Source organism: Dermacentor andersoni, chromosome 9 (assembly GCF_023375885.2).
Source record: "Dermacentor andersoni chromosome 9, qqDerAnde1_hic_scaffold, whole genome shotgun sequence".
NCBI classification, from domain to species: domain Eukaryota; kingdom Metazoa; phylum Arthropoda; class Arachnida; order Ixodida; family Ixodidae; genus Dermacentor; species Dermacentor andersoni.
Window position 1 is genome coordinate 50047638 of NC_092822.1, and position 288358 is coordinate 50335995.

General features: G+C 46.2%; 1 long non-coding RNA gene across 1 annotated transcript; it reads right to left on the reverse strand.

Moving 5' to 3' along the window:
* Positions 1–51634: 51634 nt before the first annotated feature.
* On the reverse strand, positions 51635–189600 carry LOC129384029 (uncharacterized). The gene is made up of 4 exons (XR_008611784.1): positions 189501–189600; positions 170757–170989; positions 120388–120514; positions 51635–51994 (listed from the first exon to the last, which is right to left on the reverse strand). It is a non-coding gene; the product is annotated as an uncharacterized lncRNA (long non-coding RNA).
* Between the last annotated feature and the right edge of the window lie 98758 nt (positions 189601–288358).

The following is a 288358-nucleotide window of genomic DNA, read 5'->3' on the forward strand; positions in this document are numbered from 1 at the left end:
TTTCTTGCACCAATATCTCCGTTTACTCATGAAAGCTGCTGGGAAAAAAAAAAGGAAGAAAGGAAAGAAGACATGCTCGAATACTGCAAAGTGGATGAAATCGTCATTAGCTGGTTTATTTAGCAATTTTGCTGCAAACGCCTTGTCGTTACTGCGGGCAAACATCTGCCCTTCTGTATGTCTCCTGTCCGTTGAAAGGCGATTTAAAGTCGGTGCTCGTATTGCGCTTTTCACGTGAGACGACGAGCTTAATGGCCACTATCTAAATGAAATCGACGTGTGCGTTGCAGGCTTACGCAGTTGCCAGTACCAGCGCGTAGCATTAAAACTTCTTTTTGGGCGAGTTAGTTGTGTCCCGTCCTTGTTCCTTTGTAGTTGCATGTGTTAGCGCTGTTATAATCGTCCAATGAGCGTGTAGCACACAGTACGAAAAAGTTGCGGGTTCTTTCCGCACTCACAAGCGGGAACCATCAGCTCAAATAATGACTGCTGAGCTTTACAGGACAGCCAACCCTCCAAACGAAAAGAAAAAAGAAATGCCCGTTCTTGGTAAAGGCACCACTGAGAGGACGCCACTCATTTTGGAAAGCGGATTATAAACAGGTTTATACTTCTTACTTTTGGAAAGGAACGAGCTCTGTCCAGAGATGATAAAGGATATAAGACGAGATTACCACTTGAGCACCTGCGCATTTTTTTTTTCACATGTGCACGCAGAAGAGAACTTCAGCTGCGAGGGAAGTTGTAATCCTCTTGGGATTACAAGACGCCGGTGGGAGTCTTAGGACGTAAACCTCATGTAGTGTTCCTTGTTTTAAAAACACAGTTGTGCTCTTCTGCCTCGGCATGAGTCATCTCTCTGCAGAAAGCACTGAGGTGAGATGATGGCTCTTAATTTCAGAGTGTAGCGGCAATAGAACCGTTTTTCGAAAACAACGTCGATATAGGTATTGGCACCTTGATGATGTTGGCAGATTATTTAAAATTTGGCTTACCTATATTGTGAGTGATTGCGTTTCAGAACCACGATCTCGTCCTGCCGCACGCCATACTGCTTGGCGGACTCCGAATTAATTTTCACCTCTTGGTGTACTTTAAAGTAAACCAAAATCTAAGTACGTGAACCTTTTCCTGTATTGCAGCCCCACCGAAATGCGGGCGCAAAAAGCAGGCCAGGATCGTAGGTGCGACATCGACTTTGACAACGCAACGCCATGATTTGTACTTTTCGAGTGGGTACTGGTCTGCACCAGTTGCATATTTTTTTTTTTTTATGTATAGAATGAGAAGGTCGAAAGCTTTTATTTTATGGGCTACAGTGAAGGGTGAAGCTGGTAGATGGAGCCTTAGTACCGTATAAGATGTCCACTCTGAAGTACCGATGAAACATGCAGAGTGCAGGGCTGCTAGTACTGCGAAAGTTTCGGAATAGAATCGAATACCGCATATTTTCTGACCTAAGCAATGTTAAGTGTACAGTTCGCGTGGATACCGTCTCATAAAAAAAACAAAAAAAAAAAAGAACGAGCGCACATTTTTTTTATTTGATACAGGCGATAACTATAGGGGGCTTATAAAGAGAAAGTAATGTTTTCAGTTATTGTCTAGTGCATCATATGCGAAAGACAGTAATGAAAAAAGAAAACACAGCGCGTCACGTGGTGCACGTAAAGTGCTGTGTTAGTTAAGTGAGACTGCAGCACCATAGGGTTGTTTTAATCGAACGCAACCATACAATGGGACTAGACAAAAATTGCTGCGCCCAAATGGATACTACGGATTCCCAGCGTGTTTAAAGTCAGACAGTCTTACTAAAAGACGTGAAATTAAGAAGTTTACCTGCCACAGTGCCTCTGTGCATGGCTTTGAGACTGTCGCGCGGAAGACGAGGTCACAGCTTTGATACACGGTTGCGAAGGCCACATTCGGATGAAGACAGAACGCAAAAAAAAGCTCTTACAACACGCTTAGCATGGGTGCGCCATTAAACAGCTGCAGGTGGTCAAAATTATTGCCGAGCCCTCCGATAAGATAAAACCGTCATCGATAAACCATGGGCCTTCGTTTTTCACGTAAGAATATTTACAGGATTTGTGGGCATGTATGACCTAAGAAATAGTGCATAAGGATAGCATTTTTGCTAATGTTTATGCGGCTTCCTCATTCGAATGAACAATTATTGTAATCCTTTTTTTTACTGAAATTCTGCTCTTTTGTGCGAAATGTATGTGCGTTATATTTGTATTCATTTGTACTGATTATAACCGCTGTTTTTAGTGTGGGGTCTGGGACCTATGTCAGGCCTTCGCGCCTTTAGTCCCAGTCTCCCCTCGCTCAGACGAGAAAATAATAAAGTACATATGATGATGATGATGATGATGATGATGATGATGATGATGATGAATTCCCAATTTTTCCACCCCTGATAAGTTCGAAGAAAATCGGGCAGAACCCGATTTCCCTCCGGCGTTTGCCCTCTCGTAAATAATGATGATAAATACGCATGTCATAAAACCAATGAACAGTGCCCAACTTGCGCGAGCGAGCGGTCATGACATATCACCCACGGTTGTTTGGAAGCGCTCGTTGTGTCTCGGTCTTCTTCGTTGTGCGTGTTTGCGCTTCGAAGCAACCATGAATAAGCCCCCTATAGTTATCGCCTGCACCAACTTGCGTGATTATGCACTCTGCTGCGTGATGTATCGTAGTGTCAAAAAACATTTAGAGACCAATGACGTCACGCTAACGTACCGGTGCTCGAGTTACGGCGCAAAAGTAAAGAAAAATGGAACTTTGACCTTGATTTGTTTTTCTAATGATCATCCTATTGCCTCTATCAGAGCGAATATATGGAGTTCTCAAATAATATTTTATACGTCTACAATGATTGGATGTTACCTTTTGTCGTGCCTCTAAAACCTACATGTCAGTCAATGAATCCATCAAGTAACGTAGTTCAGCAAGCGACCGCCAGGCGAGGAGTCCGATTCATCTCTCAGTGAATTGTGCGCAATGTAAAGGGAAAATTGAGTGGAGCCCTATTAATAGACAGTTCATCTACATTACAAAAAAGCACCCTTACAGTGATCAGAGGCTTGGCAAGCTAGAAAAAAAAGAAAAAAAAACGCGAAGGAAAATTCGCCGGAGACACGAGTGCTTACGTGTGACAAAGCGAAAGCATTAAATTATAGTCCCTTTGGTTAAATGATTTTTTTCCCTCGTGTTCCTTGTTTGCGTAAGCTCTCACCTGCGTTCCAACTGCACTTCGGTAAGGCGAAATGAAAACGCACCAAGCGTCTAAGCGAGCTCGCTTGCCTAGATTTGGATTGGATTGGAGACATTATTTATGCCTGCAGTTGGGCGCACGCGCGCCCCGACGAGGGCCTACGTCATCCTCGAAGTCGCCGTTACTCGGCGCGGGTCTCCGCTCGCCGTTGCCGGCTCGCTGGGTTCCTGCCTTTCGAGCGCCTCGAGGACCTGCTGGACGGCCCAGAGCTGATCGTCTCGGTCATAGCTCTTCGCGGCTGCCTCGAGCCGCGGTGGGAGTGTTCTTGATTTTGAATCTTCTGGATATTTGACGCAGTCCCACAAGACGTGCGTGTAGTCTGCAGTCTCCCTCCGGCAGACTCTGCACATATCTGTCGGATATGTCTAGGGGTACATACGATTCATCAGTTTCGGGCTCGGTAGCGATCCGGTCTGGAGCTGTCTCAATACTACCGCCTCCGCTCGACTCAGTCTCGGGTGCGGGGGTGGGAGAGTCCTGCGAGCCAGGCGGTAGGCCTTCGTGATTTCACTGTAATCTGTCATGCGGTCCTTGGTTCCGAACCACGTCGGACGGTCTGTCGCCGGGGCGCGGTTGGTTAGCGCTCGCGCCGCGGCGTGTGCCGTCTCATTATGGTTCTCATTGCGTCCCGATGCGTTGCCCGCGTGCGCCGGGGACCACTTGAGTCGTACTTTTCGTTCCTTTAGTTTGACCGCTCGCAGTACGCGCTCAGCCTCCCTGCAGATTTGGCCTTTGGCGAAGTTTCGCACCGCCTGTCTTGAGTCGCTCAGCACCTTGTGGCAGTCTGCGTCGGCGATGGCCAGGGCGATGGCTACCTCCTCCGCTTGCTCCGCTCCGGCGCTTCTCACGCTCGCTGCCGTCCTCGTGGCGCCGGTTGACGCCTCTATGAAGACCGCTGCGAAGGCGTTCCGTTGGTATTCGGCCGCGTCCACGTACCGCGCGTGTTCGTCGTTGGCATGCTGGTCAATGAGAGCCTTGGCCCTCGCCGCTCTTCTTCCCTTGTTGAACTCGGGATTCATGTTCTTCGGTATGGGGTCGATTCTGGTCTGGCGTCGGACCTCTTCGGGGACGGGGAGCTTCATCTTCACCTCGTTCGAGCGCCTAATTCCCAGATCGTCCAGTATCTTTCTCCCGGCTTTGGTCATGGACAGCCGCTCCAGTTGAGAAGTCCGTTGCGCTTCGGCTATTTCTTCGAGCGTATTGTGTAATCCGAGTTGTAACAAGCGGTTCGTGCTCGTGGACTCGAACAGGCCCAGCGCCGTCTTGTACGCTCTTCTGATGAGCACGTTGATTTTGTTTCGTTCGTGTTGCAGCCATCTGTGGTAGGCTGCAACGTACGCGACGTGACTGATGACGAAGGATTGGACGAGCCTAAGTAGGCTCTCCTCTCTCATGCCAGCCTTTCGGGAAGTGACTCGTTTTAGGAGTCGAATCGCGTTGGCTGCTTTTGCCCTGAGACGGGTGATAGTTTCGCCGTTTCTTCCGTGCTTTTCGGTGACCATGCCTAGGATCCTAATTTTGCCGACCTCAGGGATCACGTTGCCGGATTTGGTGACAATTCTGATTTTTTCTCGCTTGCCTAGGAACCGTCCATAACTCGAAGGACCGCTCAGTGGCGTTTCATTGGACAAGGACGCTTTTTACTTTATACACTCATGACGCGGCTCCACCGCCTCCCCATTGGCTGCGCCGTCACGTGTCCAACGACGCACGCACTACGCCACACGCTTAGTCAGCCAGATGGCTGCGACGTGACGTGTGCAATGAAGCACGTTCTGTCAACGAGAACCAGCACCAGAACTGCTGTGGCATCGCGGAAGCGGGCTCGTTTCGCAGCCCGGAGGCCCGCAGGTTCGATTCCCACCAAAAGCGAAATTCACCAAATATTCTTTTCAAAGGCAATCATTTACTTTCTTTACAGGAACCCCTCTGCGAAATTGGACGTCAACCCGAGCATGTTTTTTTTTTTTTTTGCGCGTTGTTACCCATTGCGCCATCGGACATTTTTAGTACCGTCTTTCGGTCGCGCTGACTGTGCCGACAGATTTTCGCGTAATGGGGCGTATAATGCTTTCGCATTAAAAGAAAAAAAAAGGCACAGTGACGTCGCGAACGCAGTTTACACGCAAGCGTATGGATGCGGCGAGTACCACGGCGTCGAACCACAAACGGAAAGGGCACGGACGCTGGTTCAGAAAAAGTTTATTCAACAAGAGGGGATACGAACTCTGAGTCGCAATAACCGCACAATTCTAACAGGACGCTGCATTTATCTCGACAGTGCGACGCTTGGTTTGCCACAGGGAAAGCGCAAGTGCTACACATGCAAACAAGAGACGCCGTGAACATGCACAGCGAGCACAGCGACGTCAAAGTACAAAGGGAAAAGGGGCAAACGCGGCGATCCTCTTCGCCACCTCCAGGTGCCTTCCTCCTGCGGTGGTCGTCTCCCTCGCGGCTTCAAACATAACCTCGCCTGTTTCACAGACGAGCCATCTAAGCTGACGCGTGATGATGATAGCAACTATATTGTACCGCCGGATAACGAGGCCCCCTACTCCCCGTCCCCGGCACACAGGCCTAAAGGACGGGGGCCGGGGCCTCCGCGATTAGAAGCAAGCAAAGAGGTTTCGACTCTTCACGGCTTCTTCCGCCAGGCGGATGGCGTGTTGCTGTGGAGTAGGGTCCTCGCTCCGCAGCAGGGCTTGCCAGGCCTCTCTACAGTTTATGTTTGCTTTAGCCCCTGGGGAGCTAGCGCATTCCCAGATTATGTGGTCGAGGGTCCCTCTCGCCCCACAGTGTTGGCACTTATCGTTTTCTCTGTCATGTATAACACGGTATGCCCCGACCGGGTTTACGAAGTTCCCACCTTGCAGGCGCCGCCATGCGACTGCCTCTCTATTGTTTAGACTTTTATCCGGTGGCGGCACCAGTATCCTGCGTAGACGATAATTTTCGACAATCTCCGTATAATTTAGCAGACGCTCGTCCATGTCCAGGCAGTCAGGCGGTTCCACAGCCACCCGGAAATAGAGAGCTCGGACCAACTCGTGGGCCGCCTCGTTGCCAGGAACGGACGTGTATTAGGGGGTCCGAATTAGGCTAATTTTTCTGTTTAGCTGTCTACTGGCCAGAACCCTTGCCGCTTCCGGCGAGATCCTACCCTTTCCAAAATTCCAGATGGCCGTTTTGCTATGCTAATTATGAAATTTGCTTCCATTCCCAAGCAAGCGAGTGCTATCGCAACTTCTTTAGCCGTTTCCGTGCTGCGGTTTTTAATGGTGGCGGCGATACGGACGCACCTCAGCCGTCGACCACCGAGGCGACCGCCGCACCCGCTTGCCACTTGCCGCGTCCACATACGCAACCGACTTGCTGTCCATCGAGTCGAGGCGTTTGACTAGTGCTTCTGCTCTCTTTTCCCTCCTCTCCGTGTAGAATATGGGATGCATGTTACGAGGGAGGGGGGGATGAGAAGATTTTCTCGGCAGTCCAGCGGGATGTTTGTCTTGCCTCGTAGTCCTCTATTTGTTTGCAGGTCCACAATTTCGAGGATAGCTCTGCCCGTGGTCGTTCCGCTTAATATTTCGAGCTGTGAAATTCTGACAGCCCCCGCCATTTCGTCCCAGGTATTGTGCACTCCCATAGAGAGGAGCTTCTCTGTGGAGGTGCTAATTGGTAAGTCTAAGGCCCTCTTTATGCACCGTAGAATGAGCGAGTTGAGTTTCCTCCTCTCCTCTGGCCTGATGTTTAAGAAAGGCGTGGCATAGCCCACACTGCTTATTACGTATCCTACGTATGCCCCCCCCCCCCCCCCCCCAGTTTAAGCAAGCTTCGTTCCTTCAGGCCTCGTCCTTTCAGCGCGACCCTTCAAGTGTGCCAAGGGCTTGCGCGGCAAATCCCTCTAGATTTTTCATTGTCCCATCATTATATCCATTTTCCTGTATGAAAAGTCCTAATATTTTGATTTGGTTTACCTTTGGGACTGGTTTCTCCTCTACTTTAATTTGAGATTCCCCGCTACGCGTACACTGGAGCGACTTTGGGTTATAGACGAATAATTCCGAATTTTGCGGAGGGCATGAGGGACCCCTACTGGCAGCATAGTCCACGACAGTGTCCGCCGCCGCCTGCAGGCGCTCCTCGGTGCTCGCATCACTTCCGTGGTTGCTCCAGAGGGTGATGTCATCCACATACATACTGAAATTTAGCCCCTGTATGCTTCTCAGAGCTTCAGGGAGGCCCCTCATCGCCATGTTGAAGAAGAACGGGGAGAGAACCGAGCCCTGCGGCGTGCCCCTGCTTCCTAATTTCAGTCTGAGAGATTCAATGTCTTGGAACTTCATGCAGGCACTTCTGTCTGACAAAAAGGTCCTTGACGCCTAAGCTGACGCTTTAAGGGCGGGTGACGACATCGCTGCGAAGTACCAATGCCATCCCACCATAACTCAACAAATTGCAATGGTGTCTGCTCGGGTGCAGTGAACGTTTTTCCTTTTCGTTTTTGCTTTGTCGTAATTAAAGGATTGTATTAAATTATGAAGGAGGATAAAGGTTGCACTTAAGAAGTTTCGACGATGTTTACTATGCTGCAACGGCCTAAAAATTAGAAAATGGTTTGAAAACTATAACGTCACATTGACCTAAAGCCGCTGAGCTTACGGCAAGTTTTCCTTTCGTTTTCCTTTCCGTCCATTACGACATTCATTTCAAACAACGCTTTATACTAAATACTGCGTTTTGTTTATTGCAGCTTTTTAGCGTTTGTCGTAGGAGAGGGAACAACAACACATTCCTCTAAGTAAATGATGAAGACATTTTGTAACAATGCTTCCGTTGCCGGAGGCCTTATTTTAAATGTAATGTATTGTGCTTAGTTAGACATACTCGAGGTGAAATCGTAATGCTGCCCGTTTCCTGAGTTATAATTTTACTACACAGAATTTAGAAAATTTGTGGCATATGTCCCACATCCAACTGTAGAAACAATGATGGTTTGTCAAAGTGGGAAGTAGCCGCGAAGATCACTTTCTTCGGCTCCAGTGGGGAACAGTATAGGCATTTCTTCTCCATGTGAATCAAACTCCAGCTAGGCTGAGCTAGAAGAAGAACGGAACAGGAGTATCTGCTGACGTCCACCTCTCACGCCATGGCGCCTACAGCGTCGTGGACTCCCTCGAAGACCCAATTCTTTGATGTTATTGTCTGTGCGGGAAATGGTCCCGAGACCATAGTCGACTTGACGGCCACAATAGCTGGCCTCTCTGATGCCTACTGCGTTCAGCACATGGTGTCTTGCAACGCCACGTAACCGACACCACGCACCGACACCACGCACCGACACCACGCACACGAGGGCTGGCCCCTAACGCCTTCTCCTTTCCTGTCTCTTCATCTTTTTCTCCCCACACCCCTTTCCCCGTGCAGGGCTGTTGAGGTGTCCTCCAGTGAGAGACAGTTACGGCCCTGCACTTATCTCTTGCATTCTCTTTAAAATCACTTCACACAGCACATAGGAGGCCTCAACTTCCAAGTCACCGTCAAGGGCATGGCTTCCATTACTCTAATCGTCGATGCTGCCTGCCTTGTCCTCGGTGGCGAGTGTTGTTTTGTCGTTCCCGTCATCCCGCAGGTCACCAACGTAACCTGCCTCTTTCCGTCGTCCGTTCTGAAGTCCTCGTCCAGGCGCTATCGCTATACGGCAAGGTTGTCTGTCAACGCTGGTCTTGTGAGCGGACGACGTGGCGTGCTCACGGGGACCCGTTTCATTCGTATGGAAATGAGTACCACAACTCCGGTCCCCAATTATCTCTGAGTCTCTGGTCATCGTGTGACGTCTGACTACCGCGGCGTGCAACGCGTGTGTCGTCGGTGCGGCTTCAGCGACCACTACAGTGCACAGTGCACCCCAGCGTTCTGTGGCCGCTGTGGTATCCATGGCAACGAAAGCGACGGATGTGACCGTCCTTGTCGGTATTGCGCGGATGCTCACCCTATGGTGGCGTGCCCTGTGCGGCGTTCATACTCGCACGCCGCTGCTGGAGCCTTCCCGCCCTTACCGCCAGCGTACGCTGCGATTGCGGCTGCGCGTAATGCCGTAACCAAAGAAATTGCCCTGATACCACACCAACCAGCGTCGACAATTGAAAAAGACGCATGCAACTCGGGAAGTCACAACACGCCATGTTCACCAGCCTCCTCTACTGAAAAAAAAAAAAGAAACGTGACGTGGCGGATCGCAACACGCCATGCTCGCTGGCCTTCCAAGCAGTGAAGGACACGCCTGCTGTGGCCGAAAGCGCATCCACTTCGGCTGCTACCACCAGTCCTCCTGATCGCACCAAAGTTTTAAACAAAAATAAAACACCTGACCCTGCAATTACTACAGTCGATACACCTACGAAATCTGCTGTGGCTTCATCCGCCTCAATTGCATCGCCTAAAACGCCGCATCCGTTACATCTGCATAAGCCCCCAGCTGCCGAAGTTGTCTGCGGTGATGAAATCAATCCCGCCCCCCTACCGCTACCACCATCATCCTCATCAGAAAACAGCTTCAGCCTTGAAGTTGATAGCAGCGTTGGACTCTCGTCAAGCCTGGACGGACTCGACATAGAAATGGCGGTCACATGAGACGTAAAGCGTGCCCATGCGTCAGCCCGGGGTCGGACGGTGGCTCGGAGCCCCGCACCGAATTACAGCGGCCAAAAAAACCTCGGCCTTCTTAGAGCAGGTCGAAAAAGTGACGTGTGTACTGCATAACACGTGGACTTGTTCCCTTGCTGCCGACTTGAACAACACGACCAGGTCAGTTTGGCGACACATTTAATTAAATATGGCTGACACCCTGAACATTATTTCATTAAAGGCACAAGGGTTCCGAAGTCCTGTATAACAAGCCGAAATTATCATCGTGGCCCGCACAAAAAATTATGACATACTGTGTATGCAAGAAATAAATTTTGTCGCCATTGGACATGTTCTTACTTTGAACCGCACTTCTAACCTAGACTGCTTTTTTCTCCTTCGCGACATCACGCTCTAGTGGAGTTGGTATCATTATTTTCAACAGAGCTCTCTTGCGGAATCATCATATCTTTTATGATGGGGCAGGGCGGATAAGGCATTTGTTGTACACTATCTTCATTTAGGATACGGATTTTGTGCACATATGAACCCGCGCAGGCCATTAAGTCCAATGATTTTTTTTCGCGACCTGGACGTGTATTTCCTGGAAGGTCGTCACGTGGTGCTTGTTGGGGATTTTAATTGCGTCTTAGACACGCGAGCAGATGTGCAAGGCGCAGGCTGGGTATGCATGGTCCGAAAATGTTTTTGCCGATTCAACGTCCGACGCCGCCACCGGATTTTCTGCGACACAGGCTCGTTAAGGGGACCCTGAAACGACTTTGACGATTTTCTACACACGTAGTGAGTCGTTAGAGTAAGTCCTTCTGATCATTAATTCACACATATAAATGCTCCACGTAAAGTGTGTAATTTATTACAAGAAATTCAATTAGTTCAGTTCAGTTCAGATCGCTGGCGATAGCAGCACACTGCACGGCCGAATTTTAAGCCACCCCTACCCATATGACGGAAATCACCCATGTGACGTCAGTGGGGCGAGCTATCCGATTGGCTGATCAGAGCGCGTGATCGATAGTTTGTAATAGTTTGTAAATGATGTTTGTAATAGTTGGAATGTTAGTTAATTTGTTTTTTATGAAAAGAAAGTAACATAGATAGAATGCACAAGAACAATTTTTCAGTACACTTAAGCACTTCCGGCACACAGCAACTGTCGTCTGCTTGTGTTACAACGTGCTCCGTCTTTGAGGAGAGCTCCGCCGTCAGTGTCGGTCTGTCTTTTCGCGAGCGCTATGATTCCACCTTGTTGCGTTGTGGACTGCAAACGTAGCGACTGGCAATATGTCAAGCTGTGACATCCTGTCCCGCTGCATGCCAGTAGACGAGGGGACTGGCTGCAGCGCATTGAACTGCCGCTATCCAATGGGCGCCACGATTTGCGCGATTGCGGCCGTCAATTTACACCGGAAGATTACTAACGCAATAGCGTTTCGCGAGTCCGGTATTAGGGTAAACGCAAGCGCAAGGGGACAGGGCCTGGCCGTGTCCCCTTGCGTGTCGCTTCAGGGGATGAACAGAAGCGCAAATGTGAATGGTCTGCAGGGTGCAGCCCCCTGGTGGCATAGAGCTCAACCACACACAGTAGCAGTAACAAAATGTATTCTTCTTTGCTGCTGGTGTAAATTTTTCGCAGGACTAATCGTTAACCCGTTGTTTTTGTAAATGTTTAAAAGGTTTTACACTTGGTTAGAGCAATATTAGCTCCTTCTTTGGCTGGTTAAGCTCGGTGCCAACGCGTGGCTGGACCGTGGAGACCGATCAGGCAACTCACGTACGCCTACGCTAAAATTTCTTCATCAGCTTGAGTTTATGCCTTCACCGTTCCGTCGAAACGTTCTGCTAGTGTGGCATTACCGGAATACCAGACACGTTAGGCTCTACGACAGAATGCTCGCAACGCACGCTGCTTCGATAGCTCTCGCTTGGGGTTGACGGCCAAGCCGCTAGCGGAGACGTTTCGCGCTGGGGGGCGGGCTCCAATACAACCGGGAGTGGACGATGTGACGTCGCATCATGACGCAGAACCAGTGAAGGTGGAGCCCAGCCCCGATCGCTTGGCGAACGAGTTGAGGAGGAAAAGCATGGCCTGAGAGGAGGGTAACTTGTAATCGCTTGTAGCTCCATTAGTACGTAACGCTTCACTTAAATTGTGGTGCGAATGTTTTGTAGACGCGTAGGGTACAACTTAAGTAGACTTAAGCTGTACCCTACGCGTCTACAAAATTTGTCCCAACCGTTTTAGGGGCCCTTTAACGCTATCGCGTTAAAGGCCCGTGGCGCTCATCAGTAGCAGCGAAATGGTACATAAATTCCCATTGGGTTGTGAGGCAACGTAGCGAGTGCGTCCCGACGTAGGAGAGCGGGTGACAGGGAACGCTTGCGCCTGCAGTAGCGCGACAGGTATTGCGCAAGAGGAGAGGGCCCTGTCGCGACGCTGCCTCACCCTCGCTCTCCGTCTCGGAAGCCTCTGCTATAAGCACGTTCCTCTGCCCGACACCACCTTTGGCCGCTCAAGCTCTCGCCTCCTTTATAACTGAGCCTCGGTGAGGCCAAATCAAAACGCGACAAGCGTCTCAACGCGCTCGCTTGTCCGCGAGGAGTTCGTAAATCGAAGGACCGCTCAGCGGCCTTCAATTGGACATTAATACTTTCGCGTTCACAACTCCTAAGTGCTTACGTATCCTCAAACTCCAGATGATGCTTCCAGATGGTGACACTTCCAGATGATGCTCGCCTCCGCCGCATCGCGGCCCACGCGGGAGGCCGCGTTCGCACCTTCGTGAATAGCGTTCGCCGTGAGTGTTTTCCGGTAAGCATTATTTATTTATTCAAAATACCTTACAGCGTAGCAGCGTAGCAGGGGGCGGCAGAAAGTTAGGTGGGCGGATGAGATTAAGAAGTTTTCAGGGACGACACGGCCACAATTAGTACATGACCGGAGTTGTTGGAGAAGTATGGGAGAGGCCTTTGCCCTGGTGGGCGTAACCAGGATGATGATGATGATGATGATGATGATGACCTTACAGGCCCGAAGAATGGGCATTGGGTAAGGGAAAAAAATTTTACTCATTATAAAGAGCAAATGATTATACAAAATTGTACAATTATACAATGCTTTTTTAATAATAATACAACGAAGAGTCAAGTTTACACAAACTCTAAAATTCTAATATAAGAAAAAAAAAGCTCACAAGAAGCAACGCAGAAAAGAATTTTTTTTAAAGAAATGAATGTTTATGTGATGACGGAATTTTTCTTTCGTACCTTCAGCTACCAGGATATCGGAAAGGTCATTCCACAAGTGGACGACACGTGGAATCGCAGATGAATAAAAAGCGTCTGTTTTGCCGTAGATGAGCGTGAAAAAAATATGATTATGCAATCTTCGTGAGGTGAATGGAGCAACTTGCAATGCTATTGGTGAAGGCCTCGGTCCGTCAACGTACTTGTGAACCAGCAATATAATACCCCTGTCAAAGGGGCAAGTTAAGTGCACTTACGGGGAGTGCACTTCGGGACCTTGAGTCACACTTTAGGCAACGCGCTTCTTAACGGAAAAACAGAGTGCACTCGCAGTAAAAAAAAAAATGGCGATAGACTAAGAGCGCGTTTTTTAAAGATATAAATTAACAAGAGAAAGCTGCTAAAAAGCGATTGTTTTAAGTAGAATTATATACAAAAGCAAACTTCATCTATTTGTCTCAACAAAAAACGAAGATGTTTTTATTATAAGTGTGTTGCAAGTCAATGCTCGCCAAGACGAATGCCTAGCCAATCCAAAACAACATGGCGGCGTGCAGCGAGGCGGCAGTTGATCCTCATTTTGAGCTGCCATATTCACAACACACTCGGCGCGCTATTTCGGAGGACAGGCGACGGCGAGCTTCCAAGAGCTGTCACCCAAAGCGGCGCAAAGACGGCGAGTTCGATATTTAGCTACACTGCAAAATGCCACACACACGGCTCAAAGCACGACCGGCGTGGTGAGCACGCTTTCACCAACATTACTAGACTAAGTTCAGTTGTTGAACTCTCCGTAGGCGCCGTACATCGTGGGTGACCCCGTGTCTTGATTTGCCGCCAGAGGGCGGGAGCACCGCAGGTAGCTCTACGCGGGCGCAGCTCTGCGTTTGCGAAGGGGCTCGGGCCCTCCGGCTTCGAACTTACATCAAGGTAAATATACCTGGTAGCGAAGCTTCCATAGGAGCCCATACGTTCAAAACATGGCGGTCCATTGGCGGTTCAAGGGGCTTAGCGCCATCTGTATGTGGTGGGAACACTTCCGGCGGAAGAAAAAATAATGTGACGCCATGTCCGTTAAAAGCAGAAGTGCCGTCATTTTGTTTTCCAAGGCGAGAAATTTGTTTTGTTGTCCTGCCTTTGTAGCTATATATTCAAATGCCCCACCATTCGACTTGATGGGCGTTTCGAGCTTTCAGCGCGGAAAGCGATGCAGGAAAAGGCCGGCCGTATGGTTGTCGGATTCGCATCCTGCACAGAACATACTTTCTTTGGAGGCCGACGAAAGCTTTAGGTGTAGAGTGCTGATCCTATTGTTGGATGTCAAGCCCGTCGGCCAGCGCAGTCGCACGAAAACAACTACACAATTATCTGACGGTCGTACCTCACTACTTTTGACTGAACAGATTAAGAAGCGATGAAGCTACCCGCGTCACCAACTTCAGACAAACTTCGACAAGCAAGAAAGCACAAACTGTGAGGGGGGCGTATTTCAACAGGTGAACTTTACGAGTGCGCTTTTCTGCCCATTTCAAGACGTGCATTGTATTGCGAATGATAGTGGCGTCAACGCCCCCTGTAGCGATGGGCGGTGAAAAGAAATGCCTTTATTAATAATAATAAAATTAAATAAACTTGTATTTTTTTAACTCGTCACAAATATATAAAATTGACAAGGAATTTTATTTGCGTTGAATGAATCTACCTGTGTCTCGTTTGAGTTAAAAAACGCTTTTTTTTCTTTCCCAATGTTTGTTCCCTCCAAACATAGTCGCGCTTCAATCGCTGCTCCCATAACCCCCCCCCCCATGCTGATGTCGGTGACAATCTGTACTGAACCGCTTTTCGCCCGAAGCTTCGCGATCTATTTGGATCGACCTTGCTTACATACTCAGCAAGTGTTTTCACCGATGCGTCTTTAAATGTTTGTATAGTCTCGCGTTTAGGAGGTTGATTAAAAAAAATTACGTAGCTGGAAAAATGCTGCTGCGCTACCCCAGAATGCGCTGTGGAGTCCTTAGTCGAGGGCCGCAGCAGCCCTGGCCATCCACTGCGCTCTGTTAATCAGCTATTGCCGATGAGCAGCTGATTAGTAGTTGTAATGAGCTGTTGCTGCTTAGTACTAATTAATTATTAATGCGAACGCATGGTATGACTCATGAGGCGATGTTATCGCGACCACACGATGACCCAAAAAAGTCACGGGAGCCCAAGCGGCAGTTCACGACGCCACTTAAGGCAGCGTGGATTAAGGCAGAGTGAATTAGGCGAAGTTAATTAAGGCCCAGCTTGTTAGATATAGTTAAGGCGCTCGAACCCGCGGTCGTTGGTGAGTTGAAGCCTCGACCTTTGGTGGTGGCATTGAATTGCCTAACTAGGTGAATTAATCAATTAATGATTAAATTACGTAATTCACTAACAATGAACTGAATCATTAATTATATATATATATATATATTTATATATATATATATATATATATATATATATATATATATATATATATATATATATATATATATATATATATATCACGTATTAACTACGCATTACCTAACTAGGCGGATATAAAATAATTTGAATATCTCCAAGCTACGGCAAACAACATTACCTTGGTTGTGACCAGCTACGCGGCATTCGCATATTTTAAAACTCTGGCTGAAATTAGCTGGGACACATGGTATATACGCACTCTCAGCACTTCATTTCGGGATGAAAAAGAATGAAGCTAACACTATTTCTTTCATCAGAGCACCGCATTGACAAGTGCAATGTTGAAACCTACGTGAGCTTTGCTCCCTTGCGAGCAGACTTGCACATTCAAAGTAGGTTATCGCTGCAGGAACGGAGCATAAATATGCATTCGCGTCACCAAATAAAATTGGATAATACGACCCGTAAACTCTTCAAAACGCACAAGGCATTTAAAACGCACAAGAGTGTCGCAAAAATGCACCGAGACTGCAGCAAAACACGCATGTATACAACACGCCAAAACAGATAAACAACGGACAGTGCTTCGTCGCCCCGTCCGCGCCGTGCTGACCGAGCAAAGTGCGACAGCAGCGCCACGAGATGCGAGGATCGGTGGTGGGTCCACGCAGTCACGGGAGTTTGAAAACTGAACGTAGTCTAGTAAAGTTGTCTTTCACACCAAAATAAACACGAACGGAATGAACATGGCGGCGCCTCAGTGCCGCATCATTCTGGCGCCGTTAGTTGCGTACATGATAAATTCGTTTCTTTATTGTGCTGTTTCGCTTCTCGCCAAACACAAATTATATTGTTAAAAGCTGTTCAATAGCTGAAATGAACTTCTGTGTCCTTTTTCTACGCATTGCATTTTGCGTCGTTGAAAGCGTTGGCGGCGAGGCTAGGCACTCCTTCAAACCATTGGCGGCGAGGCTACGCACTCGGCCAGCAAAGTGCGTTCCGTGAGCGTACTCCGACTTGAGTGCACTCGTCTGAGAGTACACTCCGCTGTGACGTTAAGATTTGAGAAAGTGCACTTAAAAACCGAGTGCACTCGCCGTAAGCGCACTTAACTTGCCGGCTTGACAGGGGTATAAGCGCTACATCACGACGAGTGTTCAAAGAAGGAATTGATATATCGTTTTTAATTTGCGTTATACTTTCGTTCCAATTGTAATTTTGTGAAATGAATCGAGCGGCTCTATTCTAAACTGATTCTAGCATAGTGGCTAAATAAATGTAATGGGGGGGGGGGGGGGGGACCATATTGAAGAAGCAGATACAAGTTTAGCGCGAACAAATGTAAGATAGGCTAATTTACGGCCATTTGTCGGCGTCTTACGGAGGTTCCGGCGTAAATATCCCCAGGATCGGGAGGCATTTCCGCAGATGTTGTTGATATGTGTAGTCCAGGAAAGGTTTGTTGTCAGGGTTACGCCTAGGTATTTTAAATAAGTAACTACAGGCACAGGATTGTTATTAATATAGTATGAGAAGTTGGAAAGGAAATGTTTGCGAGTGAAAGACATTACATTTATCTGGATTAAGCGACATTAGCCAGGTGGTACACCAACTGCTTATAAGGTCAAGATCATTATGAATTTTTACGTGATCATCAGTAGTAGTAATTTCTCGGTCAATTATACAATCAACAGCAAAGATCCGCACATGAGAAGAAATGTTATTCGGCAAGTCGTTAATACATATCAGGAAAACTAGTGGACCGAGGACACTGCCCTGTGGCACACCAGAGGAAACGTAAAAGCGTACGGTTACATTCGCTGCAGTTGCCGGGAAGCGTGAGGAGGAGTCAGGAATCTTGGAATGCTATCGCATTCCACTCTTAAAGGCGAAGCTCCAAATTTAAGCGTCCTCCAATTTTTTTCGCTCAGTGAGCCGTTTGACGCCTTTTGCGTCAAAACTCCGCAGGAGTGGACCTTTGCTCCGGTGGCGATGGCCAAGGCAGCCCTACAAACCCTGTGGGACTTCTACCAAGAGACTGGCGTGGCCGGCCAGATTGAGGAGCGGTGGGTCCTTTTGTGGCTGCCGGGGAGCATTGACGTTCTTAGGAGCACCTCGTCTTCAGTGGCGGCGGTGGGGCTCAACCGCGTCCCTCTTTTATAAACGCAACCCATTTTCCCGCACTACAGCTGAGGACACAGAGCAGCCCCATTTTGAATACTATTTACTAATGCGAAAGCATTATATGCCCCATTACGCGGACATCGGTCGCATTTTGCGAAGTGACTGAATGGTGGTATGAAAAGTTGCCGACGGCGCAAGAACTAAGTAAAAGGAAATGCTAGCATTGACGTCAAATTTCTGAGAGGGAGGTTCCTGCAAACGAAGTAAATTAATTCCTCTGAAAAGAAAATTTGACAAATTTCAGTCTGGTTGGAAATCGAGCCCGGGACTCCGGGCTGCAAGACGTGCACCGTTCCCTTGATGCCGCGGTGGATTTTTGTTGTTCTTGTTGCCATCTTGATTCAACATAGAGTTGTACAAAACATGCACACGGATGCATATACAGCAATTAATAAATGTGTGCGATGAAAAAAAAAAAGGTGTCAGCTGACTTTGGTTGACACTAAGCGGTTAAAAATATTTCGGTGCGACAAGTTCAGTCAATTGCCACTGATACACATTTCTAATGTAGGCAATACTTTCAATACGGTAGCCTCTTATCGTTGGTATGCGAACATGTTCATGTTCAGAAGCCATATGGGTCTTCCACATACTGTGTGAACTGAAGACCGCAAGCATATCATATGCCAAGGTGGCACCACGGTTCTAGAGCCTGCGTCATTGCAGACGTCACGTCGCAACCATGCGGCTCACTAAACATGTGGATTAGTGCTTGCGTCTATGGGCACGTGCCGGCGCAGCCAATGGAGAGGAGGTGGCGCCACGTCATGAATGTGTGTGTATAGAACAAAAAAGAAAAAAAACGTTGACGTGAAACTGAGCGCCGCGGAGCGTCCTTCGAGTTATGAACTCTACGCAGGGAAGCGAACGCGTTGAGACGCTTGGCGCGTTTTGATTTGGCCTTACCGGGGCGCATTTAGAGCGCACGAGAGAGCTAGCGCGTACAAGGAACGCGCGAAAAAAAAAAAAGAAAATCGCCAATGAGACTACAATGCTTTCACATAACCACACGTAAGCAGTCTTAAGTCTTTCTGCTGATTTTTTTTTTTTTTTGCTATAAGCTGGTCTTTATCTGTATTTAATGTTTCTGAAAAGAATGAGAAGCAAACAACATTCGTCTCCTTCAAGGAACAGGCTTCCGCGGGGAAGTGTGAGGACGTTTTGTAACAATTTTGTTGCCAGAGAATTCCTTACTGTGAAGAGAATGTGTTGTATTCCGTTAAAACACATACTCGTAGTGAAAAGTTCTCGCTGCTCGTTTCTTGATTTGTAATATTATTTTGCAACGCTTAAACAATTTTGACATTCGTTCCACATCCAACGGAGGAAACAACAGATGTTTCTCAAGGCGACAAGCAGCCACGGAGTCTAGTGGCTTCGACTACAAAGCACCATTGCGTGTTGCGATGTTCTTGTTTTATTAAACTTCGTAATGACTCGTCAATTTATTCTGAGTGATGATAATTGCCGAAGTTCGTGCAACCCCCGCTGTAATGCTCTAGCATAAACATTTTAAAACATTTTTAAACTGCTGTCAACGACGTGGATGCTACTTCAGGTTCTGTGCTCAATCCGTCAGAGTTAAGCTTTGTGCTTTGGTGCTTTTGTTGATGCACTGTCATGAGGCGTCTCGTTTGTCGACAGAATGAAAGCTTTTTGTACTATATATACGCGAAGTGGGCCTACTACGTCGGCCGGGAAATTAGGCCCTTTCACGTCGCAAAAAGAGCTTTTCAGCATGTACGGCATAGAACTAAGCGTAAATACCAAAGGTATTGTGGCTAAGACTTTTGCGGCAGCGGAAACGTTTTGCCTGACTCAAATTGTTGTCAGTCCTTAAGTTGGCCTCGTTAACGGGGAAAATTTTAAGGGAACTGGAAAATGGTCCTTGTTTCTGTAGACCTGTTCTCTCTTTGGCTCATGAGCGTGGCGGCTTGACCCAACCATCGTGGCATATGTGTCCTCGGCATATCTTGCTTAATAACTCGTTTCTCTGACACCACATCAGGCATATCATAAAAGGCCTCTATTCGTGTACTGGCTTCGCATGGATATTTTTTCCTCGCAACCATTCATTTAGTATCTTTGGAAAGTTAGTCATACAGCAGCCATTCATTCTTGGAAACCTTGTCTGCAACCGTGCTCTAGACGTGTTGATCCCGGGGCAATTCGTGCAGTTTTCGTAACTACTGTTAGCGGTCTTGTGTTTAAAAAGTATCATTAGTGTATCTGATAATTAAGTGACTTGTGTTTACTAGTCAGTACAGTCGTGGAACTTAATTGTGTAGAAATAAATATTCCTCCTCTAAATATATAAGTAGAGGTTCGACTATTGGATATTCGATTGGATATTACATACTTACTAATCGTATTCGATTCCTATTAAAAAAAGCTGATATTCGCTCTCCTCTGCATATCAATAATATTAGTCATATATAAATATTATATGCGCAGCCCTTTCGCTAAGCACTAATGCAAAAACCGGTTAAAGAACCTTAGGAGGTGAAAATAATCCTGAGTCCCCCACTAAGGCATGCCTCGCAACCAGATTGTGGTTTGGGTGCTTAGTGTTCAAACTTTTTTATCTGATCCGCTCTACGGTCAACCTGATTCATGGGAAAAAGGGCCGACTTCTTATGAAACTCCAAAGTACCTCGGGCAGTCGCAAATTGTGTATATTTGCACCGTAATTTTGTATCCTGTGGATCCCCCAGCTCTTACGCCAATTTAACATTCTTTTTAATGTCAAGCACCCCTCCCTTTTTTAAACAAAACAAAACAAAAGACAAAACCACTTGAATGTCAAACTCGACTAGTTTTGAAGGCGGGAACGCATAATTTTCGCGATGTGTTTGTATAATTGGGAAAGAGGTTGAACGTTTTACCTTCGTTTCTCAAAGAACTTTCAATTCATAAACTGGCTAGTCCAATGTATACGAAAGCTATTGACTCACTTTTTGGTGCACCGCACGCTCACGCTTTCATTATGTGGCCGCCACCGCCACGCTCCGTTCTTTCTCAACTTTCTTGTGTCGTTTCAAAGGCACAGAAAGTAAAGTTTCATAGCAGAAGGGTCTGGGCCGCGCCTGTAAACGATTTGAAAGAGGCGGCTTTGATAAGCTCGTCACAGTTGCAGCTGTGAACTAAAACGCCATCTTTTAATCCTTTGATGTCCCAAACACGACCGAGGAAGTTCGTTACATTGCCGTCTTCTATACACGACGAATTAAAACTATCCTCTTCAAAGACAGCTTCCTCAAAATTAAGTCGGTGCGTATTGAGTTCTTTGATCTTTATACGGAGCTTTCTGCATTCGGAAAGCAAAAGCTACAAGCGCACATATGAGCGTATGTTCACACACTAATGCTGCAAAAGGATGAAAGCCCAGTAGCCTCAATGATCGAGATAACGAAGGCGGCAAGGAAGGGTTATGAAGGGTGGAAAAGGCAAATCAGGGCTCTAATCATACCAAGGCATTATTCTATTCGGCTGTTCTGCGCGTTTATATGCTTAATTGTGGTAGAATTAGAACACGCATGCCGATTGATGTCACATTAGAAGTCGGGTGGCAATTAAAATAATAATAATGGAGATCCAGACGTTGTTGGAAGTTGGAAGCTATGTGAAGGGAAGCTTGCTTGAAGTGGTGAATCAAATGCTATGAATCTGCCCATTTCGTTCCTGCGTCTACGACGCAGTAAAGGCCACAGACGCATGGGTCTGCGACAGCACATTCCTGATGTGCTCTCACGCACCCGTGCTGCCCAAGGTGACACACGAGACTGTCATCTTGCAGTGCTAGTCGGCGTTGGTACGATGGAAGCATATGTGCGAAGAAATCAAATTCCGTCCTGAACTGGTATTCCGTATTGGTAGGATTCTTATGCTTAACACCATTTTAGTGTTACTCGTGAACATCGACCGTGACCTGAGTAGCAAGTTTGCAAGAATGAATAGGAACTCTACGACTTACTGTGTGTGTCTTCATCGCCGTGCTATTGGAAGAGACTTCTTAGTTCATTTATCTCTTTAGGTTTCCCGAAAGATTCATGCTTGCCTGAAATATATATCCTCGTGAAAAAAAAAAGTTGGCCTATTGGGTTACAGCGTCGGGCTGCTGTGCTGGGGGACCAAGATTGGATACCACACGTCGGGTACGTAATACAATTTGTTTTTTAAGGTGTAAGCTATTCGGCAAGAAAACGACATCAGCATCCAGCCAGCAGCAACGATAAGGAAAAGCCGGGAGGCTTCGCCAAATAATATTTGCTTCAAAAGGCAGAAAAAATTTGAACCGAAGTCCTTGTGAAGCGGCTGATTAAATGATATGAAACTTTATCTTTGCACTGCATGTTGCAACATAGTGATCACGTAAAATCGACAGTATACGCGGAGACGCAAACCACGTGACTCACGCAGCCGCCGTTCGCACTGCCTCAGCAGTGATTCGCACTCCAGCAGCAGTTATTCGCACTTATTCGCACTCAGGGTTCTTACTGCCTTAGCATGCGCCCCAAACCTCAGGAAAGAAGTCATAGAAAGCTTCGCTTTGTTAAAGCAATTATACACCTGAAAACGAGTAGTCTTTGCCGTGTGGATATTTAGGTACCGTCTGTAGCTCCGCGTAATTTCGTAGAGCTAATCATCTGAACGTTTGTAGGGGCAAGTTCAATTCAGTTCTGGGGTTTTACACTTTCACGTGCCAAATCCACGATCTGATTGTGTGGCACGGCGTACTGGGGGGACTCTGAAATAATTTGGCCACCTGTGGTTCTTTAACACTCAAATCAGGAACAAATTGCGCAGAAATCTACGTACACGAGTGCACACAGGCCCACGATCCCCGAAGCCAGCAACTTGCAGTAGTGGGCCAATTCTGCTAACTCGGCACTGCTTTAAGGCTGGCCGAGGTAAGATTGGAAGTTGTTTGAGTGCTACAGTGATAAGCGACACATTGCACTGAATTTTAGCTATGGTCGCAAAGATCCGTCGCCGGTGTAGAGAGTCCAATCTTCGAAAATCTCGGTATCCACACTTAAGTAGCGGCGTATTGGCAATGAAGACACCAATTTCAGCTCATTAGCGAGCATGGTGGATCAGAGGATTAGTTCGCAGTTTGTTTACAGATTCAGGGATTAGCGTCGCTTGAACCGTAGAGCTTAAGCTGCTTTCAACTAGTCGGTTTCAAAGCTAGATTTCTCACCCGTGACTTTCGGCGGAAACTCATTTGTTGTATCTGATGATAAGAAATCTACTTGAAAATTTTAAGCTCAGAAATTATATCGCGGACATGGTAATATCTTCAAAATACATGGGATTGTCGGTATTACGTCGGTTTTCGAAACGAGCGTGTGGAAAAGTAGGCGGGCAGCTTCGGCACCCAGTGTCACGATGTGGGCGTATATAATATGCGGTGAAGAAATGATTGGGTTCTCAACAATTTGAGCACACTGGCCGGTGGTCGATGGAGTTCCACAAGCTCTTGTTAAGAACCAGTGGTCGAATGGTGGGCGCTCCTTGCAACCATGTTGTAGTACGGCGGAGATTTCAAATGTAGGTTATGTAAGGGGAGGGGGGTGGGGTTGTTGCAGGAGGCGTCATTGACGCCGTGCTGCATGACGGATTCAGGGACGGCAAGTTGCACGGTGGGGTCAACGACGGTGTGCAATACGGCCGGGCTAGCGATGGCGGATTGCACATCGCTGACGTCGGCCAACGTACAGCATTACGCTTAGTTTAGAGAGTGCTAGTCAGGTGGCGAATGGGGGCAAAGAAAGTGCTTGCCTGCTTTCTTGCCGTACAACTTCCGCAGCAGAAACCACCACAGGCTCTTGCGGAACTACAACGCGGTTGCGGATCTCCTCACGGACGACCTCGTGGATCACCTCACGCAGGGAACTCTCACTGTTAGCGGTCGAAGCAGAGGAGCTCATCGACACGTTGTTTGGGCAGTCATACTGGAGGAACCATTGCTGCAGTGCTCGCTCGGTCACAGTAGCATGTTGGATGAATTCTCCTACAGTTTGCGGTGAATTGCTGAGAAGGCCGGCGAGCAACTGTTCCTTGAAGCTTCGAATTAGCTGGCGGAGTTTCTTGGTTTCAGGCACCTCGGGATCGCTATGCCGTCCGCGGACATGGCGACGCTCTCATCGGGTTTCTGTACACTCGACTCAATAAGTAACTGTGCACAATCGTGGCCATCACTGCTTGATAAAGTGTGTTGAAGTTGCTGACGAAAATCATTCCATTATGGTAATGTGGCCTCCTGATCTCTGTACCATGTTCGAACGCTGTACACCAGAACGAAATACTCGTTTGAGAGCGTTAGTTTAGTGTTCAATGATTGGCCTTGGCAGCCAGATCGTATTGCACAAGCCAATCCTCCACGTCTCTGAACGCATCACCGTGGAGGCAAAACGCATCACCGGAACTCGAGACAGTTGAATAGTCACATTTAATGAGCCGGCTGTTGCAATTTCATTTGAAGGATGGCTTCTTGGCTGGTGTAGTTTCAGAAAGATTAGCTCAAGGCTAAGAACTCTCTGCTGGCGAGTGTAGCGTTGGGTAGGATTATCAACAGGAAAGTGGAGGGAATATGTGCAGGTCCGGACTGGAAGTACCGCTCCGCGGAGCAGTCCTTAGCAGCTTTAAGTCTCGCAGTACCGAAGAGCACTTGTGGCTAGGTACAGAAATCATTGAACCTTACGAAGTTTGCCGCATCCGAGCAGTTAGCTGGGACAATTAGCACGCTCAACATATTGAGCCGTAATGTGCAAGACATGCTGAACGCGCTCAAGCGGTGGTTTTAACTCGCATCTAACATTCCGACCATTTAAATGTACTTACATACATTGTACAGGCCGCGAATTTCGCACCAAGTGCTAGTTTTCTTACTGTACGCCCCGGCTTCAACAAATGTTCGAGAAATTTCGTGCCTCAAGCCCCACCCACCTTTATGCCCAGGCGTCTCGTGTGTTAGCGTAGCAGTGGCATGACACTTTCGATTTGTCCCATTGTTGCTTTAAATTGCAATATACAGCCTCTAAACTCTAGAAAAAATACCGTCGAGCGTCGAAGCGTCCTAATAATTTACAATGATACTTGATGTCATGTTGTCATGACACATAGTATGACTCCTTTCCACAATTGCTGCGGCTACCACGCGCAATGAGCTGCCTGCTCTGCCAACTTCTTTTTTTTATGCGAGCAACGTCTCATGTCTAGCCTTACTGCTACGTCAGCTTTGACGGTGTGAGACTAACTTTACTCTCAAAATAATTTATTTGATAAGTGTTTCCCAACGTTAAACTTGCTGTGTCAACCCTTTAAGTGCGAAAAGCCTGCGGCAGAGCATGTGGAAACTCGCGTCCGTCCGTCCGTCCGTTTACGAATTCGAAACTATGTCAATAGGGCGCACCATTCGCAATGTAAGGCTGAGTGAGCCCTCGTTTGTGTGCTTAGTCTCACATATAAAGCTCGAATAGCTACAGGTCGGGCCTATGCATGCGGAAAAGACCCGCCGTGGTTGCTTAGTGGCTATGGTGCGGGGCTGCTAAGCACGAGGGTGTGGAATCGAATCCCGGCCACGGCGGCCGCACCAATGAAGGCGAAATGCGAAAACGCCCGTGTTCTTAGGTGTAGGGGCACGTTAAAGACACCCACGTCGTCCACATTTCCGGAATCCCCCACTATGGCGTGCCTCACAATCGGATCGTGCTTGTGGCACGTAAAACCATGTAACTTAAACTTATGTATGCGGAAAGTCATAGGATTTCTAGCTTTGCGAGCGCACTCCTTGTCGAGGATGCGAGGACGTGGTATTCAATGGCCCCGAAGTTGAGAGAGCTCGACCGCACACAGGCTATTTGTCAGATTGCAGTTTGGCTGTTTATAGAACATCCCGCCACACGATCTGGCGATGTTTTCCTTGAAACGGGGGTCGTGTGTTTTGAGCTCCTGCTATTGCTGATTTTATATTCCGCTAATTATGCAGAAGTGGGGCCTTGAAAAAGGGTGTGGTAGCACTTGATGATGAGTTCAATTATAGTGCTTTTTTTCTTTCTTTTTTTCGAGTGCAATGTACACTTTTTAAAACTTTAGTATCTGAGTTGAATTGTTTAACTTGTTGGGCATATTCTCAGAGAATGTCCTGAATATGACCAAGAGCGGTTTCTCCAGCGTGCCACTTCCAACATCCATCAACAGTCAGCAATATACCTGGACCGTGGTAACGTCCTCATAGGCATGCCGTGAGAGCCATTAGCGATTTCTTTTAGTAGACGCTAATCGAATGAACTCCTATAAGGGACATCTGTTTTGTCTTCTCTACACTGAGCCTTTTTTGTTGTTGCTGTAATTGTGCGGTGCATGTGTTGTCCTTACATATGTATGCATGAAAGAAGTTGTGTCCCCCATCTGACTAGTGTATGGAATGGGGGAGCGTCCTTTCGGTACTGGTGTGCATAAAAAACTTCTTCGTGTGCTTTGACGTGTTAGTGTGGGCAGAGTGCTTGTTGATATGTTCTTCTAGCTTTTCCTATTCTTTTGTTGTTGCCGGAATAACAAATATACGATGGCTGTCTCTAACCTTCCCAATTTTTTACACAGAAAATTGAAAAACAACAGCGACTGCACCCTGGTAGATTATATACGAAACATTTCCTGTACACTAAAGCGGTTAATTAAATGTTATGAAATTAAACACTATGCCTACAGTTATCTTTATTGTCAGCCGATGTAGCGTATAATCTCATGCAATGTTCAGCTTTATACATCGCACTGGCCGCTTGTCATGTCATATAATGTTTATGCTTGTGGCAATACACAGCTCAGGATAAGCTGTGCCAAAATGCGAACAGCACTTTGTGTGAATGCACACTGTGAGACACCAAAGCAGTGACGTCACGAGGACGAAGGCAATGTTGAATGTTTGTTGAGGGAACAATGGTTAGGAGAGGGGCACGATGCGAAAGGCCGCTGTGAGGTTCACATGTTTGATTGGTGCGTTTGTCACTTAATAAATACTGGAGCGCGCTCACACACGTGAACGCATGCTACGAGACGTGACCCATGCACCAGTCTTCACAAAGACCAACATGACGCTGGCACAAGATGAGCAAGTATACGGGTGACTGTGACGTAACGCAATAAAGAGAAAAAAATGTGATTGTCGCGGTCTGAAGATAGAACACTGTGTGATCGAGCACTGGGAGTTCTTCGAAAGTTGTGCCTGAAGACTTCGGTTCTATCTCACCATCGGACACGTAATTCTGTAACAGCCGCGTTGTTTGCAGAACGTGGCTGTTGGATGCTGCTGTCATGCTAAAAACTTCAAACACAGAAACTAAAAATCCCGTGGAAGGAAAAGGAAACGATTATGTCAGTTCAGCGAATAGCTTTCTTAAACAGATGATTTATGTGCGAATGTCCGTAGATCGCTAGGACGCGACAGTTGCTTGACACCTCGAGGGGTGCGGAACAATAATCATTGCGTTTAGCTGTCGATATTTTAATTACACTCTTCAACGCAGCTCTGTTTCACCTTGATTCGAGAATGCACGTTCGATCTCTGTAATGTTTACCTTGGTTCTTTCTGTTGCACGTATGGTCCTGTACAAGAAATTTTCCAAATGTTTCGCTTGTAGCCCACAGGGGAAAGCTTTGCGTCCACTCCCCGTCTCTATCTTTAATGACGTGTAAATGAAATTCACGCAAGAGATTTAAAATTACCTAATGGAATGTATTTGAAACGTCTGCAATATTGTGCCGTATGCAATTTAATGACGTCAGTGATACACAATGTGAACATCAAAAGTTAGTAAACCTTAGCGTATGGCTCTTTTAACACGCCGAGATCAGGTTGTGGTGGAACCTTTCACCTTTCTGCAATCTTTTACTTCCGATGTGGTGGCGCTGTCTATGAGTGGGCGCTGAAAAACTGCCAATGCATTCAGTATCGAGCGGTGGGCACAGGATAAATGACCATGACGGCATTGAAAACGCTCGGAACTACGTGCAACTTCTATCGCTGTAAGAACTCCAAAAGAAGGCGGCTAGATCATACATTTTCTTATCACGAAGTCCATCAGCTCAACTTACAATCGGCCACTGAGGCCAGTCGATTTCGTAACTAGAACTCACGCCCGCGTCGCTTTGCAAGCTTACAACGCAGACCCTCGTGTTAGCAATGCCAGCTGCTTCTCTCCCGCTCATTCTTTCTCTTTATCCTATAGCCCCTTTCCCCTGCGTTGAGTAGCAAATCATACGCAGGTGTGGTTGACCTCTCTACCTTTTCTATCGTTCTCTTTCTTCTCTTTTCTTCTCACCTCCTACTAATGCGAACACAGCAAAACGCTTGCGCAGCTCGATACCAGGCGCCACGTGGTAGGCCGCCAGCCCATGCATTATCAAAGTATTCCGGATGTCTGGGATGGGTTTGGAAAGGGTTACCACCCGTCGTCTGGTTTTCTTTTCGCTATTTCTTTTTTTTTTTTTGCTAAGTGCAGCTATCACTCAAACCCTGGACTCTTTATTCTGGATGACGTCAAAGAGCGAGCGGACAGCGTCTTTTTCATTTATTGGCGTCGATTTTATCCGGAGAGGAGGGAGAACGAATTGACACCACGTTACGAAGCAGAACCTTCGTGGCACAGCGCCTGGCATCCTTTGGATAGCCGTAACAAATACCCGCCCACTCCATTCACCGGTGTCCGTGAATGGCTGTCCCAGGAACTCGAAGTGATTGACGATGTGTAAAAACGCTGCTTTCCGTCTCAGGTTTGGTTATATACGTCGTTACTTTGTTCGGTCTCGCATTAGAAAGGGGAAAAAAAGGGCCACTGTATCCAATAACCCAATGACTGAGAAGTCTAGGTGGCGTCGAGATAAGGCCTGCGAAGCGGCAGCACGGAGGAGAATGGGGAATGTGGAGATGAATAATTGCAATCCGAGGGGTAAACCCTTTGTCGGCCGGAACAATACGCGGGGGCAACGTGGCGGATATCCGCGCTTGCGATGAATGTGGCAATCGTGGTCCAAGCGCTGTCCGAAGGAGGCCGACGTGTGGCGACGTGTGAGGCCCAAAGCAGTAAGTTTCTGAACTCGATAAGTTCAAAAATAGAGAAAAGTATGTTTGCGTTGTAAAATTTATAGTAATCAGAGATGAACCGTTGAAGGGAAAGTAAAGGGGAAGAAAATGTGAAACCATAATTGGAAAAATTATACTTATGAAATAGCAGACAGGTCAGCCGTACCCCGAGTAGAGGTTTCGAAGGCCAGATAAGAGACAGCAAAAAAATGGTTACAACGCCATTTTAAAGTCGCCCTGTGAGGTCGGGAATTTGGGAAGCGTTTGCTCAGGGTCATATATCTGACGGCCTATTGATGGACATGAATGACACCACGTTAGAAAGAACACTCAGCCCAGTACGCTTTGTATAACTTATGCGCCATGAGACGGCCCGTACAAGTGAAGGTACGTTGGGGCTAGAGACGTCCGAGGAACGTACGGTATAGCTGCGGTTTGGGCGGGAAATTCAAAGCGAAAAGCTTTAGACTGTTTTATCGGCTTGTGACCAACGTTTTTTTTCCTTCCAGAAAATAGGCAAATAGAGTTGATTTCTAGACGCAAAATGTGTCACATTAGCAAAGAAGCAACCTAAAACACAAAGAGCAAGTTTCATCATTGTTATGTGTATTACTATATGAGCGGAATTCTTCGAAAAACACACCGCTGTTACCGTTCTTTCGTGTGTATAGTGTAGCTGTAGCTTAGTTAGCCCACAAACGTGAACGTAAAGGAACTCGGCCCGTTTGATCCTTTTCGAATAGCTTAGAGATAATATGCTATCCTCCTCCACGATCTACATCTGCTCTTTAGTGTCTTCTTAAGTGTGTAATTGTGAGTTAACCATTGTTTATTAGTCGGCCGCCAAAGCGGGGACCATGAAGTCGAGTGAATCAGCAATCTAGCCTACCGGCGCCATGTTTAGCCGCGCTGATACCAAAATGAGCTACGCTATGCGCTTTGTTGAGTAGAAAAGGAAGAGCTCTTATGGCAATGCGAAATAGCATCGGCAGCTTCATAGAGCTGCAAAGAATGAAAGCCCCTACAGAGGGTCGGCTCTTCAAACTGCCGAGCTGCATTCTTTAGCCGAAAAGAACGGCCATGACATTCCATTGCAATGGATTTTAGGTCACTGTGGCGCGCATGCAAATGCGCTGGCCAACGCCAAAGCAAACAGGGCCCTCGAAGAATAAAAAAGATGAGCGGACGCCAACTTTCTTCTCAGAAGTATTATACTAAAAGAGACAGAAAAGCACTGGGACAATCTGGGAAATGGCCACAGATGACTACAGAAACTGTGCCCTGACATAAAAATTTTGGCTCTCACCAAAAATTCAGCGCAGCAGTGCCACTATTCTGCACTGACATAGGCTAGGGTTGTGGCGTTTGCGCGCGAGGTTTCTGCGACGCGCCGAGTCTCCAGACTGTGAGTGGTACTCGGGCCAACTTCATTGCATTTCGTATCATCAAACTTTTCTCTCTGTCTCTCCCCTTAGAGACCAGCACATGATCTACGCATATATTCTTAGTATAGCGTCATCGCTTAGGGTATTATACGATGCAAACATATTCAAAATGGTGCCCTAGGTCAAGTGCACCGAACGATGGAAGTATTATTACCATCACGTTCTCCTTTAGTACATGTGGAACACCCCGAACAAACAGGCGTACTTCGTTGGATTTATGTTTACGCACTACACGACGCCGTGTGCTGCTTCCCACTGCAGCTTATTGCCCCCCCTCCACTTCCCCCTTTGCTGACATGAGGGTAGCGCGCACGAGGGGAAAAAGAAAGGATGCATAGAAATGCAGGGAGGGTAACCAGAGGTAGTTCCGGTTGGCTACCTTGCACAAGGGGACGGAGTAGGGGGACATGGGGAGAGGAGAGTGGAGGGGGAGAGTGAGATATAGAAAGAAGAACGCGCACGAACACTAACGTACCTGCTGAACAGGTGCGTGCATACCACCACCACCGTCCGTACACTATGAGAGCAGAGCAGGCAGCACGCTTCAACATACAAACGCCGGCGGTTCGACTTAAGTATCCTCCCGTGCACCATCAAAGTGCGACGCCTGCAACCCCGGTGGTGGCCTTCCTTATAAAACCAGCGTTGTGAGATGCCTGGTGACATTGGGGGTGCTGTTTCAGCGGCGCTTGACTCACGTGCTGTGCGGCGCTCACGTTTCCCGTTAGCGCCGCTTACGCGAACGCTTACTGCGGTATATATTTCGAAGCAAAACAAGCTGCGTTCATAGGACGACACAGCTTGGTAACAAAGGTTGAGCAAAAATATACCACAAAACAGTGAGCTTCGCTGATCTATTACGTCCTGCCACTTCTTCAACTAACATTATCGGCATGAAATGCGCCTGCGGAAGAGATTATATATAGTGGCATACACATGTGCTTGCCGCGCGCTATGCAGATCGGCCATGCAATGGCGGACGCCGTAGCAGACGACGCGATTGTCAACCCTGAACTGTGGTAAGGGTGGTAACCGTTGAGCGAGGAGGACATCGAGGGACCGTATTCATACACATGGAATCACGGGTATAATATCAATTTATTTGTAATTTAGCATGGCTTCTTGAAGAATGCACGCTTGTTACAACGACATGAAAGCACCTCTATTTCCTTGGCTCAGAGAAAAATATATTATGCGGATCCCAGGGGCTGTCGCAACCGGTTCAATCGAATCTTTTATTGGTGGTTGCTACAAACGTGGTTGTTTTAGCGACCATTTGCAAGTTTACTGCACCCGACTTAGAGACGTTTTCACCGGGAATCACCTAGCTCGGCATAAACTTGTAGCGCTCAAACATGTGGACCCCATGCACGACGACGACGTAATAAGGATGATGGATTGAGGACGACGGCGTGACAATGACAACAGAGCGGGGACCCTTGAATGATGAAGACATAATGACAACGACAGAACGACCATCATGATATCGTCACAATGGCATGAAGGCGTATGGAATGACGAAGACCGTGTGTCAACGACGCCATTAGTACGGTGGCATCACTACGATGGCATGATGACGACGACATGACGATGACAGTACGACGACTACGCTATGACTGCCATGGAATGACAACGACGGTGCCCCGACGATGAAGTAATCACGACCAAGTGACAGCGACTGTATCATTGCGTTGGCGCAACGACGAAGAAATGAAGACGCAATGAGGACGACAAAGAGAAGACGGCTGAACAGTAACAACGCCATGGCAATGACGGAATTATTAGAATGAAATGAAGGCGACGACGGAGTGTCGACAACGGCGTGTTTGCGTTGGAGCTCATGTCTGCGCTTACGTACAGCACCTGTCACCCAGGGCCGCTTCGCTTTAAGCTTTAACGAAGCGACCGGTACGGGTGTGCGCTGTACCCGGTACAGGCCAATCGTGCAAGATGGCAGCTAGAAGAGGTGAAGAGAGCTACACATTAAAATGCACGTGCCTCAATTCGTCGTCGTCTCTTTCCTGCATTATATATATATATATATATATATATATATATATATATATATATATATATATAGAAGCTGTAATGGGCTTTTTACGTTGTACTGAGAAGCGCGAGTCTTTGAAAACCTTGTAACGGTCCGTATACTCTCGACGTTTTTTTTTTATATTTCCGTCATTTGTGCACAGGAAGGTCGATCCATCGTCGAGTGTGCCTTTTATCCCTAGAAGTCATTTGTCATTGCACGGGGAGAAGGACGTTTCATCTTTCGAAGATGAAAGCGAGAAGCAGGCCAATAAATCAGGCCCACACTCCATACGAATTGAGAGAGCTTTTCCTGATGACGGCACGTGTAGTCGGGCGTGCATCTTTGTGCTGAAAGCGATGAGTGCATTTTCTACCACGTGAAAGCAGTGTGCCGGCCGGGGGAAAAAGAAAGTCTGAATAGTGTCGATCATCAATGCAAACAACGACATCCACATTCTGATCGCATGGCTACGCGTCGCTGATTCGATGGCTATATTTGTCGATAAGCTTGTTCCGCCGTCAGAGCTTCCCAAACGAGTGCTCTTACCTAACAAGAAGCGTCATCACGTAATCCTGACTGGAACTGAAGACGGAAAGCGCGACTAAGTCCGTCGGAAAATATTAAAAGAAGAACAAAGAAAGGATCATCTATGCAACCTTGCTTGACGCTCGAGTTCCAAGATTTGTCCCCATTGAAATCTGCGTTTTATGGGCGGACTCGTGCAGCCAATACGGTGGGACCCAGCTAACATTAGCGGAGCTGCTCAACGAACAACATGAGTTAGAAAATACTGTACACGATACGATTACAGATGTTATGGTGTTCGGGTGTCACAGGCAGAGGAAACTACATTTAGTTGCGAGTTAGTGCTCGTTCTGTGGGTGCCACCTTTCGTCTGCTCTTGATGCAAGTACAAAGCAACTAGCCTGGGAACACTTTGACTTCTATGGTTGTTAGGCTTCATTGGCTTGGTTGTCTCACCTTCATAAGGTAGTTTATGTAACAGCCCCAGTAACCATAAACGTTCCTACTAGCGCAATCCTAAACGGTTTTGCTTAGTTTCGTGCGCCCTCTTAGCTGATTTGGGCGTTAGCTTGTATAGCGAACCAGTAAATGCGGCTATCCTGTGTAGTGGAGAACGTCCTCTCGAGACTGCCCCTTTGAAGGTGTCCGAAGGTCGTCGAAAATTAAATACATAAAAAATAAACATTGGAAAGAGTGATTTATGATCTAGAGAAGATGGTGCGCCTATAAAAGATATCGAGGACGTGGACAAGTATAATGTGGCACAGAAGGCGCTCTACTTGTTTTGGCACAGGCGTAAGAATTCCATGCGACGCTACTGGTGATTCAACATTGGCAATTCAGGCGATTTCGGGCAGAGCAATAAATGGTGATCGCACCGGCGAATGAATAAGTATTCGCAAGTGCCACGCCGGATCACGTTCGACGCAATTAAGCTGTTTCGTGACGGAAGAATGCGAACGGCAGGTGACGACACCAGGGAGAGTTGTTGGAACCCGGTACACTTGATTTCCGAAATTCGGTGGCGAGCAATTTATTGAAGCCGACACGTGGCACCAGTTCTGGAAAGCGGTAGACACACATCTCGCTGACGACCCGAGCGTGCAGATTCAGTTGTGCTGTCATCACGAAAGATTCCGCAGTCGGTCGGCAACCGACGAATAGGAACGAGCTGACTGCTGTCCATGGTAGAGTGTATAAGCGCGACTGGACGAGGACGTAGAAAGAAACAGATACACAGACACTTATAACGACACTTCGTGTATAACGCTTATACACTCTACCATGGATTCTAACCAACTAGCCCGCCAACGTGTTTTAACCTGACTGCTGTGGTCCTGCTGTAGCTGCTCGTGGGAATCGTAGCGTAGCACAGACAGTGCACTTTGTAGGAATGCCTTGGAATCACAAAAAATGGCCGAACTATCAGGCAGCTGCTGGAGCACATAACCGACAGGACATTCAACAATCAACCGCAAGTTCTTCTGCCTTCAATGTCGCAATGCGAGAAAGCTCAATCTACTTAGGGAGGCGGCGTTCCAGGTGGCAGTCACAGCTCAGATAGAGCTGATGGACGCGTTGTAAGCATCGGTATAAATGTGTACGTATGTAGTCAAAACAGGACCTCAGGAGAAGAGACAGCTAGTTTAGAGCTAGCAGGGTGACAGGTCTGCTTTGTTAATGATCCCAGAAAGTTAGCGGGATGGTCAGAAACACCAGAATCGAGATGCTTGACGGTGGGCATACTTGACGCTAGATGGTATTGAGTCATGGTGACTATTCACAACACCGCAGAACGAAGCTTGTGGCGTCTTCGCTGGCGAAGAAGTTAATTAGCGTTTCTCTTAATTTCCTACCAAGACTAACCTGCCACTGCTCTGGAGCATAAAAGAGCAAGACAGCTTCAACAATTGCTATTTAACCAGAGCAGCCACGGCCACCACTCGTCACATAAATCACCATTGAAACTCTGACAGCGTGCCTTCGACAGCTCTCACGGCAACAATCGCATCATATTGTTTCGATGAAGGCGCCACTGTTCTTGCGAGTCAGTAGCCAGACGCAAAAATAAAATATGTGGTCGTTCATATTCACTTTATTGCGTCGTTTTACCAAATGATACCGGCAGAACTAAAGTGACAGCTCGGCGTAATATGAGCGCCAAGAATACTCGTCACATATAGGGTGTGTGCATTGCGGTACCACGAAATTTCCAGAGGATATGACTCAATAATTATAAGCAGTGCAAGGTTTGGGTTTGGTACAGATAGTTCCATCATAAGACGTCTTTTGCGTTGCAACGCAAGGAGAGGATGGCATTAGCGCCCGGGCGAATTGATGATACGCTCCTCGGTGTACTACGTTATCCCTCTTGGGCCGTTGTTCGCAAAGGACACGCGGCATTATTAGGCTGCGATAAATGACGCAGCAGATGGATCTCGTACATGTCCAATGGCGGCTCCCGGGAAGGCAAATCTTATTTTGTTATAGCGCAAGCTAGACAAGGACAACAGAAGGCACATCTGACACACACATCACTACTTTCAACAACTCACTCAATCCGTATTCTTCGATAGGGTCCTGTGCAGGAGGACCAGTTAGATATGTTCACGTATGGCTTCACCCTACAGCAAGAGTTATGGTCGGACCGTGTACATTGTCGCCTATATCGAAGAATAGTTAGTTTGCACATATGTTCTTTTTGCAAGTGACATTATAGACTGAGGAAGTACACGACAAACGAAGTACATGAGACGGGCGCTGACTGGCATGTGCCATTTTATTAGAAAAACCGCAATTAAATACAAAAAGGGGAACTTGCGCCAGCATGCATTCGACCTGCAGCACCTTTGCGCACACTTATTTCGCAATCGAAGAAGGAGACAGAAGGTACTTAATAAATACTACAAGACATTTTTCTGATGGCAAACGGTTCCGCAATTTCATGTGCCCTCCGACTGCCATGGCTAAATGTCACCAGAATGTGTGCTCAGAAGAACAACTGGAACAACATGACCTATCTTTAATCTTGGTTGAGCTGTTTAAAGAAAATTTAACGTTAACCAATTGACTGTTTTGCCCACTTCGCAACAGTTGCTATTTGCTGCTGTACAATTTCTGTAACCTATATTTCACGTCACTGCAAGCGTAACTTTTTTTTTTCGTCAGTGATTTTTTTGTTGTGCTCCAATTGTGTGACTTCCATATCACAATCTAACGCAACGCTGACTGTTCACGTGTTAGAAACTTTGTACTTTGCTGGTGTACACATTTGCATTTTGGCGCATATAGCGCCAACTCATGCTTGTCACAGGTCAAGTTATGTCTTGACATTACAAATAATGATCTACACCTTTCTCTTATGTGATTTAGTATAAAGTTCTTTTTCTGCAATAGCAATAGTTTTGGAAGCGCTCAATTTCTTCATTTGCTTCTAAAAAGCAAAGCTTTTCCTTGCGAACCTCGCCGGGTTTCTGAACGTGGCTGCGGCCTGGCAGTTCTCTTGCCGAACAGGCCAACCAATCACAGCGCAGTACGCGCGCCGTTGCCGCCACTGGGTTCTGTGCACCGCCACCAGATGGTGCTCACCTCAGCGCATTCACGGCAGCAGCGGCGCCAGCCGTGCGGTGGAAAGAAAGAAAAAGAACCAGAAAGCTCACCTTCGGGCATCTGCAGCTGCACGGTAATGAGGAAGCAAAAGTTCCTTGTGAATAGAATGGATTCGAATTGCGCTTTGTACGTACGCGCATGATGCCTCTTAAATCATGACGCGTGCAAGGCGTCCGTCGTACTCGCTAGTAGTCAACACTGGGAAGGCTGGAGGTGGAAATTCAAGACGATGAGCAAAACGAGAACAAAATGAAAGCGGGAGCCAACGTTTCGACGAGTGGACTCGTATTTTTCCAGGCCTTGGAAAACACAAGCCCACTTGTCGAAACATTGACTCCCGCTTTCACGTTGTTGCATTTTTCTCATCGCTAGTAGTGAGCAACTCCGCTTAACAACAGGCTCCGCATAATTTTTGTGCACCTGCGCTTGTGTGCGTGTACTCATCTTTCGACTCTTTATGCTTTCACAAAGCTTCGCTCTATGTAGATTCGAACTCGTTGTACTTGCTGCATTTCTTATCTTTCATTTTTGATTGCTTGGCAGTTTATTTTTAGGTATGATTTAGGGATAGCTGCCTCTTTAGTAGCCCAACTTCTAATTTTTTTGACATCGTTAAACAGCGACAAAATGTGGCCCATTATCAGTTATGTTGGTCTAACTTAATTGTTTAAAAAGGGCATTTTAATGAACATTGACGAAAAAATGCTGTGTGCTCTAGTATGCTACGCGAACAGTGAATAATTTAAAACTATCGACGTGGCTTATCTGTAGTGAAAAAGAAACAAGCAGTTGGATAGACTTGCGAGACGTGAGAATAATGCGAAAATTAACTATAAATTATGAAGATTTTTTGTAGCATATATACTACGACATGTTGGTAAGGAGAGTGCTCAAGGAACTCATGCAATTACTAGGATTCTGAAGCTACTAAAAGGTAGAAAAAAAAGAGGACGCGACAGGACCGGGCTGGAAATTAAACTTGGCATGTTTGCCGAAGCTATCCTCTGGGTGAGCGAAATGAACAAACAGTTTGTTTCAAATGTTTGTTCTCATGCTCCAAGTTAATATAACAAAACACGCACGCACGCACGCACACACACACGCACACACACACACGCACACACACACACACACACACGCACACACGCGCACACACACACACACACACGCACGCACGCGCACACGCACACACACACACACACACACACACACGCACGCACTCATGCACACAGGCCCATATGGGGCCCAATTGTTGACAGAGTAAACATTGCATCGGAGTTAAAAAGTTAAGGGTTCGATATATACTCAACGGAAAACAAGATTGAGTTGGAGCAATCTTGTGACAGGTGCAACGGCAGATGGCAGAGTACACCGACTGTGCCGGTGGCATCGCCGGTTGTCTTCGAAGGAGGCAGAAATTTTACGATGGCGCAATCCTCTCTGTCGATCGCCCGCGCAAAAAATTGCATATGTGAGTTTCGAAAGTTATTGTCTTTATGGACTGGGTGCTTTCGCAGGACTACACAAGAAAAAAAACTTGAGTTGTGTTTACTAAAACTAAGGCACGAAAGCTTTTTCACGTAGACACGTTTATGTTCAAACGTTGAAAGCCTTATAGTCGGCAGGGCCTGAGATGACGAACGGGACGAACGTGTCATGGGCCCTAACAAAATAACTGTTATAATGCATATACTTTGACAGGGGCAAGCGCATCGCACATTTTTGCGTACTCTACTCTTATAATAACTACGTGCAACTTAGCAAGACCATTCCAGTTGTCATGGATAATCACAAATGGCACATACCAGAAGGAAAATCTGTGGACCAGTACTACGATTTCTAGCTACGGATTCTCCATTTCAAGTAACTTTGAGTAACTAACTTGAATTGAATTAAATTCTTGGGCCTTATGCGCCAAAACCACGCTTTGATTGTGAGGTAGGCCATAGTGGGAGACTCCAGTTTAATTTTGACCACCAAGGGGTCTTTAGCATGGCCCTAATGGACGGGACACGGCCGGTTTTGCATTTCAGCCCGGTCGAAATGCGGCTGCCGCGGCCGGGATTTGATGCCGCGACCTCGGGCTTTACGGCGCAACCCCATAGCCGCTATGCCACCGTGGTGGGTGAAAGAGTAATCGAGTGACGCACTCTCGGCGTCATTTATTTACAGTGGTCCAACATACGGGTAGTTAGAAGACCAGGTTAGTTATATTGGTTTCATGCTTGTAATGAGGCTCACATTTGTATTCCCGGTCAACTGAGAAGCCTGTAAATGAGACGCAGCTGAAAGGCAATTATATTTAGTACACAATGAGCGGACATGACATGACAAGAACTTTATTTGAGTCCTGAGGCACTGAGATCTTGGGGAGCCAGAACCAAAGGCTCCCGAAAATCAATTCGGTGGCTCCGCCCACGATGGGACCGGGAGATCAGGTCCCGCCGCAATGTCGTGGGCCCTCTGAGCGGAATAAAAAAAATGACTAGTTAAACGACGTCAGGCTTAATAAAATGGTGACATTCATTTGTGTGCTGAAATCCCGCGTGGAACGCTTCAAACGTCTAAACGCGAAATTCGCACCGCGTTTCGAGTCGAGTTGTTAACCACATGGTTTCTGTAGATTAACTGCGGATCATTATTGCACTCGGCTCCGGGAATTAGTGGCTGCCGATGGTCAAGCGACGTGCATTTCACCATTGGAGATATCAACCAACCTTGGGTAACACGGTATTAAAGTGGAAAGTTGGGCGAGTTGGTATACATTCATAATAGGAACAGCGCGAAGATGACGACGACGGAGTGAAAGGACACAGGACGGCGCTCGTCTTCTCTCCTTTCCCTCCGTCGTCGTCTTGTTCGCGCTGTTCCCATTATGAATTGGGCAACAGCTCTTCTGCTCAGAGGCGGGATGGGCCCACTCTGCCCACGTTGAAAACTCTTCTTCATATGGAACAGGCATTTTGCTTTTCGTTTTTCACCCTCGTTTAGAACTAATGCTGTAGGGTCGTATTATTTTTGCAGCAAAACCTAACCGACCACCCAATTCACTCTTACTTCGTGCCGGCCTAATCCATTAAATTCTATTTCCCGCGAAATTTTTGAACAACTTTTATATTCCCTGTAGACATTATCTCCTACATTCTAATAATTTACCCCATCCTAATTAATTTGTTTTGGCACATGGGAGGTGTGTGTCCCTCGCCTTACCCACACTCTGTAAAACACTGAGGTGAAATTTGAGGTGAAAATGAACACGCTTCACCAATCTCGCTTGATATTAAAGGCGCCTTGGGCAGCTTTTTGCATCACACAATACCGCAGTTTTCGAAATAACTGCACTCAAAGCGGCCAAAGTTAATTCGGAGTCCCCAACTACGGCATGCTTCGTAATAAAATCGTGATTCTGGCGCATAAAAACCCAGAATTCAGTTTGAAGACGTTACGGGCGAGCTGTCGAGCTTACCCTAAGTATAGCCAACAAATACCGTATTTTGAAACGATGTCTTTCATTTTTCAATATTTATTTGTTATCATCAGTCCCTTGAGGTAGCCTCAATCGACAATAACGGCGCCTCGCAGAGCCCGCGCAAATGATGAAGTGCAGAAAAAAATGCAAAATGAAGTCATTTGTAGTGAAATATATACATACACAAAAATTTGTCGCGAATGAGCCCTTCGTTGTTCGAACATTCCTTTTGGCATAAACACCAACTATGGAGCAACTTTTCTTTTTGGGCGTAAGCCAATCTAAGTTTAAGATATAGTGTACTTTTGAGCAGAACCATCACATACACCATGGTGCATCTTTGGCAGTCGAAATCGCTCAGCATATAAACAACATGCACCAAAGTATTATGAGACGAGTTTCCAGAAAATATGTTGTGCACAGTAACTCCTCTTTACGCACACATCTCTCGAAGTGCGATCCATAGTTCTTTCGCACGTGGTCGGGTAACAGTGCAATGATAGTACATTCGGGATAAGTGTAGGTTGAAGAATTAACCTGTAAAAGTATGCTATGTGAAAAGAAACCAGAATCACGTAGTAATGAAGAACGAATACATGGCGCAACCATGGCGTTTCTGAGTACCTTCATCTGTGTCCGCACCCTTAGCGCTGTTCCCGCTTTGAGCACATACATGGCATTCAACATAGCAAGCAAGTGACCACATGACGAACAAACTCATTTAAGGGACTCTTGTTCTTCGATTGCGTTTATCGAAATTGCTTCTTTTCTGAAACATTTCCGCTACCGAATATGCACCAGTGCTCAAAAACAAACCATAATTTCAGCACACAAAAGAAAGTTGGTATATGGTTGGCGCTTATTCAAGGATTTGGATGTCGCTCGTTGCGACATACTCTTGCCGCGTTAGAAGTAACACAGCCTTGCACAAGTGTTTGCTCCAGAGAAGCGGGCTTGAGGTCTTGTAGTATAGGGTTACGCAGGACGAACTGGTCAGTGTGCTCATGGAGGTCGCTCTCGCAAGTCGAAGGACAATGCCCGATATTATTAAGCCTAATCCTGGCATTCGCCCTCAGAGTAGCCGCCGCGACGCTGAGCCGAAGGTCACGTGTTCGACTCTGCGCCGTCGCGACCGCGTTGCGATGACGTCGGAGTGCGAAGACACGAAGACATTTGCTGACTCAGCACGAAAGATATTGTGCTCTTTGGGGAATTACTGTTAAACGCAACAATTTAATTTGATACACTAAGTGTTCACGGAGGGGTCCGTATACGCGCTATGAGAGCCTGCATCTCCGAGATTTAAGTATGCGTGAATTCACTCAACAGCAGACTCCAGATCATATTTTTTTCAATCCTTAATACCAAAGCATAGAGAATTACGAAAATGGACATGGGTGCTCACCAATTTCCCCTGACATTTCCAAGAATTTGGAGAGCTTCCAGATTCTTCTGAGTAACGCAATCACCTTGCCTTGTCCCACAGAAGAAAGATGAGCATTTTCACGCGTGTTGAGGAGACATTAGATCTTTGCCAGAAAAAAATGATGGGCGAACGGGAAAGATGGTATGATTCGAAGATAAATGCAAAACGTAGCAAAACGTAGCAAAACGTGCCAGAACTCGCGCACGTGAGAACGTACGCGTGACGCCGGCTACCTGTAGACCAAAGACGCACGAATAAAGCGGGCGAATAATTGGCAGCCTTGTTTTTTTCACGTCGTACTTTTTCCGTCCCTCCAGCTTTCCTTTGAATTCTTTCGTCGACATATATGAAACATCGTATAACAGCACTCGTGTAACATCACTCCGTCGACGTCCAATACAGTGTGCCACCTACATGAAATGTCGGTATTTCGGCATAGCTTGTGAATTGTTTAGTAACAGAACCTAAGCATTTTGCACGACGCTACGCGTTGCAGAGGATGGCAATAAAAGCGTTCGTATGCATTCAGAATCAGAAGGCTCATTAAGTTCATTTAAAAGTCACAAGGTGGGACAAAAAAAAAAGGACAGACAAGGTTCCGATGCTCAACGGCTGTGATGGGACCATTGGTTACTTAGTAACGATATGAAAATTATAGAAGCAGTAAAAAAGAACAATAAAGCGTAAACTAACACATAAATACACAATTACATGACCTATCTACACAATATAGCTCTACAATGCATAATCAAACTATAAAAAATAATAAAAAGAACACTGAAGAGAACTGGACAACTAAGTAATAAATATGCACAATAGGACATCTACGTACAAGCAGGAATAAAAACATGCAAACAGAAAAGCTTTCAGAAGACAATCAACTGAATTAAACTCTCGGGAGATAAACGGAACAACAACCAAAATAACTTTAAAAGGCAATAAAAAATTTATTACCTAGAAGAATTTACTTGTGTACATTCTTGGATACATAAAATGAGCACACTATATTTAATGTTATTGGCAAGGTATTCCAAAGCCTGATGACTGAAAAGGCAGATGTCATTTTCCCATAATTTCTGCTCGCTTCGGGTGACATAAAATTACTTATTGCACGCCAATCAGGTGCAATTTTAGTTCTCCAGCCTACAGACATTGTATAAACTCATGACGTATGTATTTTTGCATTAACGTAAAGGATAAAATAGTCAGACCCTAACTGAATAATTTGCCAACAGGTAAAATGTCATTAGTGTGGTGAAGTGCACTTGCATTAGAAATGTAAGACTGACCACGAATGATGCGAAAGGCTCGATTCACTTGACTCTGCATCTGTTGAAAGGATGAGGGGTGACTTTCACACGTATTTGTCCCTGCAACAATGCCATGCGTAATATGAACATTTTGGTAGTTGATTTTGGTATTTTGGCAGTTATATTGATAGTTGACTTTCAGTTTTAGTGTGGAATTAGTCTACTTATGTGACTGGACTTCGCGTTTTATAATTTCGAGTTGTCTTTCAGTTATAGTGTGACATTAGTGTACTTATGTTACGTGTTGTTATGACTTCACTATGTTTATTATGATTTATTTGTTCTTTTAATCCCTATGAGAGAAGAAGTATCCGGCGCCAATTAAAGGCGACATCTCCTAAATATAATATAAAAAATGATAAGGTGACAACGACGGCATAATGACGATTGCGCGTGACGACGATGACGGTGGGGTGACAACAGAACGAGGACGATAGCATGGCAATGAAAGAATGACGACGATGAAATGAAGGCTATCTCATTCACCATCCACAATTCAAAACTAAAGCGACCTTTTCCCCTTGTGACGTAGTTCATTTTATCGCGAAGGGAGGGAAATTGAGTAGGATCTCTGGTAGAAATTTGTCTTCTTGCTATTCGATTCGCCCAGATAAAGAGGTCACATAGAACAAAAAAAATATTTTACGAGCGTTTGTTGGAATAACCGAGCCCCTATTTCTCTATCTGCTGCATTCGCGCCATGCTCATGTGAATTCATGCTCAAGCCAGCTGGTGTATGCGCATGATAACATCCGTGTATTTCCCATTATTCTTCCAATCTTCGCTTCATGGGCATCGCTCAGCTTTTAAGCGGCCTCGCTTATTTCATGATCTTGAAGAGAACTCGAATCTCAGCGAAGTTCTTGTTTGCGACCCGACGTTGCTACCCGACGGCTTAATTTTATCAGATCCCATATTCATTCGTATATATTGGGAGAGGCACCGCAAGCTTAGAAGCAGCAATAGAAAGACTAACTAAAAAAAAAAAAACGAAGTTTCCATTCAGTCTGTATCTGAAAGAAAAAAGCAGACGTTCTTTACCTGGCTCTGACAACAGAGACTAAGTCTGCTAGCTAGTGCAGACGGCTAAGTATCTGGTCGCTGCATCGTCATTACGAGATAATTAAATTTTATCAAGAGGAAATTACATCTCACGTCATCAGCAGCCGCTCAAAAGAGCATAGTAATAGACGAACTCACCCTTTTAGCTAAAAGCGATGCTAGGTGACCGTCAAGGCTGCTTATTTTGTGTTGCATTTCTTTTTCTGTTTAGTCCAATTTCCGCACCCGGTCGTATGGGGAGTACGTATCGATAAGCGTAATCTTATACGAGTTTATTGAATACTTGTACAAAGTGCGATGGCGGTTATGCGAACGTAGTGCGCTTACTTGGCAATCTTACATTCATTCTAGTTTATTCTTCTTTTTTTTGCGTAAGACACTTCCTTCGGCTCACGTATACAGCTAGATGTATGTTGTAGGTCCCCGTGGCATTTCAGTGCCTGTCAAGAGCAAGCAAGAGCCACACCAACGCACGTTCTCGAATGAGGCCTGTAACGTGATTCACTTAGGCAGGTAGTAATTTATCTCTAGAGCCTATTTGAAGGCTGTAATTCTCATCCATTGGAGTTTTTAGTTTCTGCGCGAAGCTTCGGAAAAAAAAAACGAATACAGGCCTACCACTAGCAGGCGTAGCTGTTGTTGCTGGGCGGGTCGGAATCTCGGCGGATGTTTTAGGGGATATATATATATATATATATACGCCAAGGTTACGCGTGCGCCAAACGGAGGCACCAGCGAATGGGCTTTATAACTGTTGTATTCCGACCGAAAAACTGTGGCGAGCAAAGCATATGTCTCCGTGAAAAAGACAAGTCTACATGTCGAAACGTTGGCTCCCGCTTTCACCTTCTTCTCGTTTCGGTGACTGAAAAAGTAGAGCAGATAGGCGCAAGTACCTAAGTTCCCCGCAACATGAAAACAAATTCCTACATAAAACCCTGAACGTATAATGTCAGCTCCCTTTCGTATCTAAAGCACACCGGCCTATTAACAGAACGCGCTTTATGTTTTAGCTGATTATTTGACTCACTTGATTTTCAGTCCTTTTTGTCATTTGGTATGTGACACTAGGTGCGCGCCCATTGTCGGCCTATCGTCCAGAGTGGGTAAGGGCCACTGTTACACAAGACAAAGTGTCGGATGAGAGGTGACGCGAAGATATTAGTGAAACATTTTGTCTATAGAATGACGTCATTTCGAAGTGGAAAAACATTAAATTATGGGCGTTTACACGACAACATACGATATAATTATGAGGCACGCCCTAGTGGGGGACTACAGAAATTTTGACCACTTGTGGTTCTTTAGCGCGTGCCTAAACCCAAGTACACGGGTGTTTTGGCATGTCGCCCCCATTGAAATGAGGCCGCTGTGGCGGGGATTCGATCCCGCATCCTCGCGCTTAGCAGCCCGAAACCATAGCCACTAACCAACCGGGGCGGGTATATCATTGTGCAAAGAAAGCGGCTTCTGGAAGGTCCCCTTCGCCAACATGGGCTTGTCATTACACTTCCTCTGTTACTATCTGATGTGGCGTCAGCACCAACATACTGGAATAGGAACGTATGCGGTGCCATATTTAATCTTAAGTGAAGCAAAGAGAGCGCCATGTTAATTTTATCCGGTTTGTTTTTGCTCACCATGGAAACATAAATATTAAGTGCTAAATATAAATTAATATAGCCGGAAGATTTATATTAAAAAATTAGTATTCCTTTATTATCTAATTCTTAATTTGCAATATTCTATTTGAGTATTCTTGCCCTTCTTTACCTATTGCCGCCCGATTGAAGGCCGGTCCCCCGTAGTTGGTTGAGTCATACCCACAGGCACTAAACCAAACAAAAGCCAAGCAGGACAACATAAAAATTGCACGAGATCAAAGTTGTGGCCTTTGCGGCGGATATACAAAACCATTGCGTTATATTATATGTTGCATAGGAAGAAAATAACCACAAGTATATGCACTGTCGTTAGTTGTAAGGGATTTAATTAATTACTACAGTAAAACTTTGCTTCGTTTGGATTTCAGTGTGCATGTTGAATTGGCACGTCTTGTTTTTTTTTCCTGCAGCAACCCCGTAATGCACAGTGTACAGTACACATTTGCGCACATGACTTGTTCTTGGAGTTTTGTTTAAATCAGGTCAGAAAAAGGTTGCAGTCAAATAAAACTCTCTGCTCACCCAATGTGGCTGCCATTTTATTTCAATCCTCTGAGTAATTACTACGCCCAACCAGTTTTATGAAAAGCGCTGCCCTCTCTGACGGAATTTTAACGTGCAGCTTTCCGTCAGCAATTGCGAAGCATTAGTTATAATTCGAAAGCATTATACGCCCAATTAGGCGAAAATCCGTCGGCGTGACCGAACGATAGTACCAAAAACGGCCGACGAAGCAAAGAGTAAACAGACGCGACAAAAGGCTCGGATTGACGTCACATTTCGCAGGGAGGTTCCTGTGGAAAAAGTAAATTAGCGCCTTTGAAAAGAAAATTTACTAGACATCGGTCTGGGTGGCAATAGAACCTGAGCCTCCGGGGTGCGAGATAAGCACGCTTCGCTGACGTCACGGTGGCTCGACGGTTCTGGCCGACCAAAGGCCTAGAAAGTGCGTGCGTCATTGAACACGTCACGTCTCACGCGAGCAAGCGAGTGTGTTGAGACGCTTGGCGCGTTCTTACTTGAATTTACCGAGGCGAAGTTACAACGCGGAGGAGAGCTCGTGCGGACAAGGAGAACGAGGAAAAATTCATTTCACCAAAGCGACGATAATGTTTTCGCATTCCCGCACGAAAGAAGTCGAATTTTATTCCTTCGTCCCTAAACCTGCAGCATATAAGGTGTGCGTATGCGAGAAGCCGGCGGTTCAATTCCTGTTACGAAAAATTCGCAGGTTTGCCCGAAAGCCGAAGCTACCGATTGGGCTAGCAAACTAGTAGATAACTGTATGAAGTAAGGATAGTAGTTTCATCCGCCGTATAAACTTGTAAACGTTCGCTTACTAACTAAATTAACAATGACGGAATGTGTAATACGGACTCAACGATGACGTAGAAAGAAGCAGACACACAGAGACAGCGCTGTCTTTGCGTGTCTACTTTTGTGTACATCCTTAATCAGTCGCGCTTACCCGTTCTATCATGGATTCAAACCAACTAGCCCGCCAACGCGTTTTAACTAAATTAACCAGCACGGTGCCACGCGCGCACAGGTAAACATGAGCACATTTCGCTCGATGACAGCGGAAACTGTCTCTGAAAACGCTGGAGTTAGAAATCGCGGCAGCAGCCGCGAGCTGTTTGACCTCCGTGCATCTGTCGCTTCAACCCGAACGAAACGTCGGAAGCACAGCGCGTGCGAAGCTACCGACACTGCGTGCACAGTCTGCAAACATCGCAGATCGCTTTGAAGATGAGGCCCGCGCGGACTTTGGCCACGTCGCAAATTGCTTTACAGACACACGAGCACCGGCAACGCGTCCCTACGGCGTCCGCCAAAAGCGTCTACTACGTCGTCAGCGATTGGCGTGGCCAAATCGATGACGCCGCTATATATAGAGACTCTTAGAATAGAGCTCCGAAAGAAATAGCGTCGAGACCACTGTGCATGCGCGAGACGCAAACTGGTTTGACGCCGGGCACGCTATTTCACTGATTTAGCAGGAGCCCCAAAAGCTGCCCCAAAAGATTCGCGTAAACAAACATGGCGGCATCCATCGAAGCGACGGCTCTAACATAGCACCAAACTAGGCTCGATTCGTGGTAATGCGTGAAGTTCGCAAGCTTGGAGAAGTGACTGCGGTTATCGCTTTTTCTCAAATAGCGTGTGTTATGAAGTTTGATTCATTAGACGCCGCTGATTCTGAATTCGATTGTGGATTTTAAGGCTCGTAGGCCTAACACGGCTTAGCTTGGCTGGTGAAGGCACGCCCAGAACTAAGCGCAACTAATTGTTTGCTGCTAATAGAATAACCTTTAAATTATAATTAAACGATAAACAAGAAAGTCAAAATTACTGTTCATATCATACAATAGTATGTTTTATTAAGTTATTTCTAATAGCTTTCCTTTAACGCCGTAGCGGTGCTGTCGGCGCAAGACGCTATCCGCAAACGCAATGCCCTATTCTAAAGCTCTTCACTCCTGCGTGCCCCAACGCTAACACCCGTAAAGCTCTTTGGGGCCCCAGACGATTGGGGCCTCTATGCTAATACTCTCTCATTTCTCGATTCTCTACGGTGCGGCTTGCGAGGAAGACACCGAGGCACCCTAGCAGCCGCCGGAGAAGAACTTCCCTCCTCCCTCGCCTGACCCTCCTTGCCTCGCGCGCCGCAGAAGAGGGCACGCGAGATTGAACCGCGTTCGCCGGCTCACCTTCTCACGCTTTTCCTCATACGGAACTTCACGGCGACGGCAGAAATGCGCCTAGCGTGTCCATACAATTGCCATCGCAATAAAACACAGTGACGGATAACTTTGTAAACGCGGGGTACTCGCAAACGTGCCGACGCCGCAAACATGCACAGGTGGCACTGTTGGCGTCGAAGCAAGAAACGGAAAGGGCGCATGCTCACTTCCCTGGCGGCTTCTAGCATGGTACCTTCGGCTGACGGCACTCGTGCCGTTTTCAGTGCACTCGCGTGGTACCGCACGTTCGTCTGGGCGCCACGGGTGTGGTGGCGCGCGTTCGGTTGGGACGAACACGACACCAGTGCGCGCCAAAACGACGGTGGAGCGTGCAGTTAGACCCTTTCGGGGGAGGAGGCTGCGCCAGCAGACGACGAAGAGCCGGGTTGTTCCGCTCAGGCGCCATTTTGTAGTAGCCTATGACGATGAAAGCCGTGTCTCTGCATGCCTCGCACAAAACTACTTTTGTTGCTAGAATCCAGTAGCTCGTCGGTCAGCGAAGACCACGCAGGTGATCATCGCCGCTAACCAGGAGCCCTGCTGAGAGCCGCAGTCGAAGGCGAACAATTTCATCACCGATGCAGCGGCGTCATACGATGATGAGGTATGATAATGCGGCATCGGTTTCCGCGTTTGATGCTGTAACTTTCATTTCCGTTGTTTCTTTTCACCGACGAAAACACTTCAGGTTAAGTCGGAGTACATGCAAGTTGCTGACAGCATGGTGCGCAGCCACATCCCAGTACCCCAAGAATCAGTCTAATGGCAAGAATCAATTGTCAGTTCATATTTCAAGCATTTGTGATCAATAAAGATGCTTGACACTTTTCCCTCTGCTCCGAATCACGGTGAGTAACAGTGAAAAGTGGACTATGTATTAAAGTGTCGTCTGCTTAATTTTAATTCGACATTGATGGATCTCGCAGAAGGCGCTACAGCCACGAGCTTTGGTGGCTCGTACGTTCGTGGGGCACGTAGCGAAACATGAAACTCGTGCGGTGTTGGGCGTAATTTCCGCTACGCATCCAGTGGCTGAGCCGAAGGTACTAATAATCTCGCCGATTTCACAAACGGGCCATCTATGCTTACGCGTAAAAGGTGACCGCACTCAACGTACCATGGGCGCCAAATGAAACGCGTAGGGTGCCTCGATGTCCACCTCGCCCGCCGCTTCGTGATACGAATAGTGGAGCGCCTGCCCCACGCATAACTGAAGGTATAGTGCACGCCATTCAGCCATCGGGCCATTGACAGGCTCACGCATGCGGTTTGAGTGCACTGCATGATATTTTCTTTTCCCTTCTGGTTCTTTTTCATTAGAAAATCAGAAACAAAAAATCAAAGCAAGACGAAGGTAAAATATGACAGTATAGGGTGAGTATTATCCCTCAGTGCCACGAAAGCGAATGTCCTATCGGCGTCAAATAAAACGCCAACAGCGGTGCGCCTGGTAGAACTTGTGCAGCCATCGTTAGAGGTAGATTCACTGATCCGGTTTGCCTGCCTCACCCTACTGCGATATTTTACCTTCTGTCTTCTTTGGTTTTTCCTTTTCTCGCTTTCAAACCAAGGAGAACCAGAACGGCAATCGCATCCAAGAGGTATTGTTTGTTGTTGTGGGGTCCGGCTTTCACGAGCACCATCCGTGTCTGTCTGGGCGTTCGTAAGCTTGGAAATTTCAGACTCATTTGAGACACGCAGAACTGGATCCCCAGATTTCTTACGTACCACTATTTTCCCATTTGTCTACCATACGTAACGATAGCCCAGTGCAGTAGCCTTCATGCGAGTCAACCAAAACAAACGCTTGCTTCGCGGCGTCAGATTATCATAAAAGCGCACGTCTGGTTTCAATTCCCTTAATTGGTACTTTCCTTTCTGTTTCCAGTTCTCGTTTGTTTGCCTTGAAAGCAGGTCTGATTAGTACAGGCGGAACACGTCCGTTTTTGGCAGGAAGATGATGCATGCTGTCGATTTCTGGTTCATTCAGAGGGATTAGACCAAGGGATACTCCGAGATCATTTACAACATCGAGCACATATTGATTGTCTCTACAAGGAAGCCCATGCATTTCGAGGTTTTGTCTGCGTCCATACTGCTCGTGATCATGAACCTGGTTTTTTAGACCTAAAAATTGCTTGTGTTCAGTGATGCCTTCAGCACGAGCAATACGTAGCTGTTTCTTGGTCCTGTGCGTTTAAGCGTGTCATTATTTGATCGTACTAATCAGAGATGTGCTCAATTTACTTTGGAAGTTCCGCCACTGTGGTCTTTAGCTCAAACAAAGAATAAATTTTTCCTATTAGTGGAAGAAGCGCGTTCAGCTGCGTCTGTATTTTTGCTACATCATCGTTCAAGGTCCGGTTTTTGGTTAAAACCTGGTCAGAAGAATATGTGCCAACACAGTGTGAGCCATTTCCGCAACTCTTGTATGTCTACTGACGCATGGTACCATAAGCTTTTTTTTTAGAGGTCCACCCATCATACCAAAACAGCTTCCTGTATGATATAAGCACATTCACAACTAGAACAAGTAATACAAAGGTTGTCAAGCATCTTTTCATGTCAAACAAGAAAAGCTTTGTATTCAGTTCACATGGTTCCTGAATTGAGCAAAACTAAGATTGTAAGGACAATGGCAGCAGCGACGAATCAACGTGAACAACAACAAATAAGAAGAATAGAAATCAACCTGCGCGAACCAGAAATGCTGTTAGGGGTGTATTCCGGAGAGCTTGTAGCAGGTTTCGCTGCTGCCACTGCCTTGTGGAAATGAATGTGTCTCTCCAAAGCCCCCCCTCCCCCTCAACAGCAAAGAAAACTTCCTTGCAAAACCGTCCAGATGGCGCTTGCCTCCGCGCCTCCACGCATTAGTGGTGCCCGCCTTGGCGAAGAAACAAAAAGATCCAGAAAGCTCGATTTCGTGCGTGGCGTTCACCGCCAATGTTTCCATGTAAACATTACGGTTACATAAGCTGAAGCTGCTGGGAAGCGTGAGAAGCAGTCAGAGAGCTTTCAATGCTATCGGTGTTCTACTCTTAAAGGTAAAGCTTAAGTGTCTTCCCAAATCTTTTTCTTCTCTTTTTTTTTCTGTCGCCATGGAAGCAGTACAGCGAATTCCGAATCAGGCAACGACTACATTTAACAAGCTTCGAGAACCTACGCCGCAAGGGCCTAAAATGAGAAGATAGTTTGAAATCCATGACGTCACATTGATGTAATAGTGCCGAGGTTTCGGCGAGAAGCTTTCCGTTCGGTTTATTTTCTGATAACGATGTTGTCATTAAGGCATTAACGAAAATGGAGATTTCGAACGGCACTTTATTTGTATAAACTGCTGTTTGTTTTTTGCAGCCTTTTAGCGTTTCCCGAAGGAAAGAAAGCAACAAAACGTTTCTCTCCGTCCAGGAGCGGGTCCTTTTAGTAAATGATCAAAACATTGTCTAACAATTATTCCGCTGCAGAATGTATCGTGTTCCATTAAAATACATACGCGTGATTGAACCGTAACACTGCCCGTTTGTTGAGTTATTCTTTATTTTTGCAGAATTTAGAGAATTTAGACCTATATCCCACATCCAACCGCAGAAACAACGGTTGTTTCTCAAGGTGGGAAGTAGGCGCGATGTTCGTTTCCTTGGCTCCGTTCGCAGTGATGGGTGGGCTTACTTCGTGATATCTTTGGCTCCATTCGCAGTGATGTCGTCTGCTACATGTGCAATGGCTGACCATTCGACATCTTCTTGCTTTCGAAAGCGTTTTCAGCTTTGATTGTTTAATGCGTAAGCATTCCTTGGCAAGTACCCCAGCCAGTGTTGTGCCTTGTATCTGCAAAGAATGCGTAATTTACAAAAATATTTACACGATATACTGGAATAAATGTAGATGATTGATAACTTTACAAGCTATAAGGAACAAAGAAATTCTCACACAGTATACCCATAGGCATGCATAGGTCTCCATAGAAAATGCACGGGTAAGCTTGTAGCAGGGCTGCGCCAAATAAAATTTGGGGATGGGCAGGCTTCAAATTTTGACGTCGGCCAACTAAAATTTGAGGTGGGCCTACTTGAAATCTGGGGGTAGGCAAAGTTATATTTGTGGGTGGGCTAACTGCAATTTGGGGGTGGGCCAACATGAAATTTAGAGGAAGACCAGAGTAAGCTTCAGGTTGGGCGAACTGAAATTTGAGGGTATGCTTATGCATACTTAAAGTTCGTTGCCTCTCTGTTTGCCTTAGGCATACCTGGAGAACACTAGGGGAGCTTCTGCATTCTTTTTTTCTCTTTCGCAACAACACGCTCTAGTGGAGTCAGTATTATTATGTTCAATAGAGCTCTCTTGCGAGATTATCATGTTCCTTTTTTATTATGGGACAGGGGAGATAGCCGCATTTGACTCTGTACTATCTACATTTAGGTTACGTGTCTTTTGCACCTACGGACCTGGGCAGGCTCCTATGTCTAATTATTTTTAAAGCGAAACCTTTACTTGCCGGGAACTTGCGATTTCGCCGTGGCGGTGCTCCGAGGAAGCACATGACGTCACAACGTGTGCCTCGTCGTGGATATTTCTCTCTCTCGCTCCCTAGTCACTACTGCGCATGCGCCATTAGTAGCACCGAGCCACAGGTGTTCCGCCGCTGCGCAGCGCCGCGCCTTTCCGCCGCCGACATTTGGTATGACGTCACATTGCGTTCCTCGTTGTTGCGCTCGCCACCGCTCGCTTCGCCAGCTGCGTCGCATGCCTGATAACATGTCAGAGGATTAAAAAGGAGCCACCTCAACCACAGTTGAGGCAGCAGTGTGGACGGCGACATTTCTGATAAGCAGAAGGAGGCCTGGGATCGACATCGGAACGAGATGAAGAAGAAACGAATCGCCCAGGAAACAGACGAACAGCGCGCCGAACGACTGGCTAAACGTCGCAACATAGCTACACAACCAGACTAACCTGTACTTGCAATCAAGATTAACCAAGGCTAACCATGCTATTATGCCTTAGCTTTCGCTACGTATATCCTGGCATAGCCCAGCTAAGCCACTGCCAATTTTTTTACTCTGTTGCTGTCTCTTCCTTGTCATATCGTCGCCATTGCCGTCAGACCGTCTTCATCATTCCATCTTCACCATCTCATTGTAGACATCGCGTCGTCATTCCAAAGTCGGCGTCATGACGTCGTGGTCATTCCATCATCCTCGTATTGTCGTACCGACTGCAATGTCGGGAACTCATTGTCTTCATACCTTTGTCGTCACGCCACCTTCGTCATCCTTTTGTCATGATGCCATCATCGACCCATCGTCATCGTCACACCAATGTAATTTTAACATTGCCATGCCATCGTCTTCATTCAGCGTGGTCATTACCTCGCCGTCATGTAGTCATCATCATGACGTCATTGCCATACCATCGTCGCCGCTCATTGCACACATTTGCGTCGTCTATACTTTTTAGAAATGCTTCGCATGGCACTCATAATCATAAAAGATGTTTCTGCTTTAATATTTATTCTGTCTCTCTCTTTCGCTCTTACCACAATAATCCGCGAATTACTGATACTTCTTCATGACAGGACACATTTCGACATGCATAACAAGAAAACAAGTACACACTTGCCCCACATAACATTATACAGCCAAGACGGTAAACGTGGAAAACTCAATGTAATAATTGTTCGACAGTAACTGGCTCGACATACTACTGTAACGCAGAGGGTGGAGCCAAACAGCAGAAGTTCTTAGTGGCGCAGGAATTTTCCGATAGCTTCCTCTTCATCTAGAATTCTCAAAATTTACATCGCAATCGCCTGCAGCTTTTTTTTTTTACAGGCGGAGAAATCCGCCTGTGAGTGACTGATACACGTGAACAAAAAAAAAAAAAAAACAACGAATTTATACATCCAACTCTAAATGGGAGCACCCATGTTGCCTTACGAAAGTAAATATACCCTTGTCGAAAACTTGGATCTAGGTTTACATTTTCCTGGTACTACCACTTTTGATTGACTCCTCTCTCCCCATCTTGATTCTGGTGCCCCCACGTTTTATAGCTGCATGCCCGCACTCCATGCGAACGTTGTGTGACAATGTTTTACTTCTTTGTAATTAAGTGAAGCCTATACTTGCTTGGACTTTGCGTCCCTTGTATTTCACAAATAGAGTAAACAAACAAGAACATCGAAAGTTCGGATCTTTCAGCAAAACATATATTGATTTGTCTTGATGAAAACAATGAATTGCGCCACGCAAAGCAAATTCGCCCCGATCCCTGCGTCGGCTGAATCACTCACACGAATGGGGCAGCCCCTAGGAACCGTCTCTCCACGTCGCGAAAGTTAGCCTGCGAAAGCACGCGCTGAAATTTAGGCATAGAACATGGCGTGTCACTTTAATGCTTAGTCCCCATCGAGGTCAAACGATAGATGCGAGGTTTTCCTCGCGAGAGTCGACGTTTTGTCTTAAAGCCGAGCGGGTTGTTTAATGACATGTACGCAGAATTACAGAAATTTGGCTTGACTTCTGCCGTAGTTATATAAAGAATTACAGGGGTTTCCAGGCTTCGATTATAGACGATGTGCTGTACTTCACGAGTATATATATATATATATATATATATATATATATATATATATATATATATATATATATGTATGCTACATTGACGTCTCACAGTGCGGTTTCGCATGCGCTCGTGTTTGCATTTCGGCACAGCTTGTGAACGGGCCTAGTGCACAAACATAAACATTGCATGATGTTACATGTTGAAAAGGAGCTGAGTAAAGACAGTTGTATGCAGCGCATTTAGATGGATATCATTTAATCAATCGCTCCAATAGGGCTTGGGCTGTCTTCGATTCAAAGATGAGCGTTGGAAAAGTGAAACTTTTCGCTTATTAAGTCGTTTTCTCCATTTGCCCTTTTTTCTTCGGTGATATGTTGGCGTGCACATTATTTTACCAGTGTATTATTGCAGCCATCGCACTTATCATTTTCACCACGCCTGTCATCCACCACACTACACAAAGATACGTTTGAATAAAGTTCATGGACGCAAAATTCTCGTCGGATTGTGCTTGGATTCCGCTTAATTTTCTTGTTTCCTTATCTAGTTTCTCGCTATTCATCCGACAAGCAAAGGTTGTGAATATCCGGAGATGAAAGTTGATAAGATTTCTAATATCATGAAATAAATAAAGTCAAGCAATGACACGCTGAGTGCAGCGTCCTTATGCGTTTTTTTTTCGTTTTTTTTTTCTTGTGAGACCACCCAAATTGAAGAGATTTATTCTTCGCCATTATTAGAGAAGAAAATCACGTTGCAGTGCTGAGAGCTGACGGCTTTTTTGAAGCGAAAGCTCTACTGGCCGCGAACTTGCGATTTCGCTGTGACCGTGCTCCGCGGAGGCACATGACGTCACAACGCATTCCTCGTCGTTGCGTTCGCCTCCGCTCGCTTCGCCAGCTTCGTCGCATGCCTGATAACGTGTCGGAGGATTGAAAAGGAGAGCTCGCGTGTGCCGCAACCACAGTTGAGACGGCAGTATGGACGCCGACAATTATGATAAGCAGGAGGAGGCCTGGAATCGACATCGGAAGGCGATTAAGACGAAACGAATCACCCAGGAAACAGACGAACAGCGCGCCAAACGACTGGCTAAACGCCGCAACATAGCTAGACAACCAGACTAACCTGGACTTGCAATCAAGATTAACCAAGGCTACTACCCATGCCATGCCTTGGCTTTCGCTACGTATATCCTGCCATAGCCGAGCGAAGCCACTGCCAATTTTTTACGTTCGCGCAATGGCTAAGGCGTCCGACCTGAGTGGGAATAATGCGGTGAAACGCAGGCGAAACTTCTGCATGCAAACCCTTCAAGTGCAATTATAAACCCGAAGAGGACCTCATGGACGTGTCAGCGAAAATCCGAGGACAACTAAGCACTCCTTGTAAGTTGTGAATGAGAAAGCATTAATGTCTAATTGAACGCCGCAGGGCGGTCCTTCGAGTTATGAACTCCTCGTGGGTAAGCGAACGCGTGGAGACGCTAGGCCAAATGCGTGACGCGTTTTGATTTGTACCGAGGCGCAGTTAGACATGTTGGATCTGAACGCCCGCATGAGCTTGCGCGGAGAAGGAACGTGTGGATAACACAGGGTTCCGAGAACGAGAGCAAGGGTGTCATGGCATCGCGGCTATGACCTATATACCGTCACGCACCACCTGGTGCACACCAGGTGTTCACCTGTTCTGCTCAAGACGTGGCGTCGCAGCAAATGCGCAATTTAGATGCTGCTTTTCGCTTGTCCAGACAACAGACGCTGGCTGTCGCGCTCAATGGGCCATTTGACGCATTCGCATAACAAAAAGTAACTACCTAAATGCGACTTCCCGGTGGTTTCTCAGCCTCCTACGGCAAATGAAACGGGATTTTGTCTTAGCTAGTTGGTTCATGATTATCATAAAGAGCAGCGCAAGCCAGCAGACCGGATACAAGAAATGCAACGCGACACATAATTCTCTTTAATGTAGTTTAAAGCCTCAAATGAGCCTAAAATTTTGGGCGTGCCCGTAAGAGAGGTAGGAGACGTTTGCTTGCACTCTCAGGCGAGTTGCATTTACAAATTCTACTGTATAATAATAGCTGCCATACTAACTATAGCGCCACAACCATCTCCATTTTTTTTCATTCATATACAAACTAGAACACACAGGTTTTTCGAAGCAGATGCGTAATGAACACGCAGCAATGTCATTGATGAAAAGCAACACTTGCCTTACATCTATTATATGTCTGTGCACATGGATTTACTTCGGCAAACACATTTCGTCATCGACTGCGCAGTCAATATCAGCGTCTCTTAGGGTCGCCGTTGCTGCGGTATAATGCGGTTGCATCGATATTTCGTTGGTTTCTATGTCCAGAAAATTCGGCTACAGCTGCGAATGGGAGCGCCTATGGAAAAGCAGAGGCTGTGAAATCTAGCGGTTTGCGAAAGTGTGCCCTTCTCGCAAGAGGTGGAACTGTACACTTGACTGAATATCAGCTTTCCGACTGACACGTCTGAATATTCCAAACATGACTGCTAATGTAAAAAATAAAGCGTACTCTGATGAACACATTCTGAACACCGAAGTCTTCATAACTCTGAATAAGAATTGTGTCCGTAGTAGAGCTCGTGTTTCGTCGGATAATGAGCTCAGTGGATAAACTGGAGAGCAAAAAAGAAAAAAAAAAGCTCAGTGGATAAAGTGGAGATAAAAGAAAGAAAGCATGAGACATTGCACTTGTTCAAATTACTGTTTCAGAATGAACAAACAATAATGCAGCGCAGTGGGAGAAATGCGAAAAGGAAAAGACGCAGTGCGAGCATTCCGGGAAAAAGCAAACTCCTGGCCAATCAAAATAAACCTTACCTCAAAGCCAAGTACACCTAAAAGAGGTCTGAATTCTAATTGTTTCGCAATCTCTTTTATTAAATTACAGATAAGAAAGCGGTTTGTAATGTTACAGAGTAAAAATAAATGTCCGTACTTTTCAATAGCTCTTCAATGGAGGATGTGGGTTACATTCGCGCTAACAAAGCACGGTTTTCAGTTGAGCGGATGGCCGCAATAAATTGTGCCACCGGCTTTCTATTCATTAGGAATGGAAAAAAAATGTGGGGACCTTATTTCGCGGTTCTCAATTGCCCATTTGAAAGCTACAAAACCACGGCGTTAGTAGGTGTACGGAGACTCATTGACGAATTCCGCCCTTTAGGTTGAGCTTGACGAGTTATTAAGTGCCCTCTCGATAGAAAAAAAGTTACAGCAGAAGTCATCTGACGATAACTGTCGACAATATTGAGAACAGCAATCGAGCAATGTAGCGACAGACGATGTTCGTCATGCCTCGTTTATTTAACACGTGCATTGGTAATTCTGAAATTTTTGTTGCTTCGACTATACACTGTTGAGACTGGGCGTCCGAAGACGTGGAATATACTTTCCTTGTGAAGGACTGAGGGAACGTGGGGCTAGGTCCGATATCTAGGACCTTTCACAAAAAGGTTTACATATTTGTAAGAAAATTCAAAGTAGTACAGATAGAGTTCACAAAGAAGTTGCAGCAGCCTATAACTCCAGTCGTCCGTCGCTCTTTTTATTCCCTGCCTGGTCATTGTTCAGTCGCATCACCCAATCCGGCGTCGGGAGACCGATGACCTCAGGCCCCACCCAACCGGAAGTTTATTGTCCTTTCCCTACGGAGGAAGTTTTGTCGGAAACACATCACTGGGCATAAACAGGGATGGAGGACAGCACATTGACACCGACTCCGGCGTGGACGTGCTAATTTCGGCGGGTTACAGATGAAGGACCACTTCCTCGCCCTGACCGCGTCTCCGGCGTGGACGTGCCGATTCGGGCGGCTGACAGGTCAAGGACCGTATCCTTGTACTGACAGCGCCTCCGTTGTGGGCGTGCCAATTTGGGCGGCTCAGAGGTGAAGGACCGTATCCTTGCTAATTGCCCAAACCTCTTAACCGAGGTACTCCAGTGGTGGCCATACAACATCTAATTTGAGAACGACCTTAACGAGGCCGTCGACCCATTTTCCATAATCGCGTTATTTGTGACCGGAGGTTGTTGCGGGGTGAACGGCCGATCCCAACAATGACACATACTCCGATATCGTTCCACTTTGTCATCCCACTTGCTTGCCAAGCATGGAAGTAAGGAAGGAAAGAGTGGAGAAGGAAAGGCAGGGAGGTTAACCAGTTCAGCTTAACCGGTTTGCTACCCTACGCATGGGAGCAGGATGGGGGGATGAAAGATGGGGAAGAGAGAGAGCCAAGCATGGACAACGACTGTATAAGGCCGATACAGTGACGATGAAATGAAAGGAATCGTATTAATCGAACGACAAGGGCGTGTAACGATGACGGCATGACGACAGTGAGATGTCGATTCTTAAATGAGATGATGGAATAACGACAACATGAAGACGATGACATGAGGACGATGAGATGACGATGATGGTATGGCGAGAGCCGGATGAAGAAGCGAGTATGACGATGATAGCACGACCGAGAGGGCATCACAACAATGGTTGACAAGGTACGCATGATAGCGTATATGTGATGACGACGCAATGGCGACGATGGCATGAAAACGGTGGCATAATCACGATTGAATGATGACAGCCTGATTACCACGGAATGCCGAAAAAGGAATGACGTCGATGGTTTGAAGAAAGTCGTATGACGATGATGGCATGACGACAATACGATGATGGCACTGAAGCGATTGCGATGGTAAAATGACACCGTCACGACGATAACATGACAATGGTATGGTGAAGACGGCACGATGCGAGTCGGATGTCGAAGTTACATAAATAAATCTATAACAACCGCGGCGGCACCCCGACGATGGTATAACAAGGAATGTGTGACGACGGCTATGCACTGACGACAGTGATATGCCGACAATGAGGTGACGCCACTTAAGTGATGCCAATTTTAAAACGACAGCGTAGCAACGACGGAATGACGTCGACGGCATGACGACTACGAACACACAACAAGTGGCCCAAGCTATTAGACAACTTGAACTATTATGTCGGGGTAGAAGGCGCGGCGGCGATAGCATGACGAGAGTCAGGTAAGGAAGCTGGAACGACGGCCATTGAACGACCACGACGGCATCGCTATGGCGGTGTGACAAGGATGGCCTGAAGATTGTACGACGACAACGGTGTGACGAGGACGGCATGACCAGTGTCGGATCACAAAGCTGAAATGAGAACCATGCAACGACCAGGACACCATCACGACCACGAGCCTATACCTAGTGACCCAAACTGTTTTTCATGACGCTGGGATGAAGACAATGGAACGACCACGACGCCTTCAGGACCAGGAGCACAAACCTATGGCCCAAGCAGGCAGACAACTTCGGCAACTGGGTTGGCGTAAGATCAGATCAGATCAGATCAGACAGACAGACAGACAGATTCGAAACAAATGAAGCAGGCAAATACTATTCGCATTAAAATACATCGGAAGTCACTAGGGCAGCGGCAGAGGGCGTTTTCTAAAATCTGTTTTGCCGCTATGCATGCACGACAAGTGGTACGCCCAAAATAGTCCGGCGTATGACAAATATTTTTGCCATTGAACTCAGCGAAAACCTCGTTCGTAATTGAGCAAGACAGAAAACGCGGTTATCTTTCAGCGAGCGAGAGCGCCTCTCAGATGCGACCGGACCAAATCTTGTAGCACAGACAACTTGCGCCCATGAAGTTTGCACGCAATATCTCTGCTGTCATTTAATTGTGCAGGTTAAAAGCTAGCGGGCGGCTAAAAACAGGTATTGCAGTAAAACACGTCGTGGGGCTAGTTGGTGCACAGCTTTCAAAAAACAGTTGCAAGCAGGCACGTACCCAGGATTTCTTTTCGGGGGGGGCCCACCACCTTCATCATCATCATCATCATCATCATCATCATCATTCATCATCCTGTTTTATGCCCACTGCAGGACGACGGCCTCTCCCTGCGATCTGTAATTACCCTTGTCCTGCGCCAACCGATTCCAACTAGCGCCCGCGAATTTCCTAATTTCATCGCGCTACCTAGTGTTTTGTCGTCCTCGATTGCGTTTTCCTTCTCTTGGTACCCATTCTGTAACCCTAATGGTCCAACGGTTATCTAACCGGCTCATTACATGACCGGCCCAGCTACATTTTTTCTTCTTGATGTCAATTAGAATATCATCTATACCTGTTCGCTCTCTGATCCAAACCGCTCTCTTTCTCTCTCTTAACGTTATGCCTAGCAATCTTCATTCAATCGCTCTTTGCGCGGTCCTTAACTTGCTCTCAAGTCTCTGCCCCATATGTCAGCACTGGCGAAATGCACTGATTGCACACCTTACTTTTCAATAATAATGGTTAGCTTCCAGTCAGGAGCTGGCAATGTCTGCCCTATGCGATCCAACCTATTTTTATTCTTCTGTGAATTTCCTTCTCATGATCAGGGATCCCTGTGATTAATTGACCTAGGTAAACGTACTCCTTCACAGTCTCTAGTGGCCGACTGGCGATCCTGATCTCTTGTTCCTTTGCCCGACTATTTGTCATTATCTTCATCTTCAGCATATTAATATTCAACCCCACTCTCACACTCTCTCTTTTAAGGTCTCCAATCATTTGTTGTAACTCGTCTGCATTGTTGTTGAATAGAACAATGTCATCGACAAACCGAAGGTTGCTGAGCTATTTGCCGTCGATCTTTACTCCTAAGCCTACCCAGTTTAATAGCTTGAATTATTCTAAGCACTGAGTGAATAGCTTTGGAGAAATTGTGTCTCCCTGTCTGACCCCTTTCTCTCTAGGTATCTCCCTGCTTTTCTTGTGTAGAATTAAGGTAGCTGTAGAACCTCTGTAGATATTCTTACGCGAAGGACAAGTCAGTAAGACGAGAAACTATTTACAGATTATATTTACAACAACGGTTGCAGCGCTCACCGGTTAGATTCACAGCGCGAGCACAGTTCGTTCTTCCTCCTCTTTTCTGGAGTGATGGCGCCCACGCGCCTCGTTCAAACAAACAAATACCACACGCATGTAGCAATACTTTCCAAGCTTGTTACGTAAGCGTTATGTACTCCTGGATTACGTAGTGCCTCTATCACTGCTGGTATCTCTACTGAATCAAATGCCTTTTAGTAATCTATCTAAGCCACATAGAGAGGCTTATTGTACTCTGCGGATTTCGCGATAACCTGATTGATGACATGGATGTGATCCATTGTAAATTATCTCTTCCTGAAGCCAGCCTGTTCCCTTGGTTGACAAAATCCAGTGTTGCCCTTATTATATTGGAGATTATTTTGGTAAATATTTTATATAATACTGGGAGCAAGCTAATGGTCCTATATATAATTTTTCAATTCTTTAACGTCTCCTTTTTTGTGGATTAGTATAATGTCTGCATTCTTCCAGTTTTCTGGGACCCTTGCAGTCGATAGACACTTCGTATAAAGAGCCGCCAGTTTTCCAAGCATTATGTCTCCTCCATCTTTGATTAAATCGACTTTTATTCCACCTTCTCCTCCCGCTCTTCATCGTTTCATGTCTTGCAGGGCCCTTCTGACCTCATCGCTAGTTATAGGAGAGTTTCTGTATCCTGTTCATTACTGTTTCTAAGTGAGGTATCGTGACTCCTCTGGGTACTGTATACAGGTCAGCTTAGAATTTTTCCGCTGCTTTTACTATATCTTCGAGATTATGATGATATTATCCCTCTTATCTTTTAGTGCATACATCAAGGTTTGTCCTATGCCAGGTTTCTTTTTTACTGATTTCAGGCTGCGTTCATTTTTTACGGCTTCTTCAGTCTTTCTCATATATAGCTTCGAATATCAGTTATTTTCGCCTTGTTGATCAGTTTTGACAGTTCCGCGAATTGCGTAACGCTGTGCGGCCGCCAGTCCCATAAAACCACGTAGAGCGCAGGACACTGCGATTCTAGACGTACTGCGCCCACCGCAAAAGGTTAGAAAAACACCCACATAAGCACAGCAGAGAAGTGGCTACGTGAGGCGGTTCGACCGATAACTGTAGAAGCGTCATTCAAAACAAGTAATTGTTCTCCACTTCCGGCGGCGTTTTCTCTACTTCCTTTTTAAATAAAAAGATGTTGATCCATAAATATTCTCATAAACAGCGGTTAACTTTTTTATTGTTCGCTTTTCCTTGCAATTTGGTTGTTGCCTTGGCTCTCTCCCTTAGTAGATCGCTTAAATTCTCAACTCCTTGCGATTTTTGTTTCCAGTTGCCAATTTTGTACGAAAGGTGCTATACAATTAGGGAAAAACAGACGAGGTAACGGGCGACAGTCATCTTGCTTATGGGTTTAAGGGTTATTGCAGGGTTTCATGATGGACGCTCTTTCGCATTATCTTATTTCCGACCTTATCTAACCCATATCACGTGTATATGGTTCCGGGCATCTGCCAGCGTCGCGGCGAGCCGTAACTCAAGGAAATAATGAAGCAAAGAAACAAGTTAAACGCAATTGGCGTTTTCTCCGGCCGCAACTCGTTCCATGAGAGTACAGACCAGCTGAGTAACAGCCGCATCCCTCTCCTGGTCCCAGGATCAGCCTAAACAAAGAAGGTTGAACTAACAAAAGCAACAGCTATGCGCGTGACGGTTGAATAGATGGTGACAACTGAACGCATCTCAAGTTAATCGCGCGGGTGCGGAATCTATGAGAAAACTGTCCTTCACATTACAAGAGATGCCGATAACTACCGCCATCTAAAAGGAGTGAAAAAGGCAGCATAATGCTGACTGATGATTAGCTGCCAAGTCTCAGCATTTATCTGGCGGCGCTTTAGGAATGTGTGAGGAGTGGTGGCGTGGGTGGGGAGGGGGGGGGGGGGGTATGCCACTTGATTTCGGGGGGGGCCCGGGCCCCCCCGGGCCCCTCCCTGGGTACGTGCCTGGTTGCAAGTATCGCCTTGTTCTGTCTGTATTCATTCTTGTATGCCGTCACTATTGGCGGTTCACCTATTGGAAGGCTAAAGAAATGTAACCCTATTAACTAACAATTTTGATTTAAAAAGTAACTGTTAAATTGGATTTACGCATTTACGTACGGGAGCCATAACAAGTGAATATAACTGATGATTTGTGTATGTTAACTTTGCAGAAACCGTATAGCGAACATTAATGCCAATTATCGCACCCTGCCCAATCCTAACTCAATTAGTCATACGGCGAACGCATCATTGTCGATGTGTTCCCCAGTGCCACTTGACAACGCCAAGCAGGCCGTCAGCAGACCACTACATGCGGGTAAATGCATGTAGCACAGATCTTATGCTTGTCTAAAGCGGCTCATGGTCACCCAAGCGGTAAAGGCATTGCCGACCACATTGCCTACCAACCATGTGCCATCTGCTCAAGATAATTAACGATGTGCGTGAACCCCGCCCTGAACAGCCAGCGCTCCTCTGCAATTAGCCGCAACGCTTGGGGTGCTAAAGCATCTCCAGTGCATGCGGTAAACTTCCGTGCATCAAGGAAGAAGATTGATTAACCCACATGAACGCGATAGAAAAAAAAATTCAAATAATCTCTGCCGTTTGCCGCTACTGAAGTTTAAATATGCTGCATGCCGTTGAGTGGGGAAGCTTGTCTACGGAAAACGGCTGGGACGGGGTGCTCAGATTGATGAGTTTCATAATAGGACGAGACGTGGTAGTATGGCTTTACTAGGTGAAGTTCGGGGCAAGTCGGGGAAATAAGTATTAATTGATTATTGCGCCAGCGATTCAAAGTAGCCAATCCGCTGGTCAGCAGTAGATAGCTTATTCACTCGGTGATTGCCAACAAGCTAGCGTGACAGCAATTATTGTCACGCTTGCTTCGAGGGAGAGAAAGAGAGAGAGAGAGAGCTGGAAAACGTTTGTTTATAATGAGGTAGGGTGATTTGCTCGTAGGATGGAGCCCTTAGTAGGGCCCCACTGGCTGCCGCCACACCGCGTGCCCGCCGGATAAGCCATCGCTGCTCTTGCGCGTCTAAGCTGGAACTTCTTTTTTTTTTTTTCGGAAGTGAGAAAACGGCAAGTAAGGCAGTATGGTATTAATGATGGTTCTTCAGCCAACATTTCGTCTCTCTCATTAGCTCTTTGTCAATATTTAAAACACTAATATTCTGCAGCTTAATCTACGTTATCAACTTCTCTTATCACAACATACACTCGCTACAAGCACCCCGCCCCGAACTTGATTGTTGTTCGCTGCGCTTCCTGCTTCATTACAACTGGCGGTAATAAAGCGTGTTAATTATTCATTGCCAAGAAATGTTGTATTGCTTACTGAAACTTCGCTAGCCTTGCCTACTACGATTTTATTATCTAACAACCCTATTGTGCCTTTGACAATTTGTATAAAGGCAGGGCTAACAACACCGATGGCCGTGGGTGCCTGTCACAGTAAACATACAGTGTAAACCGTAGGTATATTTCACAGCTTCCACGTTCTAGCTCGTTCCAAGTCTTGGTCTTTGTCGTGTTTCCGCGCTGTGAATGCACATCATAGGTGATCAACTAGCCCTGTCACATACTTTTCCCGAGACAAACTTTCTTCTAAGGAACGCTTGTTATTGATGTCATTATTTAACCAGTTAGCGCATCACAACTCTTGTAAGTATGAGGGAGAGGCTCAAGTATGAGAGAGGGAGAGAGAAAGAGAGTTCGTTTATACAAAGGCAAAGGCTCTAGCTTGCGTGCACTGCCATAGTCGAGTGTGTAGGAAGTCTAAACTTTCAATCAAGTCAAATCAAATGAAATCTTTATTTCCACCATGTACATTACAGATGGAGGACAACGGAAAAAAAGCTGCCAGTCGGCGGCTTGACGAGTCCGCAGCCCCACGTAATGAGTGGTGTTTGGGCATCAGCAATGAAAAACAGTCAACAAACAAATGTAAACTCTTGATCAGCTTCCTTTCCGAGCGAATCCACCGCTGCAGTGTTGTTGGTCGAAGCGAGGTTCGCGAAAGATATGCGCCGCGTTATTTGGCCCAATGCTGGGCACTCCAACGTCGGGTGTTCGGCACCGACTTGAGATGATGGCCGTCTTTGACGGTTGTTTTTCTGTGCTAATCGTGTATTATTTTGTGCGTGTATTATCCGCATACGCCCGCCTGTCCATCTTGGACTGCATCGCGATCTCGTGCTCGTGTTCAGAACTCCGCGTACGCGTATTCTTGTCCGGAATCGGTAATGTATGTGGGACGATTCGTTCTCGCCTTTCTTTTTTTCCTTGATGTTCTCGTGCTTGTCTACATTCTAAAATCAGTTTACATCTTTTGGGGCATTTGTCCCCAAAATGGTAATCGTCATTTAAGTTGCATTCCCTTCTGTTCTTTAGCGATGCCCGCGCGGAACTTCCCAGCTAACGAACGGCATGCGCGTTATCAGCGTCACTTAGCATTATTCACAGGGAAGTAACGAGCGCAACGTTTTTGAGGAAGGAAACGCAAGCCAGACAGATTATACTAGTTGCGCGGGACAAAGATATACCCTAGAGGGTCAAGGGTGCAGACGGATCTCAGTGTGATAGGATTGCATGGTGGATTTCATTTACTGTATTTAGCTAAATCGATGCTACATGTTTTTTTTTTTCGACGTGTAACGTTTCGTCTTGCCTAACAATACTTTGTATTTTATTGCTATTATGCCAAAAAGTGGAGCCGCGTCACTATTATATGGTGACTAAATGATCTTTTAATATTAATGATAAACAAAGGGGGCGACTGTATCAGCGTAGGATTATCCGCTGGTTTTTTTTTCTTATCCTTTTTATGCGTTGCTTCCTCTAAACGATTCAGAGAACGCTGTTTCAAACAAAGAAAAACATTCGTTGCATCTTGTATAGAGAAGCAACTCCAAGCAGTGCGAACGCAATTTTTATAATCTTATGGCGATCTTTTTTTGACATCCCTAAAGTCTGTTGTTCCTTTTGTTCTCACGGGTCGCTGAATCTTCTGGTGGATGCTTTTGACGAAGCCGGCCCATGCTATCAGCTTGGCCAGACGTTCGCCAAAGCTCCTCGGGAAAATTGCTTCTTCCTGAACAAAATACTACAGAGGGGAGAGGTTTACTCGACAAACATAAAAACACAACATCTGTGGACAACATGCTCGCACCCAAAAGTTGGTTCTTTCAATGTGCCATCTGCTGTTCTCCTCACTGCGTGTAGCCTAGATTAGCCTCAGCTTTTTTCTTCTTGCTGTGAGCCGCTACATACTCCAGTACAAAGATGTTTTTTTTTGCGTATTTGTTTTATTTACGCATATATGTCTTTAAACTCTAATAGCGTGAAGTTGTGTTTTATGGCTATTAGTTGTCTATCAATATCGACAGCGGATTTTATGGGAACGGTGGCAGAGGTTTCAAAGATCTACCTCATAGGCGCATTTAACTTGCGTTTTAGGAAAGCTGACAAGGTTGAGCTTAACTGCTTGCATTCTCCCATTTAAAATGCAGGAGGTAAACCTCTTATTTACATGAGTCATTAAACAGGCAAAAAAATTTTGTCGCTGCGTGATGCCTTGCCTTGGAGCATATGATTATCGTAAGATACCAACCATGGCAGGGACCTTTGGTGGAGGCCTGCTGAACCTGACTTCAATGAAGAAGTGAATAAATGGACAACAATATGTTCCACTAGCACAGATGCATAAATAAGAACCTTACAGTGAATTATTATAAAGAAATAAAGAACAAAGAAAGTTAAAAGATAGGATGTCACTAGCCAAAAGCATAGCAAAAGCATGCCCAATATACTTAATACAGTACCCAGTAAAACATACAAGACACGGGCCATACAGCAGATGCTTAGCGCCTGCCTTCGTCTGTTCGAAGTGTCTGTTCTAAGTGCACTAAGCGTCGAACGTGGCTTATGTTATTTGTCGTTCTTCTGTAGGAGCTCGAGAACGCCGAAAATTAGCTGCCACTAGCACTTTCAACAAGAGTCTTTTCTTGGCCTGCAGAACATGCGGTGGGACAAATTGCTTGTTCACGAAATTAGGCAAACCAACTTAAACTTTCCTTATGCCATTCCATAATTGCGTATATTTTGCGTACAATTTTTACGGCATCTATATTGATTTCATAAAAATCCCACGCAGCTCCCATCAGAACCATACGGAAAACACATGGAATTAGTGGACTGCATACGTAAAATTTCAGTACGGGATTACAACAGTTACTTTCCGATGGGCCCATTAATAATTCACTATGACTGCAGCACCTTATGAATGGCAGGTGAAGTAAGTAAATTTATCGGCTTCTTTTGATAGAAGTTTCCCAGACCGTCTTTTCCGTGGAGAACACTGACACGTGAGCTGGTCAAAACTGTATTACAGAAACCGAAATCGTATCCTCAGCCCTTTCGGCGTTCAGGAAGGTGTGATCATCCTTGCTTGCCAGGAAAGAAAACGATGGTGCTGCGCTGCCGGATGACTGAACACAACGCGATTATAGGCCTCGGCAAACAGACATCCCATATGTATTGTGTTCCTCCACGTCCAGCACACGCCCAGCCTTTTGACTGCTTCGTTCTTCACGCGAGACCAGCACGAGCCTTGGTCGAAAGGTGTTAGCATCCACTAAATACTCACGCACAGCCCAACCAAGAATCAAACATATTCTTCTGCAAAGATCGCTTGTGCCTTCTAACAATGCTGTAGCTTAGCATCTTGAGTCATACAGAGTCATACAGACTGAGCACGTCTCTTCATCGAAATTGAAGAAGTCAAGGGCCGATACCTGTGTACATTCCCAACGTAAGAGCCAATAGTGCGCTCTTAAATATGTATTAAGCACACAGACATGTTAATATAAGACCACATTTTAGTATAAAGGCTTAAAACTTCAGGTGTGTTGCTTGCAAACACACTAAAGCTGAGTAGTTTATACGTCTGCTTAGGTGATTAATAGAAACTCGATTGCCCTTAATGGGCAAATGTCCCCCTTCGCTCCTCCCCCCCTTCCTTCCAAGGAAACTGCAGTCGCCTGTTTAAACTTGTGACGAAGAAAGGCTTACTTACCGCTACCAACTTCCTTACCTACATAATGTGGTTTTTATTCCAAATGTGTACCTCCTGAAGTACACTATGTTTATGAACGGAAATAATTCCATCCACACGAATAGCTATAAAAAAAGGGAGTCAGACAAGGAACCACCATCTCTCCAATGCTGTTTACTGCGTGCTTGGAAGTAGTATTGAAGCTATTAAACCGGGAAGGCTTAGGAGTAAAGATCGACGGCGAATATCTCAGTAACCTTCAGTTTGCCGATGGCATTGTTCTATTCAGCAACAATGCAGACGAGTTACAACAAATGATTTAAGACCTTAACCTCAATCAGAGTCGGACTGCAAGACTGAGGTTGAAGAGTATTATACAGAAGAACAAGGATAATGACGAATAGCCGGGCAAAGGAACAAGAGTTCAGGATCGCCAGTCGGCCTCTAGAGTCTGTGAAGGAGTACGTTTACTAAGGTCAATTAATCACAAGGAACCCTGATCATGAGAAGGGAGTTCACAGAAGAATAAAGTTGGGTTGGATCACATACGGCAGACATTGCCAGCTCCTGACTGGAAGCTTACCATCATCATTCAAAAGGAAGGTATACAATCAGTGCATTTTACTAATGATGACATATGGGGCAGAGACTTGGAGACTGACAAAGAAGCTTGAGACCAAGTTAAGGACCACGCAAAGAGCGATGGGACGAAGATTGCTAGGCGTAACGTTAAGAGACAGAAAGAGAGCGGTTTGGATTAGAGATCAAACGGGTATAGACGATATTCTAATTGACATGAAGAGAAAAAAACGGAGCTGGGCATGTCATGTAATGCGCAGGTTAGATAACGGTTGGACCATTAGGGTTACAGAATGGGTACCAAGAAAAGGGAAACGCTGTCTAGGACGACAGAAGACTAAGTGGAGCGATGAAATTAGGAAATTCGTGGGCGCTATTTGGAATCGCTTGGCGCAGGATGGGGGTAATTGGAGATCTCAGGGAGAGGCATTCGTCATGCCGTGGACATAAAACAGGCTGATGGTGATGATTATGATGATGATGACCAGAATGCACCACGACGCTACAAAGGAAACCTATACGGATTTATGAGAAAGAACGCCTCGCAGTTGAGGAAAAATTCGTCCTGGTCCGGGACGTACCTCCACTGCGAAGCATTCTTTCCGAGAAACTCGTACGGATTTCCTTTGTAAGTTCGTGCGATATTTGGGTGGATCATATTTTTTCAACTTCGTGATGCTTGTTCAACCTTGCGAAATTCCGCAGAAATGATTGGCCATACACTGCATTTAGGCGAACCCAGCAGAAGGCGGGTCTTCAGCGCTCTTCAAGGCTGTACTTTCAGCTATGAATGAAATGACGTACACTCTCAGGAACACGTCACTTTGAGAGTATAGTCAAAGTAAATTCTTTTATGTATAGCTCGTGCTATAACTGAGACGGTGTATAACAGCTGTGCGAACAGCCCAAAACGTTATGATAGCGCCGCACTGCTATATGTTTTTTGACAGTGACTGTCTACCCTACCGGCGAAGAAAGTTGGGCATGCTTTCGGTGACTTGCTCCCCGTGCTCTAAGGTGGTGTTTACTGAAACAGACTAAATTATAAATCGAGCCACGTTCGAAGAGAGCCTCGCACACCTACACTTAAGTATTCCCATCGTGGCACTGCACTCGTTAGAAAAGTCGCATAGTTGTTGGCAGTATTAAAAAAGAAAGAAAAAAGAAATGAATTCAGTGTTACCGGTAGCTGTTCACGTTTTCAGCACCCTTATAGCACCCTTGTAGCACGGAGTTAATTACCGTTTCTTCTTCTGTTGAAAAAGCAAGCTTACTCGTGTGTCATTTTGGACTTGATGCTTCTTGGGGGTTTCTTGGTCAGCCTGTCGCTATTGTCTTGTCTCCTTGTATTGCCTTTTCTCCAACGTGTCTCTTTGTCGTTATTGCGTAAGAGCCTCGACCGTTAAGAGCATTCTTCGATTCGAGGCTACTTGAAACTGTTTATGGCCGCCACTGCTACAATGAACTGCGTACTCTTAGTGACAGGTCGTGTACCACACAATTAGTCCAGCAAGAAGGGCCTGCAAAGCAAACGTCGGACTGCTTTTACGTCATTGTGGACGTACTTACTGCAAGTACAAAAAAAAATGAAGCGACTGCCACTTCCACACTAATCATTCCGTTAATGGCCTTGCTCCTTACATCGTAGTTACCGTCACTTCTAATGTTATAGCTTCTTCAGTAAGGTGCCCTTTACAGCTGATTCTGTAAGCCTGCAATGCGGTTTGTTATTTACGAAAAAAAAAAAAAATACTTGCACCCTGAAGAACATGGTTACTATCTTGAGCCAGGGCAATAATGAAACGGTGTAATGGTAGGCCATCAACTTCTTTAAGAGACCCTCCGGTTATTTGTTTTAAACCAAAGGCAGCTTTGCGTACAAAAGTGTACTAAGTACGTAAGTAACGTTTCTGGCTTAATGGAAAACAACTTTCGCCATTCGGCATGGGAAAATGGCTATTATAGAAATAAACTGCTATAAAGCTGTAGCTTGGGTGAGCCTGTAATGCTTCTACTTGAAATAAAACATCGCGCAGAGAACTAGGACGGATAAAAGAAGCAACACACATCACAGGTGCTGACTGTTGACTGAAAAGATTATTGAATCATTCACACAAATATAAACAAGCGCGCAAGTAGACGTCGCAAGGGAGGAACCTATTGCCTGCGGTTTAAAAGAAGGCAAACTGAAGCTGATTACAGCTGACGAGGGATGCTTTTTTTGTACTGTTAACAGATGATCAAGAGGGAATAAGGCTTCCGCTGTATTCTTGAATACTTTTTTTGCAGTTCAAATTGCAACCAAAGAAGATTAAGGAGCAGGCGAGGAAGATTTTGAATGCGCAAAACCTGATACGCCTTTTGAAAAGGGCATTGAAAGCAAAAGAGGCTGACCTGCCAGTTTTCTTCACTACCGAGACTCGCAAACCACGATTGTTTCTGAAGTTGGCAGTATATGGCTGTCAGCTCCTTGCAAGGTGTACTTGACACATTGGACGTGAAGGAGATACTCAGGTATATAATTTGCGATCAATAATAGATAATTTGCGTACAGGGGCGTGTGATGGATGCACTGCTTGTAGTGTTGACGTCGTAGGTTTATTTTACTCTTTGCCGCCACCAGAACTTCTAAGAAGTCTCAAGCAGTGCATTACAGGAGATAATGACGAGCTTAAAGTTCATTGGAAAAAGAGGCTTATTGCTCGCACCTTTCGCAGAGTTACTGCTGTTTTATTTCAATTTGACATTTCTTATCTGAAAAGAGAGAGTACTCCTTCAAAAGATAGGAGTTTGTAGAGTGGTCAAAGCTGGGGCGTAGCCAGGGGGGGGGGGGGGGGCTTATGGGGCTTCAGCGCCCCCCCCCCCCCCCCCCCCCCGAAATTTTATTGTGGTGTCATGCGCCGCCGACTAAAACAACTCCCGGCGCCGGAAATCACGCTAGATTTTGTCTAGAATGCCCTTTTCACGCTCGAAAAGACATTTTAGCGCGAACATTGCGAAAGCGGGATGGATTTCGTGCCATCGCCCATGCATCGGGACTCGCATACCGTAAGGCAAGGAGCCCCACTGAACACAAAGTTTCAAGGGCGTGTTTGATGGCGAGCATGCTCGTCACAGCATCTCGCGGAGGCTGCGGAATCTACAGAGCACTTGGATTTCAATTCTGAAACTTTATGGGTATAAAGTTCTCATAATCTTTTGATGCAAAACGTGCATTGACATTTCCAAAGTCGTGCTTTAAACTTTCAATTCCGGAACTTTGTGGGTTTAATGCTGTTATAAACATGTGATGCCAAAGCTGCATTGACTTTTCTAAAGTCTTACATCGAACCATACAAACAGACACGCCAAATCAACACGCTGTCACACAAGTTCACAAAGCATGCAGCAAGGTCCGATGAGACGAAGTGTTGTAGTGGTTCATTTGGGCCGTCATGTCACAGAAAGGAATATCAACATCTCTTTCCCCTGCGTCAAATCATCCATGTTAAGACACTAAAGCCAGCATAGGTAACTAAGTTCTTATTTATTTTTCTATTTGTACTTTTAATCGCGAGGACACATTGAGCCTCTTTTTCTTCTCTCTTTTTTTTTGTTATCGCTACCCGTGGGCTGCCGATCTAGCCAGAGCGCATGAGTGTGTCTCGTGCTGCATGGACCACCGCCAGGCGCACTGCGATGGCGCGTTCGTTTTCCTCTGGCCGACTGGATTTTCGCCTGGCAGAGTTTTGGACGCTTTCTGGCTAGCAGACGAGAAAAATGAACAATGCATTGTCGTTCGTTGCCAGCACTGCGGGGACTTCACGGATTGCAACGCGTTCGCTTGAGCGCAACCTCTCCGTAAAATTTTGTCTCACCGGTGTAGGATACCGAGCAGTATGCGTGTGGCTCTCTGTGGACCAAGCGTCTCACGTTTTCTTTGATATTCCTTCGTTAGCCACACTAGGTTCCCAAAGTAGGCATTCGATTGTAGCCAACATGCTTTCCTTTGCGTTATTTTATTTCGGCGCCCCCGCCCCACAAAAGAAAAAATATAGACATTGTTGCAGCGCAGCGAATCGTGGCATGGTGAAAGTTAGATTTTGTTGCTTCTTTTGCAGAAAGTAATGAGCCCCTGGACGCTCCAGTTGCTGGAAACTTATTATATTAGTGCGGTAGCAGCTATATGGAGACTCCAGGCGCATTCCTGCCGTCGCCGTCGCCCTCTTGTTCCGTATAAAGTCCAAGGGCGATAACATCGTGACCGCGCGCCGCATGCTGTATGTGCGAGTGAAAGCGTAAAGGGGGGGGGGGGGGCATGGGTGAGCCGATGATGGTGACTCAGTCTTGTGGGCGCAAGGGAGAAAAGCAGGGAGGAAGCGCGCCGCCTTCCGTCGCGCGCGATAGATCGGGGGAGTGGAGGGAGGGGTGGGGGGCTGTGATCTGTGAATCTGTGGTTGCGCAACATTTTTTATTTTTTTGCCGTGTTGGACGCATCATATATCGTGACTTTCTCTTAGATACGTAGATTTATTGGAGACTTATACGTATATTTAAATATCTTGTTGCGAGGTTTTGCGTATATGCGCAGTGAACTTTGTTTCCAGCGACACTTTTTTGCCCTTTATTAAACTGTATCTTGACTTTTGTATATTCCATTGTATCGTCGCATTTCTAATGTACGAGGGCGAGTTAACTGAAAGTAAGCCAACCCACCCCGCGAAATAATGGTTCCGTTCATTATTTGCGCGGCATGCGGATAGCACATAGGCATCTCATTTACAAAAGTTACATGCAGGGGTGAGGATAAATGTTATTTAATGCTCCCATACACTGGGTTGAACATGGTTGCGTGACATAACGGACACTCCAAAAGTTGAACAGCGTGGTGTGGTGGGGTTTTTGACAGATGACGATGTTTCCCAAAACGAAATTAGTCGCGAAGGACGAGAAGGACGTGAAAGCTGCAAAGACGATCCATGGCCGGGCCAAAGCCACCGTGCAATCACCCGCAATCACCCCCAGCAAAGGCTCATTAGACAAGAACGGAGGGCAAGCATCGATGAATTGGCAGGACATGTGAACATCAGTCACGGTTCGGGTCACAACACAATTCATGAACATCTCCGTTATTGGCTCTTGTGTACGCAATGGATGCCCAAGATTTTGAACAATCACCAGAAGACGGAAAAGTTCAGCGCTGCATTGACTCATCTAATCTGGTATCACGATGAGGGTGACGACTTTGTCTGCAAATGTGACCGGGGACGAATCATGGTGCCGCTACTACTAGCCCAAAATACTACGGCAAAGCTTACACTGGAAACATTGGAATTCACCACTCCCAAGGAAAGCAAAGGCAGTCATTTCTGCCGGAAAGCTGTTGACTTCTTTTTTTCGATCGTCAGGGGCATTATTGATCGAATTTGCTAAACCTGGAGAGACTATCAATTGTTTCCGATATTCTGAAACGTCTGATCGGCTGCGTGTCGAAATCAAGAACAAACGACGTGGACAATTGAGCAATGGGATCATCTTGCTCCCCGACAATTGCCCGACCCCACGTCGCTGATGCGGTTAATACAAAACTGGCAAAGTTCAATTGGGAAACGCTGCAACATCCGCCATACAGCCCAGACCTGTCGCCTTGCGACTTCCACATTTGGGAGAATTTGAAGAAACTGCTCAAGGGAACCAGATTCGTGTCGGACGATGACGTAGAGCCAGTTACAGATTTTTGAAGCAGCAACCCAAGGAGTTTTATCAGACGGGAATTACGCGACTGGTCAGTCAGTGGGACAAATGTCTAAATGCTCATGGAGACTATTTTAAATAATGTACCCCGTTGGTCATATGTTCGCATTGGTTCACTTTGATTTGACTCACCGTCGTATATTTTACAGAACTCCTGCTTTATATATGTGCTCTCTGTTTCGACTATAATTTCGGAGCAATTACTCGCAATCCACGACCGGTGACAGCTGCTCTTGCGCAATACATTCTAATAAAGGACAGCCTCATTTAGATTTTCCCTGGTCGTTGCATATGTACAAAAATGTAAACAAGGTTATTGAAGGACACAGAGTGAGAGAGAGAGAGATGCAAATGAGAGAAAGGCCAGGAGGCAAACAAATTTTCATTAAAATATTTGTTATCAACTTGTACATGTCATAACGTTTACATTTTTCATCTCAGAGGCACGCACTGCTTTGCTTGTTTCAAACTGATATAGTTGTGAAATTTGTGTGACATTTGCTTTACGTATTAAATATACAGAAAACATGGAAGCATTGATATCAGTTATTTCGGGCACAATTTTGAGACCTAGGAGTATATTCTTTTATGAAAAATCACATATTTTACTTGTCTTGAGAGTGCGTAGTGTTCAAGAATTCGTTTGCAGCATCTTTGGCAATGGCAACGCAGTTATTATTAATGTTTATTGTATTTCAACCCTTGACTATTTCTATGAGGAGGAGGCCGAGTTACAAAGTGAGCCCCCCCTCCCCGAACGAAATTTCTGGCTACGCCACTGGGTCAAAGGTAGCCTCTGTATTAAGCGACATGTTTCTTTGGAAAAGTATACATGGGACTGCAGGCAAGACTGGCAGAAAAAGTGAAGGGCATGTCCCGATTTAGCAGAACTTCTTAATTTTTCTTCCCGAAATTGGTTGAGGCCATCTGTATGACTGAGGTCCTGAGTGTCTTTCACCTGGAAGGAAGAAGGCTAAGCTTCACCAATGAGTTATCCTCGGAAAACGAGATTTTTTACTCAAAGCTCAAGTTTCAACAGTCTCACACGTGCTCGTGCTACAACCAAAAATCATCAGAATAGATTTTGAATTTTAAGTCCGGCCATTCGAAGTTGTAAAAACGTGGGTCTGTTATGTCTACACTGAGATCTGCAATGGGAAATTCACGTGATCACACAGTAGAAGATAGCTTTTTCACAGCAAGTTAGAAAACGGCGGGCCGCAGGATTCCCTGATTTTGTTATAGCTCCAGTGCGTGAATGGCTAGTTCGACAGCTGAAGTATAGAACCCATGGAACAGCACACCAGCAGCAGTCGCGAGAGTCAACATATGTGGTCCTCCCGTACAAGCAAAAGTTATGTCGTGGGCTTGAGAACTTCGAAAAGCGCTAAGGTGTCAACGATGCTATTTTCCTGCCCAAAATAAACTCAGCAGAATGTGCCCGTCAACCGATGGGCAGACAGAACGGTGCATTAATGTACGAATAAGGAAGCAGAGTGCTTCGGTAAAGAATGCGGTTACCACTAATCTAGTTTTGCACTGCTAGTCGTGTGGTTGCTCAGCGCTTTTTGCGGGCACCGAGATACTATTTAGGCATAAATATCAGGCTTTTCGGCAAGTGATAGAAGCCTATCATATAAGGAAGGAAAGAAAGATTAAAGAAAAGATATGTTAATCGAACGTCACTTGGTTTGCATTGCAAGGAGTTTACCTTTCTGCAGCGAATATTTTCCTAATTCCCGCTGAAGGCCATGGCAACTCCTGTCACGTTTACTTCTGTGCTTGTTTCTATTTGTGTTAATAATTCAATAAGCCCTTCAGTTGGGAGTCAGTGCTTGTAGTGTGTGTCACTTCTGTCCATCCTCGTTCCTGCGAGCTGTTTTATTTCAAGGGAAGGTGTTGTAGAAGTGGGTATGTGTGCCCATTTTCAGTCAATCTCCCGGAATGGGTATGTACCGCTGTTTGACAAGTGGTATGGAAGCGTTAAATGTATTTAAACATTTATGTATTAATGCACCGTACGTCGCTGGGCGTGTACCACTCCCCAAGCGTTCCTCACCGACGGACATCACACATCGCGTTGTTCCGCGTTACGCGGAGAGCTAACAGCGGCAGTCAACAAGGCTCTGCTCCTCTCAAAAGCAGCTGCTGCTGCCTTTCTAAACGAAGTTCGGGTCATACAAATTCCAACATCTCCCGGTTGTCTTCTTTAAATTGTCTTCAGATCTGTACTCGTTTGTTCCGATGAGTCAGCTGTCTCAGTGAGTATGCTCACCGCTTCTGAGCGAAGCATAACATTGGGCTTGTGACTACTTTGAACTCAGTCGTACGGCAGGGAACGCTATACTACACATGGTTCTATGGCTGTGCTAGGAAGTCAACAAAAAATTATGAAAGCCGACAATTTGGATAAGGGGCGAGTCTGCGCGTTGTTTCACAACAAGTCAATTTCGTCATTATACAAAGACTCCCAATGTTACAACTTCGTTGCAGCGTTTTGACAAATTTTTCGACAACAAGCCTCGCGTGTGTAATTAAGTTTCTCGGAGAGACGAAAATACTTAATGTTGTTATTCCGTGGATGGGGAAGGCAACAGACTTTCTTGCAAAATCTTCCCATTAGTTACAAATAACACGACCGTAAATTGTTGCGTTAATTTTAAATAATACAGTCGCAGTTATAAATCTGCCGCCACACCGTAATACTTTTTGTCATAGGGATGGACGTTATTGGTGTGTTGCGAGAGCCTTTGAAATATACTTTTTGTGCGCTTACGCATAGTTTCGTCAAAAATGAATATGTCAGCCCATCGAGCTAGAAGCCACTATTTTTGATGAAAACGGCTTCAGCGATACGAAGACGGCAAGAGCATGCAGACATCATAAAAAAATGGTCGCATTGAATTCATACTTCTCGAACAAATGAATGTAGGACTTATATAATTCGTAATGCGAAAATGCCCGAGAATGAGATTCAGCCGCATCAATGCTCCGGTACAAACACCGACAGAGCTGCATTCCGACTCGGAAACTGTCCACAGAGTTGTCTTTGTCTTTGTTTTCTGAAGCGGCTCGAACATCCACGGCGTTACGTCTTTACATATTGAAAGGCAGATCACGCCCAGAAAATCACAACAAACTGTGGTCCGATAGGCTGCTTGAATCAATACAACTGGACATTTATGGATTCGGTTTTTTGACTGATTTGCTACTACAAGTGGTAATCTTTCTGCATTTTCTTTTTCATGCCTCTCAGCCACTCCGCCCTCCTCCCTCATTAATTATGGAAGCGACTGAGGCGATGAGCAATAATTGGACTGGCTGATTTGTCCACATGTCAATAACTAAATGGGGAATACACTGTTGATAACACAGGGAAAACGCGTTGCTTCTAAAAAATAATAATTACATTCTATGGTTTTATACATACCGAAACCACGATATGCTTATGAGACACAGCTTAAAAACACGAGCGTTTTTTGTATTTCAGGCGCAGCAAATCGATTTTCGTTCACCTGCGACCTCGAGCTCAACAACGCAACGCTATAGCCATAGCTACCGCGATGGGTTCGCGCTGCTCCTGCTAGACACGGCAAACTGTACGTGAGACTTTCGAAGTAGGTTTCTCAATAAACTATGAAGAAGCAATTGGTTAGCAATTAGCTACTCACAATTTTCAAGTTTCAGGACTGGTTGCTATCAGTTTTCGTTATGTTTGCTTTGATCTTATCGTAACTTTTCGCCCATCTCAAAAGAAAGCGAGTGAAAAGCTTCCTCTGATAGGGTGGGGGCGCTTCATAACATTTAAGAGCGCAGCACTTGGGCACCCATTCCTGCGGCGATCGTCGGCGTGCCTCGGCGTCGTACCTCGGCGTAACCAAGCGACCGAGCACAGAGAAGGATGAAAGTGCACGCGAAGCCCAGCGGGGGATGAAAGACGCGAGGAGGAAAGCGGAGAGGAGGGTGCAGCCGAGCCGTGTGGCGGAAAGCGGAGGAGGGTATCGGGAAAGCATGAGAAGAAGAGCGTAGTGAGGCGACAATGGCTACGCGATAGCGCCTGAGTAGCGCACGTCGTCTAGGGGGTCAGGCGGCGGGTGCTGCTGTGAATCGCGCCCACGCGTCACCCACGCGCTAGCTCTCGCGATCTCCCGATTAGCGTGGCAGTCGCGCCGCACTTGGCTCCATTTGCAACGTGCCGCACGAGACAGATTGTCTGTGCCAGGCAATATATCGCGCAATGAAAACAGGTATGGAGTTGGGCTCGACTTTCGCATTAGGCAGTATCGTAAATGAACTTTCTTTTTTTTCCACGCCGTTTATGTACCACCTGTGCACCTGGTGTAGGCATTATGGCCATACATACATGGGTCATTGCGCTGTATACGGGCATGTTCGCTGGCGTTAAAATTCAATTAATTTCATTTTCAATTCAATCGCTTTTCTTTACTATTACCTCAAACCTTTAATTGATGCCTGCTTTACTGGTACCAGGACGACATTGCTGGCATTATGAAACACTAAACGCAATTTTATGAAATTATGTAACACAAATTATGACACACAAAGTCGGCAGCACACGCTGCGCTGCCGTGAAGCCACACCTCCAATGCAAGGTTCTCTGCCGTTCAAAGTTTCGGCATCTCCTAGGGAACCCCACCTCCTCCCCTTTCCTGCTCGTTGAAGCTCCCTTGTCCCCCCCATGTCCCGGTCACCCATTCTCCTACGCTTTGCGGGTCGTCACTTTACGTTCAGTAGTTAGCGAATAGCGCATGCGGCGTCGGCAAACTCATGCCTCACCCGTCTCCGCGGCGCTGCCCCAGTCTGTGCGAAGAGCTTCGCGATACGGCAGTGAACCAAATCACAGTTGGGATTTTCGGCTCGGTCGCGTTTGCTCCGTCGCCGTTGCCGGTGCGAGGGCTTCTCCGTCCGCGCCGTTATCCTCCTCTGTCGTGCGAGTGCTAGCTGCGAAGTGATCCGATTCAATTCACATATTATGTGACTGATTCGTCCGCGATAACGTCCGGCGTGTGAATCCAGCTGTATCCGCATCGCCGAAGAAAGGGGGGGGGGGAGTTGTTGGCTGAAGATATGACCTAGTAAAGCCGTGCATCCGCGAGTGGAGACTGTTTTGCAAGTATTTGAGCAGTATTGCGTGCAGTTGCGTCCGCGTATTATATGAGGGGGTATTTTTTTTTCTTTCCCGGATGTTATAATTGCAGGTGTGAATTATACGCGGTGGCGCGTTATACGCCCGAAAATACGGCACTCTTTTTTATGGGGAAATGCTGTTCCATGCACTGAAGCAAAAAAGTTATTGCACCGCCTATGCATTTCTTCAGACATGTTGAAATAAAACTCGATACTGGCGCAGTCGGGAGAATTCGTTCTAAGCCTATATGCCTTGCATAACCAGCAGCTACAATTGGGAAATCGAAATGCGTCTAGCAAAGTAATTATATAAACGTTCATTAGCCTAATTATGTTAATTATTCAATTAGGCATTTTGATTTCTAGTAGAGATATTGGCCGCTTCATCGAGTAATTCAGATCATGGGTCAGAATTCTGCTGTCTCAGACAACTTTCTAAAAATTTGGTGCAGCTAAAGAAAGAAGAAACCACCCTGTAGTGGTCCCGATGCCAACAGTTGCTGGTAAATATCGCTACTTGTCACTCACTTCTCTAGTTGGAAGGTCATTCATATTGCCAACCAGTGTTAGAATAAGTGAATGAATGTATTCAATGCAGGGCCGAATGACTGAATGTGTCTGACCGTTATACGGTGCAGGAAGAAGAGAAGCACCCAAACGCGCGCCGTTCCTCCTTGCTCAAGGGACCTGCGAGACACTAACCAGAATCACATGCTGCATACGTCGCAAAAAATTGCTGCAGTGCCAATAAGCAATTTGAGACGAAAGTTCATGTAAGTAAAAGACACGGTGGAAGTCTCAAAGTATCTTGTTGTAATCTACGCACAAGATGCCATGCTTGGAGTGTGACGCGCTATAAAATGGCGAGGCTGCAAAAGTTAAAAAAAAATCGTGACTCGGCAACACCAGAGCGACGTTAAAGAAGAAGGCAACGCAAGCTCGAGCGCCTTGGTGGAGCGTAAGATCTCCACCAACCACATCATCGACCGGGATTATGCCGGTGTGGTCACGAAAGTGAAATGTCTGTCTTCGCGTCTGCTCTAGACAACACACTCACTATACCGGACGTCAGGGTGATCTTCCCAAGATCACGAATACCCGCATTCTGTGCAACGTAACGCCTAAATAGTTGAACCCTGTCACGTTCTTCTTCGTTGTGAAAGGGATGCTTTACGGCCCCAAAGAGTCAAAGACGTTTTTTTTTTCTTTCACCTTAGCCCTGTAATGCTCGCAATATTATATACATATACGCTACTCGGAATTTGATGCCTAGAAATACCAATTTAGGCGGAAGAACGTAACGCAATGCCTATCTATGTTAGTACTATAGGCTGATGTTGAAGCGTGGACTCAACTAGCCCACTTTCTCCGTAACACTAATCCCTACTAGCTTAAAAAATTAAGATTAAATTATGGGGCTTTACGTGTCAAAACCACGATCTGATAATGAGGCACGCAGTAATGAGAGACTCCGGAAATTTGAACCACCTGGCGTTCTTTAACGTGTACCTAAATATAAGTACACGGTTGTTTTCGCATTTCGCCCCCATCGAAATGCGGCCGCCGTTGCCGAGATTTGATCCCGCTACCTCGTGCTTAGCAGCCCAACACCATAGCCACTAAGCAACCTCGGTGGGTCCCTAACAGCTTGCACAGTACTCTGTCCTTCTGAGGAAAGGTTATGGTACCTTTTGCGATATGCTGGAGTAAAGTTTCAGGTGTGCATAGTTCAACAAACTTATTTATTTTTATGCTAATGAAGTTCTATTTGGTTGCTTTTACCTTTTTTTGTAGAACTGTACTCTCCATCACCAGATATAACGATGAAGAAGTTCCTCCGGTTAATACTAGTGTGGAATAGTGGCTGGAAAATATAGGGTTACTCAATTAGTATAACGCAAGTAATACACACTGGTTGCTGCGCTAGTTGCTTCATGGCGCTTGAGGTGAAAAAGAGGCGCAAAAGAGTAAGGAGGCGGCCAGTCAGAAAATAACGTCACTCACAAGTAGCTTTATTCAAAGGACAGGCATGTTTTATGAGGAAGGTACCAGCGTGCGCAAACGCGCTTACCCGCCGATACAAATACCTAGTTTCTTTCCGGTGCAATGCACCTCCGGTACGTCAAAACTAAGGCATTTTATCTCCGGTATATCGAGAAAATAAGCATCTATATCTTTGATTTTGTCGAGCGTGTGGATATTACAAAGATTTGGCTCACTCTTGCGGGGACTAGAGTGCCGAAGTAAATGTGCAGAAGCCTTGTTCTTGATGGAAATGGCGAGCTCGCTTGCTCTGTCACCCTACCGCAAGTGAGCGGAACTTCGTGGACCACGCCAACCGCGCAGGCCCAACGTACTTTCTCGCACGCTCTTTCCCACACGGGGACATCTCTAGCGCTATTGAAATGCATGGGCATAAGCTAGCCAGCTCCCGTGGTGCTGAGAAAAACAACGCGTATGCCTCGTACCCTTTTCTTCAGGTTATGAGTAACATTTCGCACACAGGGGACAACCAGTTGCGTTTTATCGACTAGGAGCTTGTCTTGCTACATTCCCTTCAATTTTGAAAGCAGGGTTGTCAGCTGCTTCACAAATGACAGAGTAACGGTACCCGGCTGAACTTAGCCAAGGCACTTGATGTTTAAAATTTTGCTGCATCATGCGACAATAACATCTTACTAACGCGCCCTCAAGACCAATGAGAGCTATATCTTTCTTAACAAGTTTAGTGTGGGCCGGCCGATTCTGAGGAAGAAGACGAAGTGATCCTTCGATAGTACGTTTGTACCTTTTCCTCCGCTTTTGCACTTTGTTTCCCTGCATTTCTGGGAGCTGCTGCTCCCTCCTTGCGGCAGTGGATGAAAGGATCTCCGAGAACTTTCCTGACGCGCAGACGTCAGGTCGGCTAGCGTCCAGGAAACGTGGTAGTGCGTCAAGCGATACAGACAGTGAGGCCACTGACTTATGTTCGGACAGCTACGACTCGTCGGACGATGAGTTCCAGGTCGGGATGAGTGGATCAGCAAAGAGAAGACTACTGCAGGCATCTTCGTCGCCAAGTGCTTCTACCGTGAAGAGTGCACCGCTACGCTGGACGCACACTGTGCTTTTTATGCCCGTGGACCCGGCGACCAATCTGCGGCTCCCCAACAGGCAGGTCCTCTCTTCGTTACTCGAGATAATCGCACCAAATGAGATAAATGATGTGCGAATAAACTCGCGGAAAAATGTTCTGGCAGTTGATGTGCTACATCGCAGCGCCCTACAAGGCCTACGTAATATAACTGAGATCGACAACGTAAAGGTGCTATCATTGATTCCTGCAGGCGGCGATGGTACTGCAGGCGTCATTTACGACGTCGACATTGCCATACCGAATGACGACTTGCCAATACTGATCAAGCCAACGACAGAAGGCACTTTCATTACGAGGATTTTCAGGCTGGGAAACAGGCTGTGTGAAGATTTTGTTTGAAGGAGACAGTCTTCCTTCCCACGACAAAGTAGGTCATGTCCGCCATCCAGTACGACCATTCGTACCTAAACCCCTCCAGTGTTTCAATTGCTAGAAGATTAGCCACGTAAAGGGTGTGTGCGGGAACGACGTCGTGTGCCCGCGGTGCTCCGAGACCCATTCAGAAGACGCCTGCAGCACAGAAGCCCTAAAGTGCCCTAACTGTGGTGGTCCTCACAAGGCCTCGTCAAAGGATTGCCCGCGGGTGCGGAACGATTTCGCGATCCTAAAACGAATAGTGCGGGACAATTCAACGCATCTAGAGGCTGCTGCCACTGTTCGGCAACGTCGGCATCGACACCGAAAACGTTCACGCAATTCCACAACTGAAGAGAGAAACACGCCATCTTCCGTCAGGAGGATTGCCACATCAACGCATAGTGCCACCAAGACAGGTACAAGGAGAGCAAACAAAGCGGAAAGACTCCCCCGTCCTGAAGAATGGCCTGAGCTACCAAGGGTACAACTGCCTGCTAACTTGCTTCAAAGCGCATCAACTTCGACGGCTTCAGCAACTGTTGAAGCGACGCTGGCTGATGATCTCCAGGTCATCAACATTCTGCGGTCGCTAATGAATGCCATTCGTGTTATGCTTACCAACATGAAATCTTCGTCTGCACAAAGGGCACTACAGGTACTGGACACTTTGAGTCCAGTTCTTGAAGCGCTTTGTTGATATCATGGCTCTTCAGAAGCCGTCGTTTCGTGACGAAGTCCGGAACACGTCCATATTTCAGTGGAACGCCAGAGGACTTAAGTCGCGCATGTCGGACTGCGGACAGTCTGCGTTCATGAATAAGTTCCCCATCATTGTCATCTGCGAGCCCCTGTCAGATAATATCAGACTGTCCTGGTATGAGTGGTTCATCTCCGCCACCCACGGAGAATGCGGCAAGATCATCGTATTCATACGACGTGATCTCACGTATGTCGATCATGCAGTGCCACCTGACCAAGAAAATCAGTACGTTTCTCTGACAGTGAAGAAAAGCAAGCTCACTTTCACAGTAGTTGGAGCCTACATGTCGCCCTCAAGTCGGCTGGACTGCGAGCGGTTACGGCGAATTACGACAGCGACTCCGCAGCCTTTGGTGATGACTGGATATTTTAATGCCCACCACCATCTCTGGGGAAGTGCTAAGATCAATTCGAGAGGCAAAAGATTAATGTAATTTGCCTCCGAACAAGAGCTGTCCTTGTTAAATGATGGAGGCCCCACTTTTCTGCGTGGAACTGTCTACTGTAGCTGCCTGGACCTCACCTTTGTTTCACCCTCCTTCACTAGAAAGGTCAGGTGGTTTCCGGATATTGAAACGCGGGGAAGTGACCACCTACCCACTTATCTTAGGATTGAAGGGTTGACGGGCTCCAAGTTAGCCGGCGTCACGCTATATATCGACCGGCCAAAGTTCAAATCAATTGCCGTAGACGGCTGTCGTCCTCTAGCCTAGAGGACATCATAAAGGGTGCCCTCGAGGCTGCCACACATTCGCTTCCAAGAACGTATACACGCACCGAATACGACATTTAGCTGGAGAAGCTTCGTTCAATTCATCACCGTGCAGTGTGAAGATACAGGCGCACAAAGTCTGTACTTGACTTGAGGTTGGCCAGAAGAACACAAAAGAAAATGCAGCGTCGTATAGAAAAACTTGCATGGCAAAGGTGGATATCATTCTGCGAATCTTTGACCCCACAAGAACCTTTGTTTCACATATGGAGAACTGTTCGTGATCTCCGTGGAACCCCTCAGCAGCGCCACCCATTTAAGTATTTGGCCCTTCACCAACAATGCAGCGAGATTGACATCGCTGAAAATTTCTGTAGGAGGATTGCTGGCGAAAATAGTTCCACTGGAGCATCGACGTTTCACCACTCACCGATTTCATGCGACCCCCGCATTGACAGTCCTTTCTCCATGGATGAACTCGAAGCTGCACTTGCCTTGTACAAGTGCTCATCTTCCCCAGGACCCGACGGTATAACCTACCGTGCCCTATGTAACCTTGGCGAAGTGCCTCAGAAAGTGCTCCTGCTCTTGTTCAACAGCTCCTGGCAGACAGGTACGGTTTCCCACTAATGGAAGACCAGTCGCCTAATTCCGCTGCTCCAGCGTGGCAAGTCGCCTGTAGACATTGCATCGTACCGACCTATTGCGCTTGCCAATTGCATCGGAAAACTAATGGAGAGGATGATTCTAGCACAGCTAGAATGGTACCTCGAACATTACCAGGTATATCCAGATGCAGTGGCTGGTTTCAGGCGTGGCTGTTCTTCAATAGACAACGTTATCGACTTGGTGACGTACGTCGAGCACCAGACGTCCTGTAAAAAAAATTATCTGCTGCCCTGTTTCTGGATGTTAATGGGGCGTACGATAACGTAACGCACGAAGCCATTTTCAATGCGTTAGAGGCTGTAGGACTTGGCGGCAAGGTCTATTTCTGGATAAATAGCTATCTACATAAGATATCCTTTTTCGTACTTACCGAGGATGGCTCCCTACCTGCTAGCATCACAGTAACCATGGGGTGCCTCAGGGCGGAGTACTGAGCCCAACGCTCTTCAGTATAACACTCATTGGACTCGCCGACATCCTGCCAAGCACCGTTAGGCTCTCCATCTATGCCAACGACATTTGCATTCGGAGGTCGGGTGTGACGCGACTGCAACTTCGCGCGCGGCTTCAGAAGGCAGCCACTTTAACATCATCCTACCTTCGAGAACAAGGACTTCATATATCATGTGAAGTGTGTAGTGGTGCAGTTTACCAGGAAATCAATGTTTCCATATGTGATATCCATTGACGGACAGCTGATCTCGTGCAGCACGAGTCAGAGATTTTTGGGGGTGGTCATTAAAAGAAATCTCTCCTGGACCCCTCATGTGAATTATGTGAGAAAATGCCCGACAAGATTTTGTCATATGTTTAAGTTACTAGCAGGAAACACCTGGGGAGTGCCAATAGAATCTATGTTGCAACTGTACAGGGTCCTCTTTATTGGATTCCTGCGGTACAGCCTACCAGTCATGTCCAATAGCTGTAGAACTAACCTGAATATAATCCAAAGCATCCAAGCCCAAGCCCTCAAGATATGCCTTAGTCTACAGCGGAGTGCGTCAACGACTGAAGGTATTGCAGTCGCTCAAGATTTCACTCTTAGAACGCACATTACCATTGAAACAATGCTTGTGCACTTAAGACACTTCGCCCGGAACCCTACCAACCACCTCACAAGTCTCCCAGTAGATAGGCCCCACACGACATTCAGTGAGACTGTCTTCGCGCACGGTGCTTCTCTCAGGTTCGGTTACGCACCTTCGGCAAGACTTTCTATTCCTCCATGGTGTCTGCGCGGTACTCAGGTAAACCTTACAATTCCAGGATTTCAAAAAAAAAAAGTCGGACTTGCCGTTATCAGCAGTCAAGCAACTAACTTTACTTCTCTTGTAAGAGAAATACAGCGACTGCACACACGTCTATGCTGATTAATCAACTACATCAGCCAATTGCGGTGGTGCTGTAGTTATACGAACAATGAGAATAACCCAGTGGTTCAAGACTTCCCATGTCCCTACGTCTACAGCTGCAGAGCTCGCGGCTCTCCGCGACGCGCTTCATGGGATAAATGCTGAAAGTCCTAGAAAATGGGCAGTCTTTTGCGATTCAAGGCCGGCCTTACAATGTGTGGAGTCGCTTCTCCGACATGGAGCTCACGATCAGCTCACGTGGGAAATCGTGGAACTTGTCCATAACTTAAAAGAAAAAGGCCATGATATCTCTTTTCAATGGATACCAGGCCATTGCGGTATCGTACGAAATGATGACGCGGATAAGGTAGCTCGGACGTCAAACCAAGACGATCGCTGCGTCTCCATTCCTCTCTCAAGGACCGACACCACGAGACAACTCCGCAGTCTAGCGCGCACCATCTCCTTAGCAGAGGGGAATACCGCACATCCAAGGCACACAAGACCTGTACAGACGAAACCCGTCACTTCAACTCAGACCTCCGGCCGGTCTGCACCGATGGGAAGCGTCTCTTCTGTGTCGGTTGTGGCTTGGAGTTGCCTTCACGAATGCCTACTCAGCACTAATTGGAATAGCTGATAGTCCTGCATGTGGTGTTTGCGGATGCGAGGAGAATATTGACCACTTATTGTGCCATTGTCCTCAATTTGAAGCACAAAGGCAATGCTTATCCAACACATTGAGGAAAGTGGACGACCAGAAATTCAGATTAGATCAGATTAGAAATCAGAAGGCAGTGAAGGTACTTTTGTACTTTCTCAGAACGACCGGATTGCGCGAGCGCCTTTAGCTCAAGTACCGTCCGTACACCATATCCACACCTTCTCTCTCCCTTCTCTCTCCTCCCCTTTTCCCCTCCCCCAGTGTAGAGTAGCCAACCAGACTCTTAACTGGTTAACATCCCTGCCTTCCTATATTCCTCGACCGACTGATATCGCCAGTGGACTTTCTCTCTCTTTTTTTTAAATCTTTCCGTCCCCCTTTCCCTTTCCCCAGTGTAGGGTAGCCAACCGGGCTCAGTCCTGGTTAACCTCTCTACCTTTCATTTATCATTTTCTCTCTCTCTCTCTCTCTTTCTATCTCTCTCTCCTTTGTGTGGGCCGAGTCAAGTGGCCAAACCTCCTTGAGTAAGCGTTGACAGTGCACCCTGCAAATGTGCGCCTCAGGCAAAGGTCAGTCTCAGGTCTAAAAGACTTCAATTTCTCACCACTAGGAGACTCGTGCACAAAAGGTGCACACATTTTGCCATGTTGTCCAAACACCGCTAAAACTTTGCATTGGACCTTTCCATCGCCATACTTCTAAGCCATCTCTGCCAATAGCAGATAAAAAAGAGGTTGCGTAAGACTGGCGCGATACATGAAACGACATACGAAACGACTTGAGTGGGAAGATGAAAAAAATATGTATACAACATGTTACATAACACTGACGCAGCACGTAAACCGATGCAGATGGCTTTAAGCTTGAAGTGAATTTGATCGTTCCTCGACATTTGTTTCTCACAATGTTCACATTTGCATCCAACGTTAAGGCATCTGCATTGATTTACGTGCTGCGTCTGTGTTATATAACGTGTTATATACATATTTTCTTTCATCTTCCCACTCATGTTTCGCGTGAGATCAACATAACCCGGAAGTAGGTGCTCGCTTTTCAATCTCGTTATATGCGAGCATACGCCTTGTGACCGCCGCGAAAGCAAACACACAATGCCAATCTTGTCTTTACTTTCCTCGCGATAACACTGCATTAGAAAAGCGCCTCGCAGGCACATCTCTACTTCAGCGATTGTTATTCATGAAAGCGCCTCGCGCAAGTTTGGCTGCGAAAGCAAATAGTTCGTTAGCATATCACCCCTCCCATCCAAAAGTACCATCTACTTAGAAATACCTGGTTATAATCTTACGCACTCCGCGTGTTATGTTTACCGCTTTCACAGTTCCAAAACATAGCTAAACATGCAGCAGTAGTAGAGCTGCGTTATTATGCTAGGTGCAGTGGTGGCGTAGAGGTAGAGCATCCGCCTCGCGTGCAAGTGGACCGTGGTTCGAATCCCGGTGCCACGCAATTTTCCACCGGATTTTAAAAAAATCTGTGCGCTGATAAAATTGCATAAACAGGCCGGGAGTGTAGCCTGATGATCCTGGTGACCAGAACCGGTAACGCACTCCCTCAACAGAGCAGGATTGGCCACCCTGGTGCAGTACTTGGCCACAACCTCCTATATGAATACAACAAATAAACCCCGGCCATCAGTTCCCAGCAGCTGCGTCGCCGCAGCTACTGAGCTGAATAAAATGGGTAAATCAATAAACACACACGTCGACGCAGGCCATAATGGGTCACAACGTGTACTTGACTAGGCGAAATCAAGTCAGGCGAAGCTAGAGGCAATCCGTCTCTGATATTAACTCAAGATTGGCTGCAGTGGAACTCACTGTAAATTGCTTGGACCAAACGCTACCGAGCTATACCCGCAACAGGCTGTAACTGATGCCGTTGGGGAGGAAAATGCTCAACAGCGTTGACACCTCATTTGATCTCGAGGGCAGATCACGACGTGAGAACGGTATATTTTTCGCCGTATCTGACACTGCAATTGAGACTTGAATTCAGAAGGTTCGCTCAACTGTGCCGTCTCCTGGTGTCGAAGTGCCGGCTGACAGCATTTCACGCGCGCATAGGCTGGGTTCATACACTGATAAGAAAGGCCATCTCGTAATTCTGAAATTCACTTTTTAAAAATAAGGAAAATATTATGGCGAACGTAGGCAAGGGGAAATGTAATGACATTGTTTAAAGAGGATACATTTGTAAAAAAAACTAGGAACTCACAAAAAGAAACTAGTCAAGTTTGGGAAATCAACTGAGCAATAGTGTACTTGCGCCACCATAATTATTTATTCGCAATGAAGTATCTTGTCTGCTGCAGTCAGCCCAATAGCGTTTACGAGATAAATCAAGAGATCGAGCCCTCAGTTGTGGATTTGGGTTCCAGGTAACAAAACAATGTTTTACTCACATTCTAGCAGTGCCATCCTATTAAGCACGTCCCAGAGTTAAAGCCAGCTCCTTTTTTTCGCAAGTATAAGAAGTGTGCTGCTATTTATCTTCTTTGATTGATGACGGCACCGCTGATGTCGTGGTGCTAACGTAAACCCGGTTATAGAGTAAAGTTTGCTGTACTGAAGGTTTACAACATCAAAAAAATTACAGTTCTCACCAAACAACAACGACGAGCAGTGGCCTATTCATGGCGCTATCTCATAAATTTAATTCTCGCGTTCTTCCAACGGCTTCGGCGTTGGAATCATCTGCGGATGCGTTCGCTTAGGTCAACAAGAACTTGTTTTGCGTGCTTCATACCGCCAAACTCACTTTTCTCCAAACGTTTGCCAGAATTAATACGATTGTTGGCACGATACGTTAGTTCGGTACCGGTGCCGAATATTTGTTTAATGGGACGTTTTGTCTTTTCGTATTCCTTGGTAAATTTCATGGAACGGTCAGGCAGAGACACTTGCATGTCATACAGCCGAGAGTAAAGCTTTTATCGGTCTATGTAGTGATTTCCGTTTAAACCAGATTTTCAAACCAATGCACGCCACACCTTCTAGTGCACTAGACTTGATTTTTACCACGCATCCTGCCATTGTTTCGTTTATTAATCGCTTTACTGTCCTTAATGACCACCGCACTATACACTTTGCAGGTGAGCCGTAACGTGCAACGCGTTCAAAAAGGTTGATAAAGGATTATGCTATAAGGATTATAAGGATTATGCGACAAAGGACATGATATGTACTTATGCTAAAGCTCACTGTGTATCTATCTGTTAGAAATTTTAAGCTTTCACTGCAACATACATAAGAGATGCTTCAGATCGCTCTTCAGAAGACAACTGGGTATTGTTCAAGAAGAAGATTACCTGATTTATACATCGCCACGTTCGCGTGCGTATTGCTCGAGCAACCTTTCGTTCACCATGGTTCATTTCTTCGCTTACGTAACAAAAGAAAACTGGTGTACTACAGAGCTCGATCATCTGATACCCCGGAGTAGTGACATATATGTCACAGTGCAATGCCCGAGCATAAACAAGCACATGCGATTGCAAAGCGTAGTTTTTTCTGCAATAACCTTTTCCTTCTCTTCTACAGTGTAGCCCGCGAAAATTCTAAAGCATTGTTAATTGTCACAAAAAAATGGCTGTGGCTAAGCTAAGGTTAAGCCCAGGATGCGAAGCATACTAGCCTTTATTTTAGTTGTTGAACCACTGTTTAGCCTGGTGAACTGCTGTTGCTTGGCTATATTTGGTTCGGCTAGTAGAAGAAACAACTCATGCGTTACTCTGCTTCGCCTTCAAGAGTGGAACGTGACAGCGAACCCGTCGACCCGCCAAGGGGTGTAAGACAATGGGCTATGGTGCAGCGACTACGCGCCCCGCATTGGACGCGGTGAGCGTCGAGCAGCGCAGCGTTCGGCACGGCAGCGAAATGTGCGCCTGAGCAAGCGACGCACGCCTGAGCCTTAGAAACAGCTCGTTTCTAAGGCAACACCGCATTCACTAGAGGCGCTTTTGTACCGCTTCGAAGCATCGTACTCGTGGCTCAGTGGTAGCGTCTCCGTCTCACACTCCGGAGACCCTGGTTCGATTCCCACCCAGCCCATCTTGCAAGAGTTGAGCCAAAGCCACCTAGAAAAAGCGCAGCTGCTTATATACCGCCGCGACGCCGCGAGCGACGGCGCGAGTTGGAGCCCGGTTTCTCCTCTGTCGTGACGTCACGGTGTCACGTGGTATTGAAGGCGACACCGCCGCGCCTGAGGAGCTGGGTTGAGCTCTAGTAATATGCTTCGTATAAAATAGAAACGTACAACTGCGTGACAATCATGGTTCAATAATTCCAAGTGACAGGTGCTGTTAACTTTATTGCAGAATGCACTTAAAAATGCGTTTCCTTACCCTCACCTTGCTTCACCTTGCCTATACGACGCCGCTCATCAATCCAGCGTTCCCATACTGCCTGCGAAGGCGTCGGTGTGATAACTTCGGTCTCAGATTCCATTGCCTGAATATATCGCGGAAATAAAAACATGTATACAGCAGCTGCGCTCAAATTTAAGTTAGCGAGCATCGTAATTGTAGGACATATTTTTTCATATTCTCGGCTCTTCAACCACCAGTTACTGGAATGTGCAGCAATGCCTAGCGATTGGAAGACAGGGAAGGATACACTCGTTCCTAAGCAAAGTGATGCAACCAATCCATTAAACAACAGGCTGTTCACTTTCACTAGTATCCAACGAAATAAATGAATAAAAAAATAAACAAATAGTGGTCGTCCTTGTAACTCATCTGTAGGGTTATGGGCCTACAATCTTTTTGACGCTTAAGGGGCTGAGGTCCAATGTCATTAGATTGCGCACTCGATGACGTCATTCAGCGTCATATCGTCGGCATTAGAGTAGACGATGTTGTATATTCTCATCCAAGTGGTCGGAAGTTCAGTATGAACTACCAGGGTGACAAAACATTATGCAGAAAGTTTTTTGTTATCACAATACCAAGCTTCAAACGCTGGACAATTTGTTAACGTTTCCGATTTTTGAGCACGAATGCCGAGGTTCGGCAAGTCATACACCATATATCAAGCCGCCCCTAAAAGATGGTCCTAGACCCGGTATTTTAATGGTATTGTCCTTTATGAAATGTTTGCGATTTCAATGTTAATATACTTGCTATGTCCATTACATCCACCTATGAGTTGTCCATGAGCGAAATAATTAGCATTCAGCGGATTGCGGCTGAACTTGCAAAAAAAAAAAAATAAAGGAGGCCAGAACCGTCACTAACACGTCACCCTGAATAAGTAAAATGCCAGAAAAAATAAACACAAGCAATATCAATTTTTTTTTTCAGCGAAATGGTGCCCACAAAGCGAAGCAACGCTGAAGTGACTATCATGGCGTCGAGCGCGATCGGAATACTCGTTCAACCTAACAGCACTGATCGTGTCTACGCAAAACTTCGAAACGCGCCAACATACATTCTGAAAAAAGAAGAAAAAATGGCTGTGGCTTAGCTAAGGTTAAGCCCAGGATGCGAAGCATACTAGCCTTTATTTTAGTTGTTGAACCACTGTTTAGCCTGGTGAACTGCTGTTGCTTGGCTATATTTGGTTCGGCTAGACGAAGAAACAACTCATGCAGGCGAGCGCACGAGCTGAGACCCGGCTATGTAACTACGCGGCCGCAAGCGAGCGCACGAGTTGAGCCTCCGCTTTTGCAGCTGTTATGACGTCATATGGTAGCTGCGCGGCCGCGCGCGGCGCAGCAAGGAAGAGCGTGGTTGTGCGGCTAGTGTGCTTCGCATAAAAAGAAAGAAAATTTTGCCGAAATCCGCGTAGACTAGACCTTTTGAATCCGCGATGTGGCAGCAGCGCGTTCGTGATCGCAGAGAACTTCGGGTCAGCCATTTCTGACAGTCCAGTTGGCCAAGAAAAATGTAAGTGTTTTGTAGAATAGTATACTGTAAGCACGTATTGTTGATGTTTTCAGATATAAAGAACGTGCGCCATGCGCCGAACTTATGTAAGGGCTTTTTTTTTGTTGCACTTACAACGCAATTCCTTTATCAAACATTTAAACTTCCCATCAAAGCTTGCGCCAGCTGGAGGGTCTCATATAGTTTTAGGGTATTGTAACGTGTTTTTGCGAGAGACATCTTTCACCATAGCAAAGCAGGGTTGATTGCATTCATGTGTGCGTTGCGTTTCATAACATCAGAAAAACATTCGCAAAAATGGGTTATCTTTAGCGATTCGCAAGCCAATCTCCCATTACTGCAGAGCAATAAGAAAAATTCTTTGAATACTTTGCTATTGCATGAGACACTCAAAGAACTTACAAAAGCAAGCGCAATGAAGCACGTAATTGCATTTCAGTGGATACCTGCGCACTGCAATATTCCTGGTAATACTGCAGCGGACGCAGCAGCGAATCAGGCGCACAATAACACAGAGACAACCAATCTTCCCCCATTGCGTACTGAAGTCGGTCTGCTACTGAGACAGATTTCTTGTCGCCTCACCAAAGCTACCTGGTTTGATCAGCAAACTAAAAGCTCGGATTTATACTTTAGAGACCCATGCATAAACATATCAATGCCGGAAAATCTAAGAGGCAATAGAAAATTTGAAACATTGGTACACCGCCTGAGTCTTGGTACTGCATTTACGAAACACTTCTTGTACAGGATAAAACGTGTCTAGTCCGCAGTGTTCTTGTGGCCATCCAGACGAAGATGTGCATCATCATCTCCTCGAGCGCACGAAATACGATCCACAAATAAGGGTACTGCAAACAAATTTGTTGATATTAGACAGAAGACCATTTACCCTAAAAAAGATACTTGGCCCATGGCCAACTGCGGCGGGCCTTCAAGAAAGAGCGCTTCTTGCTCTGAATAAGTTTTTAGAGGATACCAACTTTATGGGAAAATACTAAGTATCAGATGATCCGAATACGCTAAGTGAGTAACATAAACGTTGTTCGTGGTTCATAATTGGTTTATGTGGTGGTCGTAAGTTCTACGCAATAGGTATAATTCTGTTCTGTACTTGCAATGTATTACATGTGTTGTGTGTTTTGGCTGTTAAAATATCTGACTTTATATATGCGTACGTGGACTGAACTAATGCACAGAACTTTGCGACTCATGTACTGTTGGACTGTATATTTTTTATTCATCCATTGTTCTACTGAGTGCCACATTTCGTGTCTCCATTCTCCCTTTTTAGGCTAATTTCTTTCCTTTACCAAGTGGCAAGGAGTAGGCGGTGCCACCATTAGGGCGCAACCTCTCCTAATATTCATTTCAATTAAAAAAGAATAACCCGTAGCTTTCCGGGAACTCTGTTGGTAAGCGTTGCATTCACAGCAGTCAACGTCGTAGAAGCTACGCAAGAAGTTCCGTAACGAAAAGTTATCACTCCGCGCGTTCCGTCTATCTTCGCTACGCGCCAGCAGCATTCGCTCGCGCAGGCATGAGCACAACAAAAGAAAACATGATATAAAACAACGGAGTAACAGCCTTATGTCACACTGTGTTTGCTTCTAAGGGTTAAAACTTTGCTTATTGACTACTGAGCCTATATATATATATATATATATATATATATATATATATATATATATATATATATATATATATATATATATATTGTAAGCACTATTAACGTACTTCGTCGTTTTCATTTGTACATAGCCATCATCATCTTCCCTCTTCTTCGACTTCTTCGCGCGTGAGCTGCGGGCGTTGCCTTTTTTGGAATAAACAGCGCTGGACAACTTGATCGGTCTCGGTATTATAATATATATATATATAAACAGTTCCACACAATCGCGGACCAAGGACATCAAACTGTATCCGGATGCGAACGCAGCCACTGCAAAAAGTCTCTACAGCCACCTCTGCCTTGACTGGTATTTACTGAACGTGACATACATATTGAACAACACTATCCGCGTCCGGCTCTCAATCTGATTAGACGCGCCCGTCTTCCAATGGAAGTGGCGAAAATTTTCGCGATGTTTAAAATATAGCAAGCTTGTTGTGCTCGAGAGAACAACCCGAATAAAAAAAAATATTAGAGAGATACAAAGCACGTTACGCAAACTGTTAGGTGAAGCTTTCGGGAAGCGACTAATTAAATGCTATGAAATGTTTCTTCTGCAACGCATTTTGCCGCATAGCGGCTATAATTTGCCCAGCTAATAAGCACGATTGTCTAATCAGCAATCAACAAAAACAAGAACAACAACGACGACGACGACGACGACAACTCTGAGAGGGTTCGCCCAGAAAGATTCGCTTGAAAGTAATGCCATGGGAAAGTAAAGCAATGCGTGCACATCGCAAAAAAAAAAAAAAAAATTATCACAGACGAAACATGTTTGTGGTTTCTTGCGGCTTCACTCTGGATGTGGATATTATTTTGTCACATTGCTTTGAATATTAAAATTTCCGCGCTACTTGCTTGGATAATGATTTGCCTGTTTCGACAGAGATATGGCGGAACACATAGAAAGATTTTTCCTTTTTCATATGATTCAATAATTATTTTGACCGAACAGCGTACTATGTCTTTCTTTTAACTTCTAGTCGATGATGAGTTGCGGTAAACAATGATCCAAGATCATCTTGCTTGGTTTTCCGCATGCAAAATCAATTTAATGCATCATGTGGAACGCACATACTCTCGTAAGTTCGACGCTGACCATAGCTTCCATTACGATTGCTACTTTCTAGAAATGTGCCGCTGCGCTAAACAGAGCAATATGAGCAATCTGCAGACTTCTTTAATTACGGAAATTTAAAAATTTTGTTGCCTTTAAATGGCCCCGGGAACTCATCAGGCCCACATGTCCTTTTAGAAAGCTTTCGGTAGCATAAATGGCGCTTCAAAGCTAATTTAATAGGGACAATTAGATTTTGAAAAAAAAAAACGTACATTTCATGCCTCCCAAATATCGTAGCGAGTGGCAACATGTGTCAAAATATTGGTCTCAATCAGAGAAGAATCGAATATTAGTCGCATAGTGGGTGAAGTTAACAATGCGGGTGTAATTAGGGTCAGCATAGTCGAAGAGAGAGAGAGAGAGATGCAAATGAGAGAAAGGCAGGGAGGTTAACCAGACTTAAAACCTCCGGTTTGCTACCCTGCACTAGGGGAAGGGAAAGGGGAAGTAAAGACGGAAAGAAGAGCGTGACAAAAATAAAAGCGTGAGAAAAAAAATATGAAAAGGGATGAAATGGGGTCATTATAGTCTTTCTAATAGGCCACTGTCACGTAGAAAAGTCAACAAAGCCTTGACCGACTTTTGCTGCGACGACAGTTCACGACGGCATTCCAAAACTGACTGTTCTGAAAGTGGCCTGTCGTCAAGGCGTGCCAGCGTGGTCGCTAGTGACAGCCGGTGCGCGCTGTATTGAGGACAGTGGCAGAGCACGTGTTCGATGGTCTCCTCGCCGCCGCAGTGTCTGCAAGCCGCGCTGTCGTCCATACCGACTCGGAAGGCGAAGGATCTTGTGTAGGCGACACCAAGCCACAGTCGGCAAAGTACTGCTGTTTCTAGTCGAGAGAGTCCAGATGGGGGTCGAAGTCGAAAGGATGGGTCCAGTCGGTGTAGACGTGTATGCTTTAAGCTTGGTGTGTTCCATAAAGTTTTGATGGCTTCATTTCCAAGCACACGAATTTTCGTTGCAGCGTCTGTTCTTGAGAATGGAATGGAGTCTTGCAAGCCTTCCTCATGTGCAGATCGTGCTGCTGCGTCGGCAAGTTCATTGCCCATTATGCCACAGTGGCTTGGAATCCACTGCAACGTGATGTGTCCTTGCTCGACGAGGTGGTGAAGCAGCAGTCTGATTTCTAGAACTAGTTGTTCGTGGGGTCCTCGGCGTAAGCAGAAACCAAACAATGAAGTGCAGCCTTGGAGTCAGTGAACACGCTCCATTTCTTGGGTATTTCTTCAGAAATTACACGAAGTGCACAACGACTGCCGCAAGCTCCGCGGCAGTCGATGTAGTCTGGTGAGAGAGTCGAATCTTTATGGTGGAAGGTTTTGCAGGAAAGATCACCGATCCTGCAGACCCATTCACCGTGGTTGAAGCGTCAGTATACAGATGATGATGATCGTTGTACGTCTCGTACAGCAAGAGCAGTGAAAGCTGCTTGAGTGCTGGAGACGAGAGTTGGGCTTTTGTTCGTATGCCTGGTACGATAAGTCGAACCTTTGCTTGAGCCAAGCACCATGGTGGAAACGGAACTTTCGCTGGAGGTGCGCGCCAGACTTCAAAAAGCGGCCACACTAACATCAGGTTATCTTCGAGCACGAGGTCTGGAGCTGTCCTGCGAGAAGTGCTCTATAGTCGCTTTCACGCGTAAAGCAATGAAACCGTACGTTATCAGAATTAATGGACAGCCAATTGCCTACGAGAAGACGCACCGCTTTCTAGGAGTGATAATCGATCGAGACCTTTCCTGGAGTACTCATGTCTCCTACCTAAAAAGGAAATTAATCATGATAACCCACTTGCTCAGATTTCTTGCGGGAAAGTCATGGGGTGCGTCTGTGAGTGCGATGCTCCAACTCTATAACGCACTGTTCCTTGGTCTCCTGCGCTATAGCTTACCTGTACTGGGTGGGACCGGCAAGACCAACATCCGTGCCCTCCAATCTGTACAAGCTCAAGCTCTGCGAATTTGCCTTGGTCTTCCCAGATGTGCGTCCGCGGCAGCAACAATAGCCATCGCGCATGACCACCCCATCAACACGTATCTTCAAGTCGACACCTTAAGGATGCATATCAGGCACTTCGCCCGACTTCCATCGCATCATCTCGCCTCCCTTCCTTCCGCTCGACCTCGTTCAGCGTTTAGCAAGATTATTGCCGCCAACCATGGAACTTTACCGTTGAACTTCACGCCTGCAGCACGACCATCTCAACCGCTGTGGTGCCTCCATCCACTCCAGGCTCTTCTTGTTATTCCCGGTATTAAAAGGAAAACGGAGATGTCAACTTTTGCCCTCAAACAAACCGTGCTTTCAATGCTACATGAACAGCACAGAGGACGCATCCACGTTTACACAGACGGTTCTGTATCCTCTAATAGTTCAGCTGGAGCAGTGGTGATTCCCGCAGAGTGCGTTACCCTCAAGTTCAAGACATCTCACATCACATCATCGACGGCTGCAGAACTCGCAGCTATCCGTGCTGCTCTGGAGTTTATTGTTCACAAATCATCACATTCATGGTCCATCTTATGTGACTCAAAGGCAGCTCTTCAGTGTCTGATGTCCCCTTTCAACCATGGACCAAATGAGCAACTAGTCGCAGACATCCGACTACTCCACCATCACGCAATCAACAAGGGACACAACATCATCTACCAGTGGATACCGGGTCACTGTGGAATTTCAGGAAATGACAGTGCGGATAACGCTGCCCGGTCGGCTCATGATGGTGCCCAGATTACACCCATACCGCTGTCAAGAACAGATGCAGCCACAAGTCTTCGCTCCCTCGCCCGCGAGCTTACACAGAATCTGTGGAACACCAGTGCATTCACGAATGCACGTCTCCACAAATTGGATCCACGTCTGCAACTCCGCCTACCACCAGGGTTGCCACGAGCGGAAGCAACACTTCTGTGCCGCCTGTGGCTCGGCGTGGCATTCACAAACTCCTATTCATTCCGCATTGGAATGGCCGACAGTCCTACTTGTGACACCTGCGGCTGCGAGGAGACGATTGAACACCTCCTTTGTGACTGTCCCCGTTACGCAGTGCGAAGAAAAGTGCTCGTGACCGCTCTCGCAAAACTGGACAATCGCCCCTTTACAGAGGAAAAAGCTCTAGGACACTGGTCCAGACGGGCTTCGGCACTCAAGGCCTTAAGGGCTTTGTTGAAGTTTTTAAGGACATGCCAATTGTGTGACCGCCTCTGAACGTTGTAGCGCGTAGTTTCGCGTTACTGTGTCAATTTTCTTTTTTTTTTCCATTTTTTTTCCTCTTCTTCTTCTTTCTTCTTTTATTCCCTTTACCCCTTTCCCCAGCACAGGGTAGCCAGCCGGGACTTACACTGGCTAACCTCCCTGTCTTTCCTCTCCTTTGTCTCTCTCTTTCGCTGGAGCTGTATAACCTGATGGAAGGTATGCACGATAGGGCAGGACAGTTTCACAAAAGGAAGCACTTGGTCGATCCTCTGGCAGTGTGGCTAGATGATGGGCAGGGGCTCGAGCAAGGTGTCTTACGTGTGCTCTGAGTGCTTCCATGACTATATGGGTCTTGGCTGGGAAATCGTGTGCAATCGCAATGGTTTCAGCCGTTGACGAACACCGCGGCAATCCAAGACACACTCTAAGCGCCTGGGCCTGGACGCTTTCGAGTGTACGGATATTACTTCTGCAGGTGTTGGTCAGCATAGGCAAGCTGTATCGCAAATACCCAAGAAAGAGCCTCCTGTACAGTTGCATCATTGCATGTACTGAAGTACCCCAGACATTTCCTCCAACAAACTTAAACACATTAGAGATATCCGTCAGGCGCTTCTTTGGGTAGGCAACATGAGGACTCCAGCAGAGGTCGCGATCAATGATTACTCCTAAGAATCGGTGCGTCCTGACATAAGGAATGTTTTGACCGTCGATAGAGACATCGTATGATCTCATTTGCTTGCGGCTAAACGCGACCAATGCGCATTTTTCTGGCGAGATCTTGAGGCCTTGTTCATTTAAGTAGGCCGATGTTGACGTGGCAGCTTTTTGAAGCCTGGCGCGTACTTGCGGCCGTGTCACACCAGATGCCCACACGCAGATGTCATCGGCATACATTGAAATTTTAACTGTGTTCGGAAGTCGTTCCACGAGACCAATGAGTACAAGGTTGAAAAGCGTGGGACTCAAGACACCACCTTGTGGAACTCCATGGTGCGTATAATATTGCGAGGTTGGGCCAGCTTCAGTGTTAAGAAATAGAGACCGCCTATGTAAATAACTGCGAGTCCAACGATATAATGGACCGCCTAGGCCCACCGATTCCAATGCTTCAAGTATGGCGTCATGAAGAACGTTGTCGTAGGCTCCCTTTATATCTAAGAACATTGCGACAGATAACCTCTTACACGTCTTTTGGTGTTGAACATAGGTTACCAGATCGATAACGTTGTCGATAGAACATCGGTGACGTTGAAAACCAGCCATGGCGTCCGGGTAGATTTCGTAATGTTCAAGATACCACTCAAGTCTGGCGAGGATCATTCGCTCCATTACCTTCCCAACGCAACTTGCCAGCGCAATTGGTCGGTATGAAGTAATCTCTAAGGGAGACTTGCCAGGCTTAAGAAGCGGTACCAGGCGGCTGAGCTTCCAATCTTGAGGAACTTTGCCCTCTTGCCAGGACTCGTTATAGATATGAAGGAGTGCACTTCGTGCCCGTTCAGTGACATAGCATGCGGTAAGATATGTCATCCGGACCAGGCGACGACGACCGATTACATAGGGCGAGCGCCGCGTCAAGCTCTTGCGTCGTGAAAGGCAGATCCATGCGTGAATCGCGTGAATCGCGTGAATCTGGAATACGGTTCAATGTAAGCGAACCTGTGCGAGTTGGCTGGCCCGCAATCATAGCACAGAAGTCTTCCGCCACATCAATGTCTTGTCGGCGCTGGAATAGTGCTAGGGCCTTAAACGGGAAACACTGTTCCGGAACAGAACGTAGACCTCGCACAGTTCTCCATATTTGAGATAGCGGTTTGCGTGGATCTAGCGACGCACAAAATTTCGACCAACGCTGAGCCTCAAGTTTATCCATGCGGCGTTGTATCTTCTTTTGCATTCGCCTGGCTGTTCTGAGATCCTGAATTGACTTAGTGCGTCGATATCTCCTTTCGGCACGACGGCGAATCGCACGAAGCCGCTCCAATTCCAGGTCGAATTCAGAATACCTTGGAGAACACGTAAGTGTGCGCGTGGCCGTCTGTGCCGTTTTCTTATTAGCTTGAATAACCACATTGAACCATGGGCTGCATCATCTCCGCGATCGACCTACCTAGCCACCTGCCAAAGAAAGAATGTAATTGCGCTTGAAATAGGAGGCGAATAATATAAGAAGTTGGTGAATAATGCTTGTCGTCCAATGTTGAAAATGAAAATTTGGGCCAGATTTTGCAAGTTCCAAATGGGGAGAAAACACCCAATTCAGGGGGCCAGAGAAATATTTGAAGCCTCCCGTATAGTCTAAAAAAGTAAAAAAGGAAAGAGGAGACATGAGCATAACCACGCAATCGCTTTTATTGCATAAGAAAAAGACACTATCTGTCGCGATAGTTCTGCAACAAATTCCCAACCACCAATTTATCCGTTAATCTTCTTTTTTCTTTATTTTGTTGCAGAGTGCCCTGGAAATATCTGACGACTTTCTTATACTAAAAACAAAATAAAGAAATAAGCACATGTGTGTCTGCATGTTGCCTTTCTTGTAGATGAAAGAGATATTCTGTCTGCCGCAAAAGTTCTGCCACAAGTTTCCACACCACTGTCATAACTTATTCGTTACTTCTTTTTTTACAGCTGTATGAAATTTGGAAACGGCAAAAAGAAAGAACTCTGGGCTCCTGGTCAGCAAAATGGGAGCCTTGCTCTTCCTGTCGCCTCGTACAAGCGCTGACCTCCCAAATTTTTAGCGAAACCTTATAAATAGGCGCGAAGTAACCAGAGGTACAAGACAGTACCACAGTACCACCGTGTCTCGATGCGGTGGATTCCATCCGGACCATGGCAGCCACACTTCAATGGGGGAGAAATTAAAAAAATGAAGAAACACAAAGAAAAAGAACTCTTACTTAGAATTAGGGGCACTGTGAAAAAAAAAGTCCAGGTGGACAAGATCAAAGCGGAGTTCCCCACAACACCTAGCCGCAGGATGAGATCGCGATATTTTTGCGCGCAGGATCTCTCAGTTCAAGAAGAAAGGAAAAGACAGGAAAGGAAAGGCTTTCGCATCCCGCGTATATTCACAAGAAACTCGTCAAGTATTCCAAAACTATTTCAAGTGCGGCTCGTAGACCTACGGGTAACCGTAGTGCGATGCCTGCGTGCGTTGTGATGCGCAAAAAGTAATGCGCCAGAAAGTTGCACGCCAAAATTTAGCGGTGGCAGGAACGAAAAAACGAAGGTATCAGTTTTATTGCCGTAAAGAGCGGCACACTGCTGTTGGCACACTTTCGGCTGAGAGGCGTTTCTTAACAGGCGTAAAGAGCTGCGTTAAAAGGAACCCTGATTGCCTCAATCTATCAGCGTCAGTACTCCGAGCCTGTCCCGCCCGCCGAAAGCCTAGCACCTCGTAAACTTCGTCTCTGTATAAGCTTTGATACATATTATCCCCAAATGCAAAAACTGAAAGCGACAAACGAGAGAGACACATCAAAAACAAAGGAGACTGGCTTAAAAACTGAAGTTTTCAGACGCTTAAATATTTTTTTTGCGTTCTTTTCCTCGTTATGTGTCATTTTGTTTTGTCAACTGTCAAGAGCGTCGGCTTAAAGTGTGCGCGAAATTAAGCTTGAAATTTTCTCGCGTGCTAGAAAACTACTTTCGGCCATTTAGCCACGCCGAGAAGTGAGACGTGCAGTTCTGAATACAAAACTTCCTCGTTGTGCTTTCCTTTAAGGCCTGTTATGCTTCCTGTCACTTACAGCTGTTGCACCGTGCTATTTTGCAAGTGTATTCATGGGGCTCACAGCGTCAATAGCTATCCGTCATTTATTCAACTTGCGCTGACTTTCTCTCTCTCTCTCTCTCCCGCTTTCTGTCGAAATCAAGTTTAGCCCCCCTCCCCTAGCTGCTATACTTTTTCCCCAGAGTAAGAGTCACTCGCGACTACTTTTCTTGTATTTATATGTTTTTGAAAACGCTCGAATTACTTTGATATCGCATCTTTCAGCAGCGACCTTTTTCGCATTATTAAAAAAAATAGGCGTGTTGAGACTGAGTGATAAGTTTTATTCAACAAGCTTTAAGGCGGTGTTAGCCACGAGGATTCGCGCCGTAATCTCGAATACGTCCAGGTAATAAAAATTCACAAGCGCGCGCGTTCATCTAAACAAAACAGAGTAAGAGAAGTTTTAGACTTTTGATTTCTTAACCTCCTATGGGTGAATGATCTGAACTGTAACGAAACAAATAATTTTGCGTGCTCACTTTGAGTTCAGAGCCCGAACTTTTGCGCTGAATGTCTTCGGCCAGCAGTGAACTAGCAGCATGTTCAAACGTTTCGCTTATGGCAGGAAGAGAGGACGAGGAAAGAAAGTTTAGCGCGGGACTGGGCCTGTCTTGAGCTCCCTGCACATTCTAGAAGTAAGCCCCGCAATTTGGCTACCGGATCACTGCGGGCTGTATTGCAAATGAAGTCGCATAGTCACTGGCAACCAGAACATTCCGGAATGGCTCGCAAGTTTCTGTTTCAGTCGTTAGGGCATGAGGTGTCTTCAGCGAAGTACCGAAAAAGTGCTCCCCAAATCAAGCTCCTCATGGCGGGAAGCTTTCAAAGTTCGCCAACCACATCAAGGTAAAGCCCCGCGGCCTTTTAGGTAAGGCTCACTTACAATTACGTCGTTCGCCTGATGTCGAACCTTCAGACAAGCATAACTAAGCTTTTCGCGTTCCACCGATGTTTCTAAGTTTTACTTTATTTGGCATCAACTGAACTCAAACACGCCAGCCGTACTGCAGACAGTGAAAGTAATGAGAGTTTACCCGATGAGCGCTCATCACGAGTCACTCATCCTCGCACGTCGCCTGTTTACGCTAATAAGGAAGCAGTCACTCGCAAAATACTACACGAACTGAGTATCATGGAACGGCTGTGGCAGGTGATTTCTACACCTTAAACAAGCAGAACGGTCTCCACACCGAGTAGAACGGGACCTGTAATTAGCTTCCGCTACAAGAGGAATTCGGCACTCGGCACCACTGTGGCAGCGTACAGAGCAAGGTTTTAGTTAACGCGCAGGGGTAATTGGTGACCGGAACTCTCGAGCGAGTAAAGATCCGATAATTAGCAGCCATGGTCGCCCGAAAAAACTGCACTCGAGCGTCTTTCTACCTATTATTCGAAGTAAGTTAGACGCCCCTTCATCGCGTTGTTAACAGAACTTGCGGGACGCCCCTCCACGTCGCCAGAAAGGGCGGGTTAGCCCGCGTCGACGCGTGCTAATATCAGTGGCAGCGGCGCTCACCTCAACGTCGCGTTAAGTGAAAAGGTCCCACTCATGCTCCTGCACGGCTTGTCGTTATCTACCCGCCCCGCGCACGATCTGCATAGCAGGTAGTTCATGAACAACGCGCAGCGCCTGTCGCAAACGCAAATAACTTTGCCTATGAGGCCTGGCTGAGTGCCTGCTCATTGAATACCTCACGCTGTAGGTAGCGAGACGACACACAATAAGAGCACCCGTTGTCCTTGTTCTTTTTTTCTTTTGCTTCTTGGAATGCGTATAGTCTTGTGGAAACCATTTTTCCTTTTTTGGCGCTTCCTGTGGGGCTACTCGACGCTTCCAATGCAGAGAAAAGTAGTGCAACGCGTCGAACCGCTAGTTTACTTTCATGTAAAAACAAACAAACAAAAACCGTCAAGCAGATTCAACGCACCAGCTGGAATTCATGCGAAGCGTGTAGTTAACGCTACACAACAAAATGTGGTGCATTCAATTATATTTGCTTTCACGCTATAGACAAACTCTACACGCCCTATGCACATCATATATAAGTATGCATATATGCATATTTACATACATGCATGCATGCGCGTCCCATGCAGCTTGCCTCAACGGTGGCGCACGAAGTTTTATAGATAGATGAATCATTTTACACGAACAAAACCAAATATGAATTGTTCACGTTCTTGTTTACCATCCGTCTGCAACTTTTCGTTGATGGCAATGAATGGTCGAATTGCGAATAACTATCCGACTCGCAAATTACGGTTCTGATTGGGAAGGTGTAAAATGAAGTGACGTATGCAATTATAAGTGTAGTGGAGTGCATGTCATATACACATCTGTGAATAATATGTTTTTCACCCAACGCCTAGACTAGCGTGCGAAACGGACAGCTTGGCACTTTTTGGTATATTCTAGAGAAAGAAAAAAAAGTCGCGCAATTTAATGTATGGTGCTCAGTATGCGGGTTCTTGCAACACCATGACTTTTGCTGAGCGGTCTGCGTATTCGTGCGATGCTTCCTTTTTTTTATAATATTTTACATCTATTTTCACAGTTCATAATTTCAACCTGTTGCGAACCATTCTCACACGAGCTATTTCAATACCATTACATTGTTCCTAAGTTGCACTTTGTTATTGTGTATACATCCCGGGACCATTCTACTGATTAAAATTGTAGCAGTGTATTCGTACAATACGCGTTTTTTATATGATAACCTAGTCTCTTGAAATTGTCTTTTGTTGAAATAAGTTACAAGTTTTCCAGCTCGTCTTATTTGAATTATGTTATTCGCACCAGTGTAGGCAACCTTTGACATTCGTTCACCTGAATATACAGTCAGTCCGTTGTAAAGAAGTAAACTTTCTAAATTTTCGGGAGGAGTTTCAATATACTTTTTCAGTGACAATGTTGACTTAAATTTGGTTTCGTAATAGCAGGGATTGTTACATATTGAGGTATACAATATCGTGCATCCAACAGAACAAATAGAGGCGGTGGTGTTTGCGTAAATGACAAGACAGGAAGTTCTTATAGGTACCTTGATGATTTGTCACAATGTTCCTATGATTTTGAGGTGATTTCCCTAAAATGTGATAAGTACCTGATTACAGTAGTGTATAAACCAATTGATGCTAACTTTGAAAAATTATTTCGCTTTTTGGATGTTTTTTTTTTCTCTTTCAGAAGAAATCATGAGTATCCTTCAGAAATCGGCGGAGATCTAAACATCGACATGTCAGGTACTACAAACAAACAGGCAAAACTATTGTTACTGGGATGTTTGGAGTATAGAAACACTGTATTTACAATATATACACAAGTAGAGACAGTATTTAAAAATGGCCTACCAGCAACAACACGCGGCAGGCAGCGCCTCGCGATCTTCTTTTCTCTTCTTTTATCTTCCGTAACACTATCTCCAATTATTGCTTCTGTTACACAAGCGTAGTTTCTATTCTGGCACTAATCACGACTACAAGTGCCCCACTTGTAGACAGGATATGTTCAGGTGTTCTTAACGTCACAATTAGGGACTACTTGCCTATTTTCCTTATTCTGAAAGAGCGTGTGAAGCAGACAAATCCAGTTTCACCGGTGATACATTGTCAGCATACCACTCCACTCTCACTTTGATCTTTCAGAGCGGGAATTAGCTTGATAGATTGAGGGGATGTCATACTCCTGAACTAACGAAGCATATGACCGTTTTATTTATATTTTCGTGTCTGTATAAAGAACATCCACCGTACATAATTCTTAAGAAAGCCACGCGTCCCCGTGATCCCGCGATGACTAAGTAATAAAAAAAATGACAAAAGCAAGCAAAGTAGACTGTATAACATGTTTCTTCGAGGCCGTGATCCTGAAGCATTAAAAAAAGTGGAAAAAGTATAGAGGTTTAGTTATCTCTATACCTCTTGAATTGAGAGCCAGGGTAAACGAGATTATTATTTTTCTATGTTTGATGGTGTTAATGATATGAGACAGATTAGGAGTAAAATAAATGCTGTGATGGCCCTAAAGAAAGCGAACAGCGATATCAGTGAACTCATAGTAGATAATGAATCGTGCAGAAGAAAAGTGTTAGCAAACAAATTTAAGGAATATTTTATCAGGCTTGTCAAAAACTCACATGATCACGATGCTTTAAGTTGCTTGTCTACTCATAGAAGAATGCTTGCTCTTTGCACGTCCAACAAATGAGTACGAAATTATATATGCATTAAAAAATGTAAAGAGAAGTAGAAGCGAGGACTTCTATGGATTAAAAATAGGCCCTATTACCTTTGTGATTGATCTTTTAGTGCTTGTTTAACCTTATATTACTTCGCTTTAACTACCGGTACGTTTCCACAGCATGAAAACAGCCAAAGTGACTGTGCTATATTGAGGGGGCCAAGAAAAGTTACTTCGGTAATTACACACCTGTTTCAGTGCTACCGATATTGTCAAAAGGACTAGAAAAAAAAATATGCATTGGATATTTTTTGAGGAACAATCCATCCTAACGTCGTCGCAATATGGTTTCTGTCCAGGGCGTTGCACCGAAACTGCTCTTCTTTATCAGAAAGAATCTGTTTTAAATAATATAATGGGTAAAACGCTTACATTGGGCATTTACATTGATTTTTCCAAGGCTTTCAATAAAATTAACCATGCAATATTACTCGAAAAGTTAAACTGCTATGGTATTAGGAGTATTGTCTTAAGACTTAACTATCAGTTATTTCACAAGTCGACATCAGTCTATATACATATAAAATATCGATCTGCATTTCAAGAAATTAGGTGTGGCGTTCCACAAGGTAGCATGCTAGGACCAATTTCATTTTTATTTTTAATAATGACATTTTTTTCAATTGATACTTCGGATTATTACGTAATTTATGCGGATGACATTACCTTATTTTTTTCTGGAACAAAAGCTGACGCTCTCATACCATCGGTTAATGATGCATTAAGCAATATACTGTCCTGGAGAGTTAAAAACTTGCTACATACCAACTGCTCAAAAACAAAAGCCACCCTTTTCCGGGCAGAGTCTATGTATGCTCAATATGCTCAACTTCTGACTCACTAATGCTAAACACAGTTAAAATTAAACTGTCTCCAATATACAAAGACCCTTGGCGTTATATTTCACAAATACATGTCATGGGAAAATCACACTAACTGCATAAGCAATAAACTTTACGAAGTCTTAGGCGTGCTACTTAAGTTCCAGAACACGTTACCAGTACTGCGAGAACTCTTACTATACAGGGTCTCCCAACTATCATGCACCAAGGCTTAAACAAATATGCAAATACCACGTAGGTGGAGGGAACCAAGGTAATGTTGTTTGCCGTCGCTTGGAGATATTAAGATTACTTTCTTGGATTCCGCCTAGTTACATGATTAGTTTTAGTAAATAGTAAACTTGTCGAATATAATAATTCGAATAAAAGTGTCAATTAGAAAATTGTAGGGCAACGTGAAACAGCACGATAGAACTTTATGTTGCGACACCTGCTACATAAAAGTGTTTTTCCCAGCGGTAAAGAAGCCCGCGAATATACGCAAGATTGCCGAGTCACTAGCCGCTCGAGGCACTTACATTACAAGTCACCTCGTTTCACAGACGTGCTATTGATTGGCTCCTCTAGGTTCCGCTCTGCAGAGGGCGGAGAATGAGGACTTTTATTTTCCAAAGTGGAAGGCAGCGTGCGCTGAAGTGCCCGCATTATTCAAATATCGCGGAACACGCCAGCATGAGGAACCGCAGGCAGCTGCGTTTTACTGGCCTCCATGAGCGAGGGAACCTCGTGGCCAATATTTAACGCTGCATTTTCTCGTATTTCACTTAACATCAACGTTTAAAGCGCAGCCTAAAGGGTGCTGACAATAAATGAGGCGGAGTGCTTAGCAAATTAGCGGCCCCAAGTTCATTCGGCAGCTCCGACTTGTGCAGACCAGAGCGCCACAGGGAGAAACCGGCCTTTAACAACTCCAAGGATACTTGGGCGGTTTTCTTGTGTGCAGAAAAAGGAACACATCAGAAATATGCTCTGTTACTTTATGACCTTTGTTGCACCGAATTTTTTTTCCCCTGGAAATGCTAGGCCAACTTCTGCTTCACTTCTTGGAAAGCAAACCGGATTGGTGAAGCTAGGGTGATGATGGTGGTTGCGGTGGCGGCGGTGCTGGTGCTACTGCTACTACCACCACTGCCACTAACTAACTACTAGGAGTACTACTAACTATTACTAATATTAAGAATAGCATTAATTTTATGAGTGCTATGGGAGTGGTGATTGAAGAGCTCGAGGGCTTCAGATCTCTGTAAACAGAGTTTTTGTGTTCAATATCTGCTCCACCACATTTACGACCACTATGAAGCTTTATCTACGTACCCTAAGGACGGTGCTATAGGGAGCTGGTCTGTACGTTTACGGCCGACAACCCATGATTTAGCGCCAGATGACATGCATGGACATTTCTTCATCTTGCGCCGCAGCGTAAACGAGCACTGAAATTCATAACGCTGTATAGCTCATGAGATAACGAAGATTCATTGCTCTCATCCCTGATTTTTTTTTTTTTTTTGCTCAGGCTACAGGTCAAGGATGACGTTTATTGCGACATTGGGACATAAAATGACGTTACCAGTATTCGTTTTTTCTTTTTTTTAACATAGATCTCATGTATGGGCGAGCGTGGCAGAACTACGAGAAGTTGTGTCTAGCGTTCGCATGAGCGAAAATTTGACTTTGTACTCGTTTTTCTTCCCGCTGCTTTCATTAGGCAGCCTTCGTTTATGACATTCCGTAGATGCTAGTTTAGAAAAAGAAAAGTCTTATATAGCACTCAGATTTCTGCACCTCGATGCTCTGCCAGGAAAACAAACAGGTGGAAAATTCGCGTCTACAAAAATACTTTTTTGTGCCCAGAATGACGTCACTTCCTCATTACTAGATGCCACCGCTTGGAATTATTGTCAGGTTTGAAATAGTGTTGAATAGGTCTGAATCCTACGTTTTAATTATTAGCATCTGAGTCATATAAGTGAAACAAAAGCAGAAGGCGAAAGCGGGGACGTTGCCTAATTTTCGCCGATAGGGGGCGATCGTTAATTAAACTTGCGCGCTCTAAAAAGCTTAACTACTAAGCAGCTTAACTTCCTCATCGCTATATCCAATTAAAGCAGCTGTGGCCATGCTCTCGTTGTTTTGGGTTTTAGGCGCAGTCATTGTTCACTCTGCATACTAAACGAGATGCTTTTGCGCCATATACAAAAGACATGGCTTACCGTACTTCGTAATTGTTTAAGAGGCAGTAAACAACAGCCTAGTAGTGCAGTTAGCGAAGTTAGGGTCTAGAAAAAAAAATGGCACCAGTGCAAGACCCGACTGCAATCCACGTACAAGATAAAGCACGTTGCTCCGGCACCAGAGGATCGGGTTAAATTATGGATGATGCTAAAAACATGGGCTTAACTAATAAGAATAATTAAACCCTCTCCCACTGCCAGCACCGCACAATAAGAAACCTCGCCAGCCTGCAATAAGAGCGCATTTTCTCAAAAGTGCGCTGCTGTGGACATTTTGCTCTTTTACAGCTCGGAAGGTCGCTATTATGCCGCCTTATCTCCAAGTTTACGTTCCCGCTAAATCTATAGTGTACAATGCTCTAATTGCTCCAGGACAACGCCGATGACAAGAAAAGTAACAATGACAGGAATAGTTGGCAACGATAACCGATAGACTTCGCCATTGTTTTCTAGTCAGCAGGGAACTGACTCTTAAAGCCGCGCTATAGAAAGGCGAACTCCATCCTGTAACAACAAGCGGTTCCACACAGAATAGCATAGCCTACGTGCGGTGCTGGTAGCCTTGTCAGCGTTGCCTTCTCGTTATCGCTGCAGGTGCTAGCGTTCCGTAAGAAGGAAGATAGAAGCGTTCATGCGCTCTGCCGTCCCATCAATAAGAAGCGGCAACAAGCAGAGCTATGTCCGCCATAGGATTTTAGGAACAAAACTTCAAGCAGAAAAAAAAAATGTGACTGCTGCCTATCCCACTTATTCGTGTTTGCTTATACATGCACCATCGACACCAAAGCTTGTGCTATAGGTATCTATTGCGCCAGAAATTACTGCATACCCCGTTTTCTTGTAAGTCAATGTATCGAATAGGAGAAGCGAAGCAAACAGCGTATCTTGACAATTGCCGATACATCCTGGACAAGTTTAACATTTAGTTCCTTCTCTTTCTTCTCCCTTTAAGAAGCGGCATTGCGATAACGTTCTCTAATAGAAAGTTATTAGTGCGACTTGTTCAACAAGCGAAAATACAAGCTCGAAGTAGAAATACGCGCTACTCGCTCCATGCCCAAAGATATGTATACGAGCTCTTATGGTGGGAGTGACTGTGAAGGAGAATGAACGTCAAATACATCAGCAACCGACGGTTTTCAGAGGACAGTATCCTGTTCGGTAACGCTGGGGATAACTTGCCACTAGTGATTGAGGACCTTGGCCAGCAAAGGGGGCCTTAGCGATATTATGCACAAGACAAAGGTAATTCAATTGCTTGGTAATAAAACTGAGAACTTGTGATTGCTGGTCACCTTCTCGAATCTAAAGAAGTACGTTTATCTAGACTTGTTATTAACAGGGAATCCAGATCTTGAGAAATACATTTGGGGAAGAATATCAGTGGGTTATGAGCAGCCATTATTACTATAGTCAGTGTACGGCTGCTTCCCGCGCCATCCCTGAAGACAATAGCGTACAATCATGGTATTCTGCCATTACCAACATAGGAGCGAAAATTTGGCGGTTAATGAGAAGCTTGAGAATAACTTAAGGACCATGTCGCAAAGAGCGATGGAACAAAAAAGGATAGGCGTACCGTTAGGGGACAGAAACAGAGCAATGATAACTAAAGAGCCAATGGAGGTAGCCTCTGTTCTAGCTTACATTAAGCGCAAGAAATGGCACTGGGCAGGTTACGTAGTGCGTAGGGCAGATATCAGGGGGTCAAATAGAGTTTCCAGAAGAGGTACGAATAGAAGGGAAGCGCAGTAAGAGACGGCAGAGTGAGATGGCATGATGAAATAATTAAGCGACATCATAAAACAGCGTAGAATTCCTTGTAGGTTCGCCTCATCGAAGTTCCTCTTGAAGTGGAGGCCGGAACGACAGCATTAGGAAGAGCTCTGCTTTATCTGTTTTCCATCCTCTTCCTTCTGACGCCGAGATGGGGCTCCAGCTCCTTCGAGGAAATACACAAAAAAGAAAAACAAAAGATAGAAAACGCGACGAAACGAAGCTTCACGGCACATCGCTTTTGTTGTTCATTCGCACCTTTGCGGATCAGCAGTCAGGCATTGAAAGACGCCGGCAAACAGAAAAAAAAAAACTTATCGCGCTAGTTCCAAGCGATCGCGGACTTCATTACGACTGTAATTGAGTATTTACGAAAGTTGGTGGTGAATAGCGGACTATACATAGTGGTAAGCCCGCCTGTCAAAGAAGAGAAGTCACAGACCTTCATCTTCAGCAACGAAAAACAGAAAAAAAAAGCTTGCGGCACAGTCGGCATGAATAAAAGAGCCGCTGCTAATAAGGACAACAGAAAACGTCAGAAAAGTCAACCGAAACAATGTACTGTTTCTCAGGAAACATACAACAAATTTAGGCTTGTATTTTGCTTCTGATTGCGTGACAAAGATTATCGAAAAAAGTAGCGAGAAAATGTGTAGACTAAAAGTTGGGAAGAGAGAAAATTACGTTTGCTGAAGGACTACAGTAAGACCACCGACTCCGAAAAAGCTACTTAAGATTACAGTTTGCGGAACGTTTCGGCAGTGCTAGTTGATACGTGCCAGCAAAAAAACTTTCCCACTTCTTTCTGTTGAGAGGAAGCGACCCGGTCATGGAATGGTGTCGTCTGTTCAACTAAAGAAAAACTGCGGAAAGTTGCCTCAACATCCAGCCAATAAAATACTTCTTTAGATTTGAAATGTCCTTGTGGTTCACGTGATTATTAGCTCTGATCAAAATCTAGAAATGCATTAATTCATCATGACCATATCAAGCGTGCAGGTAATAAAGCCAAAGAACGCTTAAGGGTAATTAGCTGTGATTGAAGCTGAAATGTAGAATAGAATGAAGAACACCGGAAATGAAAGCGAACGAAAAGATAACCTCTCGCCGGTTGGCATGACGGTGCGAACGACGACCAAGTACGCAAAGACAGCACGAGCCGAGCGAGAGCGTGAGGAGGGAAATAAATGTACTCAGTTCTTGCATTTCAACGTGGCAGCATATTTCCTGCTCCGCCACAGGGGTGAAACCGGACCATGGAACAACGCGTTCCAGAAGATTCCACCGGTTGCCAAACAAGCACCGAGTGTGCCGATACACTGACCGCGTCTATCATTAGGGCGCTCCGACCACAAGAAACCTCTGTGCACTGCTTCCCATGTAACCACCGCAGTTCCCTAGTTCTGACCTGCAGACCTTACCACCTGGATTTCAAAGTGGAGGCATGTTTCGACCTTCGTAGCATCACTTGGAAACCGGACAAGTACCACAGCATGGTAACCATGCTGATCCATCTGCAACCACTCGATCGCCTCTGCCAGCCTCGTCGAGCAATCCCGCTCCCTAGGATTTAACACTACCCGCCTCTCCTCTCCCAGCTAAACACAATATCATCAGCGCACAACGTCACCTTCGGCATTGAGCCCCCATCAAGGCTGTGCACGTCAGAAGCTGGTACTGCCAGTCATACGATGCCAACAGCAGTTCCAAAGAATCCTGCCTTTCCCAAAACTGCCATTCATGTGCCACCTCGTTTTCAAGGACAAGTAGCCCCTGCTCCGGCATCGCCGAATGCACACGTGACCATACGAGAATGTGCCGCCATTGCAGGCTCCTTGCCGTCTGGTGCACGCGGCCTCCACGGCCGCTTCGCTGCTTGTTGCTGCTAGTCGTCCATCGCGTGCGCGTTCTACGTGTTACAGCCAACGTCAGCCTAATGGCGTTTATTTTCCGCTGCGAAACTACGCACCTGTCCTTCCTGCGACGCTGCAGCACGACGAAGCCCTTGCTTTTCTGTCAACGACGTGGCCGGAGCTCTCGACACATTCTTGTATTTATCTATAGACACCAACCAGCTCGTCCTTCTCGGTCCGCACGAAAGGTGCGACATAGACGGCGAGGACAGCACTCTGCGCCTTTCTTGAACAACGTCAGCAAGCTGTCCAAGCAACCACCACACTCTATTTCCACTCCCAACATTGAGTGCGGTTAGGCGAACCACCATGTACTGTATGATATGAACGCCAATTGGTTGAGGACAGCATTTCAGCCTCGGCATTTCAAGATATCATGAGCCTAGCAGCTGCTGATTAATCTCCTCGAAGCGGTATCTACCGCAGGCCAAGAGATTACAGATGCCAAGCGCCCGTTGAGCGATGACGGGGTACGTGAAAACAGAGAGCCCACTGAAAGCCCTCATTTGATTAAAAATGTAAAGTACGATCGCCGTAAGCGTTGCCCGCTTCCTCCAATATAAATGAATGAATGAGATCTCTGCTTTCAGATGTGCGGTCACATATCAAAATGCGCAAGCTTTGTGTTACCTGGTAAGTCTGCACGCAATTTAGCGCACTACACGCGCGCTCCACTTGAGCGTACGATCTAAGGCCAGTTCAGGGACTGAGGGATTGGTCCTGTTCAGCCCAGCGAAACAATACACGACCTCCTATGATAGACATGGACGTACGGGGATCCGATTACTTCTGACCACCAGTGCTTCTTTATGGGATGAGAAATGCTGGGCATTACAGAAATAGACAACGACAATAACAACAACAACAACAACAAACATCTGCAATTACATTCAAGAGAAACTTGTTTTGGGGAGGAGGAATCGAGCAGCGGATCTTTTTCTGAGCAGCGGAACACGGTATCCACTTAACAATACAGTGAGTTTCAGCGGCGACTTACATCCGCGCTGCAGAGTGGGGGAGAAAACAATCGGCATTTCTGTGTTTCTCTGTTTTTAGTTGCTTCCATAACTTATGCCCAAGCACACGGCTTACATTGTCATGGCGCCAGTGCGGGTGCTGTAACTCTTCCTCAGTCATTCAAGCATTTAGTGCTCCGAAGTAAAAATTACAAAGAAGTCCGTTTCTCATGGTGGCGAGAACGAAAACCGCCCAAACGCGTGGAGTCAGGAAAACGTATGACGAAAGCTTAGCGTAAGCCAGCAGTTACAATGAAATTCAATATGAGACGACTAGCTCCAGGTGACACAGCGGAACAATGGCGCTATTTTCGGAGTCACAGTGCACCCTGGTGAAAAGATTGCCTCTGAAAGCGAGCAAAGCAAACAGTTGCCTCAGTTTCGCCGTTGAGCACACAATATTAGGCTATTCACGAGATGATACGAAGCGTACGGGGCGAGAGGGGGAGGGGTGTGGAAGAAATGCGCCCCAACTGTATATTTTCTCAGCGTTACCGCGTTTCGTAGTACTGCTTGAAGCTTGTTCTACTTGTCACAGTCTCTTGTCTACTTAATAGACACGCCAGCATAACACCGTCATTGTCTTCATGTTTCCCGATCTCTTATCAAAGGAGAAGGAATGTCATTCGTGTTATGGTGAGAATCGGCGAGATTTAGAGCATTGAACAGGGTATCGTTCGACGTCAACGTTTCCCATTCGCTGTTTTCGTTTCATTATTGCATTACTTTATTTTCTCACGAGTTCGGCTGTGCAGAGAAGCGGATCTACTTCTGCGCCATCGTGAATTGGCATTCTGAGTGGCAGGAAGAACATGAGCTTAACGTGAATTCTTCTGGGCACCTAATTTACCCAACATCGTTGTGCGGCTGTTACCCGCGCTTCCACGAAATGAGGAAACAATGCTGTGCCGCTTACGCCTGGGCATCGCCTTCACCAATGCATATAGGAATTTGAGTGGAATGGCTTATAGCACCGAGTGTAATGCCTGTGGTGTCGAGGAGACTATAGAACATCTACTGTGCTACTGCCCATGAGAAAGACAGGACCTCCGTACAGCTCTAAATCAGTTAGATAGAAAACTATTAATCTTGAACAAGATCTTCGAACCATGGCCTCGCATATCGCACCTACAAAAAGGCCACAAAAGAGCTTCTGCGATATTTGAAAGCTACCGGATTGAGTCACCGTCTCTGATCCGGACTGAGTGACCGATAGATATCACCAGTCTACTTTCTCTTCTTTTAAACTTTCCCTCCCTTTTTCCCGTACCCCAGTCTAAAGTAGCCAACCGTGCTCAGTCTTGCTTAATCTCCCTGCCTTTCATTTATCATTTGACGTCTCTCCCTTGTGGCCATTTACTGTGGTAGCTTGTGGCTTTTCCGTACACTGCTGAGCACGAAGCTGTCCGTTCGACACCTGCCTCCGTGGCCGCATGGTGATTGGGGCGAAGAATGCAAAAACGCTCGTGTATTTTAAATAAACCTTACAGAACCCCAGGAAGTCAAAATTCATCCGCAATCCCCCACTATGGCGTGTCTCATATTCATATCGGGAAATGCGCTATTGCTGCAGGAGCCCAACGCCGCATCCCCTCGCTACCTTCAATCCCGTCATGGCCTTCCGCGCGACGCAAGACGGCACGTTTGCCCTCCGCTTTCTTGCGTTGGCCGAGAAGAGAGCGCAGGATGGCCCAAACCTTGGACATAGGGGTCTGTCCATTGATGGATTCGCAAATTCCTCCCAACTTCATCTCAAACTGACCCTGTTCACCATCATGTGCACGCAGACTCCCAGGCTGCCCATCGGGCATGCGCTAATGTTCTTTACGCAGATCCTGTACTGCAGAAGATCCGGTACCAGGCACGCCTGCTTCGCGAATGCAGTCAAAATGTTACCATCCACTGGGTCTCTGCGAATTGCGGTATCCCCGGAAACGAGAAGACTCATAGACTGGCGCGCGCTCATCGGTACCGCGCTAGCCAGAGCCTCCAATACTCGTTATCCTCTCCTAGATACCACACCTGCGGTAGCAGACCCGATGGCAGACAAGCAGCGGACCAAACAACGACGTGCCGCCTACCTCACAGCATTGGGTAATCCACTCTCTATACCGTCGCTTCCGCCGAAGGTATTCACACGGCGAGAGTCAGTCTTGCTTCGGAGAATTCAGACAGGCACCGTCCTTACACCTCACTTGCTGAACCGTTTCCACAGGGGTGGCACACCACCACCCGTAAGTGGGTTCTGTTCCACGTGCAAATATCGTGCTGATCTCAACAACCTGTGTTGGGAGTGACCCCTCTACATCCCAAAGAGGCTTCGTGCCCTGGCCACCACACAGCGGGGACCCTGGCCTTCGTCTCTCCCGGATTCGTCTCTTCGTCTCTTAGACATTCCCGGATACCACGCCTCCGGACCATGCCACCGAGCTCTGGCAAGCATTGCTGTTGTTCCTCCAGAATCCGGCGGCACCACCGGTCGGCGATCGGCTCCGCGACAGCCGCAAGCGTCATGCTGCTCCTACTTAGCTGCCTCCAGCACGTTCGTTAATAAGACGGAGGCAGCCTCACTCTTTCCCTTTTGCAATAAAACCCCTCCCTTTCCGCCGCAGCATCTTTGGCGCATTTCAATGGGGAATAAACGTGGTTTCATTCATTCTCCGCATTCTTTCTTCGCGTGCTCCAGAATGAGCCGCGATCGTCGGCTTCCCTCGCGAACATCACGGCGACGGCGGCGGATAATGCGGCTGGAGTGTCCATATAATTCCTATCGCAACAAAAGTACAAGGACAACGTATTGTGCACACGTACTCAGGTGCTCGAGGCGCTACGCTGGAGCTAAATAAGCATGGAGCGCTATATAAGAGTCCTTGCGCAGTTCGTCATCAGATAAGTGAGCTTGAAAGTGCTCGCTGCAGCAGTCGTCTGCCTAAGGTCTGCGTTGATTTCCAGTTGCTGGAGACGATTTTGCAATCTTTATCGCGCGGCACAGTTGTAGATGTCGCGGGGGAAACAGAACGCAAGGTTTTTCGCGAAGCGATATTACTGAGCAAAAATATGTAACCGTAGTAGAACTGTCTTGCGCTGGCATGAAAGGCTACTGACGTCCTTCTTTCCCATAGCCGCCAGAGGAGAAGAAGGCAGCGGGTAGAGAGGCGGGCTGTCTTTCACGAGCGCTTGAGTCAAGCATGCAAACCTTCAAGCTCCCGAAAGCTGCATGTCCGTGCCTTAAGGAGCTACGCAGTCTGCCCCAAAAGTTCATGAGTGAGTCAGCGAAATATGTGGAAGAGGGTGTAGGAGCGTCGCTCCTTCACTCTCTCTACTCGAGAGGGCCCGGTTACGAGGTGGACCGCTGAATTTTATACGTGGAATTTTCGCGCAACCCAATTTTAGTTTTTGACGAAATGCAGATCAATCAACACACGGAGCGAAATGATAAATGTAAGATTTATTCTGAAATGGGGTAAGAATGGTGCAGAAATTCGGGAAGTATCGTAAAATACATGTGGAAAGGATGTCCTAAAGAAAAATAACCGTGTTCAAACGTGCCCAGCGATTTCGGCAAGGCGGTAAAGAGCCCATGGACGATGCAAGCTCGCGATGCCTTTCCACTTTGTGAGAACATGAAAACATCGAGAATATGCGTTATTTGTGCTCAAAGACCGCCGAATTACTGGCAGATGTATATGTAACATGCACTTGGTTTGGGAAAGTCATCCGCTCAACGCATTTCGACTGAAATTTTGGAAATGCTAAAGGTTTGCGCCCAAGTGGTGGCGCAACCGCTGACTCTTGAACAAAACTGGCGACAAAAAAAATTGCTAAATTGATTAGAAAGCTTTATAGATCCTTGCAACTGCTGAGGAAACTTTGATTTACATATACGATGTCGAGCGGAAGCCGCAGATCAAGAATCGGAAGAGGAAAGATGAGCCCAGGCAGCAAAAGATGCTACAGAAACTGAAAATTGCTTTTGCTTACTCGTTTAGCTAGCTTACACATGTCTACATATCGCTTCCAATCATCCACCATTAGACTATTATAACCATTACGAGTGTTAACTTGGTGAATTGTGCATTTACTTCGCAGATATATCGACCTTGTATAGTTGGCGTTCGGCGACGACCACGCATCGAAACGCCATTGCACATGACCCACGTTCTTTCCATCAACACCTTTGTAACAGCACTGAAAGTCGACCTCTTCCGATCACCACAACGACAGCGAAACATCCACAGAAAGCCATTCTCTCTAAAAAAAAGAAGACCGCAACTGACGAAATAAATTCGGAGCCCTCTGAAACAACTTTCGCGAATGTGCTAGGTAAGCTCTGAACAGGTAACATCACTCCAACATTTACCCTTGTCGTACCGAAGCCTCTAATGTAAATTCGTAGTTTCTGCAATGTAGGCGAGTCTTAGGCTGAGAGTGATTCCGCTGGTAAAATGATTTCTATGCTCTCGAACATTTTATAGGAGTTTTCGAGTCAAGGTTAGCTCTTTTAAGGTAACAACACTACTGGTATTAAAATGGCGACCATTGTGAATGTACTGACAAAACAAAAGCAAGCGGATCAAACCCGCATCCCGTAATCCATGCGAAGCAAAGGATTTCGGAATCGAAACCGCGGCATCGTAGTCAGCAGTGCAATGCCGTAGCCACCGATCTAGCGCGTCGGGTCCCAAGGTTGTAGGCTGCTGCATTAAGGTTAAGCGCACACGCTCACTCACCCTTCTGTCTCGAGCGCACGAGCACTGGGCTGCATTACAAGTGGAGAGTACCACAACGACCCTATTGGTGACACCAACTAAATACTCACCCCCTAGCAGCCGTGCTGAGAAACAACCCATCCAGGTTCAAGCTCGAAGCAAAAAAGGGCTTCATATCAAGGGATGCGCTGAAAGCCTCGTAGTTCTCAAATCGCCGTGTTGCCGCCGTGCAAGAACCTGAAAAATGAAATACATACGGCTGTCGATAGACTTGTTTACCATTACGCGTGTCATCGCGGTGGCAAGAACCTGAAAATGAAATACATACAGATGTCGAAAGACTTCTTTACTATTATGCCTGTCATCGCGCTGGAAATACGGGAATGTACGATTTTACCTTTTCGCGAAAGAAGCAGACGACGCGCATCGGAGAGCGACTTGGATAAGAAACTTCGCAATGGCAAATGCTCAGGACTAATACTATACCGGTTTGTTCGAAACATTTCCATCGGGACTTGTTTCTTCCCGGCGATGAGAACGCTGCTTTCAATATCTTGCTGGCCTTTCAAATCGTGCAGTGTGCTTTGTTTGTGCAGGCGCTTTAATAAATTATAGTTATCTACGTTTAGGCGGCATTCAGTTTTGTTCGTTTTTAGCTTATGCCCCAGCATTAGTGTTACTAACGCTTTAAGCAGAAGGGATGTTCTCGCTAATGCACATTTGCCAGCAGGCACGGCAGCAGCAATGATAACTGCCTCGGAAGGTCTGAAGTTGATCAGGACACGTGGTATGCCGTGAGGCCACATATCGTTTTCAGAGCGTGCTTTAGTTTAGCGGTGCGTGCAGAATGTGCTGTTTTCTCATTGAACATGTTGAGTTCTCAGTTCAGTAGCTCGCAGGCAATTTATAAAAAACCAGCAAACAGCGCTCGTTTCAGCTTCGGAGCGTTCGAGCAGCGCACAGGGGCGCTAGTTTGCTTGCCGACACTGTGCACACACAAATTCTATTACAACGAGTTCAGCACGTTTCGAAGTCATGCATGCACACTAACACAAGCGACTTTGCCCAAAGCAAACCTTCACTAAATTTTCGAAACCTGTTGCAAGAAACTCAACTTGGTCCGATTGGTTGTTACTAAATTCTCGCGTTTCGCTGGGGTTTGAGAATTTCTGCGGGCGGTGGGTGTCTGTAGTGTTTGCAGACCCAAGCCCTACCGCAAGTACTGCGTACTGCAAGCATAAGCAAGGGCAAATCATCGGGCGCAGACGACCTTACTGCACGTACCCCCAGCTGACTATAAAAAGAAAGGTGCATTCCGACTCGCAAACAGACCTCTCGTTTGCTTTTATCCCACGACACACTGACCAGGTAACCTTACATATTTTCGCCTGAGTGCGGAATACCCGTATTTACCTCCTGAAAGTAAGACAGACGTTCCTGCATAAATGTTGTGAAATGCTATATGCGATAGACTACAACACGAGTTGCAGTGGGGAGATGGCTATGAAGGTGCAAAACATCCGAGAATCGCACCTACACCAGTGTAGTAAAGAAGCGAGCACGTGCTTGCACCTTTCGGAGGCCTGCTAAGCACAAACACATCCCCTTCGGAAACCTCAGGCTCGCACGAAAATCTCTTTGTAACGGATTGTGGAGTTGTCAATAGCTGCAGCTGTTCAGCTCAAGGTACCCGGATGGATAGTGCGTTGTGAAGCTTCATTGTGGCTTCCGCTGTTCTCAAGAACCGCGGCTCAGGCTAGCCAGCAACCTACAGACGTCATTCTTTATTCTTTCTTTCCCGCCGCAGCGCGCGGATTCAGCGCTGTAGTCGGAAGTTCGGGCAAATGTGCAAGTTCTAAGCAACCATATTTACTGTCCACGTCAGAATGCTTCCTAGCTGCGGAAACATAAAAATCGGAAGTTTCTTTTTTCAAGTGCCTGGAGTGAACATCGCTATATTCTTGCCTGTTGGATCTCTAATCAGGTGGCAGAGCGGAAGGAAAAGAAACGGTTTCGAGGTTGGCAGTCGGTTTAGTGTGATTAGAAAACAAGGCGATATCGGACAGAATGAGCAGTCGCAAGGCAGTGGTAAGTGCCCCATCGCTACAGGATACCTTCGTCTAGCATTGTAGTACATAAAATGAGAAAATAAAGACAACGATTACTTTAAATATGCATGCGCCATCATTATTTAAAAGTAAGAAAGGGACCATTCAAATCTCTTTTGGAGATACCATATAGCAGCTGTACAGCTAAAGGTTTGCGAAGTATCTTTATGTACTGAGGAAATGAGATGCATGATTAATTAAAAAAAGAAATATGACTTTTTTTGCCCCAAAGCGTAGATTTGGCAATGAGACACTCCGTGGTTGGGAGCTCTAGATGAATTTTTATCACCTGAGCTTCTGTGGCCAGCACCGAGAGTTTCGTAAACCGGTTGTTTTTCTATTTTTTTTTCCTTTCTCTCTGCGCTCTTAATCTAAAGCTGTCTACGCAAACAGGCATCAAATGCTAAACCTAACGCTCTCCAAGGAAGTCATTGTCAGCGGGCAACCATGGCGAATGAAAAATCAAATTTGACTCCGCAAAGCCCAAACAGCAATCCGCATCGAAAAATAGAAGAGAACTTGTTGACCATTACTTTTGGTGATGGCGAACACAGTCATCTAAAAAGCCACTGAAATATAATTTCAGTAGAAAACGTTTTACCGCACTAATTATAAATATTTTACTCAGACGCCAAAAATCAAGTCACGCTCAGCCGTGTTAAAAACGCTGTTACGTGCTTTGCGTTAAGCTTATTTTCTTTAAATCTTATTTGAACATATGAAAATCGGCACATCAAAGTGATATACGTTGCGATTCCCGAAAATAATCACGGTGACGCGTAGACTTCGTGCAGGCAGCACGGGGTACAATTGTATAGGATAAAACAAAGGCGAACAATTCACTTTAGCCTTTAAAATCATCATTCACCTCATGTCACGCTTGCAAATAATGAACGAGCTAACGCAAAAAACAAAGATTCTGTTTTCATTGTGCGATAGCGCATCTCAGTGTACGCTATTAGGCCGCAGATGTTATAACTGACTAATCTCCCTACGTTTTCGGAGGATTAGAAAGAAAGAAGATGTCAAATTTAGATGTGAATTCTCACAGTTTTGTAGATTAAAAAAAAAACAATTCTGCATCACGGACAGTGTGCTACAACCGATGTCGATACTAAACAGTATAGCTACGCATAATACCACATACAACACAGTTGCTCACCAATGACACATGGCATAGCTAAGCGGCATGCAAACCTCTTTTAGTCGAAACGCACCTCGAAACGTCAAACAATTGGTCATATATAAAATCTAAGCACGATTCGAGTTTCGCACATCGCACCCGCAGACGCTACGACAACTGAGCTCGGAAACAGATATTAATACCGGTAATAACTGAAGTTAAATGTGTGAGCGTGTGAGTCAGCATCAAGTTCTTAATTTATTCAGTTTTTGTGACCTTCTATGCCAAACACGAAAATTAAAAGAAATGCAATTAGGCAAAGGCTTACGGCTGCTTACATGTGGGAATGCGAAAGCATTACATTCCCTTTTGGTGAAATGCGTCTTTCCGCGCGTTTCGTGTCCGCTGAAGTTCTCGTATACGTTCTGTCTCTTGGTAAGGCCCAACCGAAACGCGCCAAGCGTCTGAACGCGCTCTCTTGCCCGGGACGAGTTCATAACTTGAAGGACCACTCAGTGGCGTTTAGGCGCGAGCCTTCGATGGTGGTCGTCTTCTACCGCAGCTGTGGCTCCATTGCCACTCGTCATGCCAGCGTTCCCATACTGCCCCTCCCTCTGCGAAGGCGCTGACGGCACTGGCCCATTGCCAGTCGGTGCGGTGATTTCGGTCTCAAATTCTTTGCCTCAGTATATCGCGAAATGAAAACACGAATGTATAAACCGATTGTGTATAACGAATGGATAATACGAATGACCGCGAATGTATAGAAATAAATGTGTGCGCGTACCTTTCGTCACGATGACCACCGATCATGATAATATATGTGTTCGCACCTTTGTTAAAACTACTGTGTCACCACTTTGTCCTGTGCTAAACAGCTTCGCTGGTTATCCATCTTGGCAGAGTTGAACGGCTTATGATTTATTTTAAGCCCCCTTTAGAGCAACGTCTCATCTATTTCTCAGAATTCATCGCTCCACTGCAAACTCACTAACACTGGCATGAGGCTCTTTGGCCGTACCTGTCCGTTGCGCCACTAAACGCACATTCGTTTCATTGGCTTTAAGTTCGAAGCATATTGAAGTTTAAATTCCAGAGAAATGTGCAGAAAGAAAGTGAAAGTATTGTTGTAAGGTCTCACGACAGGCAAGAAAATGATGATCGAGTTCAAAGAAATTTGAAGCCTTCATCGGCATGTGCTCTCTCACGTTGAGTGAAGAAAAATTTAATATTCCATAAGAGGCGTACAGGATGCAGAAAAATAGCGTATGCGAATTGTTGACAAGTTCGTAGTTGAGTGTGAGTTCTGCAGCGAAGAAGAGACGCCTTAAACTCAGCAGGCTTGGCACGCGTCACTGCTGCCGTTATTTACCCGACATCACTTGCAGCTGTCGTTCAGGCTTTTCGAAATCCATTCACTCGAACTCGGAGTGCACTTCGCCTGCCGTGCAGCTCTATGCAAACGCCGGTCCCATTTGTTTTTCTTATCACTACATGTCTCTTCTTGCCTAGTCTAGCACATATTGCATCAAGAAATGCATATTTGACATTTCTTGGTTATCAAAAGTAAGCCTCACTGCTTTCGAGGGCGGCCTTTAAGCACTATAGGATGAATTATAGTAAGGTTAGCCACCGGTATAGTTTGTGTTGATTCATGATGTTTGACAGCGCGGTCTTAGACGAAGGACGGCGAAACATGTCAAAGCGCTTGTCACCGTTTGTCGCCTATGTTCACGCTCATGTATAGAGGGACGGCCTCAATCGTGCAGCGCAAGAAGTGAGGCTAAGTGCTTTGCTTCCTGACCTTGCTTCGACACTTCCCACGAGGGCCCACCAAGGTGCTTGACAAGGCGCTTGACAAAGCCCCTTGTCCTGTCGTCTTTCTTGTGTCCGTTGTTTTACACTAAACAAAGTAATTATGGATTCCCGTCAATTAGGCCGCCAGCGCATTGTACTGATGTTATACGCGATTTCAGCACAGACGACGCCGTAGCATATTTTACCGCTTCTATTATTGACGATGTGGAAAAGTTAATGCCAGAAACAAATGGCCAGTCAAGTTAGCGGCAAGTTTCTTGGTGCAACGGTAACTGCAGAGATGCGCGAAAAAGACAAGAAACATGGGTTGACTGCGTCAGTATCTTAATGCGAAAAACGTCTAATGCAAACAGATTCAAGCTAGGTAAGAAGAACGCTACGAGAAGAGGAGAGGGCCATCTGGGAGTGGGTCCTCTCTCGGGAATCACTCAAGAAACAAAAGTGTGGAATGGGCTCAGAAGGCTAAAGGGCAATCAACCCATCCTTTTCGGCTTATAATGACTGAGGAAATAACTTTGTAGACCAGGCTGATACTCCTGTGGAGCACTCTGGGCGCGTCTCCAGCTCCAATGAATTATGCACCGCCATTCTTTAAACACAAAGAACAAATAGACCGCACGCAATCAGACCTTAAGTGCAGACAGATCGAACCCTATAATCACCCTTTTACCATTGCCGAGAACCTCATTGAAAAAAATGGCAGAGCTCCACACTGGGACCTGAGAAAGTAATGTAGGGTACGGTCAAAAGCCTCTGCAGAGGCACACAAATGACTCTACTCACATTTTTTATTAGTATATGTGCTGCATGGAACCTTCCATCAACGTGGAAAGAAGCCATTGTCGTTCCAGTTCCTTAGCAGGGGAAGACCCCTCCCCAGTGACAAGCTATTACCCGGTAGAGCTCACAAGCTGCCTGTGCAAGCTATTTAAAGAAAGTGATTAACAGCCGTGTCGTACATTTTCTCGAATTAGATCAATTGATCTACACCAGTGTGGCTGCATATTAGACAGGTCAACAACCGACCACCTCATGGGGATTGAGGCAAGCAATCATAACGCTTTTTTTCATAAAGAGTTTTTCTTATACGTATTCTTCGACATGGAAGAAGCGTACGACACAACGTGGCGCTTTGCAATATACCCGTGAGAGATGGGCATTCGTGGAAGCGTGTTTTTGTTATGTAATGTTGTCTCTCTAGAAGTACTTTCCGAGTTAGAATTTGGCAATGCGCCTTCGAGGCCGTTTATCCAGGGTGGAGTACTTAATTGTACGCTTTTCATTGTAATGATGAATTTCTTACGTTCCGCTATTCCACGAAGTATGTTTTATTCGTTATGCTAAGACGACGTAAAGGTACATATATATATATATATATATATATATATACAGAAACTTTACTTGTCAGGAAGAGATTTTAAGCAGGGGTGGTCGGAGCCCCGCAGTCCAGGGCCCCACTGGCCTCCGCCGTCTGCCTGACCTGGCTAATTAAGGACTTTTGTCTTGCCAAGTCGGAAAGGACGAGTTGTGCCTCCCACTGCTCCAATGTGTCATTGCTATTTGGCCTACGAGGGCACCTAGTGCATTCCCAGGTTGCATGTATTAGCGTGGGTGTGCCATTGCACCGAGGGCCGTTGGCACTATAGCGAGTGGAATACATGGCGTTTAGCAATTTTAGATGGAGGAATACCCCAGCCTCTATTTTGCGCCAATCGGCGGCCTCTTCCCCGCTAAGTTGTGGGTGAGGTGGCAAGTATTTTCTGCGGACACCGCGCTGATGAGCAAGGATGTCTATAGAATTCGAATCGATGGGATCTTGAGCGGGAGAGTGCAAGTGGTTGGGGTTAGAAGAGGCTGTCGTCGCCCGGTTGGTACACCCTCGAGATAACGCGTTAGCCTGTTCGTTCCCTTGTACCCCCGCTTGATACGGGGACCAGAGTAGGCGATGACAGTGGTTGAAAGATTTGTGAGTTATCGCGAAGCTAGCTGGCAGTCCCGTGCCCCTTGAGAAAGATGTGACATGTCTTCCGGAAGTCATTGACCTTAATCAAGTCCCTTTGCAAACGCTCTGCGTGAGCTAGGCCGATCGCCACTGCTAACATTTCGGCCGAGGTGGGGGATCCCGCCGTGGCCGATGCGGTTATTTGCTGCTGGCAGATCGCATTAACGTATGCCAGGGCGCACCTCTTTTGGTAGCGCTGCCCAGTCGCCTCTGCACACGCAGCTGCGTCCGTGTAGTACGTATAATACCTAGAGTTATTAGAGTAGATAGATGGAATGTGTTGTGCGCGTGCTTTGCACCTTTCCTTGTTCTGCTCGGGATGCATGTTCCTGGGAGTTGGAGCTACTGTAATTTCGGATCTCACCGAAGGAGGGAGAGGTAACGGCCTGTTCGGTGCGATAAATGGGGTACGCTGGAATATTTAGTCGAGCCGATATTGCCACACCACCAATTGTTAAGCTGAGGAATTCCGACGTAGAGGTAGGATTTAGGTTTGTAACCTCGCATGCAATCTGTGAGCAACAGGTCCAACTTGGTGGGAACGAAATCTCTAAATGAGCCGATGAAACTGGCTTTAAGATGAACCTGAATAAAAGCTCTTGTATTCTTTTTACACAAAACAGATGATTTATTGCTGTTTCAGATTTCGAGCTGTATGGATAGCACATGCCTGTGAACAATGAATACACATTTTAGGCATAATAATAGACACAAAGGTTACTTTTATCCCACACATTAAGTATCTTAAGAACAAATACTTAAACACAATGAAGATTCTTAAAATATTGTCACATACAACGTGGGGTATTAATAGGAAATACCTAGTGGATTTCTATTAGATACTTATACGCAAAGGATTAGACTACTGTGCCAAACTCACAAGTCAGCTACGCCCAGTGCCCTAGAGATGCTGGATCCCTTCCGCCATCTAGGCATCCGCTTGGCCACAGTCGCTCTTAGGACAAGTCCTGTGGCAAGCGTCTACGTAGACGCAAACGAGTGGGCACTCCGCCTACAAAGGACATATTCGAGCTTCACATATTTTCTAAAAGTATATTCCAACTCTTAACATCGGTCCTGTTCAACCATAAACGACATGACCAATGCCATGCTCTTTCAGAATCGACCTGCAGTGAGAGAGCCTTTCTCGTTGCGTGAGCGAAGTCTCAGCAAAGAAGTGGACGTGCCACTCCTTGATCATCGTCTCTTGCTTCCAGAAAACCTGCTACCACCGTGGCAGTGGCAGCTCATAGAATGTGACACATCGTTTATTCAGGTCACTATAAGCACGCACCAGAAACACCTATCAAGCTGTGCTTTCTAGAACTTTGGGCGAAATACTCATGCCCGGCATATTACACTCAAGCATGAAGGTCACATGCCGCTGTATAATGCAGCACTCGGACCACCTTTCTCTGAGTCAAATGTTCTGCACACTGAAACCAGTACCTTTGCGGCTGAGCCATACGCAGTAATATCAGCTGTTGAACATATTAGAAATACAAAGATACAAAAAGCCGTTATATATACTGGCTCTTTAGGTATTGTGAGACCCTTGAGTTCGTTCCATAAAAGTAAGCATCCGGTACTAAATAACTTGTAATGCAAATAGTGGCTATGACTTGATATTGACGGATTGGTTCGACTTGAATATATGTTGAAGCAGCGTGAAGGGACGAGGACATGAACGAAAAAACAAACACAGCAAGATGAGTGCTGAAAGGCAACTGAAATTTAGTGGAGAAGCTATTGAGCAGCACCTGGTTCCTGAACCATGCCAAAACAAAAACAAAAACACATTTCAAAGGCATACTGCATATTTCAAGCATAATATACGCGCGTGAGTGCGGCGTCACTTAGACGCTCGCACGCATTGGCTGTGTCTGCCCGCGCTATAGTGCCCAGTGACAAGTGATATGCAGAGTGCTGGACCTGTTGGACAATTGTAAACTATCAGAGCTAAAAACTTTAGGTCAGTGCTGCCAAAGAACACCCACACTGAAAGCCTTACTCGCGTTACTAAGATTTCTGCGGTCTACGGGCCTTTGCAATAGACTTTATGAACGCCATCCGCTACCGCCATATAGTGGCGCGCTTTGTGTGTGATCGTCTCTCTTTCTCTCTCTGTATCTCTATCTCCCCCTTCCACTCTTTTTCTTTTTCTACCCTTATTTCCTCCGCCCGTGCAGGGTAGCCAACTGGAACTACCTCTGGTTAACCTCCTTGCCTTTGTATGCTTCCTTTCTTTTGCTCTCTCTCTCCACTTGGAGATGGGCGCGTTCTAGATATATTTAAACGCTGATACTTAAAATGGTTCCCCAGCACAGCCACTGATATTGCGACCCTCTTCTCTAAAGATTTGGAAACCTCTCATGTATTGATCTTGGAACCCTCTCCCCTTCCTTTGCCCTAAGGCAAGCCGAGGCGTCTGTGAACATAGCCCTACGTTTTCGCCACTTCTTGTTTATGCCTGCACTGGAAGCAAAACGCCGCACTCATCACACGCCACCGCTAAAGTACATTGCGCGAAAATAGTGTGAAGCCCACGTTGTACTCTTGACCTTAAACCATGTAGTAAGAATAGGAAAAGCGCCTTTACTGAGCTAAGCTGAAGACGAATGTTTCCATCTTTCTGCGTTCCTCTGCCAGAGCCAAGTCTCTTGATGTTGAAAACCGCTTATATGCGGAAGCTTGACGGAGTGGTCGCTCCAGAAAAACCGTTTTCTGGTGTGCAACAGACGCTGAAGTGCGGACGCCCTTTTCAGCGAGGAGTGTTCTATTTTTAACCTATCCATTCCGGCCTTCCGAAAGGAAGATGAAGGGCCCGTCAGTCGCATCGAACGTCTTCGCCAGGTCACCTAAGCTTTCCTTCTTGATTTCGATGCGGCCTACAAAATCGCGATTGCAGACTCGGCAAAAGAACAGCTTAAGCTTCTTGCTAATATTTATCGTCTCTCCCAAGCAGCCGCAATTTTCTTCATTGATCGAACCTGCCATAGATTTTCTCTTTGCATGGATACTCCCATCTCCTCCCGTTTATCGCTCTAAAGAAAAAAGAAGAAAATAAAAATTACATCTGCCTCTGCATTACAGGCGGATTTTTGCGGTCTTAGCATTACTCAGTCAGTAAAGCGGCCGTTTGAAACGTCGGATTATGAAAAAAAAGCAAAACCTTTGATCGCTGATTGCAGAGCCTAGAATTCGAAGCCTGGTAATCTCCGGCAACGCAGCGGTAGTACGTACTTCGGTCTTAAGATTAAATGATTTTTTTCAGTAGATATTTTTCTGTTTTAAGTAACTACCCCGTGCCGAGAGCGGTTCTTATCGTATAGTGTCCACAGTTTAGCTGAGAATCTGAGGAATAAGAATAGTTGAAGCTATGGTTCTTAAACCAACAGCTTCTGACCAATCAATGCATTACGCTGTGGGTGTTTTATACTTAGCGAATGAATGCGAGGCTGTGAAGAATTTTGCTGCGTAGGTGCTCGAACTGGGGTTCGCCATTTCAGCCCGTCCCGGCCACCTGTCTGTCGAGTGTGTTACGCTGACGACAGCCGTTGTCTTCATCGACGACTCACAAGGACGAGTCGTGTCTGGCCACCCCGTCGTCCCCAAATTTCACGACTGCCACAGAATAAAGGGAAAAAAACACTTCTCCACAACCACCTCCGCTGGGATTCGAACCAATGCCAGTGAAGCAATGTGCATTTGGGAGTCGAGCACGCTAACAACCGAGTTATCGTGAAACTTACTTTTTACATGGTATTTATTCTAATAAATGATGCATGAACAGAAACTATTCAGAAGAATATGAGCAACAGATAGTCATAACCAATGACAGGTCAACGAGCAGTACATACAAAGTTCGCACAAACAACCACTTTCCATCAGAACGAAAACTTGAAAGGAGAAGTCAAGCACCTAATAAAAAGTGTGCACCAATTCGGCTGATATTCATTTTGATCGTAAATAAATGCCTTTAACTGCGCAATCATTTCAGAGAAATGCGGTCTTGAGGAAATTGTTCTGTCTGCATTTACGTCTTGCGAACAAGTTTTCTATACCCTGTGAAGGCCTGCCAGTAAAAACATATCGAATGGTATGTCATCACAACCAGATATAGTATACAGTGAGAATTTAGATAAAATATTTCTGCGAATTTCTACGGAGAACATACCAGAAAACAATGGCCTCTTTACAATGCAAAAAGCAATGTTCAATAGTTTCAGGCACGCTGCAAAGGCGACAGTCATTTGACAAAACGGAAATATTCTTTTTCCGATGCAATGTTCTAACTGGCAAGGTTTCAGCGTGTCATTTGTAAAAAAAAAAGCTTTTGCAAAAGGGGCAACTGACACATTACGCACTCTTGCAAGTGCGTAATGTCCTGGTATTCTGATGCATATTGATGGATAAAACAACAGCGGGAACATTGATGTTAAATTTTTGCAAGGACTATCTGGGAACAAAGTCAAAAAATAATCTTTAGAAAAACGGAAATTCAGAAAAGCAATAGAAACCTAAACCTCACACGTGAACCCCCCTAAACACGGTCTAGAAAGGAAAATGGAAGACCCCACCAATTCTGTCAGGAGATGAACCACATTAACCTGCAAGAAGGCTCGTAATATGGGAGGAGAGCTATACTGAAAAAAGAGAACTTGCGAGACTAACTGTCGCACATGCAAATGCACCAACCTTAACTTTCCAGCTCTCACTGATCGAAAAAGGTGAGAGCGACTCATAGGTTCAAAACTGGAAGACCATATAAATGTTGAAGAAATCCTGTGAACACGTTGAATGTAAAGCCTTGAGCATTGAAGAACCTAAAAGCTATATAAAACATGTTGCAGGCTTCTACTCTTCCAAATATTCAACGACATTGCGGGAAAAAGGTATTCCTGCAGTGCCGGAAGGCTGGAACGCATTCGCTCCAGTAGTGTGCACTTAATCTGTAAGAAAGCAGAGGAATTTTCAGATATTAAGGCGGTACATAAGAGTTAGTTGTGAGGGGTTTTATGGCGCAAAAGGAACTACTGGTATGATGCGCCATGCACAAGCTGAGAATATATAATTTGATGAAAGTGCTTCAAGCAACAAAAATTATTACTTCAGAATTTGTTTAAGAAATCTGCTTCTTCTAGAAACCTAAAAGTATCGTCGAGAGATGCGAGTGCGTTTTCAGCTATGATCAAGGAGGTATGAAGTGGTGTTAGTGTTTTATAAAGTTCATTAAAGTATTTCTCTCCTTTTTCCTCCAACGCGGGACATGTTAGTAAGATGTGATTTATAGTTAGAGTTTCTTGCCGTAGATTACAGACCACTTGTTCTTCATTTTTCAATGAAAGTTATTATGTGTGAGATGTGCGTGTCCGATACGAACGCCGACATATAGGATAACTTCCATAAAACGTTTCTGGTGGTATGACGTATTCCACTCCTGCAGTATGGGCTTTACTATTCGTAGTTCTTAACTTGACAGTCCCAATCCTTCTGCCACTTTCTGCTGATCACAGCACAGACTAGCCGAACACAATCCTTGAATGCAAAATTTCTTTCCCTTGGCCTTTCACGGGCTGTCATTGCTGAATATTGGTCCACCTTTTCATTTCCCGGTATGCCGACTTGGCTTGGAACCCAAGAGAGACGAATTAATTTACTATGATTTTCACTTTCGCCAAGGATTCTCAGGATGTCGCAGAGAAGAGGTTCGCAGTTTGATTTTCTATGGAGGGAATCAGGTGAACTGGAAGAATCTGTGTAGGCCTCTGCTTTTAATAATCTCTTGTTACTCTTTTTTTCCAAAGTCTGTGAGTGGGGACGCTGGCTAACCCTCCCAAGGTTCTAGTAGGAAACATAAATACCCAAGAAAGTGGAAATGGTGCCGCGGTAGCTCAATTGATAGAGCATCGCACGCGAAATGCGAAGGTTGTGGGTTCGGTCCCCACCTGCGGCAAGTTGTTTTTTCATGCACTTTAATTTCCATTAATTTATCATTTCTTTATTTCATTTATTAAGCACAAGTAATTTCCCCTATGCTGTCCTTGGTGTCAGTGCTTGTGGCTTCTTATGATATGACTAATTAAAATCGGTCCCCTCGGTTAACCCCTTTTCTTCTCGTTTATTTTTTCCAAAGCCATAAGCAGGGCATACAGTTCGGCTGTAAAAACCAAATGAAACGGTGGCAACCATAGACAATTTTCCCAGTGTTCCGATGCGACTGCACTTCTGACGTGTTCATTTGTGTTGGACCCGTCCATGTAAAACTCGGTGTAGTCATTGTATTTCCCTTGTAATTCTGAGAAATGTTGTATTATGTGTTCAGGTGGTGTTTCTTTTTTCTTGTGGGGTGTAAGAGCAAAATCACAAAAACTGTGCAAAATCCTTGCACGAGGGCAGTCTGTTCGGTCTTTCGGTGACCCTGAGAGCCTCGCTCGGAAGATTGTAGTTGCGGCACATTTCTTCGAAACGAAGGGTAAACGGTTTCACGCTATGTGGTTTGTTGATATAGTGTGTTCTGCTCGTGGTGTAAGTGACAACAGTTTGGCATATATGAATAGGTAGAGCCGTAATTCGGTGTACGTATAAAATTGTGAGGGAGGCTCTTCGGTGTTCAAACCGGGTTCGTTACTTTCGCCATCTAGGCTATCCATTGGTGTGGTCCTTCACGCACCACTTGCTAAGCGTAGGCCACGATTGTGTGTGGGATCAAGACTTTTGAAGTACGACTGCCTTGCTGACCCGTAAACTAAGAAGCCATAGTCAAGAATGCTACGCATGGCATAGCAGTAAATGCGCAACAGGCATGTTTGGTCGGTGCCTCAAAGTTTACGTGATAGGACCTCCAGGATGTTAAGTGCTTTTCTTGCCTTAGTTCTTTTACTTTTAATGTGTGCCATGAAGTTTAGTTTATTATAGAAATGCCTAAAAACTTTTGTGCGTGCTTAACTGGTAGTGGGCTCTGATTTATTCTGAGAGTTGGGTCGAGGTAGATCTTTTTTGTAGAAAAACGGAATCCATTTTTATCAGCCCATTGTGTCAACCTGCTTATTATCTGGATTTGACTTTCGCTTGTAGGTATACTCACGGCACGGCAAGCAATTTGAAAGTCGTCGCCGTATGAGGAGTGCATAATGTTGGACGGTATAAATGAATGTATGCAGTTCATCTTTACCACGATAGAGCGTAGTACTTAATAGGCAACCCTGTGGACACCATTTTTTTGGACAAGGACTCTGGACACTCTTGCACCCAGACGGAGTTGGAATGCCCGATTTGTTAGGAAATCAGCCAAACATTTGGGAATCCTGCCGCGTATTCCTAGTATTGCTAAATCTTCTAAAATACCACACCTCTATTTGTTGTATGCGCTTTTAGATCGAAAAAGACTGCTAGGCAGTGTTGTTTGTAAAGGAATGCATCACGTACAGTATGTTCAAGACGAACAAGATGGTCCATTGTTGAGCAGCCTTTCTTGTAAGCACACTGCTCAGTATCTAGTAAGTTACCTGTTTCGAGAACTACTGCCAAAGTGGCGCCCTCTCAGTGACTTCGGGTTTTGACGTCAGTGGACTGGCATTGAAAAAATATGAGTCTATGGTCTGCATTACGTACTTTAATCTCGTCAAATATTGCACGTTACCATAGCGTACGTAAACCACCCTAATGCAGTAACACACGGAGCATGCGCAGTGAGCTAGGACGAAGCTATTTATTTACGTTCGTAATGCATTTGCGTTTGGTTGCAAACGCTATTTCATATCTCTAGATTGACGCGTTGGGCACATGTGCCATGTTGTAACGGCAACAGCAACAACTGCAAGCTATTGCAAAGAGCAGGTCTTCTGCACATTCAGGCCTTGTCGTCGAGCACAGACCGTGCAACTCAAAGGCGACTAAGCCTCGGGAGCACGTGACCATATTTCCTCCCTAAACTTCTCCGCTCCTTCTTGGATGTTCCATTTGGAAACAGCGACGATCCCGCAAGGCACCTTCTGCTACCAATTGCAGGCTAGCAAACTCTCTTACTGAATATATTTACTTTGCCAATCACTGTCACTGCTGCCACAAAATGCGCGCTTTTCTTTTCCTGCATTTCGGTTCAAATGGCAAAGGTTATTGGGAAAATAGTTTTTGAATTCCGTATTGAAATGAAGAATTCATTCTGGAGCCTCATAAAAACTATGGATAGAAATTGTCGCGTGGAAGAGAGCGATGTCCAGGACATTCTGAGGAGTTAAAGTGCCGCATGAACTCGTAATATTAGCAAAAGCTTCCATAAAGCGAACCGCTTGACGCCACACTAACTGAAACCTGCTTCCTCAAAGAAAAAAGTTAAACGATGCCAGTTAAATCTCGCTTGATTCAACGGCACTTAGCTTTGTGTCGAAGCAAGGTGGTGAAGCCAGAGCAAGAAGTCTAGTTAATAAAGGTGCCCTGAAAGGCTGGACTAGAGCATGCTTTACATTCCTGGAACAATCGGCGGTACTCTTCATGAACTGATATTGCGTCGCGGAATAGAGTTATATAACAGTGGGTTGGCTAAAGCCCTCTGAGTGTACATTAAAAACTGTGTTAGACCAGTGCGAAACGCGACATGTGGATATTTGATCAGTTATAGAACAAAGAAATCCCTACGCGAATGCCTTATACGACAATCCCTTAGAGGAGTTTCGAAACATGCCCTAACTGGTTAGGTAGTTTAATGATTTTCCCTATCATCATGCGCGTTTAGGGTTTGTTATCATAAAAGACTGGTTTTGCGAACTTTTCTTGATTTTCATAAATAGGAAATGGTTATTATTATCGGTAGAAGCTACAACCTGCGCTATTCGTCCCGGTTGTGTGCCATTTCATTTGAGACTTGCACACTGAGTGGTAAATTGATTATTGTTCATTCTTCATTGAATGTTATTTAAGTGTTCAGTTGGTTACCTGATTGTCTCTCAGTTTCAGTTGCTGTTGGCTATTATGGCGGATAACGAAAGCAAGAGCTCAGTTAACAAAAGTGAAGAACCCGTCACTTAACGAAAGTAAACAAAATTAACGAGGGATACGCAGCGCTGGCACCACTCCGCTATACGTTGCGACCTTACTGCGCTAATTGTTGCGCTGATGACATGTCATAAAGTAGTGCGACCACTTATTTCAAATTTAGTATTCTCAAATGTTTCAGTGACCCTGTTACGCAAAATTGCGCAGTCGACAAAAACTCGCTTATGTCTATCCTTCTGAATGCAACGAGCTTATTAGTGATACTTTTGTTGCGCGCTAATAAACAAGCTTGCAACATAAGCGATAGTGAGGCATCGAGGTCGTTGTAATATCTGCGCACTTTGTTGTTCTGGTTGCCTAATGGAGGAAGTGAGTGTGGCTGCAGGATGTTCCAGGTTAGAAAATACATGGTCTAAGTTGTTCAGACGGTATAAGGGTAATACGATAGGTCGTATTTGAAAGCTGTAACAATGAGAAATTCGCGTTTCATTATTTCATTTGTGTTGTGCGTATTCTCGATCTGACAACACTTGCGATACTCATTCCACAGTGCACCGGAACAGACGTTCTATGCGTACAACATAACCGCCAAGCCACTGTTCGTAACGCATGCCGAGACGTGAGGGTGCTGGTATGGACGTGCTGGTCCGGCTCATTGATTTGGCATGAGTAGCGTAACACTATGACATGGACACATGAATGAAAAGCTGCGGCAAAAAACATTTTGCGTTCGTTGTTTCTTTTTCTCTATACGTCTGCATGTTGCGCTATAGGCTTCATTTCAATTCCTGATTATGATGCCTTTGCTGCAGCTCATCGTTTTCCTTGTGTAGTCTTTGTATTCTTGTCCGGCACGCTATATGAGCGTATGCAAGCTTGACGGTAATAAGCCGCAGAGAATAAAAAGAGGAACAAGACAGCTTACTAATCGTAAATCTTAAAAATCATCTCTCTCAGAAAAAGCTATGGTCCTAAACAATAGTAGGATCAACGTTTCTTGACTACCTCCTATTAGCCTGCTGGTTTCCAGAAGAGCTAAGACAATATGTACTGTATTAGAATATTGGTTACTTTAAATGACTTCCGAACATTACGAGCCATTCGGCTCTTGAGGGCGGATGACAGAGAAGCTGTGTAGCACACGACAAAGAGGTGACAGAGAATTACGAACCAAGGTATGGACTCATTTATTGTCTTGATCGGTGGTCATCGCGACGAAAGATATGCGAACGCGTTTGTTTTTATACGTCCGCGTTCATTCGTGCTATCAATTCGTTATATACATTCGTGTTCTCATTTCGCGATATACTGAGGCAAAGAATTTATGAACGAAATCAGCGCACTGACTGGCAGTGGGCCAGTGTCGTCAGCAGCTTTGCAGAGGGAGGGGCAGAATGGGAACACTTGCATGATGAGCGGCATCGGAGGCGGATGTCGAAGAAGACGGCGAACGCGCGAGCAGTGGAAGGAGCCATTGTTGAAGGTGATAGTTTGTGCTCACACAGTTTTGTTGACGGACACGAAAAATGCACGGAACCCTAGCCATAAACACGTTCGCTGTTAAAAAAGGCGATCGGCTCGAGAAAGCAATACTCAGCTCGACGCACAATTTCACGACAATTGTGAATGTCCAATGTGAACGAAAAATGACATAGAGAAAACAGACAGCTAGAATTAACGTTATGTCACCCAGAAACGTTACTTGTGCTCAAACGTGGATGTTGTACAGTTTGTGTTGCAATGTTCCTGCACAAGCTATATGACCTGTTACAGAACCAGTGGAAAATGAGAGCAGATAACACTCGTGGTTATTGCGCATATGCGGCTATTTCAAGCTACCACGCGCGCGCATTGTTCAGAGGAACCGCCAGCAGCAAGCAGAATCTTTCTAAACACTCAAAGCTGAAGAATTGACATGCTTCTGATTGACAAAACTAACTGTCTTTCTTTTCTTTTTTTACAAATAGGTTGGAAATGTCACAAAAAGCATAACATGTTAGCGCGCTAGTTTCAATGGTACGATATTTTATTTATTTTGCGAATCGTTCAGTCAACGAATGAATTCTGGGATTTTACATGCGAATCAAGGAGTCCGTCTGTTCAGAAAAGATACCATTATGTATCTGTTCAGAAGCCTGTTTGCTTCGTAGAAGCATGGGTTGTGTTTCTAAGACAACAAAATGTATTATTGGTAAGCGACTCCCGCTATAGAACGAAGGCTTTTGCTTTGCTCAGTGTTTGCAGACTTGAAACCAGCGAGGGCTCTATCATGTGCAACGAGGCAAATAACGCACCGAAAAAGAAAAGAAACTTTCACCATGCCAGCATCAGCGCATTATATACCTTTCAGCATCGATCTTGACTTCGTGGCTTTATTTTTTGTTCTATCTATGAATCATTTACTTTAGCCTAGAGTTGTTCACCGATGAATTTGCAATTCCAATCACCTTCTGCGTTATCGCTTCCTGCACAGCGAATGCCATCAGCTCACCTGACTGGCGAGGCAGTACGCCTGCGCCTAATCGATGCCGAGCAGCGTGATTTTTTCATTATGTGCATATAGAACAGCAAGAACTCCTTTTCAGGAATTTAGGAAGTATGCGAAATTTCAATGAGCTAGTCAAGTCCTAGCCGTCATTTCAATAGAAAAGAGTGGGTTTAAGCGGGAGACTATTGTACGATTTCAGGATACCGCATGGCAGACGACTGGGCCCGAACAAACAAACTGGACACACAAATCGTTCCCTTCCGGCAGTCTTTATTTACAGAGTTGCATGCGTATATATATATGTGCGGTAGACTACACATACAACCAAAAAACAAAACAACTCGGACACGAAAGCGCCGGGAAAAACTAGAAGGCACAAGACCAGTATATTTAGCGAGAAATATGTCGGCTGATAAAGGTATCCGCTCACTCGAGCACCGACCCTTGCTCGAGTGTGCACTCACACACAGGTTTTGCAGCAGACGTATACCTCTTCTTAGATATATGGTCTTGCTGTTGGTTGTGTTGTTCGTGTCTGGTCTCATTATTCGCAGCATTTATTGAACGTGCGTATTCTATTTGCATGACACTCGTGGAGACGGGAAGCAGTTATCGTTCTTCCGAATAAGCTACAGACTGTAGTTTTCCCAGCCAAGCCTACTAAATCCAAACCTAACTGCAATGGAGACATGTAAGGTAAACTGTTCATCTACGGTCAGGGCGCCGTTCCGCAACCGGCAGGATATCACAAGAGAGATTCTTCTAGCACGTATTCCTGTGGCAACACAAGTTGCCGGGTGCTCAACCACTCCATTGGAGCGGGTGCCTGCAGGTGATATTCAGCGCGTCGCGACAGGCAGACTAGAGAGCGGATCCTTTGAAACTTGCAAGCTGAATATCGACCTTGTGTACATCATGGTTGGAGATTGTAACATTCACGGTGCTGGTCTCATTCTACGCTGTAATCTGCAGATAAGATTGCCCCGCTTGCCGCGATATCTTCCTTTCTTTTGCCACTCCCTTATTGGCTGCTTAGCGCTCAAGAAGCGCGTCGCCGAATAAATAAATATCATTGTCATCCTGGCGCTGCGTGGGTCGTCTGTTCCTTGGGGCGGTCGTCCTGCCGCCCTCGGCGTCTAGCCGTCAAATACGTAACAAGATGTAAAGAATGTCTGGTCAAATTAAAACACACCTAAATAGTGACAAAAATCGCAAACAACCCCATACAGCGGGCGTCTGATCAGCAGGCAGCAGACGTCCGGTATTTTTCCAAGGAGTTTCAAGCAATATACTAGAGGCTTGACTGATCTCTGCGAAGACTCTACAGCAGGTACATCCTGCGTCCGAAAATTTACGAAGTATGAACAAGAGTCGGCACTCTTCAAGTAAGGTTGTCTGTACTAGCACGAACCCCTGAAGCCCGCACACAGGCGGGCATGCCAGCACAAACACCCACTCACGCTCAAACACTCACACATACACACATGTGCACACACACACACACACACATGTGCACACACACACACACATGTACACACACACACACACATGTGCACACACACACACATGTGCACACACACACACACACACACTCACACGTGTGCACACACACACACACGTGCACACACACACTCACACGTGCACACACACACACGTGCACACACACACACGTTCACACACACACACTCACACGTTCACACACACACATGTGCACACACACACACACACACATGTGCACACACACACACACACACATGTGCACACACACACACACATGTACACACACACACACATGTGCACACACACACACACACACACACACACACTCACACGTGTGCACACACACACACACACGTGCACACACACACTCACACACACACACACTCACACGTGCACACACACACACGTGCACACACACACACTCACACGTGCACACACACACATGTGCACACACACACACACACACACAGTTCGAGCGCGCACGTACGCTCGCTCGCAGGCGCACGTGTGCGCGCGCCTTCGATAGACCACGCGCGCATCGTAGTGCCACACTTTTGGTATGGCCACAGTGAGCGCATGCAGCTTAGCGTGAAAATCATCGCGTTCTTCCATTGGCCATTGAGTGTGTGCAAGCGTGCTAGCGATAACATTTTCCTGTCACTCACCGCGCAAACGTGACACCAATGGATAGGGGCTCATTTTGCCTGGTGGTAAAGTACCATATAAAACGTTGCATCTCCCGAGAGAGCTCGCCATCTGCCCCGATCTCAAAGAGAAAGAAAAGCAGCAAAATAGCAAACGTTTAGTCGCATCTACAAGGAAGATCCCTGCGCAGATGCGTAGACGATGAACACCTTACACCCAGATTTTTCTTGGCGTGCTCTTTCCGTGACTCCACTTCAAAGGAGAGGCAACTGCAGTGGAAGCTTCTTTACATACTTGAAAATGCTTAGCTAATGGAGCGGAATAAACAACACATGTATAACTTGTGGGATCTCAAGCGTGCTGTCGGGACAAAGGAACAACAACGCAGTAGTGCAAGCAATCACAAGGGCATTTATTGCACACTTCGCACACCAATGCCAGCTAGCCGAATTACAAGCAACCGAACATGCCAATGGACACCAACGATTAGAAGAAGTCTGAATAACCGCGACTGAATGTCGAGCGAATATGTTCGCTCCCATGCAGGTCACCAATGCCTAATCGTTCGCGTGTATACATTCCCGCGAATGGTAGCGCATTACAACGATCTTGTTTGTGCATCCCGGAGCTTCGCTGCGAAGCCCCTTGCAGACTGTCCCGCGAAGCGTGTCACGGTGGACGTGCAAAACTTTCGCGCACTCACCTGATCCCAAGCCAAACAAGAAGAGGCTATTCCCTCTAGAGCCCGAGAAACGCCGCCGTTAGGCAGCGTTAGCAGCGCGAAACTCGCGCCATCTCTCGTACTATGCTGCAACTACAACAACCGTGCTACGCTGAGAAGTCGGATTACGGTAGCTACGAGAGACATGCGGGGAAAACAGTGGACGTGGGAATGTCGAGTGTCTCCGCAAACTCTGGCGTTATTCGCAGGCGCTGTCGTGGAGGGGCGCGGTACACCATAATTCTGCCAAGAGGCGGTAAGAATAGTGACAACCGAACAGTGTGGAGGCTGCCGCATCGCATGCGAACAGCCCGCTTGTTGAAATGTTTGCAACTGGCAAGAATAACAACGTTGTGTGCCGAAACATATAGTGCGCCGTGCACAGAACCTAAAATTGCGGAGAACGCCTACACAACCGACGGTGGAGCCTTAACACGTACATTACTCATACGAGGCATGTCAATATTGTCAGGCATCAAACCAGCGGTTTCACATGTTTAACTACACTTATTGCATCATTCGTCGACCGGGACGCGCGCTTTGCTGCACGAGCTCAAGTCATGCAAGTGCCGCGGCAAGCGAACTCTCGTGTGTGCGACGAGAGTTTGAACATCCTTCACGAAACGCACGCGTCGATTGAAAGCAATTTCTTTCATTGTTGCTTCGACTTACGTGACAATAGCACGGTAACAACAAACTCTTGGCTTAAGTGACTTTCTCATCAAGAATGAGAGAAAGGCAGGAAACACAGGGAGGTTAACCAGCGGGAAGTAGGAATAGACGGAAAGACAGGGAGGTTAGCTAGTTCTCAGACCAGCTGGCTACCCTGCAAACCAGATATAAAACCAGATTACTAGGTTAATCAGACCACATAAGATGACGCATAGGCTTCATGGTCACTGAGGAAGCCAAAGTTAGGTAAGTAATAAGCTACCTTAGTAGCTGAGTTTTTGCCGAATTCCTCACTGCGTTAAATAGATAAGGGTTTCCAGTTTGTGACTTAGCACCTGGAAGGGAGATAAGTGGAAAAGAAAGAAGTGAGAAGGAAATAGAAGTAAAAGCAAGAAGTTGGCAGTTTCCGCCGAAGGGTGAAGCATTGACTGCGATAGCCAGGTTTAACGTTGCGCGCGAACTTCTCGGACGGTGTTCTAATTATAAGTGGACGCGACCTACGTGTGTGCGCTGAAATTTCTGGCATCCCTAAATGCTTCACCACGTCTTGTAGGGTGCGTGAGGACATCGCACAGGTGCTATTACGCGCCCCGTAAAAAAAAAACCGCGCCAGGTTTGAGCAGTGATGTTTTTGCACTTTTATTACTTGGTAGTCTGAGGAGATTTAAGATAAAAGGCATGTGCAGTGAATGTCATGTTTCATGACATCTGTTTGTGGGCTGCCATTCCCGAAGTTCTCAGAAATAATTTAGTCAATAACGTTAGACCTAGTAGGAGCTACTTTGGTGATTGAATGGTGTAGCAATACAACCCGCATTTATGGCATGAATGTAGAGTATACATACACCAAAATATATGCGGTGCATCACGGCAACGCCGACGACAAAGCCGATGGTGACGACGACGAGGAAAATTCCCTTACAATTGAAAGTTTAAAGTTTATTTAACATAGTTAACGTATACAATTGCAAAGTACACACTTTTCGGACCCAACAAATTTGTTGAAGGGTCTACCGATTGTTATTAGAAAAAAAAACCACTTCTATGGCAGCTGTATTTTTATACACTGTAAAATCTCACAAAACTGAAATAGCTGAAATAAATAAAGCAAGAAAATACAGTAGTAAAGAAAAGTCCACAAACGAGGCAAATTTTTCTAACAATGTTCTTTTTACATCATCAAAAACAACGGCAAAGGAGAAAAAAAAGTGAGGACATGTCCAAACATGCACAGTGTTACGCACTGTTAATAAGTAAGTGCTTTAATTGTTTGAGAAATGTATGCAATGTTCTTAAAATGGTTAGGTCACTATCAAGCTTATCCCAAACTGAGGTGCCTGTAAGCTGTAGTGTAGAGCGACCGTAATTAGTATTTAACTTAGGCAATAAAAAACGACAGCCAGATGCATTCCCAACATTGCGAAGTGAGGGATGGAGCTTGTGAGGATGGAGCTGAGGATGACGCTGCTTTGCTATAGTCAAGCAGTTCTAACATTGACAAAAGAGCCGTTCATACGGAAGACCTTCGTGTCCCATGTGAATTGCCTCTCTTCGCCTCCGCAGCTGTAACGGCTCCGAAGCTTGGGCTACGAAGGCGAGCACTCAGACTTGTACTTGCCATTTTGCATTCTTATCAGTGCATCAGTCTTCCTTTTAGGGCATATATTCCTTCCTCCCGCTTTCCATCTGTAAATGCGTCCAGCACACGACTGTTTGCTGTGCATTGACGGCGACCGCAAACGCACCGGCATGTTAACACTTGCCGCCGCTGACGACTCTCGTTGCGCAAAGCAGTGGGAAAGAAACAATGACGGAAGATTTGGGTAGTTTCGAAGATATTGATACGGAACAGCCGCCACAGTGCGGCTGCATTGAGGAGAAAGAAGACGGCGTGTTCCCGCTTGACATAGCGTCATCTATCCCCCACAGTGGGTTTGTGCCATTTGTTGAGGATTCATCATCATCATCATCATCATCTTTACCACCGTTGGTCTACGTGTAAATATATTGTAAATAGACTTGTACATCAGCTACAAGTAACATTAATTTGGTGGAGACGGACGTTCCCCGAACCTGCCATGAAGCTCCGCAGCGGTCGCAACGGCGACAGTAATTTCGGCTGCTGCTGGCGGCACTTCATCTGCGCAAGCGTTTCCGCCTGCAGCCCCCAACCTACGTCGCTCCGTTCGGTCGCCAAGTCAATGCCAAGCAAGCCCTTGCCACACGTGTACAGACCTCGATCGAGTCCTACGTGTCGTACGTGCTCGACGTCTTGGCCCTTTGTGCCAAGACTTACCCGAACGTGTCTGAGGACGAAAATGTTAATCACGTCCTCAAAGGCATTGCTGACGACGCCTTCAATATACTGGTGTTTACGAACGTCACCAGCATCGACACAATCGTCCAGGAATGCCGCCGTCTCGAGCATGCTGAAAGCCGCCGGGTATCCCAGGACATCACGCGACTTCTCAACACAGCTGCTACGTCATCTTGTGACGACCTCTTCCACCAGCCTTCGTGATGTGACAACTTGACCCGCATCATTCGTCGTGAGGTCGAAGCAGCACAACCGGCGGCCCCTTCATACCCGTCACCTGATCATTCATTCTCCGGTGACAATCTCCTTGATCCAGGTCGTTGGCCGTCAAGAGGTGTCCAACGTCGGCCTGCAATCCATTCGTTTTGCACGCTTGGAACCTCTTTCTCCACGCAGGTCCCCACCGCGCTCTTCTTACTCCTCTTGTGGACGGCGCAACTCCTCCGAATGGCGAACCGTGGACGACAAGCCGATCTGTTTTTACTGCCGACGCATTGGACATGTCGCCCGCCACTGCCGCAGCCGCTGGACTTCTCCGACGCGCAATTCTCCTGATTACCACCCTCGTCCCTCTAGCGCGTCCTTTTCCTTCGCTCCTTCTATGCCCGCCCCATCATCGGACCCTGCGACACCTTTGACACGACCCCGCTACTCACGTCGCCTTCTCCCTCCGGCCGTCAATCTCGCTCGCCCCCGTTACGCCATGCTCCTTCTCCGACCTACTCACCGCACACGCGACCGGGAAACAAGACAGTGCAGCTTCTGGAGGTGAAGCTGCAATGACGACATTGGCATGAAATGCTCGTTTCACCTTACCCACGAAGAAGACTCTATTGGACGTTCTCGTCGACAATGTTCCTGTGTGCGCGTTGATTGACACCGGGGCGTATGTGTCCATTATGAGTGCTGCTCTTCACCGTCGGCTCAAGAAAGTTCTGACGACTGGCCCGAACCGAGTTGTACAAGTCGCCGACGGAGGGACTGTCGCTATTGTTGACATGTGCTCTGCCCGACTCCCCATTGCTGAGAGAAACACTCTCGTCCTCTTCACCGTCATCGAGTGTCGCCCTCGCGAACTCATTCTCAGTCTGCATTTCCTTGCCAATAATTCTGCCCTCATTGACTGTTTGGCCGGCTCACTTTGCCTTGACTTGCCTCTTCTTGCCGACCCTGTGGACCCGCCTCCAAGCCATTTGAGCTGCATGGATTTTATTCGCCTACCGCCTCGCTCTGTGACACACATCGACTTATTGTCCTCACAAGCTGTACCTGACGGCAATTACGTGGTCGCACCAATTCCGGACGTTCTATTTACACGTGGTGTTACCGTGCCGCACACTGTGCTGACAATTACTGGCAACCGCGCCTGCCTTCCCCCTGTCAAATTTCGCGCTAACCGCGCAAGTTCTGCCTTAGGGAATCTCATTGGCTATAATTAGCGCTTTGCAGGATGATGAGGTCGAGCCATTCTCAGTGGAAGGTCGTTACAGCTAAGCCCATACCGTGATGTCATCGCACGGTACTGACGACGACATTGAGAAGATTGTTTCCTCTGACCTTACACCTGCTCAAGCTCAAGCCCTTTGCCGCGTTCTTGAAGGCTATCGCCACATTTTTGACTTTGACAATCGACCCTTAGGTCAAACGTCCGTTGTGACCCATAGCATAAATACTGGCGATGGGAACCCTATTCACCGACGTCCATATTGTATTTCTGCGTCGGAATGAGTTGTTATCACAGAGGAAGTAAAAAAGACGCTTGAAAAGGACATTATCGAGCATTCCTGTACTCCCTGGGTTTCTGCCGTCGTACTTGTCAAAAAGAAGGATGGAACGTGGCGCTTTTGTGTAGATTATCGCCACCTGAACAATATCACAAAAAAGGACTTGTACCCTTTCCCACGTATTGATGACGCTCTAGACTGCCTGTACGGTGCCACCTATATTTCGTCTATCGACTTACGGTTTGGCTCCTGGCAGATAACCGTCGACGACATGGACCGAGACAAGATTGCATTTGTTACCTCTGACAGCTTTATCAGTTCAAGGTGATGAATTTCGGTCTCTGTAACGCGCCTGCCGCCTTCGAACGAATGATGGACTCTTTGCTTCAGCGGTTCAAGTGGTCCACCTGTTTGTGCTATCTGGACGACGTCATAGTTTATTCGCCCACATTCGACACGCATCTAGACCGTATTTCAATTATTCTTGACGTGTTCCGCCGCGCCGGTCTGCAGTTGAACTCGTCAAAATGTCACTTCGCTCACCACCAAATCCCCGTCCTTGGACACCTCCTGGATGCCAGAGGCGCGCGACATGAACCGGACAAAATTCGCGCCGTTACGAACTTTTTTGTTCCAAAGTCTGCCAAGGATGTTCGTAGTTTCGTAGGGCTGTGCTCTTATTTCCGACGCTTTGCGAAGGATTTTGCGACCATCGCACGTCCCCTTATCGACCTCTTGAAGAAAGACGCCCCTTTTTCTTGCGGTCCTGAACATGCCGCATCCTTTTCGCAGCACACTACTCTCCTTACCACGCGTAATTCTGGCCCACTTTGACGCGTCTGCGTGAACGAAATTTCAAGCCGATGCCAGTGGTCACGGCATAGGAGCAGTGTTAGTACAACGCCAGCGTGGACATGATCGCGGTATAGCCTATACCAGTCGGCTTCTATCACCCGCTGAGCGCAATTATTCAATCACAGAGCGCGAATGCCTCGCTCTTGTGTGGGCTGTTGCGAAGTTTCGTTCATACTTGTACGGACGCCCATTTTGTGTGATCACTGATCACCACACCCTCTGCTGGCTATCCTCGCTTAAGGAACCCACGGGACGACTCGCTCGCTGGGCGTTACGCCTGCAAGAATATACTGTCTCCGTGGTATATAAGAAGGGACGCTTCCACCAGGATGCTGATTGTTTGTCCCGCTACCCCGTCGACGAACCGGCTGATGCGGACGCCATCGCTTGCGTTTTCTCTGTATCCCAGTTGCTTCAAATCGGCAACGAGCAACGCCGCAATCCTTCATTACGAGCCCTCATCGACCGTCTGGATTCAACGCCTGGCGACGCCTCTCTGCGGATGTTTCTCCTCAAGGAGGGGACATTAAACCACCGCAACTTCGATCCACACGGCCTTGACCTTCTCGTCATTCCATCACACATGCGTTCGACTGTCCTCCACCAATTTCACGATGCTCCCTTGGCTGGACACTTGGGCGTCTCGCGCACATACGACCGTGTACGCCGTCGATTCTTTTGGCCGGGTCTCGCCCGCTCCGTGCGGCGCTACGTTGCCGCTTGTGAGCCCTGTCAGCACCGGAATAAGCCCTCCACACTTCCAGCTGGATGTCTCCAGCCGATCGACCTCCCACCCGAACACTTTTCCCGTGTTGATCTCGACCTTCTTGGACCATTTCCTCTCTCGTGCTCCGGAAATAAATGGGTCGCCGTCGCTACTGATTATGCTACGCGGTACCCGATCAGCAGAGCCCTCCCGGCAAGTGGATACTGACGTTGCTGACTTTCTTCTCTACGACACCATTTTAGTGCACGGGGCTCCGCGCCAATTACTCACTGACCGTGGCCGCAGCTTTCTCTCCGCAGTCGTCGAGGACATCTCCGCTCCTGCTCGACAAAGCAGAAGTTCAGCACGTCCTACCACCCACAGACCAACGGCCTCACGGAGTGCCTCAACCGGACCACCACGACTTGGATCTTCATTTACCATATGTGACGTTCGCGTATAATTCATTGCGTCACGACTCCCAGCGGCTATTCACCGTTCTATCTCCTATATGGCCGCGAACCCGCGTTCTCCTAGGATACTTTGCTGCCCTCGTTCACACGTTCCGCCACTGAATACGCCCGCGACGCGATCGCACACGCCGACCACACACGCCAGCTCACCCCTACCCGTCTCGAGGCCTCACAGGAGCATCAGAGACGCCTTTATGATTGCCACCATCGCGACGTACACGTTTCTCCGGGTTCTCTGGTGCTTCTCTGGTCACCCATTCGACGTGTGGGCCTCTCCAAAAAGCTGCTGTCGCGCTACAATGGCCCATGCCATGTGGTTCGACAAGTGACCGAAGTCCCGTATGAAAACATCCTCGCCGACCTCTCAGCGTCATCGTGAGCTGCAAGTGACATCGTTCACGTGGCGAGACTGAAACCATACCGCCCACCTTTCACCGCGGATGTATAGATTAAGAACCGTGACGGTGCTTCTACCGCCGGTGTTGATGATACGGAACAGCCGCCACAGTGTGGCTGCATTGAGAAGAAAGAAGACGACGTGTGCCCGCTTGATATAGCGTCGCCATCTTTGCCACCGTTGCTCTACGTGTAAATATATTGTAAATACACTTGTACATCAGCTACACGTAACAATATTATGAATGAAGAAGCATTGCAAAGACAAAAACAATTACAATAAAAAGAGAACGGGTACTTGTGTGAATGGCGAAGCAGCTCAAGAAGCAAGAAGAGGGAGACGCACGTCGCCTTTCTTTTGTCCACAACTTCAGTGCGCAGCTCTTTGCGCCCGTTGCTGCGTTGAGCGTCACCATAACCGAGCGAACGAGCACAGTGAATCATGGAAGAGGGAACGCAAAGTCCAGCAGTGCATGAAAGACGGAGATAGCGAATAGAGCGCCAGGAGGAAAGTGGAGAAGGAGGAGGTGGTGAAAGTGTGAGAAGAAAAGCGTAGTGGAGCGCAAGACGGGCTATGTGACGACAACTGCTACGAGACGTTGTCAGAGTAGGGCGCCGTCACCGATGGCATGCGGAGAGCATGTCCACCGATACGATACATGGAAACAAAGCGCTGCATGAGCGGAGCTCTGTCTGCGGCGGCTGTTGTGAACAGCGCGCACGCGTCACCCACGCGCTGCCTCTCGCGATATCTCGATTAGCGAAGTAGTCGCGAGACACTTCGCTCCGTTTGCAATGTTCCGCACGAGACAGATTGTCCGCGCCAGCCAGTATATGACGACATGAAAACGCATAGATTTCGCATTAAGGTGTGTCATAATCGTTGGTGAATTATTTACTCCAGAAAAAAACTGTACAACCTGAGCCGAACCCGAAGGTGGTGCAATGTCTCGCAGCGACTTCGTAGTGTTTTGCTAGGAGCGAATGACTGTGGAATGAGAGCCGACCTTGAAGGTGGCGGTGCAGCTTAACACAGCATCCCAAAGAGTTAGCTACCACGAGGCGAGAATGGGACAGACTGACACACTCTCACTCGTGACGCAAGAAAGAAAGTCATTAATTGCAGTGGCCGAATGCAAGCTACAGCGCTCACAAGAGCTCTAGTTCGTGCAATGTGGGATGTGACGCATACGTGCCAGTTATTTCAAAGAAGTATAATGCAGCCGAACGCCTTTACAACGGAGTGCTTGGGACCTCCGGAATCCTTGGTTATACAGGTCACTTCATTGTAAATCGCGCAGCACACAGCTCACGCAAGAACACGATCTCAGTGATTTCTTCGCTATACAGGTCATCCCGTTCTAGAGACGTTCGTTGTAGAAGTGGGCATCGGTGTGTGAGAAACATGCCTATGGTTTTAACGTCGTGTTGCTATGCCTGCGGCATCAGGAATTTGATCGAACCAAGTATGGGAACACCATCACTTAACCGAAGACTGCTAGCGAAGCCGCACGTTCACGCATAGGCCTAGGTGTTATCGCTCATAGCCACTGTGGTCACTCTGGGAATCTTAGTAGTCTTGTATTGAATGTTTCGTCACTATTTGATAAACTAGAATATTAGAACACTGTTTTTGAACCTATTCGGTAGCAGCAAAAACCTCTTAACTCAATTTCGCCTAATCAAAGCCCTTAAAGAGCACATTACGCCATGTTGAGCGTCATGTTTAGCAAGAACGAGCATTTTGAAAGCCTTAAATGAAAGCAACGTCGACGCCAACGCTCATTTGCAAAAAATAAGAAATAAAATAAAATTAGAAATAAATAAAGATAAAGTATTGCATTGCGTGAATGTCACCGTGTAGGTGTGATGTTGTACCTGCAGTGACGTAAGTTGACGTTAAAAAACAGGTTTATATAAGAGTGGCAGATGTCCGCAGGCCCCATGGATACATACCCAGTAGTATGTAGTTTATGTATTTTAAAGCGAAAGCTTTACTGTCTTCGAACTTGCCATTTCGCCGTGGCGGTGCTCTGAGGAGGCACATGACGTGACAACGTCTGCCTCGCCACGGATATTTCTCTCTCCCTAGTCACTACTGCACATGCGCCACTAGTAGCACCGAGCCACAGGTGTTCCGCCGCTGCGCAGCACCGCGCCTTTCCGTCGACGCCGTTTGGTATGACGTCACACAGCGTTCCTCGTCGTTGCGCTCGCGTCCGCTCGCTTCGCCAGCGGCGTCGCATGCCTGATAACATGTCGAAGGATTGAAAAGGAGAGCTCGCGTGCGCTGCAGCCCAATTTGAGGCGGCAGTATGGACGGCGACAATTCTGATAAAAGTAGGAGGAGGCCTGGAATCGACATCGGAACGAGATGAAGAGGGAACGAATCGCCCAGGAAACAGACGAACAGCGCGCAGAATGACTGGATAAACGCCGCAACACAGCTAGACAACCAGACTAACCTGGACTTCCAATCAAGATTACCCAAGGCTAACCATGCTATTGCCTTAGCTTTCGCTACGTATATCCTGGCATAGCCGAGCTAAGCCACTGCCAATTTTTTCATTAACTATTCGATGCATGACGGAGGCGATGTTGTATGTTGTCAAATCGTAAATGTTGAGGATGTTCAGGATATTAAACAATTCTTCACTCTTAATATGCGTATCGTAGGGTGCTCTAATGCGAAGAGCTCTTTTTTGAAGTGTGAACACCGGTGACATGAGTTTTGTATGTGCAACCCCAGATCGCTAAGCAGTAAATAATGTGAGACTGAACAAATGCGTAGTAAAGATTGATAGTTTCGACATTTCGACAGCACATGCAAGCCATATGAAGCCTTGTGAACTACAAAACGCACATGAAGGCGGAATTTTAAACGGTTATCAATAATACCAGCAAGAAATTTTGTCTCACTAGATTGTCTTATTGGATGGTTATGTAAACGACATCTGAATGAATAGTTATGAATGACTGAATTGCTATATAGATGTTTTGAGGGCTCAGTATATGCGAAAAAAACTATAATAATTTCACGGGATGCAGCATACAAGAACACCACGCCCTAATGACAAACGTGTCCCGACAACCTGCCATGGACTGAACATCTGCTCGGCTCCATCCGCGAACTATAGTAACAGTACATTCGGCGGGCTTTTACCATGTGCCAACAAGTTTTGCCGGACCGCGGAGCGCTCCCGAGATTGCAGCCATGAAAAGCCGGTCCCCTCCGAGCGTTCAGCTGCTCCCAGAGCAACCGGAGGATTCGCGTGATCGATATTCTGTCGCATCTCGGTCGCCCTCCCAACTCGAAGATGGGAGTGCGTTAGGGCGCTTCGAGGTGTAGGACGGCGCTCTCAAGGAACAATGCGAATGGACTCTCAAAGCTAGCTTTCGACCAGCCAAATATAAAAATGCACTGCGTGAGCGATGCTGAGAGCTCGGAACCAATCGAATATACAGGTCAGAATGTACAGACCGCTCGAATGTAACAGAAGTGTTTTATTAAAAAACGATTGACTCGTCATCCCTGCCCCGCGAAAATGGATGTCCAGCTAAGCTGTTGAAAACCACCACTACAACTGCTGAGGAGGCTACGCAATGCTTTATTACTTTAGAGTAATGTTAGCAATGGTAATGTAGAGTCATGGCAGTAATGCAAATTTTGACAGGATGCCGCCGCTGGTCGTCTTGCCATTTATTTTCCCCTTTGCTGCTCCTCGTATTCACGCTGCTCCTCGGAACTGCTGACTATGCGTTGCCTACTCATAGCGGCGCTGCAACTACAATGAAATGAGTTGCTAGGCTGGGTGTTTTATATACGAAATGCTAGTGACGTCACTCTCCACGTTTCCAGCTGCCATCGCCGCGGCACCTTGCGCAAGAGTAATCGTTACTGGGAAAAGTATGCGGTGAGCGCTACGTGCTTGGAATTCTTTTCAGGAGCGTCTTATCATCAATTTTGGAGTTGGGATGCTTGTTTTATGCTTGCCCTTTATTGAAAGAATTTCTGTGCTACATAGTGGATGCGTAATTCCAAACAATGTATCAACTTATAACTTCACTTTGATGAGTCCTTGAAGCCTGCTTCATATCCGCAGCGCGTCGGCCCGGTATTTCACTAACTGCGGGATCAGCCCACATTTTTGTACGCAGGCACGTACATGAAAAATGCCGACCAACGAGAGCCTAACAGCTTCGCTGTAAAAGCGTGAACCATTGCGGTACCTCATCACTAGCCAACAGATGCGCAGCCGTGTAGTGTTCTTCAAAGAGATTGCACGACCCTTGCACCATTTGTACTTAAAACCCAGTCGGTGCAAGAGTGCCAAAACCTGATGCACAACTTGTCTCGGAAAGCGTAATTCCGAAACACACATATTAGTTGCTGCTGCAATGAAAACAAGAATGTGAGTCCAGACGTCGCTTTCTTCGTGTTTTTCATTCATGCGGTGTCCCAAAATTTGAGGACTTTTCTTCACGCACATACTGAGAGAGACAACACTGTGGTGATGAAATTTCTGCCTTGTCCAATAGAGCATTTGAGCGCTTCGAAAAACTCGGCAAGAATTGGCAAGGTAATTGATAGAAGGGCGTCGCGCGAGGCAGCTACTTAATGCGACAGATAACCGAATGACCGAATCTGAGCTGAATCAAAGTATTGGTTTACTGAGTGACAAATAAATCGCGCTCAGTGGTTCACTCTGAGAGTGGCAGAAAGGCAGATCAACGCACGAAGCTGCGGCCGCACCCTGCATTTCTTATCGTGCACAATGCGCATGCTGGCGATAGCAAGAAAGGAACGCCGTGATCGAATTGCCGCTAAGACAACCTGTATTTTTTTTACTCGTTCAGAGAGAATCCGTGCCTTCTCATTTTGAAATATATATACATCGCGCCTATGAAATAACGTATTACGGGAAACATTTGAAGCAAATCAATGTTCTTATTTGACAAAAGCTAGAGACTGCAGCAGAACGGAAAGCGAAGAATGCGTGGCAACAGGGATGTGCTGAGCAAGTGTTGTGTTTTGTGCGAAATAAATAGCCGTAGTAATTTGTTTCTGGAATCACGTTGTCGCGCTAGCAACGAAGCGAAGTGAATGTTAAAACTGCGAAAGTGTCATGACGTTGGAATAGTTCGATCTGCATTTTTTTTAGATTGCAGATGATACTTGGCAGATAATGAGGCAGTGAAATCTCTTCATAGAGAAGCGCAATGGTTCACCCGGCGCGCCTTTTCTCACGTACAACATTGTACGGGAAGTGTTTTAAAAAACAGCGCCAAGAAATGAAGCACAATAACGAAATTCAGGTGTGTTCGAAAAGCGAAATTTCCGGAACGAATTGAAAAATAGTATTCGGCAAAATAAATTCGATTATTAAATAGAATACCTAACACAGTCTAGTTGATCAGCAAAGTACTTAAACATGAGCGTTCATCCCGCTTGGTAGACATAGCAAAGAGGAAAAGAAAAGCATCGCTTATCATTTTCATCATCCGATACATTTTCGGCCATTCAGACCTCAAAATCCAGTCGACTGAGGAGCTTGTAAATTAAAGATCCACTGCGAGGTGATCACATGGGACCCACCACAATGAGAGCTGTGAAACGCCGGAACTAGACGAACGTGTACAGTATTGCTAACATTGTAGGAGAAAAGTGTAATCGTAGCCGACTCACGTTAGTACGACTTCGAGTAAGTTCAAATTTTCGCCTAATTTGAAATTATTAAAAATTCCCGGCGAATAACCATGCGCTGGCTGTAGAAGAAAAAAGTAAAGCAGTTTCGATGCAAGAGCTAGCCGCATCGGTTATATATGCGGCCATTAAAGAGTCCCGGTTGCTTCATTACGTCTCAGTGTGCCGCCAGGAGCCGGCACGTGGCCAAAAGGGCCCTATAGCTACTTCAGTGTATCATGGTTGCCAGATATTCAACGAAAAAAAAGAAACAACAGGTGAACCAATGTTGAACACAGAAGGGGAATAAGCGCGCCATCATCCCGCTCACGGACCAGAGGAAAGGGGGCTCGAATAAACGAGTCGCGCCGAGCAACTGCAACCGACGAACTCATTTCGTTCTTTAAACCGAAGGGCTTCATGTTTAGTAACTATCACGTGATAACATAGAACGTAACCAAGGAATGCGTAAGAAAGAAACAAAATCCGCCTCCAATATTTCCGCTCTGTGAAACTGGCTGTAACGCGAAACTGTTGCCGACATTAGTGATGCACAACCGACGTGAGGCGGCGTTGCGCACGCACCACTACGGCATGCAACATGCGTCACGCACGCACCACGTGTGAGGAAGTGCAGCATACCTTCTCATTATTCTCGTCCCTCGGCCAAGCGCGAGTGCCTTATTGAATTGAATCAATGCTGAAAGGTTAACTGCGTCAGACAATGCGCTCGATACGACCTACACAAAAGCTACAGGCATGATAGGTTCAGACTGTTATTCGAATATAGGAGAATAACGGAAATATTCTTACGTGGAAACCGACAGACAAAGTACTCTTACTGCTACTGGTCGAGGTCTATCTGAATGGGTGCTAGGTGGCAGCACTGGTTTGGAACAGGGATTGTGGAAATTAACGTGGAACTCAGGAAACAAACAATTTGTGATAACTCAAAGGGAAGCTCATTACTTCTCGACACATGATTAGGATGCCTTAAGGCACTTATAAAGCGAGAAATAAAAAGGAAGGAGAAGCACGTGTTTGATGTGGTAAAGCTACGGAAACGATGGAGCATGTTTGATTAGAATGTGAATATATCTGCGCGGAGGTCGATTTAGGCACCTCTCGCCTCCTTGAAGCCCTTCGATTCAGCGAGAGCAGGGGGGAAAAGAAACATGTCCGCAATAGAGATTAGTAAGCGGCGATCGGAAGATACGTGGAAATAAAGTAAAGAAACGACACATGGAGGCGTAGAAAAACAACGTTCCCAATAGGGGTTCATAAAGTTTGGTGATGGGAATTCTTCGTGTTTTTTTTTTCCTTTTCTTTGCTTACACAGTTAGGGTGTTGGGTAATATAAGAAATAGATGGCACAACCCACTGCTCCGTCCAAGGGGACGCTCCTAGCATCCATCCATACATACATCCAGTGTTTGGCGTAACGTCGATTTCTGTTGCAGCACACCCTGCGGCCGATGCAACGGGCATAGCGATCATGCCTCAAGGTCCGATTTTTTTTCTATAAAAAAGTTTATTTCGAAAAAAAAAAAGACAAAATGAACGCTGAGTCAAAACGCCGGCACAATTCCACAGGACGATAACATATAGAAAGTACGAAGCACTGTATAAATGGCACGTTTCGAAAGAAGTGTCCTAGACCACGCTCACTAACATATAACCACATAGATCCACGGAAACGTACACTGACACATAAACCAATGTCACAGTATAGAAAATGATGTTCAATATTTGGTACACCATGTGCGCACGTTGACGACGCATGCAAGCAGGTGTGCTGAAGTGCAGCATGCATCCTCATTCTTGTAGGCCCTACGCCTAGCGTAAGCGCATTGTAGAGCTGGTTGAACTTTCTAAAAGTCATATGATGTATAATATATTGCAAGACTAAAAGCACCTTTGATCTGTATCTTGACTCAAAATTGCCTGATTTGTTGTATTGGTGATAGAGACTCAGCGGAATCGTGGAACACGAAACAAAACAAAGTATATCTTCTCTTCATTTTTGTCTCGTGCTCCTCAATCCCGCTGACAGTTTATCATGGCCTTTAAAGGCCTCATTAGGATTGATAAAATTTTCAAGACGAAGAGCGTCTTCAATCTGTATCTTGACTCAAACTTCCCCGGTGTGTTGTTTGTGTAGATATGCAGTTGCCTTGCCATTTCCATGATTAGATAGGCACATCAAGCAAACGAAAATGCCATAAGAAACAGAGGAAGTGAACAGATTTTTCGCTGACTGCATGTGAGGGTCAACGTTTTTTGGCCTTTTTATCTACCGAAGCGCCTTCCGTTGCTTGGCGCGCCTGGAGTACTGAGCTTACTGTATATTGAGTAGCTCTAGGAAGGCAGAACTATGTTGAGCTTTGGCCGGTACACAAAAGGCATCTAAGGGCGCTGCAAATTGCCACTATCTGGCGAAATCATATTTCCATATTTCCCGTTGGATATGCCTAAAGAGCCAAGAAGGCATTTTCTGGTACCCGAAAACTACAAAGCAGCATCGAAAGCATGCACCTGTGGTCGAACTTAATATGCGTTTTTTTAACGGCTTGCCACCTTCTGCAATCTTGCGCTTGCTCTGAAAATTCACTGTTGCTTTTATTAGGAACGTTTTTTTTTGTATGCCAATGGTATTGTAGATACACGCTTTTAATAACAAAATAAGCCTGCGAAAAGGCGCAGTTCTGCGCATTGTATAGGCTGATAGCAATACAATATCCTGGAAACATTTTCTAAATTTGATTTTGAAATAGGGAAATCGCCTTTATACATGAAACTCTGAACACCTGCCACCTACACGCGAACCAATACACAAAACAACATTGTGTCTGAATTGTAGATGGTGTAAGGCCGCCAAAATGCTGCAAAATGTAGTGAAGATGTAGTAGAGCTTTATTGTTTTGCTCCATTGCAAAAACAGTCAGCTGACCATGTCTTGCTTCTAGGCAAACAGCCTACTGCGGATTTCTCAGAAATTTTGTATGGAACTGACCATTATCGTGTGTCAGCACTTTTGCAGAGAGCAGATAGCAGGCTGCTTAATGGCACAGCTAAGGGAGAACGCGCATTGCGTTAAATGTATGTGCCAGTCACCTTGCAGGTTTTGCCAATGTTGGCAAAATTGCAAGATTTCGCCAATTTCCACAAAAAGCTACGTTTAAGGAAAATAACGAGGCAGTGTGAGCAAATCTTCCATGTGGGACGCAGTCAGCAACAGCATGCCTACAACGAGATGCAGGTGTTCATGCGACAAGGAAAAGTACTTCTGTTGAGTTTCCGCACCTATGCCATATTGGTTTTATCTTTGCGGGATACGTCACGCGTGATACATTACCGCTACATGTGGCACACTAGGCCCACCGTGCACGTACGACGTGCACTGCCAAGGTCAGAAATCCCAGCGTCAATTTTAAGGGCAAGACATCTTTGCCGTTCCCCCGCCCATTTTAGGCATGCGGGCGGTTGGCTGCTGTCCTGTCGAGTATACAGCATTGGTCACTGGTTATGGGCCACTAGATGTGTGGCTTAGGTATGTGCCTGCACGCCTAGAGTTTGAGCCCACTGACACGTACCCTAAGCACGTGCTCGCCGGGGTGTGCCCAAGCGGACAACTTGGACCACTGGGTGTGTATGCCCGAATAGAGAACTTGCTGCAACTGATCATGCGCGTCAGGGTGCGCGAACATTGATGGCCTATTCCCCACGAACGGTAGGTGTCGCTAGGCAGCTGCCCAATTCGACAAGCAGCACAGGAGGAAGGAAGATAACCGACGGTCATTAAGGGTTACGGACTGGATTCCAAGGGAAGGGAAGCGTAGCAGGGGGCGGCAGAAAGTTAGGTGGGCGGACGAGATTAAGAAGTTTGCAGGGACAACATGGCCACAATTAGTACATGACCGGGGTAGTTGGAGAAGTATGGGAGAGGCCTTCGCCCTGCAGTGGGCGTAACCAGGCTGATGATGACGATGACAGGAGGCGAGAACAGAAGCCGGCAACAGGAGCAGCCGAGCGTGGAGGAAAAATTTAGGCCAGCAAAAAAAAAAAAAAAAAAAAAAAAAACGAGCAAGAGCGCGCATTCCGTGCTGGGCTACATAGAAGTGAAGGAGCAGTGAAGTAACAACGTTTTTTTTTTTTTTTTTTTTTGTAAATATCAAAGAAAGATTCGCTTATAAACCTATTCACACATATTCGCGTGATCTTGCCGGTATTTTTTTTTTTTCTTCTTCGCGTCCTCTAGGTAATATGGCCGTGCAGAGAACACAGAGACCGTCGTACGCTAGCCCCGTTTGAAACTCATTACTCTATTCTCCACTTACACTAAAGAGTGATCAATAAACTGAAATAAAATACAAGTGTGTAGTGGAACGGCTAGAAATAGTAACAATAACATAACGGCGCATATCGCAGGGCCAAGAGAGACGTTGGCAATTTGTAGTTCAGGCACGTACACAGGCCTCTCGATATTACTTAAAAAAAAAAAAAAAGAAGTGCCTGCCCGCGATCACGCTTTAGCATCAGCAGAAGTGGTCGTGAATTCAAATTGCGGTAAATGCAATAGTGAGCATGTGTCTGACTTCACCTTTCATTTTTTTTAAACTTTCAAACCAAATTGTGTACATTGGGAAGTTTAAATATAGAGTCCAGTAAAGCTCGGAGTACGCGTAGATTTCCCTTCATTGATCGCATCGCATCCTATAGCTGAGACCTTTAAGCCGCGTGACCTAATCTCAAGGACAGGAATAAGTGCTACATGGCACAAAGGCCACAATATTTTAGCAGAAACTCAGGCCCCAACCTCCCCGTGTATACGGTGAAACTTATAGATCACGAAGTTTTTTTTTTCTTTTCTACGTAGATGACGAATGCATTTCTGCACCTGATCTACGAACAATTATATATGCATGCATGTGGCTATGTTATAATGGTGTTTGTCATTGTGAACCTTTAGTGTCGTTTCTTGTCATGTTTTCAAGCGCTTTTTTTCACATTCCGAGTTTTTTACGTGCCAGAACCACCATTTGATTGCGAGGCACTCCGTAGTGGGGGACTTTGGAATAATTTCCACCACCTGGGGGTTCTCTTACGCCTACCTAATGCACGGTAAACGGTCATTTTTGCATTTCACCCCCATCGAACATCTCTTCGTGTCTTTTGTGACTGCTTTTTTTTTCTCATTCAAGTCGTTATGATGAGAACCTCTCTTCTTGTCTTTTGTGACTAGTCGATTTTTTTCCTTCAACTATTTTCCGTATCTCATTTACAGCATGACAACTTTAGCAGCTTTGCTATTATTGTTCATGATGCACTTCTGCTACTGCAAGTTTTCGTGGCATATTCGCTCTGTGCATTTGCTCTGGCGCTCGTGCTGTACTGGTATTTTATTAATAAGACTATAACCACTCGCGAACCACGCCTATCTGTGGCCTCTGGTGTGCTTTGAGTTGATTGATTAGATTGATTAAGGTGTTTTACTGACACTGTACCCTAAATAAGGTTGCTAAAAGGCAATTCAGTTGTTTGCGCTAGAATGTATTTCATCGGTATGCACCCCTATGATGAGTGCAAGAAACTTTGCACAGCAGCGCGATGTTTTCTTGCTCTGCGAAAATGTGACTGTTTACGTGTCGAGCCGTTCTAAACACAGGCGCACTTTATTCAAATGTATTAGGATGTTGCATCAATTGATCAATTTACAGCCTGTAACTGTACGTAGGCCATGATAACTGATACACGAAGGAGTTATGACATAATCAATGCTAACTCGACCACGTTCAATAGTCTGCGCTTACGAAGTTAGTGATTTTTCCACGGTCTAAGCTTGTGATGGCAATGCCGAGGTCACATTAAGCTTCCTGAACGGGTGCGTAACGGCGCGAAGTCGAGTTTCCGAGTTAATATTCGGAGGAAGTGTGTTATACATTCCCACGCTTGACCTATATTTGCACAAATTAATGCTTTTACAAAGCAACGTTTGGGGAAAGAGAGGCTTTGTGCTTCCACAATATCTCGTTCCGAAGATTGAAGGCGTGAGAGTTGCTGTTGCGAAATGTTTCCGCCCCTGAAGAAATGATTCCAATAGGTTGGCTCCTACACCAATTTCAATCTTACGAAATTTCCGTAAACGAGTTGCTGTACGTCAGAATGCAAAGCGATTATACTTTGTTTGTTTCAGTTTTCATTCCGCACTCGGAGAAATCTCAACGACTATATATATATATATACAGACACACACATTTAAGTGCTGTAATACGAGGGCAGCATCGCAAATGCATTCCGGGCATCATTTTATATACAGGGTGACAAGGCTAAAATGCCGCAAGATTAAGAATCTGCAGGCTTTTGTGTGGGTTAAGGCAGCTGTAACGTATAAGAAATGTCTTTAAAAGGCTTTCTAGTGTCATTTCGTCATTTTAGTAATTAAAAATGGTTACTATTGTTAATTGGTAGTCTTACATCCATAGTGTCAATGCGAGGTTTTCAGGCGCACTTGTAAGCGTTACTTTCAGTGGTTTACGACACATTACCGTCGCCGTAGCTTTCCTCCTCGAGCTTAGCAAAAACTACACGAAATCGCGAAAACGCGTTTTAACGTGAAAGCTTTTAGTGCCCCATACCCCCGATGACATTGAAAGAGAGGCGTCGTCCGGTCCAAGGGTGGTTGTCGTGGTGGTGAAACGTTACTTCCGAAAAAGTTTGCTGAAGAACACCCCACGTTCAAATGGTACAAAAATATCACCAGCAAAGGTAATATTTAAAATATCATCTCGTAAAAACTTTCGCAATTTCTCAATCATTAGAAATACAAATGCTGGAGCCTCCTACAAGACTCTGCTAACACCGTACAGTCGGTTTCATCCGCACAAAAGGCTTTCACCTTAAAAACAACGAAATAAACTAGCTCTGTTTAAGGGCTTCAAACTACGGGGACCGTAAGACGCCCAAAGTGGGCGCGATGCGACGGGGCGGCAGCACTACTAACGCACGTAACGGTGCTAACAATAAAAGCCTTTCCTAGCGCACCGCTTACAATTCAGCGAGTTCGACCTCGTTAGCCAACGTTAAATGTCAACAGTCGCCAAAGAAACGCCCAATTTGGCTTTGCCTGCAACGAATCGTTTTTCCGGGGTTGAAATGTCGAAGAATGCTTAAATCTACGGCGAAATGATCCTGTTTTCGTTATGCAAGAGGAATTCGAGAGCCAGAAACGCAGCACTGAAAGGAAGATGCATTCCACATGCGAATGTAAAGATTGAAAAATGCGCTTTCATGATAGGGGGTCTATCTATCAGGGACATTTTCTTTTTTGCCTGTACTCAAAAGATAAAATGGGAAATGTGCTTGTTTCTTGGCATTGTTTTAATCTATGACCGCCTGAACTTATCATATCTTGATGCGCAAATGCGTAAACAAATTAGTACATAGCTTTTCGTCTGACGCATTGTTCTGCTGCTCCTGTGGACGTTTACGCTACGCGCCTCAACCTTTGAGCGTTCCTCGCAAATGCCAATCCTCAAAGAAAAAAAATTCTCGGGAAGAAACACAAAAACGTGAAGTATGTGCATACATGTGCTGAATTACCTGCCTTGCAGTAGGCCCTCCCAACAGTCATTTCAGCGCAATTTATTGCTACAACGGCTGATACTTGTGCCATTCGACAGAAATTCGTGGTACGCAAAAGGCAGCTGCGACAACACGGACGTAAGCAGAACGAGAAGAACCGCGCCGGCGTTCGTCTTGTCCTTCACGTTCTACTTGTGTCCGTGCTTGCATGCCTGCTGTTCCGTTCCAAGTACAGGCGGGCATCAAAATGCAGGATTGGCGAGCACGTGCACAACTGAACTCTCGAGCCCTTTAATGAAACAAGCGCCTCCTGTCGGTACATGGCATTGCGCACGCACGTCCTTCCTGCTCGCGTTCATGCCCATACGCCCACTTTTTTGTCAGCCTGCCGCCGGAATCGCAATGATTGCAGATTACGCAAGGTGCGCAGGCCCTTTTGTCCGGCCGAGTGTGCAGTTAGTTGCTTGACGTCAAAACGGCTGGAACAGTTGTAATCTTCTGCAGTCATCGCCATTCCGACAGTAGGCTAGAAAACGTGGGCTTATGGGAAAGCACACGAACGTGAAGGGACGCGAATGCGCAATGCGATGTCTCTACAGGAGACGTTTGTTCCGTCAAAGGGCTCAAGAAGGCAATTTGGCAGTTGCTCGACGATCCCACATTACATTGCCCCTGTCTAAATTTTAGTGTCGTTTTCTTTTTTTCTTCCATTTTCTCAGATTTAGTCGGGATACCCACCTTGGAGCCATACTATGGGCTGTTAGAAAGGAGATAGAAATAGCGACTGCCATAAATATATCAGCGTCCTACGTTGCGCTAGTTGGTGCATAGCTGAAAAGAGGTGAAACTTGCCAAGGTTGACGACTGGGCGTGTTGGTATATCATATTAGAGGTTGGATTGCGCAACATTTTGACGAGACACACAGAAGAAACACACACCACAAGCCCTCTGTGGTGTGTGTCTCTTCTGTGTGTCTCGTCACAATGTTGCGCAATCCTACCTTAATATAAAAAGAGGTGTTCCGTATGGTTAAAATTCAACGAAAGAAATAGGAGGAGATAGAAAAAAGGACCCTTTCTGCCTCCTTATTTCCTACGTTGATTTTAAGCTTGTGCCACCCATCCTTCTTAAACCGTAAACGTTAACGGCACGCCCAGACGTAAACAAAGCGAACGTCAAGCGAAATATCGGTTATGTCGAATGAGTACGCGGAAGCACAGTCGAACATTAAAAAATGAACGAACGGTAGGTAAATCCAATGCAGTGAAAAAAGAGTTGTGAAATCCATATATGGCTTCCATGCGCGAGCAGTGCTGGCAATCCAGTCTCATTAGAGGCGTGCGATGTCAAAAAAGCATTCACCCTCTGCGGTGCACCCTGCCCATTGGGGAGGCCGGGCAACATTAATAAAAAAAAATATTCCCCGTAGGTGGTTAAACAAGTTGTCCTAGCCATAAAGTTATCTACAATTACCGGATGGAAATCTGGCGCTGGGATCGTTCATTCACCATCGGTACATGGATGTGTCTGATCTTCGTGCTGGGAACTTTAGACGTTTTTGTGGCTTCACTTATTATGCATTATCTGGGCCTAAATGGGACTAAATTTGACAGCAATTTTTACCCTTTTTGAACGCAGAAGGTAAGACTGCAAGCACGCATATTGGCTGCTAATTTCCGTACTTCCCCTTGTCTATGCGTCATTCACGTAATGGTTTCAATATCACGCTTCCGTGCTATGGGCTCTGTGTTTGAATCCTGCCGTCGGACGATTATTATGATGTTGAATTATTTCTGATGCAGTACGTTCTTTGAAAAATGATCACTTTGCAAAGTCACGAAGCCAATTAAAGCAAGGAGGATGAAGTTTGGGCAACGCCGTGTACTACCCACCATTCTCATTCTGGCCGAACTGCCCTGCTTGCAGCTCGCATATACTTTCATACAACAACTAAAGAATACTGTGGCGCTAGCGTCTGCACGAGCTGTAGGCAGGGTATAGTTCAGCCTGCACGGGAACGATGGGCAGTACACGGATTTCTCCAAACTTCGTCCTTCTGCCTTGAAATGGCTTCGTAACATTGCAACGTGACAATGTTTTAGAGCATAGAGTGCTATAAATATTAAAATGAACGATATCAACATTATCGGAGGGCAGTATTTAAACACAGGACCTCTAGCACTGAGGCCCGATATCGAAATCACTACGCCACAAGCCCATGAACAAGCGTAACCGCTGTAATAAGCAGCGATGATGCGAGCTTGCAGCGTCTTATTACCTTCCGCATTAGGAAACGTATAAATTGTTTGAAATTTGGTTCACCATCATCATCATCAACCTAGTTACGCCCACTGCAGGGCAAAGGCCTCTCCCATACTTCTCCAACTACCCCGGTCATGTACTAATTGTGGCCATGTTGTCCCTGCGAACGTCTTAATGTCATCCGCCCACCTAACTTTCTGCCGCCCCCTACTACGCTTCCCTTCCCTTGGAATCCAGTCCGTAACCCTTAATGACCATCAGTTATCTTCGCTCCTCATTACATGTCCGGCCCATGCCCATTTCTTTTTTTTTTTTTTTGATTTCAACTAAGATGTCATTTACCCGCGTTTGTTCCCTCACCCAATCTGCTCTTTTCTTATCCCTTAACGTTACACCTATCATTCTTCTTTCCATAGCTCGCTGCGTCGTCCTCAATTTCAGCAGAACCCTTTTCGTAAGCCTCCAGGTTTCTGCCCCGTAGGTGAGTACTGGTAAGACACAGCTGTTATACACTTTCCTCATGAGGGATAGTGGCAACCTGCTGTTCATGATTTGAGAATGCCTGCCAAACGCACCCCAGCCCATTCTTATCCTTCTGGTTATTTCAGTCTCATGATCCGGATCCGTGGTCACTACCTGCCCTAAGTAGATGTATTCCCTTACCACTTCCAGTGCCTCGCTACCTATCGTAAACTGCTGTTCTCTCCCGAGACTGTTAAACATTACTTTAGTTTTCTGTAGATTAATTTTCAGACCCACCCTTCTGCTTTGCCTCTCCAGGTCAGTGAGCATGCATTGCAATTTGCAATTGGTCTCCTGAGTTACTAAGCAAGGCAAAGATAAATCGTAATAAATGAAGCCACAAGATCGTCTGAAGCTCCAAGCTCGAAGATCAGACAAATCCATGTACTACTCGTCATTCCCGATGTCGCTGAACAATCGCAGTGCCAGAGTTCTCCATGTAGTAAGTGTAGGAAACTCCACGGCAGCTCCCGTAGGCACTAGCGCCACAGTTCTCTTTGGTAGTTGTATGAAACTATGGTCCGAGCAATCGACAACGCAACGTTCATGACAGATGCTTTCTTCAAGGCCCTCGCGGTGGCGCCACCGTCGTATCACGCGCTCCCTATAAGTTTCGCTCCTCACTCGCCCTTCTACTACGGGATTACTCGACAACCCCTTTTAAACACTTAAGCGCTTATTAAGACACATTCCACGACTTGAGCGAGTGCTCACTTAAAAGCTATTCTGTCCCAACAGCTGGCTTAAGTGTTGGAGTTTCATAATTAAACACTTGGGGCTACCACGTGGTCTTGCATGTTAACAAGTCCGTGTGGTTTAGAGATGGCTAAAATCCAGCTGTGGGATTTATTCTTTGATAACAAAGAACAGACGTGCGTTCAATAGCACTACTCTGGTGGGTTCAATTCCGTGTTATAGTATATGCCGGTTTTTTAAGGCTAACATTGCAGCGTGAGCGGTGTTTCCAGGCGCATGTTTCTGGTTTTCGGTTGTGCAGTGCGTATTTCACAGAAACGAATTGGGTCAGACACTTGCTGACATCATCTGAAGGATGAATCCGGCAAACAGCTGCGCGCATGCTCGAATTTATGAATGTCAAAATATACGTGGCTTATACGACGTGGCAGATTATCCCATTCGTTTTTTTTTTTTTTTGCGCCATCCCTGTGCGTCATCGTTTTCCATCTCTGCTAGCAAAGATGATCGCACCTGTCTGAACGTTATTAGTGTGGCAGAAATATAATTTATTCAGCAAAACTCTTCTGTCGACTTCATTTGGTAAAACTGTTTTGCGCAAAACCAACACGGGGACGAGTTTTTTTTTATTATTATACTTTTTATGCCCGTCCTGCATGAGCAGCTGTCGATATGCTGAATTATTCATGAAGACTTAGAAATCGGGCAGCTGTCGTAATTAACTGCTTTCGTAAGCATTTCTTTCGTGGCCCTTGGCGCGTTTGGCGACCAGGGAACGACTTTTCCTAACATAAAAAGCGGGCAGCAAATATACGACGTTCTACCACTGCTGCAGAACACTGTGCAGATACTACGAGTCTGCACAGTCGAGAACGTCGTGCTTCTGTCCAGGAAAAATAAATGGCCGACGCTTTTTTCATAGGAATTGGTCATAACACGTAAGTTAAACTGATATTCTAAGAAGCAGTGGCAGCTTTAGCCGCACAATTCTAAATACGAGTCCAGAAATGTGTACAGTGATTAATTGCAGTTTCGCTCCGAGGGCGAAGCAATAAAAGCGATAAGAAGCAAGCGAAGCCTGCGCTGCTGTGCAGCGTAAACAGCATCCCGGATGTTACCAGGCGTCCCAGGCATATCCGACACGACGGTGAAGGCGTATGTGGTGAAACTGGGTAGTTAGAGCAACGGCGCCATCGAGCCCGCCCGAGCCCATACACATGCATACCCACCAAGGCTCCCGATTCGTCCGAGAGACTCCCAAATTCCGAAGAATTCGCTGGATTGTAATGATGCGGCCACAATTCTCACGAAATAGTACCCGTACCCATCCAAGAGAAAAAAAAAATTTGTGCCCTTCCACTCTGTGAAGAAGGATGACCAGCGAAGCTGTAGTGGGGTGACGATGTTGACAACAATATTGATTTATATGGCTATAGCTATATTGATTGAATAAGGACACGTACACGTAACTTCGAAGTTTTCATCGTTCTTATTTTTTCTCATTCGTTACCACCGTGACCATAGCTTTGTGGCCGCCGTGGCACACCGCGATCGGTTGTACTGCTATGCTGGACACGTTTTGGCCGAAGGTTAAATCTATACGCGACCGGTGACGCGTGGAAGAGACATCGACGTCCGTGTAGCACTCAATTCCAAACCGTTCCACCAGGAAGGATACAATCCACTTGCCGTCGGGGCGCGCTAGGTCGATGTTAAAGTCGGCGATTAGTGGGTACGCTACTGCGGTTCATTATGCTTTTCAACCGTCCAAAAGGAGCGAAAGAGCTCCGCCATCCCACGTTTTTTATATAGCAATGAAGGTCATGCGTCATAACATCGTCGATATGATGATAACATTCATAGCGACCGCCGCGACTGATAACATCAAGCGGAAATGGTAATGCACTTTATACATAGACTGAAGATAACATTCACAGCGACCATCGGGACTTTTTTTCCTCCCATGCGCATGGCGTTGCGCCGAAAGAGTTTTCGGCGTACAGGCGACAGACAGACGGGCGGACGGACGGATGGACGGACGAATCGACTAGCCATATACAGCTTCACTGTAAGAAAACGTCTCATCCAGCACAGCAGCATCGCAACTGCTATTATGTGCTAGGTAGCTCAAAGAAGTGAGGTATCAATATTGTGCAGGCCGCGTAGGCCTGAATACGTTCTCTTCAGATCGAGACACGCATTATAGAGTGCGCGTGTGGCCAATGTTTAATAAGCGGTTCCTAATGGCCGGTTGTCCTAAGTCAGCTTCGCTGTAGTACATTCGTGTTATGCAGAAAAGCTGAGAGCGTAAGGGGGCCGCTGTAACGAGACGTAGTACGTTTTTCTTAATTGAACATGAGCGCACACGCCATCTCTGGTCCCAGTACGATCGTGAAAACGGCTAGTAATTGTACTGGCAGATATTCAGAGCTGTTTATGGCGTTGGTGTTGTGATTTAAGCCCTTCTATCGTCCACCTCTGCAAGTGTTCCCCCTCGTCCATGCCTGATATTGCGAGCATGTTCCATACGGTGCTCGTTCAAGCACCTACCGGTTTGTTCAATATAGTGGCTCCCACACGACAAGGGAATTCGGTAAACGACACCTTCATCACAAGTAACGTAAGGTTTCTGAGGCCTGACCATATATCCTCGCACTTTGTTGTTGTCAATAAGCCACTGGGCTGGACGCACGGCTTTAGAGAGGCTACAACTCTGTGAATTTGTATATACGCTTCTCTTCCTTATACCATCATCATTCATCAGCCCTGTCCCTCCCCGTCCCTCTTCCCCAGTGTAGAGTAGCAGGCCAGAGCAAGTTATAGCTCAGGCCGACTTCCCTGCATTTCTGTAAATAAATTTATCTCTCTCTCTCTTGTTGTTGTCAGCTTTCTTATCTTGCACAAAGTGGCAAGTTTCTTCGGGGCCGAGAACACGATGGTTGCATTCGCCCGTTGTCCAATTCTTTTCAGATTGTGGGGAAATCTTATGCATGTAAGGCAATACAACAAAGTGCTTCCGTTCACCAAGCATCGTATTCGGATGACATTGTATTTTTTTTTTGTAGTTTCGTTAGAAGCTCCTCGGCAACAGACACTTGAACATGCGTAGTGTCATCAGAATTAGTTCGCCTCTTCGACTGCTGTTTAGAACTGTCACTCGTCATGTGTGTGCACGATTTTCGGTGGGAATTTTGCAAACGCGTGATTGCGATAGCTCGTTTTACAAGTTTTGAGCGCGCAGAATGATATGGCAGCACAGGTTTGTTACTTCATGACTGGTAGACCCTGATCGCATCCTCTCCTGCGAGTGAAAAACGTGCAAGCCATTCCTTGATAAATGTGTTGTCATAGGAAGGAGCAAAGACAGGGAGACTCGAGAAATCAGTGAAGGTGAAAAAATAAACAGAGCAGGACGCACATGTGTGAGTACACCTTCTATTTTCCTCTGCGATGGATAGCTAGCGTTTCTGAGACGCTGATACCGGTTGTATAAGCGACAGGGCCTTCGTCGTGCGTATAAAAGTGATGTGTGTGAAAAATAAAATTTGTTGGAAGTTAGTGCTTGCAGTGTTCGTGTGTGTCTGAATTTTACTGTGTCGTCCTCTGCGCGCTAGTAATTGCTATTGAAATCCTGCACCAACAAGCCCAAAGAGCTAGGCTGCTGAATGGCGTATGGTGGCTTATACATTTGCAATTATTCCTGCATTTGCGGCCCTTTCATCTAAGTTCGATCAGTAGAGGTCGATGAGAGTTTCACTACGAGACATGATACATGTAGGGACGTTAGTGTCATTAAAAAGAACACTTGAAAGCACTGATGTCAGTGAAGTCATTAACAACTTGCGACAGCTGTAAGAGATTAATATTAAACTAGCCCAAGGCTACAAGGCATTTTGAGTGATAAAAAAATTGTCCAGTAGGCTTTCAAATTGAAAGAAATCGTTAAACGACCATGAGGAAGGCCGACGCACGACACCAAACGCAGTCATTAGCCCTGACAAAAGGCAATTCATAGTATGATATATAAAAAAAACTCAGACATGACGTCATAGACAAAGTTACAAGGCGTAACAATGTTGAGCAGAAAAAGGGACAATGTCGATACTAGCGTACAATGTTTCACCGAAGCCAAGCGCACTGAAATCGTGTCATAAGTTCGAAAAAAATGGCGCAAGCCGCTCCGCGATTTCTTTCAATATCTTTTATATCTCGAATGCGAATAACCCTGGCACCCTCAGCCGTTTTTACGAGCAAGCGACCATTCTCTTGACAGAAAAATTTATATTTATTTTTCTCAGCTTTCCTACCAGGAAGCCAGATGAGCAAACTTGTTCAATGCAGTCGGGCTTTCGAAACAAAAATGCACATGTCGGTCTTTCGGCGAAAACGGCTCTGCACCTCCTTTTCTCTCACTGCAATCGACACAAATCACAAAATATTTGCTGCTTCTTTGCTAGCACTTGCGGAAATTTTGTGAAGCGCGCCAAGATCACATTCGGAAAGAACAGTAAGTCCGAGTTTGACCTCTATTTTGTTCATCTTTACAGGCAAGTGTTTATTCGTTTCTCGGCCCAGATCATGCACCTCTATGTTCAACCGAAAGATATATTCGTCCATTTCATTAGGCTGTAGTTTCAATGGCTTTCTTCTTCCGCTAGGTGATGTGCCTGACTACGCACTCAGCACGAATTTTCAAGGCTTTGAGATCATTATCGTGCCTGTCCAGCTTAACTTGCACTTTCTTTGTTGAATTGGTCGGAGAGATACTGGATTGGTTTTTCAATTAATTACGCCGTTCTTGGGACGTTCATGAGAACACCAACCTCCTCAACGAAAGGAAGGAGCGCTGTGTCTTCTTTATTGAACTCATTCAACCTGCAACGAATATTTATCCTTCAGGAGTGGTAGAAGAGCACCGCCTCCCCCCCCCCCTCTTTTTTGCAGAGTAACACGTGGCACAGTTCCAAATGGCCCTTATAAATTCGCCCTTTGAAACATCACCATGCAATGACCAATATGATAGAGATATCTACAAGCAATATATGTTAAAAACGCCGTATCTTCAGCCAATGGCTCCTGCCGTGAAAGACGCAAATTTTTCGACGCAGTCGCCATGATCAAAGTGCACAGTACCGCAACAGCAATGGACGCACTACTTGACCTCGAGGTAAGTAGGAGGGAAACAAACTAACCTGTAAGGCAGCAAAAGTAGGCTCCGTCAAACACATCCATGGCCTCCACCGCTGCTGTTTTGTAGAAATGCCGCTTCCGTCCAGCAGAAAGGCTTTCTCGCGGCACAGCCCACGTCTGCCGATGCTCCTAGCAGTGAACCGGCGAAGCGATGTTGTCTGAACGCGATCACGCGGCTTGTGCTATCGTCCCAGCTTGGAACACACCTTGAAACGCGCGAAGCAGGAAGCGTTATCTGCGAGGCAGCAGAACAAGGCTTTGTCGACAGTCCCGTGGCGTTCACCGCCCCTATTGTGTATAGAAGTTTTAACGTTAACAGAACTTCACAGCGCATGCTCTTATGGGCTCATTCCAACAGCCGTTTCAGTTGGCAGTGGTGTCCACGGCCACCGCCGGTGTCCGTAGCAGCTATCTCCGGGAGTAAGAAATACCGAGTTCCCGCCGAGATCGAACCCGGGCCCGCTGCACCGGAGTCGCAGCGGGCCCGGGCTCATCGGAGCTACTCTACCACTGCGCCACGCCTGCGCTTACTAGCTTGCAGCTGAAAAATGCCCCACACAGGCGTCCTAGCGCAAGAGGAGACACGCGACGTGACATGCGTGCCGGGTAGCGTCGATACATGCACATCTTGTATTGCAGTTGCGTATTATCACACCAGGTAGAACGCCATGCAACAGATGCACAGGTAGCATTACGAGGCAGTTACAGATGGTTTGGGGAGGAAAAAGAAGTTCAGTAACGTGGAAATTTGGTCGAGTTGGCGCCCATCATCATACTGCGCTGCTTCACCAGCACCGTATGAAGAAACAGAAGTTTAAGGAGATGTATACAAGAATGCTGGAAAAATATTGGCTCAGCTTTAACTCTTGTAAACCCAGTCATCACGAGCGAAAGGTCTCTTTGGCTTGGTTTTGCAATGACTATATATGCACAGAGAGGGAGATCATTTGAACGGCAGAAAGGTGGAGAGGTCAGCCTGAGTGAAGTGCCTCTAGCCTGCTACTCCACGCTGGGGAAGTGGTTCGGGAGAACAACAAAGAAAGAATGTGAAGAGGAAGAAGAGTGGTGGTGTGCTGACTATGATGATGATGAGGTCTCCACAGCATACTGTTTCTGTGCGACGCGTACGTGCCCACATCACAGCACACCGCAGTCATCTTCGCGGGCAGAGGTATAAGTTACTACGGCGTAGCTAGGAGACTGCCTATAGCTCTCATATTTTTTGCCGTCGTTATCGCAACTAGCGTACTTAAACCAGACAGTAGCAGCTGCAGGGCGTCGACTTTTGTCACACCATGGCTTCGATGACAGTCCGATGGTGATTTTTCTGTGCACTGTTCTTGCTCGCACTGGCAGTCTAAGACCCGTGTGTGCGGCGGCAAGTGCGACCACACATTAGATTCCAGGCTTTCGCTGCTCGCTTGAAGCAAAGGTTCGGAGAGACCTATCCATGCCGGCTCATCTTCCTTCTGCTGGACCTGCGGAAATGGAGTCCGGGAGCTCTCGTTTAGACCTAGAGGGTGCCCACGTCGACAACGGGATCATCTCCTCCGGTGTTGCACTGACGCTGCCGCCGCTTTGTTGGACATACATGTCTTGCTCATTTGCTTCGGTATTTTTATCCCATTTTTCTGTTTAGGACAATCCTTGGAAATGGCCTAGTGGAGTCCATCACCCAATTCGAGCATTTCATTTCTTGTACTGTACGTGAAGATGCGTCCCTATGCGCCCAGTGTTTCATTAAGGTTAGGCCACAGTCTTTTACACACGTTGCACACGCTGCCGAACGGGTCGTCCGTGAAGTCACGGTGAAACCTGGAGGTCGCAGTCGAGCTTGCCGCCAGCGGAAGGGTGTGGTTCGTCAAACGTTCGTCGTGGGTGCCGTTCCTTGTATCCACGGCTTCTCCTCCTCGTTGATGTTCATGCTGCTGAAGGACGGCGGTGGTTGCAGTGGCTTCGACCTGAACACGCTTCCGCGCTTGGTAAGCTTCTCTATAACGTGCTAATCTGGCCTCCCTCTGCTCCGGTGTTTCAGTAGGCAACTTTGCATTTGCTTGAGATTTCGCAGCCAGCTATCTACCTGTATCTTACTGGATGACTGGGTTCAGCCTGTCATTTCGCGTGCGTTGGCCGCGTCAGGTTACGTCGGCTGCGCCAGTGCGTCGAACCATCGGTCGAACTATAGACACTGTTGTTCTCGCCAATGTGACGCAACGTGTGCGCGCGCTCATGGTACGCCGGAATATATTTAGCTTTTTAACCCTCGCCTAGTCACGCGGTACGGCAGCGGAGAGAGAACGAGCGCAGCTGCGACACCTCTTTGCAGTGGAACACGTGGCATGACGTCACACCTTCCATACGTTCGCTCCGGCGGCTCAAGGTCATTGCCACGCAATGAACGACCTTGAGGGACGTGGCGTAGTGTATAGCTTTTGCTCTGGAACATATATTGTGCACCTGATCAAATGAAGCTTGCTGTGCGACTACGTAAACGTAGTGTCTCAAAGGGGATGCCACTAAATCATCACCACAACCATCATTAGCATCGTACTGTGCCCCTTGTCAAAGCAAGGTGGTTAGGTGACTATTTCACCTTCGCGTTTCAAAGGGGATGCCAAAAAATGTTTATCATCAGCATCGCATCGTGCGGCTTGTCTTGAGATGTAAAATGCACGCCGAGTGCGCCTAAAATTACTGTAAATACTCCTATTGGGGAGCAAAGTTCCGCATCTCATTGAGCGTGCTTCTCGCGTCCCCTATTCGACAAATCTGGTCACGTGCGCAAAAAGCATCTTTTTAAGATAAAGCCAACTTCATGACTGCGCCACTACTGCTGCCCGGCGCGCCAGCACCTTCGCGAGAATCTGCACCCTCTCCCACGCCAGTGTTGGATATGTTGTTTAGCGCTGTTTGGACGGACGCACTTTGTGTTGCCCTACATCGCAGTATCAAGATTACTATACGGTGCTTCTCAGTCTATTCTATTCGTCTAACATTCTATTTCCCATTGCGGCCTCTGGCTTGTTGGCTCATATAGTCACTTATGAAACGCCACTGCGGGTATTCTGTCGCATGGGACAATGGGTAAATGTCGGGCTGCCGAAAGCACTCCTTGGAGAGAAAACATTCCTTCTATAGTAACCGGGCTCGACTCAGCAGAATTTCGTATTTCGGCGTTTTGTATAATTACAGCGCTAGTTTTACTAGTGAAAGTCAAGAAGAAGGCATAGCCAAAGCTGTGACTCACGAATCTGAGTATTGGGCGATGTTGTTAACGTCCACTATTTTCTCTCACCCGCTGTGTTGTGTTTTAAAAGCACAAAATAACCAGTCTCTCTTGCCAAACATGTGCCAAGAAAAACTAGTGACACTCGAAATAAAATGATCGTCGCACGTCGATATTGGTATTGCGGCTCGAGTGTGCTCGGCTATTTAATATAACTCGTTATTTATTCCAGCGTAACGGTACGTTCTAGAACGCACAAACCTATTCGCGTCACGCAACCAATCGACATTGAACTCAGCAGACCGTTGTGAAGAGAGCAGGACAAGCTGCAGCACAAGCCGCAGCTCGCCGACGAAGCTGAGCGGACTTCAGACGAGGACTTCAGAAAATTAGGTGGGGTGATGAAATCAGAAAATTTGCAAGCGCAACTTGGAACCAGCTGGCCCAAGACAGGGTTAATTGGAGAATGCTGGTAGAGGCCTTCGTCCTGCAGTGGGCACAAAATAAACTGATGATTATTATTATATATCTCCGTCTTGAAACGAAATTATAATATTAATAATATTATTCCCATGGAGCAAACAACGATTCAAGCTAAAGTAAGGCACTCTAGGCCCAATAGCCCCCGCACAGAATAACACAAATATTGTATATACTCGACTAAGGACCATCCTCACGTAAGAGCTGCACTCCCGCTATAGAGGGCAAAATTTTGGGAAAAAATTCAGAGTATCGTGCCGGAAAGTGAAATTAGTTCCGTTGCCGCAAGATGACGGTAAGTGCTTTTGCGTCGAGGCCGCTCAGGCCGGTGCCGCCGCGCCGCTATTTCTTTGTGTGGCGCGTCTTGTGTTGTTCTTCACTCCCGTCCTCCACTGTTATTGAAAATTTTCTCTCCCTCCTAACATCTGTCAAGTTCCTCATTCGTTATTCTTTCTTGACGGCGGATCCGGATCATGAGACGGAAATAATCAGAAGAATAAGAATGGGCTGGGGTGCGTTTGGCAGGCATTCTCAGATCATGAACAGCAGGTTGCCATTATCCCTCAAGAGAAAAGTGTATAATAGCTGTGTCTTACCAGTACTCACCTACGGGGCAGAAACCTGGAGGCTTACGAAAAGGGTTCTACTCAAATTGAGGACGACGCAACGAGCTATGGAAAGAAGAATGATAGGTGTAACGTTAAGGGATAAGAAAAGAGCAGATTGGGTGAGGGAACAAACGCGAGTTAATGACATCTTAGTTGAAATCAAGAAAAAGAAATGGGCATGGGCAGGACATGTAATGAGGAGGGAAGATAACCGATGGTCATTAAGGGTTACGGACTGGATCCCAAGGGAAGGGAAGCGTAGCAGGGGGCGGCAGAAAGTTAGGTGGGCGGATGAGATTAAGACGTTTGCAGGGACGGCATGGCCGCAATTAGTACATGACCGGGGTTGTTGGAGAAGTATGGGAGAGGCCTTTGCCCTGCAGTGGGCGTAACCAGGCTGATGATGATGATGATGATGATTCTTTCTTAATCCGCCTTTTCTCTTGTAGAACTGGCAGGCGTTGTGCCCCTCCTGGTGGCAGTCTTCATCTAGCTTTCTTCCTCTTCTCTTTGGCTGTTTTACGTCTGCAAATCAAATAAGAAGTTCGGCAGCATGTTACATTCTGTAACACGGGAAGGCGAAAGTCTTCTGCACACTGGGTAATGCATCAAGTTATACGATCCGAGGGACCAGACTCCTTGCAAACCATAACGAGCCGCAGTGTGAAGTAAACGTCTGGCGCTGTAGGTCGACCTCCTCAACGACGCATGCGAGTACCTAGTGTACTACCTACAGGTTCTGTCGTTTTTTTTTTCGTTATGTATTTCATTCATTATTTCTTATTTCTTTCTTTGCTCTTTATTCCTTCTTTCGTTCCATCTTACCCGCCGTGGTGGCTCAGTGGCTATGGTGTTGGTATGCTGAGCACGAGGTCACGGGATCAAATCCCGGCCACGGCGGCCACATTTCGATGGGGGCGAAATGCGAAATCACCCGTGTACTTAGATTTAGGTGCACGGTAAAGAACCCCAGGTGGTCGAAATTTCCGGAGTCCTCCACTATGGCGTGCCTCACAATCAGAAAGTGGTTTTGGCACGTAAAAGCCCGTAATTTTTTTTTTTCGTTCCATCTTCCGGTATTTCTTTATCCTCGTTCTTTCTTTCCTTCGTTCTTTCTTGCATTCGTTCTTTCTTGCGTTTCTTCATTGACATTCAGCCATTGCTTCTTTACTTGCTGACGGGGGTAGGAGCCATTCGTGATGATGATATTGTTGGCTTCACTGGACTAGACGGCGCTTTCTTTCGTATATGAGCCATTACAACGAGCCACTTAAGGCTTTCGCCTTCATAAATGATAATTCATGTGTCTTGGATGTAGCTAAACAGGGTTTTCTACGAATCGAATGTGAAAGTAACCTTTCCTGGTATGCGGAGTAACATCCTGTTCGTTTTTTTTTTTTTTTTTTGCTTACGCACACCTTAACTACCAGCTGCTTCGCCTCTCCCTGCAGCTTGCGCTATTTTTATCCCTTGCTTCTTCCGCAGGCAGTTTGCATGTGTAATCAGATCGACGCAAAACACAAATTACGTTTGCGGTCGTATCGCGGGAATGCGGCTATCACGTTTCGGACTCCGTCTGCACGACAGCGCCCGACGCCTCGACATTGTGCAGTCGTCTCATTTATTTGAAGCGCGAGGCACTGTTTGCAGTCGCAGATGCTCTTCGCGTACGTGCATCAACCTCGCAATGAATGGACCGGTAGCTGCAATGTTCAAAATGATGCGACTTGCGAAACACTCGCTGCAAATGTTGGTTACGGTAGAGTGGCTCCATGCACGGTTTCGGACGTTTAGGTCTCTTGGAAAGGAGTTTCAGAAAGTTCGCTCGTTCAAAGTTTCGTAATCACACACATTTGTGAGCTGTAACGTCTGCGTCAAGAACTGGTCGCATTTTACAGGAAAGCTGTTGGTGCAATTCTATAGGAGCGCGCGCAAACAATATTTTATTTATTTATTTATTTATTTATTTATTTATTTATTTATTTTTTTATTTATTTATTTATTCTGACGCATGCCCAACGAAGGTTGGAACTGTGCAGGTTCACGAGGCGCGTTGAACATAGGCATTAAAAATTTTTTTTTTACCTGGCTCTTTAGAGCTTTTGTACGAAATGCATGCTTTGTTTTTTTATAGTACAGCAGAGCAAATGTAACGGCACCACAAGACAGACAAGCACACACGATTGGCGCTGAAAGTGGCTATCCTGTATTTTTCTGCGTCATGCGTAATCCTGTGTACTTCTCTGTCACGTGTAGCCGTTACTCTTGCGCTGCTCTACCATATGAAGATCGATCAACCCGTAAAGTGAGGCACTCCAATACTTTGTTTGTACGGTTTCCTGGGGCAACTAAACACGGAAGTGCGATTCAATTTGCATGACAATGCGAAGCCTGCCGTGCAGTGATATATGGTTAATGTTTACACTCTGCAGGTTTTTACTACTTTTGTAGAAAACCTATGAATACGTTATAGAGCGTTAGAAGCGTATATTTTGGACCACGCAAGAAGTTCATGTCACGTTGAGTTCTTTGAGGGCAGGGGGCATGATTTGCATTTCGAGTACAATAGATGGGACCTGATGACTGATGCGCGGACAAGCGTGATCTGATTACAGGCTTTGTAAACAAAATACTTGCCAAATGACGGAAACCGTTGTGCGGTCGTTATTATACGCAATATTTTGCAGTGCTATGGCTGAACTGCATGTGACACCTAGCCCACATTCGCTGAGAATGGAGGAAATGTCGAGGTTAATGTGTTCCGAAAGTGGGACATTTCTGGCCGGCGATTTTCACGCGTTCTACAAGGTACAGGAATGGTCGAGCTTTTACGAAATGCAAGACCCGAGCAAGATCAGAATATTCCCTGAGCTTACGCTCACGGCCTCAATTTTATATGCGCGACATGTGCTATGGTGTACGCTACCGACGTAGTACTGTACTATTTTAAGGGCTAAATGCTATAACTTGGCTAGTTGTCGAAACTTTCGCGCAACCAGCCACTCATACACTTTCGACCCTGCTTGCGCGTAGGAGGTTTTTCTAGGGTCCACAGGGAACTAAAAAAGGTGCCTTATATTTATTTCGTTTAGTTATCGGGTATGTAATGGGAGTTATGTAGGCAAAGTTTATAGCTTGTTAAAAAATTATGGTCGTTGCAATAACATACTCATGCAAGTGTTCCAGACCATCGTGGGTGGGCTTTAATAGCCGCGTAGGATTAACTCCACTGTGCTTCGGCTATGTGCGACATGCCCCACCCGAGGATGATTGTGGAGAAGGAAGCAGACGTGCGGGAGTATGAGATCACACGTCTCGTGCAGGAGGACGGATTTTCGGGCAATGAAAACAGAGCGGGTGTCGGAGGGAACGGAAAGAAGAGGAGTTACGAGTGTTGACAAAAAGCGAGCAATGCGGTCCAGAAGGTCATTGCTGTGGCCATGACCAAGTGCCTTCACTCCAGTGGACAGTCATATTCGCGGGTGTGGAACTGCAAATGTTGTGCATCTGTGCACGGTAATTTGCCGAATGTGGGCCGTTGTGGCCGCAGTGAAAATTCCTCGAAACTCCTCAAGTTCAGTTTCTCGCTCCTTTAGAGCACCATGCAATCCATATTTAACCATGTAACGGTAAGCATGCAGCATACGTTATCGACATCCGTGGCGTCACATCGAGCCTGCGCGGAAATTTAAAAGGTGGCGTCGCCACCTGTGTTTTGTTTCTGCATTGTTTCTGGTTTGCCAAGTGTCTTCTCACGGCAAGGGTAGCTTTTGGTAGTATTGTAGGAGAGTAATTACCTACGACAGTGCAAACATATTTTTCTTGTATTTACTGTACGTTTAGGTTTTAAAAAAAAGTACTACCGTTGCAACGCCTCAGGTTCACATTCTCTTAAGTTTTCTGGACCATGCAGGAATCGCTCAAGAACTCCGTAAATAGGAAAGCATGAACCCAAGACGCCTGCAAACGGTTCACGGTGACAATGCGCGCCTGCGGAGTCAAGCGATTTTAGACAGCGTAGAGAACAGCTGTAACTGACGCCGAGCAAATAACTTCAATGGCGGCGTCGAAGAGACGATCCTGTGCGCTGTACTCGTGGGTTCTCTTCTTTGTTGCTCCCCCTCTAGCGGAGTTTGCGCTCGGCTCGCAAATTTTGAGAGTTCACGAGACTAGGCTTATCATATTTTCCTCGTTGAGCGAATGCTGGCACACAAAGAAGCATCCTTGTGTGGGACAACTTTTGGCGAAACTAGAGAAGTAACGAATCTCTCGTGAGACAATTAAGCTTTAGTCTGCTTTAATAGGTTACTGCTGCTATGCCGTTTTTTGCTTCGATAAACAAGGCGATTTCAATTTACAAGTGCAGGCGCTCAAAACATACACATCGAGAATCTTGGTAAAAAGTAATAAAACCTGGCGTTATTTCTTTCTTTCTTTCCTTCTTTCCTTCTTTCTTTCCTTCTTTCTTTCTTTCTTTCTTTGTTCCCTTCTTTCTTTCTTTCTTTCTTTCTTTCTTTCTTTCTTTCTTTCTTTCATTGCTTTGTTTTCTCTATTACCCCCAGGGAAGAGTACTTGGCACTGATATTGGCAGTGTGCGAATATACAGAATTTTGAATATGAGACAGACCTACAAGTTTGAGTGAGGTGGGGATGCTAGCCTGGCTCACCGCCAGGCACGCTAATGCCGGTGCTGGGTTATGATTAGAGCATTGGAATTGACCACGTGAACAAGCAAACAGCACATGCGCTGACAAATGTGCATATTAAAGATATTCATAACGTTTCGTTAAAGCTTGTGGACCTGAGAAGCACCAGAAGCAACGTCATGGCGTGCAAGGCGAATGTGGTGCTTTTCCACTGACTCAAATGTGCTACAGCTCCAAACTCTCGTTGCTCTGCAAGTGTAGCGTATAGTCTAAACATTGCCTCTCTTGGTATCAGCGACATAGCACACGTTGCAAATCCTTAAGGAGTGTTACACACACAGCGGATCGGCGAGTCTGGCCGTTCAATTTCGCACTCGAAACAGTTCGTGTAGGCCACGTTGAGTTTGATGCGTCCTAGTGAATTATTATTTTTACTATTACTTGATTTGAAAACATATATACACCTGACGGGAAATGGAAAGTGAGGAGCAGGCTGGCAACTGCCACCGGAAGGGGCATGATGCCTGCCTACTCTTCGGAAATGAGACAAAAACACAGAAACTGAAGATAAGAAGAGTAATTTACGTGAACAATAAAGCTTACAAACTATGTAAAGGAAGTGGTCCCGAAACAGAATTACTGTCACTCGGCCTCTCACATTGAGCAAGTTTAGAGAAAAAATGCGGCAATGTAACAGAACGTAACTAAAGAAAAAAAAAAACGATCAAACAGATGCCACAGTGACGAAAGTGCTAAGACTAGATGAAAATATACCCCTGAGAGAACCAACCTTTAGTTGATCTCTTTGCAAGAAATAGCGGTAATATACGCAACATAATAACATGTTGACTCACAAAACACGGGGTGCTTGACCGAGTAGAAATGCGGCACAGCACCACAGTGCGATGAGAGAAGCGTAGCAAATTTCTCTCCGTGGTCTGATGGCTAGAGCATCAGTCTTCATTTCTGGGGCATCTGAGTTCGAAGCCGACCATCATGTATTTTGAAATTCAGAGATTTATTCTAATATACCAGGTGTTTACTTCAAGACTTGGGCAATTTTTAAAAATCGCCTGCGGCAAATGGCACAATTCTAGTCCTTGAGCTGGTATAGTCGTAGAGGTGGACATAACTTGCACGAGAAATCGAAATGCATAATTGAATATTGAACAAAAATTAACTAATACGTTTAACCTAATTAACTTACGCACACACGGTTTTTCCAAATCGCAGCCGGTAATACTTCAAGGCATATACGCTAGGAAATGATTTTGCAGATTTTTTCGAGCCCATTTTCGAAATACGGAATGGATACGGACTGAATAAGGACAATACGAAGTGCACACAGAAGACACAAAACGGCAGATCTGATACCTTGTGTACTAAACAAGCTCAACGGAAAAGTAAACTTCAGTGCCACTGTAAATACTTTCAGAACAGAAATAATATTAAAAGTTCGGTAGTCACTTCTGAATTGAAATACGCTAATTATTAACCTCTCGCATGTGTGCCTCCCCTTACTTTTGATCTACTAGATGAATATATATATATATATATTATTCACATACCTTAAGGGGGGCCCTTTAAGGGCATTACAGAGGGGGCTAAAAAAAACCAATAAAGTGATCATATTGCATAACACAGTGAAAAATCAGAAAAGCATAAACAAACATGCGCTCAGGAAAACAGGGAACATATCTGGATAAAAGAAGTGTTTGAGAACACGCGCACACGTGGACCACAATGCTCAAGACAATGTAAAAAAGAATACACTTGTGATAATAATCCATTAAGGACCAGCACAGAGTAAGCGCTTCAGTTTGTTCACAAATGCGTTGTAATTACTTTCGGAAACGATTTGTGCAGGTAGTTTATTCCAATGATAAATGGCAAGGAGCAGTGGCTAATGACGCATAAGTTTGGTGCACTATCTTGGGTTGCACTTTGAGGCAGTGTTCTAATCGGGGGGAAATGCGATGTGCTGGTTTGATATGAGATTCTGTGAACGGCGAAGGATTGTGATAGAGCTTGTGAAAGTGACATAGCAGGGTGACAAGTACCTTGCGTGTAATATATGTATGTATACAAATACCTGCGTGTGTGACATGAATGTCTGCATGACAGAATAAACGGACGTCTAACATATTCTTATATGTGTATATGTACTCTCTGCAGCATCTTAATACCATATATCCATGTAGACAATGACACAGTTTTTGTACCTACATATGTGTAAAATGACTGTTCTCCGCTTCTGTTTATTTTTCTTGCGAGGAAAGCATGGCTGTGTATATCTTTTTAGCTGTTTATGCCACTTGCCAAATTTTAATGCGTAAGAGGAATTTGTCAGGCATTTTAAGCCTTTAGCCTCTGCCCTTCTATACTCTGTATTAAGTCTGCAGTAAAAAAAAAAGACCATAAACACCATCAAACTTGCAGTAAAAATACACTATCATTCCACATATTCTTTTTAAATGAAACGCCCTTTTATTCATTGATTCACTAAATCAACTGAAGAGCCTGTGTATTTCTTCGCATTGCACGGGAATTAATATATCGAAACTGGTGTTATCCTGAGAATTTGTTCCAAATGAATCTGCATTGCGAACTCCCCGACTTCAATTCGTAAATTGCTATACGTTCCATAAGGTAGTTAGTCAGAAACCTGTTGCTGTGTTGCTGATTTTTTTATTGTTTGGTAATACACATTAATTTATTGTCGAGAACTTATGCCCGCCTCTTTGAGTAGACCAGCTCAAGGAATAGAATTGTACTAATGCCACAGGCAATCTTTAACAAGTGCTTGATCTGCGCACAAGCACCTGGAGTATATATATATATATATATATATATATATATATATATGCTCTAACCGATGCTCGAACCACTACACCACGGTCTACCCACTAACCCATCTTGGCGAGAAAAGGTTAGAGACGTCGCCGGAGAGACCACACCCACAAAGCGCTTTTGTCCGGCGATGTCTCTGACCGTTTTTCCCTCCCTAACATGGTCATCACATTATTAATCGCATTAAAATGAATGTACTGAAAGTCAACACTTGCTTAATGCAGGCAGAATAGGCAACAGTAGACTTAGCTAAAGCAGGTAACAACATCGTGAGAATTGAGATGACACTGATTTAGACCGCACCTAATAACACTATGCGCCTGCATTTCTGTGTGTGTTGTACGTCACTCATTAGTTCTCGAACAGAAGAGCATGCTTTCATATTACCGTAACGGATTTCCGTTTTCATTGCTGTTAGCGTCCATGTTTTACCTGAAAGCCCAACCGTGTCAGTTGGGCTTTCAGGGTCAGTAGTGCTATATACCAGAACGCGGTATCGACCCACGTGCGTTTTCATTGGCCTTGTGGCCCGCCTACGGCAAGTACAAAAAGCAAGGTTCAGTTCTGATGTCATGCCATGCGTAGCGACTCTAAGTGTGTTTATATAGAAGCCACGTAATACAGCCTACCGCCCGTCAGCACCAAAGTAGTAAATAGCTGCATGCCACTGGGCCCCTATGTCTGTCCGGTAACGAAGAACAAGAGCTCTCGTCATGCGTCGTAATTACCGAGAGGACGAGCACGGCTGTGTTAGAACATCAAGAGCTAATTAGGAGTGAGTGCGGTCGGTTGATTAAGGTCAAATCTCTTTTTTTTCAGCCGAGTTGTATATGGCTAGGGTTCCATGCATTTTTCTTCTCCGTGAACAAAAGCTCTGATCATCAATGGCTCATACCCCCGTAAGCGTTCGTCACACAAAAAATGCAATGATTCATAGTTCCGTAAGGTTCATGGCTACTCTGCGTGAATTAGGTGTCATGACACTACCCCTATTGTCGTTGTCGGTGATTTCAATGTGGATGTGTCGGTGGCGAAAAGGGAGCGGTTTACACGTTCTGTGTTGCAGACATATCCTTTGCGATGCCAGACAAACCGGCCCAACCGACCACGCAGCGGCGTATACCTGCTCCGATTTGACATTATCAAAGAATGCGATTGCAGTTGCGAGTGAAATAATGACCAGCGAAGAAGACAATAAATGAGTATGGGCACCTCTCCTCACGATGACCACCGGTCAAGACAGTAACTGAGTTCGTACGTTTGTCCAAAATTATGTGTCACCTTCGTGTCATGTGCTAAACAGCTTCGCTGGTCAACCGCCTTCACAAAGTGGAATGGCTCATGATTTTTTCCGTTTATTACTATTGCCCAGGGGGCAAGAATAAAGGAGGCTCGTATTTATGTTGTTGCTTTTGTATTTAATTTTCTTACAGCCCCAGCTCCTAATGAAGACATAGCACTTTTACATTTTACGCACGGACGTGAGTATGCACAGACAGACAGACAGACAGACAGACAGACAGACAGACAGACAGACAGACAGACAGACAGACAGACAGACAGACAGACAGACAGACAGACAGACAGACAGACAGACAGACAGACAGGCGGGCGGACAGACAGACAGACAGACAGACAGACAGACAGACAGACAGACAGACAGACAGACAGACAGACAGACAGACAGACAGACAGACAGACAGACAGACAGACGGACGGACGGACGGACGGACGGACGGACGGACAGACAGACAGACAGACAGACAGACAGACAGACAGACAGACAGACAGACAGACAGACAGACAGACAGACAGACAGACAGACAGACAGACGGACGGACGGACGGACGGACGGACGGACGGACGGACGGACGGACGGACGGACGGACGGACAGACAGACAGACAGACAGACAGACAGACAGACAGACAGACAGACAGACAGACAGACAGACAGACAGACAGACAGACAGACGGACGGACGGACGGACGGACAGACAGACAGACAGACAGACAGACAGACAGACAGACAGACAGACAGACAGACAGACAGACAGACAGACAGACAGACAGACAGACAGACAGACAGACAGACAGACAGACAGGCAGGCAGGCAGGCGGGCGGGCGGGCGGACGGACGGACGGACGGACGGACTGACTGACTGACTGACTGACTGACTGACTGACTGACTGACTGACTGACTGACTGACTGACTGACTGACGGACGGACGGACGGACTAGAAAGTTTTTTAGAAAGCCGTTTAGAGGTGTTTTATCGTTAATTGATTAGAATTCCGTATAGATCACGTAGTCATCGGCGAATAACCTTGCCCTAACAGGTGACCCTTCGATGAAGTTGATGAATATCAAAAGCAGTACAGGCCCAAGGAGTGATCCCTGGGGAACTCCTGACTTGACATCACAAATTTCTGACTGTTCCTCATCAATACTAATAAATTGCAAGAGATCAGTACCGAAGTCTTCAATCAATGTAACTGCACTAGTGGCACCTAACTTCACATTCAGTTCTATTAATACCTTTCTTTGATCAACCCTATTAAACGTCTTTCTAAAGTCGAAGTATGTAATGTCTGTTGGTCCCTTACCGTCAAGCATTTTTGAAAACTATTGCACACTTTCTAGTTATTGTGTTACTGTTGATAAGCCCTCCGAAGAAACATGTTGATAGCCGCTGAGAATGCCGTTCCAGGATAGGTACTGTCGAATGTGTTTAGAAACCATATGCTCCACCAACTTACAGCAAGATAATATGAGCGCAATAAGCTGAAAATTGGTGACCGATGTTGTTATGTCTCCGCCTTTAAATGCCAATACGACTTTACTGATCTTCCAGTCTTTGGGGAATTTAGCTGAGCGGAGTGACCTTGTGAAAATAATAAAAAGGTATTCAGCCACCCATTCCGTATATTTCTTTAAAAGCAAATTCGGCATCTCATCCGGGCCTATGATATTCTTTGTGCTTAGATTTACGAGTAAGTTTAATATTACCTCATACGTCAAGTTCAGTTCTTCAGCAACTACAGGATTTCCGGAATGCACAAACTCTGGCAGCTTTCCATCAACAGTGAAGAATAACGCTTGAAAATGAATTGTACTCTTGTCCTGTATAGATCGCATTTATGTGTTTATTTTAGAAACTGCCTTCATGTTTGGGGCGCAATGCCTCCAAAACCTTTGAGGGGATTCCGAAAAGCATATATTTATCGCCACACAGACATAATAAGGCGTAAGACATAAGTGGTTGATGGGTCGAAAAATCCGTTGTCCGCAATCATTTTACCGTTCGCTATGAGGTAATGAGCTTAAGCAAAAAAAGTTTAAAATAATAGTGCAAGAGTCAAAAGATAAACACTGAAATATTTTTATTTTAATCCTGTGTAATCTTTGCTTAAGCTCATTAGGCCATCACGAAAGGTAAAATTGATTAGGCCCTTAAGCTTTGCTTACGCCTGGCCACATTTCTTCTAAGTTATAAAATATCTCTTGTAATACAAGGACTGTGCCTTCGTTTTCTTTTACATTTCAGAGTGACATTGTGACGTATGTGTTTGGGAACTCTACTTTTAAGGCTTAGGCAAAGCTCATTAGGGTGTTGAAGCTCGTTTCAACTTTTTACCTCCGACTCATTAAGACGAAAAGCTAATTCATCTAGTAGAGCTGTATCATCCACCTGATTAGATTCCAGTATGAAACGGCTATGGGTGTCCTTGGAAAGGAATCGAACTTGAAAGGGACACTAAAGGCAAATATTATGTCAAGGTAAAGAGATAGGTTAGTGCTCGGGAATCTCTAAGGCGTCAATATTATCGCGAACAGAGCCTTACTAATCGAGAAATTGAGGTAAAGGCATGGCATGATTAGAGACTCCACCAGGAAATTCAACTACTTGCCCGATGAAGAAAGCCACTCCTCATTTAAACTCTGCCACTAGTAGTCAACTACTCATTGCACAAAACATCCTCGTATTGCATTAGCAGACGAAATAAAATGTTACTTGTCCAGTTCTATTTCACGTTTATACAAAAGAACTCAATGACTTTACCATTGACGATGACGCGGGCGGTCGAATGGTTTTGTTTTCTCTCGACTCCGCTCCGCCCACGCTTTCGCGTTTCAATAGTTATCGCGTTGTGCTGTGCTGGTTTAGCTGGCTCGCGAAACTCGCAAGAACTGCAAGTAGCAGAGAATTGAACTTCCATGTGATGTCGCGAGATGCCCGAACGGTCTACACCACTTGGCCAAGAAGCAGCTGCAGTGGAGAATCCGCCACTCTGACTTTATCTGTCTTGGCTCGGTATCGCCGCCTGTCGGACACCGTTTTACTCACCGTTGGCAGCAAAAGGCGGTGATGGCGCATGCAACGTCACCACTCCCCCGGTTGGGTGGTGGGAGATTTCAAAAAAGGTATTGGGACCCTTCAGATACAATTTTCCCGTAAACTAAGTGTTTTCTTGACACCAAAGAAGCATTGCGAGGTTCCTGCAATGATATTTAGACAGTCCACGTCGACTTAGTATTACGTTTTAGCGTCCCTTTAAAGTCAAGCACACAATCGAACGATAGGAGAACCGGGACAAAATGTCAACTATGTGGGAGTCGCTATAGCAAGATAGCGCTTAATAAAGAGAGATCCAGCAAAGACTTAGTATTAGCACACCTTCTAGCAAACTTTCACGCTACTTCTGTCAATCCACGAAAGAAGCACACCTCTATGAATGCTGAGCCTTCATCACGTTCTCGCGTACCCGGTTTGATTTCTTCCCCTGTCATATCTGGGATATTTAAGTCTCCCATCATGACAACATATTTTCATGACAACATAAAAATTTCTTCAATGCGTTGATGCTAGTGGCAGTGATTCTAGGCACACGATATACACCCCTTATCATATCTTTTCGAGGGATCCTGCACCAGATGGTTTCAGTGTCGGGCGGTTTCTGCAGGAGCGTATATTTAAAGCTCTTATCAACAACAATGACAACGCCCCTTCCTCGGCCGTTACTGTGGCCGCTTCACACTGTGTTGTATACAGGGGTGCATACCTTACCGTCAAGAACGTGACTGTGTACCCAAGTTCCCTCCCCGCCACAATTACACCATTTGGTCAACACTAATAACTTGCTCAAAATGAAATCTTATTACTAAGGCCACGAGAGCTGATGTTAAAAATTCTAAGCCTGCCATCACACGCGCGTCAGTATTCATTCCCACACAAGCAATACTGTTGCCATAAGTTTCATTATCATCAGATAACGTAGGCTCTTCTTGTCGTCCCAAGCGTCCATGACGCCACTTATCTTGATTTTGCCTAACAATAGCGCAACCTCCTTGCCCCTAGTTCTGTTCCCTGCAGCACCATTCCGAAGGCAACGTCTTTCTGTTCGTGCGAAAAATACTCAATGAAAATTTTTGTTCCTTTGAACTTGTGATGGTTGCGCAGTAACTCCCTTCTACAGCGAAGCTGTAAAACCCTCCGCCATCGCTGTCGGATTTCGCTAAAGCTATCATCATCAGCAATGGCTCGAGCGTCGTCGTCTTGCACAACTGTATTCATCACCATTCGTCATTCCACTGCAGCGTAGAATTTCACTTCTGTCGTGATAATGGGAGGCCGCGTTTACGGGGGTATGAGCTATTGCTTAAGGGGGCATGAGCCATTCATTGTTTTACGTGACAGACAGATTTAATTTAGAAGCAATCTTATTTTGAAGAATCGCAAGCGACAATGCCGGGCGAATGCCGCTAACCACGCCACCGAGCAAACTCGAGACGTCGAACGCAAGCAACCTTGAGCCCAACAAACGGAGCTTTGTAATACTGGTTCCCCACACTCCATCTCAGCTACAACTATGGGAAGACCACGAGTAGTGTTTACTCCCGAGGAAGAAGCGGCCTACCGCGAGCGTCAGTCAGAGTTGGCTCGTGAACGGGCTCGTCGTCGTAGGGCCGACCGCGAGCTGCGCGTCAGAGATGCCGAGTTTAAACGGCATCGCCGGGAGGCCGATTCCGAAGTGCGCTCCCTAGACACGGAAACACATCGGCAGCGCCGGGAAGCCAACCCCGAGCTGCACACCCGAGGACCTCAACAGACAGAAACCTCACGTGCGCAAGAAAGGAAACACTGGGAGGACTAAAGAACAAGCACTTCTAAAGCATGCTCACCACGCCGCTTAGCACGCAAAAGCGAAAATGAGGGGAAAGAATGGTGAAACAAAAAATTTACAACATAGACTGCTTGCAAAGTTTGACTTGCATGGTGTAACACTTGATGTAACTAACACAGCTTCGCTGTTTGACCATCTTCACGGACTGGAAGGGACGGTGACATATTTGTTTTTTTTTTTTTACTTACGTTTCCGAAACGCCAAATGACGGGCCTTGGTCTTTTTGAAGCTTTCCCAATTCGGAGTGCGCGCTCAATACTCGTTACTTATACAGTTAATTTAGCTTGAAAAAAAAAACATCCGCTATGACTTCATGCGTCGTTATTTGCTGTGTTTCATTCTGCTTGTCGGGGATAGTTCGGATTACAACATCTATTCTGCTGTGGTTCTCCAATTGGTCAACTTTCTTTAATAAAGCAGTCGTACCCGAATGCAGACTCGACATTTCTTTCTGTGACACATCCACTCTTTTTTATAACTCTGGTGCTTGGGGTATTGCTAGTTCAACTCACAAATTTTCATGTTTCATTTCCGCTCTTCTGCTTGGAGCTCCTTTTGGCCTTCTATAAGTGTAACAGTAGAGACTGCATTTAAGGACCTGGGTTCGGTTCGGCATCTCCACCGCATGACAGTAATAGTTCAATGGCATTCCAACAGTCGACAACGCGGACACAGATTGCGTATGGACTCGGAAGCACTAGAAGATCAAGGCAGTAATCTAAAATGAAAGCTAAGAAACACTTTTCACCAACCTGTGCAAACAACAAGACAGGGTCTGTCTTCTTTCTTGAGCCGGTGACGCCCAGCCCACTCACACTATGATAAAAATACTGGCTCGAAGGAACCGCCCCCGGTGTTGATGTCGGTGTTCTTTGGCGTTGCTTTATCCGCGCATTTTTGGCGGCAGTTGGCCACTCAGTCAGAATCGACGGACGCAGGTGAAACTTGCTGACGTCGTCGAAGCAAACAGCAGGACCATCTGATGCGGTAAGTCAACCATTATTTTTCTTGTTCTGAAACAGAACAAAGCAGCAGCAGCAGCACTACCACCTGTACAAAAGAGCAAGACAGCGTTTGTTATCTGTGTTGAGCCCGTGCCACCAAGCCCACTTAGTTAATAAGTAAAACTAATAATGGCGCTCAAACAATAAGCAAATGAAATAATCAAAAGAAATGCCGAAAAATAATAACATATATAGAATAATATTAGCAGCCAAGAAAGCGACCCTCCAGTTCGTGCCTTAATTATACCCATCGAATATACGTGCCGGCAGTTCATTCTGGTCAGACACAGCTTTAGAAGTGACAGTGTTCGATGGACCGTTTCTTGTGCAAATTATAACCGATGCTCTGTCACGAACACACCTAGTATTGTTCGTTGTGAGGGGTTTTATACATTTCAGAATGTCAAATCAGATATTTCCAGTAAGTAAGTAGCACAAAAAGGTAAGGCGAAGGACTTTTGTGTGAGCTTGTAAAGACGTAATGCTGTCCTGACGAATTGAAGAAGTTGGCGAGCGAAACTTTTCGTGCTTGGTTAAAGGGTGCCTGAACCACTTTTCCATCGAAGTGCAGAAATGCGTTTGATGTTAAAACGGGCCATTTCAGAATTACGTTGCCGCAAAAGGTACCTGAATGCGTTCAGCAGTAGCGGACTTACTGCTAATCAAACTTCACGGTGCTTCCGCTCCTTCTTCAATGCTTTGCACTGCGAAGGCTACGTTGGAGCGGGGCGTGCCCACAACGGTCAGTCTACTGAACATCGCCGCGGCGCGCAGTTCAAATTTGGTTGTGGAATATTCGCGTAGACGTCACTACTTGCGAGGATGGCGACTACGGTACTCTAAACGTCAACCAGAAGCGGTTGTCCTGAGTGAGCCGCAGTGCACTCAGCCAGAGGGCTGGTCGTAGCACCCCGTGGCGTCCGTGGAATCTATTTCACATATAGCTTGTATGCAGCTTTTTGCACACAAGACGAGGACCAAGAAGAGGCTGAGACACAGATTCTGTTCTATATGTGATCACTTTCTTCAACATAAAACGCAGTTGTACGTAAGTCTACGCTGGTGCGTATCAGCCTCTTTTTCGTCCTCGTCTTCTGCCCAAAAAGCTGCATTCATGTCCTACCAACATGCCCAAATAGTCGCTTTAGTGAACTTCACGTAGCAGACCGAAGCTACATGCAACTGTAATGCGCATGCGCCGCGTTTGCTTTGTGCACGCGACAGGGCTTGAGTGCGTGCAAATGCTCACGCGCTCCAGTCTGCCCGTGCTACGTGGTGCGGACCGGTTTTGCCTTGCAGCAGCTTGACCGACGGATAGTAGCCACATCCAACTTGCGCATTTTGGAGCGCTGTGATTAGCCCTATATACGAAGTGAAGTCAGCCAAGGCGTGTAACCAGGCGCGCCCAGGAGCGAGCGCGCGTTGGCAAGCGGGCGCGTGGTCTGACCTTAAGTTTGGCTTGGATCCAGGCTAGTGGCGGGTTCAGAACTAGTCGAAGTTAGAGAGACCCGACGGCTACAACGCCGATAAACAGGGTGGCTAATGTTTGATTCCCGCGTGGGCGGCGGGGGCCGAGGGTGAGCAGACGATAGTCTGCTTCTTTCGGAAGTAATTTTTACCGAAATTCGAAAGCAGATTTTTGCATGCTTCTGATTTCTTCATAAACTTCGTCAATAAATATACACAGGAACAGTTGAAAGAAGCGATTTGATCCAAGCACCCTTCTTGATTGATGTCAGCGATTGGCCAATAGCAACCGCGTAGGGGAATCTGCTATATTACGAAATAGAGCGTTCAGAAAAGAATGAGCAGAAGGCCTCTGTTGAAAAGAGAACGTTTGAGAGAAAAGTGAATTTGCGCTCCGCTTGCGAGCTCCATGCGCCGTGGACCACTGCAAACTTTGGCTGCAAGATGGTCACAGCAGCGCATGCTATCTGCGGAGTAGATTTTTTTTTTTTTCACCAAGCCCGAGGGGTTGTTAAGGAACTTTTCAAAATGTATTTAATTACTATGCTCGTAACTCACACGAGGCGAGTACTGTTACCTTTATTGTACGGATCCTATATAATGGAGGCACATAGGTTATATATGAGAAACGTGTCACTGTCTGGTCTCAGAATATTTCGCAAGTTGAATGAATTCCACGTAAAATGAGCAAGATTGCCGCACGACTGCCCGCTCGAGGCGCTTTTCATGTATTTGCGCGCTTCTATCACGCTCGGAGAAACACTTTATGTAGCACGTATTGAGCGACACAAAGCTGTATCGGGGGTTTTTCATTGTACTCTACAATTTTCTCATTCACACTTTTCATACAATTATAACATTCGATAAGGTGATTTAACAATCAGGACTAATTATGTAATTAGACGGAATGCAAAAGACAATCGCAGTATTTCCGAGCAACGGCAAACAACATTACCTTGGCTCTGTCCAGCTACGTGTCAGGTGCATATCTTTAAAGCTTGGTGCAAGATATTTGGGAAACCCTATATTATGTACAGATGCTGTAGCTCAAGGTGTGACAACATAGGCACATCCGGCCACAAATTTTTACGGACCGCGGGATCTTATAAAACGTTGAATTTCTGAGCAACCTGCAAAAGCAACCAGTAAAACAGCGCCTGACTAGGCTGTTCGCATGCGCTAGCAGCGGCTGGAATTGCGAACACCAGGGTCCGTTATCAGGCTGCCGATATATTGGGCGTTTTGTAAGATCGCGTGGTCCGTAAAATGTTGTGGCTGGGTGCACATTCAGAGCAGACGCAAACGTGGTACATGCGAGTCCAAACAAGGTTGCGTCAGCAGCTTAAGCACGCTATGTCCTATCGCACGTTGAGTACAAGGCTACAGAGTTACAACAAAGAACGCGACCGAACACGAGCAAACCTACAAACATAGACCTCAACTTCGTGGAAAGTTCATGTCCACGCAACGAACGGTCGGACGCTGCCAGAGCCGAGCGCTTATGTTATGGGAGGCGTGGCATGCGTGTCGCGTAAGGCTCACCGAATCGAGGGAGTATACGCCAAGTATGTACATGCGACCACTCATGGAGGGTATAGCTTACACTTGCTTTTCTCGTTACGAGAGCACTTACACAACGGGTCACATTGCGCTTTTCCGGTAGAGTGGCGCGAGTCTTTCCTGCGTCGTGCTCGCACGCGCGCTGCGTATCAACACTTGCATTAAATTACGGGGTTTTACGTGCCAAAACCACTTTCTGACTATGAGGCAAGCCGTAGTGGGGGACTCCGGAAATTTAGACCACCGGGGTTTCTTTAACGTGCACCTAAATCTAAGTACCACGGGTGTTTTCGCATTTCGCTCGCATCGAAATGCGGCCGCCGTGGCCGGGATTCAATCCCGCGACCTCGTGCTTAGCAGCCCAACACCATAGCCACTGAACAACCATGCCGGGTGTATCGACATTTGTCGTCCGAAACTCAGCCGTGGGCCTGAAGCGACCCGTCTTTCCGATAATTCCCCAGAGCTTCCTGGGTCTCGCCACTCACACAGCACCAAGGTTCGCCCTCCTGGGCCGAATGATTTCAATGAAAGTGTATCATACTATGTTATCGTATTGTTTACTTGTTTTTTTTATGACTACTTTTTGTCTAACCCACTCCTGCCACAGCCCCATAAAGGGGCTGCAGTATGCATAAATAAATAAAAAAATTACCGACGATTACGTTACTTCCTAATGCGAAATTTGAGCGCAGCAAATAAGCTGTTTCACCTTTTCGATAGATTGAGGCAAAGAAATCGAGCAACACATGTATGCGCTATCACAGAATTTTTTTTTTTTTTTTCACACGTATTCCTTTAACAAAGACTCCACTAACAGTTCTTGACAGTCATGAAGGAAGCTTTGTGGTCGGAGAAATAGACTGATATATGTTCGACTTGGTACAACAATGCTTGATTCTCAAAGACGAGATCTATACAAGTGCCTCGCGAGGTTGTCACAGCCGTGGGACGCGTTACGAGCGAGAGGAACGGGATGTTCTCCCGCATAAGTGTTAGGAAATTGCTGTTTGTCTTTATGTCAACATTAAAGTCCCCCACTACTAACATCGGTGTGGATCGATGGACGGTTAATGCGAGTTGCAGGAAGTGCACGACGTCTTTCGTGAGTGCGGTAGGGGCGAAGTAGGCAGCTACTACCAGCAAGATAATTTCGCAGTGGCGAACGGCAGCGGCAATTTCGGCTCGGGCGGTGCACATATACAGATCCGCCGCCACCGATCTGGCTCTCTGATTGCCACCGCACAGGGCGAACGGCAGCGGCAATTTCGGCTCGGGCGGTGCACATATACACATCCGCCGCCACCGATCTGGCTCTCTGATTGCCACCGCACAGGGGTTGCATTGGAGGAGGAGCGAAGAAAGGAATTAAGTTCGAGCCGGCGCTTTGACAACCGGAGACTCGCAGGAAGAGGGGGGAGGGGGGCGGCGTGTACACCCAGCGGCAAACGATGGGGGCAGAAGCGCGCGCAGCAAGCGGACAACACGATAAAGGGAGGAGGGAAGAGATAGCAGCGACTGACTGATGCCGCTGACGCCGATAGTGAGTCAACCCCAGCTGCGGAGTTGGTTTCAGGGACAACGCCGCCGATGCCGACACAAACAATATGATACCCTCGCTTCCGCAGCGCTAAGAACCAGGTCTAGCCGTGGGAAGGTGGTCACGTATTCGTCGACGTGCCGGGGCCTACGTGAAATAACCGGCGCGTCGGCAACTGAAGAGCATCCTATCCGCCACACAAGAACAGGGGGGGGGGGGGACCCTTTCCTCCTCTTTCTGCATGGCGGCGACGGTGTTCTATGCAGTCACGTTATCTTGACTCTCTAGCGGCGTCAGCGGCATCCAGCGGTATCAGTCGGTCGCTGCTAGCGCTGGGGGGATGAAAGGGGGGCGGAGCTGGTTACTAGGCCGACGACAACGCCGACGACGACGCGAAACCCAGGAACGGACGCCAAAGAGCTGCGCTCTAAAATAAACATGAGCAATTCAGCTCTCGTCCAGTGCTCTGGCTACCTTTGGCGCCGTACTGTCAGCCCCAATTGAAAGGCGAACGATTCCAAAAATACTCCAACGCGTTGCTTCTTTGACATGTCTACCTGCATTTGTAACAGTGGCTTAATTCAGACTCTGAAACGTTTACCTGCGACTTTGCGGCAACTTCGTGCGTATAGAAACTGGCTACGTAACGACTTTTCATCGCACTTACATGCAATTAATCTATACTATAGGGTACCGGATAGCGCATCGAGCACCCTCGACTGAAGTAAGCCTTGTCCCAGAAGTTGGCGCCTCGCGACTTTGTATCGTACCTTCGTGTGCACGGCAGTTCGGCGCTTCTTTTGTTCCCCTAAAATACTTGCCGGTTGTGCCGCAAACTGCCGGAGGAGGCCGCATAAGTCTTTTTGGAAGGCGTCCAGAATCTGATATTGCATAACCATCAGCGTCACTAGCATGAGTGGCACGCACTGAAAAATAAGAAATGGCGATTGAAAAAACGCTCTCTGCAAGAAAGCAAGAACTATCGCGTGCGGGATCAATATATCGCAATAGCTGTTATGAGACATTTAGAGACGACTATACCCCCTTAAGCGCTGAACACGACGAAGAAACAAATTCTTGTGGCCAAGATATTACCTGACCGCACGCACTAGAATGTGCAGCATAAGCTCCGTTTCCGGGACAAACTGCCGAACGACAGTTCCGCTGGCTTCACCTGCTGCCGGCGCGGCGAGCGGCGAAGTGGCATACAGCAAAACGTAGTGGAGCCCAGCGGAAGTGCGCTTGAGGGGTCTTCTGGTCAATCATTTCTTGTTGGCGTTTCAAATCGTGCCCGTCGTACGTCCGTGGTCAACGCTGTCCTAATATATTTGACCCGACACGGAGTCAGCCGTCTTCCACCACTGGAGCGGAACACCCAATACCGGCCTCTTCGTACATTAACGTTCGCGTATGCGCAGAAGATAAGCTATTGTTTTGTCACAAAGGACGTTCCTGTTTGTTACTGATTTTACTGTACCTTTTTTTCATCTTTGGATGTCTTATGCAGCCAATATTTTCGGAATTGGCGCATTAAGTTTCTATTCCTTTTATAATTGTAAAGCTAGCTTTACCCGCGAGGGTGATGGCAGCAACAGCCCGTGCAGGCGCAGTTTACTAGTCTTAGTAAATAAAAGAAAATGTACACTTTGTCACTTGTGCTGAAACCCTATACAAGAGACGAACCCTAGCACGTGCAGATAGCACTTAGCATTAATTTCAACCACGAGGTTTTCTGGAGATTAGTTGGAGAATCATGCAATGCAGAAAAGCACACTCGAGAATGCGGAAGAGGGCTTCTTCTTTTTCTAGGGGAACGTATTTATTATTGTCGACAAACTGTAAACTCGCTCTAAAGAGAAGCTGTGGAAAATTAATGAAGCCACAGAAACTTGCACGGAAATTTCTAGCCGACGTGAGGTCTCAAATTGATCTTAGCTCCATTAAGCTTACTGTGTGGAAATCTATTGTTAAGATTTTCATCACATAGAGGGACACTGCAGAGAAAAATGACGGGAGATCCTTTAGTAGATCATCGTTCTACAATACCGGAGGAAAAGCCTCTCTTAACGTGAGAAGTGGCTTGGTAAGCCAGAAACAAAATACCCTAAAAGCAAAAGACTTGTCGACGTCGTTTTGACGTTCCAGCACGAGGTCACAATGCGGTCATGGATTTTTAACAGTGTTTGATTGGTCCAAGTTAACTTTTTATGAATAACGATTAACCACCCTACTTTATCCAAAGTAGGCAGAACACGAACTTAAATCGACAGCTATACAATGACTTCACTAAAGGAATACAAAATTACAATTGGAATACAGGTCGATCGACATAATTTTATAGAAGGAAATTCTTTGGACGTGATACACGTTTATATGCCGTTAGCTCGGCTACTAAATCTCGCCACTGGATGCCAAAAACTGCATCCTTGTCGGAAATTCCAGAGAAATCGCCCTTGTCGGATGCTTCACTGGAGTTCTCGGCAACCCAAAGGACGTCGTGTTCAGTGCTGTCTATGTGCGAATTTCTCGTACATAGCCAGTCTGTATAATCTCCATATACTAGCGCAACAGTGGACACGACATATGAACTCCCTTAGCTCGGTATTTTTGTTAGCTTTGTTCATGAATATATGTCGATAGCTCATTCTGTGTAAAACATTCGAAAAAAAAAAGGCTCCACGTATAATTTGAATAATTATGGCACATCATGTGGCCAAAAATTCATAGCGTCGAACTACCAAGTTTCGAGAAATTTTGCTCAGTCACAAAGGCCCAAATGCAGAAAAAAAAAACAAGCACTTAAAAATTTGTGCCGTCACACGGAAGTACAAGCGCTGATGTTTCGGGAAGAAATGAGTCAGATGGAAGTTTGACCTTTATTTTCTTTTCTAGTAGACAACATATCGGTCGCGAATTCTTGCTGATAATGATTGAAAAAATATTGTATCAGTCTAAACCGGTTTAGTGCTGTCCTGTAGTGACCCTTTAAACTTCTTTTTTTACGAAGGCATTTGCCTTTTCAGTTTTCCGTGCCATGACCAGTAAGCCCCGAGTTAGAGGACAGAAGTCGTAATAGCAATAAATAACTGCAAGGAAAGGCAAAGAAGCGAGAGCACCGGCTTAAGAAAAAAAATATATTCGACGAAGGGTCGCGATAACTTTAGACACTCATCCACAGCTGTGCAACTCATATATATATATATATATATATATATATATATATATATATATATATGTGCAAAACAGCTTGACGCTATGCGTAGTGCAGATGTATGATTTAGCAAAGGACAAGCGACCTTCGCATCTGGAACTGAGCTTGTTGTTGGCGTTGTCTCTGTTCGTTTTGTTGTTTCCTGTAATGTTGCTGTTGCCTCAGCGCATCTCCGCGACTTTTGCTTCTCTCTGTCATTGCGAGATTTGAGAAGAGAAATTCACAAGTGCGCTTTTACCAAGCTGTTCGTGGGCACTTCAAAAATAAAGGCGTAATAACACAATAATCGTTCCGTTACAGGCGGGGGGGCGCTGACGCAGGATGTGCTGCAGCGTTTGCATCATCCCACAGTGTGCGCAGGCCGGGGAGGAGGTGCTTCCCAGTCGTCGCTTCAGGGCAGCGGTCTCAGCAGCAGCAGACTCGCAGTCACAGCAGGTGTAGTCCACTCTTGAAATTGTAAAAGCGCACAAATACAAGAAACGGAGACAGCGGACAGGACGAAACGCTGACTTACAACTGAAAAATTGTATTGAAAGGAAACCAATATCTGCACACAAAAACGGAATATGACGCCCGACCATGCGTTTCAAGGCTCTCCGGTTAGATCACTTGAAAGGCAAGGCTGAAAGCAAAAAAAAGTAAAAGAAAAGTTCTAACTATCAAGAAACTTTAATTCCCTTCCTATCATGCAGCAAGACCGAGGGGTGGCTGCACGATACAGAGGGGTGGCGATTTTACAGTTTCAAACCAACTAGCCCAGTTAGAGTAAACGTTACACTAAACTTTACAGTTTACAGTAAACCAACTAGCCCAGTTGTCCGTTCTGCTACAGTGTAATCCGCTCCTTCGTCGTGAATCCTCGTCCCCAGTGGCTCGAACGCGTGTATATAGACCGGTGCCATCCTCCTCTCGCACTGCCGACCACAGGCAGAGAGAGAGTGGGGGTGGGAGAAGAGGGGGAGCTGTCTTTCTGGACCTATCCAATACACTTTCCGACACTTCGAGAGGACAGGGCGACAGCAAGTGCGTCTCTGGGATCTAAAATAATTGATGTTCGGTGACGAACGCATGCTCCGGCGCCTTTGTAGTGGCGATGAAACGTTCAGCCACCCACCGACCACCCACCGCGAAATCAGGCCGAAGAGACAGAGAAAGCTATCCTTTGTCTAGAGTGAGACGGTGAATGGGACCGCTCGGCAGCGTAACACCATTGTCACTGAGGTATCACGGTGCATCGTCTTGAGAACATTGAAGCAGCTGTGTTCGCGTTTTATTTGGGCACGAGCGAAGTGAATTTTGCCGAGTACCTGTTTATTCCTACAAGCTGTTCCTTTTGTAGATTCATTTCCTTCTTTTTTAGCGAGCAGAGATCGTGGGGCATAGGTGAGCTCTTCATGCATCGTGGCGCCTTTGTCCTCCACCCTGATTCTGCGCTAAAGCAAACTCAGTTACCACCTCCTATCCGAATCGAAGGCATTAAGGCGATATTTCTTTGTTTAAGGTCTAGGACCTGTGATACGTTTTAAGGAGATATATTTTTGTCTTGTAGACTCGTTCAGTGCTTAGGTATAGACATGCATTTTAATATTTGATGCTGTGCAGCCTGAACAGCAAAAGAAGACATTGAACTGTTTTCTGCTAACTCACATTAAAGAAATCAATCTCGTGCGACTCGATTTCTTTAATGCTTAGATATTCTTATATTTCTCTCAATTCCAAGAACTAGTGCACTCGGCGAAGAAGACATGGCCAAGTTCTTATTCCAGTCAAAGGAATGCACATCTTGGATTTTGTCGAGAAAGTGCACAACGCAGGTACATTCTTGAGCCGTTTGTACAACAGTAAATTAATTCAACGGAAACAAAAGCTCGTGCGACAGATATGGTGACATGTCTTAGACGAGTGTCAAAGAAAAAGGCCGGACTAATTTTCATCCTTCGTAGCTTTCGATGCACCTTGCTTTCAACACACTGATCTTACATGAGCTTGAGCCGTAGAGACAGAAGACTTGCTGTCTGCTGTTTGCTTTGCCGCAGTTTGGCAAAAAAAGTACAGCTCTCGCACTTGAACGTTTCAGCTTATGCGATGCTGGTGAAGCAGACTTTTCAGCGATATCAAATCGGTACTGCAGACCGTGAAAAAAATAACTAGAAACATCGGTGTACTTAGATTTAGGTGCACGTTAAAGAACCTCAGGTGGTCGAAATTTCCGGAGTCCTCCACTGCGGCATGCCTCATAATGAGAAAGTGGTTTCGGCACGTAAAACCTCATTATGTAATTTTAATTCTTCCGAATTTGTGGTGAACACACGCACGCACGCTCACACACTTCGCGTGCGCTCACAGACGAGTAACTGAGTATTTCAATGACAGTAAAGGGAGCTTACGCGTGAGTGGTAACATCATCATTCATCCTGGAGCCCTTTTTAATGCTTTCGGGAACACGAAATTACCTTTACCTTGCGCTCGGATGTCGCCACCCTGCCGACGCTCACGGAAGCCAGATAGAATTTCTTCTTGCTCGCCAATCGAGTGCCAGTGTCGCAGGCCAGACAAACATGCACCAACTTCTCTCGCGGCGCTGTAATGTGTGACACCGCACGCAATTCTTAAACGCATAAACATCGAAGGTATACGAGCACGCGTTTTGTCCACTGAGGCGGCACAAGAAAAGAAAAAGCACGCACACAGATGGCGCAGACGCTAATACAAATACCTGCTCGCACAAACACAGCCGCGAGCACAAAAATTATTAATTATGGGGTTTTATATGCCTAAACCACTTTCTGATTATGAGGCACGCCGTAGTGGAGGACTCCGGAAATCTCGACCACCTGGGTTTCTTTAACGTGCACCCAAATCTAAGTACACGGGTGTTTTCGCCTTTTGGCCCCATCGAAATGCGGCCGCCATGGCCGGGATTCGATCCCGCGACCTCGTGCTCAGCAGCCCGACACCGTAGGCGAGCACAAGAATGCAAATGCAGAGGCACATGCGTGCGCACGCACTATCAAGGCGTGCACACGCATAATCTCTCTATCTCTCTCTCTCCTTCACTGCTACTTCTCAAAAACCTGCGTCTGCAAGAAGGCTGAATGACAATAGCTCTGCCATTGGCGTTCTAACGCCAGCTGTAATATATCGCTTTACGGTTTAAATTTGGCGCCTCTACCTCAAGTCAATTTGTCCTCTGCCGGGAGGTTGCAAAACGATTTGCTCCTGACGTGTTACTTCACTGCTCCTCCTTAACAAAAACACTGCTTTAACGGCGCACAAATGTTACGACGAACTGCCGTAAATACATATGCTGTTAGAAGAAAGTACCTTCTCGGCGCGGTTGGTTGACTCTTTCTCACTCGGCCGATATATCGAAATATAGTTTAGCAAATATTGTGCCCACTCAGTCACGCTGGTGTATTGTCTTGAAGTTCCACAGGATGCCGAAGAGGGCAAACTCCAAAATGCCTGGGCTTAGGTGGGGCCGGTTGAAAAATAGTAAAATTTACTTACGTCAGTAAAGAACACGGCACGCTTAGCTAATAGGGTAATTTCGGTACTTTTATTTGGCGAACAGCACAATTGAATGCCCACACGCCGCACAGCCAGCGACGAGAGCCTGTCATGAAATTCCTATCTTTCCCTTATACGATGCACGGTTTCCAATGCGATGCAGATGTCACAGAAAGGACTGTATTCAGCATCCCTCTTTGTTCACAGCGGAAGCACTAATAGGTCTAGCAAACAGAAATTCGCGCACGTATTCGCAAAAGACCATTAGGTTTAGCTTGTTCGTAAGAGCAAATCCTGATGATGCCCACGTTATCGAAGGCGGTCAGTCTATGGCAAAGAACGCTTACGAACGAAAAGCTTTCTTTGCTCTCACCCTGATTTTCATTCAACGTGGCAGGAAAAAATATCGAGCACCAAATTTGAATAAGTAAAATACAAGGATTAGGTGTGGTCTAGATAGCGCTTATAGGAGAAAAATAAAGCTTGGCGTACGTGCGCGAACTCCGGCATTATAATTTCTCTCGAGAAAAAATTCCAAGAAATCCTGACGCTGGGCACGCAATTAGTGAAGGCGACTAGCTGGCCAGTGACAAATATTATTCACGAAAGAAAAGCTTTGCGAATCGGGCCTCCTTGCCTTTATTATCGCAAGCATTTATTTATGTTGCAAGTAGTGGGAGAATAAACTATGCCTGTGCAAAAATGAATAGACAAGTCACCGCTGGTGTTTATTTTAATTTTTGTGTGCCAAACAGTTCAAATGATATTTGTGGGTGTGGGCCATGTAACAAGTTGAACGCACGTATAGGTCACCATTTATGGCACTGAGAAAGCCTGCTGAACAAGAAATTTTGCAGAAATAAGCCGCACTTTCTCGCCAATTCGTAACCGCTTTCACCACACCCATTACCAACACACACTCATAAATTATTTACCAATACGCTATGAATTGAACTTTTTACAGCGAATTAAGCTATTAGCCTCCAGTCGGTTGAGATTTTCCGTGGGGTGCTCACCCAAAAAGAGTACCGCCAGCTTGCAGCCACGGCGACTCAGACAGATCTCAAACGGCAGCTACAACAGGGCTTTGTGTTGAGTGTCCGCGTAACGGAATTATGTTTTCTCGTATAATTGAATTACAGTTCAGTACCGCCATGTATGCAGGTTGTGTCTAAGTCTTTCTTTACGAATTTCCTGACGCACTTAACTTCGAGAAATTTAATTAGCTTAATAATGTGGTTGGGCTAGGCAGAGGGCCTACAAGAATGATGATACATGCTGCCCTTCCACAAACATGCGTGCGGGCGTGATGAACGTGTGCGCACAATGTAACAAAGGGTAAGGCGTAGCGCTCTGCCCCTTGCATCTGTCGCACAGCGTGTGCTGCGACTGTAATCGACATTACGACAAAAACCGTCCAAAATACAGTACCGCCACCTAGCGGCAGCGGCCACTCAGCCACACCTCAAACGGCCATCTGGAAAAAGGCTTTGCCTTTCAGTTTCCGCGTAACAAAATTATGTTTTATCGTTATATTCCCATTAAAAGCATAAGCTATCGTGTCTGCAGCTAGTGTGCAAGTCGTACTTTACGCATTTTTGATGCAACTTATTTGTGAATATTCCCTTTGTCCAATAAGGCACTTGTTCTTGGCGGAGGGCCTAGAAGAATGAGGATGTATGCTGCACTTCCGCACGCGTGGTGGCGCTGTCTGTGCAAAGTCGTCCAACGTCAGTTGAAGTGGTAATACTTGTCTAACGTCGGCCACAGCTTAGCTGTACATGCACTTTCACAGAGTGAAATGGAGGAGTATAATCTTTTTTTTTTCTGCTTCTGCTCTATTAGCTGCCGGCTGTCTTTGGTCAGTATTCGACTACACGGTTTTCCATCGCTTTTCGCATTCTTCCTACTAGGCTAAGTTTGTTCTCTAGGTATCCTAAGCTCCAGAACAAATAGCCAGTACAACATAAGTAAAGGCGCTAAGGCAGCAGTGGTTTCGTACGTCTGAAGTGCATGCAAGGAGCAAGCAACACCTATACAAACATGTACTGCTGGTACCGCATACTTCGAGCCTGCATTCCCAATAGTGCTCAGGAATACTGGCGACGAGGCCCCAGAACGATAAATACGCGAAAGACGAAACTACAAAGCGAACACCGGGACGGGCAAACGAATGCGGGTGTAGCGACGAATCCCTGAGCTCGGAATGGCTGCCAGCGGATGCACATAAAGGCACGACTGCACTCGTGTGGGCTAGCAGCTGCCAGTAGCTTGCCTTGACTTGCCGGAAGCGGTTCCGAAATAGAAAAAAAGAACATGCCCATGCAAACCCAACTGTTCCTGTCGTTCGGAGTTGTCCGAGTTAGCGCTCACTCACCAAGAGAGTGTGATCGGCGCGTCTGACATCTCGTGGTGACTTGTAAATAGTGATTTCCCGGGGATATTTACTGCTTCCATCGTTAATCAAGTAGTTGGCAAGATGTATGGGGCTGTTTCGTGTTTTAGCATTCCTACTATTATTAGGCGTCTGATCACAGAGGGCCTCTTGCACTGGTGGAATTTTCCCGTGACGTGGTGGGAACGCTGAAGAAGTTTATTGGAGATTAACTCCAAGCTATAGCATTTAGTCATTGCTTTTTTTCTAGGCACTACCATGGCCCTCATCATGTAGGGCGGCAAAGCCGAGACATGTCCGATTGGAAATGACTTTCCCTACAACCTGTGTGTCGAGACACTCCTGTCAGCCTGAAAATATTTGAAGCGTTAGTTCCCCACGATGACTTAAGTATGTCATTTCGGCCGTCAGCAGCACGAAAATTTCGCTCGGGCCACAAGGCTTCAGCTCCAACAGTCAAATGCTTTTTTGTTTCTATATCATTCCAACGACAAGAAAAAAAGCAAGGACCGCAAAGAAATACGCACTGTAACGAGTTTATTCAAGCTATACTTCTTTTCGTGTCGCATGGACTACGCCACACCTCCGAGCCAAATTTCTGTGGGCGATTAATTCGGGTAACATAGACGGGTAAATTTTCTTAGTTCGCAAAGCGATGTCAGAAGGTCCGCTTAAACTTCTTTTTCAATGTAGACACACTATTGTAACGTGGGTAGGAGAAGGAGATAAACGGTATTGTCTCATTTTGTACCGATTCCAGCAGGCTCGTATGGCTTTTATTTACTTATTTAATATAGCTCATAGGCCCTTGGTGTATTACATGTGGAGTGAGGGTGGAAAGTTGAGGTATACGGTGTGCTTAGAGATTAAATTAAATTGTTACGATGATTACGGAGGCTCTGCAAAAGGCTCGCAAGTCTGTAATATATCATAGTTTTTCATAACATATTAAGTATCTGAATAGTTCTTGTAGGTTACATGATTACGTTATAATTTTCAATAGCTGACTTTCGCATTCGGAAATTCGATACTCGAGTTTTCTTTAATTTAGAGAAAATGTAAGCCGACTCTGAAGCCGGTTCTTTCTTACGGCTTGAGAGCCGTAAGAAAGCCCTATATATACACCAAATAAGGTGAAAAAGTTATGGAGGCTTCCGTGGAGGTGGTGAATCATCGAGGCAATGTGGGCTGGGTTATTGCTCCCGTCTTCGGCTGGGCGTAGAAAGAACGACTGCTGAAATGTGGTTGTACGAGGTCTTGGTGGGTGAACGACACTGGGGTGTTTGATAGCGGGAAGCACGGTTGTCTGGATTGATTGGGTTGCTGCAGCTGCGGAGGCATAAATACGTTTGTGCTAAATTCGTAGCCGTGCGATATCGCGGTGAGATGCGACTGAAGGAAGTGGAAGCTGCGTTTTTGCAGCCTAGATGTTCCCGGTATAGCAGTAATTGTTGAGAAGGAATCTAGTTGCGTGGTTTCGTGATGATTCTATTGCATTTCGCCCCCATCGAAATGCGGTGCTGGCATATTCTACTTTTGGCACTACGAAAGCTTTATAAGCATCGAGTTCAATTGACGAGGGTGCAAAGGCTATGGTTTTGGGGAAGGAATACGAATACCTGATTAGCAGAGTCTTACTGTATCTTCATGAAGGTGTGCCATATAATTGGCGCGTATTCCAATAATGGCACAATTTAGCTGTACAGCTAATGTTAACTTGGCTGTTAATTTCTTTGTTTACCGCCAGTGGCGCTGCAGACACCACCCCTCGATGGTGTACGAGATCAGACCAGCGGGAAACCGTCGGCGTTAGTCTACGCCCAGTGAAATATTACGTGCCGTGATCTTGACGTCTACTGCCCGTTACACTTGGACCAGCTGAATAGACACTACACTTCAGCAGAAACGGTATGGTGCGCTTATATTAGGCCCGGGCGCAACGGTCAAGCCAGAGGCGGAAGTAGAAACGTTAAAATTTAGTTTTGTGGTTTTACGTGCCAAAACTGCGACACTATTATGAGACACGCCGTGCTGGGTGACTCGGGGTTCATTTTGACCTCCTGGGCTTCTTTGACTTGCACCCAATGCGTGTTGCACGGGCGTTGCCAACAACGAAAACGCGGCAGCCGTTGCATAGGATCCCCCGCCCTTACGCAAGGCAAACCGTTTCCCTGGCTCCGCCTCCGAGGCGATTTGGCGTAGCATTGACGTGCGCGTCCATTTGGCTGCATCGTTTCTGCCCTCAAAGCAGTCCTCGTCTCTGGAAACGCTCTAATCCGTGCGCCTGCAGCGTGTGAGCTGTAGATAGCGAGAACGCAAGGTAACGCCAATCGCCACACCAGCGCCAACGGCGACGTTGCAAAGTCGTCCCAAGCATCGCAACAATAAATATTCAAGCCCCACTTCAAAGTTAATGATCTGGAATCATGCCCAGTCGGCTTCTCTACCTTTGGTCGTAAATTTCTCTATGGTCTTTCTCTCTTTTGCTGTAAAGGATGTCAAACTTCTCACCTGCGGTGCATTTGTTTACTTCGATGGAGCCGATATTGCGTTTCTCGAAGGAGCGAATCATAGGAGTGGACGTAGGAACTCCTATGTCGCCGCTGTTTGTCTACAGCCGTTTGACGGGCATTGAAAAGAAATCTAATGAATAACAAATATCTGCAGGCTCACTCTGACAGTAGCCGCTCACGTTGCGTTGCTAAAGCTCCTGATTTTTCGACACACTCGGAAAATTGAGCAGGCTGCTCAATTCTCATCCGACTCTCGAAACAGAACTGATGTCAACAAACGTTTTCGTGTTTTTCAATTCCCGATTGTAGAATTTCCTTTCGCGTCCTCTAATGGAATGGAAGAATCAGATGACGTTGCGGTTGACAAAAACAAGCACTAGGATCGATTTTGGCGCCTCCTAAAAATGTGCAAGCCATGTTATTTTGTTTATTTTTTGTGGTATTGCTCCGTGGGAAAAAAAAAAGAAAGAAAGCCCAGCGCACCATAGCGTTCTTGTAAAACAATTTCATGTAAAAATAATGAACCTCATATCGGAATCTGCATGTTCCGATACTTTATATGGTATTACTGGATATGATAATTATGAGGCATATTCGCGTATCTATATAAACGTTCTAAGAAATTTACATATACTGAATATGTTTATTGCTTTATGTTGCGGAACGTTCTTTTTTTTTTCTGCATTCGTTCCAGGAAATATGGCGCTCAATTCACAATACTTTCCAAAGGGGTCGAAGTGCAATACTCTCGTGTACTTAGATTGAGGTGCAGAACCACAGGTGGTCAAAGTTAGTGCAGAGTCTGTCAGTGTGGCGTGCCTCATCATCAGCTCGTGTTCTTGGGCACGTAAAACGCCTGCACTTCATCATTTTTTTGTCGTAAGTACGCTTCGCGATTGGCCATACCTTTGATAACAAAATTTCCAGCATCAGGATTGACAGAGTCTTTCTCTTACGAACAATTCTGGCGTAACAGCTTCTTTCTTTTTTTTTGCGCGAGGACGGATCGAGATGCTTACCACAGTCAGCAGCCCTTATATCTGGGTTAACAGTGTTGCAAATAAACAAGTCACGTAGCACAGCGCAGCGCTGACCTTCACATGGGGCGTTCCGAATGCACTGAGAAACCTACAAGAAAGGCTTTTTCACGTAGCCCTATCGCCCTCAAGCCGGCACTATACAAGTGCGATGGCGTAAATCCCCGATCGATGATTATGCAGCTGTCGGTCACTTCCATTCCGGTCACGCCATGCATAAAACGTTCTCGAGCCGATGCGCTGTGCGTGCTTTGCGGAAAATCGCGAATACATGATGCGGCCGAAAACGCCTGCGGCAAAAAAATAAAAATAAATAAGACGTGCACTTTCCGAGCTGGCCTTCTCGTTTCAGTCGGTGTGGAAACTATGGCACCCGCAGCTTTGAGCCTGTGCAACGTGCAAGCGCCATCGGCACTTTCGTTAACGTTGTAAGCTTTCTTGGACACCGTAGAATTTCGCAATGTCATCGAGTTGACCATCTGGTCAGCTCTGATTGGCCCACGGAGCTGATACGGCGGCGTCTCTGACTGGCTCAAAAATGCCACCGCTACACAGCCTGGTAATTTGCAGGTACGACGCAATGTCTTGTATAGTAAAACTGTATTCTTCCCATTCCGTTTGGAAAGCTTCGCGTGTGGCGTTTAGAACAGAAAAAAAAGAAACATCGACATGTATAGTCGATGAAGACATGCTAATATTTCTGAAATTGCAATAATGTTCCGCTTCTGCTCGTTCATCACAATAGAAAAAAAAGGGAGGGGCCTATAACGTGGATGTAGTGTCTGGAAGTTGTGTGCTTTGGCCACCGTCATATATTTTTCTTTAAAAAACTGAACTACAGTGCATTACAAAGCCCCTGCAATGCTGTGCTAACTAGGTGGCTATGGCGTTATGCCGTGGTGCACGAAATCGCGGGCTCCATCGATGGCAGTGATAGAGCCGCATTTCGATGCCGGGTTGGAATGCATGAACTCTGGTGTACCGAATTATGAACGACACGTTACAGATTATGTCAATATCCGGTGGTCAAAACTAAGCCCGAGCTTTCCACGACGCCGCGTGTGATAGCCCTTCCTCATTTAGGACGTTAAGCCTCACTAATAAGTTAAATAAGGTCTCACAGCAAAAATGGATGCGGCGGCGGAGGTGCCCTCCAGATAAGGCCACTCCAAAAGTCTGCAAAACATTATTCGGGCAATTTGATTCCTGAAACAAGCCAGGTTACTGCAGAAGCTCAGGCCGCTGAGTGCGATAGGAAGTGTGATAGCAGTCACAAACGTGTATTCAAGTCGATGGCATTGAAATGTCTATTACCCGTGAAAGAAGACTATTTTTCGAGAGCACGGAGAAAAATATTTGGTGGCGGAGAAACACGACAAGACTCCACGCATCCACCGACTACAGACGCCACAAACCTCTCGCACGACCACACGTTCGTCACAGCGAAGTGGTTCACGCTCCCCGACTAAATGAGCCGTTTCTTATTTCGACATGCCAGTTGGAGTACGAGAACGGGATAGGAGACCGAAGGAAAGCAATTAGATTTGAAACATCAGAAAGGGCCAAGTAAATGAATTCATTTTGATAAAGAAACGATGCACTTGACAATGTAAATTTCCGCAAAGCTGGTAATGCGACTTAAGCGCTCAGAAACGTTGCTTGTCTTTTTTCACCGTTTCCTGGAAGAAAAAAGAAAAGCTCGGTCACTTACAATTTTATGTTTCCAGCAAGTTAGGGGATGGGTTGGGCTGATGTGCAGAGAAATTTGGCGGTGTGTGTTCTATATTGCTTAAATGAACACTGCTAAGCACCCCGTTATCGGCCTGTTTAGGGGCGTTATATGAAATGCCTGTGGAGTTCCGCCACTTTCTTGGCATGACCAAGACCGGCAGATAACTTTGAATTAAACGGGGGCAACTTTATGGGTACCAAGTATCGAAAGTGTGAAGTGCGTGAGCTAATTTTGTGCTTTGATAGTAATTGCCGAAGGCTCGCCTTTTTCTAATTTTTATGCGTTATAGGAGCTGCTTGTGCGTTAAATATGTGCTGGATGAATTACTGCCCTTGTAAAAAAAAATCGCTTAACAAGTAGTTTAAAGCGTAGTATGCGGGAAAGATTTCGAACGTGTCATTCGCATACGGGAAACTTATTGAAGTATGTGTGATTCAATTATGGGCAACTGAAATATTTATTTCAAGTACTGGAAAGCGACAGCTTCTCTGGAAATTGGTTTATGATTCTGCAAGGACCCACACATTTGCTCTCTTTTATTATTTCATCGCGTAATTACGCAAATAAGCAAGCCGGCAACGGTCACACGTGCAGGGGTAGTAAAGACATATATGCATGCGCCGACTCCATATAAGGGTGCTGTCCTGTGTTTAGCCATGTCGGACGACGACGCATGCAGTTTCCGTGAAACGGAACCCGGCGGGAGACTTCGAGGAAAACTGCCTAGGCAAAATGTAATGAAACTCCAGCTGAAACTGTAATGCAAAAAACGTTTGTAAAAGCTGTTCGTCGAGAGGCTAACAATGAATACATGAGTTTATGGCCAAATTGCCATTCTTGGAAACGAAAAGAAAATAAACCCGCCGTGGTTGCTCAGTGGCTATGGTGTTGGGCTGCTGAGCACGAGGTCGCGGGATCGAATCCGGGCCACGGCGGCCGCATTTCGATGGGGGCGAAATGCGAAAACACCCGTGTACTTAGATTTAGGTGCACGTAAGAGAAACCCAGGTGGTCGAAATTTCCGGAGTCCTCCACTATGGCGTGCCTCATAATCAAAGGTGGTTTTGGCACGTAAAACATCATAATTTAATTTTTTTTAAAGAAAATAATATAGATTTTCGGGGGCATCACAGCACACACTAAATTAAGGTATATATATATATATATATATATATATATATATATATATATATATATATATATATATATATATATATATATATATATATATATATATATATATATATATATATATACGCTGTGTACCACGTACATTTACGTGCAAATAAAGCGAGCATTAAAAAAGTATATCGAGCTGCCGCTCTACGCAAATTTGTTTGAGATGTTGCTCCGTTATATAATATCAAACATGTCATCGCACGCATTTTTACAACCTGACGGAACAGGGTGAAATCTAGAAAAGAAGAAGAGACAGACAACACGGTTTCCACATTTCATTCAGTGTGTATTGACTTGTACACCGCATACCATGTCTTATGGGATGGTGAACAGTGGCAGAACAAGGAATGTGGCTGGGAGCCAACGTTACGATTGGAGGACTTCTTTTTTCTGATTGCAGCAACTGCGTTCTTAAGCACCGTCAGTTGTGTACGCGGGGCTCACTCTCCTTCTCCCTCAAAAGGAGAAAGAGAAGGTGGAGAATAAGCCGTTAGGTTGTGTGTATAAGTAACGGAAGTCAACGTGCTCAAAAAAAAAAAAAAAGAAAGGACGGAAAAAGAAAGGTGGATTGGAAACGGTTGTCTGGCGTCGTCATAGAAAAGGCAACAGGTGAAAACGCTGGTGTTGTGTTTCTTTTCTTTTTTTCGCAGTAGTGGAGATAAGAACCGGAAACGGAAAAGAACTCATGCGTATAGGCAGGTGCTGCCACTTTAGCGTGCCCGATTTTCAATCTAGAAAAAAAAAATTTCTGAAGTTTTACGTGCCAAAACCACTTTCTGATTATGAGGCACGCCGTAGTGGAGGACTCCGGAAATTTGGACCACCTGGGGTTCTTTAACGTGCACCTAAATCTAAGCACACGGGTGTTTTTGCATTTCGCCTCCATCGAAATGCTGGCGCCGTGGCCGGAAATCGATCCCGCAACCTCGTGCTCAGCAGCCCCACACCATAGCCACTAAGCAACCACGGCGGGTATTTTCGAACTCTGTACGGCCATGTTTTCTGACTTTTGGTCGATGGAATCGTTTTAGCAGGGCTCCAGTATGTTATAACTTAAGACTTCCATTACCGCTTTGCCTTCCGGCACTCCTTTCTGAAAACATACTTTTTTTCTCGTTACATATAAGCAGCTTAAAATACAAAAGTAATGGCTGGCAAAGAAGTCTCACTCAGAGCGGGAGCCTGTAATTCAATATCTTCCAGTGCTGTGTGCGCCTTCAGGCAATGCGCCTGGGCCGATCCAGAATGCTTGTTATCGGGTACGGAAACGCAGAGAGCCCTAACACGATGTAATGACCCCTAACGGCTATTTGCTTAAAGAGTTGAAAGCACGAGCATTAACACAAGTGATGTATCAGAAAACGCAAACCCATATATAAGTAAGAAAAGGTCTGATTGATCGATTCCTTATGGCTGGGGGGCTTTACGATAACATTCTTTATTGTTGACTTCTACTTTGACTGAACAGCTGACCATTTTCAAGTGTTTCCTTTTTATACTTCGCACTTTTGGTAGGCTTCCTTGAAGACAAATACTGTAGGATATTGTCGAGACCACAATGTAGGGCTGCAAATTGGATATTTCGTTGCGATTAACCTTGCTTGTTCTTTTTTTTTTTGTTTTAGCGTCTTAATTTAATTCGTCAGATTTAATTTACTGATATTAACTTAATTTTTTCATTTGTTTTAGTTTCTTATCCACATGATAAAGAAGCAGATGACGCGGAAATACGGTGCGCGCCACCGCATGCGTTATGCATGGATACACAAATAGGTTTTCATGTTTATGCGCATTTTTTTCAGTAGAATAAAGAGATCGTCATAGTTAATGCCTGTACAACGACACCATAAAGAAAATATCAGGAGAGCAGCATACAAGGAAACACCATCAACAACGAACACTATCCCGAACAAAGCGGTTTTTACAGCATCCGTTAATGCGTTACGAGTATGAGTCTAGAATCCTTCACGTTAAGGCGACAGGCTGGTTTAATTGAAGGTTGTTTGTCTTTTATACAAAGAGGGCGAAAAAGGGCCGGGACAGGAAAAGTACGAGGGCGAGTGCGTACTCATAACTAATATGTACAGGTGGCCGAGTACGAACTTTCTAGAATACGAAATGAATACGAATATTAAGTACCGAATGTAGAATCGAATATCACATTGTCAAAAGCATCCACAATGATTTACAGCAGAAATATTTATTTCAGTTTAATTAGGAACCACGCCTATATTACAAGTTCAAAATTGAGATTCCTAATTTTAAAAGGGACAAGAATAAGTTTTAAATGAAATATCACTGTTTGTCACTAAAAAAGGCAAAAATAGCCTCTCCAGCGTTTCACAGCCTGGTCGCAAACAAGCTTTCCAAGAATGAATGGCTGCTCTATGTCTAGCTTTCCCAAAAAGTCGCAGTTTTGCCTGAAAAGCGAAGAGCGATTGCGATAGGAAATACAAAGCAAGGATAGTAGTTTTATCGCCAGTAAAAAGTTGAAAACATTCATATGTTTACTATATTAACAAGCATGGCGTCATCGCGCACCGCAAACATGAACGCATCGCACTCGATGGCCGCGGAAAATCGCCGTCAAAACGCTTATTTTGTTGTAGCGCAAGCTGAAGAAGGAGAAAAGAAAGGCACATCTGACACACACAGCGCTATGTGTGTCAGATGTGCCTTTCAGTGGTCCTTGTTCAGCTTGCGCTACAACAAAATAAGATACGCCGTACCAACAAGCCTCTATAGCTATCCTCGTCAAAACGCTGGTGAGAGGAAGCACGGCAGCAGCAACGAGCGAAGTAACCTTCGTGTTGTCGATCGCCTCAACGCAAGCTGAACGTCGAGAACGCAACACGCAAAAAGGTATAAGCCTTCGGCGCACCTAGACTCTGCCCCGACGCAGATCGCTTTCAAGATACGGCCCGCGCGAAAACGCGCGGCCGCGCATACGCCGTTGCTGCGAGAGTACGATGCCGCCCGCCCCCACCCCCCTCTTCCTATGCTGACACCGGTGCCTCGCGTGCGACGCAAGACCGCGCGCTTCTTCCCCGCTTTCCTCCCTAGCGTGCGAGAGATTGGGCATCGATCGTCGGCTCCCCTCGCACGATTTACTCGCACAAACATCGTAAGACGCGCGGCGACGGCTTTACTGCCCTTCGACTATATACGGAACCTCACGGTGACGCCGACGGAAAAAAATGCGCCTAGAGTGTCCATGTAAATGCTATTGCAATAAAACGTTAAATATGTGGTTGCTGAAAAGAGATCACAAGTTGCGCAAAAGGAAACTGCTGAAGGCCTTGCGTGCCGCATACGCACGTAAAAGGACTGGTTGTCAGGAAAACATCACTGGTTGTAGCGTACAAAATAAACTTGCTGCATCACTAGACTGCGAAACATACTAAATGACAGGCTACTGGCAAAAATTACAGGTTGTCTTGTAGGCTCCTGCCGCGAATCCGAGAACAAGGCTTGCGTTGCCCATTTTGTGTCTACGTTCATTCGAAAATTTTAGGCGTTTCACTTCTGATAATTTGCGATGCTTCGTTTAGTAAATGGAGAGTAGCCGCTCATTGTGCGATATTTGGCTAGTTTCGAATATTCGAAAATACTACATAGCTTCTTTTTCGAATGCTAATAGTAATTTGTAATATTCTAATCGTATTCGACATATTTTCCTACACATTTGGTTACTACGAAAGGCACATGTAACGTGTTTAAATGGCATATCACTGGTAATAATATGCCATCGCCGTCCTGACGAGGACCCGTCCCCTTGTGGAACCGTTGGCTTAAAGCAATGTTCCTTGTTCGACTACTACTCATAATTCCAGGTTTCCATCTTCCTTCAAACTTCTGTCTTGTTCGTAATAAACAAGGCACTTGTGAGTACGGGCTCGTCCAGTACCCTTCCTTTTCTGCATGTTTTACAAGGGAAGCTGTTAACAGGAGTCCGACAGTGCGGCTCTGGTATGAGAAGGCCGGTGGTTTTATGGCAGGGCAGCCAGCATCGAATGGCAGCCAGAAAGGCAATTTCCGTAGAAGTCCCGAAGCGGCCGTGCATGACAATGGCCTCGATAAGCGTGCGTAGCCAGACTGTGGCTTCGGAGAATAGGCGGCACTAAGAATATAGTTAGCAATGCAGCTGGCATGGCGGCCTCGAAGCGGTCGTATAAGCAGGTTTGCGTATACGTGCAGCCGGCATTGATAGAGTTTGTTAGTTAGTTTGTTTGTTTGTTTGTTTGTTTGTTTGTTTCCATCTCTGTTACTTGTTTCTTTCTGAGCCGCGATCATTGGGTGAACCGACGATCGCGGCTCATTCTCGGGCGCGCAAGGGAGGAGAGCGGGAAGAAAGCTTTCGTGCAAACGTGTATAAAAGGGAAATTTCTGGACGAGCCCGTACTCACACCTGTACCTTCGCGTTTAGGGTCGCAGATTCAGGTGTCAGTGCGTGCAATGTGCTTTTAAGATTCCTATTAACACCCACACGCAAACCGATGAGCACACGCGTTGAATGATCGGTGCCTGCTGCGTGAGTGTGATAGCGAAGCTTTGAGAACAGCGCCAAAGGATCTGCCTTTTGAAGCTGCGGCGTGTCTTGTGCGGGAGTGGTGCCTGTTTTTCATCGCTTCCCTTTACTTTTGGTTTATTTTATTTTGCTCACTGTAAACTACACCTGCCGAATTTCTGAATTCTTAAGGTGAAGCAAAACGCAAACTCTCCGAATGAGATAAAAGATCCTAGAGGGCGTTTAAAAATATTTTGTAGCATCAATGGGGAAGGACGCATTAAGCACTTAATGGAACTTTTCTATTTCCATGCAGATATGCTCTATTAACTTCGGAGAACTTATGTGGGACGAAATTAAGCATGTGCGGCGGTTTCGGTACGTGGACGAGACAGAGAAGCATCCGTGTTTCAAAAGCGACTGTCATGAAAGCTCCATAACGGGTAACCTTAAAACAATTTCCTGGAACGAGGATCGCATACCTGCAGGCAGCCTTGATAAGGAGTGCCTGAGCTTTAAGAGGACTCATCTTGCGGGCGAGCGAGTAGTGCAGGAAAGCCTAAATGTGCGCTTAATCATGCACGTTCTCTTATGCAGAGGCCGAGCGAGAAAACTCAGCAGCATGCGAATCTCGTCGGCAATCCCCCTCCTAAGGCACGTGTAGAACATAGTGCTGTAATCAAAGCATCAGATTGGAGCAGCCATACAACGTTTAAGAGTGTAGAATGCCCCCGTCAGTTTTATCCCTAACTGCAGCTGGGAACAAGGGCAGTCGTCGCAAGTGGTAAGGCATGTTCACGACGCTATGAGAACAGCCTGAGTGCGCCTTGCGTCGACGAGCAGGCGGCTATATAGGAAAATTGCGATTTGTAGAAGATGTTCTCACGAGTAAGACTAAATTTATTCACTGCCATCGCTTTGCGATGGCCACGTTTAGTTCTCGTAAGCCAGAAGAGCTTGAGTAGCATATCACGCAAGCCATGTTCTTGAATTAGGTTTTTCTCTTTTGATTTACCGCATAATTTACTTGCATCTCTTATTATTACGTTTCCACCTAATAGTGAATCAATACCGATTTCTTGTTTCACTTCTAACGTTCCAACTGAGAGATCATTACTTAAATCACTCGTATGGCGCTCAAACGTAAGTATTATACCGATATCTACCTCATGAATTTAGACAATGCTGCAAGAAGGCCGTTAATTTTATTGCTTTCATTAAATGCTGTTGCAAACTCTTGCTTTTTTCTTCAAAAATACGGCATAATAAAAACATGTTTTATTGTGTTCACACATAATGAAGCCCATTCGATCACGTTCCTTTTACAAGGAATCTACAGCTCTAAGAAGAGAGTTAACTATGCAGTGTATTTCACGTAACTTAAACCAAGGATTTCAAAAAAGTGGTTAACCACAGCTTGGTTTGCCGTCATGTGGCGCTCCTTAGAGTATCGTTTTTTTATATGCCGCTTATTTGGTTTAACATACCAAGATAAATTACGGAAATTATATAATATTCGGTTTAGGACTAACTGCGTTTTGTTACGGTGTAAAGTGGGGGGATTAAGAAGCGACCGATTTAATTTTTGTTTTATGGCAACGTACAAGCTACGTGGCGACATTTTCCGGCTTTTAAAGAAAGCCCGCAGAATAAATCAAACCCAGTGACGCGCTAATGCGCTATCCTATTGCAGCGCTCTCAACCGCGCCCCGTGCGGTTGAGAGCGGACAGTGCTGAAGTGAGCGGACAGTCCATGCGGACAGTGCCGAAGTGAGCGGACAGTCCATGCGGACAGTGCCGAAGTGAGCGGACAGTCCATGCGGACAGTGCCGAAGTGAGCGGACAGTCCATGCGGACAGTGCCGAAGTGAGCGGACAGTCCATGCGGACAGTGCCGAAGTGAGCGGACAGTCCATGCGGACAGTGCCGAAGTGAGCGGACAGTCCATGCGGACAGTGCCGAAGTGAGCGGACAGTCCATGCGGACAGTGCCGAAGTGAGCGGACAGTCCATGCGGACAGTGCCGAAGTGAGCGGACAGTCCATGCGGACAGTGCCGAAGTGAGCGGACAGTCCATGCAGACAGTGCCGAAGTGAGCGGACAGTCCATGCGGACAGTGCCGAAGTGAGCGGACAGTCCATGCGGACAGTGTTGAAGTGAGCGGACAGTCCATGCGGACAGTGCCGAAGTGAGCGGACAGTCCATGCGGACAGTGCCGAAGTGAGCGGACAGTCCATGCGGACAGTTCCGAAGTGAGCGGACAGTCCATGCGGACAGTGCCGAAGTGAGCGGACAGTCCATGCGGACAGTGCCGAAGTGAGCGGACAGTCCATGCAGACAGTGCCGAAGTGAGCGGACAGTCCATGCGGACAGTGCCGAAGTGAGCGGACAGTCCATGCGGACAGTGTTGAAGTGAGCGGACAGTCCATGCGGACAGTGCCGAAGTGAGCGGACAGTCCATGCGGACAGTGCCGAAGTGAGCGGACAGTCCATGCGGACAGTGCTGAAGTGAGCGGACAGTCCATGCGGACAGTGCTGAAGTGAGCGGACAGTCCATGCGGACAGTGCCGAAGTGAGCGGACAGTCCATGCGGACAGTGCCGAAGTGAGCGGCGGCAGCTCTAAGCATTGGCTTCACAGTGAGTCAGCGTCTTTGACGGTAGCGCGCGAAACGGAAGCGCCGTCGTCCCTGATAAGCCATAGGCTCGAAGCACGGTTGAAGTGCGCTGGAATACGATGGCGCGCGAGTGCAGTCACGTGGCTATATTTGATATTTCGCGGCCTTTCTTTAAACGCCGACAAATATCACCACGCTGCCATGTGCCACAAAATATTGGCTTGATCGTTTCTAAACTTCTTCTGCAACGTAACGAAACGCACTTGGCCCTAGAGTGAATATTAACTTTTTTTTCATAATTGATCTTAGTTGATAAGTTAATTAAGCTAAATATCGCAAATACTCTTACCCCCGTATTCATAGATACGTCTTAACTTGAAGCCCATGCTTGACTTGAAATACATGGCGCCTGGTGCGAAGGACCCCAAGACGCTTATTGCGTCTCCTTTAGTGCGTTCATGATAGGCGTCATTTAAATGAAGTCGAGCATGGGCTTCAAGTTAAGATGCATTGCTCAATACGGGGCAAAGGAGCGCCACACGATGGCAAACCATATTTCGTTGCTTTCACTCAGATGCGGTTAAGCACTTTTTTTTAAACGCTTAGTTCAAGTTACGTGAAACACCCTGTATAGGTGCACACAGTATAGGCTGTTTGGACCAATATGTCACGTATAGGGTGATGTCCTTTTTACCTCCGTTAACGTTTGGTAAATGCCTTCAGCGGTTGGTTTTGCTAACCTGAACAAATGTTCCTTCACTTTTTAGCTCATCCGAACAGACATACATTTTCCTTTGTGATGAATTGAAGGAGAACCCGTGCGGTACAGTCCCTTACTCGCTTTTTGAAGCCACCGGGGGAAGTGGAGGAGGGGAGGGGGGAGGTCGATGATGATCGCGACGGGATCGGCTCCACACGGTCTGACTGATTCGAAACAACATATTGTTTATGAGGAAATGCAAGTATTAACGCGCAACGAGATCTCAAGCACTCATCAATTTTCTCAGGACTGCAGATGAACGCGAGTGACTCTTTCACGCCCGGTGTGACTCCTTTCCTTTCCCTCGGATCGTGATCTGTTCTCCTTGCCGAAACTATATCCTCTGGCGAAACACGCGGGACCCCATCCCCCCGCCTGTCTGCTATGTTTATCAAAATCTTTTTGGGGTCGAAGAAGTCTCTCTCCGGAGACTGCGTGCCGGGGCCACCCTCACAACAGCCATCCTGTGTACTTGGAGTCTGCCATGCGAAGACAATTTCCAGTGTCCAAAGTGCTCCACTCCGGGGTCTGCATCGGATGACAGCCATCTACTTTGGACTTTCCGTGCGACAAAGGCAATCATTGAAGGTGAACTAAGAGGTGTGAAGTTGAGAAGGGAGCAACCTGAAGACAATAAACGATATCTCATGGACAATACATTTCATAAGTCGCTTTTGCTGTATCCGCGTGAAAGGAGCTTACATGGCTAGATTTAATTTTATTCCGACATTAGGCTGCGTGGCCCCCCCAAGGGAACACATGGAAGTATATCTTAATCGTCCTGGTCAAGCGTTTCACAGCGTTACCCGGGGCGATAGTGGTGATAGTCGGTGGGCTATCCGGGCTGCTTCTGTTCGAAACATGGCGGTTCATCGATTGTTCATGGGGCTTAGCGCCATCTGTATGTGGAGGGAACACTTCCGGCGGAAGAAACCACAATGTGACGCCATATCCGTTAATAACAAAAGTGACGTAATTTTGTTCTCAAAGGCGCGAAATTCGTTTCCGTGGCCTGCCATTAGAGCTGTTTATTTCAATACCCCGCTATTCGACTTGATGGGCGTTTCAAGCTTTCAGCGCGGAAAGCGATGCAATAAAAGGTCAGCCGTACGGACGTCGAAAGCGCACCCCTGAACAGGACATACTTTTTGGAGGCCGGCCAATGCTCTAGGTGTAGAGTGCTGGTTCTATCGTCGGACACCAAGCCCGTTGGACTGCGCAGTTGCACGAGAACAACTAAAGTAAGCAATTATCTGGCGCACGTAACGCACTACTTTTGACTGAAGAGGTTGAAAAACGATAAAGCTACCCGCGTCGCCAAGTTATGACAAACGTCGACAACTGAAACAGCACAATGTGTGAGGGGGGCGTATTCTAATAGGTGAACTTTACGAGTGTGCCTTCGTGGACACTTCATGAGCTGCATTGCTTTGCAAGCGATAGCGGCCTCAACGCCCCCTCTTACGATGGGCGCTATAAAAAGTATTTAATGATAATGATAAAATAAAATACAGTTCACTTTCCTTTACTCGTCATGCATATATCAAACTGATAAATATTTTGAATGCATCTAACTATGTCTCGCTTTAATTAAAAAGCACTTATTTCTTTCCCAATGTTTGTTCCCTCTAAACTTAGTCGCGCTTTCATCGCTCCTCCCATAACCACCTTTGCTGATGTCGGTGGCAATTTGTTCTGATCAGCTTTTCGCGCGAAGCTTCGTGACCTATTGGGATTGGCCTTGTATGTCATGTGGTCGAATGACGGGCAGAGCCAGATGCAGACATTGGCACCGGCGCGCGCGCTTCACACGTGGCAGTTCCCCGAAAAAAACGGACGCAATACACAGCTACCGCTCAGAATCATTCGATGTGTTCAGCGATTCCACGTGCCTCTGAAGCATTTGCCTTCGAACGAGCGTATTGCTCCGTCTAGTCTGCCTACTGATGCAACAAAATCCTCGGCTGGAGCAACCAAGCTTCGTATAAAGAAAGGTATGGTGACTTTTATGTACGCTGTTGTGGAAACTTGCAATAGATATCCGCCGTGAGAGGCATGTCGCGATAATACTAAGGGCAGGTAGTTCACACGACGGCAAACGATAACCGTAATAGTGTACTTAAAAAGAGTTGGTCTAAGGTAAACGATGAAGCTGTAAATAGACTACCGATACTAAGAGAATGAAATTGTAATACGAAAGCTCTTTTACGAAAGTGTAGCCACTTCAAGCGTGCGCTGTGCTTCTATTTGGCCCCGCGATGGTTTACCCGGCTCGCAGCACTCGCCAAATCTTTTGCTCGATTGCATTTAAAGATCCTATAGCTATGCTTCACGGCGTCGATGTCGCTCGCATACTATGTTGCCTCCTATTTGCGTGAGGAACTCTCGAGCTCTAAAGGCGGCAGATAGACACACACTAACACAGCCGCATACAAGAAGGCCAGAAAAAGTACTCAGCAAATCTGGTACTTGGTGTTATATTTTAGAAAGAACGGTTTTGTATGGGCGGCGTAGCCAGCTTTGAACTCATTCGGCGCATCTGCGTCTTGCCCGAAGTTTTAGCGATTTCAGGCAGATGGAAACTGAACGAAGCCGAGTCGAAAGAATACAATTTGATCAATAAGCACCGTTCCTCTCAGAGTGGGGAAGGATGAATTCTTATAGTCGAGGTTTACAACACAGCGTCCCTTTGTTCGCGTACTGGTTAGGTGCACGTTTGCAAGCATTAGCTTCTCTGGCAGCCTGCGGACTGAATTATAGGCAACGTGAATCCGAGGAATTGTTTTGAAAGTCATCACTTGGCTGAAATGAAGAACAGACAGCGCAATAGTGCAACACGAATTGTGTTTACGTGCGTGTTGCGGCGCGGAGGAACCGCTAAGAACGCACTTGCTTTTTCTTATCAAGTGCCACTTCGACTTTCGCAGTCAACGGCAGCTGCAAGCAGCGCGTCGCACATAAGTGCATTCGAGGATTATCCCCCCCCCCCCCCCCCCCCGCTCCGCCTCTCCTCGCGGCAGCGTTGTAGCTACGCCCCGCGCAGCTCGAGGTAGAAGTTCCAATCCCGGCCATGCCAATCGCATATTGATGTGGATGAGAAGCTTGTGTACTTAGATTTTGGTGCACGCTAAAGAACACCACATGGTCAAAATCAATCCGGAGTCAGCTCACTATTAAGTGCCTCCAGATCATATTGTGATTTTGGCGCGTGAATTCCTTGAACTAACCTTTTTTGACGTACGAGACGCCTGATTCAGATGGAGTAGCTACGACTGTTTTGAGAAGTGATCTCAGCTGCGGTTCAATATTAATCCGTTGTTTTATTGGTGCGTTCATGATGATTCATCATAATGCAAAAATTATTGCGTTCTCGTTCTCGTTCAAGAAGGACGACAAAAAGGTAATGTCAAAGTGCAGACCAATTTATATTTTCCGCCTGCTCGAAAAGCCTGTAAGGAACTTGAAGAACGCTTAAGCTTTGCCTTTAGCAGCGGATGGCGTTAGCATTTCAAAGGTATCTTACTCCTTCGCAGGCTTCCCGGAAATTGCAGCTCATGTCACCGTAAGGTTTACCAGGAAACGATTGCGGCGAACGTTATAAACGAAGGCGAGCTGTCTAGTGGAAACGTGGCCTCTTGCGTGGGCCGAACCCAGAGTTGGTGCACAGCCGCGCAAAAAACAACATCATTTTCAAATTTCTACTAGTTTTGCACTTTTAATATTTAGGTCCCAGAAGATTTACCATAAAAGACATGCGAGATCGGTGTTTTGTTTCATGACATTTGTTCCTGGACTGTCATTCTCAATATGTCTAGGCATAACTTTGCGAAGAATGGAAGACAAGTGTCGTGTGGCAAGAACGGTGCGGCAATATAACCTGCATGTACCGCATGTTGTATAACAAGGCGCGGCAAATACATACATCTAAATATATACGGCATTTTTCGCTCACGGACAATGCCGCCGACGCCGATATTGACACCGGATATTCTGCGACCTGGGGCCCTCAACGGTGTGTCTATATTAATAAAGTCTTTTGTAGACATTCCCCCTTTTGTCATAAAGGTAGTGTTATAAACACTCAAAAGTACGCGTTCAGCCAGAACATATCCACACAGCTTATTTTTCTGAAACAAATATAAAATATAAAACTTTAAATGGTTTATAGACTCAATATTTCTGACGATTTCTCTAAGGCCTTTCACTTAGTAAACCATGAACTCCAACTTTATTAAATGGCTAGTGACGACATTCCCGGTGTCCCCGCTTGACATTATCAGATCGTATGTGGCCAATGGAAAGCAGTTTGCGCAGCAAATGAAATTTCAGTTCAAGTCATTCCTTCTTATATACGTGTTCCAGTATTGCAGGGCATTTTCGTGAATGTTTATGTAAACGCCTACCAGGCTTCCAAGTGCATTATGAACGTTGAGGACTGCACGTTAACATTTTCTTTCGGAGGCGTTGAAACTCATCACTTGCATCTTTATAAACGGGACCTTCATGCTTACATTTAATTTCATTTAACGGTTCTGCGGGGTGACAGCTCAAGTAAAAAAAGAAAACAAAACAAGAAATATCTATTCTCTCCGTCTTGCTCCAATTACGTTCAGCTAAGTAAACGGAGCATTTAAGCAAAATTTAAGCAAAGTTAGTAGCGCCTATATGCTAAGAGATAAAAATGTTCCACTAAGTCAAAGTTATGCGAAACTGTACTAATACACTAATATTGGCAAGAATATTGATCGAAGGAAGATACAATGCTCCAAGGCATTTCTTCGACATAGGTTTCACTCAGAAACTGCAATATTTTTTGAAATGTATGCCACTTACATAGTAAAACATATTGGGAACGGGGTTAGGAGTGTAGTTTCAAATGCGAATTCTGCACTGGCAAAGTTGCACGGCTTATCAAATGAGAATGGGCTGTGGTGGTGAACTATCAAAACACCAAGGCCGACTTATCTCACACCAAAAACATGAAGGTTCATTTTCAAGCATGTAACTTACTCAATTCTACGGAAATTGAATTTGTTCGGCCATTCAAATGCCCCTAAGCGTGCTCTTTGATAATGTTTTGATTTAGAACAGTCGTGTCGATTTGCTTATTTGAAAACTTTTGCAGGTTATGAGGCGCAGTATTGTCTATGATTAATTTACTCGATAAGGGCAATTTCTAATAATCAACACCTATTGTTCTCAGTCGTATAAAGTAATGTTGCCTTGTAGGGGCTAGGACTTCCGAAATATGTATTAACGAATTGTTCCTGTTGCAGACAAATATATATATATATATATATATATATATATATATATATATATATATATATATATATATATATATATATAGGTGTGTGTGTGTGTGTGTGTGTGTGTGTGTGTGTGTGTGTGTGTGTGTGTGTGTGTGTGTGTGTGTGTGTGTGTGTGTGTGTGTGTGTGTGTGTGTGTGTGCAAGAACCCTCCCTTTCATTCCCCTCGTTTGTGTTGTGAGCTGAGAAGCCTTACTAGAAATGCCTCGCTTAACCATTGCTCGACACCCATTTACGAAATGAGCTGTTTGCTATCTGAAAAACAAATTGTCCCATACAAAACTCCAAGTCCAGAGTGCCGGCGTACACAGAAATCAGGCGCAATGTTGCTATTAATAGTTATTTGCAGAAGTAGAATTAAGCACTCATTTGTTCCATGTTACCCTCACTCACTTTGCTCAAGCTTTACCGAAGTCGCTCTGCCTATCAATATATGCAGATAACATTTGCCTTGTGACTACCGCAGTTACTCACCTTCAGATGCGTGTGCCACTGCAGCGTGCAGCAACCGTGTCGTCAGCCTGCTTTCAAGCGCAAAATCTGTTGATGGCCAACGAGAAGTGCTCGTGGGTGGCATTCGCGCGCGAAACGATGACGTCGCACCCCGCCTGCATTAATGGACAGACTGTCAATTACAAAAAGGCTCATCGATTTTTTAAGGCATGTACTTGATAGGAGGCCTTTAGTAGAGCCCCTTTGCGCTACCTGAATAGATTGTGGCACATTCAGAACGTCCTGAAATTATTGCGTGGGAAAATCATGGGGATCACGGTACGATCCATGCTACAGTTATACGTAGCTTTGTTTCTAGGATTATTACGGTACAGCCAGCCAAATAGTACTGTCCCATGTGTTCAAGTCTACTGTTCACTTGTTGGATGGAGGCATTATGGGGCAGACACTGCCCATATGCCTTGGGTTACCTGTAAGTAGTTCTTGCCAGAAATCATCCAATCGCAAAATCCAATCATAGTAGTGGAGAATATTGATCCTTCACACCAGGATCATGCTAGCAGACGTCATAATTGTCTAACGTCCGTTCAACAGCTGTATGCTGAGTGGCGTCCGTACCTTCTTCGGGTTCAAGTATTATCGCCTTTACAGTTGCGAAGGTAGTCCTAAATTAAGCTGTCTTGTTTTACATGTAGTAACAATCATTGAGCGCGTCTGATTCGACCTTATGAGTCGTCTTATATCGCTCGGCTTCTTGGCACTAGATGGTGCTTACGTCGTCTTTTCTTCAAGAATGGCGATAGGCCTATTAATTGGGGCAGCTCAAATATAGATATGAGAAAAGCCGAAGGAATATAGGAGTAAGAAGCTCAAGGGTAGCTTCAGTAGAGACCAGAGGCTAAATCAGGATATGTAAGACGAGGAACAAAAGCCGAACCTTTTTAGAAGGTGGCGAATCTTCCACAGAAAGAAAGAAAAAGAAAATGCAACAAATGCTTACTTTGCCTCCCCAAAGGAGATTGCTCTCTCCCTCCAGCGAACGTTCTCTCCAGCAATTACCGAATAAAACAGTGCAAGGCATACTCCGCATTATATTTCGCCAGCTATAGCGCCAGTGCCTCGCGTTACGGGTGCAAATCAAACATATGATTGCGATGGCAAGTAGATGGACACTGCAAACAAATGTTCACCGTCGCCGTGAGAGTCGGTATTGCCTTCAGGTTCACTAAAAAGTCCAAGGGCGATAAGGTCGCGCCTCGCGTGCCTTCTGCTGATGGTTGCGAAAGCAAGCGCGAGAGGGTGAGCAGAGAAGGACGGGGGGTGGCTCGATGCGCACCATCCTTCCACGCGCCAAGTGTTGGAGGCCACTCCATCAAACGTGTGCTAGGGCGGGGAGGGGGGGGGGGGGCGTAAGGGGAGGGAGGGAGGGCAGCGACAGGTGTACGCACCTCTCCTTCTCTGCGCCGTATCTTGGGCGCAATCTGCTGAAGGTGCAAATGTTGGCAAGTCGAGATAACTGGCCGCTTCAGGTGTCTTTTCACGCACCTAGTGTTGGAGATTACGTAATCTTGCGCTTGTCCAGTGTCGGACAAGCGTTGACGCGAGAAGCAGCCGGAAGCGTTTGCTCCCCGAGCGCGGCGCTCTTGCTTACTCCAGCGTTATGACGGAGAGTGTTCGCGGTCATCGAGTGAGATCTTTTCAAGTATTTCAGTGTGCGCGTGACACCGGGCTTCGCAATTAAATCAACAAGCGAATCTTTATTGCAATTTATACGGCCGATCCTTATTACTACGAACCTTATTTCGTGTAGTTGTTCAATACTTTGCTGTCGCTAACAATGCCTCGCTTTCCGGGCGAAACTGCGACATTGTTGTTCTGCTGAGCTTTTGTATTGTTCAGCCTCGAACATACTGTCCGCAGCTTCTGCTTTTTGCTTGCTGGTGTTGTATTGTTTCTATAACTACGCTCGTAACATAAGTCCCTCCTTTCCCGACAACTGCGCAGTCTACCCTGTGTAAATAAACGAGCTCCACCACCACCACCACCAGTGTCATAGTGTTCATCATCATTATTAGTATAATATTAATGACTATTATTATTACTAAAGATAACCCTGAGCTCCATCAGGGACTCAACGAATCTCCTCGTTTTGCATCCCAACATTGTGACTAAGTTCGTCTATATACGATTTCCTGTCCACCATCGTATGGTCAGTGGTTCCCGATAAAGCTGCTGTACATGGCCAAGTATATCAGTTGGTGGAGCTCGTTCGGACCAATATGCTGAAAAACATTCCCCAGTACAAACCTACGTAATCGACATATCCCAGTTTATTCTCATCGGACCCCTTTAACTGCTTGAACGTATAAAAACCGCGCGTACCTTAAATCTATCATTCCTGCACCTAATAACAGGACGCAAAATTTCGCGTTTCTTGTGCTCTCTGCAAGCACCCCTATAGGTGAATTCATGACTCACATATTTCATCGCTGGCGAACAGTGTCTCTGAGCAACCGGAGGAATTACGGAAATGTGTTCGCAGGCCCTCTGAGTCACGGCGGATAGTACCTTCCGTTGCTGTTTATGGTTCTGCTGCCTATTTCTCAACCTTATATAAAGATTTAGCCTTCAACGCCGTTATCTGTTAGCAGCATACGTCCGTTCCTAGATCTAGTGATGTGTTGTTAAATGAAAAGCTCGTCAGTCAGTGCGTTAGGCCTGTGCAAACGTTCTATCCTTTGGCCCAGACGGCATGCTTCCGCCATTTTCAAAGCTCGAGAATTTGACAAAAGTATTAACGTATAATTTTTAAAAGTCGTTTGAATACCTACGTCATTCCTAACATATGGAAAACTGCCGGTATTATTTCTGTGTTGAAGTTTGGGTGTAAGGCTGGTGTTTAGAATCATCGCCCGATTTCGCACCTTTGCGCCACATGTAAGAATCTTTAGGTTGTTGTTCACAACATACTAACATACTATCTTTTAATGAGAAAAGCTCTGATTCAAATTGAGCACGGCTCAGCATGGCTGAGAGTAATACTTTAGCACAAAGCTCCTAACTGGGATGGGACCGCTCCTGTTCTCTATTGTCTTCTTATGTTTCTCCCGGTATTCGAACTTTTTCTGTCCTTTTACATGGCGATAACTTCAATATGGTTAAGAAAATTTACACTGCTGGTAAATGTCGTATTGGGCAGTGTGATTTGTTTTTTGTTTGTTTTATTTTTTGTCGGAATGTTACACATAGAAGGACCTCACGTTATTTGCTGCTCAGACCAATGTTATGACTTGCACACGCAAAACAGCTTCATAATTCACTATATACTCTTCCGTTGTGTCTTGCTCAATGATGCCATTGTACTCTTCGATTCATTCTCACACTTTTCTGCCCAATATAAATGCGTTTCAGTGCGCGGTCTTCAATATCTCGCTTCTGCTTGCAGTCTAAGCGACATCAATTCTCCAACTCCTTTTCTAAAGTTGTTTACTAAAATCTATTTTGCTCAATTTTAATACATGTTGATGGCATGGAGTGGAACCTCCGATTTTAACAGTGACATCACATAAAGGGCACAGAAAACGTTTCTAGGCATATATCATCATCGCTTTACTAACACCTGTGCCTAATGTTGTTACTGTTACATGGTAAGGGTATATGATCGTCACTACCATCACTGTCGTCAACGTAATCGCGCTGACCAACTGTTCCTGTTCAAACTTCTTCATTGCATGAAGAAGTTTGTGGCTGGGGCCCTATAATTTTAATCTAAAATAGTTTTACATTATAGAGCCCTATTTTTATTCTGTTTTTATTCCTGTCTCCCAACTTCAAATTAATGTACCTGCTGACGCAAGTACCACGTGGTGACCTGCAGCGTTGTCTCAACATTTGAATCAAACACTGTCGTCGTTTATAGGAGGTCACTTTTGCTTTGAGAACGCCTAACATTGCCTACATGGAGCTGTTTTTATCTTATTTGCTGACAAAAAGCGAGGTGCACGTTCAAGTGGAGAGGATTTTGATGGGGCCGAGCCAATGCATTGAATATAGATAACCCGATGAGGAGGCTTGTACCGGCATCTGCGGTTACTCAGATACCGCTTACTTAGCTTGCGGTGGCTGGTCAAAAATTGCGACGGCGTTCAACGGAAGGTTAAGAAGCCGCTAAAACGAATCCTCAGCAGAGTTCGCATAGCGATGTCGTATACTTGCCGAAAGGTTTCGATAGCGTTATATTGCCATGTAAAAAAGTTTATTATACGCAAATAAATCTATGCTCTCTGGTAGGTGCGAGTAGCCAGTGCATGAGCGATCAGCCGGCAGTCATCTCCTATTCCTTTGAGAACGGGCAGTCTCCGACTATTGAGAAAAAAAACTGCTTTGTTTGGCGTATTAATGCGTCTTAAACGCGTGCACGTTGCTTTGACGCCGGGATCTTGCGCTTTGGGGACGTCGCGTGACAGACAGGCGAAATGGGTGCTGCCCGAGAACTTTTGACCAATAACAGAGGGGTAATTGCAAAAAAATGCGTCGAATGAGATATAATTTTACTTTTGTTCGGACTTATCACGCAAAATCAGTGTGTGCACATCCTAACAGATGTAGAACAAACGCGATTTTCGTAACGTCGCGTGACAGACAGGTATAGTGGGGGTGGCCCGAAAATTTTTTGACCAATCATGAAGCGCTGATAGCACAACTGAAAGAAAGAAGTTTGGAATAGCTTTATGCTACAGGGCCCCTGTTCACCTGCCCGAGCTCCTCAGTTGTCACATGCTTCGAATTCCCAGAGAGATCACGAGAGAGCATATCTCTTTCCACGTTCCCTCCTGGCATAATTATAGCACAACTGTACATAGAGTATAACGTTTTTATGACACATATTTAAATTACACTGACGTTTTTCAAAAGTTGCTATCATTATTTTCTTCCCCACTTCGTACTGCTGAATCTTAGTAACGTTGCCATATTGTTGACGCCTTTTCCCACTTAGTTTAGTTGTAAACCTACTTGCTGTTTTGTTTAGTGTAAGCTGTTATTCTTCCGAATGGTGCTTGCATGTTTATTGCGTTACTTTTTTTATTTCTGGTATTTAACCAGTTCTGTCTTGTTGCTCGTGTTTACCCGCATTTGTTTTATATTTACATTGTCATGCAGTTGTCCTTAAGGTAATTTTTGTTACTGTAGTGGCGCCAGTATTCCAATTTTCGGGTTGTTGGTGCTCGGTAAATAAGAAATTCCGTCATTTTTTCACTACTAATATTTGTATTTTACGCGGATACGAGATGACTCTTTAGAACCCCTAAAATCTTAACTTATTTTGGCAGACCACTGATGTCGACTGATCAAAACCACGAGACCAGATGCCTGCTGTGCTAACGAAAGAATTGGACTGCATATAGTAGGACCATAAAACAGTAGTGAAAATTCAAGAATTCAGGTAGTATTTTATACGCCGTCGTTCTTTCTCGTAGGTAACCATGAGAAGAGCTCATTTGCTCGAGTGAAATTAGGCTCGTTCATTCACGAGCTCGTACGTCTAGGCCAGCTAGGTGCAGTGTTTGACAGCCGGTTGCAAAAGTAATGCGCACCAAAACTTCACATCTCAAAAACCATGTCGTGATGTTCTCTAGTTTTATTTTTTTCTATTGATTGCTTTAGAATTTTATTTCCTTAGAAAATGGGAAAACCAGCCGAGAACTAAAGATGTCCATGCCGGACAAAAGGTCCCCGCTCCCACATACATTTCAGATAACGTTTTTCTCAGAACAGTAATTACGACTCTGTTCCACTCAAACAGCTGTTAAAAAATGAAGGAAAAAGCAAAACAAAACAGAAAAGAGACTCCACTTTCACAGTTATAGTTACACAGAAAAATGTCAACATTCGATGCGAGTTTCACGCACTACGCCTCCGCGGCAATCGAACAAGAAGCGTACGATAAAGGTCAAGGAGGCGGAAGCTTTCTTAATGCAGTTCCCAACTATATTAAGGCGAAAAACGAAAAGGAGTTTTTAACCTGGAGAAAAGCCCCTGGTCGCTCGCCCACGCAAACTGTTCAAGGCTCGTCAAGTGGGTGACTACTCGGGGCCTCAGGAAAGCGAAGTATGAACGCGACCGTACGCTGGGAGTTATTTGTTTGAAGACGGAAACTGCACGAAATGCCGCCGAGCTATTACAAACCACGGTTTTTGCGGAAGTTTTCCAACTCATTTTCTTGAACGCACCAGTCTCTGACGCCGCAGATACGACGTTCCGTTCATGCTTGGCCGCCTTTCTGATGTTTGTTTTCTACTTTCTCTTTCTTACTGAGAAAGCGTGTGCCGTAAATTCTCTTTGTGGGAAGGCAGCGGGGAGCACTACCGAGCCGTTTTATTCGTTTAGCGTTTGTTTATTTGAGCTCTTCATTCCTCCCGGTCATTGTGTGCGCGGTTCCCGAATCCCTGAGCCTGAAGGGGGCCTTTGATGGTCACCTGTTTCGTTGCCGTTTTTTACGCCCCCACTCCAGCATCTTCCGCGAAAGGCCGCGAAGGGTGAGATATACGATGTCGACCCCGAGTCGGACAATAAGTTTTCCGAGCGAAAGTACACGAGTTGCCTGTCAGCAGATGGTCGGCGCCAACGGCAAGAGGACTGAGCAAACGGTCCTGAGAACTTCGTCGACACCGCGGGTAAGAAGTACGGCTCTTGGGAAAGAAGAGGCCAAAAAGAAAAGCAACTGGCGACAGAGAGTGCGGGAAGGGATGTCCAACTTACAAAACGACCACCGGAGCAAGGATAGATGTATTGAACTAAGAACTTTCGAGCGAACTGTGTGCATCATTTCGCTCCTCCAGCACTCTCGTGCGTTGGCTCGCCTGTATTATTATTTTTGTGCGAGCACTCTTAAACTTGATCCACATAAGTTTCACTAAGTAAGTGGGACATATCTGCAACTATGTTCATTTTAGTTCTGAGAAGTTATGTGGCAGTGCCATTATTGTCTACGTACAGCAAAACATATTCAGAACGGTATTGAGGGTGACACACAGTGTGAGTAGCTAGAGGCTCGACTGAAGGAAGAGCGGACATTTAAAATGCCAGCATTTAAAATATAGATTGACAGTGGTTTGTATTTGCAACCTTGCATTCAAATGTTGTTAACTGTAAGCTATTAAAGCTGTTAAATGTATGTAAGCACCTAACCACGCATGCGCTGCTGCTTTCTATAGTGAACACAGGCACCATGCTCATTGCAAGTATGTATCATGTCACAAAGCGAACATGCAATTTCATTGTACCACTATTTTTTATCACATGGATATATCTGTTGAGAGGCAAGACAAAAAGCAGTGATTTCTCAAAACTAACCAGCTTTTCTTTTAACACATTTCTAACTTTTCAATGACACTTGCTCCTACGTCTTTTTCTCCTGAGAGCATACTTTTGACTTTCCCATCGGAGACATTATACAAGTATACCATGTTAAGATGACTGCCTAGAGCACATGAGAATTTTCATCTTGGTGTCACATACTGTATTTTCATTTTGTTGAGATTTAGTCGAATGGTACACCCAATATACCCACATTCTAGTTTTCTTGTCCAAATTGCATGCCATAGGTATTTTGATTCTTTGGCGTGTGCTCCTCTGGTCTACGTGAAGTCTTGCTGGGCTGGCTCTTTGACAGCCTTGTGTCCTTCAGCTGCCTTCTTGTGTTATATAAAGCGGGTGCCTGAAAACGATCGTGTGCAAAAGTCAACACGAGGACATGGTGTAAATCAACATAAGACAGTCAAGGTCATGGCACCAAAAGAAAGTCTTAGCTCTTAGTCTTCCTACTGAAATGCATGCGAAACATCTAAATGACTGCAACAGACAACTACTAAACTAACTTCCATTTTTAGGTTTAAACAAAAAAGAAATAACCGACAGTTCGTCATCGTTCGGCACCAACGTTAATATACTCCTGCTAATAAATAGAATATTGGTCATCGTCAGGTGTCATAGATCGGTCATTAGTCTGGTGTGTCGCAAACACCACTTGTGACGCATCCTAAGCACGTGCCCAGTGTGCCCCCCGCACCATATCTGGTTGTGCCACTGCTCAACGCATAATTTGAGGATCATATCTGCAAACATGATGTTCAGTAGGAATGAAAATATGGTCCTCCAGTAATGGCTATGACTGGATGTGCCTACAAGAAAGGGCAACAAGGCTTGTTATGGCAAGCTTACCCACATTTCAATAATAACAAGAAAGTTATTCACTGCGGCCTGGATCAAAGCTTACTAAGAGGCATGAACTTATTTTCATTTATGAGGTGCGCCGTGGAGTTCATTTTCGACAAGCTCGACTACTGCTGCAGTGTGAAATCTAGCATTTTACATTCTTGAAGGCATGTAAAAGTTGCAATTAAACCGAAGTTATTAGTTTATTAGACCAACTCTTTGTTCTGTCTACGACAGACTTCTGGTAACACGGAATTAAAGCAACATCTTATTTTTACTTTATTTCTCTACTAAAATATTAAAGCGATAAACAGTTTAATCTGCAATGCAGTAGCAAGATGCGCACATAACGCTTGTAGCCCCAAGAGGAAGGCTGCTTTAGCTGTTCATATGACATAACTCTGAAACGCCAACTCATATTATCAAATGCACAGGCATGTCCAAAACAATAAGCGTATGCAAAGCGCCCCTGCAATTGTAATTCCATACAGCAGCTGTTATATTCAATGCCGATGCATGACTCGCTGCTTGACAATTCACCGAGTTCCTAGACATAACCACCCTTTCAGATTCGCACCAGACTCGAAAACCACAACAGGAGACATAAAATCTGACATATAATCAGAGCATTTCAATACACGAGCAAAAATAATTACGCACCATGAGAGCGATTTAGTGCGCGACGGCGACGAGCGACGGCTTCGAGCGACAAAGCGGGCCATCGCTTGAACAGATCGCTCGGTTCTGGAAATAATAAATTGTCGCTCGTCTCCTGGAAGTGCCATGAGCGACTAGCCAATAGCGGGAAGCCGGAACTGGATGTACATCGCTCAAATACTACCGATTGTCGCGCGGAACGAGCAAACGATTGAATTTTTATACGTGCAAGGATAAGAACCTACTGCAAGACCTTCGGAAATATTTTATGCTACTTTTTACTGTAAAATGCATCAACATAAATTACTAAAGCACGCGTCACGCTAGTTTCGATGCGTATTTGCAGCACTCGTACCGGCAACGTCGGGGAGGCGTCATTCAAAATCGTCGTTCGCGACAGCCATCTCCACCGCATCGCTTGTTGCTGTCGCACGCAAGATCGCTTATATGGGCTTTAGGCTTTATTCAGCATAAAACATGGACTCCTCATGCATTCTCAGTAAGTTCAAGACAACGCGCCCAATTGACCTCTTGCAATATGCAGCTGAATGCCGGCGGCAAAGTTTCTAACTAGCACTGGCGCTGCACGTAACTTCAGTGGTCGCAGATCACCCATAGGCGAGACACCGTCAAGCGCGCGGCTTACTTATAACGAAAGCATGCCGCTAGCAAAATGACGCCTACTGTTATGTGACTCCTTACTTCAACAGCGTTCCGTGCACAGTTATTATTATTTGTTTTGAACACATATACACAGGTATCAGGAAAGGGAAAGCGAGGAGCAGGCTGGCAACTGCCACCGGAAGGGGCACAACGCCTGCCTACTCCTCTGAAGGGAGGTGACAGCAACACAGAGATGGAAGATAGGAAGGAGGGGAGGACAGCACAGCACAGTAGACTGCCAAACTGAATAAATTCAAACACGCAAAACGTATGCTAAGCACGTTTCGCATAGGTTCGGAATGATGGGCTGGTGAACAAACCATTTTAAGCGTCCTCTCGCCTCACGTCTTATTGAACATAGCGTGGTTCTGGCAGCGTTTGCGATTTTCAAAGCTCTTACGGATAGTGGCAAGTGATAAAATCACATGCAGTTATCGCGACGACTGGCTTTTTCGACTGACATCGAGACACGGCGCGCTTGCCTAGTCCGTTGTTAGTCGCGTCGGGTAAGTGCCGCGACGACTTCCTGGCGATAGCATTTCATATACACAGAATGTGGACCTAAGTCAGAATTCACTTACCGTGGAGGATTTGTTGTTATATCCAACGAATGACGAACGACAGTCGTCTTTTCGCGGCGACGCGAGATGGCTGACACACGATCTTCCTTGGATGCCCTCCGTTGCTGCTCGCTGGACGGATCAACTTTCTCCGGGGCTATGCTGTTCCGCGATGTTCACCGCGTGCGCCGTGGAGCTACTCCGAGTGAAAAAGTAGAGCGCTCGCTCCACGTTCCTTTGAACTGTGGCTGCCTGTTCTCTTAGAAGCAGAATGGTGTGCTCTTTGCTCAGTGTGTGTGAGTGATACATTGCCATGTTCGGGGCCAGCTTCCTACAGTTGAAGCAGAATATTACGCTAGGTTTAGTTCTCTATTTCCGAAAGAGTAGAACAGGCATCCTACTCTCCCTCAGAAGGACAGAGTGAAAAGCACATTTCACTCTCTCCTTGGTGACGCAGTGAACAATGCATTTCACTCCACTCGACATTTTGCGAGAGTAAAACAAGGCATTGAAAAGTAAATCGGCCGCTTCATACCAGCGATTCCCTCTATAGTTCCTAGAGTGTTGGTAATAATAAGAGCACTTTATTAGGCACAACAGTACTCGAGGCATTTCACGTCAGGTGTACCTCCCAGCATTAACCTACATAGATGTAGTTCATACAATCATCTACATTTCATCTTCCATATAAACAACAGGCTGAAGTAACTACATTAATGGCAGCCTGTACTCGAAAGGCACCCAAGAAACGCCCTATAGTGCTAATCGCGGAGCCCGTGTCGCCGGAAACCTAGCGGCCGGGACCACCTGTCGAACGTCACACGGTCGAAAAGATTTTCGAACCACATATACCCAGGCCTTCCATATGATGCAAGGAACTGAACGAGCTAATTTATTTATGAAGGTAAAGCGCGTAAAGTAATCATAAGCTACGAACAGAACACAACGTACAAACATGATAGCTCTTGGATTGTAATTTGAATAAACGATAAAACGTCATTCTTTTGCGCGAGAAGCTAAAGAAACGCTATCACACACCCAAACCGGCCGCGGCACTCACAGACCAGCCGCAGCATCCGCCATTTTGCGCGCGCCGGCATGATGGGCGTCTTGGGGGCCACAGTGTGGTGCGCCCGGTTCCTTGCATTAACTACAGCTGGCGCTCGCCTCCGCCGCATCGCGGCCCACGCAAGAGGCCGTGGTTCCAACACAAAGCTCGCCTTCGTGCATAGCGTTCGCGGCAAGCGTTTCCAGGTAAATTTTACGGCTACATACGCTGCAGTTGCCGGTAAGCATAAGAAGCATTCAGGAATTTCGAAAGCTATCGCATTCCACTCTTGAAGGGTTAAGCTTCTAAGCGTCCTCCAAATTTCTTCTCCTAAAACATCGAGCACGTTACACTTCACGACGTAGTATTTCCTGTTTTCCAAGAAAACCTTTCAGGTGCGTATATCTGTAACTTCAATACATTATGCCACAGAAATCAGGTGTATATTTTGCGAGGCTGGCAACCTTTCTGCCAGTCGGTCAAACTTCACATATCGCCTGGCTTCAATTTTGAAATAAAATGTTCTATCAAGATGCTAATGAAAAATTAGTTTTGCAGATATTAGTCCTCTTAAATTACACACTTCATGGCTGCGACCATGAATACAGCGATGCCCTTTAATTTTTTTCTTCAAATAATAGGTGAAATGCCTGGAATATACAGAGTATATTCCATTAGGCGCTGGCAGGAAATGCACATTGCACTGAGCCATGTCCACGCGCGGTCAGGTTAAGCTAAACACGCGTGACTTCAACATCGCCATTCGTTTCTCCAAAATGCGTGCAAGTGACGTTCATGTCGTTTGGATAGGAATGGGTTGCCACATTCCTTGCGTTTCAAAGCGTATACGCATTCCTTGGCGAGTAGCCCAGGAAAACCTGTCCGTCACGCGAAAGCGGTAATGCCTTGTGTCTGCACAAAAATGCGTAATTTGCGAAGACATTCAATCATTATAAATGTGTAAATGTGGATGACTGGGAGCATTTATGAGCGATTCAGAACAACTGAAACAAAAAAAAAAATCATCAGAAAGGATACCCATAGAGAAAAAGAGAGATCAAAGAGATGAGAAAGACGGGAAGCTTAATCGGACGGTATATATACAGGTTGCAATGGGAAGGGTAATGCGAGACAGAAGGATTAAAAAAACTAGGAAAACAAAGAAAAAGAAGTGCGCAAACATAGAAAGAATGGGATGGAGGATAAAACGAAAACCCACACACAAAGGAACGCAGGAGTGTCACAGTCGTTCGAGCAGGTCGCTTGACCTCAGGAGCTTCAGTAGCGCCTACTTCGCCTTCTGGTGTCAAGATCGCAACAGCCGGCACTCCAAGATTGTCTGCTCAGAAAGCGGCCAGTCATCGAGGCGTGCCAACGCCGTCTTGAGCGACCGTCTCTGGGAACTGTAGCGAGGACAATAACAAAGGGTATGTTCGATGGTTTCCTCGCTGCCGTAACAATCACAGGCAGCGTTGTCAACCATTCCAATGTGGAAAGCAAATGGATTTGTGAAAGGCACTCCAAGGCACAGTCGGCAAAGAACAGTTGTCTTGATTCGGGGTAGTCCAGATCGAATGCGTAGTCGAAGGGATGGGTCCAGGCGGTGCAGTCGAGTTTGTCGGAAACCTGGCTTGTTCCACATGGCTCGTGTGACATCGCGCGCTAGTATGCGAATCTTTGTTGCTGCGCCACTTCTTGATAGCGGCATTGGTTCCTTCACAGCATCTTCGTGAGCCTTCCTAGCAGCTTCATCGTCGTTTTCGTTGGCCTTGATGCCGCAGTGACCTGGGAGCCACTGAACAGTGATGTCATGTCCTTTCTCTGCTAGCTGGCGATATAGCTGCCTTACTGCCACCACGAGTTGGCCTTGTGGTCCACGACGTAGAGCAAATAGCAACCAATGCAATACAATGCAAAGTTTTTGGGTGATTATGGTGTCTCCACGCACGCGCAGTGGTGTATTTTTGAGATGTGCTCATATCTGGTCTTTATGGAATAAATATGAGTTGCAAGTCTGCGTCTGTCCTTGTGTGCTCTCTATCTGTCGTCGTTTGTTTCCGCAGTTATAAAGCTTTTTGCTTATATGCACCAACTCCCCCAACAAGAAGTTCTAAGCTACTGAGGAGTTATAACTGGTTAATACTGAGCTATCGCAATTGTCTCCGCTATCGACGTGTAGCGCGGCAATTAAAGACAAACGCCGAGTGCCTTCGCCTGAGCACTGTCGACTGTGCGCATGTTACTTCTCCGGGCAATGCTCGGTACACGTAAGCTCTATCTCAGATACCCCAGAAACCGCGACCTGTAGGGTTGTATCATTGCTTGTACTTGCGTGCCCCACATTTTTCCTCCAAGAAATTTGGAAAGCTATGAAATGGCTGTTAGACGTTTCTTTGGGTAGGCCACATGGGGACTCTAGCTGAGGTATCGATCAATAATCGCCCAAAGAATTTGTCCGTCCTGGAATAACGGAGTTTTCGCGCATTGGTAAATATGGCGTAGGACGTCGTCGGCTTTCGCGTGAACGCGACCGGCGCACATTCCTGAGTTGAAATCTAGAGAACTTCTTCGCCAAGATACGCCGATATTGAAGTCGCGGTTTTTTGATGCCTTGTACGTACTCGACAACCTGTTACACCTGCTGTCCAACGCCGATGTCATCGGCACTTGCGTTCCACGAGATCAATGAGAACACTATTTAATAGTGTGGGACTCAAGACGCCAGCTTGGAGAACACCACGTTGTGTGTAGTGTTGAGAGGTCAGACCGTCATCGGTCTGCACACACAAAAAAAGACCTCATGTGTAAGTAGTTGCTGGTCAACCGGTACACTTGGCCACCAAGGCCAACCGATTCAAGGCCGTCAAGTATGTCGTCATGAGCAACATTGTCATAAGCCCCTGTTCCGTTCAGTAACATAGCGACTGATTATCGTTTACATCTCTTTCGATGTTGGACTTAAGTGACAGAGCGATAACGTTATCAGTGGAGAAGCAGAGACACCGAAAACTGGTCACAGCTTTTGGGTGAACTTTGTAACGTTACAGGTACCACTCCAAAAGAATACCCATAGAGATACCTAGTGCTCCATAAAAAAATGCATGGGGAATTAAGCTTATAATAGCAGTGATATAACGAAAATTAGAGAGAGGGCCAAATTCAAATTCTGGGATGGGTCAGCTTGACATTTGGAGGTGGACAAATTGAAATTTAGGCGGTCGGGCCCCATTGAATACAAGGGCGGCACCCTGAAATTTGGGCATTACCAAATTAAAATTTTAGGGCGGGCAAAACTGAAGTTGGCTTGGCCCGAATGGAATTTGGGAGTAAGCAAACTTGAAATTTGAGAGTGGGCCAAGGCAAATTTGGGGGTGGGCCAACTTCGTTGCGGCTGGGGTTTATAGCGAGGACTTTGTGACCGTGGATTTGCCACAAGACATATTTACAGTGCAGCTCTTAGGCGCCCGTACCTGCGTGTACCATCGGCGTCCCTCGGCGTCCTTGGTGTAACCGAGCGAAAGAGCACAGCGACGGATGAAAGAGCGAACACCGAGCGCGAAGAGAGTGCGAGGAGGAAAGTGGAGGAGGCGGGTGCAACGCCTACCATGCGGTGAAAAGCGGGGAAGCTGGGTATGGCGAAAGCGTGAGACGAAAAGCACTGCCGCACAAGACGGGCTCTGCGGCAGCAGTCACTACGAGGTGGCGCCAGAGTAGCACGCCGTCGTCTGTTCACCGATGACGTCATTGGAAAGGCATGCGGCGAGCGCTTCCACCAATATGTGGGAAACAAAGCGCTGCATGAGTGGAACTCTTTCTGCTGCAGCTGCTATGAATTGCTCCCTCACGTCACCCAGGCGCTGCCACTCGCGATCTCCCGATTAGCGAAGCAGTGCGTCACATTTCGCTCCATATGCAATGTACCGCACGAGACAAATTGTCGGAGCCAGCAACGCTACTCGCGGCGTTCTCTCGTGTACCTCTATAATTAAAATACAAAATATTGACATGCACACTGCTTTCACGGATAGAGCTGCGCTGAAATATCGCGTTACGGGGGTTTTGTAATCGTCGGCGAATTCTTTCTTCAAATACTGTTTATCATCACACGTCCACCTCTTTGTGAACCTATGACTTATTTTGATTCCGACAGATTATGCGTCACAGTGATGGCGCAGATGGCGTCTGAGAATTCAGTTCCTTCTTTCTTCGTTCTTATGGCGAGAAATACCGGCGAGGCCGGCGTAGAAGGGCCGAAACGCCTTCTGCTTTCTTCCATATTTCCCACCATGAATTTTCCCGACCAGGCGGGTTTCTGTTGAACTCTGGATTTCATTTCCCTCTACGTTTTTTTTTTCCTTTTTCTCGTTCTCCAGTAGAGCGTAGTCAAGCGGAGATATGTACCCTGGGTATGCTCCTTTTTTTTTCATTTATCTTTTTGTCTCTTCTTCAAACCCTTCATAAACGAAGCTGGAGCATCCGTAAACATGCAAAGTCTTTCATCGCTCAAAGTTGTTACTTACGCTCGCAGTAACAAAGGAAAGGAGAATGTTACTCAGAGGGCAAAGCTTGCAGTTTCTTTGCTGAGCCAGGTAAAACGCCATAAATAATTAAATTTGCTCGTTGCTTCTCAAGCAGGTAAAACCGTCTTCTGAGCAAGCCATGTCGAGGTTTGGAACGCGCCTTCTCGATGTCTTTCACCGCCACCTCGCTGATTGGAAGCACTGTTCACTTCAGACTCGGTGAAGTAAGAAGCTGTCGCCGCCCACCTGTGTCTAAAATTTTTCGTGGGTTCGTCGATCACTGCAGAGCACCTAGAGCTGTTACGTCTGGCTTTTCTTTCTTTTTTTACGGAGAAGAGTACGTGTGGGCTGAAATTAAAAATAATAAGGAGGTAACTCGAGCACTGTTAAAAGTGCAAGACCTGCTCTAATAAATTCAATTTCGGGGCATTCTGCTGCTGTTGAGCTGTAGTGAGTTCATATTGGTAACGGGGACGACCTCCTTTATTGCTACGTCAATAGCGGTCAAATAACGAATAATTACTTGCAGCTGCTGTAGAGGGAGTGCTTCACCGTATCCTACAAGCCTCACCTTTACGATATTTCTTTTATTTCAGAGAACAGTTCTTTCTTTTTGTTCACGAAAAGAAGGAGTCTGATGGCATGTTATTCGCCCAGCTTGTCGGATTGCGTGCGAAAAGCAACGTGTTGTCTGCGGTAGAAGCAAATTAAACGTTCACATGCCGGCGTACAAGATAGACAGAGATGACACAGCAAAACGAAGACTTGAATTGATTTACACTGGGCAAACAAAGGAAAACACCACACCACTAGCATAGCTAATGGCTTTCCTTTAGCTCCTACCACCCCTAGCCCCCCTCTTAACACACACACATCCGTGGTAAACTTTCATCCTACTGACTCCTGCCCGTTCAAACCTAGACAGCTCAAGCAGAAATTCAGATCAAGAAAAATGAAAACCACTTTATCACAGTTGTTTCAGACCATTAGTAGAAAATACTATCAGGCTGTCGTGATGCTGAAGAATGAGACACTGCCAAGGTTTCAAGTAAAGAAGGTAAGTGCGTTTTCACCGAGTACCGGCACTCACAGTGCTGGAGGCAACGCACATATCACGAATCAACCTACATGTAAAAAAAAAATTAAATTATGGGGTTTAGCGTGCCAAAACCACTTTCTCATTATGAGGCACGCCGTAGTGAAGGATTCCGTAAATTTTGACCACCTGGGGTTCTTTAACGCGCACCTAAATATAAGTACACAGGTGTTTTCGCATTTCGCCCCCATCGAAATGCGGCCGCCGCGGCCGAGATTCGATCCCGCGATCGCGTGCTCAGCAGCCCAACACCTTAGCCACCGAGCAACCACGGCGGGTAGCCTACATGTATAGCCATCTGTACTGCGGCTGCAAACGTACGGGCTCAGTTTTCTGCTGGGACTACGTGCAATGGGACAACAAAACTTACTACATAAGATATGTTCACTGCAAAAATATATGTGGCTTCATGAGCAATATTTTGTTAAAGCAAACAGCTCTCTACAGAATCGTTCGACCATTCACTTAGATTGATAATCATCCTCGACGCTCCTATTTTAGCGGAGATCTTCTTTGAAGTCTGGGCAAGGGATGTAACTTATTCCAGGCACACCTCACTTCGTGTCAGGGCAGCATCTTATTTTTTGTTCGCTCGCTCTCGGTATATACCCGCGTTTGATGAGGGAACTTCTGTTTCTGCACCAAAAAAATCGGCCTATGCCCCTCCTCCCCGCCCCTTATAAAATGAAATGGTTTTCGATGACTCGGTATACATTGCAGTGTGTGTGTACCGTTTCCACAGATGGGCTGCATATCGAAGAAAGCGTTGGAAATTCAATATGGTCTCATTCACCACGTAGTCGCGCACGCCGTTCCTATTGAAGACATCTGCAACGGGGCAAGGAATGTTGTCTGGCTTGGAACCGGTGGCAACGTTTCTACGAGGGCAAGAAAACGTATATCCTTGACTAACTCCAGGGACGTTCCAAATACTCGAGTGGGCGGTTTAGCCCAGTTACAGCCTCGAAAAGGCCGCATCTGAAAGCATTCAAGCTTAAGCAACCTATCTTTCATGAATTTTGCTGCGTTCCCATCTGCAGAAACGTCCGCTTCAAAGTACCGCACATCGTTCAGAGGCGGGTGCGCGCCATTCTTTTTGGGCCGCCTGTAAGAGAGACACAGAGGTCGTTCGCATTGTGGCGCAAACTTTCAGTGTAGGTGACTCTGCCGTTTCCAGCTTGCGCAGGAGACCTACGAGGTCTTTCAAGGGATGCGTAGAGAGCCATTCCAGAAAGACAAATTTCAATTGCAGTGAGGCTGTCTCGGCACAATAATATTTACTGCCGTATCTCTCTAGCGCATGACGGCCATTGTTAAGGTTTGGCGTGGTGGTTGTGACGTAGCTATATAGCGAGCATTCGTCCTCGAAAGCCTTAAACTACGTACTTCATTATAAAACTTGGGACTCGTTTTTTCTTCCATGTTTTGAAATTGTAGGTTCAACAGCCCTTTAAACCGCACAGTAACTTGGGCGTTATTAGAACAGCAGGTTGTTTGGTATGTTGCGAACTACAGGACATTAAAAATGATTGACGATAACGTTTCGGTTAATCAGAGAGGTATGCGTAAATGTGCAAAATTTAAGTACTCTAGGGACAGGTATGGGGCCACCAGTCATACTACGGAGACTAGTGACCTCCGACAATTTATTTAAAGGGTTCTTCGTTTCTGGAAAACAAAGCAACGGTAATATTGCGAAGTCAACATTTGATTTTGGTGCTTAAGCTTTATCTGGCATGCTGAACAATCACTCTGACGCACATTGCGCATTTCCTACCTTGCCAAAACGCTGTGCAAGACCGAGAGTAAATATGTGACACTCTTATATCCTTAGGGAAATTTTCTTATGGAGCAGCGTTTTTAGAGTTAAAAGAAGTTTAACATATGTATAGCGAAATAAACTCGCTTACAAATATATAATTGCTTGTGAAGAATTTATTTTCTGACATGTACTACGTCCTGTAAGTTTACAATCGCAAGGAAATTGAATTTCCAGTCATGTTTTAGTGTTATAGTGGAACCAAGATAACACAGAAATATTTAGTTCCTACCTAGCAAGTTGAGTCCTTGGTGCATCACAGATATATTTATTAGTAATCCAACTGCAGTTAGGCAAGCACCAGAAGTGCAGTGCCTTTCCGCTTCGTATTTATTCTGAAAATGCATTCAGGTATTCTGACGTGGCACCTCGGTATTCTGAAGAATACATGCATTAAATAGAAGCTGTTGAAACTGCATAGAATAACGCAGCATTTTAATATTTACTCTTAACAACAATATATTGTCCATATTTTCGCGTTCACTCACCGTGCTGTCACTACGAGATGTAAGATACGATTAAATCCTCCTGAAGGAGCTTGACCTTTTGAAATACGTAATATAACATCGAACGTGATTTGGAGAATTGAATAAAAAAGAGCGCAAGGTGTGCTAAATGAGCCGTCTTTCAGCGACCACACAAGCTTTAACATTGCTGAACAGGAATATGTTTTATTTTGCGGAAATTAACCAAATGACAGAGTCTAGGAGACGCCAGGATTGCGCTCTTCTTGCTGTATTTTCGTTTCTGTGCCTTCGTCAAACATTCGTGTTTCACACACAAAAGAAAAATTATGGGGCACCAACTAGACCAATCAGTTACGCAGGTGATGCCGAACGTTGCAGAAACATCCTGGCGTCCGCGAAGAAGAAATGCGCGTATATGCGTACGTGGACTGAACTCATGCACAGAACTTTGCGACTCATGTACTGTTGGACTGTATATTTTTTACTGATCCGGTGTTCTACTGAGTGCTATATTTAGTGTCGCTATCTCCCTTTTTGCGCAAATTTGTTTCGTCTGCCAAGTGACAAGGAGTAGCCGGTGCCACCACATAAAGGCGCCAACCTCTCCTAACATTCACTTCAATAAAAAAAAAAAAAAAAAATGCGCGAGCCAGAACGAAAGGTAACGTAAGGAAACGAAAGGTACATCATGTTTATCAAATTATTTTCAAAGTTTCTTACCCTCGAAGGGACTTTTCTTGTTGTCACCGTGTTCAAGTGCAGCGTAGCTTTAAGGTAGCCTGCAATGTACTGCCATGAAGTCGAACATAGAGGGAAATTCTGCAGAGTTGGACGCATCACCCCACCACTGCCTCATTTTCTTTAATGTGAATAGAAATATTTGCCCAATCCGTCCGTCCGTCATTCAACGCCAAGCCATTGTCAACATACACTAGTCGTCATCCCATTGCCCTTATGTTGTCATCATGCCATCGTGGTCTCTGTGTCGTCGTCATGTAGTTGCGGTCTTGCATTCCTCCTAATATAGTCGCGGTCTCGCATTCGTCGTGGCGGTCGTTTTATCCTCATCAATGTCACTTCAAGATTCGACTTTCGCCATGCCGTCATCGTCATATCACTGTCAAGCCATCATCATCCCTTTAGCTTCGCCATACCATTGTCATCATGCCGTCGTCATCATACCACCTTCATTGATCCACCGACGTCATTTTTTTATCGCATTTTACTGTAATCATGCTGTCGTCACTCAATCGTGATTATGCGGTTGTCGTGATCCCATCGTTGCCACTGCGTCATCGTCACACATGCGGTATCATTCAACTGTTATCTTACCCGCGTCGTCATGCCGTCTTGTTTATGCCTTCGTGGCTGTTCCCGATTCTTTTTCAGGTTGTCATCGCACCGTCCTCATCACGCCATCATCGTTATACAGTTGCCGTCCTCTGATTTTGTCGTCCTCCACGCCATCACGTTGCCGTCATTATTAAAGAACCGACGTCTGCTTGACGTCATGCAGTCGTCGTCATACGCCTTTGTCATTCTATTGATATTATTCCTTTTTCGTCATTCCATCATCACCGAGTCGGCATCATACAGCCGTCAACATGTCTCAGTGCTCATGGGCGACCGTAGCAAAATCGGTCGATATCGCAGTATGTGGCATATAGCCGCGTGAATGTAAGTCTCAGAATTACCACTAGACGTGTTTAATAAAGCTGACTTAGGAATGTAGTCTGTCGCTAAATTGCTGAATTACTATTCGCATTACCATCGACAGTCATTAAAATTAAATTATGTGGTTTTACGTGCCAAAACCACTTTCTGATTACGAGGCATGCCGTAGTGGAGGACTCCAGAAATTTTGACAACATGGGGTTCTTTAACGTGCACCTAAATCTAAGTACACCGCTGTTTTCGCATTTCGCCCCCATCGAAATGCGCCCGCCGTGGCCGGGATTTATCCTGTGACCTCGTGCTCAGCAGCCCAACACTATAGCCACTGAGCAACCACGGCATGTATCGACATTCATCGTGAGAAGAGTTCTGCCGTAATCATTCTATGCATTCAAGTTCGCGCCGTCTGAAGTAATCATGCCGTAATAATTCTATGCAGAAGCTCGCGCCGTCTGAGATATCCGAAATTCCCTAATCAGGCGTTACCCCACAGCTTACTTGCGCTAACCAAGCTCGCGGATATCCAACGAGTAGCTCTGTTAAACTGTTTACAACGCTTGGATGGTGCGAGGGAGGGAAGGCAAGGGTGTCACCAGCCCGCATGTCGACACCTCAATAACGAAACTACCTAGAAGTCCGCCATCGCGGTTACGTCAAACTAGGCGCGTGGGAACCAGCATCCATATATCGAACGTCGATAGAACTGTCGTAAGGCGGTAAGGTGGCTCATTTAATATTTTTTTACTCTACCATTCTTAGAAGTTTCCCATACGAACCTTTAGAAGACTGGTCACGCACCTTCGTCAACCAATCACAAGCGACTTTGTGTCTAGACGTTCGGCACGAAGGAAGTAAATCCAGTCGCAAATGTTATCTGTGTGCTTCTGTACATAAAATGCGCACTGCCTTCGACGTTTTCTCTCTTGCTACGGCCTTTCTTTCTCTTCTCTTATACTGCACCGAAGATAAGCCGCTTAGTATCGCTTTTTGTGTCCACGTTGCATCGGCGGCACGCCCAATTGAAAACTTGATAGCTTTTCGTTTTCGTACAGAAAAAGGTCCCACGTCCCAACAGTGGTTACCACATGCAGGCTTTGTGCAAGCCGATGGAGTTGAATATCAAGACATTCGCTCAGCAAACACGAGCCGTCTAGCAGAGCTGAGCCAAGCTGAGCCACAGACGCCACCACGTTGTCTGACAGCTCAGTTCTCTTTAGCCATGAAGCCCCTATTTTGCTTGGTTGCTTTCTTATTTGTGGTTGTTTCTGCATTGCGTGCATTTGTGCCGCTCAGGCGAGTAATGAATCAGGCGAGGAACTCCCGTGTACCCTGCATTGAGTGCATGTTAATGAACCGCACGCGACCAAAATTAATCCGAGGCCCCCCACTACAGCGTGCCTCAAGATTACATCGTAATTTTGGCACGTAAAACGCTGAAATTAAATATTTATTTTCTAGACATATCCGTGTGTCATTTAGCGATGTCATCTCATTTCAGCGCAGCATTCCGGTATTCTTTTACAACTGTGTGACAGTAGGCACGTTATTGATTTTACGTCCATCGGTTTTAACGAGGCACTCCACAGTGACTAAATAAAAAGCTTTAGGTGTTGAAACGACACGTATTTTTCCCAGATTAGACGTGTGAGCGAAACTCTCATTGCAATATCATCACAAACACACTTTGTTTGACGTGTTCTTTATCTGTGGTAGATTAACACGTAATCTGGCCCGCCGTTGAAGGATCGCGTGGCGTTCTTTGCTGCACATGCGATATCTTACAAAAAAAAAAAAAAAAACAAGCTAATCTACCGGTTTCAAAAGCACTCATTCTGGATGGTCATTACATTTATCAGCTTACCGTATTGTTATTCCTTTGCTCGTGTTCTCGTGACAGTCGCCATTTTTGATGTTAGTGCTGCATCTATTGCATGCGTTTCTTTTGTGTTACATGTTCTCTATACAGTTCCGGTTACTAAAGCGTTAGCAATATTCTTTCTCTCATTTTCATTGCATTCCTGCCCAACACTTCGAAGTGAGCAAGTCTCACTTCAAACAATTAGAACAACGCCGCCTATATTGACTAATCCTAGCGCTGTGCGCACTAGCAAGCGATATATTGTCAAACGATGCTCGTCGGCTGTTCTTTCAAAAGCTCCATTCTTCACAGTCTTGACCTGAGTTTTTTGCTATATAAAACAAATGAATAAATCTTCATATAAGACATTCAAATGGCAACATTTGGGGTTGTATTGGCTATATATAGTAATACCATCACAGGCCGGCGCTGGCGGCAAGATTACTCGTACGCTGTTGCAGCGTTGAGTGTAATAGCCCGCCAACACTGCATCACGTTGCATTTTTGACAAACGCCGCTATCAAGGGGACTCTGCTGTCCGTTTTTGTCTTGACAATTCTTGGGCGGCATAGTTGCCAACTTCGCCCAACGTTGATGGGCTGCCTGGTGTCATTTTTACGGTTTAGCTGTCGGTGATGGTCTGCGTAAATCAAATCACGGCAGCATTAGGTGCTCATCTTCCTGTTTTCGTAGTGGCTGGGCAAAGAAACGGGAGGGGTAACCTCCAGAAAGAAACAAGGTGGAAATGCAACTAGCGCTTTCTATTAAAGGGAAAATACTAGGGAGTACTGCTAAATAAAACACGTTTGAAATGTGCTGCAGGATAAAGGGAACGAGCGCACCAACTCTGACTTCCCCTAAACATTGTTACTGTTCCCAGCATATAACTTATTTGACGGACTCATGGGCCTGCAGAGGTCCAAGTTAACAGTATGAGGAGATGCTCATTGACGATCAGGGTGAGAACAATCCTGGGGCACCTAAGCACTTCTTATGAGTTGCTAATGCGCAACCATTAATGCACTACTGAACGCCCCTGTGCGGTCCTTCAAGCTATGAACTCCTCACAGGCAAACGAGCGCACCGAGACAACACCCCCTAGAGTTGATGGTTAAAACGCTTGGCGCGTTTCGATTTGGCCTTACCGAGCCACAGTTGGAACGCAGGAGAGAGCTTGCTTGGGGAAGGAACGCGCGGACAACATACTTCTGAGAGCGAGGGTGATTTGGCGCAACAACTCCTAGATAGCAGGCCTGTGCACGCTGCTTGATGACATCACGCTACTTGGACCGAAATTTCTACTGTCGAGCGCGGCATCACAACAAGCGGTGACATCAAAAATCACCGCGGCTATCTCGAGAGCATCCCTACGGCAGTCGGGCAAGGTAGCATGACGTCATGGAACGAAGTGCTCAGGCCCTGTGCTATATATAGGAGGCGTTGCTGCGGCTCGCGGCGACGCCCTCTCTCATCACACAGCGCCTGGCGCGTTACTTAGGCAGCAGGCGTCCCCTTTCGCTCCATATGCTCCATGGAGACGCGCCGGGGACGCGGCGTTGCACTCAATGGAATTTAGCTGCCGCCTCGCTGCTTACAGACGCGGGACGTCGTCTTTTTCGCTCAATTAGCCATTTGATGCTTTCTCCTCAATAACTATTTACCGCAACACGCGCTTAAGTACAAGCATACGAGGGTTTTCGCTCGCCAAAACATTTCTCCCGTGAAAAACTTCAGTAGAACGACAGTGATTGCCAGAAAGTGCAACATAACGACGGGAATTTCGAAGGAACTTAATGGCCCATAACAATATGGTTGTCGAGAGAGAGAGAAAGAGTGAACTTTAATGAGCACCAGCAAGTTAGTCGGCTGGGCCTAGGCCTCTTCGCTGCTTCGTAGGCCTGCTGGGCCGCCCAGAGTTGGTCGTCGAGATGGGAGCTGCGCAGGGCGGCGTGCCATCTCGACGAGAGGGTCACGGGATTAAGGTCTGGGTATTGATGTTTGCACTCCCATAGCATGTGGCGGAGTGTTGCTGATTGAGTTTTACAGACCTTACACGCCTGGCTCAGGTAGCTGTCGGGGTATATGATGTGATAGCGTGTGAGGGAGGGGTATGTATCGGTCTGTAACAGGCGAAGGGTGGTTGCCTGTGATCTGTTTAACTCGCGGTGAGGGGTGGGGAAGGTTCTTCTTGCGAGGTAAAATGACTTCACAAGGTCGTTGTATCTTGTAAGGCGGTCGCGTCCTGCGAGTGCACCTGCACCATCTCCGGCACGGTTGACTAGTCCTCGTGCTACGGAGTGTGTAACCTCGTTGAGGTTGGTGAGGTGCGGGTGGACAACGCCGGCGTGTGCTGGGATCCAGACGAGGGTGATTTGATTTACAGACGAATGCGGGGCTTGTTGTAAGATACAGAGTGATTGCTGAGAAATACGATCCTTGATGTAGTTGATTGCTGCGCGAGAATCGCTCAGTATGGTGTGACAGGCTGGGTCAAGAGTGACCAGAACGATGGCTACTTCCTCGGCCGTCCCGGCATTTTGGGTAACCATGCTGGCAGCATGTCGGAGCAAGCCGCCTGCTGTGGTAACCGCCGCAAAGCGCCGTCCTGCGTTATTTGTTGTGGTCTGGGTGCATATTTTTGGGAATAGGGTCGGCGTGTATCCATTGCTGAATGTCGCGCGGTATTGGGTGTTTGTCTCCATGTTGACGGTGGTAGGTGATATCAAGTTTCGTTAGAATGCTGCGGCCCGTTTCTGTGAGGGTAAGCCGCTCTAGTTGAGAGTGACGTTGGGCTTCGATTAACTCGTCTAGCGTGTTGTGGATACCTAATTGTAGTAGAAGTTGATTAGTAGTATGATTAGTAGTAGCAGTAGTAGTAGTATGATTGTTGAGAAAAATAAACTTTTAAAAGTCAGTATTCATGTTGTTCGAAAAAGACAACCTGTAGAAGCTTGCTGTGAGATATGGTTCTTTACTTGTTTTTAGCTGCTGCAGTGCTGGTTACATTTTCTAACACATGCGGAAAGGAATTGGGCCGCGTTTTCTTGGCGCGTTCTCGTATGAAAGGCGACCCACCGAATGGAGTTTATATTATTTAGAGGAAAAGCTGGCCGTAGAAAAGTGGGAACCGCAAAAGCGCCGCCGCGTTGCCACCTCTCTCTTTCATTTTTTTTGTAACGCTAAAATGCATTCAAAATATGATGCAAGAACAATCATTTACACGTGGCGCGTGCCTATGGGCAAAAGGTAAAATTCGTTCCGTGCATTTTTCGAAACGATCCGACAAGCTATTTACAAAACTTTTGATGTGGACTTCACCGTAATGTTAAAAATGCGTTTGAAGGTACCAGAACTAGGTGGTGCCACCATACCGAGGGGAGATCAGGATCGCGCTGATTGCGCTTTCGTCTGATTCGCATCTCGTCGTGCGCGCATGCGCGCCTCCCCAAAGAGCAGCAACATGGTGGTGCTCTTGCGGTTACCTAGTTCAAGTCACGGGTGCTATAAGGAACTTTTTCTCTGTAGTTGGTTAAATTAACTCTACGACACCGTTTAGGTTTTAGGTTTCCGAAACTGTTGAAAGGAGGAACTGGGGTGGAACTACGTCTGGCATGTCCAGCAAAGGTGGTTCCGCCTGCAGTAAACAGCATCGTCATGATGCCAACCTCCTTTCTTCAATACCCAACATCCTTAGCTGATGAGCAAAGTGGAGTTACCAGGGAAGGTTCGGGCGAAGGCGTTAGGCAGGAAACACGTGAGAGTATATGTTAACGAGAGCGAAGTGGTTATCGCAATGATTAACCTTTAGTACTTATGGCTGGATATACTGGTGCCTGTAGTCCATCGATGATATATAGCTTGATAAGCGGGAACATAATCATAAAAGTATGATGACATGCTAAGATGTTATATGTTCCTTTTAACTGTCTTTATTTACGTGAGACGTGAGCGGCAGATTTTACCTTCCCCTGCGTTAAAAATAAAGGCGACGTATAAGAGATTTTCAGAGAAACTCTGTATAATGCATTCAGTAAGGCTGACAACATACGAAGCTACGATAATCTTCAAGTGGTAAAGGCCCAATTATTCAGCGTAGGACGCCGGAGACGGCATCCCTTTCTTGGCAAAGCATAATACTAGCGTCAGCGGACGTCAGTCAATATAGAGGAACAAAACAGGGAGAAAGAAAAAGCTTAATATGTCACCACTGTTGACTAATTAACTCTTCATTATTTTATATTATCTTCGATGTTTCTAAATTATTAATTTTCCACTTTTAACGAATCCAACACTGTTGTTTTTTAATAACAAAGGCTATAGGCCGCACTTGACTTGTCGAATGATTCACAAATTTATCAAGGTAAACAACAACGATGGCAGATAATATTATCGATGCGTTTTTAGCCATAACGAATTTTTTGCGCCGACTGTAAGTGCTGGGCACCCCGAGCTGAGGCATCGTGGAACGTAGTGAAAGTGAGATCCTTTCTGACGCATTGTGGTTACATTTGGCTAGTGCTACATCAGCCAGTGCTCACCTGTGGTGCAAAAAAATACAAAAAGGCGCTGGCAGCCATGCGTTCCACGTAGTGCATTTCAATGGCAGAGCACTGTATATTTTCGACGCTGTTTTCGTAGAGTCGAGCAGTTCTCACATTAACAAAGGACCCGTTCATACGGAAGAGTTTCGTGTCCCATGGGAATTGCCTATCTTCGCCTCCGCAGCTGTAATGGCTCCGAAGCTTTGGCTACGTGGGTGAGAATTCAGATTTGCACTCACCATTTTGCATACTTATCAGTGCATCAGTCTTCCTTTCAGGGCATAGTTTCCTTCCTCGCACTTTTGAGCTGTACTTGCTTCCGGCACACAACTCTTTGCTGTGCATCGGCGAATGCAAACGCACCGGCATGTTCACAGTTGCCGCCACCGACGACTCTCGTTGCGCTCAGCTGTGTGAAATGAACCATGATTAAAGATTTGGGTAGTTTCTAAGACATTACTAATGACGAAGCATTGCAAAGACCAAAACAATTACAATAAAAAGAGGAGGAGAACTTGTGTGATTGGCGAAGCAACTCAAAAAGCAAAAAGAGGGAGACGTACGTCTCCTTTATTTTGTCCATAACATTGCAGGTCTTAGGCGCCCGTTCCTCCGCTGAGTGTCAGCATCACCGAGCGAGCGAACACAGCGAATGATGAAAGAGCGAACGCGAAGTTCAGCGGTGCATGAGCGACGGTGATAGCGAATAGAGCGCGAAGATCAAAGCGGAGGAGGCGGGTGCGACGAAAGCGTGAGAAGAAAAGCGCAGTGCCGCGCAAGAAGGGGTATGCGACGACAGCCGCTACGAGATGTTGTCAGAGTAGGGCGTCATCGCCGATGGCATGCCGAGAGCATGTCCACCGATACGATATATGGAAACAAAGCACTGCATGAGCGGAGGTCTGTCTGCGGCGGCTGTTGTGGATCGCGCGCACGCCTCACCCACGCGAACCCTCTCGCGATCTCCCGATGAGCGATGTAGTCGCGCGACACTTCCCTCTGTTTGCAATATTCCGTACGAGACAGATTGTCCGCGCCAGATAATATATCACAACATGAAACCACGCACAGATTTCGCATTAGGAGTATCATATACGTCGGTGAATCATTTAATCTAGAAAGAAACCGTAAAACATCAGCCGCACCCGAAGGCGGTGCAATGTCTCGCAGCGGCTTCGTAGCGTTTTGCTAGGAGCGAATGACGGTGGAATGCGAGCAGACCTTGAAGGTGCAGTTTAACGCAGCGTCCCAAAGAGTTAGCTACCACGAGGCGAGAATGGGACAAACTGACGCGCTCTCGCTCGTAACACGAGAGAGAAAGTCATTAATTGTAGTGGCCGAATGCAAGCTACAGCGCACACAAGTGCTTTAGTACATGATATACGTGGGACGCGATGCATCGTGCCAGTTATGCCAAAGAAGTGTAATGCATCTGAACGCCTTTAAACGAAGTGCTTTTGACCTCCGGAATCCTTTGTTGTACAGGTCACAGTCGCGCAGCACACCGCTCACGCAAGAACAGGGCCTCAGTTATTCCTTCGCTATACAAGTCATCCCGTTCCCAAGATGTTCGCTACAGAAGTGCTCCACTGAAGTTGCCGTCGGCATATGAAAAACATGCGCATGCTTTCTTGCTATGCCTGCGGAATCAGGAATTTCATCAAACCACCTATTTCGAAACGCTAGACAATTCATACTCTTGAAGCCGAAACGTCGACGCACAAGCCGAGATGTTGTCGCTCATAACCACCGTAGTTACTCTGGACGACTTAGTAGTCTTCTTATGAATGCTTGGTCGCTGTTTGAAAAACCGGTAAATTGGAACACTCTTTTTCAATACTGTCGCAAGGAGCAAATACCTCTTAACTGAATATCGCCTACTCAAAACCCTAAAGAGCACACTACGCGATGTTGAACGTCATTTTCGCAAGAAGATCCTTTTGAGAGGCGAAAAAAGGCAACGTCGTCGCCAACGGTCATTGCAAAAGATACGAAATAAAATAATCGAAAAAGAGAAATAAAATATTCCATTGCGTGAATGTCACTGTGTAGGTGTGTTGTTATAGTTGCAGTGACGTAAGTTGACGTCAAAGAAAGCTTTATATAAGAGTGGCAGATGCCCGCTGTTCCCTGGATCACACACCTAGTAGCACACACCCACGGGCCCCGTGAATACATACCCAGTAGTATGTAGTTTATACATTTTCCTACATCGTTGGCGAAATGTTTTAAAGCGAAAGCTTTACTACGCCAGCCAGCGAGCTATTTCGGCTCGTCGCGCCGTATGCCGTATGCCGTGGCCGACGCACGACCTTGAGGCAGTGACTCTACGCCGCTGCCATCGCCGCTCTCTCCACCAGATGTGCGCCGCGGGGGTAGAGGGAGAGGAGGTACCGCCTCGCCGGGGGTATATATATATAAGCGCTTCGCCTCAGTGTATTTAGTCGTTATGGAGAGCGCGACAGCGACGCAACCACGACAGAACGAAGGGAGGAAGAGACAACGCGCGCAAGAGGCGCCAGAAGAACGCGCCGCACGACTCGAGAAGCGTCGTAACGAATATGCGACTTGAAGCAGTCGTGCCGCGTCCCGGAGGACCATTCAACTGTGGAAGAGGCCGTTTTGAGTTCTCGAGAGCGTCAGAATGAGACGCTACCTAGTCGTTACCTGAACAGTGCGTCTTGTGGTGTACATACAATAGAGCTAAACCAAATGCTCAACCACAAGCTAACACCACACGCGTAGCCATGCAGCTCTTGCTTCCGCAATTTAACTACGGTTAACCAGAGCCAAACCACAGGCAATTTTTCTGTTCCCCATTTTACATGAATACGCAACGCTGCTACCATGCACAGCAAACTAACATGTAGCATATAAATGCGATCGCTCCACGTGTTCTTTCACCTCGGTGAGCTCAATTGACGGGGTGCATTTGCATCGCAATTTGCATTAAATTTCTGCTTTATTACCTGGTGCCGTGAATGTGGCCTTCCTCGTTCGTACAAGTGGCTATCTTTCTCAAAAGTAGGAACGCGAAAATGCGTTTTCCCGTACATCGAGCCTTAAAACGCGCAGTGCGAAATCACTGGAAGCCCTGCGAGCCCCTTCGTCCCGTCGTCTGCTTCACATTCCGGTGCTGTGACTTCTGCCGTTCGCGGCGCTGTTCGCATGCACGTCGCTGGCGCCTTACGACGGCCGCCCGGTGCCTGTTATTTGAAGGTTGCGCATCTAATTGCCTTTAGAATTTTCTTCCTTTTATTATAGAAGAAAACATGCTCATTAAACAAAGCAGCACCATCCCCCCTCTACCACCCAACCCTCCCCTACCTCCCGCCCTAAATAAATAACATAAGTTGAACTAGGGAATTTTGTGTACCGCAACCAGGATATGGTTGTGACGAATGCCGTGTTGTAGTTGGCTCCGGCTCAATTTCGACAAATTGGGGTTTATTAACGTGCACGCAAATGCGTGGTACACGTGCGATTTTTGCCATCCGCGCCCCTCGAAATTATGTTGCGGTAGCCGAGATTGCTGAGCAATGTAATCAGGCGCTCTTTCAGTACTCTTTCTTCTGGACACAAAATTTCCTCGAAAGTTCCGCAAAGCCTTAAAAAAAGAACAGGCCAGCAAATGCTCCACCGGAAAATAAAGTTCTTTACCATTCAGAAGCGCTGCGCGGGACCGGCTTCAGCTCTTTACTGATAGAGAGACAGAAAAAGCATAAAGAGAGACAGAAAAAGCATAATATGTCACTAATTTTGACTAATTAACTCTTCATTATTTTGTATAATTTTCGATGTTTCTAAATTATTTAATTTTCCACTTTTAACGAATGCAACACTGTTGCTTTTTAATAACGAAGGCTATGGGCCGCACTTGACTTGTCGAGTTATTCAGAAATTTATCTAGGTAAACAACAACGATGCCAGATAACGTTCTTGATGCGTTTTTAGCCGTAACGAATAAGAACTCCTAATAGACACCGGGCGTTGGATGAGTTTGGACCGGTGGCGCCTTCATGCGGTGGCACCACGAATGTAACGGCATCTGACGGCCGAGCCAAGCTCGGCACGCGATGCCACCAGCTACATTCATTTGAGACGTTCGGCCGATCTTTATGCTTTGCGTTCCCGAAATAAGATATCAAGTGGAACCAAATCTGACCAAACATGTCGCGGTTTTGGTTGCACGAAGAGTTCCTGAATCAAGACTGTAGCTGCTTAGGCCATTCATTCGAATAGTTTCTTTCGTCGCGGCCTTACCAGATGGAACGGCGGGAAAACTGCATACGCGCGGTCTGTAGGCCACCGTAAGTACAGTATTCAGCTATTGACGTGTTGTACTCGAAGCGCTTGGTCGCCGGCGCTTTTTGCGCCGACTGTAAGTGCTGAGCAACCGGAGCTGAGGCATCGTGGGACGCAGTGAAAACGAAATCCTTTATGACGCATTGTGACTACATTTGGTCCCACGGCGATCGTGTAGTGCTCACATGCGGTGCAAAAAAAAAAAAAAAAAAAAGGACGCTGGCAGCCGTGTGCTCCACGTGTTGCGTTTCAATGGCAGAGAACTGTATATTTTCGACGCTGCTTTTGTATAGTCAAGCAGTTCTCACATTAACAAAGGAGCCGTTCATACGGAAGACCTTCGTGTTCCATGGGAATTGCGTGTCTTCGCCTCTGTAGCTGTAACGGCCCAGAAGCTTGGGCTACGAAGGCGAGCACTCAGATCTGTACTCACGAGTTTGCATTCTTATCACTGCATCAGTCTTCCTTTTAGGGCATATTTGCCTTCCTCGGGCTTTAGAGCTGTATTTGCTTCCGGCACACAACTGTTTGCTGTGCATCGACGGCTCTCGTCGCGCTACACTGTGTGAAATGAACCATGATTGAAGATTTGGGTAGTTTCTAAGACATTACGAATGACGAAGCATTGCAAAGACCAAAAGAATTACTATAAAAAGAGAACGGGAACTTGTGTGATTGGCGAAGCAGCTCAAGAAGCAAAACGAGGGAGACGTACGTCTCCTTTCTTTTGTCCATAATGTTAAAGCGCAGCTCTTGGCGTCAGTTCCTGCGTTGAGCGTCATCATAACCGGGCGAACGAGCACAGTGAATGATGAAAGAGCGAATGGAAAGTCGAGCGGTGTATAAAAGACGGTGATAGCGAATATAGCGTGAGGAGAAAAGCGTTGTGCCGCGCAAGACGGGCTATGCGACGACAACCGCTACGAGATCTCGTCAAAGTAGGGCGCCGTCAGCGATGGCATGCGGGGAGCATGTCCACCGATAGGATATATGGAAACAAAGCGCTGCATGAACGGAGGTCTGTCTGCGGCGGCTGTTGTGAATCGCTCGCACGCGTCACCCACGAGCAGCCAGCCTCTCGCGATCTCCCGATGAGCGAGGTAGTCGCGTGACACTCCCGTCCATTTGCAATGTTCCGCACGAGACAGATTGTCCGCGCCAGCCAATATATCACGAAATGAAGTCACGTACAGATTTCACATTAAGAAGTATCATAATCGTCGGTGAATTATTTACTCCAAAAAGAAACGGTACAACCTGAGCGGAACCTGAAGGGTGTACAATGTCTCGCAGCGGTTTGGTGGCGTTTTGCTAGGAGCGAATGACTCTGGAATGAGATCCGACCTTGAAGATGTAGTTTAACACAGCGTCGCAAAGCGTTATCTACCACGAGGGGAGAATGGGACAAACTGATACGCTCTCATTTGTGAAACAAGAAACAAAGTCATTAATTCATTAATTATAGTGGCTGAATGCAAGCTACAGCGCACACAAATGCTTTAGTTCGTGATATATGTAGGGGGTGACGCATACGTGCCAGTTATGTCAAACAAGTGTAGTGCGGGCGAATGCCTTTATAACGGAGTGCTTGTGACCTCCGGAATCATCCGTTATACACGTCACTGCATTGTAAAGGTCGCGCTTCAGACAGGTCACACAAGAACAGGGACTGAGTTATTCCTTCGCTATACAGGTCTTCCCGTTATAGAGACGTTCGTTGTAGAAGTGCTCAACTGCAGGCGGCGTCGGCGTCTGAGAAATTTGCGCATGGTTTGAACATCGTGTTGCTACGCCTGGGGCGCCGGGAATTCGAACAAAGCACGTATTGCAACGTTCGGCCCAGAAGTACCGCGATTGGAACCGAATGGTTGGCGCGCCAGCCTACGTGTTATCGCCCATAACCGCCGCAGTTACTCTGGGCATCCTAGTTGTCTTCTGGTAAGTATTTCGTAGCTATTGAATTGAACGGAAATTTAGAAAACCCATCTCAAGTTCTTTCAGCAGCAGCGAAAATCTCTTAACTCAATGTAGCCTACTGAAATGAGCGCACTATGCCATGTTGAACATCATGTTTGGCAAGAACGCGTATTCAGCTTCTCTGGGCACGAGCGTTAAGTTCCTGTGAGTGCCACCACGTGGCACACTCATCTTAAACATTTCAAACTTCCCGGGGTGTTGCGCGATGACGTCAACAAAACCAAAATAAAATAATTAGAGGCACTCCCTGCGCATTGAACTTCGCCTCAATATTTGTCCCGCCAGCGTTATCAGTGTTCTAGATAAAGCGTAGCGCTTGTCGCCGGGAAATGACTTATCATCCTAAGAGCGCTTAGTCGGGATGAGCGACGAATGATTCAGGGCTTTTTACACTCATAACGGCTTCTTTCTTTTCTCTTTCTTTCCCGGTTTGCTTTTCTTTTCCTTTTTTCTTGATACTAAGGAGTAAATAAGCTAGGGTAACCGTCGGAAGCACCCCGCAGCAGCGATTCTTCAGTCGGCACACATTCTTAACGTCGGAACATCGCACAACGTCTACGAGAGACGCCGTCATGGACGGCTCAAGATTTTGACTCATCGATTTTGTTAAGGTGACCCCAATTATTTCCCTAGCGACTTTGTCATCCGCAGTCTAGGGCTACCGCAGCAGCTGTAAATTGAGACGTGCATATCTATTTAGATGGATACATGGATAAGTTGCTTTTGCACCTTGAGGCAAAAAGCACAATACAAGAATTGTAGAAACTGTCTCTGTGTGGTCGTTTGTTAACATGCTATGGCCGAAACTTCTCACAATATTACGTCCCATTTACTGGCCACCGGGCCAGGTGCACCTTTAGGCAGGACATATACATTACTTCCGGTGAGTTGTGAAAGTACTGTCCTGTTACGGTTATCCACGTGCGTGAAAGAAGGCCGGCCATTATTTAAGATTATTGTGCAGTAATATACGGGAGATTTGTCTGTTCTATATAACATAGCCGCCATCTAGACTAGCAGATATCGAACGCGAAAATGGCTGCCCACATATACAGAGACCTCGCGCACAACTCCTGACACTTACTTATATTCAAGGGTTGTGCGACTTTCAGGGCCATCCTTAAGGAATGGCGAATAATAAATTATGGGATTTTACGTGCCAAGAACCACGACCTGATTATGAGGCAAGTGGTAGGGCGCGATTCGCTTATGATTTGGACATGTTGGGACTCTTTAACCTGAATCTAAGTACACGGGTGTTTTCGCATTTCACCCCCATCAAAATACGGCCGCCGTGGCTACGATTGGATTTCGCGGCCTCGTGCTAAGCATCCCAACACAACATGCACTAGGCAACTACGGCGGGTAAGGAATGTTGACTGTTCGAGGAAGGTGGCAGTCGCCACGTGAGACAATTTCTTTGCATGGTCGTGGTGCGAGAATTGGTACGAGCAGTCAGAGAATGACCGTAGAGTGCATTGTGTTTCATGTGATCTAGTCCGCGCCCAAAATTTTATACCTGAATCACCCTGTAACGACTGACGACCAGGCATCTCGCTTATATGTGCCGTCGCCTGGCAGTTGCCGGGCACTGGCGTCGATCAAAGGACCTACTTGACCTCTTTACAACACTTGCCGACGTTGTAGCCTTATTTCCCACGATCGGGTTTGGGCTGAACGTCTTCAACAGCCAAGTTATTTGTCCCAAATTTTCGCTACCAACATTATTGTATTTTTTATCCTTAAGTCATCTGTTATATTTAAGCTAGCTACCGTCTTGAGATTTCCAGTTGGTTCACCTTTCCCAAAATTCCTGCAGTTTTGTCGGCCTCTGTTCATATTTTGGGAGATCTTTAATAGACGTTGAAACCATAGCACGGCGCTCTGACCAAGCTGCTCAAAAAGTCATATTTTTCTGAGGTCTTGTGCAAGTTTCTGTCTTCTTGCCATTCATCAACTTCTTGATTTCCCTGTCACTTATATACCATTTTTACGACTACGATCCCACGGAAGTTGGCAATGATGTAATAGTCATGGGATTGAAGTCGTTCTACCGTGGACACTACAGCCGCTTTTCCTCACTGCGAATGAAAACATTGTATTAATGAGCGCCAATCTTAAGCATTTAGATTCACAGCATAAAAAATTATGGGGATCCAACTCACTGTGGGAATCGATGTAAGCGAAGGTTTTGTGTTGTTTGCATTTATTGGCGACAATTAGTGGTAATGCTGACTGCGAATGCATAATTTCTTCAGCGTTTAGTGCAATACGAGAATAGCAAGTTGATGGCAAACGTTACCTTGCGTGCACCACTGTTTTTTTTTTCTGCGTAGTGCACAGCACACAGCGAGACGTGTTTGGTTGAGGCGTTGTTGTGCGCCATTGTTTATGAATCATGAGAGGGTTGGGCATTCTCATTACTTCACATGGCACATCGCGTCGCGGCAGACGTGTTGGCAGAACTACCAGGCTCTACGTGCTAAAACCATAATAAGATTATGAGGCACGCCATAGTGGCAGACTCCCGATTCATTGCCACACCCTGGTTTTCTTTGACATGCACCTAAATCTAAGTACATCACGCTTTTTGTATTTCGCTCCTGTCGAAATCCAGATCTCGCGGTAGGGATTGAAACCACGACGTCGAGCGATGCCATAGCCGCACAGCTACCGCGGCGGCCAGAGAAACGTTGATTTGACGTACGACCGCTTCCTCAGTGTTGCATAGACCCTACGCTGATTTAATGTGGCTTTGCTTCTGCACACCCTGCGTGAATAGTCCGCTTGACGAAACTGAATGGTGTATGGTTTTGAGAAATACCAGAAACGTACAGTACCATGCCTTCCATTTGGCCCGCAACTGTTGTCCTGCTTATAGTGGTAGCGTTTCCTTAACTTCGTTTCCTTAACGTAACCTTTTCCCTGTAACGACCTTCCCTCCGGTATGGGAACTGCGAGCGAAGAATGGCAAAGCTGCTATTCATTCCTTTCGCGATTGCGCTGGTTTTATCCATTCTCTGCCTCATCTCCTTGCTTCCTCTATACCATTGTATTTACCTCTCCTCAGGACTTGCACGTTAGTAGACCGGTCAGCGCTCCAGTTTATGCAATGCTTTTGCGGGGTTCACAGATAATTACAAGTGTAAAGGGGCTAGTGTAACGACGCCCAGGCAGCTCCAGAGAGGACTGTGCACGTGTGACGCGATGAAAAGCTCCAAACGAGTTTCTCGCGTCACGATTCCTCTCTGCTCCGTTCCTTCAATGTATATGCACCCCCTGGCCACCAACGCGGCGTGCCAGGCAGCAGCTGCAGCAGTGGAAAAGTCGAAAGAAGAGGCACAGAAAGCTTTGCTTTAAAAATTGGCTTTATTTGTTGGCGTAATATTGCGTGTCTTCGTGGCGTTATCCCGTCCTTTCCGGGGATTCATCACTGCGAGAGTCAACTGTCCGATTGGCCCAGTAAACTGTCCGCCTTCAGGAGTAACTTGTAACCCGCTGCCAAGACGCGAATGGTCTATCCAGTTTACTAGACCTACAGGACTTTTTTTCAGTATGTACATTATTTTCTTCATCCATCCACAGGTACACTGTGAAGGCATTTGCTTATTACTCCACTGTAATAGTAAGTAAACTTGTTTTCGAATTATATTCTTTTATAATGTTGTATTCTTGCTATTATTCCCGCCCGTGATCTACGCAGAGTACTCAGGCACCCTCTAATGCTTTCCTTACAGCCCGCCCTTGTAATGCAAATAAACGTACCTTTAACTGACCGAGGTAGTCAAATGAAGGAGGTAGTCACGCGACACTTCCCTCCGTTCGCAATATTCCGTACGAGACAGATTGTCCGCGCCAGCCAATATATCACTACATGAAACCACGCATAGATTTCGCATTAGGAGTATCGTATACGTCGGTGGAATATTTATTGTAGAAAGAAACGGTAAAACCTGAGCCGAACCCGAAGGCGGTGCAATGTCTCGCAGCGGCTTCGTAGCGCTTTGCTAGGAGCGAATGACGGTGGAATGCGAGCAGACCTTCAAGGTGCAGTTTAACGCAGCGTCCTAAAGCGTTAGCTACCACGAGGCGAGAATGGGACAAACTGACACGCTCTCGTTAGTAACACGAGAGAGAAAGTCATTAATTTTAGTGGCGGAATGCAAGCTACAGCGCAGGCAAGTGCTCTAGTTCGTGATATACGTGGGACGTCACGCATCGTACCAGTACGCCAAAGAAGTATGATGCAGCTGAACGCCTTTAAACGAAGTTCTTTTGACCTCCAGAATCCTTCGTTATACAGGTCACGGTCGCGTAGCACACGCAAGAACAGGGCCCCAGTTATTCCTTCGCTACACAAGTCATCCCGTTCCCAAGACGTGCGCAATAGAAGTGTTCAACTGAAATTGCCGTCATAATATGAGAAACATGCGCGTGGTTTCTTGCTATGCCTGCGGAATCAAGAATTTCATCGAACCACCTATGTGAACACGAACACTAACGTAACGGTGAAACCGCTCTTGGAGCCGTATGATAGATGCACAAGCCAAATTGTTACCGCTCATGACCACTGTAGTTACTCTGGTAGTCTTGCTAGTCTTTTTATGAATACTTCGTCGTTGTTTGAAGAACCGGAAAATTTGAGCACTCTTTTGGACACTGTCGCTTGGAGCAAATATCTCTTAACTCAATAGGGCCTATCCAAAACCCTAGGAGCATATTACGCGATGTTGAACGTCGTTTTCGCAAGAACTATCCTTTTTAGAGCCGAAAGAAGGCAACCTCGACGCCAACGGTCATTGCAAAAAATACAGAATAAAATAATAGAGAAAGAGAACTAAAATATTGCATTGCGTGAATGTCACCGTGTAGGTGTGATGTTATACTTGCAGTGACGTAAGTTGACGTCAAAAAAAGCTCTATATAAGAGTTGGAGATGCCCGCTGTCCCCTGGAGCACACACCCAGCAGCACATACCCACGCGCCCCATGAATACATACCCATTAGTATGTAGTTTATTCATTTTTCATACATCGTTGGTGAAATGTTTTAAAGCGAAAACTTTGCTAGCCAGCCAGCGAGCCATTTCGGCTCGTCGCGCCGTATGCCGTATGCCGTGGCCGACGAACGACCTTAAGCCGCCGTTGCTTAGCAACGGCACAGCCGCGCTCCAACAGATGGCGCCGCCGTCGACGCCGCTGCCGTCACCGCTCTCTCCACCAGATGTGCGCCGCTGGGGTAGAGGGAGAGGAGGTGCCGCCTCGCGGGGGGGGGGGGGGCACTCCGTATGGCTCCCATTGGCCGTTTTCGAGCAGACACTCTTTCGACGCTAGCGCCAAGTTCCCCTTCAGTTACGGCCCTAACCAATGGGCGACGCAAAAGCAAAATGGCGGCGCACTTGATTGTTTACGTTGCCATGGCAACAGCAACAGCAGCCGCGCGGCACCTCCTGTCTCAAACGTTTTTCTTTCCTTTTTGTTTTTATTATGCCGACTCGCTCCACTCCCTTTCCCCCTTTCCCCCATGCCGCGCGCTCCGCTCACTTTTTTTGTTTTTATCCGTAACCGGCGCGTTTTTTTTATAACCCGCTTGTTACGGCGCGCCACGCTCCAGCTCGCAAGCCATGCGCGCGCTACGCCGCGCATTGGCATTGCTTGCGAGCTGGTGCGTGGTGCGCCGTGGGCTATGCGTTGGCACGCACGCAGTCTTGCCCATACTTATATTATACCAGCATGTGCCGGGACATAAAAAAAATTCCACTTCCAACACAACAGATGTTTAGTCTCGCTTTATTGACTTCGTTTCCGAAAACAGATTTTTCTTACAACGTGGTGTGATACACGCTCAAAAAATGAGCAAAAGTGATAGGTGCATGACATATACAAGAGTACTAAAGACAAAAGCTCACAGATGGTGGAATAACAAAAGAAAGCGCTAAAAACGCGAAGGCCGTTTCATGTACACACATAAAAAACAAGATTTTTATATAACGTCCTCAAGACCTAAATGTAGACGAGCTCCTGATATGTGCACTAAGATATTGCACAAAATTGGACGACGCGTATGACATATTCATGACAACTATAAAAAGGGAAAACTCAGTGGTAATGGCAAAAACAATGACACGCAATATACCTGAAAGATAGAATAAAATGCTAACATTGTTTGATTGAGAGCCATACCAAGAGAAAGCTTACTTATAAATATGCACGAAAGTATATGAAATGCGTGACATGTTCATTACTGCTGAATAAATTGAAAAAAAAATACATGGCAGAAAAAAATAACATTGTACTAAAAACTGACACACACATTATCACATTATTTTACACTTGGCCACAACTTGAGCAATGGTGGCAAGGGGAACAGAAGGTAGTCGGCTTTTGCAGCAGCACATAGAAAACATTCACAGAAAGGCTTATTCCTCAATCAAAGATCAGGTAAAACAAGCCAACACGACTTTTCTTTCTATCCGAATGCAATGCTTAGCCATAAAATTACGTCACTTAAGGCACTAAGTCGTACCTACTGGGCTCTCCTTTGTATAATAAACACGAACTGCAAAAATCTGCATATAGGACACTTGCAATGCTCATGCTTTCCAGAAGAAAAAAAAAGCGTACCATGCCTACACATGAAGGTTGTTCGCGCGGTTTTCCCATCGGGGGTTACTGATATAGTACACAAACACTAACAGTAATTTTTCAGCTGTTAGTAGGTTTGTAGATCGTGATACACAGAAAACGCACTGAGGGCGGTATGGAAAGCTGGGCAAGTTACTGAAGTTTCAGAATGAGACTTGGCACAGAAAAACACAAGTCACAGACCAGGTGACAATGAGGAGCAACATCTATTTCTCAGCTTTCTCTACCGGGAAGAGGCAAGTGTAGCACAATCAAGGCGCAACGACGTCCGGAGCCTCATGGAGCACACAAGTGGACAGGGCTGTGTTCGTGTACATGCGCCTTCTGATGTCCTCAGGTCTGAGCACTCAACTGTTGTCTTTAGGCACACGGAACAACCTTGCAGGACTTGTTTTTGACGTATTTGTGCACCACTGCACGATGCACGAGCGGTGCGAGTCGTGAAGCGGGTGAAACATCGCGGAGCACAAGCATACAGCTACCGAGGACCACAGAACTGACGAAACTAGCCACGTCGGTCAACGCACAGCAGCGCACACATCTCGATGACAGTAGATAGGCCGGCGGGGACGGCACGGCGGCGCGGGCGCGTAGACAGTCGAAGGTGAGGGAGTTGCGAAGGTGTTACGAGAGAGGGCGTAGTGAGAGGAGATGAGTGGGGGAAGGGCTTGGCCACCTGGATCGGCGCGCGTGCGCGCGACGGTCTACGAGGCCATGCAAGGGAAGCGGATTTTATGCGAAGCATATTAACGTAGGTTTCGGGCCTTCGCGCGACGCCCGGCGGTGGCCACCATTGACCCTGAAGTGGGGTCACGTGACATGACGTCACGTGATGACGTCACACAGGCTGCAGATGGGGCCTCATATCGCGCCGTCGGTCGCCTCCCGGCGGTGGCCACCATTGACCTTCAAGTGAGATCACATGATGTGACGTCACGTGATGACGTCACACCAGCTGCAGATGGGGCCTCATATCGCGCCGTCGGACGTCGCCCGGCGGAGGCCTCCACGCTTCGGTTCGCGCCGTCGCGCGCGGTTGGTGCTGCGAAACGACCCGACCAAACCAGAAATGCCGGGGTGGCGATCTACGTCAGAGACCCCCTACGAGCTAAGATCGTGACGCCGGCGGTGCCGATGCAGCGAGGAGAAGCTCTCTGCGTAGAGATCCCGGCTCTCGACTTGGTCGTCTCTGGTGTATACGTCGCGCCCCAAACGAGCAACCAAGATGCAATCAACATCATGGCAGATGGACTGCCGCCGCGCACCGACAAAAGAATGTTAGTCTGCACGGGAGACTTCAATAAGGACCCGGTGAGAGACAGGACATTTCTGCAGGCCGTCGAAGAAAGATATGCCCTCGGCTTGTGTCAACTACAGCCAAAGTCCACGACTCAGTGGGGAAACAGTTTAGACTTGGTGTTGTGTAGAAATGCTCAAAGACAATACAGAATAAGTGACGTGCAAACCAAGAGTCATGCATTTACGGACCATAAGAGTGTGTTTGTCGGGCTGCAAAGAATAAAGTACGACGGTTAACCTAAAACCACGTCTCCGTTACTTAGCCCCATCCACATTGAGGCAGCTGCTTAACATGCTTCGCATCCACTGGGCTTAACCTTGATAAGCCTCCAATTTTTTGGCGTTCGCCCGTTACAGAGATGGCGCCAGTTTCCCGTGCCACCTAGGGTGCCTCGATGCGCGCGCCCCCGCTTAGGGTGAGGACATCTGCGTCGTCTGCTACGGCGGCCGCCATTCTCGTTCCCACTGCATGCTCGTTCTCGCGGAGAACGGACTCCTCCGCTTTCCGGCTCCCTATCTCACGCTCGGCAGCGACTGGGGCTAACCCCCTTTCTCCCGCGCTGTTATGCGGAGGGCGTTAAAAGGCTGAATGGGCATTTTTCTTCGTGAACGGAGGCGCGGTAAACAGGATTGCATGGGAAACCTCACTGATGTCCCAATGCAAGTGAGTGAATTTGATCGGTAAGAAAATTCAGCCGACGCGGTCAATGCAACAACGTCTTGGTTCTGCACGCTTTGAAGAAACAGCATCAGCAACGGTAATAAAATATAAAGTCCCCTTTTCGTCTGGTAACAGCCAGATGAATACAAAAGCTGTTACCCAAGCAAACATGAAATCATTTATTCAGTGCTTATGAAAACACACAAAGTTAGAGATTTGTGTTTAATGGGAACGTGAACACTGAACATTATTGCACTTTTTAAAAGTCGACATTTATGTTAAATAGACCGTAATTGATAAAATAGTTGTGATCACTATATATATAGATGCAGACTTCAGACTTTGAAGGAAAAGGCTCGCAGAACTGCAGATTCCAGCTTGCTTACGCAAGGCTGACCCCTGCACAAGTCTTGCTTCCGTGGCCACTAGGATGAGTGCTCGGAATTTGTCGGAGATGAATTCGGAGCCTCACTCTGGCATATGCAGCAGTCAGCATTTTGCTTATTCGTTCTTTGTGAGCCATGCATGTGTTCACTGAGGGTTTGTCTATGCCTTCGAGATAGGCTATCAGAGAACGAAGTGGCGACTTCATGGTGAAAAATTTGCCTGTGCACCATGAGTTGACAGCGGTGAAATGTTCCTCGTAGTTTTTTAAAGTTTTCATGACATCAGCGCTTGGATATACGAGGTTTTGCCCATCCCTGACGTATTCCTTGAGTGCAGTCAGGGAAGCATACTGATCGTCAGGCTTGCCAAGGAGAGCAGCCTTGCACTGCGGACAAGTTATAGATTTCAAAATTCCTTTCAAAATAAAACCGCCAAGGTAAAACAAGATGCGGCACTCGGTTGACGTGAGCTCTTCAATGAACAGAATTTCCGTGTCGTTGATTTCATCGACTTCGCTTTCTGCACATTCCTTCTTGCTATGTGCAAGCAGATCGACAAGGTATTCGCGGTCGTCAAGTTCGTAGCTTGTTGATCTCGGAGTATGAAGAAAGTGGCTGACGCTGACGAGTCGGAGTGCACACTTCAAGTCATACGCAGTGGGCACTGGCTTCATGAGCCGCACCACAGAAAAAAGGTTTTCTAGGCAGTCTTGCAACAGCCTGCTCGTGAGGAGGAATTCATACCCTTCACTGCCAAGAAGCACTTCTTGAAGGCGAAGGACAGCCGTTGTCGCAATTAGGACCCCTGCTTGCGATGGCTTCCACTGAGATCCAGTGCCCATTTTCAGTTCTCTGATGGTGTCTGTTGCCGTGCGTAGTGTGTCCAAGGCGGCATGATATTTAGTAATGTTCCTGCGGCTTAGCGCCATGGTGGGATGACGCGATGACATGAGGGCATACCACCTAGAAACGAGGTCCATAAACCACGCTGTTGTTTCGGCCTCTGGCTCAATCACTCCTTCTTTTATTAGGAACCGAATAGCTGGTGGGGCTTCACGGAAGAGCTGGACAGCGACTCCTACTTTCATTTTGGTGAAGTGCCCACAACTAATGTGGGTTTCTGACAAATTTGGTGCTACCTTAAGTTCGTTGGCTGCGTCATAATCCAAGACGGCCTGTACATGCTCCAATTTCACCTTCGAGGCCGTCAGTCCGTTCCTGCTTACTGTAGTATCACTGAGTGTGAAAACTTTTGAGCTTAGAAGCTGTCCTTTCAGGTTCTTAAGGACATGTGCCGGGTCCGAGATGAAAAAAAGTTCCTTCCCTTTTAAGGTTGGGTGAGGTATTGAGCACGAAGTTGTCGAATGGCGGTGGCTCGAAAAGCCAAATTCTCTCCACATAGCGCGGTTTGCTGCACCCATGTCACATGTGATAACACGGACTCTTAGAGAAATCTGGCTGCATATCTGCACTATTTCCAGGACATATGCCTTGAGTACAGAGCCGTCCACGTGCCTACCAGTGAATTCATAGGCTATCACTTGCTTCCATCTCTGGTTTACCCCACCTAGCATAAACACCAAAGCATGATTGGCTGGCTCTTCAGGCTTTGAGGGCAACGTCGTTCCTCCCAGAAGCACGTCTTCGCCACGGTCGAGTTCAAATCCGGGTGCTATCTCCATTTCATCTAAAAAGAGAACGCAGTCTTTCTCCACGTCCTCCATTCCCTCTGCTTTCGACCTCATGACGTCGATCACTTCATGCAGGATACCTGGCAGAAACTTCAGGCCCTGAATTCTTCTTGCTAACGTTCTGCTGGATGGAAGAGGGTAGCCAATCTTTCTGAGTGTTTCATACCCGGTGGTTCCACAAGCAAATTTAATTTTTAGACCTTGCTTTACTGTTTGCGCTGACCACGAATTACCATGATTGTTGTTCCGAGAAAGAGCACGAATTTGGTCTTCATTTAAAAACTTCGTATTTCGTGAGAAATTAGTTGCCTCTTTCTGCAGCTTGCGTACCTGCATCTGTAGTTTTTTGACAGTGTTCTTAGATTCGTTATGATGTTGTCTAAGCTTATTATTGGCTGCTGTGAGATCTGCAATCTTCTTCCTAAGCTCAGCTGCCTCAGAATCGAGGGGTTGGGTCGCAGTAACTATTGCAGTTTCTTGAAGCCGTGCATCCCTGGGGGTCGAAGTAAGTTGCCCATTAGCATTGTTGGTTTCCGTAGCCGCCAATCTCTCATTTATCTCCCCGTCTGACGAAGAATCAGCGGGAGAAAATTCCTGCGTAGTTGAGGGAAGAACGTTTCTCACTTCTCGTGAAGAATTGTGTGCGGCTGCGTCGTCACTGAATAATGCAGGCACGTGTGCATTTCGTTCCCTTGGTGGCCTTCGCTCTTTAGGAAGTTCTGGAAACAGATAAATAATAAAAAATGCCCATTACATATATTTAAGATTGTGTTAACTAAAAGCAGAATAGAAGGCGCGCCAGAAAATTTAATATGTATGCGCATGAATCGTTTCCTCACATAACTTTTTCAAATGTAGATAATGAGCCGATAAGCAACGTGGTAACAAATACCAGGGTCAGGAGGCATCTCACCTTTGAATGGGAACACCGTTGGTACAGCATTAGGCTTGAGCTTCTTCCACCCATCCGCGCGGTTCTGTTCGAAGCTGCTGGCTTCGAAATGAGCCTGCAGATGAATTTGATATTGAAATTAGCGGCGCATTTCCGGCTCGATAATGAAAACAATGAAGGCAGCACGCAAGAGAACACAGTAGTCCAAATATCAGTCGAATTACTCGAATGAGAGCCTCAATCTGCACATAACATATCCTGTCTATCTCATTCACTGACTTAATCCGCCATCGCAGAACGAAGCGTCGGGTTAACAGGCCAAAGAACAAATTAGTCGAAATATCAGGCGAATTACTCGAATGAGCGCCTCAATCTGCACATAACAACGATCTCTGTTAATCTCATTTACTGACATAATGCGTCGTCGTAGGACGAAGCGTCCGGTTAATAGGCAGCGGAAGCTACCCAACGCCGCACACATGTCAAAAACAACTTCAGAAATCGTGAGTGAATTAATCAAAATTGGTTCCTGGACCATCCATTTGCACAGTAATTGCCACAGCTTATGTGCCCTTGCTTGTCCTCATGCTCTGTGCCTTGATGCAATGTTTGGGCCCAGACCGCAATTCGCTGGCAAGCGCCTAGTAAAGGCAATTACCTTTGAATGAAAAGAAGCGGCGAAAGCACGCGTGGTACGTATTCCCCAGCGGACACGTGTCGTGCAATTTCGGATGCGAACAAGCAAGCGGCAGACAATGGCCTGTACCGCGCTGTAGTGAAACTCATTTACTTTGTTTTAGTGTTTCACGCAGCTTTTTTAAGCCGAGCAAGAAGAATATTGAACGACACTTAGCTGCCCAAACGCAACAAAATACAAATAAATCGCAACAAAAACAGCACTGAACCAACATGTGGCACTTACGCTGCAGACACACGAGGAGTTCGTCGGTTGCCACTTGTCACTCTTGACTCGCACCAGCCACAGAAGCCGCCTTTTTGGGTCCCTTGGAAAATGGAACATCCTCCAACCATTTCTCGAATGGTTGGAGCACTGAGGAACACAACATCCAGGCATTCTACGCCGATGAAAGCCGCGCGAACGCAGCAGCGTTTCGAGGACGCCCGCACAGCAGCGCGGCGAAGTCGACGCGGGCAACGCAATGGCGGAGGGAGCGCGCGAAAACAGGTTTAGGCGGCGCCGGCTGGTTCAAAGGGTGACCTCACCCTAAGCGGGGGCGCGCGCATCGAGGCACCCTAGTGCCACCATAACCGGCTGGTCCCCCCCCCCCCCCCCCCCCACCCCTGATGTAAGCACTTCGCATCAGTGTATTTAGTCATTATAGAGAGCGCGAAAGAGACGCAACAACGACAAAACGAAGGGAGGGAGACAACGCGCTCAAGAGACACCAGAAGAACGCACCGCACGACTCGAGCAGCTTCGTAACAAATATGCGACTTGAAGCAGTCGTGCCGCGTCCCGGAGGACCCTTCAACTGTGGAAGAAAGCGTTTTGAGTTCTCGAGAGCGCCAGAATGAGACGCTGCGCAGACGTTACCTTAGTCGTTACCTGAACAGCGCGTCTTGTGGTGTATATACAGCAGAGCTAAACCAAACGCTTAACCACAAGCGTATCCATGCAGCTCTTGCTTCCACAATTTAACTATGGTTAACCAGAGCTAAACCACAGGCGATTTTTCTGCTCCCCTTTTTACATGAATAAACACTGTTACCATGCACAGCAAAGTAACATGTAGCATATAAATGCTGTTGCTCCACGTGTTCGTTAACCTCGGTGAGCTCTGTTGACGGGGTGCATTTGCATCGCAATTTGCATTAACTTTCTGCTTTATTACCTGGTGCCATGAATGTGGCCTGCCTCGTTCGTACAAGTGGCTACCTTTCTCAAAAGTAGAAACACGAAAATGCGTTTTCCCGTAGATCGAGCCTTGAAACGCGCAGTGCGAAATCACTGGAAGCCCTGCGAGCCCCTTCGTCGCGTCGTCTGCTTCACATTCCGGTGCTCTGACTTCTGCCGTTCGCGGCGCTGTTCGCATGCACGTCGCTGGCGCCTTACGACGGCCGCCCGGTGCCTGTTATTGTAAAGTTGCGCATCTAACTACCTTTAGAATTTTCTTCCTTTTATTATAGAAGAAAACATGCTCATTAAACAAAACAGCACCATCCCCCCTCTCCCACCCATCCCTCCCCCACCTCCTGCCCTAATTTAATAAAATAAGTTGAACTAGGGAATTTTGTGTACCGCAACCACGATATGGTTATGACGAATGCGGTGTTCTGGGGGGTTCCGGGTCAATTTCGACAAATTGGGGATTATTAACGTGCACGCAAATGCGTGGTACACGCGCGATTTTTGCCTTCCGCGCCAATCGAGATGATGTCACGGTAGCCGGGATTGCTGAGGAATGTAATCAGACTGTTTCAGTACTCTTTCTTCTGCACACAAAAGTTCCTCGAAAGTTTCGCGAAGCCTTAAAAAAAGAACAGGCCGCCAAATGTTCCGCCGGAAAATAAAGTTCGTTACCATTCAGAAGCCCTGCGCGGGACCGGTTTCAGCTTTTCAGTGATGTGGACTTGGGCTGTGTTCGGTAGCGTTTGAGAGACTAGTTTATGGGCTTTATGTCGCTAGGCGGGTGGCCTCGCACGGCTTCCTGAGCGAGATGGCCGACAATCTGCAGGCTTGTGTCCCTTGTCAAGAATCAGGTAGCTCAAATGTACGAACTTAAAAGAATCGCGGAAGTCTGCACTAACATGCGGTATTTCATTAAAATGTGTGTTGGCATTATTGATGTCTGTCAGGCGACAATAAATGCATGGTATATGTCCTCTTATGTTTGATTACGCAGGACAGACGTGCGCTTACTCGCACTATTTGTTTCTAGCATTCAGAATCATATGCAGCAGTCATAGAGGCATTGCGTAATCAAGGAGTACCGACCGCTTACGTAAATACCCTGGAAAGTATCTACAGAGATTCCACAGCCACCTTAATTCTTCACAAGCAAAGTAGGAAGATACCTATAAAGAAAGGGGTCATACAAGGAGACACAATCTCTCCAATACTATTCGCTGCGTGCTTGGTATAAGTATTGAAGCTATTAAACTGGGAAGGTTTAGGAGTAAGGATAGACGGCGCATACCTCAGAAACCTTCGGTGCGCACATGACCACATGACATTGTTTTGTTCAACAACACTGCGGACGAGTTGCCACAAAGGATTGCCACAAAGACCACGCAGGTCTGCGTCTGCGCGACACCACAGAGATTAGCAACATGACGGCGCCCTTGCGGGGACCGAGTTCAATGCACGGGCGCTGCAAAGCAATTTTCTCTCTATACTTGTTTAAATTAAATCTATGACCCACTGTTGACCCGCTGTGACCCACGAAACTGTGTTCATAGGAGGAGCTGGGGTGGAACTACGTATGGCAGGTCCAGCAAAGTTGGTTCCGCATGCAGTGAACAGCATCTTCATGATGCCCACCTCCTTTCTTCAGCACTAAACATCCTTAGCTGATGAGCAAAGTGCAGTTACCATGGAGGGTTAGGCCGAAGGTATTGGGAAGGAAACGCGTGAGAATATATGTTAACGAGAGCGGCGTGGTTATCGCAATGATTAACCTTTAGTACTCATGCTTGGATGCAAGCAGTGCGACATTAACTCCATTGAGAGCATACAACGAAAATCTATTAGGTTCATATATCGTTGATATGATCACTATTTTTCACCCTCTCGTGCCTTATCTTCTTTGAACCTAACCCCTTTATCCATACGCCGTCACATTGAGTCATTGAAGTTTCTGCATGGCATCGTCAATTTTTCTTATTGTGTCTCACATCCCATATGTATTCCTTCAGACATTCCTCGGTCAAGTAGGAGTCACCATAACCTTAATATTAAGCCTTACTTTGCTCGATCTAATAAATTTAAATACAGCTTTTTCCCACGTACCATTGAATTCTGGAACTTAATTCCCGGAACAATTAGGTCACTGCCATTAAATGATTTCCTGTTAAAAGTTAACCACAGCTGATTTTATGTATTTTCTTGTTGTTACAGTGTATTTACTCATTCTCGTTTTTGTACTGATTCTCAGTGTTGCTGCTATATTGAGTTTCATTTGTGTCATCTGCCTTATTTCTTGTGAATTTTTAATGTTATTATTTACTTGGTTTTTTGTATGACTTTTTTTGTCTAACCCACTCCTGCGATAGCCCCATATAGGGGCTGCAGTATGTACAAATAAATAAATAAATAAATATACTGGTGCATGTTGTCCATCGATGATATATAGCTTGATAAGCGGGAATATTATCATCCAAGAATGATGACATGCGAAGATGTTATATTTTCCTTTTGTCTCTAGTTATGTGAGACGTGATCAGCAGATTTTACCTTCACCTGCGTTAAAAATAAAGGCGATGTATGAGAGATTTTCAGAGAAACTCTGTATATGATTTTGGCTTCTAGCGCAAAGTGAAACACGGACACAGAAAGGAGAAGACAGGACGAGCGCTAACTCTCAACTCGTCCTGCGCTCGTCCTGTCTGCTCCTTTCTGTGTCCGTGTTTCACTTCGCGCTAAAAGCCAAAGTCATGTTACCGTACCAACTCGCCCAACTGTCTATACTTCTGCATTACAGCTGTGTATAATATGTGCGTTCGGTAAGGCTGACAACGTACGAAGATACGACAATCTTCAAGTGGTAAAGGCCCAATAATTGAACGTAGCATGCAGGCGGCGGCATCTCTTTCTTGGCAACGCATAATACTAGCGTCAGCTGACGTCAATGAATATACAGGAAGAAAAAAGAGAGACAGAAAAAAGCCTAATATGTCACTAATGTTGATTAAATAACTCTTCATTATTTTATATTATTTTCGATGTTTCTAAATTACCTGATTTTCCACTTTTAACGAATGCAGCAGTGTTGCTATTCAATAACAGAGGCTATAGGCCGATCTTCAATTGTCGAGTGATTGAGAAATTGATCAAGGTAAACAGCGATGCCAGATAACGTTATTGATGCGTTTTTAGCCGTAACGAATAAGAACTCCTAATAGGCACCGGGCTTTGGATGAGTTTCGAGCGGTGGCGCCTTCATGCGGTGGCACTACGAATGTAACGGCATCTGACGGTCGGGCCGAGCTCGGCAGGCGATGCCACCTGCTACGTGCACTTCATATGTTCGGTCGATCCTTCTGCTCTGCGTTGCCGAAATAAAATATCAGGTGAAACCAAATCTGACCAAACCTGTTGCGCTTTCGGGGGCACGAACAGTTACTCAAACAAGACTGTAGCTGCTTAGGCCGTTTACTTCAATCGTTTTTTAGTCTCGGCCTCACCAGATGGAACGCATAACTGCATACGCGCGGTATGTAGGCCACCGTACGTACAGTATTCAGCAATTGACGTGTTGTACTCGAAGCGCTCGGTCGCCGGCGCTTTTTGCGCCGACTGTAAGGGCTGGGCACTATGAGCTGAGGCTTCGTGGAACGCAGTGAAAGCGAGAGCCTTTGTGACGCATTTCGACTACATTTGTCTAGTGCTATATCAGCTAGTGCTCACCTGTGGTGCAAAAAAAAAAAAAAAGAAAGAAAGACGCTGGCAGCCATCCGCTCCACGTATTGTGTTTCAATGGCAGAGCACTGTGTATTTCCGACGCTGCTTTGCTGTAGTCAAGCAGTTCTCACATTAACAAAGGAGCCGTTCATACGGAAGAGCTTCGTGTCCTATGGGAATCGCCTGTCTTCGCCTCCGCAGCTGTAACGGCTCCGAAGCTTCGGCTACGAGGGTGAGCACTGAGATTTGTACTCACGAGTTTGCATTCTTATCAGTGCATCAGGCTTCCTTTCAGGGCATATTAGTAGTCTCCAGTTGTAGTTGCTTCCGGCACACGACTGTTTGCTGCGCATCGACGGCGACCGCAAACGCACCGGAATGTTCACACTCGCCGCCACCGTGGACTCTCGTCGCGCTCACCTGTGTGAAATGAACCATGACTGAAGATTTGGTTAGGTTCTAAGATATTAGGAACAACGAAGCATTGCAAATAGAAAAACAACAGCAAAAAAAAAGAGAACGGCAACTTGTGTGATTGGTCAAGCAGCTCAACAAGCAAAAAGAGGGAGACCTTTCTTTTGTCCATAACTTTAGAGCGCCGCTCTTGGCGCCAGTTCCTACGTTGAGCGTCACCGTAACCGAGCGAACGAGCACAGGGAATGCTGGAAGAGCGAATGCAAAGTCGAGTGGTGCATAAAAGACGGCGATACCGAATAGAGCGCGAGGAGGAAAGCGGAGGAGGAGGTTGTGGCGAAAGCGTTAGAAGAAAAGCGTAGTGCCGCGGAAGATGGGCTGTGCGACGACAACCGCTAGGAAATGTTGTCAGAGTAGGGCGCCGTCAGCGATGGCATGCGTGGAGCATGTCCACCGATACGATATATGGAAAAAAAGCGCTGCATGAGTGGAGGTCTGTCTGCGGCGGCTGTTGTGAATCGCGCGCACGCGTCACCCACGCGCAGCCTCTCGCGATCTCCCGATGAGCGAGGTAGTCGCGCGACACTTCCCTCCATTTGCAATATTCTGCACCAGACGGATTGTCCGCGCCAGCCAATATATCACGAAATGAAATCACGTACAGATTTCACATTAAGAAGTATCATAATCGTCAGTGAATTATTTACGCCAGAAAGGAACGGTACAACCTGAGCAGAACCTCAAGGGTGTGCAATGTCTCGCAGCGGTTTGGTAGCGTTTTGCTAGGAGGGAATGACTATGGAATGAGATCCGACCTTGAAGATGCAGTTTAAAACAGCGTCCCAAAGCGTTAGCTACCACGAGGGGAGAATAGGATAAACTGATACGCTCTCATTCGGGAAACAAGAAAGAAAGTAAATAATTGTAGTGGCCGAATGGAAGCTACAGCGAACACAAATGCTTTACTTCGTGATATATGTAGGACGTGACGCATACGTGCCAGTTATTTCAAACAAGTGTAATGCGGCCGAACGCCTTTATAACGGAGTGCTTGGGACCTCCGGAATCATCCGTTATACAGGTCACTGCATTGTAAAGGTCGCGCTTCACACAGTTCACACAAGAACAGGGACTAAGGTATTCCTTCGCTATACAGGTCATACCATTAAAGAGACGTTCTTTGTAGAAGTGCTCAACTCCAGGCGGAGTCGGCGTGTGAGAAATTTGCGCATGGTTTGAACATAGTTTTGCTACGCCTGGGGCGCCGGGATTCGAACAAAGCACGTATGGCAACGCACCCGCCCGCACTGCGGCGCTTGGAGCCGAAAGGATGGCGCGCCAGCCTACGTGTTATCCCCCATAACCGCCGCAGTTACTCTGGGCATCCTAGTTGTCTTCTGGTAAGTATTTCGTAGCTATTGAATTGAACGGAAATTTAGAAACCCCATCTCAAGTTCTTTCAGCAGCAGCAAAAATTTCTTAACTTAATGTAGCCTACTGAAATGAGCGCACTATGCCATGTTGAACATCATGTTTCGCAAGAACGCGTATTCAGCTTCTCTGGGCACGAGCGTTAAGTTCCTGTGAGTGCCACCACGTGGCACGCTGACCTTGAACATTTCAAACTTCCCGGGGTGTTGCGCGATGACGTCAACAAAACCAAAATAAAATGATTAGAGGCACTCCCTGCGCATTGAAATTCGCCTCAATATTTGTCCCGCCAGCGTTATCAGTGTTCTTGATAAAGCGTAGCGCTTGTCGCCGGGAAATGACTTATCATCCTAAGAGCGCTTAGTCGCGATGAGCGACGAATGATTCAGGGCTTTTTACACTCATAACGGCTTCTTTCTTTTCTCTTTCTTTCCCGGTTTGCTTTTCTTTTTCCTTTTTTCTTGATACTAAGGAGTAAATAAGCTAGGGTAACCGTCGGAAGCACCCCGCAGCAGCGATTCTTCAGTCGGCACACATTCTTAACCTCGGAACATCGCACAACGTCTACGAGAGACGCCGTCGTGGACGGCTCATGATTTTGACTCATCGATTTTGTTAAGGTGACCCCAATTATTTCCCTAGCGACTTTGTTATCCGCAGTCTAGGGCTACCGCAGCAGCTGTAAATTGAGACGTGCATATCTATTTAGATGGATACATGGATAAGTTGCTTTTGCACCTTGAGGCAAAAAGCACAATACAAGAATTGTAGAAACTGTCTCTGTGTGGTCGTTTGTTAACATGCTATGGCCGAAACTTCTCACAATATTACGTCCCATTTACTGGCCACCGGGCCAGGTGCACCTTTAGGCAGGACATATACATTACTTCCGGTGAGTTGCGAAAGTATTGTCCTGTTACGGTTATCCACGTGCGTGAAAGAAGGCCGGCCATTATTTAAGATTATTGTGCAGTAATATACGGGAGATTTGTCTGTTCTATATAACATAGCCGCCATCTAGACTAGCAGATATCGAACGCGAAAATGGCTGCCCACATATACAGAGACCTCGCGCACAACTCCTGACATTTACTTATATTCAAGAGTGGTGCGACTTTCAGGGCCATCCTTAAGGAATGGCGAATAATAAATTATGGGATTTTACGTGCCAAGAACCACGACCTGATTATGAGGCAAGTGGTAGGGCGGGATTCGCTTATAATTTGGACATGTTGGGACTCTTTAACCTGAATCTAAGTACACGGGTGTTTTCGCATTTCACCCCCATCAAAATACGGCCGCCGTGGCTACGATTGGATTTCGCGGCTTCGTGCTTAGCAGCCCAACACAAAATGCACTAGGCAACTACGGCGGGTAAGGAATGTTGACTGTTCGAGGAAGGTGGCAGTCGCCACGTGAGACAATTTCTTTGCATGGTCGTGGTGCGAGAATTGGTACGAGCAGTCAGAGACTGACCGTAGAGTACATTGTGTTTCATGTGATCTAGTCCGCGCCCAAAATTTTATACCTGAATCACCCTGTAACGACTGACGACCAGGCATCTCGCTTATATGTGCCGTCGCCTGGCAGTTGCCGGGCACTGGCGTCGATCAAAGGACCTACTTGACCTCTTTACAACACTTGCCGACGTTGTAGCCTTATTTCCCACGATCGGGTTTGGGCTCAACGTCTTCAACAGCCAAGTTATTTGTCCCAAATTTTCGCTACCAACATTATTGTATTTTTTATCCTTAAGTCATCTGTTATATTTAAGCTAGCTACCGTCTTGAGATTTCCAGTTGGTTCACCTTTCCCAAAATTCCTGCAGTTTTGTCGGCCTCTGTTCATATTTTGGGAGATCTTTAATAGACGTTGAAACCATAGCACGACGCTCTGACCAAGCTCCTCAAAAAGTCATATTTTTCTGAGGTCTCGTGCAAGTTTCTGTCTTCTTGCCATTCATCAACTTCCTGATTTCCCTGTCACTTATATACCATTTTTACGACTACGATCCCACGGAAGTTGGCAATGATGTAATAGTCATGGGATTGAATTCGTTCTACCGTGGACACTACAGCCGCTTTTCCTCACTGCGAATGAAAACATTGTATTAATGAGCGCCAATCTTAAGCATTTAGATTCACAGCATAAAAAATTATGGGGATCCAACTCACTGTGGGAATCGATGTAAGCGAAGGTTTTGTGTTGTTTGCTTTTATTGGCGACAATTAGTGGTAATGCTGACTGCGAATGCATAATTTCTTCAGCGTTTAGTGCAATACGAGAATAGCAAGTTGATGGCAAACGTTACCTTGCGTGCCCCACTGTTTTTTTTTTTCGGCGTAGTACACAACACACAGCGAGACGCGTTTGGTTGAGGCGTTGTTCTGCGCCATTGTTTATAAATTATGAGAGGGTTGGGCATTCTCATTACTTCACATGGCACATCGCATCGCGGCAGACGTGTTGGCAGAACTATCAGGCTCTACGTGCTAAAACCATAATAAGATTATGAGGCACGCCATAGTGGCAGACTCCCGATTCATTGCCACACCCTGGTTTTCTTTGACATGCACCTAAATCTAAGTACATCACGCTTTTTGTATTTCGCTCCTGTCGAAATCCAGATCTCGCGGTAGGGATTGAAACCACGACGTCGAGCGATGCCATAGCCGCACAGCTACCGCGGTGGCCAGAGAAACGTTGATTTGACGTACGACCGCTTCCTCAGTGTTGCATAGACCCTAGGCTGATTTAATGTGGCTTTGCTTCTGCACACCCTGCGTGAATAGTCCGCTTGACGAAACTGAATGGTGTATGGTTTTGAGAAATACCAGAAACGTACAGTACCATACCTTCCATTTGGCCCGCAACTGTTGTCCTGCTTATAGTGGTAGCGTTTCCTTAACTTCGTTTCCTTAACGTAACCTTTTCCCTGTAACGACCTTCCCTCCGGTATGGGAACTGCGAGCGAAGAGTGGCAAAGCTGCTATTCATTCCTTTCGCGATTGCGCTGGTTTTATCCATTCTCTGCCTCATCTCCTTGCTTCCTCTATACCATTGTATTTACCTCTCCTCAGGACTTGCACGTTAGTAGACCGGTCAGCGCTCCAGTTTATGCAATGCTCTTGCGGGGTTCACAGATAATTACAAGTGTAAAGGTGCTAGTGTAACGACGCCCAGGCAGCTCCAGAGAGGACTGTGCACGTGTGACGCGATGAAAAGCTCCAAACGAGTTTCTCGCGTCACGATTCCTCTCTGCTCCGTTCCTTCAATGTATATGCACGCCCCGGCCACCAACGCGGCGTGCCAGGCAGCAGCAGCAGCAGTGGAAAAGTCGAAAGAAGAGGCACAGAATGCTTTGCTTTAAAAATTGGCTTTATTTGTTGGCGTAATATTGCGTGTCTTCGTGGCGTTATCCCGTCCTTTCCGGGGATTCATCACTGCGAGAGTCAACTGTCCGATTGGCCCAGTAAACTGTCCGCCTTCAGGAGTAACTTGTAAGCCGCTGCCAAGACGCGAATGGTCTATCCAGTTTACTAGACCTACAAGACTTTTTTTCAGTATGTACATTATTTTCTTCATCCATCCACAGGTACACTGTGAAGGCATTTGCTTATTACTCCACTGTAATAGTAAGTGAACTTGTTTTCGAATTATATTCTTTTATAATGTTATATTCTTGCTATTATTCCCGCACGTGATCTACGCAGAGTACTCAGGCACCCTCTAATGCTTTCCTTACAGCCCGCCCTTGTAATGCAAATAAACGTACCTTTAACTGACCGAGGTAGTCAAATAAAGGAGGTAGTCACGCGACACTTCCCTCCGTTCGCAATATTCCGTACGAGACAGATTGTCCGCGCCAGCCAATATATCACTACATGAAACCACGCATAGATTTCGCATTAGGAGTATCGTATACGTCGGTGGAATATTTATTGTAGAAAGAAACGGTAAAACCTGAGCCGAACCCGAAGGCGGTGCAATGTCTCGCAGCGGCTTCGTAGCGCTTTGCTAGGAGCGAATGACGGTGGAATGCGAGCAGACCTTCAAGGTGCAGTTTAACGCAGCGTCCCAAAGCGTTAGCTACCACGAGGCGAGAATGGGACAAACTGACACGCTCTCGTTCGTAACACGAGAGAGAAAGTCATTAATTTTAGTGGCGGAATGCAAGCTACAGCGCAGGCAAGTGCTCTAGTTCGTGATATACGTGGGACGTGACGCATCGTACCAGTACGCCAAAGAAGTATGATGCAGCTGAACGCCTTTAAACGAAGTGCTTTTGACCTCCAGAATCCTTCGTTATACAGGTCACGGTCGCGTAGCACACAGCTCACGCAAGAACAGGGCCCCAGTTATTCCTTCGCTACACAAGTCATCAAGTTCCCAAGACGTGCGCAATAGAAGTGTTCAACTGAAATTGCCGTCATAATATGAGAAACATGCGCGTGGTTTCTTGCTATGCCTGCGGAATCAAGAATTTCATCGAACCACCTATGTGACCACGAACGTCACAGTTCGACCGCTCTTGGAGCCGTATGATAGATGCACAAGCCGAATTGTTACCGCTCATGACCACTGTAGTTACTCTGGCAGTCTTGCTAGTCTTCTTATGAATACTTCGTCGTTGTTTGAAGAACCGGAAAATTTGAACACTCTTTTGGACACTGTCGCTTGAAGCAAATATCTCTTAACTCAATATTGCCTACTCAAAACCCTAGGAGCATATTACGCGATGTTGAACGTCGTTTTCGCAAGAACTATCCTTTTTAGAGCCGAAAGAAGGCAACCTCGACGCCAACGGTCATTGCAAAAAATACAGAATAAAATAATAGAGAAAGAGAACTAAAATATTGCATTGCGTGAATGTCACCGTGTAGGTGTGATGTTATACTTGCAGTGACGTAAGTTGACGTCAAAAAAAGCTCTATATAAGAGTTGGAGATGCCCGCTGTCCCCTGGAGCACACACCCAGCAGCACATACCCACGCGCCCCATGAATACATACCCAGTAGTATGTAGTTTATTCATTTTTCATACATCGTTGGTGAAATGTTTTAAAGCGAAAACTTTGCTAGCCAGCCAGCGAGCCATTTCGGCTCGTCGCGCCGTATGCCGTATGCCGTGGCCGACGAACGACCTTAAGCCGCCGTTGCTTAGCAACGGCACAGCCGCGCTCCAACAGATGGCGCCGCCGTCGACGCCGCTGCCGTCACCGCTTTCTCCACCAGATGTGCGCCGCTGGGGTAGAGGGAGAGGAGGTGCCGCCTCGCGAGGGGGGGGGGGGGGCACTCCGTATGGCTCCCATTGGCCGTTTTCGAGCAGACACTCTTTCGACGCTAGCGCCAAGTTCCCCTTCAGTTACGGCCCTAACCAATGGGCGACGCAAAAGCAAAATGGCGGCGCACTTGATTGTTTAGGTTGCCATGGCAACAGCAACAGCAGCCGCGCGGCACCTCCTGTCTCAAACGTTTTTCTTTCCTTTTTGTTTTTATTATGCCGACTCGCTCCACTCCCTTTCCCCCATGCCGCGCGCTCCGCTCACTTTTTTTGTTTTTATCCGTAAGCGGCGCGTTTTTTTTATAACGCGCTTGTTACGGCGCGCCACGCTCCAGCTCGCAAGCCATGCGCGCGCTACGCCGCGCATTGGCATTGCTTGCGAGATGGTGCGTGGTGCGCCGTGGGCTATGCGTTGGCACGCACGCAGTCTTGCCCATACTTATATTATACCAGCATGTGCCGGGACATAAAAAAAATTCCACTTCCAACACAACAGATGTTTAGTCTCGCTTTATTGACTTCGTTTCCGAAAACAGATTTTTCTTACAACGTGGTGTGATACACGCTCAAAAAATGAGCAAAAGTGATAGGTGCATGACATATACAAGAGTACTAAAGACAAAAGCTCACAGATGGTGGAATAACAAAAGAATGCGCTAAAAACGCGAAGGCCGTTTCGTGTACACACATAAAAAAACAAGATTTTTATATAACGTCCTCAAGACCTTAATGTAGACGAGCTCCTGATATGTGCACTAAGATATTGCACAACATTGGACGACGCGTATGACATATTCATGACAACTATAAAAAGGGAAAACTCAGTGGTAATGGCAAAAACAATGACACGCAAAATACCTGAAAGATAGAATAAAATGCTAACATTGTTTGATTGAGAGCCATACCAAGAGAAAGCTTACTTATAAATCTGCACGAAAGTATATGAAATGCGTGACATGTTCATTACTGCTGAATAAATTGAAAAAAAAATACATGGCAGAAAAAAATAACATTGTACTAAAAACTGACACACACATTATCACATTATTTTACACTTGGCCACAACTTGAGCAATGGTGGCAAGGGGAACAGAAGGTAGTCGGCTTTTGCAGCAGCACATAGAAGACATTCACAGAAAGGCTTATTCCTCAATCAAAGATCAGGTAAAACAAGCCAACACGACTTTTCTTTCTATCCGAATGCAATGCTTAGCCATAAAATTACGTCACTTAAGGCACTAAGTCGTACCTACTGGGCTCTCCTTTGTATAATAAACACGAACTGCAAAAATCTGCATATAGGACGCTTGCAATGGTCATGCTTTCCAGAAAAAAAAAGCGTATCATGCCTACACATGAAGGTTGTTCGCGCGGTTTTCCCATCGGGGGTTACTGATATAGTACACAAACACTAACAGTAATTTTTCAGCTGTTAGTAGGTTTGTAGATCGTGATACACAGAAAAAGCACTGAGGGCGGTATGGAAAGCTGGGCAAGTTACTGAAGTTTCAGAATGAGACTTGGCACAGAAAAACACAAGTCACAGACCAGGTGACAATGAGGAGCAACATCTATTTCTCAGCTTTCTCTACCGGGAAGAGGCAAGTATAGCACAATCAAGGCGCAACGACGTCCGGAGCCTCATGGAGCACACAAGTGGACAGGGCCACCTGGATCGGCGCGCGTGCGCGCGACGGTCTACGAGGCCATGCAAGGGAAGCGGATTTTATGCGAAGCATATTAACGTAGGTTTCGGGCCTTCGCGCGACACCCGGCGGTGGCCACCATTGACCCTGAAGTGGGGTCACGTGACATGACGTCACGTGATGACGTCACACAGGCTGCAGATGGGGCCTCATATCGCGCCGTCGGTCGCCTCCCGGCGGTGGCCACCATTGACCTTCAAGTGAGATCACATGATGTGACGTCACGTGATGACGTCACACCAGCTGCAGATGGGGCCTCATATCGCGCCGTCGGACGTCGCCCGGCGGAGGCCTCCACGCTTCGGTTCGCGCCGTCGCGCGCGGTTGGTGCTGCGAAACGACCCGACCACGGAGGAAGGAAACTAAGGAGAGGCCCTACCCCCTCCGCGCGCTAGGAGAAAAGTGTGGCGGAAATGACGTAGTAGGTTCTAATTTTTTTGCTGCTTTTTTATTTTTTTTTTGTTGTATGGCCACGCCTTTTGGGCCACAATGGCGGCGTTTTGAGCGCTCACACGTGTTGCTCTGGTAGGTTTCGGGCCGTGGCAAAGGCGCTGAGTGGGCGGGTTTGCGTTAGTCACCGTGTCTTGTTGCGCTGTGTTACTTGCACCGTGCTCTGCCAGATGTTGCGCGAGCGCGCGACACCACGCGCAGCGCGGCGTGGTTTCGCGAAAGATGTAAACAAGAGAGGAGGGTGGCCCAAAAGGCGGAGCATCGCCATGAGCAACGCCAAATTCTGGCTTCACTTTTGCTTCACAAAGAGTGACGTCAGGGCCTCTCCTTAGTTTCCTTCCTCCGTGGACCCGACCAAACCAGAAATGCCGGGGTGGCGATCTACGTCAGAGACCCCCTACGAGCTAAGATCGTGACGCCGGCGGTGCCGATGCAGCGAGGAGAAGCTCTCTGCGTAGAGATCCCGGCTCTCGACTTGGTCGTCTCTGGTGTATACGTCGCGCCCCAAACGAGCAACCAAGATGCAATCAACATCATGGCAGATGGACTGCCGCCGCGCACCGACAAAAGAATGTTAGTCTGCACGGGAGACTTCAATAAGGACCCGGTGAGAGACAGGACATTTCTGCAGGCCGTCGAAGAAAGATATGCCCTCGGCTTGTGTCAACTACAGCCAAAGCCCACGACTCTGTGGGGAAACAGTTTAGACTTGGTGTTGTGTAGAAATGCTCAAAGACAATACAGAATAAGTGACGTGCAAACCAAGAGTCATGCATTTACGGACCATAAGAGTGTGTTTGTCGGGCTGCAAAGAATAAAGTACGACGGTTAACCTAAAACCACGTCTCCGTTACTTAGCCCCATCCACATTGAGGCAGCTGCTTAACATGCTTCGCATCCACTGGGCTTAACCTTGATAAGCCTCCAATTTTTTGGCGTTCGCCCGTTACAGAGATGGCGCCAGTTTCCCGTGCCACCATAACCGGCTAGTCCCCCCCCCCCTGATGTAAGCACTTCGCATCAGTGTATTTAGTCATTATAGAGAGCGCGAAAGAGACGCAACAACGACAAAACGAAGGGAGGGAGACAACGCGCTCAAGAGACACCAGAAGAACGCACCGCACGACTCGAGCAGCTTCGAAACAAATATGCGACTTGCAGCAGTCGTGCCGCGTCCCGGAGGACCCTTCAACTGTGGAAGAAAGCGTTTTGAGTTCTCGAGAGCGCCAGAATGAGACGCTGCGCAGACGTTACCTTAGTCGTTACCTGAACAGCGCGTCTTGTGGTGTATATACAGCAGAGCTAAACCAAACGCTTAACCACAAGCGTATCCATGCAGCTCTTGCTTCCACAATTTAACTATGGTTAACCAGAGCTAAACCACAGGCGATTTTTCTGCTCCCCTTTTTACATGAATAAACACTGTTACCATGCACAGCAAAGTAACATGTAGCATATAAATGCTGTTGCTCCACGTGTTCGTTAACCTCGGTGAGCTCTGTTGACGGGGTGCATTTGCATCGTAATTTGCATTAACTTTCTGCTTTATTACCTGGTGCCATGAATGTGGCCTGCCTCGTTCGTAAAAGTGGCTACCTTTCTCAAAAGTAGAAACACCAAAATGCGTTTTCCCGTAGATCGAGCCTTGAAACGCGCAGTGCGAAATCACTGGAAGCCCTGCGAGCCCCTTCGTCGCGTCGTCTGCTTCACATTCCGGTGCTCTGACTTCTGCCGTTCGCGGCGCTGTTCGCATGCACGTCGCTGGCGCCTTACGACGGCCGCCCGGTGCCTGTTATTTGAAAGTTGCGCATCTAACTACCTTTAGAATTTTCTTCCTTTTATTATAGAAGAAAACATGCTCATTAAACAAAACAGCACCATCCCCCCTCTCCCACCCATCCCTCCCCCACCTCCTGCCCTAATTTAATAAAATAAGTTGAACTAGGGAATTTTGTGTACCGCAACCACGATATGGTTATGACGAATGCGGTGTTCTGGGGGGTTCCGGGTCAATTTCGACAAATTGGGGATTATTAACGTGCACGCAAATGCGTGGTACACGCGCGATTTTTGCCTTCCGCGCCAATCGAGATGATGTCACGGTAGCCGGGATTGCTGAGGAATGTAATCAGACTGTTTCAGTACTCTTTCTTCTGGACACAAAAGTTCCTCGAAAGTTTCGCGAAGCCTTAAAAAAAGAACAGGCCGCCAAATGTTCCGCCGGAAAATAAAGTTCGTTACCATTCAGAAGCCCTGCGCGGGACCGGTTTCAGCTTTTCAGTGATGTGGACTTACGCTGTGTTCGGTAGCGTTTGAGAGACTAGTTTATGGGCTTTATGTCGCTAGGCGGGTGGCCTCGCACGGCTTCCTCAGCGAGATGGCCGACAATCTGCAGGCTTGTGTCCCTTGTCAAGAATCAGGTAGCTCAAATGTACGAACTTAAAAGAATCGCGGAAGTCTGCACTAACATGCGGTATTTCATTAAAATGTATGTTGGCATTATTGATGTCTGTCAGGCGACAATAAATGCATGGTATATGTCCTCTTATGTTTGATTACGCAGGACAGACGTGCGCTTACTCGCACTATTTGTTTCTAGGATTCAGAATCATATGCAGCGGTCATAGAGGCATTGCGTAATCAAGGAGTACCGACCGCTTACGTAAATACCCTGGAAAGTATCTACAGAGATTCCACAGCCACCTTAATTCTTCACAAGCAAAGTAGGAAGATACCTATAAAGAAAGGGGTCATACAAGGAGACACAATCTCTCCAATACTATTCGCTGCGTGCTTGGTATAAGTATTGAAGGTATTAAACTGGGAAGGTTTAGGAGTAAGGATAGACGGCGCATACCTCAGAAACCTTCGGTGCGCACATGACCACATGACATTGTTTTGTTCAACAACACTGCGGACGAGTTGCAACAAACGATTGAGGACCTTAACAGGATAAATGTAAGAGTGGGGTTGAAGATTATTATGCAGAAGACAAAGATAATGAGAAATAACCGGGCAAGGTAACAAGTGTTCAAGATCGCAAGTCAGCCTCTAGAGTCCGTGAAGAAGTACTTTTACATAGGCCAATAATTACAGGAAACCCTGACCATGAGAAGGAAATTCACAGAAGACTAAGAATGGATTGGATAGCATACGGCAGACATTGTGAGCTCCTGACTAGGAGCTTTCCGTTCTCATTGAAAAGGAAAATACAATAATTTTTAGGTTTTTAGCACACAAAAAGGGACGACAGACATGTACGACGCGGACACATCGCTATGTCTGGACATAGCGCTTTGTCCGCGTCATATCTCAGTCTCTCGTCCCTTTTTGTGCGCTAAAAACCTAAATGTTATGGATTACCAACGTGCCCAAACCTACGCTCTTGGAAAAATAAAAGCAGTACATTTTACCGGTGCTGACATATACGGCAGAGACTTCGAGACTGACAAAAAAGCTTGAGAACAATTTATGGACCGCGCAAGGAGCAATGGAACGAAGAATGCTAGGCATAATTTTAGGAGACAGAAAGAGAGCGGTTTAAATCAGAGAGAAAATCGATATAGATGATATTTTATTAGACATTAAAAGACAAAATGGCGCTGGGCTGGTCATGTAATTCGCAAGTTAGATAACCGTTGGACCATTAGGGGAACGAAATGGGAACAAAGAGAAGGGATAAGCGCAGTAGAGGACGACAGATGGTGCTACGAAATTAGGAAATTTGCGGGTGTTAGTTGGAATAGGTTGGTGCAGGAGAGGGGTAACTGGAGATTGTAGGGAGATGCCTTCGTCCTGCAATGGACATAATATAGGCTGATGATGATCATGATCACGCAGGTCTGCGTCTGCGCGACACCACAGAGATTAGCAACATGACGGCGCCCTTGCGGGGACCGAGTTCAATGCACGGTCGCTGCAAAGCAATTTTCTCTCTATACTTGTTTAAATTAAATCTATGACCCACTGTTGACCCGCTATGACCCACGAAACTGTGTTCATAGGAGGCGCTGGGGTGGAACTACGTATGGCAGGTCCAGCAAAGTTGGTTCCGCATGCAGTGAACAGCATCTTCATGATGCCCACCTCCTTTCTTCAGCACTAAACATCCTTAGCTGATGAGCACAGTGCAGTTACCATGGAGGGTTAGGCCGAAGGTATTGGGAAGGAAACGCGTGAGAATATATGTTAACGAGAGCGGCGTGGTTATCGCAATGATTAACCTTTAGTACTCATGCTTGGATGCAAGCAGTGCGACATTAACTCCATTGAGAGCATACAACGAAAATCTATTAGGTTCATATATCGTTGATATGATCACTATTTTTCACCCTCTCGTGCCTTATCTTCTTTGAACCTAACCCCTTTATCCATACGCCGTCACATTGAGTCATTGAAGTTTCTGCATGGCATCGTCAATTTTTCTTATCGTGTGTCACATCCCATATGTATTCCTTCAGACATTCCTCGGTCAAGTAGGAGTCACCATAACCTTAATATTAAGCCTTACTTTGCTCGATCTAATAAATTTAAATACAGCTTTTTCCCACGTACCATTGAATTCTGGAACTTAATTCCCGGAACAATTAGGTCACTGCCATTAAATGATTTCCTGTTAAAAGTTAACCACACCTGATGTTATGTATTTTCTTGTTGTTACAGTGTGTTTACTCATTCTCGTTTTTGTACTGATTCTCAGTGTTGCTGCTATATTGAGTTTCATTTGTGTCATCTGCCTTATTTCTTGTGAATTTTTAATGTTATTGTTTACTTGGTTTTTTGTATGACTTTTTTTGTCTAACCCACTCCTGCGATAGCCCCATATAGGGGCTGCAGTATGTACAAATAAATAAATAAATAAATATACTGGTGCATGTTGTCCATCGATGATATATAGCTTTATAAGCGGGAAAATTATCATCCAAGAATGATGACATGCTAAGATGTTATATTTTCCTTTTGTCTCTAGTTATGTGAGACGTG